The 223,334-nt window shown below is 52.2% G+C and overlaps 2 protein-coding genes, 1 long non-coding RNA gene and 2 pseudogenes across 7 annotated transcripts; 1 reads left to right on the top strand and 4 right to left on the bottom strand.

Annotated features, from left to right (window-relative positions):
- The first annotated feature begins 5,078 nt into the window (after positions 1–5,078).
- Positions 5,079–130,471, top strand: REC114 (REC114 meiotic recombination protein). The gene is made up of 6 exons (XM_051822308.3): positions 5,079–5,302; positions 31,489–31,578; positions 118,531–118,608; positions 123,683–123,865; positions 127,355–127,438; positions 129,950–130,471. The coding sequence occupies exons 1-6, from the start codon at positions 5,144–5,146 to the stop codon at positions 130,112–130,114; spliced, it is 759 nt and encodes a 252-aa protein (XP_051678268.2). The 5' UTR covers positions 5,079–5,143; the 3' UTR covers positions 130,115–130,471.
- Positions 18,923–20,729, bottom strand: LOC103345578 (GPI-anchor transamidase component PIGT pseudogene; annotated as a pseudogene).
- LOC149123232 (uncharacterized) lies at positions 110,570–115,822 on the bottom strand. Its single transcript, XR_016217665.1, has 2 exons — positions 115,667–115,822; positions 110,570–113,885 (listed from the first exon to the last, which is right to left on the bottom strand). It is a non-coding gene; the product is annotated as an uncharacterized LOC149123232 (long non-coding RNA).
- On the bottom strand, positions 130,175–199,310 carry NPTN (neuroplastin). Of its 4 annotated transcripts, XR_016218452.1 has the most exons (10): positions 199,079–199,310; positions 157,344–157,691; positions 152,911–153,082; positions 148,241–148,335; positions 138,839–138,972; positions 137,188–137,461; positions 136,484–136,590; positions 132,041–132,062; positions 131,348–131,423; positions 130,175–131,147 (listed from the first exon to the last, which is right to left on the bottom strand). XR_016218452.1 is itself a non-coding variant. In XM_051822307.3 (9 exons), exons 1-8 carry the CDS (start codon positions 199,167–199,169, stop codon positions 131,363–131,365), a joined length of 1,197 nt encoding a protein of 398 aa, XP_051678267.1. In that variant the 5' UTR covers positions 199,170–199,310; the 3' UTR covers positions 130,175–131,147; positions 131,348–131,362. The 4 variants fall into 4 exon arrangements, 2 of the variants coding, with proteins under 2 accessions (XP_051678267.1, XP_089167035.1); XR_016218453.1 differs by lacking the exon at positions 157,344–157,691; XM_051822307.3 differs by lacking the exon at positions 136,484–136,590.
- On the bottom strand, positions 165,839–183,474 carry LOC138844580 (acyl-protein thioesterase 1 pseudogene; annotated as a pseudogene). The gene is made up of 2 exons (XR_016218454.1): positions 172,242–183,474; positions 165,839–166,694 (listed from the first exon to the last, which is right to left on the bottom strand). The product of XR_016218454.1 is annotated as an acyl-protein thioesterase 1 pseudogene (transcript).
- Positions 199,311–223,334: the final 24,024 nt, after the last annotated feature.

The raw sequence follows: 223,334 nt of genomic DNA, 5'->3' as shown, positions 1-223,334 counted from the left end.
CTGCGGCCGGCGCACCGCGCTGATCCGATGGCAGGAGCCAGGATCCAGGTGCTTTTCCTGGTCTCCCATGGGGTGCAGGGCCCAAGCACCTGGGCCATCCTCCACTGCACTCCCTGGCCACAGCAGAGGGCTGGCCTGGAAGAGGGGCAACCGGGACAGAATCCGGCGCCCCGACCGGGACTAGAACCCGGTGTGCCGGCGCCGCTAGGCGGAGGATTAGCCTAGTGAGCCGCGGCGCCCGCCAACCTCCACTGTCAACAATTTGATTTCAGCTGCTCCAGCGGGTTTGTAGGGGTGGATTCACTGTATATATATATTTTTTAATTGTTTCAATTTTTAATTTGGGAGACAGAGCTCCCCTCTGCTGTTTCAGTCCCCAGACACCCGCAACAGCCCTCAGCCGGGACCAACACGGGGAGCCAGGAACTCAATCCAGGTCTCTCACATGGTCTCACAGGGACCTCACTACTTGAACCATCACCACTGCCTCCCAGGGTGCGCGTTAGCAGGGAGTTGGAGTCAGGAGCAACAGTGGAGAATCAACCCCAGGTGCTCTGATGTGGGTTATCATTTATTAAATGTTTATTTATTTATTCTCACCTGCTTAAAGGCAGAGTGACAGAGAGAGGGAGAGATCTTTCATCTTCTGGTTCACTCCCCAAATGGCCACAATGGCCAGGGCTGGGCCAGGCTGAAGCCAGGAGCCAGGAGCTTCATCTTGGCCTCCCATGTGGGTGCAGGGGTCCGAGCACTCAGGCTAACTTCTGCTGCTTTTCCCAGGTGCATTAGCAGGGAGCTGGCCTGGAAGTGGAGCAGCCGGGACTCGAACCTGCACCCATATGGGATGCCAGCATTGCAGGCAGCATCTTAACCTGCCACGATGCTGGCCCCTCCAGTTTTTTCTGACTATCCATTTTTCATGCACTTTCTGAAGATCCCTCATATGCATGGATTTAAACATTGTTTGGCATAAAAATAAACTTAGCTTTTAATTCCATTTTCAATGAACTCTTCAAAGTTCCCTCGTATCTCTTGAGATCTGAGCAATTCTGCTACTGAAGCAGTTCTACTCTTCAGTATTTGTGGGAGATAAATGATAACATTGACATGAAGACTTGTAGAATATTCAGAACAACTTTTTAAAAAAAGTGGCCAGCGTTATGGTGCAGTTCTTAAGTGGCCCTTTGTGGCACCAGCATCCCATCGTGGAGTGCTGGTTCAAGTCCTGCCTGGTCCACTTCCAATCCAGCTCCCTGCTAATGCACTTGGGAAGGCAGTGGATGATGGCCCAAGTGTTTGGGCCCCTGCTACACACATGGGAGGCCCAGATGAGTTTTTAGCCCCTGGTTTCAGTCTGGTTCAGTCCTGGCTGTTGCAGCCATTTGGGGAGTGAACCAGCAGGTGGAAGATCTCTTTCTCTCTCTCTCCCTCTCCCTCTCCCTGTATCTCTCCCTCTATCTCTGTCACTCTGCTTTTCAAATAAATAAGTAAATCATTAAAAAAAAAAAAAAAACCAGAAAACAAACCAAACGTCCACCAAGAGGTAAAGAGCAAGCAAAGAATGCCGTGGTCAGGCAAAAGAACACTATTCAGCGCTACGCTTGACATACACAGTGTGGGGAGCATGGAAAACCAGGATTAGCCTGGGCACAGGAAGCAAACGCAACAGAGTGCGTCGTGGGTGGTCTCACCTGTTTAAATCCCTGAACAGGAAAGCCAAGCTGTGGTGACAACAGTCAGCCCAGGGTTGCTCCTGTGGGGTGAGGAATAACTGGAAGGAGGTGCCATCGGAGCAGTAGGGGTTTGGGAATGTTCCACGTCACGTTTGAGCTGATGGCGACCTGAGGACTTGCCTCATGGGACAGTGAATGAGACCTGCATAAACACTACAGCTTTCACTTTCAGGAAGAAAACGCACTGGTCTTTAAAAATCTGGAGTAGAAGTGGGCGCTGGGTCCAGTGGTTAGGAAGCTGCTTGAGACACCCGCATCCCATGTCAGAGGGCCTGGGTTCAAGTCCCAGCTGCGCTCTCCATTCCAGCTTCCTGCTAATGTGCACCCTGGGAGGCTCCCAGCCACCCACACGGAAGACCCGAGTTCAATTCTAGGCTCCTGGTGAGGGTATCTGCTGCATGAACCAGCAGATGGGAGATCTCTGTATTTGCCTCTCTGCCTTTCAAAGAAATAAATCCTTTTCACAAGTGCTAAGTAGGTTTCCCCACGTATGCCCACCACAGAAGGGCAGACGCCGCACCCTAGCCCCTCCTGCCCTGCGGTGCCTGGCCCTTGGAGGCTCAAGACGCAGCCATTGACACTTTAGGTTTGAAAGAGGCCGCAGCTCCAGCACGGCTCCCGCGGCAGGCAGGGCTGGTTTTGGCAGACGCTGCTGGTCCCTGAAGCTCGGGCACAGGTGCATCGTCTGGGAAGGGAGCTTGCAGGTGGGAACCCAGCAGGGCTCCGGGTGTCCTTGGGCACCGACAACGGCCCAACTGTGCGCACCATCTGCTCCCAAGGAGGCGTCTGACAGCAGCTGCACCCTAGACCTGGGAGGTGACGCTTCTGGGCCCCAATGTCAGGCTCCCGCTCCCCCCTCCCTGCCTGCAGGGAGTCCACGCAAAGTCACGTTAACCCTGGGCACACACCCTGGCAACATGCGACCACTGGCCTGTGCGCAGCGTCTGCCCGCACGTGCCCTTGGTCCGTCTTCTCCACCACCCTGGGAGCTAAGCCGTTTAATAATCCTGTTTTACAAAGAGGTTCCGTGACTCCTCCAAGGTCACACGGCTGGCTGGCAAGTGGCAGACTTGCGACGCCAAGGTTTTTAACCGTTTACTGCTACGTTAAATGCAGCTGTGCTGTGTCATTCAAGGACCGTCAGCCTCAGCTCTCACCCCTTTGTCAGCTTTGCTGGACGACTGGAAAGACCGGTAACAAGTCAGCGTTGCTTGAATCCACCTTACCCCATATGCCCCGGACCCCACTCTGACCTCCCCCACCCCCCACCGCCTACCCAGTACAGTCCCTCTCCTAGCTGCTGCTCAGGGCTCTTTTGCTACAACTCATCTTTGCAGCCCCATCTGTGTGGTATTTCTTTAGTTTTAAAATGTAACTTTTTTTTTTTTTTTTGACAGGCAGAGTGGACAGTGAGAGAGAGAGAGACAGAGAGAAAGGTCTTCCTTTGCCGTTGGTTCACCCTCCAATGGCCGCCGCAGCCAGCGCGATGTGGCCGGCGCACCGCGCTGATCCGATGGCAGGAGCCAGGAGCCAGGTGCTTTTCCTGGTCTCCCATGGGGTGCAGGGCCCAAGCACCTGGGCCATCCTCCACTGCACTCCCGGGCCACAGCAGAGAGCTGGCCTGGAAGAGGGGCAACCGGGACAGAATCCGGCGCCCCGACCGGGACTAGAACCCGGTGTGCCGGCGCCGCTAGGCGGAGGATTAGCCTAGTGAGCCGCGGCGCCGGCTAAAATGTAACTATTTTAAACATTTTTTTGCCACGGTACCTTCATATGTAGACCTTATGTACATACAGATATTTTTCCTTGAAAACAGATATTAATATCACAGTGTGAAGGATTCATGATGACAGTCACCACGAGGGAATAGAAACGTGTATCGTCACACGCATGCTATGACTCAGTGAAGCGATATTACTATATGTCAAATGAGATGACATCCACAAAATTTTTATACTCTGTATGTACTCATCTTTAAACAACAGCCTGGAGGGGCGAGTGTTAAGATGCTGCTTGGGACACATGCACCCCACATCGGAGTGCCCGGGTTCAAGTCCCAGCTCCACTCCCAATTCCAGCTTCCTGCTATGTGCACCCTGGGAGGCGGTGGTCCCTACTACCCATGTGGGAGCCATGGATGGAGTTCAGGGCTCCTGGCTTCAGCCTGGCCCAGCCCCCGCTGTTGCTGGCATTTGAGGAGTGCATCCGTGGAGAGAAGAGCTTTGTGTCTTTCTGTCTTTCAAATTAAACAAACAACACTGGCCTGCCCCCAGGATCCTCCTGTCTGCAGCTCCTCCACACCTTTGGGGGGGGGAGGGGCGCGCTCTTCCTTCAAGTCCTCTTGGCACATGTGTGCGTCACGTGGCCTCTCAGAGCAGCGGTGTGTGCCTTTGCTGTGGCGGTCACTCACTTCGGTTTCGGAGGTGTAGCTGCCCTGTTCTGATTGGATCCGAGACCTCGGCAAGTGAGACGCCTGTCTTACTCATTTCTGTACCCCCATGGTGTCTGCACATTGCCGATTTTCACTTGAAGTTTTGTAGAGCGAATAAATGACCAGCTCTCCAACTCTTGTGGATGCATTTAATACCCATCCGTGTGCACAGTCTGAAACCTTGTTTGCATCTTTGTTTATGTTTGCTGACCAGGGCCTCCAGCCCTGTGCAGCCTGCTTCTGATTTTTTTTTTTTTTTTTTTTTTTTGCACGCGCGGCAGACACAAGGAGAGATGGTGGCGCCCACGATTCTCCTGGGGCTCTGCTGTTCTGTGGCTGTGTGGTTTCGGAGCAATCCCTGTGCTCGCTGGGCCTTGTCTCGGCTCCCTCTGGTCCAGGGGACAGTGACCGGGCCGTGCCTCCTCAGGACACCTCGAGGCCGTCGGGGAGAGTGGCAGGTAGACTGTCACCCTGTGGCGTCACCTGTTTGCATCTGCCGGTCCATCTTGCGCCGTTTGTGGCCGGCAGCCCCCTATCCCTTTGCTCCTCTCTTCAGGGAACAAATGGACCGGCTGGAAGAAGTCTGTCCAGGGGTTGTGGGACGACCCGGAAGTAGCCATGTTTCCTGCACAGCAGGTGGCACGGGGCTGCCCTGGGGGTGTGAGGTGCGGTAGGGACACCGTTGTTATCCCAAAGGCCACCCTGAGGAGAGCCGGCCTGTTCTAGTGCGCGCTAGTTAAAGGGACCGAGCTCCCTGGAGCCAAAGCCGGTGCGGGCCAGAATCCGAGACCCCACCTCAGCCGGCCGGGGACGCCTCTCCGCTCTGCGCTAAGGCCGGCGGTGACGTCATGAGCCCTCAGGCCCGCTCATTGGCCGGCGTGGCATGGGAGGGGGGGTGGGCCTTGCTCACCTCAGCCCCTGATTGGCCAGCGGCGCAGATGGGCGGGTCCCCGCGGGCCGCACGTGGAGGACGCCAGGCATGGCGGAGGCGGGAAACGCGTGTGCGGACCTTGGGCTGCCGGGAGGCGACACTAGGCAGTGGCCTCTGCAACGCTATGGCCGCTTCGTGCCGACGGGCGACGGGGAGCCGCCTGCGCCCGGCCAGGGGGCCAGGGCTGCTTCCTCCCACACGTGGAAGGTGAGGCCTGAGGGCCGGAGGGCGGGGAGGCGCGCGCCCCGCAGCGGGCGCGTGCCCGCGCATCCGGGGCCGGCGAGGGACCTCGCGGACCTCGCGGCCAGGCCCGGGCCGGCAGCTAGCGTGGGCGTGGGTGTAGACGTAGACAGCCGACAGCTCTGCGTTGGAGCCTGCCGAAGCTGCTAGTGTGTAAAAGTGAGCCTTCCCTCAGGGATGTCTGTCCACTGAGGCAGACACGGGATTACCCGGCAGTCTCTGCGGTTGTAGAACCTTCCAGAACCAACAGCTCGAGCGCTCGCACGTGACCACGTTGCAGCCTGGCTTTGCCTTGGCTGTCTGCCATCTTGGTTAAGTCTGAGCTAAATAAGGGCTTGCTGCTCTAATTCTTTTGTCCTGGTGGAATGTTCTAGCAGTTGCCTTTGGTCTGGCTTCACTGTTGGATGACGGCCCTGGTGTTTTGGATTGTGCACACGCGTGTGTTCCTGCGTGCACACGCGTCTGTATGTGTGTGTGGGGGGGGCAGCAGTTGGTAGGAGAGGAGTAAAAGAGAATAAAGACTGCAGGTAGAGGACCCAGAATGTGCCCAGGCCCCACGCCAACATCTGCCGACACCATGAGGGGGCCACGGGAGGGTTCTGAGCAGGGGCGTTTTCCTCCGAAAGGTCAGGGCAGGGGCGTGGACTCGGAGAGACCACCGGGAGTGCTGTCCCAGTGGCGCAGGCAGGAGGTGAGGAAGGTGAAGGTGGGGACTGGGTACATATGTGGAGCCCAAAAGGACGGGGCCCGGCTCCTGATTGGATGTGAGTAGTGAGCGTGTAGGACTCTGGGATTTCTGGCAGAAGCTGGGTCAGTGGCTGGGGAGTGGAGAACAGTGGGAGAGGCTGCGGCTCTGGAGACACTGAGTGCAATGTGTCTAGGGCGCATGCAGGTGGAGGTACTGAGTAGGTAGCTGCGTTTACCAGTCTGGACTCACAGGGAGCTCTGGGCTGGAGGTGTCCAGAGTCTTCAGCAGGAAGGCGATATGTGAGCCATGGGATCAGACGAGATTCCAGGGCCCAGCCCAAGGTCGTCCAGCTCTGGAGGTCAGGCAGAGGGGCAAGCGTGCAGGAGGCTCCAGAGAGTTCTTTCAAGAGGGAGAGAATGCCTGATGGATAAAGCTGCGAAGGAAAGAACAGTAGCCGCAAGGGGTGAGTAGAACTTAGTGGCGTGGCCCTGATGGTCTTTACCTGAAGTTCCAGTGATGGGGCTGGCCTGGAGGGAGACTGGCAGCGCACAGTTCATTCTTCGGAGAGCCTGGGCTCTGAGCCAGGAAAGACAGGGTGCAATGGATCCCTCGCCACGGCCTAGAATCTTCGAGTGAGGGGCATTCCTTGAAACCCGAAGTCAGTGTATCTAGGACTATGGAAAGGACATTAAATACCTAGTTGTACTCGTGTGTGATGCTAGATGTCCTGAGAGATGCTGTAGGCTGAAAATGCAAAATGGCTCAAGAAAGAGTTAAAATTCAAGGGTGATGATCTTTAATTGGATCTGATAAAGAGCTGGGGGTGGTTGAAGACATGTCTGATTTTGGACACTGCTCCAACAGGTGCACTCTTTAAACCTGCTCTCCTAAGGTGCTGGGGTTGGGTGCCGTGGCTCGGACGCAGCTGGGGAACGCTTAGGTTCTTATCCTCTAACTCAAGGCCAGGGGTGCTAGCCACCCTAAGGTGTTGACTGTTACTACAGTTTCCCCCTCTGTCTGCAAAGCTGCTCACAATTCCTATAAGGAACAGCACTTCCGAGCAGTTTTCAGACGTTTGGCATAACGCCACGGCTGCAGTGATAAGAGCTGAAGTTGGCTTTTGCAGCGCTTTTGAAAACGGAATATTTGTGTTCTCCTTTGAATCTCTGCGGAGCAATCCTACCTGCTGGGATCAGTTTGGGCCTCAGCTTTCTTTTTTGAAAATTGAAAGTGAAAAACAGGATTTGTTCTATTTTTTGGGGAACTGTGACTATTGTGCAATAATCATAATAATAGAAGATGAACCTTCTAAAGAACTGTACTCTCTGAGTCCCATGTGAATTTCTTATTTCAAAAACTGGTGCTTGCAGTAAAAAAAAAAAAAAAAAAAAAAAAAATTAGGCATGGCCTGGAAATATGTGGGGGATGGAGTCATTCTATTTGGTTTCTCTCTGGGGAACCGGAATTTCACATTCAACATTGGTTGAACCTATTTTGAGATTTTTCATATTTTCTTAAGTTGTAGGAAGAATCTTTTCCTGGTACTGTTGGACATAGTTATTTAATTGCAGAGAAGACTTGCATCACAGTGGCCACATGCCAGGAAAAAATGTCAATCCTAGGAGTCCTCCTGGTTGAGAGGCAGGGTCAAGTCTGAGACACAGAGATCATTGCTTGTAGAATATCTAACTGTGTGTGGACTGATTAGACTCCTCTGAATTGGATTCTTTTTATTTTTTAAAGGTTTATTTACTTAGTAGAAAGGCAGAGTTACAGAGCGAGAGGGAGAAAGGGAGAGGGCGGGATCTTCCATCTGCTGGTTCACATCCCAAATGGCTGCACCCGCCAGAGCTGAGCCAGGCCACAGCCAGGAGCCTGGAGCTCCATCTGGGTGTACCATGTGGGTGGCAGGGGCCCAGGCACTCAGGCCGTCTTCAGCTGCCCTCTCTTGCGTCAGCGGAGAGCTGGGTCAGAAGTGGACAGCAGCGTCCATCAGGCAGGCTGGCATTGCAGGAGGCAGCTCAACGTGCCACGCCACAACGCCAGCCCTGGATTCTTCTTATGAGAAGTTGCTGTGGAGGGCTGGCTTGTGGTGTATTGAGTAAAGCCGCGGCCTGCAAAGCCAGGATTCCACATGGGTGCCAGTTTGAGACCTGGCTGCTCCACTTCCGATCCAGCTCCCTGCTAATGGCCTAAGAAGAGCATCAGAAGCTGGCCAGCGTGCTTGGGCCCCTGCTACCCACGTGGGAGACCTAGAGGAAGCTCGTGGCTCCTGACTCCAGCCTGGCCCAGCCCTGGCTGTTGCGACCATCTGGGGAGTGAACCCGCAGAAGGAAGATCTCTTTCTTTCTGTCTATAACTCTGACTTTCAAATAAATAAATAAATCCTTAAAAAGAATTGAAAGTCACTAGGGAGAGAAAATAACCACATGTTGGAAGCAAATAAGCTTTTTTGTAGCACAGTAAAAAAATGTGTGTGTGTGTGTGTGTGTGTGTGTGTAGTGGGGAGAGAAGCCAGGGTTTAGAGTTGGCTGTGCAGATGGTAATGGGCATGGCAGTCATCTAGGGGTTTGTTACAGAAGCAGATACCGGCTCTGCCAGGACAGGGCTGGCAGAGGGATGAGATTCTCACAGGCTCCCAGGTGACCCTGGTACTCCAGGGTCAGGGAGCCCACTTGACAGGGAAGCCTCTAGGAGGCCTTGAAATAAATGGGCAGCCATGTAGTAAAATTTATAAAGTGAATTTTTGGATTTATGAGGAAAGGCAATCAGATTCATAATGAATATGCAAACATTTTATTAATAGGGTTAATATTTAAGCCATCTGTCATTTAAGTGGAACGAGCAAATGAAATACAAACTTGAACTTGATTTTAGCTCCTTGCATCTGTTGGCCCAGTCTTTCTGAAAAGATTATCATAATAACAGATTGGTCCATTTTATGTATTTTATGTCTGAATTAATTTTAGTCTACTAATTTGAGAATAATTTTGAAAGATGATGTTAATTGCAGGTTGCTTTTAAATTTAAATTTTTCCATGTTTTTCAAATTCAAAGCATTTCTCAGACATTGCCTAATTGGTTGAACCTCACATTGGTTCAGTTGGTTGGAAGGGGGAAAAAAATCATCCTTTAATTTTTATTGGAGGATCTGAAAATAATTGCCCTACTTAAAAATTAAGAAATAGAATGTGAAGTTTGTACTTGAAGTGAACTTTGACATGTGGACTGCCACAAGCTGATACTCTGGGTCCTCTTTGGTATTCCCGGTGCCCAGATGGGGCCTGCCATTGGACAGGTGCTTAGTAAATGTTGGAGCGTGTGGCGTGGTAGCTCTCTTACGGGAATGTGGCAGTCAGGAAAGGATGGCTGCTTGATCAAGCGTTTGCGTTGGTGTGTGTCTCACAGCAGCCCGAGGAAGCAAGCGTCCTTATACCCATTTTATAGATGAGAGGACCGAAACTCGGAGCTTTCCCAGAGCTCTCTCCTCGTGAGGAAGCATCAGAGCCTGGTCCTCCTGACTCTGGCGTCTGCTTGTCGGGCTGTGCTGTTGGCCGTGGGAGGGGTGCTCCTTCACACGGGGAGAGTGAGTTGATTATGTGGATGTGGGATTTTGAGATTAACACACACAGTGAAAATGATAAAAAGTCAAAGTTTTATTTTGAGCTTTAAGGAGAATTGATTTTAAAAATAGTCACGTAGTAGCTGTTTTTGCATGTCTGCTGATTTTTGTTTGAACGCCTGATGTTGCGACTCTTACCTTGTCAGGTGCGGGATATTTTGCTTTCCGGGATGAGTCTCAGCTTTTAACCCCGTCGGTGGGGCTGGAGCCCCACATTTGGTCTGGGGCTAATTGTTTCCCACCCCTGAGGCAAAAGCCCTCAGAGCTCTCTTCCCTGATGGCTTTTGCGGTGGTTGATGGGAACAGGCCTGCTCCCCGCCGCACGAGGGCTCCGAGGGCTCCGGGGTGGTTCCGCAAGTCCTCTCAGGTGGGTGTGTGCTGGTCAGGCATGGGCTGCTCAGCGCGCGGCGCAGGGCCGGGCTCTGGGAGCGTCTGGCGTTCTCGCTCGGTGCAGCTTTCCCTGCGCTGCCTTTCTGTCCTGTGAGTTCTGGCCCCCTGACCCGCGGCCTGGCGGCTCCATCGCAGGTGTTCAGGTTGACCTCAGCAGGCTCCTCCTGGCTTCCTGCAGCACCTCAGCCTGGAAGCGCTGCCGGAAGTAGCCTGGGGCGATGGTAAGGCTCACCCCTTCCTTTCCCTTCCTGGCCAGCGGTCCTGTCCTTTGTTACCCAAGCGACTCGACCACTGCCGGTACAGCTTCTCGCTTGCTTGGGGCAGGAGAGTGAATTTGGGCCCTGCTACTGCGTGTTGGCTGGACGTGGCCCTGTTGGTGGTGGTTCAGGTGTGTCTTGTCTTTGTCCACTTCAGGTCTTTGGTTGAACAAAATAAGAAATCATCTCCTGAGTACTTGCTGTCTGGCTGGGTACTGGAGATGCGCGATGCTGGGGCACCCGGCACAGGGTTCTAAGAACGAGAGGGCTGAGCGCCTCAAAGCGGGCAGGTGGCTGTCCTCGGAGTCTCTTGGAGTGTGTGTTGGAGACATAGTCTCCTGGTTCCTACACTAGGCCTACTACAACCAGACTCTCTGGGGGTGGTTTTTAAAAAAATTTTTTTAAATTTTTTTTTTTTTTTGACAGGCAGAGTGGACAGTGAGAGAGAGAGACAGAGAGAAAGGTCTTCCTTTGCCGTTGGTTCACCCTCCAATGGCCGCTGTGGCTGGTGCGCTGCGGCTGGTGCACCGCGCTGATCCGATGGCAGGAGCCAGGAGCCAGGTGCTTTTCCTGGTCTCCCATGGGGTGCAGGGCCCAAGCACCTGGGCCATCCTCCACTGCACTCCCTGGCCACAGCAGAGAGCTGGCCTGGAAGAGGGGCAACCGGGACAGAATCCGGCGCCCCAACCGGGACTAGAACCCGGTGTGCTGGCGCCGCTAGGTGGAGGATTAGCCTAGTGAGCCGCGGTGCCGGCAAATTTTTTTTAAATTTGAGAGTCAGCAGGTGAGTCCCCATCTGCTGGTCCACCCGCACCAAATGCCTGCCACGACCCGCTCACTTGAGTCATCCCACTGCCTTCCGGAGTGCGCATTAGCCGGGAAGCTGGGATACAGAGCGGGAGCGAGAAGGTGAAGCACTCTACAAGGAGTGCAGGCTTGGTAACTGCTAGGCCAGACGCCTGCCCCTCCTGCTGGTTGGTATGTGTGTGATCTGGGCTCACGCCCGGAGGTGGCAGGGAGGGCGGGGAAGCGGGAGCCACGGACAGTGATGTACCGCGAGACGCTGGACAGTTCATCACCTGCTTTCCTGAGCCCCGGCCGTTTAGTTCTCACAGCTCTTGGGGCCTTGCTCTCGTTCTGTAGACGAGAAGCTGAGGCGTGACTGGGTTGAGTGGCCTGCCAAAGGTTGTCAGAGGAAGAAGACCGGATTCTACAACTCAGTCCTCCTCGTGCTGTGCACTGGCCTCTTCTGGAAGGTGGAGCTGGCCTTCCATCATGTAGCATGTTTTCTTTGAAGACTTAACAGATGATATTTTGTATTAGGGCTAAGGATGGCTTGGAGTGACAGGAAGTACAGCCTAACAGTGGGTTCAGTGGAAGCTTTAATAGTGCAGGGCCGGGTCACACACCAGTCTCAGGAACCCAGCCTCCCTCACTTTGTCCCTCTGCCTTGCATGGCCATGGACTCACAGTCAGATGGAAGTGGTATTCTAGACAGCTTGAGGGGGGAGGGCAAAGGCACTGCTGCCTCTTAAGAGCGTTCTGCGGGAGCCTCGTCGTCACACCTCCTCCCACAACACCGTAACCAGCACTTAGACCTGTGGTCGTCCTCTCAGCAGTCCACCAGGCCCTGTGTCCAGCTGAAAGCTAAGGGTCTAGTACCGTATGGGAAGGGAAGATGGGATCAGGGGACAGCTGGCCGTTCTCCACATGCCTTTTTCTCCTGAATGTGGAGCCTGCTAGGAAATGAAGAATTATTCCCGAGTCCCTGGGGAACTCAAAGGCCTTTTCTAATAATAGCAACAAGAAAAGCCAGCAGTGTTTAGTGCATAATTACTGTATGTCGATACCTGTGACAGGGCTCGGCGGATGCCCCCAGAATACTTCCTGAGGGAGCGAGCCAAGGCCGGGCAGTCGGCTGATGTCTGATCTCACCTTTCGTTTGGTCTTAGTGATGATTCTGGAAGGTCGTTACGACGAGTTTTATTTTATGGATGTGGACGTTGTAGTTCCAGGTGGCACAGCTAGCGTTTTATCCCAGATGATGCCGTTGGTAAAGTGGAGATTGCTAGTGCTAAGACTGCATATCCCTGGCCTCTGGAGGTGAAGGGTGTCAGAGGACTGGGTTGGCCGGGGAGATGTGGGCAGGACTGACAGATGTCGTGAGCAGAAGCTTTGAGAGCCTGCATGGTGCTCATCCGACTCTTCCCTTGGCTCCTGGCTTCTCTCTGAGCCACATCCCCTGGTGACAGTGATGGGCTGTGTGTGTGTGTGTGTCTGAAGACAGGGCTGAGGACAGGAAGGTAGCGAGCGAGAACTAAGTCTTTGTTCTTGGGGGCTGTTAATTTCTACAACATGTGCTAGCCTACACCTGGCCGATGGATGCAGAAGTAGTTTTATATCTGAGGGTGTATTTAATTTTAAGATTGTATCTGAAAGACGGGGTGGAGGGGAGGAGAGGTTGATCTTCCATCTGCTGGTTTTCTTCCCCAAATTTCTGTCTACTCGTTCACTCCTCAAATAGCTACAATAGCCAGGGCTGAGCCAGGCTGAAGCCAGGAGGCTGGAAGTCCATCCAGATCTCCCATATGGGTGGCAGGGGCAGGCGTTGAGGCCATCTTTGCACTGCTTTCCCAGGCTCATCAACAGGAAGCTGGGTCAGATGTGGAGTAGCCAGGACTTGACCTGGTGCTCATGAAATGCCAGCATCGCAGGCAGCGGCTTAACCCATTGCACCACAGTGCCATCCCCGAGGCTGTATTCCGCGGAATTGTGAATCACATACACTGTAGAATGCATGGGCTTTGAGGAAGAACACTCTACCTGATGTGCTGGCTTATTTTTTTTTTCTATGACAAAATCATTACTTGCTCCAAAGAACCGGTTTATAAATACATATTTCCAACTTGGAATCAGCCTCTGTTCTCTTTCTTCAATAAACAGAGCTTAATTTTATTGTGTAACGGACATAGCTTTCATAGAGGCCGCGGCTTGTTTGTGTAACATGATTTAGGGTAGACTTTCTCTGCACAGCTGCAGTGAGGACTTTGCAGCAAGTGGTTGCAGGTTAGGAGACCGAGAGTATGAAAACACATTCCCTTTGAGGGTGCATTCCCTACCCTCTGTCTGCCATGCACTGTATGGACAGTGTCCAAGGGTGACTGAGCGTCACCACCGAGAGTGGGCCAGGCAGGCTCAGCGACTGGCACTTCTGGGTTACACGGTGCCTTTTCTCGTCACAAATGGCCACACTGTATCCAAGAAATAAATTGAGGTGTTCTTTAACTCAGATTTAGAAGTGCGGTTTAGGTACTGGCCTGAGTGGAGTTTGTGATGGAAGAGCATGGCATGAGGGTGGTGCGGGGACTGGGCGTCCCAGAGGCCCAGGACAGGTGCACCTGGGTTTGAGTTTAGAGTCGGAGACAAACGGGCAGGCAGGCAGGGTTCTCAGCTGCGGATTGGCTCCCCGAATGCCTGCAACAGCTGGGACCAGTCCAGGCTGACGCCAAGAGCCAGGCACTCAGTCTGGGTCTCCCACCAGGTGCTGGAGCCGTCACTGCCGCCTTCCTGGGTGGGCATTAGCAGGAAGCTGGAATTGGGAACGGGCCTGGGGCTTGAATTCAGGCACTCCAGTATGGGATGTGGGTGTCCCAGCCGGCATATTGACTGCTATGCCAAATGCCCACGTCGTTGGTGATTCTTACTATATATAAGGATCCTCAAAAAGGCCATGGAAATATTAAGAAAAAACTGTGCATGGATTATAAAGGTATTTTTACACCAAAATGTATCTTTTAATTCTGTCTTTCCATGAATTTCTGGAAGAACTGTATTATTATTTTGGGGATAGAGGGAAGGACTGACTGGGTGTTAGTGCTCTTGTTTTGGTTTTTATTATTACTGTTAACAACTTGCAATTCTGTGAAACATCAAAAAATGCTGATTTCTGCAGTTCGATGATTGGTATGTGACCGGACCACTTGCATTAGTATCGTACATATACTCTGCCACCAAGAGTCAGTGGGGAGACAGCTGACAGCACCCCTAACAATTTTACACACACTTCATAACTTGCAATGCATGGATCAGCACTTTGGGACAGTATTTGTAAAGCTGTAACACTTGTGGGTGGGGTTTTGAGAGCAGAAAACAAAGCCTTAAGTACATAATTTAACCCACCAAAATCTGAACGATAGTACTATTTTATTTATTTATTTATTTTTTATTTTTTATTTTTTGACAGGCAGAGTGGACAGTGAGAGAGAGAGAGAGAGAGAGAAAGGTCTTCCTTTTTCCCTTGGTTCACCCTCCAATGGCCGCTGCAGCCGGCACACTGCAGCCAGGACACCGCGCCAGGAGCCAGGTGCTTCTCCTGGTCTCCCATGCGGGTGCAGGGCCCAAGCACTTGGGCCATCTTCCACTGCCTTCCCGGGCCACAGCAGAGAGCTGGACTGGAAGAGGAGCAACCGGGACAGAATCCGGCGCCCCGACCGGGACTAGAACCGGGGGTGCAGGCACCGCAGGCAGAGGATTAGCCTAGTGAGCCGCGACGCCGGCCAATAGTACTATTTTAGCCTTCAAAGTGGACATACTTTACCTAAGGGTAAATATTTTTCATGTGTTTCTTCTCATTTTTTTCTACTCCACTTTAGATTTCTCTTGTATATGAACTTGCACAAATGCATGCATATAAATTTTGAGGAGAGTCGCTAGCCAACATACAAGCTTATGATAGGCCGGCTCCGGAAGCCTCTCAGGGTGCTCAGCTGTGTTGAAGGCAAACGCTGCAGCAGACAGGGGTTGGGTCTTCAGCTACGTTGAGGGGTGCACCCAGGGAGAAGGCAGCAGGGTGGGTGATGTATGTGGTCTGTGACGCTGTTAAGACTTGGACATTACAAAGAACAGTTTTCTTTGAGCTTGCCATGCTGTGTTAATGTGAACATTCCAGTAAGATGCTTTTGTTCTCAGAAATTTCAAGTGTAATCAAAGATAGAAGAGTATAATGAATCAGCGTGTGTGTGTCACCCAGATCTAAGACTTAGCAACTCACAGCCAATCTGGTTTTGTCTGTGTTCCATCTACTTCCTTCCTCTCACGTTACTGTGAAGCAAATCCCAGACATTGTATTATTTCATCAGTTACTATTTCAGTTCACAGCTCTGATGCAAAACTTCAAGAAATGTAATTACAGGAACTGGCGTTGTGGCATAGTGGGTAAAGCTGCTGCCTGCAGTGCTGGCATCCCATATGGGCACTGATCTGTGTCCTGGCTGCTCCACTTCTGATCCGGCTCCCTGCTAATGGCCTGGGAAAAGCAGCAGAAAATAACCCAAGTGTTTTAGTCCCTGCTGTCCACATAGGGGACCTAGAAGAAGTTCCTGGCTTCCTCCTGGCCCAGACCTGGCTGTTGTGACCATCTGGGGAGTGAACCAGCAGGTGGAATATCTCTGTCTCTCCCTCTCTCTGTCACTCTGACTTTCAAATAAATAATCAAATTGGTGTAGGTGGTGACTTAAGGCTGACCCCATAATTTCTTAATAGTATCAAACATCAGTGCTCAAACTTCAGAGTGTCCCCCGAGTGTCATAATCTTTTTTTTAAAAAAGATTTTATTTATTTGAAAGAGTTAGAGAGAGAGAGAGAGATCTTCCATCCACTGGTTCACTCCCCAAAATGACTGCAATGGCTGGAGCTGAGCTGATCTGAAACCAGAAGCCAGGAGCTTCTTCTGGGTCTCCCACGTGGGTGCAGAGACCTAAGGACTTGGGCCATCTTCTGCTTTTCCAGGCCATAGCAGAGAGCTGGATTGGAAGAGGAGTAGCTGGGTCTCAGACTGGTGCCCATATAGGATACGGGCACTGCAGGCTGCGGCTTTACCTGCTCTGCCACAGCACCAGCCCCCTAGCATCATAGTCTTCTGAACAGAGTCATGCGTTGTGATTGATGGGTGTATCCTTTAACCCTCAGGCTTTCCTGCCCCCTCTCCCTCTCTGGGGTTTGTTGAAGACACCAGGCTGCTGTCCATGGGATAGCCCACGGGGGCTTGGCTGCCTGTACTTCGTGGTGCAGTCTCCTGGGCCCTGGGCCTGAGAGTTGAATTTGGAGGCTGTGTCAACCTCAGGTGGTTGGTTTGGGCAAGACTATTTGGTAGGTAGTTTGGTCTTCTTAGGAGGTATGTAATGTCAATTTCTCTCTCCTTTTGTGATGCTGTAGCTATTGATGCTGAATTGCCTATAGCCAGCAGTTGAGGAGTTGTGAAATGTTGATAATTGTGACTGTCGTTTTCTCTTCATTTATCACCTGGGGTGTTTCGCCATGTCCACTTGTAGGTTGCCGTGGTTGATTTGTCTGGGAGAGGTGGGATTAAGGCTTGATTCTTTCCTTTACGTGCTGCTGGGAAAGTGACTCTGTTCCCTGGGATCCCAGCGGAAGGAGGGTCGAAGGTCTTCCTGTATCCTTGGAACTGAGGGATCTGACCAGGACCCGAGTTCCCCCAGCTCTGTTCAATGCCTGGGGCCTGAGCCCTGCCCACTTGCGCCTCTCTGCAGCTGTGGGAGAATGCACTCTTTCATGTCAGTTTGTTTTTCTCTCTTCCCCTGAGCCCCATCTTTAACACTTCCTCTGGATCTGAGCCATTGCTCCAAGAATCCTCTGTTGTTTCTGAGGATTCCTTCGTAGCTCTGTGCTGCGTGTCTCACATTTGGTGGTCTGGGTTGTTATTCGGTCCCGGTGCCGCCCACCCCGTTCTCCAGGTAGCTGCTGGGTCTTTAGATTTGTGAGGCACAGCTTCAGCTGCAAGGTTCTCCTGGAGACTCTAAAAATAATAACAATGACTGCTGCTGGCTGCCACTGCTTCTCGACCCGGCCGATGTCGATCCATTCCTCCAGGAGCCCTGGCTCTGTTTTTTCTGTTTGTTCTGCATTGCTTTAGCCACACTGGAAATGTGGCTGTCGATCTTTGCCTAACTCATGGTTCTTTCTACCCATGAACCTCAAATCCAGCCGTGGATACTGTGAGAATCCTATGGGCCTCTTACCTCTGTGGAGGGCAGGAAGGGCTTCAGGAAGTTGTGACTGGAGAGGTCGGGAGACCAGCGGGGACTTCAGAGCAACACAGCCTGGTGCTGCCTGTTGTGGAGGTCCGTCCACTCTCCTGGGCGGGGCTCATTCTCCCAGAACTGCAGCAGCGTCTTTGCCCAGGGCTCCTCGTGCAGGGTCTTAGTCCACCCGAACGAGGATGCACTGGGTCCAAGGAAAGGTAAGCGCACCGCTCGCCCGTTCCCCAGCCTCCTGATCCCAGAGACAGACGCAGCGGGGAGTCAAGTCAGGCAGGAACTCATTTATCGCGCATGTAGCAAAGCCTTTTAAAGCACAGAATGGCCGGATTATCGGGGTGGGGCATAATGACCAACCAATTACTTAAAAGGTCATTTTACAGGGCGATTTTTTACAGGACCAACCATATGTCTATACACTTGTCATCAGTCGTCGTCACCTCCCCTGACGCTGTGCAGCCAGTCAGCTTTAGTGGTAAACAACTTTGGGTTCCGCCCACCTTACTTCCTTTGGGTGCCGTCTTTGGATTGCCTTGTGTGCCTGATTTCCCCGCAGGTTCCCCCTTTTTTGTTTTAGCTGATTGCCCACCTCGTTTGAGGTTTGAGCATGCCTGCCTCGTTTTGAGGTTCAAGCATATGGACACCTCCATCAGGAAGTACGTCCCGGCTACACGGAGGGTTTTTTTTTTATTATTATTATTATTATTGTTAACTTTGTCATAATGTAATCAGAGGGTCATGAGTTGGATTTGTTCCGTTTTGGCTCAGATAAGTTGGGCCAGCTTATCCAGATTTGAATCTATTTGAGCCTGTACTTCCCGGAACCCCTCCTGTTTTGTTTTATTAGAAATGAAGCTCCTAAGCCAACCTCTGTGGCACCCAAACCTATGAGTGTGGTTATCGCCACGGCGGTCATAACCGCTCGTCGCTGACGCCGGGGTAGGCACACCGCCACTTCTTCGTTTAGGTGATACAGTACATGGGGGATGAGGGTCACTAGCACGCAGGAATCATGGTTGTGCATCAGTACCTCTATCGAAACACAAGGTGTGAATCCTGTAGGCTTGTATAGCCAAAACATCCCTCCCTTCTGGGTGCCACCCATTGGTCAAAGGTCTCATTAACAATTTGACATCCATTCCAGATTTTTCCTGAGACCCTTCTGACTAATCCAATGACCCATCCCCATAGTCTCACACACCCATTGAGATGGGGGCTGGTCCCCCCCCCCTTTTTTTTTACAGGCAGAGTGGACAGTGAGAGAGAGAGAGAGACAGAGAGAAAGGTCTTCCTTTGCCGTTGGTTCACCCTCCAATGGCCACCGCGGCCGGCACGCTGTGGCCGGCGCACCGCGCTGATCCGAAGGCAGGAGCCAGGTACTTATCCTGGTCTCCCATGGGGTGCAGGGCCCAAGCACTTGGGCCATCCTCCACTGCACTCCCGGGCCACAGCAGAGAGCTGGCCTGGAAGAGGGACAACCGGGACAGAATCCGGCGCCCCGGCCGGGACTAGAACCTGGTGTGCCAGCGCCACAAGGCGGAGGATTAGCCTAGTGAGCCGCGGCGCCGGCCCCCCTTTTTGTTTTAAACGTTGTTCCTTTAGAAAGCCAGCCTCTTGGCCAGGCCGCCAGTCCTAGGCTCCTCGATGAGGAGGGTTCTGGTGAGGAGGTTGTAGAAGGAGCTGTAGCAGATGGCCACCACTGTGCACGTGAGGCAGATCATGTTGTAGGGCATGCTGAAGTCCGGCGTGGGCAGGCTCACCAGCAGCGGTTCTGTGTACAGTTGCACGAAGTAGCTGGAGCCGTCGGAGACCAGGAACAGGGCACTGAAGAGGGGGCTCTCTTCCCGGGCCACTGGTTTGGCTGCCACCACACTGGGCACAAGGGCACTGAGGACAGACGGGCTGACACAGAAGCCGTGGTTGGGGTCTGGAGTATACTCTGTCCACTTGAGCAGGGCCTGCTCAAACTGGATGGAGACCTTGGTGACCGAGCTGGCAGGCAGCTGAATGAGCGTCTCCAGGAGGTGGGCCGCAGGCGGTCCTGGGCAGGCTGGTGGTGGATGTAACTTGGTTTGTTCTCCTTGCCCTTGGACGTGATGGTAGCGTGTGCACAGAGCCGCAGGTGCAGTGCGCGGTGTCCAGCAGCGCGGGTGGGTGTTGTACAGCAGGGTGCTCAGCTGCCCCTTCTGCAGCCTGTAGCCACTCACACAGCGCTGGCGTGCAGGAAGGGCACCGGCGGGGCCTCGCTCTCTGGGGGCTCTCCCACTTGAGGTCGCGGGAGCTGTTGATCAGGGCTGTGTCGAGCAGGCAGACTGCGTAGGTCTTTCGGCTGCCCAGGATGACGTCCTGGTACATGGTGGTGGGTAATGGTGTGCCACAGCGGTGCAGTCAGGGCCTCGGCCTGCAGGTGGAAGTGATCCGGCGTGGCCTGTGCCAGGGCGGCGGCGCACACACAGCTCTCGCGGTGCACAGCGGTGAAGGGGTCGCGCAGAGGTGGGAGCGGCAGAGTCTCCTCAGCTGGGCAGGCTGGGGGTCCCAGGCATGGACCCAGCGGCGAAGGGAGAACTGGCTCTGTGGAGGAGCGAACGAGGAGCTGGAGCTAGTCCCTCTAGGGCTGACGAATCGGGGCCCTGGGGAATCAGTTCCAAAGAGGAGGAGAGTGAGGATGCACGGGCAGAGGGGCCGTCCGCCTTTGTGGGCGAGACCCCCTCAGCCGGCCCCGTGCGTCCCAGGAAGAAGGTGCAGTGCTCAGGGCGAGGCCCCAAGATGACAGGGGCAGCCTGGTTTCCAGCAGCGGGGTCCTGGGCTCAGCTCCTACGGGGGAAGCCCTCCAAGGGGACACGGGGTCTGGGCTGACTTTTAAGAGGCAGCGGGCTAAGAAAAAGACCACCTGGGAGTTGCCATCGTCCTCCTCCGGGTTCGTGCTGCTACTCAACCCAGCAGGTGGCAGCCATCGGCCCCGTGCTGAGGCCACTGCTGGCCTGGGGCCACCCCTGCTGCCGCCACTCTGGCTCCGGTGGTCCCCGCTGGGCTCCATGCACTGCGTTGCGGGGTGCAGCGCAGAACGCACCGCGTCGTCCAGGTGTGGCATGGCTGCAGCACCGCCCAGCTCCATAGCCAGGCCGAGCAGCCGCACAAGTGCCAGGCACAGCTCCTTGCACAGCTCCAGTGGCGGCTGCACGGGGTGTGGGCTGGCCAGGTGCGCAGCTAGCGCCCTGCAACCATCAGCGGGCAGCTTAGCAGGCACGCCCAGGGGCCCTAGAAGGTGGCAGCCACGTCCCTGTAAGGCAGCGGGGTGATCCTCCCGCAGGGTGTGACGAGGGGGCTCTGCCTGGCCCCACGTGCCTGGCCCCAGGAGCAGCACCAGCAGAGTGAGCGGCATAGCCACCGCCGTGCCCGCGGCTGCTTCTGCTTAAGTCACCTCATTTCTCCTCCCTCCTCCTGGGCAATCGCAAGGGTCCAGATCACGTAGCTCCCTCCGCGGCTCTACATAGGGGGAGGCCGCCTCTGCCCCCGGGAGGTAAGGGCGGGGGGGTTTCCAGTCCTTCTGGAGAAGATGGGCTAGGCGGGGTTATTTTTACTTTCATTTTTACTTTCTGATTAAGCAGCCCATTCTCTTTCCCCACCATCTTCCTCTGTGTCTCTGGACTCTCCTAAGTCCTGTAAGGCCTTTAAGGCCGAGTCCTCTTTGGACGAAACTGCATTACCCATACTGAGGGTTTCACTTACCCTGAGAGACAGCTTAGCCTCGGCCAACACGCCCCTCGTCAAGCCCCACGTTGGGTGCCAGATGCAGGGTCTTAGTCCAGCCAAACGAGGATGGACTGGGTCTGAGGAAAGCTAAGTGCGCTGCTCGCCCGTTCTCCAGCCTCCCGATCCCGGAGACAGTCAGACGCAGTGGGGAGCCAAGTCAGGCAAGAACTCATTTATTGCGCGCGTAGCAAAGCCTTTTAAAGCACAAAACCACCGGATTATTGAGGTGGGGCATAAGGACCAACCAATTACTTAAAAGGTCATTTTATGGGGCGATAATAGAAGATGGCCCAAGTGCTTGGCCCCTGCACCCATGTGGGAGACCTGGAAGAAGCTCCTGGCTCCTGACATAGGATCGGCTCACTTGGGGAGTGAACCAGCAGATGAAAGACACCTCTCTCTCTCTCTCTCTCTCTCTCTCTCTCTCTGTGTCTCTACCTCTCTCTCTAACTCTGACTTTCAAATAAATCTTTAAAAAATTATTTATTTAAAAGTCAGAGTTACAGTTAGCAAGGGAGTGAGAGAAATTGGTTTTCCATCTGCAGGTTCTCTCCCCAGATGTTTGAAGCCAGCAGCCAGGAGCTTCTTCCAGGGGCCCAAGCATTTGGTTCATCCTGTGCTGCCTTTCCCAGGCCATTAGCAGGGCATTGGGAGTAGAGCAGCCTGGACTCGAACCAGCACCCGTATGGGACGCCAGCATTGCAGGCAGCAGCTTTACCTGCTGTGCCACAGCACCGGTGCTGAGACCAGCTCTTTCTGCCTGGACCTGGGATCTTGTCACAGCCTCTGCTCAAGGAAAGGGGTGGCTGCTGTGACTGGGGACGGGAAGACGGCAGAGCCGCAGATAAGCTACCATTTTTCCTGAACCCCTCGGGAGTTCTAAACATTTTCTACACGGAAGAGAGAACGGTCTACGTCACGGCAGCAATCTGAAAACCAGTACGTCTGGGATTGTCTTCCCTGGGCTGCTCTCTCTGCCTTCCAGTCTTTTTTGGAGCCCCACCTTCCCGGAGCTGCCTCCCCGACTCCCTGCTTGTGCTGCAGCTTCTGGGGCCTGTGTTTGCGCCTGCTCTGCGGACGGCTCTCGGCTGGATCTCATGTGCTGGGTGTGCTACCTGCTTTACTGTGCTCTCTCCTGAGATGCTACTGTGCCCACAGCATGCAGTGTCTGGGATGGAAAACTTGTAGCACCTTCCTTCCATAAGTGATAAAATTACTTTCAGAAACAATCATGAAATGAAATGAATGGCAGCAGATAGTGAACTTCTTCCTTTATTGAACTTTGTTATTACGATCTTGTGAATTAAATAAAAAAAAAAAAAAAAACAAAGATAGACCTTGCATTATGAGGCAGGATAGAGCCCCACAGCTGTTTAGCTAGTTGTCTTTACATTTAGTTACCTTTTTCATCGATTCTTGCTTACAGGTTTTGTATGTTATTTTATGTAATTAATCACCCGTTAACTGATAAGTCCATTTTTCCTAGGTAAACGGAACATATCCATTAGGCCACTACCAAGCAAATTGATATTGATCCGTGGTCATAGTCTCTTTTTTTTCTTTAGTTTTGAAACATTTAACAATTTAAAGAGAATAAATTTTGGTATTAAAGGTACTGGTTTAGGGGCTGGTGCTGTGATGTAGTGGGTTAAGCATCGCCTGTGGCATAGGCATCCCATATGGTGCTGGTTCAAGTCTCAGCTGCTCCACTTTGGATCCAGCTCCTTTCTGAAGGCCTGGGAAAGCAGCAGAAGATGGCACAAGTGGTTCAGCCCCTGTACCTGCAAGGAAGCCCTGGAGGAAGCGCCTGGCTTTGAATCAGCTCAGCTGTGGCCATTGTGGCCGTTTGGGGAGTGAACCAGTGGGTGGGAGACCTCTCTGTCACTCTGCCTCTCAAGTAAATAGATACATCTTTTTAAAAAAAAGTACTGGTTTAGATTTAATAAATTATTTTGAATGTGAACTGAAATTTACCATTACCAAATAGCAGTTATATCTTACTGTTTACACTCTATTTCACTGTTCTTTTATTATTATTTATTTAAGGGCAGAGTGACAGAGGAAGTGAAAGAGATTTTATGTCCACTAGTTCACTCCTAAAGTGGGCTGCAATCACTGAGGCTGAGCAAGGCTGGAGCCAGGAGCCAGGAACTCTATCCAGGTCTCCCTTGTGGGTAGCAGGGGCCCAAGTTCCTGGACCGTCCCCTGTTGCTTTCCCAGGAGCATTAGCAAGAAGCTGGGTTGGAAGTGGAGCAGCCGGGACTGGAAAAAGTGCTTCAGTAAGGGATGCCGGTGTCCAGGAGCTGAGCCCACTGCACCACAACAAGCATGCTCATTGTTTTGACTCTCAAACTTTACACAAAGGTAAATACCAAAAGGTCTCATAACATGGCAGAACTGGAGTGATTCAAGTTCTTGGTCTTCACAGTCGTGAGCTATCTTTGTTTGTTGGGACTCTTCCATTCAGATGCAGAATAGTGCCGTGCGGGGGGGTTGGAGAGGTGGACTTCGTGTTACTAGGCCTGAAGTAAAGTGGAGCATTCTGAGTCGCCCGGAGCAGCTGTCTGCCTGTCTGCACACTGGGAGGCCCAGCTCCAGCCGGGGATTTTCTCAGTGAACCTCTGTGCAGAAAATATTTGAAGAGTAGATAGTGGGGACAGGTGAAGCTGCCACTTGAGATGCCACATGCCAAATCAGCGTGCCTGGGATCAAGTCCTAGCTTTGCTTCCCATCCAGCGTCCTGCGGTGTGCCCCTGGGAGGCAGCAGTGATGGCCCACCCAGCTGGGTCCTGGCTTCAGCCTGGCCCAGCCCTGGCTGTTGTAAGCATTTGGGAATTGATGGAGGATCTGTCTCTCCCTGTTTCTCTGTTACACTGCCTTTCAAATAAATAAGTAAATAAATCTTTTTTAAAAGTAAAAAGTCTGATAATTTTCTGCTTACATTTGTGTTATTTAAACCCAACAGGTAACTGCAGCAATTATTTAGAACTTAGATCCTTAACAGATTTTTTTTTTTTTTCAGGGAAAAAGTATTTTATTATTGACATGGAGTAGAATTGCTAGCATATGGTGGTAATAAAAAGGATGCTCTTAGTCCATGCCTTAGTCTGTTACTGTAGCTGAGTACTAGGTAAGGGTTTTCTTTTTTTAAAGATTTATTTAAACAATGTTTACCTGAGGCCCGTCCAAAGCCAGGAGCTGGAACTCCATCTGGGTGTGCCACATAGGGTGACAGGAACCCAAGTATTTGTGCCAACAACCACTGTGTCCTAGGCTTATTAGGAGGAAGCTGGGTTGGAGGCGTAGAGTAGCCAGGGACTTAACCCAGGAGTACCAGTGTGGAAAATGGGCATCCCAAGCAGCAGTGTAACCTGCTGTGCCATGGTGCTCGCCCCAGATTAGGCAGTTGCTAACGGATGGGGTTTCCAAGTTCAAAGCTGCAGAAGCTGGGGAGTGTGGGAGTGTGCATGGCGCCTGTATCTGCTTGGTGTCACAGCAAGCTTGCCAGAGGGAGCTCCCTTTTATTATGAAGCCACTCCACTGACAACTCCTGTAACCCACTGATTCATGCAGAGATCACTTTTTTTTTAAAGATGTATTTATTTGAAAGGCAGAGTTACAGAGAGGCAGAAGCAGAGAGAGAGAGAGAGAGAGAGAGAGAGGGAATTCTTCTATCCACTGGTTCACTCCCTAGGTGGCTGCAATAGCCAGAGCTGTGCTGATCAGGAGCCAGGAGCTTCTTCTGGGTTTCCCACATGGGTGCAGGGGCCCAGAGATTTGGCCCATCCTCCACTGCTTTCCCAAGCGCATTAACAGGGAGCTGGAGAATAACTACAACATGATCTGGTGCCCATGTGGGTTGCAGGTATCACAAGAGGTGGCTTAACCACCAGCACCACAACATCAGCCCCTATATTTAAATTATTATTGAAAGGAAGAGAGAGAGAGAAAGAACTCCCATCTGCTGGTTTATTCTCCAGTTGGCCACAATGACCTGGGCTTGTCCTTGTCAGGGCCCAAACCAGAAGCCTGGAACTCAGTCCAGGTCATCCGTGTGAGAGGCTGGAACCCAGCCCATCACCTGCTGCCTCCCACAGTGCAGCAGGAAGCTGGGGTTGAGAATGGAGCTGAGACTTAGGCCCAGGCCTTCTAATAGGGGATGTGGGCATACCCACTACTGTCCTAACTGCAGGACCAGACACTTGCCCAGAGAATCTGATTCTTGCTTTGTCCAAAACATGGAGATGGCCTGCATTAACTTGCTCTGCTTTCTACTTTCAGTGTCATCTGTTGATGTTTCTGTCTCTCCCTGCCACTTTTCCCTTCAAAGGACCCTCGTGGGGATGGTGGGCCATCCTCGCCACATTATAATTGGCAGTATCAGCAAGTGTAACAATGATATAGTACTATTTTCTAATCTGTATATGTTCACATTTTGCCTATTTTTTTTTAAAAAAAAGCTGTATTTATATATTTGAGAGGCAGAGGTACAGAAAGAGAAGGGAGAGACAGAGAGAGAGGTCTTCTATCCACTAGTTCACTCCCCCAAATGGCCACAACAACTGCAACTGGGATGATCCAAAGCCAGGAGCCAGGAGCTTCTTCCAGGTCTCCCACGTGGGTGCAGGGGCCCAAGGACCTGGGCCACCTTCTACTGCTTTCCCAGGACATAGCAGAGAGCTGGATTGGAAGTGGAGCAGCCAGGACTTGAACCAGCACCCATTTGTATAAGCCTTAGGCTGAGGCTTAACCTTAATCCTTACATGCACAGAGTATCTCTCTCCATATGTGTATTTGTCCTTAAAGCCTCAATTTTCACCACTGGCCCTTTACTTCTTCTGTTCTACTTACCTCTTTCACATTTTTGATGCTATTTTATGTTTTGATGCATTTAAACTTCTAACTTCCAGCTCTTTACTAATCTATATGAACACAACTGGCTTTTCTTCATTGGTGTTTTAAAAAATATTTACTGTTTTGTTTGAAAGCTAGAGTTACAGAGGGGGAGGGACTGCAGGAGAGAAAGCGGTCTTCCATTCATTGGTTTACTCCCTAGACGGCCGCCCCCAATGGCCAGGGCTGGGCTAGGCTGCAGCCAGGAGCCAGGAGCTTTATCCAGGTCTCCCATGTGGGTGTCAGGGGCCCGGGTACTTGGGCCATCTTCTGCTGCTTTCCCAGGCCATTAGCAGAGAGCTGGATCAGAAGTGGAGCAGCTGAGACTTGAACTGGTGCCCACATGGGATGCTGCGTCACAGGCGGTGGCCTTACCCACTGCGCCACAACTCCAGCCCTCCTTTATTGATCTCATATCATGCAACCTTTCCAAAGTTTGCTTTGGAATTTCTTACATGTACCCCCATAGTTTCTGTCTTCTGTGTATTTCACTCCTTCATAGACAGCTCTGTTTCCATCTGATGTCATGTTCCTTCTGCCGGGAGGATTTCCTTTAACATTTTTTTCCCTGCAGATCTGCTGGTGATAATTCTTTCTGAAAACACCTGTGTTTCCTTTGAACATTTCACATTTTAGCCTGGTCCCTTTTGTTTGTGGTTTTGTATTCAGTTAACCACTCAGCAAGATGCTGGGTGCCTGTTGCGTGCCCAGCACTGTCCTAAGCATTTAGACAGACAGTAGTGATGGAAACACTTACGCTTCATGGAGCTTAAGTTCTGCTCGGGGCAGACAGATAACCTGAGTAGACACGAAGTCAGCAAACAGCGGTAAGAGCTGTGGAGGAGAACGAAGCTGGAGAAGGCATGCGGTGGTGTGGTTGGGGAGCCAGGGCCGTGCTCGGAAGGGCAGGTGGGAAAAAGATGCCACGTGAGCGAAGGCTTGGAGAGGGAGGGGAAACTCGGCTGTAAAAGCTGTGACGTTTGCAATCGCAGTGAGCCCACGGGCCTGCAGTGCAGCAGTGTGCGCGGGTGTGGGGCCGGGAGGAGACCTGAGCTGCTGCAGGCTCTGAGCCGGAAACCACGTGCATGGTGTGACCTAAGGTCTCACCAGCTCACTCTGGCTCCCGCACAGAGGAAACCGTGTGTTGGAGAGGGACCCGGTGAGGGGTAGCAACTGCTTAGCTGGGCCTGTCTGTGAGAAGTGGCAGGACCCCGAGTGTTCTGCGGGGAGCCGTGAGGGTTGGCTGTGGCTGTCAGGGGAGGGAGAAGGACTGAGAATGGCCCCAGGGTTTTGGCCTAAAGAAAGGGAGGGACTGGATTGTGTCTGAGGTGAGGACACTGTGGCCGGCAGCGGCCTGGCCCAGGGCAGGTGCTCTGTAAGGACCGAGGAATCGGGGAGGGGTCAGAGTTCAGGTCGGGGCCGAGAGGTTCCAGGCGCTGCTGCTCCTTTGCGAGGTGATGCCAAGTGGGCCGTTTGACCTGCCAGCTTGGTGGGCAGGGGAGCCGTCTGAACTGGGATCGGGACGGTTGTTAGGTACCACTTGGAACATTACAAGATATGCTGGGAAGGATTTAAGTCTTTGTAATAGTGTTCCTGTCCAATGAGAGACGTACCTAAAAATGTTCAGAACAGCATTGTCTTAGGAGACCTAGATGGGGAACAAAATATTTGCCAACAAAAAGAAACTGAAGAATAAGACGTGGCACAGTCACAGACTGGTGTCCTGTAGTGATGGCGAAGCAAGCAGAAGAGCATCCTTTGTGTAGCTCCACTCGTGTAGAGAAACCAGCTGTGGTGTTGGATGTTGGGACGGAGGTTGTCGGAGGCGGAGGCAGGGGTCAGGTCTGGCCCTGTGTCCGCATTGCTGGTCCTGAAGTGCTGGCTTTGCCAGCATCCCTTGAGCTGTGCGTTTTTGCTTTGAATACTTTTTGGTGAAAGTGTTAAATTTATTTTTAAAAAAGTTAATTGTCATGTTAATGTTACTCTCAGAGTTGACAGAGCAGAGTCTTGTTTTGTTTTGTTTTGTTTTTTAAGATTTCTTTCTTTCTTTCTTTCTTTTTTTTTTTTTTTTTTTTTTTTTTGACAGGCAGAGTTAGAGACAGAGAGAAAGGTCTTCCATCCGATGGTTCACTCCCTAATTTGCAGCAGTGGCCAGCGCTGCGTCGATCCAAAGCCAGGAGCCAGGAGCTTCTTCTGGGTCTCCCACACTGGTGCAGGGTCCTTGGGTCATCTTCTTCTGCTTTCCCAGGCCACAGCAGAGAGCTGGATTGGAAGTGGAGCAGCCGGGTCTCGAACCGGCGCCATATGGGATGCTGGCGCTTCAGGCCAGGATGTTAACCCGCTGCGCCACAGTGCCTCCCCCAGACTCCTGTTTGGAGAGCTGTACCTAACCCCAGTGTCCCTCTGGTTCCAAGTGGCCACGACACACTTGCGATGATTCCCTGAAACAGGGTGCCGTGAGGGGTCTTCCGCCCTTCACGGAGAAGCACATTAAGAAAACCACGGCACAGATTTCAGTTTGGTTTTTAGCACCAAAATCAACTTACCTTTTAATTCCATTCTCCTGAACTTTTTGAAGTACCCTACACAAGTAGCCAAGTTCCCAGAGTAACAACCACTGAAGGAGTTAGTGTGGCGCCCAGAGGAACCCTCTGACATCTATAGTGTTCTTTGCAGTTTAAGTTTGGAGTTTAAAATGAATTAGAGAAAACTCAGTAGGGACTCTTGAATTTAAATACAGCATTAAGGATCTAAACTCCACACATCAGACTATAAGATAGAGCATTCTTTAGTAGTAGAATGCAGTAACTTTATAAAAATGTACCAAAATTGGTGGAGCTGACATTGTACCACAATGAGTTAAGCCACTGCTTGCAATGCCAGCTACCCATGTCAGAACACTGGTCCTAGTCCTGATGCACTTCCAGTCCAGCTCCCTGCCAATGCGCCTGGGAAGGCAGCAGTGATGGCCCAAGTGCTGGGCCTCTGCACCACGTGGGAGACCAGCGTAGACTTCCCGGCTACTGGCTTCAGCCTGGCCCCTGCCTGCCTATCAAGGCTATGCAGGGAGTGAACCAGCAAATGGAAGATCTCCCTTTCCCTCTCCCCTCTCAGCTCCAGCTCCTGTTCTTGCTCTTGCTACGCCCCCTCTCTCTCTTCTTCTCCCTCCTTCTCCCTCCCTCTCCCTCCCTCTCCCTCCCCCTCCCTCCCCCTCCCTCTCCTTCCCTCTCCCTCCCTCTCCTTTTTTTTTTTAATTGTTCTATTTGACAGGTAGAATTATAGACAGTGAGAGAGACAGAGACAGAGACAAAGGTCTTCCTTCCGTTGGTTTACTCCCTAAATGGCCACTACGGCCAGTGCTGCGCCGATCTGAAGCCAGGAGCCAGGTGCTTCTTCCTGGTCTCCCATGCGGGTACAGGAGCCCAAACACCTGGGCCATCCTCCACTGCACTCCTGGGCCACAGCAGAGAGCTGGACTGGAAGAGAAGCAACCGGGACTAGAACCTGGCGCCCATATGAGAAGCTGGCGCCACAGGCAGAGGATTAACCAAGTGAGCCCTGGCGCCAGCCCCCTCCCTTCCTCTTTCCCTTTCCCATCCTCCTCCTCCCCCCACTTCCCTTTCCCCCATCTCCCCCTGAGCCCCCTAACTCTTCCTGTATCCTTTCTCTCTCTCTCTCACTCTACCTTTCAAATAAATAAATAAATCTTAAAGATAAACTGAACTAAAGTTGAGTATATGTAAATTTAGAATAGTGGTGGGGAACATTTTTTTCTGCTAAGAGTCATTTGGGTATTTATAACATCACTCACAGGCCATACAACATTGTCAACTTAATAATTAACCTGCTATAGATATATTAAATTTCAAGTCCCGCCTGCAGTTGCCTTGGCAAAGCCAGGCAGTGTGTGTCCGTGGGCTTTCATGTGTTCCCCACCCCTGAGAACTTTAAGCATTGAGGCAAGGCTCTCATGTATTTACCAGGATGTTACCCTCACAGTATTCGTGAATGAGGTAAGAGTCACCCCTGTAGTGAGGTCCCTGAAGACCCCATGCATGCCCTGTACCTGTCTGTCGGGGCTTCCCTGATGCCTTGATTGAATTGCCCCAATTCCTCACCGTAACTCAGTGGGCTGGAACGACAGAGCACATGCAGCAAGGCAGCAATGTATGAGGGTAAACCCAAGGTCTTGCATGCAGGTTCAAGAAAAAGAAGGGCAGTGTAGGATTTGCCAGCATAGATGATGGCCTTTCAGGAGGCTTTACTGATTCCAGAAGGAGCTCTTCAGGAAACTATACCCCTGCCCCAAGATGTCAAGAAGGCGTGGAAAGTAGTTACACCGTACCAAGAGGGTGGTGGGGGTGGTGGCACCACGGCTGTCTGTCTTTGCTTTGTTGAGATTTATTTTATTTATTTGACAGGCAGAGTGACAAAGATGGGGTGTGGGAGAGATCTTCCATCTGCTGGGTCACTTCCCAAATAGCTGCAAAGGTTGGTGCTAGGCCAGGCCAGAGCCAGGAGCCAGGACAGAAACTCCACCCAGGTCTCCCCCGTGGGTAACAGGGTCCAAGCACTTGAGTTATCATCTGCTGCTTTCCCAGGCACATTTGCAGGGAGCTGCATTGGAAGTGGAGCAGCCAGGACTTGAATCTGACTCCAGTAAGGGAGGCAGGTGTCCCAGGCGGTGGATTAACCCACTGCACTGTAATGCCAGCCCTGTGGCGCCGTGTTGTAGGAGTGACATTGACGAGGAGATGCACTGGGTTTGAGGGGTTATGAAAAGTGGATTGCGCAGCTGAAGGCATGGGACCCTGAAGTCTCCCAGGAGCCCTGCGAGGCATTGTCTTTGTTTTACAGAAAGGAAGTAAGACAAAGAGGGGATACGTGATTTAGCAAACTGTGACGAAGAGTGGTGGACTAAGGACTCACAGCTCCTGATTCTTAGGCTGGTGCTCATTTTTTTAGCGTAAGCAGAGGACTAAGCTGTGTTGGCAAAGCAAAAGCGCACACTCAGAGGGCGTGAGCCGCAGTCCACAGGCCCAGGGTTGCCCTCCTGTGATCTGGAAGCGCAGGGGGTGGTGCTTTGGGTGGAGTTTTCCGGGAAAGGGTGGGGGTTTCCAGGAATGTGGTGGTTGCCCAGTTTCTGACCTGTCAAGGACGTCTTGGAGGTGTCATGGCCTCAGGTGCATAATGGAAGTAGGACTGTCAGTTGTGGCCATTTTATTATGATGATATAATAGGCTATAGGTCATCACAGGATAATGTTACTTTTTTGTTTCAAAATACTGGTTTTTGTTTTTGTTTTTAAAAAGCCTGGCTGCTGTTTTATATATATATAAACTTCACACTCTGAGGGAATGGTTGCAGATTAAATGGAAGGAAAAGTAACTATCAGGGCAGGAAACTCACTATGATAAAGTAGTTTGGCTTTCAATATTATGCATTTTTGAGTATTACAGAAATATGTTGTATTTTATGTATTTTTCTCTTTGAAGGTTTTTGATTCCAATGAAGAATCCGGATATCTTGTTCTCACCATAGTTATATCGGGTCATTTCTTCATCTCACAAGGGCAGACGCTACTGGTAAGCTTGATGCAAGCAGTTTGTCATGAATGTGTGTTTCCGACCTCCTTAGCTTCACATCACTTTTGGTATCGAGTTTCTTCAGCCTCACTGAAAGCCGTCAAGTTCGACGGACTCAGCGTTCGTCAGATGTGCTGCGGCAGTGGGGCCGCAGGAACATACTGAACGTTGCCACCCTGCAGGAGCTGAGGGTTTTGCTGAGCGTCCAAGTGGATCCAAGGGTTGTGATGAACCGGTGTAATAAAGGATTCTTTTTATAAAAGATTATTTATTTATTTATTTTAAAGTATAGGGTTTGAGAGAGAAAGAAAGTGAGCTTCTATCTGCTGGCTCACTCCCCAAATGGCTGCAACAACCAGGGCTGGGCAAGTCAAAGCCAGGAGCCAGAAGCTCCATCCAGTCTCCCACACAGGTGGCAGGGGCCCAGGCCCTTGGACCGTCATGACTGCTGCCTTCCCAGGCGGATTAGCAGAGAGCTGGATAGAAAGCAGAGCAGCCAGGACTCGAGTCAGTGCTCTGATACGGGTGTGGACGTCACAGGCGACAGCTTAACCCCCTATGTCACAACACCAGCTCCTGATAAAGAATTCCTTGGGGAAAAAAAAAAAAGAGTTATTGATTTATTTGAAAGACAGACTCTTTCACTAATGATTCGTTACCCAATTGGCTGCAACAGCTAGGGCTGGACCAGGCTGGAGCCAGGAGCCAGGAACTCCATCCGGTTCCCATGTGGGTGTCCGGCACCCAAGTACTTGAGCTGTCTTCACTGCCTTCGCAGGTGCATTAGCAGGGAGCTGAATCAGAAGCAGAACGGCCAGGACTCAAACCAGTACTGTGATATGGGATGCAGGTGTTGGAAGCGGCAGTGTAGCGTGTTATGTCAGGATGCTGGCCCTTCTTCTGTTTCTTTTTTTAAAAGATGTATTAATTTGAAAGGCAGAGTGCCAGAAAGAGAAGAAGAGAGAGAGACTCGTCTTCTGACATGGGATCCAGCATTGCAGGTGGCAGCTTGACCCACCAGGCCACAACACCAGCCCAATAAAGAGTTCTTCACTGGGAGACTGCGGTGAAGACAGGCCCGTAGGGAAGAGTGAGAGTGGGCGGTTTCCCGGGAGGGAAAGCAGCCCAGGCGGAGGGGCCTGTCTGAGGAGGGGGCTACCAGAAGCCCAACACCTGAACTTCACTGAGGGAGCCCCCGCGAGACTCTCATTTTATAGAAATGCATTTGTTCTTGCGCTGAATACATCGACAGAATTTTAGGAGATGTTGGCATGAAGAAACACTTAAAGCAAAAAATAATAATCCCGATGCTTGAAGGCTAGGCCTTATTTGGTGAAGTAGAAATAAAATGAAGGATGCGACAAGCCAATTATTAACTTCCAATCAAAGAAATTATGCAAGAAAGGAAATGGAACGGAAGATTATTGCATCATTCAACTGGCGGTAATGTCTGTGTGGATGCGATAAGTTCACGGAACAAATATTTACTGAATACTCATTTAGCAGATATTTATTGAGCCATCATTACATGTGGGGCTGTTCGGGGACAGGGTGCTAGGGGTGCAGCAGTGAACCACAAAGGTAAGAATCCGTGTCGTCATCTGGCAGGGTCAGATCCGTCAGATCTGTTCAGAGGCGCCGTCGTTGGTGAATCTGCACGCATGTTCTGTAGTGATGCGTGTGTCATGCATGGTCTGTAGTGATGCGTGGGTCATACATGGTCTGTTAGTGATGCGTATGTCATGCACGGTCTGTTAGTGATGCGTATGTCATGTGTGTTCTGTAGCGATGCGTGTGTCATGCATGGTCTGTTAGTGATGCGTGTGTCATGTTTGTTAGTGATGTGTGTGTCATGCGTATACTGTCAGTGAAACAGCCCTGTGGTTGAGTGAGATGCAGACGTCGGGCTGTGGCATCTGGGTCCGTGGCGGGAGCATGCGTCTCTGCCCTCTATGCCACCATGTGGCCTGTGTTGCTTGGAAGACGTTCGGTTTCCTCAGCTGCTGCAGCAGGGGCCCCAGTGGCTGGCTGAGGGACGCCCACAGCTGAGCCCTGCGCCTCTGCTGACTGGCGAGGGGCACCCTGTGCTTGGTCTCTGCTTTTGCACCTGCGATCCACGTGGTGACAGTGCTAGGGAGAGCCGAGTTTACCCTCTCCGGAGGAATGTGGAGGGCGCCCCAGCTCCACGAAGGCACCAGGAAGCTCCTGGTGCAGAAAGTGTTTGAAATTCCTGCAGGGCTTTTCCCCACTCAGCGTTTTTGTGAGCTCTTCCATATGTGTAGTTTTCAAAAGATTATTGGATAAAAATAAGTTTACCTTTTTTCCAAGATTTATTTGAAAGGGACAGTTGTGGAAAGAGAGATCCTCCATCCACTGGTTCACTCCCCAAATGGCTGCAAGGCCAGGGCAGGGCCAGACTGAAGCCAGGAGCTTCATCTGACTCTCCCACACTGGCAGCAGGGGCCTAGACACTTGGGCCATCTTCTGTTGCTTCTCCCAGGCCATTAGCAGGGAGCTGGATTGGAAGTGGAGCAGGTTGGATTTGAACTGGCACCCATATGGGATGCCAGCGCTGCAGATGGTGGTTTAACCCACTGCACTGCAGTACCAGCTGCCCCCTTAAGTTTATCTTTTAATTCCATTTTCTATGAGCTTTTTGAAATGCCCTGTGTACAGGGATGGTGCTGTGGCATAGAGGGTAAAGCCACTGCCTGCAGTACCAGCATCGCATATGGGCGCTGGTTAGAGTCCCAGCTGCTCCACTTTGAATCCAGCTCTCTGTTGTGGCCTGGGAAAGCAGTAGAAGATGGTCCAAGTGCTTGGGCCCCTGCACCCATGTGGGAGACCCAGATGAAGCTCTTGGCTCCTGGCTTCAGACTGGCGCAACTGTGGCTGTTGTGGCCATTTGGGGAGTGAACCAGCGGAAGGAAGATCTCTCTCTCTCTCTCTGCCTCTGCCTCTCTGTTAACTGTGCCTTTCAAATAAATAAGTAAATCATTAAAAAACAAAACCAAACCCTGTGTGCATATATAATTTAGATATTGACTATTATTTTTTCAAAAATCTTTAAATCTCCTTTTGAATCTAATTTGAGAGGCAGAGAGACACAGTTCCCATCCACTGAGGCACTCCCCAAATGCAGGGCAGGGCTGCAGAAGGTCTTGGACGTGGGTGGCAGGGACTCAGTCACTTGAGCCATCACCACTGCCTCACGTGGTGTGGGTTAGCAGGGAGTTGGAGTCAGGAGCAGGAGCTGGGTATCGAACCCAGGCCCTCTGATGTGGGATGTGGGTGTCTTGCCTGCTACACCAGATGCCTGCCCCTAAAGATCTTTCTTGAAAGTCACTCTTCTTGAGGTGTGACTTACCTAAGATGAAATTCTCTGTGAGTGTTCAGTTTGATGGCTTCACAGGTGGGTCCAGTCCCGTGGCCACCACCCAGATCAGGAACAGACATTTCAGGTAGCCGAGAATTTCCCTGTGTGCCTTTGTAGTCAGCCCCCTGCCCACCCGCAGCGCCTGGCAACCATCCACCCACTTCCTGTCATATTAGCTCTGTCGTTTCTCTTGTAATGGTTAATTTCTCATGATTTGTTTAAATTGACGGATGAGATGGTGTGTTTTTGTGCTTTACAGCATTTTGTTTTGAAGTGTGCATACGTTGTGGAGGCACTAAGTCTAGCTACGCCACATGTGCGTTTCCTCAGTGTGGTTTTGCCTTTTCTAGAATTTCACGTAATGGAATCACGGGATACAGTCTTTCGTGTCTGAGCTTCCCGTAGCGTTGTGCCTTTGAGATTTGTTGGCGTTGTGCGTTACCAGTGGTTCCTTCCTTTTCACGAGGGAATGGTGTTGCTTTGTGTGGATAGACCTAATCTGTTATCTGTTCAACTTTGGAAGGACATGTGGGCACTGGCAGTTTTGGGTTTTTATGTGTAACGCTGTTAAACATTTGTACTCAAGTCTTTCATGCCTAGCACTTTAACGTTTATATGCAAGTCTTGGTGTGGGCCTGTTTGCATTTGTTTGGAAGAAGCCCAAGAAGGGAAGCACTGGACCCTCTGATGCACGTGTTGAACTGTATAAGAAAGTGCAAAGCTCTGTTCCGGATGTGGGCCCCTGTGTTCCATGGCCTCACCTGCCAGTCTTCTTAATTCTTGTTTCTTTTAAAAGATTTATTTATTTGAGAAGTAGAGTTAGAGACAGAGAGAGGGTTTTTCCATCTGCTGGTTCACTCCCCAAAGGGCCGCAACAGCTAGAGCTGGGCTGATCTGAAACCAGGAGCTTCATGTGGGTCTTCCATATGGGTGCAGCGGCCCAAGAACTTGGGCCATCTTCCACTGCCTTCCCAGGCCATTAAGAGAGCTGGATTAGAAGAGGAGCAGCCCTGGCATGAACCAACGACCATATAGGATGCAGACAGAGGCTTAGCCTGTTATGCCACAGCGCTAGCCCCAACCTGCCAGTCTTTAATTGTAACCATGTCAGCGTGGGTGTGTGGCCAGATCACGTGTTGGCTTTGATTGGCATTTCCTAATGACTAAGGATGTGGGCATTTTTTCCCGTGTTTGCCACTTGTTTGCCTCATCGGTTCAGTGTTCATGGTGTCTAACCATTTTGGATGGACTTGTTTGCCTTCCTATGCTTGGAATGTAGAAGCGCCTACTCTGGATAGAACTCTTTTTGTCACAGGAGTGTTCAAAGTATTTCTCGCCGGCGCCGCAGCTCACTAGGCTAATCCTCCGCCTTGCGGCGCCGGCACACCGGGTTCTAGTCCCGGTCGGGGTGCCGGATTCTGTCCTGGTTGCCCCTCTTCCAGGCCAGCTCTCTGCTGTGGCCTGGGAGTGCAGTGGAGGATGGCCCAAGTGCTTGGGCCCTGCACCCCATGGGAGACCAGGATAAGTACCTGGCTCCTGGCTTCGGATCAGCGCGGTGCGCCGGCCGCAGCGCGCCAGCCGTGGCGGCCATTGGAGGGTGAACCAACAGCAAAGGAAGACCTTTCTCTCTGTCTCTCTCTCTCACTATCCACTCTGCCTGTCAAAAAAAAAAAAAAAGTATTTCAGTTGGTGGGTGACCTTTTCATTTGTTGGTGTCTTGAAGAGCAGAAGTTTACAATCTTGAAGTCCATTTCTTGCTCTACGGTTCATGCTCTTTGTATACTGTTTATGAACTTTTACTTACTCCAGGATTATAAGATTTATTTTTTGTTTTCTTCTAGAGGTTTTATACAGTTTAAATGCTTATATTTGACTTGTAGCCTATTAAGAAATGCTTAGTTTTATTTAATAATACTGTTCATTACTATTATACTATTTAGGATAGACTCTTATCTTACTCCCAATCAAAGCAATATGGTATTGATAAAAATTACTATATTGCGGACAGTAATCTGGATCTTAGGGAATTTATTTCTGGAGATAATTACTTTTTAATCTATAAAGAAAGTTAAGGGTTTAGGTTTATTTATTTTTTGCATGTGTTTATCAATTATTACAGCCCCACTTATTGAACAGATAGCTTTTCTTCAGTGAGTTACGATGTCACCTTTGTTGAAAGCCAGTTTCTAAGTACATGCCAGTCTGTCTCTTCTGTCTTGTTGATCTGTGTGTCTGTCTCTGCTCCAGAAATGCACTGTTGACTAGCTTTGTTGTAATTTCTGAAATCAGTGCAGTCTCTCCACCGTGCCCCTCCTCAGAGTTGCTGTGGCTCTCCTGGGTTACTGGCATTTCCGTATGAATTTGGGGGCAGGCAGTCCCTCGCAGAAGCTTGCTGAGGTTTCGATGGGGGCTGCCTTGAGTGTGTGTTCCTGTTGAGTCTTCCCCGGTGAGCACCATTCACTCTCCGTTTATATCTCTCGAATTTCTCTCAGCAGTGTTTTGTATTTCTGCACAACACAGGACTTGCATATACTTTGCTAAATCTATCCGTAAGTTTCTATATTTTTATGAAAAGAATTTTTAAAATGTCGATGTCTAATAATCCATTGCTAGTGTATAGAAACAGTCAACTTTTAAATGTTGGTCTTCTGTCCAGGAATCTTGCTAAATGCTTTCGTTAGTTCCCTAGCTTTTTGTAGCTTTCTTGGGGTCTTTTACACGGATGGTGATTGTCTGCGAGTACAGACAGCCTCGCGTTCCCCTGTCTGACCTGTCCGTGGTGCCCACGCCGTCCACTCTGTATCTGCTCGGCTGCAGTGCTGCCTTGCTCCTGGCCGCAGGGAAAGCCCTGAGCGGCTGCGGGGTCTTCCTGTAGACACGCTTCATGAGACTGACGAAGTCTCCTCTCTTCCTAGTTTGCTGAGAGGTTTGCTTTTCCTTTGAGCTTCTGATTATTTATTCTTCAATAGAAATTACATATGTGTTTAAAGTGTACAAGTGGTGTTTCAATATACATTATGAAATGATTGTCGCCATCGAGCTGCGTAGCGTATCTTCACTGGAATAGGTACCACGGGCAGGGGCAGTAGGAGCACTTAAGGACTCTTGTCTTAGTAGGTGCAGATATGTGATGCCGTGTTATTAACTGTAGTTAGCACACCACACGGACGGTCACTCACATAGCTGAAACTCTGTCCCCTTTGATGAATAGCTCCCCGTTTCCTGCACACACACACACCCCGGTCACGCCCCAGTAACCACCAGTGTATTTTTCTGTTTGTTTGGAGACCACGTATAAGTGAGACCATGTAATATTTTTATTTCTGTGTGTTATTTCACTTAATGAACGTACTCCAGGTTCATCCACAGTGTCAAAAATAGCAAAATTCTTCTTCTTTTTAAATTAATCAAAAGGGGCCAAAGTACTTGGGCCGTCTTCTGTTGCTGTCCCAGGTGCATTAGCAGGGATCAGAAATGGAACAGCTGGGACTTGAATTGGTCTCCTATATGGAATGCTGGCATTGCAAGCAGTGGCTTAACCTGTCACCAAAGCCCTAGAATTCCTTCTTTGTACGAGTTGATTAACATTCCATGGTGTGTGCATCGCAATTTCATTATTGGTTGAGGGACACTTGGGTTGTTTCCATACCTTGGTCACTGTGAGTTATGCTGCAGTGAGCGCGGGAACACAGGCATTTCCTCCAAGTGCTGGTTTCACTCCCTGGGTATGTACACAGGAGAGGGATTGGTGGACCATGTGGTAGTTCTGCCAGGACAGTTCAGAAAGTTGGCGGAAAATGAATTGGAAGATGTTTCTTTTCATGCAAAGAAGGTTTTGAATTCCATATATATGAGGGGTCATCAGAAAGCTCATGAAAATTGCATATTATGAAAAAATGTGCATGGACTTCAAAATTTTCCTTACACCAAAATACCGTATATCTTCTGTTTTTCCATGAGCTTTTTGCACATCCTCATGTTTTTAATTTTTTGAGGAACCTCTGTGCTGCTCTCAAAATGACTGTACCAGTCTGCATCCCACCAGCAGGGTGCAGGGGTCCCTCTTCTCCACACCCTCCCCAACGCTTATTACCCTCTGTCTTTTTTATAATAGCCAGCCCAAGAAGGGATTTATTGTCGTGGTTTTGATTTGTGTTTGCCTGATGATTAGTGATGTTGAGATACCTCTGCTCATTCATGTGGACCAGTGTTATGTCTTCTCTGGATCTCCCATGTGGGTGCAGGGACCCAGACTCCCTGACCATCTTCTCCTACTTGTCCCAGGCCACTGTCAGAGAGCTGGATTAGAGGTGGGGCAGCTGGGACACGCACTGGTGCCTGTACTGGATGTTGGTGTCACAGGTAGTGGCTTCACTTGCTATGCCACCATGCTGGCCCCTCTTTTGCCCATTTTTAAATCTGGTTATTTGTCTCTCTTTTGTGATTGAGTGTTTGAATTTATTACATATTTTGGATGTTTCCCTCTCATCAGATTTATTGTTTGCAAATATTCTCCCCTGTTCTGTAGGTTGCCTTTTCATTTTGTTGATTATTTCTTTTGCTGTGGTTTGTTGAGTTTGAAATCATGAATAGTTGAATTTTGTTTAATGCCTTTGCTGCATCTGTTGAGGTGGTTTTTCATGTCTTAGCTCTGTTAATATATTTTTAAAATAGTTGTTACTGAATCAACTTTTATTGTACAAGTATTTGATTTTTAAAATTATATACATGTGTAACTGTGATAAAAATGAGAATACCTATTTAAAAGGCATTTTACCTTCTACATCAAATAACAATTTTCATCTGTTCATATAATTTGTTCACAGTATTTTCTGGATTCTACAAGAACCAACACATAGAAGAGCAAGCACGTTTGGATTCTAACACATTTCGATTGGAATTTTCTGTTGATATTGCATTTACACACCATCCTCATACTAATCTGGGTCATGATGTATTTTTAGAATTTTTCTCATAAAAGGTGGAGACAGGATGGCCATGGAAAGTTTTTGTATGAGAATCCAATTGCTGGCATGGATTAAAATGTGCTATAGTTATAACTCTCAAAATTTTGTAAAAGCAGCATAGCTTAAAAAGAAAAGGTTACTTCTTTCAGGTAAACGAATGGCCAGGCCCAGAGAAACTCTGTGTTTTTTTCTAGAAACCCTAACAGGTCAGCAAGGGTTTGGGCTTCCTGCATGGTGCTGCATCACAACTTCATTTCCCATAACCTTGGCAGGATTCTGATGTCACCCCAGGGGGTCCATGGGACATCCAGACCCCCTCCCCCATGATGTCTAATAATAGCGCAGGCTCCTGTTTCCTTGGTCATTTGGCATCCGCCTCCAGCTGTGGACGTCACTGCCAGCGGGGTCCACGGGGACCCGACACGAGGGTATTATATATCATCCTTTCCTGCAGGGCTGGCGTGGGCTGAGAGGCCGTGGCCACGTCCTCAGTCTGCCTTGGACTTGGGCTCCGTGGCATCCCCTTTCTAGTCCTGGCATTTTGGACAGATTCTGCCGTGGCTGTTTTTGGGCTTTCGTTTTTGTTTTTCTGCTTGTGATCAATACACAAATCATAAAACTATCTTACTGTTGTTGGGCATGCGTATCAACGCACTGAGAACCCTGGCACTGGGGTGCAGCCGTCACTGCCACCGTCGCCAGAGCTCTTCTCGTCTTACAGAACTAGAGCTGTTCGTCTTAAGTGTTGCTGCCCGTTCCCTCTCCCACAGCCCTCAGCACCCCATTCCTCTGTCTGTGACTGTGAATCCAGGCTGCTCATGAGCGCAGTGACCCGGCACTCACCTTCTTGTGACCTGCTGCTTTCACTGAGCTGCAGGTCCCAGTGCCTGTGTCCTGTCTGTGTCCCAGGCGTGTGTCAGTGCCGCAGGCCTCCTACAGGATTCCACCACGTGGACACGCTGCGTGCTGTTTACCGTGTTCAGTGGTTGATGATCATTTGTGTCGCTTCCATGTTTTGGTGGTTATGAATAATTCTGTGAACATTTCACGTACACTTGTTGTGTGGACACACGTTTTCATCTCGGGTAGAAGTGGGATGATGACTGTTTGATCTCTTGAGGACTGTTTTCCAGAGTGCCACAGCTGTTACGTCCCCACCAACAATGCCTGAGGGTTCTGATCTCTCCACGTCCTTGTTATTTTCTGTTTCTTTGATAGTAGCCATCCAAACAGGTGTACAGTGCTAGGGAATCTCTTCAAATCCAGGTGGAGGTTACCATGCCTCCCCAGCCCGGACACCTCACAGACACTCTGACGGGTGATGGCATGTGCTCTCTGCAGCTGTGGCCCGAGCTGCCTGTGAGCCCAGTGGAGCCAGAGCTGGGACAGCCAAAAAGCACGGCCCTGGGTGGCAGGGGGCAGAGGCTGGAGGCTCTGAGGGGGGCCAGAGGCGGGGATGGCAGCCTTGGGACCCCTGACATGCCCGTGGTGCTTCTGCAGCGGTCTTGGTGAGTGACTGTGGCTTCCTCCCTGGCCTCCCGCTGGGGACTTCTCCTGAACACGCTTTTGTATCCTTTCCAACGAGGCCAGATGGAGAATGTACTGAATCTTTGTGTTTTGCTTCCCTGTGGACTGTAAGTCCTGTCTTTAATTCAGTTCTCTCTTCTTGCCTTTTACTCTGAGCAGTGACGAGAAGCCGTACGTTTTGCTTCGAGATTTCTTCCATTCGTTATTCTAGCTCCTCACTCACAAGTTCTGCCTTCCACAAGGAGCAGGACATGGACACAGTCCTATCACGTCTCTGCCACTTTACAATACAGTGGCCCTTCCTCCAGATCCCCATACAAGAGTCCTCTTTCCATCGAAGACTGCATCCACATGGCCTTTGTACTGTCCGTATTTCTGCCCACGGTCTCTCCTCCCTCTCCTGGATTAGCTTGAAGACAGGCCCTCACCAGAATCGCCCATCCTGCTCTGTTCGTGGCAGCGCAGGCTGCTTCCTGCATTCACCCCAGAACCAGCCCCACCTCTGCCCTCACCTCACTCCAAGGCTGCTTCCTCATTTTCAGGCATTTGTTATAGCAACACCCCACTCTCAGCGCCAATTCTCATCTTGGTCTGTTTCTGTTGCTATAACAAAATACCACAGACTGGGTCATTTATAAACAAGAGGAATTTATTTCTCGTGGCTCCAGAGGCTGGGAAATCCAAGATCAGGGTGCTGGGGGGACTGGTGTCTGGTGAGGGCTGCTCCCTCTGCCTCCAAGATGGTACCGTGTTGCCATGTGCACTGGAGCGGAGGAATGCTGCGCCCCTATATGGCCGGGCCACAGGGGGCCGAGCCCTGTGTCCTGCAAGGTGGAGAGCAGATGTCAGTGACCCAGCTTCTGCCGGCCCGTTCCCAGGTGCTCTGCCCTCACTACCCAGGCCTGTCTCAGAGACTCACCTCTGAAGGCTCCCTCGTGATTCATTTCAACCGCTGGACTGAGGAGGCACAGTCAGCACAGCAAAGGGGAACGGCCTGTGAGCACGGCTCTTAGATGACCTCTCGACGTCCAGGCAGTGGCCCCCTGGTCTGCACCACGCTCCTTCAGGGCTCCAGCAGAGCTGAGGCCGTGGGAGCCTCCCAGGCGACGGTGCAGGAGATGCCTCCCAGGTGGAGGAGGAGGAGGTGCCCTCCCAGGTGGAGGAGGAGGAGGTGCCCTCCCAGGTGGAGGAGGAGGAGGAGGTGCCCTCCCAGGTGGAGGAGGAGGAGGAGGTGCCCTCCCAGGTGGAGGAGGACGAGGTGCCCTCCCAGGTGGAGGAGGAGGAGGAGGAGGTGCCCTCCCAGGTGGAGGAGGAGGAGGTGCCCTCCCAGGTGGAGGAGGAGGAGGTGCCTTCCCAGGTGGAGGAGGAGGAGGTGCCCTCCCAGGTGGAGGAGGAGGTGCCCTCCCAGGTGGAGGAGGAGGAGGAGGTGCCCTCCCAGGTGGAGGAGGAGGAGGTGCCCTCCCAGGTGGAGGAGGAGGAGGAGGTGCCCTCCCAGGTGGAGGAGGAGGAGGAGGTGCCCTCCCAGGTGGAGGAGGAGGAGGTGCCCTCCCAGGTGGAGGAGGAGGAGGAGGTGCCCTCCCAGGTGGAGGAGGAGGAGGAGGTGCCCTCCCAGGTGGAGGAGGACGAGGTGCCCTCCCAGGTGGAGGAGGAGGAGGAGGAGGAGGTGCCCTCCCAGGTGGAGGAGGAGGAGGAGGTGCCCTCCCAGGTGGAGGAGGAGGAGGAGGTGCCCTCCCAGGTGGAGGAGGAGGAGGAGGTGCCCTCCCAGGTGGAGGAGGAGGTGCCCTCCCAGGTGGAGGAGGAGGTGCCCTCCCAGGTGGAGGAGGAGGAGGAGGTGCCCTCCCAGGAGGAGGAGAAGGAGGTGCCCTCCCAGGTGGTGGAGGAGGAGGTGCCCTCCCAGGTGGAGGAGGAGGAGGAGGTGCCCTCCCAGGTGGAGGAGGAGGTGCCCTCCAGGTGATGAGTCCCCTGCTGATGCGGGTTTGAGTTTTATTCGGCTTTGGACAGTTATGAATAGAGCTGCCATGGTCATTTACCCACTTGTCTTCAAGCACTTCTCACGTGTGGTCCCTAATGGTGGACTGACTTGCTGGGTGGCATCACAAGGGACGCTACTTTCAGGCGTAGCTCCTGTCCTGAGATGATCAGACGATCTGCTTCCCCCAGCTCTGTGGGGGGTTCGGGCCTGTGTGCCCTCACAGCGGTGTTTCAGTGGCTGTGAGAGCTATTTCTCATTTCCTGGGTGACTGAGGAAGCCTGTTTTTCTTATGCTAGAACGTTTCCAGTCTGCCAGAACCTCTGTGAGTCGCCTTTCAGTGAGTGCCACACACCCTCCCCCGAGGCCGGACTCAGCCCGCACTCTGATAGCCACACTTGGTCTCTGGCTCTGGACTCCTGTGTGTCTGCTGCCTTCCCCTCCCTGTTAGGCCTAGGGGACGTGTCCAGGTTGTCGTCTGCAGTTACACGTTGTCTTCTCTCCTGTGTGGCTGTGTCACAGCTCACGTAGCATTGTATTATGGATGGCGTTTGAGTGGTTTCCGGTTTTTAGCTGTCAGAAGTAGTACCCTGTGAACCTACTTGTACTGTATTGTCTTCTGGTGAAGATTCGTGTTCATTTTGGGGGCATCCCATTCCATAGAAGTCAGGCCGCTTCTCAAACTTTGTGTTTTTTTTTTTTTTTTTAATTTGAAAATCAGAGTTAGGGAAAGACAGAGTATTCTTCTGTCCACTGGTTCACTCCCCAGATGGCTACAACAACAGGGGCTGAGCCGAGCAGAAGCCCAGAGAGCTTCCTTTGGGTCTCCCGCATGGGTGCAGGGGCCCAGTGCTTGGACCATCTTCCGCTGCTTTCCCAGATGCATTAGCAGAGAGCTGGATCAGAAAGTGGAGCAGCCGGGACTGGAGCTGGCGTGGGATCCTGGCGTCACAGGCCCGGCTCCACCTGTTCTGCCGCAGCCCCAGCCGCCTGCTTCTCGAGCATTGACGTGTACCTGTGGGACCTGACTTAAAATGCTGATGGCAAGTCAGCAGCTGCACTGGGGGAAGCAGAACCGTGTGTTGGTCTCGGAAGGAGCAGGAGCTTCTGTGGGGAGCAGCCCGGACTGGACTGAGTTACTGGAATTAAGACTTATTCTATGCATCTGTTCTCCCACAATATGGCGCTGGGAGAGAAGTAAACAGCTTCCGCACAGCTGCCTCCAGTTCAACCAATAAACTGTAGGACTTGCTCCTGATTGGAGAGCAGCGTACTCGGCGTGTGGGCAGCCGAGTTAGGATTGGCGGAGGAGGACTATAAAGGAGGAGAGAGACGGCATGCACCGGGAACATCTAAGGGGAACACCTAAGGGAACACCTGTGCAGCCCCCGAGAAAGCCGGCTGGCGGTGTGCCGCTCCCCTGCGGAAGTGGGGAATGTGGCCAGGGGGAACTGCCCTTCCACGGAGGTGGAAGGGACGGTAGCCAACCCGGGAAGAACCAGCAGCAAACCCGGGGAGGGCCGAGCAGACGAAAGAACAGCGCAGGGTCCTGTGTCGTTCCTCCACGAAGAGGGGGAGCGACATAATGGTGCCGTGACTCGGATATGAAGCCTAGGCAGGGTTCAGTGTCGTTCCCCCATGAAGAGGGGGAGCGACAGCTTCCACTAAAGTAAACGCTCACTTGTGATACAGGTGTGCCTGGGAGCACACGTGGGGAACGACAGTAGTGCCCAGAGACTCGTGGCTGCATGTCCAGCGCAGTGTGAGGTCTTGCATTTCCAGCAGTCCTCGGCAGTGCTGGTGCCACTGAGTGAGGAACGTGCCGGGAGGGCGGAGCCCCGCGCGTGCCTGTGTCTGGCTCTGGTAGGCATCTGGCTGTGGGGACAGCCCGAGCTGTCCCTTGATCTCTTGCACAGCTCCCAGTCCGGTGAGTGGTGTGTGTGCGTCCTCCACGTCCTCCTCGGCGTGGTTGGCAATCCGCTGTTGGTGTTCCCCGTCTCTCCTGGAGCCATCTGACAGATGAGTAGTCTCTGTTTTCCTAGTTACTGTTGAGGCTGAGCACTTGCGTTTGTCGGTCAGCTGGACGTCCCCTTTTGTGATAGGTCTGTTGAAGTATCACTTCTCTACCAAGCTATCTCTGGTGTCGTTTGTACTTCTGCCACTCCAGGTTTTAAATCTGTTTATTCTTAGCCAAATCTCAGTGGGTTACCCACTATCTGAATTTTTTGAATCTCTTTCAAAGAATCTGCATTTTTCTAAATGTGTTTAATTCCTTATAGTACAATTGTATTTAAAATTTACTTCTGTTTCCATTTCCATTTTTGAAAACCCTGCCCCCTTTTTGTATTGTGAATGTTATGTTTTTCATCCACTTTTTTGTAAAATGTTTTTGAAGAACCCCACGTGGTTTTTCCTCTTCCCCTCTTTCTCCTCCTGCCCTCCCACACTTCCCTTTCCCCTTCCCCTCCTGCGCCTCCCTTCTTGCTGTAATGTCACTTATCTTCCTGCCTGGAGAGTCTCATCTGCAGGGACCTCTCTGTCCTTGGACACTGAGAGATCTTCCCTTCAACTATTCCATGAGACCACTGGTTGATGTAGACAGTCTGAGAGGGGTGGACTGAGAGCCTGTGCTGGCCAGGGAGTCGTCTGCCCTCCCGTGAGCTGCAGTGCCTGCTCTCCTCATGTCTGCCCGCTGTCACCAAGGAAATCGTTTGGATTCCCAGCGTAGTACACATCCCAGGCTGCAGCGTGCACCTGTTCTTTTTTTTTTTTTTTTTTTTTTTGACAGGCAGAGTGGACAGTAAGAGAGAGAGACAGAGAGAAAGGTCTTCCTTTGCCGTTGGTTCACCTTCCAATGGCTGCCACGGCCGGCGTGCTGCACCGATGTGAATTCAGGAGCCATCACCTGCTCTTGATTGTACTGGGGCAGCTGATTCCAGACGGAGGCTGCTGCTGTGTTTCTGTGGCTTGCCTGTTCCCTTGCTCTCACCTCGCTGGGGATGGCGTTTGTCCCAGTGTCTCCTCCTCCACTGTCCAGGTCACAGTATGCCGTTCCCGGGAAGGCAAGTCGCTAGCTGGCTCTTGGCGTCTTCCTTCCATCCAAGTCTGTCTTACCAAGTCTCAGCACTTTGATCATGCGAATCACTTCCATTCCCAGTTTCTAGTATGCATATAGTTCACTTCTAGTTTATATTTGTTTTGACAGTTTTTAAAAAAGGATTTACTTCTTTGAAAGTCAGAGTTAGAGAGAGAGAGAAAAAAAAGTCTTCCATCCACTGGTTGAGTCCCTAGATGGATGCGATGGCCAGGGCTGGGCCAGGCTGAAGCCTGGAGCCAGAAGCTTCATCTGTCACCCCACCCAGGTGACAGGCCGTCTGCCGCTGCTTTTCTCAGGCGCATTAACGGGGAGCTAGATTGGAAATGGAGCAGCCAGGACACGAAATGGCACCAGTAGGGAATGCTGGTGTCACAGGTGGCTGCTTGAAATGGCTTGACATTTTAATTTTAATGGGATGAAGGTATGAGTTAGCAGCCTCTGTTTAAGGTGTTTTCTTATCTGGAAATCTAAAACCGTTCAGCTTATTCCACAAAATGTACATTTTCTAACTATAAGGTAACAAAGTTTTGCAACCTTATGTGAAGTTTGGCTGTCCTTGGTGTCTCGGGTGCAGCTGGGTGATCTGCTGTCAGTGGAGCTGGAATACCCAAATGTAATCAGGAACATTGATGTAGATGTAAATAATTCACCGACTGAAGTGGGTTGGACAAATGAAACATTCTAATTGGGTGGCCGAAATGGTGCTCTTTGACCTGAGCCTTGTTAGACTGAGTGTTCTCTGGGAAGTAAGTGTGTATATAGCTAGCTTCACTGATATGGTAATAGCTCTGATAGGGAATTTAAAAGGGCTTATCTAGGCTGCCTTGCTTCTAAAACTGTAATCATGCTTATGTTCTGTCGCACTCACAGTCGTGACCTTTATCAGTAGTTTCCTCCATCTTCCATTAGGAACTAATTCTTGACAATGATTTTTTAAAAGAGCTTCTATTTATATTTAGCATGAAATTCTAAGCATGTGAAGTCAGTAATATTGACCATTTAATTTCTTCTTTCTCGTTTTTTCTTCTTTCCAGAGTGACTCACAACTTACGAATAATGCTTTTGAAATGATGTGAACTACTCAGAAAGAGAGTTATTTTGTCACTTAAAACCCAAGTGCAGTCCCCCGCCAGATTCTGTAGACTGTGTCTCTCCTTGTCGAGCTCTCGTATATTTTACTGGATTTGTAACTTGGAAGAGGAAGCATGTCCTTGGGCCGCACTCTGGCTAATTTGTGTTGGGCATGCTGGAAATCGGCATCAGTAAGTCGCTCATAGCTAGCCATGACATACTGCACCACCAACATCACAGTCCAAGTGAAGCGTTAGAGATACCACAGTCTTAAAAACATTTTCCTGTGCCAATCTAAAAAACAAGTTTCCTTCTCATTTTTGACTGAACAAAATAATTATTGACCTTATTTCTGTTCATTTTTATCCACTCACCAAAGTACATGCATGAGAAATTTAGATTTTTCACTGTACTCTGTGAGGCATCTAGATTGCTTCCTTGGTTAAAAGGTTGTAGACTAAGGGCTGGTGTTGTGGCATAGCGGTGCTGGTGCAAGTCCTGCCTGCTCCACTTAGGATCCAGCTCCCTGCTAATGTGCCTGGGAAAATCTCTGGGCCCCTGCTACCCACATGGGAGACCTGGAAGAAGTTCCTGGCTTTGGATCGGCCCAGCTCCAGCCATTGCAGCCATGTGGGGAGTGGGCCAGTGGATGGAGGATCTCTGTCTCTGTCTCTCCCTCTCTCTCTGTAACTCTGCCTTTTCAAATAAATATTATTTTTAAAAATGAATCTTTTTTAAAAAAAGGTTGTAGACCTCAGTGTTTTTTAGAAAGCTTTTATTTAATAAATACAAATTTCATGGGTCCAGCTTTAGGAATATAGCAGTTCTTCCCCCAATACCCACCCTCCCACCCCCACACCTGTCCCATCTCCTACTCCCTCTCCCATCCCATTCTTCATTAAGAATCATTTTTCATTATCTTTATATACAGAAGACCAACTCTATACTAAGTAAAGATTTCAAGTTTGCACCCACACACACAAAATATAAAGTACTGTTTAAAGACAAGTTTTACTGTTAATTCTCATAGTACAACTCATTAAGGACAGAGGTCCAGCATGGAGAGTAAGTGCACAGTGACTCCTGTTGTTGATTTAATGATTGACACTCTTATTTATGACATCAGTGATCATCTGAGGCTTTTGTCATAAGCTGCTAAGGCTCTGGAAGGCTTTTGAGTGCACAAACTCCGCCATTATTTAGACAAGGCCATAAGCAAATTGGAAGTTCTCTCCTCCCTTCAGAGAAAAGTATCTCCTTCTTTGATGGCCCCTGTTTTCCACTGGGGTCTCGCTCCTGTAGATCCTTCATGGTAGATCATGTTTTGCTGCAGTGTCTTGGCTTTCCATGCCTGAAATGCTCTCGTGGGCTTTTTAGCCAGAGCTGAATGCCTGAAGGGCTGATTCTGAGGTCAGAGTGCTGTTTAGGGTGTTTGTCATTCTATGAGTGTGCTGTGTGGCCTGCTTCCAATGTTGGATCATTCTCTCTCTCTTAATTACATCTATTGTTATTACCAGACACTTGGTCTTATTTTTGTGATCCTTTGACACTTATACCTATCTATATCATCAGTTACACACTTAAAATGATCACTTTAACATATAAGATGACATTAGAACCCCCCAGATTAATGCGATTTGGAGACCCATGGTAAGTTTTTAGCTTTACCCTTAGGGATAAGTCCTTGGGAACATGTGCCGAACTGTACATCTCCTCCCTCCCTTATTCTCACTCTTACTTTTTACCGGGGTCTATTTTCTTTCTTTTTTTAAAATTTATTTGACAGATAGAGTTATAGACAATGAGAGAGAGAGACAGAGACAGAGAGAAAGGTCCTCCCTCCATTGGTTCACTTCCCAAATGGCTACCATGGCTGGCTCTGTGCCAATCCGAAGCCAGGAGCCAGGTGCTCCCCCCCCCCCCCCGGTCTCCCATGTGGGTGCAGGGGCCCAAGCACTTGGACCATCCTCCACTGCCCTTCTGGGCCACAGCAGAGAGCTGAATTGAAAGAGGAGCAACTGGGACCAGAACATGGCACCCATATGGGATGCCAGTGCCTCAGGCAGAGGATTAACCAAGTGACCCACGGTGCTGGCCTCCGGGGTCTGTTTTCAATTGGATTTAAACACCTATGAATAATTTTCTGGTAAGTAAAGAGTTCAACCAATGGTATTAAGTAGAAAAAGAAAATAGTAAAATAAAATGATGTACTGTTCCTCTACAGTCAGGACAAGGGCTGATCAGGTCATTGCTTCTCATAGTGTCAATTTCACTTACACAGGTTTCCTTTTAGGTGCTCTGTCAGTTCTCAGAGATCAGCAAGAACACATGGTATTTGTCCTTTTGGGACTGGCTTATTTCACTAAGTATGTTGTTTTCCAGATTCACCCATTTTGTTGCAAATGACTGGATTTCTTTTTTTTTTTTTTTAACCACTGTGTAGTATTCGATAGAGTACGCATCCCATAATTTCTTTATCCAGTCTTCCATTGACGAGCATTTTGGTTGAGTTCATGTCTTAGCTATTGTGAATTGAGCTGCAGTAAACATGGAGGTGCAGTTAGCTCTTTTATTTGCTGATTTCATTTCCCTTGGGTAGATTCCAAGGAGTAGGATGGCTAGGTCTTATGGAAGGACTATATTCAGGTTTCTGAGGTGTTTCCAAACGGAGTTCCATAGTGGCTTTCCCAGTTTACATTCCCACCAACAGTGGATTAGGGTACCTTTCTCCCCACATCCTCACCAGCATTTGTTGCTTGTTTTCATACAAAAGTATGAAAGCCATTCTAACCGGGGTGATGTAGAAACCTCATTGTGGTTTTGATTTACATTTCCATGATGGCTAGTGATCCTAAACATTTTTCATGTGTCTGATGGCCATTTGGATTTCCTCTTCTTCAAAATGTTTAAGTCCTTGGCCCATCTCTTTAATGGGGTTATTTGTTTTGTTGTGGAGATTCTTGATTTCTTTATATATTCTGGTTATTGATTCTTTATCAGTTGCACAGTTAGCAAGTAATTTCTCCCATTCTGTTGGTTGCCTCTTCACTTTTCTGAGTGTTTCTTTTGCAGTACAGAAACTTCTCAATTTGAAGTAATCCCATTTGTTAATTTTTGCTTTGAGTGCCTGTGCCTCTGGGGTCTTTTCCAAGAACTCTTTGCCTGTGCCAATGTCTTGCAGGGTTTCTCTGATGTCCTCTAAAAATTTGATGGTGTCAGGTCATAGATTTAGGTCTTTAATCCATTTTGAGTGGATTTCTGTGTAAGGTGTGAGGTAGGGGTCTACCTTCATACTTCTGCTTGTGGGGATCGAGTTTCCCAGCACTGTTTAGTGAAGAGGCTGTCCTTGCCCCAGGGATTGGTTTTAGCTCCTTGATCAAATGTAAGTTAGGTGTAGATGTTGATTTTGTATGTTTCTCTTCTGTTCCATTGGTCTCTCCATCTGTTTCTGTACCAGTCCCAGGCTGTTTTGATTATAACTGCCCTGTAGTATGTCTTGAAATCTGGTATTGTGATGCCTCGGCTTGTTTGTTGGATAAGATTGTTTTGGCTATTCGAGGTCTGCTGTTCCCCCATATGAATGTCAGCATCGTGTTTTCTAAATCTGAGAATGTCTTTGGTATTTTGATTGGTATCACATTGAATCTGTAAGTTGCTTTTAGGAAGAATGCACATTTTGATGTTAATGATTCTTCCGAATCCATGAACATGCAAGATTTTTCTAACTGCTAAGTTTAGAGGGACATATCAGAGAAAAACAGTTTAGCAACTTGGGGACATCCTGTGAGCAAACACAGAATGTGGTACTTTTTCTTTTGCCAACTGATCCAACTGATCTTTTGCTTTTTTTAGATTCAGTTTTGTTGATTTCTTCTCTAATTTTAATTATTCCTTTTCTCCTACTAGTTTTGGGTTTGGTTTGCTGTTTTTCTAGATCCTTGAGATGCACTGATAGCTCCTTTATTTGGTACCTTTCCAATTTCTTGACATAGACACCTATTGCTATAAACTTTCCTCTTAACTGCTTTTACTGTATCCCATAAGTTTTTTTTTTATTTTCTTTTTCTTTTATTTATTTTTTTGACAGGCAGAGTGGACAGTGAGAGAGAGAGAGACAGAGAGAAAGGTCTTCCCTTGCTGTTGGTTCACCCTCCAGTGGCCACTGCAGCCGGCGTGCTGTGGCTGGCGCACCGCACTGATCCGAAGGCAGGAGCCAGGTGCTTCTCCTGGTCTCCCATGGGGTGCAGGGCCCAAGCACTTGGGCCATCCTCCACTGCCTTCCCTGGCCACAGCAGAGAGCTGGCCTGGAAGAGGGGCAACTGGGACAGAATCCGGCACCCCAACCGGGACTAGAACCTGGAGTGCCGGCGCTGCAAGGCAGAGGATTAGCCTAGTGAGCTGCGGCGCCGGCCTCCCGTAAGTTTTGATATGTTGTTTTGTCACTTTCATTTGTTTCCAGAAATTTTTTGATTTCTGTTTTGATTTCTTAAATGACTCACTGTTCATCCAGGAGCATGTTTTTCAGTCTTCAGGTGTTCGCATATGCTCTAAGGATTCCTGAATTGCTGATTTCCATCTTCATTCCATTGTGGTCTGAGAAGATGCATGGTATGATTTCGATTTTTTTGAATTTGCTGAGACTTGCTTTATGACCTAGTATGTGGTCAATCCTGAAGAAGGTTTCATGCACTGCTGAGAAAAATGTGTATTCTGCAACCGTAGGATGCAAGTTCTGTAGATATCTATTAGGTCATTTGATCTATAGTGTTGATTAAATCTGCTGTTTCGTTTTTATTTTCTGTATGGTTGATTGGTCCATTGCTGAAAGTGGAGTATTGAAGTCCCCCAATACTATTGTATTGGAGTCTAAGTCTCCTTTTAAATCTCTTTACATTTCTCTAAATGGCCAGGTGCCCTGCAATGAGGTGCATATATGTTTATAATACTTCAACATCTTCCTGTTGATTGTCCTTCTTTGTCTCTTTTAACAGTTTTTGTGTTAGAATCTATTTTGTCTGATATTAAAATGGCTACACCAGCTCTTTTTTGGTTTCTGTTGGCATGGAATATCTTTTTCCAACCTTTCACTTTCAGTCTGCATGCATCTTTGTTGGTGAGATGTGTTTTGTGTAGGCAGCAAATAGTGGGGTTTTGTTTTTTAATCCATTCAGCCAATCTGTGTCTTTTAACTGGAGAGTTGAGACCATTTACATTCAAAGTGACGATTGATAAGTAACAACTTTGCCCTGCCATTTTTCCAAAAATATTCCTATTTGTTTTTTAATTTCCTTTGAACTTTTACTGAGAGATTTTTTTCCTTTACCTTCTTTCATAGTGATGGCCATGTTTCTGTGTTTCTGAGTGCAACACATCCTTAAACATCCTTTGTAGGGCTGGACAGGTGGTGACAAATTCTTTCAATTTCTGTTTGTTATGGAAGGTCTTTATTTCACCTTGATATGCATAAGAGCTTTACAGGGTGCACTATGCTAGGATGACAGTGTTTTCCGGAATGGTTTGAAAACACATCTTTGGTTTAAGGTTGTTTCCGTGCGGTATTCAACTACATGAGGTTCAACTGAATTAGCTTGGTTTGAATTCTTTACAAAAGATTAAATTTGGGGGCCAGCACTGTGGCATCGTGGGTAAAGCTGCTGCATACAGTGCTGGCATCCCATATGGGCACCGGTTCGAGTCTCAGCTGCCCCACTTCTGATCCAGCTCTCTGCTATGGCCTGGGAAAGCAGTAGGAGACAGCCCAAGTCCTTGGGCCCCGGCACCCGTGTGGGAGACCCAGAGGAGGCTCCTGGCTCCTGGCTCTGGACTGGCACAGCTCCAGCCGTTGCAGTCATCTGGGAGTGAACTAGCAGATGGAAGACCTCTCTCTCTGTGTCTCTGCCTCTCCTCTCTCTGTGTAACTCTGACTTTCAAATAAATAAATAAATCCTTTAAAATATGTTAAATTTTTTATTGCAGAAAAGTCAACATTTTTATATTAATAATCACTAATGAATGGTAAATGAGAAGATTTCACTGTGACTATTACTGCTTAAACTTTTTTTTAGAAAAACTTTAGTGTTTGGAAATGTTTAATCCACCAGCAAATTTTATTGAGGAGATGGCATTTATGTCCTTCAGACTAACAAAATGCAGTTCCAAATGATATGGTTTAGACTGTAAAAACCAGCACGATCATTGTTAATGTTTTGGGCAGGTGTTGTGGCACAGTGGGTTAAGCCACAGCTTGGAATGCCTGCTGCTCATATCAGGAGTTCTAGTTCATGTCCTGCCTGCTTCACTTCCATTTCAGCTCTCTGCTAGTGCACCCTGGGAGGCAGCAGGTGATGGCTCAAGTGCTTGGGCCCCTGCCCCATGTGGGAGACCCGGATGGAGCCCCGGGTTCCTGCCATAGCAGAGAGCTGGATCTGAAGTGGAACAGCCGGGACTAGAACTGGCTTCCATGTGGGATGCTGGTGCTTCAGGCCAGGGCGTTAACCCTCTATGCCACAATGCTGGCCCCTGATAGGTAAGGTCTTACTAATGCTATTTTTTTAAAAAGACTTTTTATTTATTTATTTGACAGGTAGAGTTACAGACAGTGAGAGACAGAGAGAAAGGTCTTCCTTCCATGGGTTCACTCCCCAAATGGCTGCAACAGCCGGAGCTGCACCAATCCAAAGCCAGGAGCCAGGAGCCTCCTCCTGGCCGCCCATGCAGGTGCAGGGGCCCAAGCACTTGGGCCATCCTCCACTGCCTTCCCAGGCCATAGCAGAGAGCTGGACTGGAAGAGGAGCCACCGAGACTAGAACCTGGCACCGATATGGGATGTGGGCGCCACAGGTGGAGGATTAACCTAGTGTGCCACAGTGCCGGCCCCACTAATGCTATTTTGATACTTTTTTGCTATTTTTAAAAAAGATTATTTGAAGGCAGATTGACAGGGAGAGACACAAGGAGAGAGAGTGTCAGTGTCCCAAATGACCATCTGCATCTCCTGAATGGGTGGCAGTGACTTGAGCCATCTTCTGCTGCCTCCCAGGCGTGCCAGCAGTGCACCTAGGACTCAGCCAGCACTCTGATACGGGATGCTGGTGTCACAAGCAGCAGCCTAACCTGGTGCACCACAGTGCTGGCCCTTGTTGGCTGACTGTATGACTGTATTGTACTTCCCTCGTCTTTCCCCTTCTCTGACTCTCTTCCTTTGCGGCTAAGTAGTTTTCTCTAGTAGTATGCTCTCATTGCTGGCTTATTATTTTTGGGAAGTCTGTTATAGATTTTTGCTTTTTAGTTACAATGAGGCTTACAAAAATATCCTTTGGTTAGCGAGTTATTTGGAAACAGTAGCAGCTTGACATTAATTATGAAGATAGAAAAGAAGCAAAAAGAGATAAGAAATAGGGCTGTGGGCGTTTAGCCTAGCAGTTAAGATGCCTGTTGGGGCTGGCGCCGCGGCTCAGTAGGCTAATCCTCTGCCTGCAGTGCCGGCACCCCGGGTTCTAGTCCCGGTTGGGGCAACGGATTCTGTCCTGTTTGCTCCTCTTCCAGTCCAGCTCTCTGCTGTGGCCTGGGAGTGCAGTGGAGGATGGCCCAGGTCCTTGGGCCCTGCACCCACGTGGGAGACCAGGAGGGGCACCTGGCTCCTGCCTTTGGATCAGCGCGGTGCGCCAGCCATTGAAGGGTGAACCAACGGTAAAGGAAGACCTTTCTCTCTGTCTCTGTCTCTCTCTCTCACTGTCACTCTGCCTGTCAAAAATAAAAAGAAGGAGAAAAAAAAGATGCCTGTCGGGATGCCCACCTCCTATCAGAGTGCCTGGGTTCAAGCCCTAGCTTTGCTCCCCATCTGGCTTCCTGCTAGCATGCACCTTGGGAGGACTGGGCTTCTGGCTTCTGGCTTCATTCTGGCTCAGCCCCAGCAATTGAGGGCATTCGGGGAATGAACCGGTGGATGGAAACTCCCTGTTTTTCTTTCTCTCCTTGCCTTTCAAATAACAGAAATAAAAAATTTAAAAATACTAATAAATAAAGAATTCCACATTTGCAATTCATTCTGTCCCACATTTTGAATTTTTAATGTACTATTTTATACATTTATACATTATTTGTCTCAAAATATTAATATACTTATTAAATTGTTTTGGTTTTTAGTCTATACCTAATATATGAGTGGATAACATGCTGTGTTCACAGTATTCTAGCCTTCTGAATGTGTGTACTCTTACTAGTGAGTTTTCTACCTTCTGATACTTGATTCTTGTTAGCTTCTCTTTCAGTTTGAAAAAGTTTTTTTTTTAAAGATTTTATTTATTTTGGAAAGCAGAATGAGAAAGAAAAGGAGAGACAGACAGACATATCTTCCATCTGCTGGTTCACTGCCCAAATAGCCATGCTGATCAGAGCTGGGCCATGCTGAAGCCAGAAGCCATGAACTCCATCCGAGTGTCCATGTGGCAGGGACACAGCTACAGCCATCTTCTGCTGCCTTCCCAGGCACATTGGCAGGGAGCTGCATCAGAAGTGTAGCAGCTGGGACTCAAACTGGTGCCGCAATATGGCACATAGCATTGAAAGCAGCAGCGTAACCCACTATGCCACAGTGCTGACTCATTGGAGAAATCTTCTTAGTAGTTCTTGCAATACTGGTCTGGTGGTAATACATTCTCTGAGCTTTTGTTTGTGCATTTCTTTATTTTTCCTTCATATCTAACAGATAGCTTTGCTGGGTGTAGTGTTTTTGGTTGGCAGTTCTGCTCTTCAGTGCTGTGAAAGCCTCATTCCACTCTCTCTAGGCCTGTAAGGTTTCTGCTGAGAAGTCTGTAGTCAGGTGAACTGGAACACCTTTCTGTGTTTCTTCTCTTGCAGCTTTGGGAATCCTTTCTTTATAGTCAGCCTTGGGGAGCTTGATTGGAATATTTCTTCTGGTAGACTTGGTTGAGCTGACTCTGGTAACTTCTTTGTTTTTAAGGCTTATTTATTTATTTGAAAGGCAGAGTTATGGGGTGGGGCACGGGTATCTTCCATCTGCTGGTTCACTCCCCAGATGGTCACAATGACTGGGGATGGACCAGGCCAGAAGCCAGGAGCCTGGAGCTTCTTCCAGGCTCCCCCCTGGGTGTGGGAGCCCAGGGACTTGGGCTATCTTCTACTGCTTTCTCAGGGACATTAGCAGAGAGCTGGATCAGAAGTTGAGGAACCAGGAGTCAAACTGGTGCCCATATGGGATGCTGGCACTGCAGGCCCTGGCTTTAACCCACTGCACCACAGTGCCGGCCCCCTGACTGGTAACTTCTGACCTTTCTGTAGGTGGATTGCTGTATAGTTCTCTAGGTTCGGAAAGATTGTTCCTCTCTTTCTCTCTCTCAAATTACTTATTTATGTATTTGAGAAGCAGAGAGCAAGAGCAGCAGAGACAAAGAATGAGAGAGTACTTCCATCCTCTGGTTAATTCCCAAAATGTCCACAATGGCTGGGCCTGGGCCAGGTTGAAGCCAGGAACCAGGAACTCAGTCCAGGTCTCCCATGTGGGTGGCAGGGACCCCACCTGAGCCATCACTTGGTGTCTCCCAGGGTGAGCACCAGCAGGAAGCTGGAGTTGGGAGTGGAGCTGGGGGCATCCCAACCAGCACCTTAAGCGCTAGGCCAAGTGGGGGCCTCTGCTATTACCTCTTTGAGGCCGTTTCTAGCCGTTTGGCATTCCCAAGTCTCTTTAGAACCCTGTAAACTTAGACGTGTGTTCTTGTACTGTTGGCCAAGGTTTCTGTAAACTTTCTTCATTGCTCTTGGTTTTTAAAAATGTTTCTTCCTCCGACTCTGTATTTTCAAACAGGCCTGTCTTTGAGCTCACTAATTCTTCTGTGTGATCTAGTCTGCCATAGATTTCCTCCTTTTATCAAGTTTTTAATTGTACTTAATGTACTTTTTAGTAGAAGGATTTCTGTTTGATTTTTTTAAAAAGTGCTTCCACCTCTCAAGTCTCAGAGTGTTAAATCATTTCTCCATTTTCTTTTCAGTTTTGTTAAGTTTCCTTTAAGTAGCTATTTTGAATTCTTCAGCTGGGCATTTGTAAATATCAGTTCCTAGCTGGTTGGTTTCTGGCACTTTATTTTGTCTGTTAGGTGAAACAGTGGTACCCTGAAAGTTCTTGGTGTTTGTTAATATGTGGCATCCTCTGTGCATTGAAAGGCCATTTCCCAGCTCTTGTAATCTTCCTTTGTGACCGGTGTCCCAGAAACCCTGGGCAGTGTTATCTTTTCTGAGCATGTGGCTACTTCTGCTGTTTCAGCACTAGGTGGCACCCTCGTGCAGATCTGCCCCAAGTCCACTGTCAGTGTGGTGGTGTTTCAGACCTGGAGGATGTCCCAAGCCAAGACTGTTCCCAAATCCATAGTTGGCGTCTTGCTCGGAATGAACGGAGGAAGTGTGCAGAAAGGGGTAGCTGTCCCTGCAAACCTTCTCCTGGGTGTAGGTCAGACCCAGGTGCCCACCAGTGCTACGATGCTGGCTCACACCTGGAGGCCACAGCCTGCAGAGCCAAGCATGTCCTGGGGGAGAGGTAGGATCACAGACACCCCTGTGGTCTGTCTGCTGCCAGGTGGCCTTGCAGCCCAACATGGCTTCAGCCAACCACAAGTGATGATGGTTGGGGCCTGATTCAACCTAAAGGGGCCGTCAGAGTCCATTGGGAGCTGATTCCGAGGCGCTGATGCAGCACTGGCTCAGGGACAAGGACCATTAGGGTGTGCCCAGTGCCGAGTTGCAAGATGGAGTTCTGTGGTTTCTTGCTGTCTGCCTAACTTCAGGGGAGGAATGGTCAAGGTCGCCCTCGGGTCATCCAGCCTGGCATTAAACTGGCTCACACCTGGGTTTCACGCTCACCAGGCCCCACACAGTCTTGGGGTGCATGCCAGGCCCACATGAGGCTGGCAGTGATGCAAACCAGACTGAGTCCCTCGACTGGGAATGCAGGTCTGTACCTGACGCAGGGGGAGTACAGAGGCTGTGCCTGAGCGCGGACCTGGGCTGAGCACTTTGGGATTTATCTGGTCCTGGATCTCACAGCTTCCAGCCCAGAGCTGAATCCCAAGGCAGGGTCCTAAGTTCCCTTCCTTGCCCTATACCCTGGTGGCTGGAGTCTTGTTCTTCTGTGTGCTGGAGGCTGGAGGAGCAGCGATAGAGGCAGCCCCTTGGCCACCTGGCTAGGGAGGGTCTAAAGACAGTCTACAGGCAGTGGACGTGGGCAGGGGCTATGAGGCCCCGTCCTCTGTGGTTTTTGTCACGGTGGGTCATGTACTGGCTTTCAGGTGTAAGGTCTAGACTGAATTCCTTCTCCCTCTCTCCAGACTGTGCTGCTTGGAGCAGGAGGAGGGTGATAGGACCAGCTCTTTCCTTCCTTGTTTCTTCAGTGAGTCTTTTTGTGTTGTGCCAAAACCACGCACTGTGATGTCTCACCTGGCTCCTGTGGTTCCTGGGAAGTTGACGTAGTGCAAAGGTGGTTGTTCAAATTGGTGTCTTTTGGGGGAAAAATTTATTTAAAAGGCACAGTGACAAAGATTGATCAGTCTGATTGATCTTCCATCTGCTGGTTCACTTCTCAAATCCTGGCAACAGCCATGATTGGGGCAGGCCAGAGCCACAAGCCAGGAACTCCGTCCAGGTCTCCCACATGGATGGCAGGGGCTCCAAGCACCTGAGCCGTCATGTGCCGCCCCCTAGGCACTTGAGAGAGAGCTGGAATGGAAGCAGAGTAGCGGGACTCCAGTTGGCACTCTGGCACAGTGGCCTAACCCGCCTTTCTGTGTCTCTGAGCTTCTGTGGTCCTGGACGGCTCCCAGCCTTGGCTTCTTGTGACCGTGACACTTTCAGAGCGCTGGCCAGGTCCCTTACAGAGGGTCTCTGCAGGGCGCAGCTGGCCAGGTCCCTTAAAGAGGGTCTCTGCTGGGCGCAGCTGGCCAGGTCCCTTACAGAGGGTCTCTGCTGGGCGCAGCTGGCCAGGTCCCTTACAGAGGGTCTCTGCTGGGCGCAACTGGCCAGGTCCCTTACAGAGGGTCTCTGCAGGGCGCAGCTGGCCAGGTCCCTTACAGAGGGTCTCTGCTGGGCGCAGCTGGCCAGGTCCCTTACAGAGGGTCTCTGCAGGGCGCAGCTGTCCAGGTCCCTTACAGAGGGTCTCTGCTGGGCGCAGCTGGCCAGGTCCCTTACAGAGGGTCTCTGCTGGGCGCAGCTGGCCAGGTCCCTTACAGAGGGTCTCTGCAGGGCGCAGCTGGCCAGGTCCTTTACAGAGGGTCTCTGCAGGGCGCAGCTGGCCAGGTCCCTTACAGAGGGTCTCTGCTGGGCGCAGCTGGCCAGGTCCCTTACAGAGGGTCTCTGCAGGGCACAGGAGATGCTCTTTGTCCCAGGAGGTAATTGACATTGGCGTGTCGTAGTGCTCGTCATGCTACCCTTGATCGCTGGGTTAGGTTATAGCTGTCATCTCCCTCCGTTGTGTCACTTCCTCCCTTCTGAGGGGAGATGCTCTGGGGTCACAGACGCCCTGTCTTTCATCTCTGCCCGCTAATTCAGTGCTCACTGACGCTTCTCGCCTGTGATGGCGATTGCCCTGGTGTTTGCCAAATGGCGATTTTCTGTTTCTGTGATTCTGCTTTTATTAATTGGAATTCTGCTGTCATAAAGGGCCATCCCTTTAGCCTTATTTATTTATATGTACTTGTATTTTGTTATGTCTGCGGAGTCACGGATATTCGCTTTTCCTGTAGGTTGTTGTCCCTGACTGTCACTTTGCCACCAGCACTGTGTTGCCAGTTAGACTGTCAGGGCTCTTACTGTAACATCACATGTACCCTGCAGTTCAGCCAGCTGCACTCACCCTGGGGGCCCTCAGCGGTAGGATACTACTGAGAAGGATACGAGAGTATCTCCGTGCTGCAGGTGGAACAGGTTTACTGCGAGAGAGAAGAATGCAGTTGGCAACATGGTCATTGTTCTGTCACTGAATGCCTGGTGTTCAGAGAGCTAACACTTGTACATGTCTGCTTGTTTCTGCAGGAGCCCCAGGAATGAAGGCGGAGGCCGTGGGTCATGTGGAGGTCAGGGCAGAGGCAGCCAGGAGTAAATGACAGCAGTGTGCAGTCTCACGTTTTACTTGCTGTGTGCAATAAGTGCTCTCTGAATTCCCCAGAATACCCTGCAATAGGAAACCCGTTTCTTTGACTGTTCATTTGCAAAACACCCTTGTTCCCTGAAACAAAATATATTGCCAAATTAAATGTGGCTTTAAAAAAAAAAAAAACATTAGGTTGACTTTTTCCGGGCACCTTACACAGCTTTTTGGTTTGGAAATGTTCTGTCTGCTGTACTTTATTAAGGCTGTGAAGCACACGAGACCAGGAGGTGCTGTGAGCGTTACTGCTCTTGGCCTCTGAGTCTCTGTCGGTGCCCACGGTGCTGCTGTGTGTGCAAGTCCTTGGTGTGACTTTCGCTCAGTACATCTGAGTCAGCACGGGCACCCACTGCCCGGGGCCGTGTGTTCTTCCTCCCGTCCCGTTTGCTGCCACTATTTGGAGGACCTACTGGACACTAAATTTATGATTTTTTTTTTTTTGTCTTTGGGAATAAAGGTTTTATTTCTTCCGCTCACAACAATTGGGCAAAAAATAGTAGACTAAGCTGCTAAGTAGGTCGAGCTGCCTGAGCACTGTGAGGTGGCAAATTCTAATCAGATTTCCTGACTCCAGCAGTTACCTGTGATGGGAGCAGGGAGAGGAAATAGCCGCGTCTGAGCCTCAGATATCCAGGGAAGATGTGAGTTTCCACTTGGTTCAGCGTTAGTAACTGGTAGGCAGATTTCACACCACAGCGTGCTGTTCCTTTTGAATGAAGATGCCAGATGAAGGCGTGGGACCAGAGTGAAGCAGAGAACAGGGCACAGTGCGAGCGTTAGTGGTTGAGGCTGTGTCTGTGGTGTCTTCCGTGTTCTCCAGTACCGCACAAGATGACGGAGACGTGTCTGTGTAGTGCTTGTAAGTGAGCATGACGTGTCAGTGATGTTAAGGCCTGTTCCGAGTGGGAGATGCGTGTTACCAAAGACTGCACATGGATTCAGAATGTTCTGCACCAAAACGAACTCCTTATTTCTCCTGTTGTCCTTAAACATCTTGAAATACCCTGACTCTGTGCACAGATTTGGAGAGTGTTTGTCCCCAAAAAGTGCATCTGTAAAATCCACCGAGACGTCAGGATCAACAAGAAATGCTAAGGGTGAACATCAAGTGTCTGGTTTTAGCTTCGCTCATGGCCCTAGCTTGGGGTCTCTGCTGTTTGCTTGGTCCTTGGCTGTGGATCCGTCAGCCAAGTGGTGCTTGGCTGGGCTGGGCTGTCGGCAGGTGTTCTGGAGAAGTGTTCGTGGTTGCCGCAGAGCCCCGTGGACAGTGTTCTCACTGGCAGACTTGAGGACTTACTCACCAACACCCGGTCTGACCATTAACTTCCGATGCAGCCCTTACTCTCCATCTTTTGGCTGTGCCCCAAGGGGCAACAGGGTGCCCTCTGATGAATCCCTTCCAAACCCAGCATGCACTTCGTCTTCACCGCCATGGCCTCAGCTGACTCTCGCCTGGTTTCTGCACTGACCAGCCTGAAGGACAGGGCCCGTCAGGTCGCCTTCTTGCTCATGGCTTCTTGAGTGGCTCCCAGTTGCATTAGGGCGAGGCCCAGCTTTCTCTGCCTGGACTGCGAGGACCTTGCGGCCCCAGCCCTCCCTTGGCCTTTTGATCCCGCCCCCAGCACTCCCCACGGAACTCGTGGTTCCCGAGGCTCTGCGGTCTCCCCTGTCCCGTTCGCCTCTGGTGTCGCCCTGCAGTGTGCTGTTATCTTCCCGACCAGCTGTGTTCCTGCGTCAGGACTCAGTGCAAATGTTTAAAAACCTGTCCCCGTGGGTGTTGTCTCCTAAGAAGCTGGGGGCATCTGCCACCCACCTGCGAATTGCCAGAGTTAGCGGTCTTTCCATTTCGTGTTTTACCCCCCAAAATCAGCCTCTTTTCTGAGTTCAGGATTATCTCCTTTTATGCATTTAGAAATTCTTAACTGGATTCTGTGGGGTACAGTGTGGTCCTTTAATACATGTCTACAACATGAAAAGATCAAATCAGGATAACACCTCATCTCCTAATTGTAATTTTATGCTCAGAGGCTCCGGGTCCTCTGCTAGTTACTGTGTGAAGCCCGCGGTGTGAGCTGTGGCCAGCCGCCATGCAGTCACCTGCCTGCTGATCGGGTCTCGGCACCTGTTGTCCAGCCTGCTTCCCCGCCTGCCCGTTCCTTCAGGGCAGCTTTGTGTTCAGCATCCACAGAGGAGAGAGAACACTTCGGTGGTGTCCTCCCGCTCCTTGTGTCCTGCAGTGCTGGGTCGTGGTGTCCTCCAGCTCCTGGTGTCCTGCAGTGCTGGGTCGTGGTGTCCTCCCGCTCCTGGTGTCCTGCAGTGCTGGGTCGTAGTGTCCTCCCGCTCCTGGTGTCCTGCAGTGCTGGGTCGTGGTGTCCTCCCACTCCTGGTGTCCTGCAGTGCTGGGTCGTGGTGTCCTCCCGCTCCTGGTGTCCTACAGTGCTGGGTCGTGGTGTCCTCCAGCTGCTTGTGTCCAGCAGTGCTGGGTCGTGGTGTCCTCCAGCTCCTGGTGTCCTGCAGTGCTGGGTCGTGGTGTCCTCCAGCTCCTGGTGTCCTGCAGTGCTGGGTCGTGGTGTCCTCCCGCTCCTGGTGTCCTGCAGTGCTGGGTCGTGGTGTCCTCCAGCTCCTGGTGTCCTGCAGTGCTGGGTCGTGGTGTCCTCCCGCTCCTGGTGTCCTGCAGTGCTGGGTCGTGGTGTCCTCCAGCTCCTGGTGTCCTGCAGTGCTGGGTCGTGGTGTCCTCCAGCTCCTGGTGTCCAGCAGTGCTGGGTCGTGGTGTCCTCCCGCTCCTGGTGTCCTACAGTGCTGGGTCGTGGTGTCCTCCCGCTCCTGGTGTCCTGCAGTGCTGGGTCGTGGTGTCCTCCCGCTCCTGGTGTCCTGCAGTGCTGGGTCGTGGTGTCCTCCAGCTCCTGGTGTCCTGCAGTGCTGGGTCGTGGTGTCCTCCCGCTCCTGGTGTCCTACAGTGCTGGGTCGTGGTGTCCTCCAGCTCCTGGTGTCCTGCAGTGCTGGGTCGTGGTGTCCTCCCGCTCCTGGTGTCCTGCAGTGCTGGGTCGTGGTGTCCTCCCGCTCCTGGTGTCCTGCAGTGCTGGGTCGTGGTGTCCTCCCGCTCCTGGTGTCCTGCAGTGCTGGGTCGTGGTGTCCTCCCGCTCCTGGTGTCCTGCAGTGCTGGGTCGTGGTGTCCTCCAGCTCCTGGTGTCCTGCAGTGCTGGGTCGTGGTGTCCTCCCGCTCCTGGTGTCCTGCAGTGCTGGGTCGTGGTGTCCTCCAGCTCCTGGTGTCCTGCAGTGCTGGGTCGTGGTGTCCTCCAGCTCCTGGTGTCCTGCAGTGCTGGGTTGTGGTGTCCTCCCGCTCCTGGTGTCCAGCAGTGCTGGGTCGTGGTGTCCTCCAGCTGCTTGTGTCCAGCAGTGTTGGGTCGTGGTGTCCTCCAGCTCCTGGTGTCCTGCAGTGCTGGGTCGTGGTGTCCTCCCGCTCCTGGTGTCCTGCAGTGCTGGGTCGTGGTGTCCTCCAGCTGCTTGTGTCCTGCAGTGCTGGGTCGTGGTGTCCTCCAGCTCCTGGTGTCCTGCAGTGCTGGGTCGTGGTGTCCTCCAGCTCCTGGTGTCCTGCAGTGCTGGGTCGTGGTGTCCTCCCGCTCCTGGTGTCCTGCAGTGCTGGGTCGTGGTGTCCTCCAGCTCCTGGTGTCCTGCAGTGCTGGGTCGTGGTGTCCTCCAGCTCCTGGTGTCCTGCAGTGCTGGGTCGTGGTGTCCTCCCGCTCCTGGTGTCCTGCAGTGCTGGGTCGTGGTGTCCTCCAGCTCCTGGTGTCCTGCAGTGCTGGGTCGTGGTGTCCTCCCGCTCCTGGTGTCCAGCAGTGCTGGGTCGTGGTGTCCTCCCGCTCCTGGTGTCCTGCAGTGCTGGGTCGTGGTGTCCTCCCGCTCCTGGTGTCCTGCAGTGCTGGGTCGTGGTGTCCTCCCGCTCCTGGTGTCCTGCAGTGCTGGGTCGTGGTGTCCTCCCGCTCCTGGTGTCCAGCAGTGCTGGGTCCTGGTGTCCTCCAGCTCCTGGTGTCCTGCAGTGCTGGGTCGTGGTGTCCTCCAGCTCCTGGTGTCCTGCAGTGCTGGGTCGTGGTGTCCTCCCGCTCCTGGTGTCCTGCAGTGCTGGGTCGTGGTGTCCTCCAGCTCCTGGTGTCCTGCAGTGCTGGGTCGTGGTGTCCTCCAGCTCCTGGTGTCCTGCAGTGCTGGGTCGTGGTGTCCTCCCGCTCCTGGTGTCCTGCAGTGCTGGGTCGTGGTGTCCTCCAGCTCCTGGTGTCCTGCAGTGCTGGGTCGTGGTGTCCTCCCGCTCCTGGTGTCCAGCAGTGCTGGGTCGTGGTGTCCTCCCGCTCCTGGTGTCCTGCAGTGCTGGGTCGTGGTGTCCTCCCGCTCCTGGTGTCCTGCAGTGCTGGGTCGTGGTGTCCTCCCGCTCCTGGTGTCCTGCAGTGCTGGGTCGTGGTGTCCTCCCGCTCCTGGTGTCCAGCAGTGCTGGGTCGTGGTGTCCTCCCGCTCCTGGTGTCCTGCAGTGCTGGGTCGTGGTGTCCTCCAGCTCCTGGTGTCCTGCAGTGCTGGGTCGTGGTGTCCTCCCGCTCCTGGTGTCCTGCAGTGCTGGGTCGTGGTGTCCTCCAGCTCCTGGTGTCCAGCAGTGCTGGGTCGTGGTGTCCTCCCGCTCCTGGTGTCCAGCAGTGCTGGGTCGTGGTGTCCTCCCGCTCCTGGTGTCCTGCAGTGCTGGGTCGTGGTGTCCTCCAGCTCCTGGTGTCCTGCAGTGCTGGGTCGTGGTGTCCTCCCGCTCCTGGTGTCCTACAGTGCTGGGTCGTGGTGTCCTCCCGCTCCTGGTGTCCTGCAGTGCTGGGTCGTGGTGTCCTCCCGCTCCTGGTGTCCTGCAGTGCTGGGTCGTGGTGCATTCTCCTGCAGTGATGGGGTGCCATGCTCTTACTGGCTGACTCATTCAGTGGCAGTTCTCGCCTGCCGGCTCAGTCATTTTCTGTATCTTCTGTGCCCTCCAGATGCAGCGTGGGCCACGCCCTTCTCATGTTCTCAGCACCGTGGCCCTCCTGTCCATGGAGTACCTGTCGAGGATATGGTCACTCACATACCCTTCTCTGCCTGACATTGTGGTCTCTTGGGGGTAGGTGCCAGGCTGTTTGCACCTGACACAGATACCAGTGCATAATAGGAGTTAAATATATGTGAATGAAAGCAGTGAATGAACCCTATATCTTCTTTATCCTCATGTGCTGTCCCCCTTTTTCCTCCCTGCTTCCCAGAGATAACACACATAAAAGTAAACTTGTGCCCCCAAAGAGGCCAGGTACAGAACAGGTGTGTCTGTGTTTGGGGGGGGGGGGTACATACAAATGTGAGTACTTAATAACTTTTTTCATAAGATTTATTTATTTGAAAGAGTGACAGAGTGAGATATCTTCCATCTGCTGGTGGCCACAGTAGCAAGCCAGGAGGTTCAACTGAATCTCCCACATGGTTGGCAGCGGCCCAAACACCTGGGACATCCTCCACTTTTTTCCTGGGTCGTTAGCGATGAACTGGATCTGATGTGGAGCAGCCAGGACACAAACTGGCTCTCATATGGGATGCTGGCCTAGCAGATGCTGGCTTAAACTGCTGCACTACAATGCCAGTCTTAATCTTTTATTTTTTCAAGAAAGGACAGAATTAATCTAGGTGTTAGAAGTCAGAATAGGAACACCTGTGACAGCAAGTGGGGAGCCGTTGGTAACTGGGAGAGGTCGCAGGAAGGAGCCCCCTGGGTTCTAGAACTTAGCTCTCTCCGGCTGGGTGGTGGGTAAATACATGCATTGTCTGCAAAGCACTCATGAGTATATGTATGGACTGTGAACAGACTGCCTGCATTTCAACATGGCTTGCACCAAAAGAAACTCCACTCTAACTTGTTAACAACTCAGTACAGCAGGATCTGACTTGAGGCACTAAGGAAGATCAGGCATCCGTTCGAAAAGAGGCCCTGTGAGAGCAACATGAAAGCTGCTAAAACTAAAGCGAGAACCAACATCCGGCGGATGAAGTGGCCAGGACAGTGTTCCACAGCATTTTGTAAGTGGGGAACTCATTCTGAGAACAGACGATTCAGTTTTGAAGATGAAGCCTGCGGTGGCAGACCATCCGTGTCAGTGGGAGGAAAGATTTCTTGTTTGTGTTGGTCATGGAGGACCAACAACTAACAGCAGAAACAGGCAGCAACCATAGCCGGCTCACTTGGGTCAGCTCACACGTTTCTGACTGAAAAATTAAAGTGGAGCAGGCGTTCTACTCAGTGGGTGACGGAATTGCTGTGCCGCGATCAGTGGCAGATAAGGAGCAGGGCTTTCAGTGGAGATTTTACACGAGTGGGATCAAGACCCTGAAGCGTTTTTGTTGAAGCATTGGAACAGGAGATGAAACCTGGTTTCCCCAGTACAGTCCTGAAGACAAAGCACAATCAGAGCCCTGGCTACCGAGAGGTGGAAGCAGGAGGGGGCCAGTCAGGAGAAAAGCATGCTGCAGGCACTTTGCTGTTGGTGTCCTGGAGGGCCGAGGAGTGGACCCGTCTGCTTGTTCTGAGAATGTTCTGAGAAGGTCAGCTGACGCCTGAGAGCAGAAGACACTGGGCAGGCTTCCCCAGAGTCCCTCTCCACCTCGGCAGGGCTCCTGCTCATTCCTCTCCACACAAGGGCAGTTCCGTTCCAGTGCCAGTGGAAAATCACTGGGCATCGTGGAAGTGCTGACTTGGCTCCTCCTGACTTTTGTTTCCTAATTGTAAAAATAAATTTTAAAGGGCACCAATGTTTCTTTAGTTACAAATGGAAGAGGGACTTCACTGATAGGGCTAATCTCCAGGGGCTCTTGGGCTGGGCTGAGTGACTGAGAAATGCATCTTCAACTTGGTGGGGCTTATGTTGAGAAACAAGGTCTCTATCTTTTACTTTCACCTTTTTTTGTTTTTAGGATTTATCTATCTATTTGAAAGGCAGAACTACAGAGAGGCAGAGGCAGAGAGAGAGAGAGTGTCTTCCATCACCTGGTCCACTCTCCATATGGCCATAACGGCTGGAACTGCACTGATCTGGAGGCAGGAGCCTCTTCCGTGTCTCCTACATGGGTGCAGGGGCCTAAGGACCTGGGCCATCTTCCACTGCCTTCCCAGGCCACAGCAGAGAGCTGGATTGGAAATGGAGCAGCGGGGATGCGAACCAGTGCCCATATGGGATGCTGGCACTTCAGGTGGTGGCTTTACCCACTACACCACTGCGCCGGCCCCTACTTTCATCTTTTGATTTCATTTTTCCATGACTGTTTTGAAGTCTCCTTATTTATGTTTGTAAAATTACTTCAGGTTGGGGCTGGCCTTGTGGTAGAATGGGTTAAGCCATAGCCGTTGATGACCCTATCCCATATGGGTCCCAATTTGAGTCCCGGCTGCTCCACTTTCTATCCAGCTCCCAGCTAACATGCCTGGGAAAGCAGGGAGATGGCCCAAGTTCTTGGCCCCTGCTCCCCATGTGGGAGATTGGGATGAAGCTCCTGGCTGTTGTGGGCACTTGAGGAGTAAGCCAACAGATAGGAGCTTTCTCCTTCTCCCTCTCCTTCTCTGTCCCTCAAATAAGAATAAAAATTAAGGCACAAAGCAACAGATTGATAAATTCATCTATATACAAGTTAAAAACTTACATATGGCGAAAGTTACCATAATCTAATTACAGAGACAGCCAGAGCCTGGAAAAGATTTACAGCCCACATAACTGGCAAAGGACTGATACTCACAACAAAAGTCTAAAAGTCACAAGGAAGTGGCAAACAAGTTAGTAGGGAAATGAGCAAAGGACCAAAAAAAACACTAATCCTTAGACTAGGAAAACAGATTTAGCAATATGTCAATATGAAATGTTAAATCTCAGTATAACAAACAAAATGTAAAAATGACATTGCATTTCACAGGCAGCCAGGAGCCACGTAACACAATCCAAGTCTTCCAGGTGGGTGGCAAGAACCCAGCTTCTTAAGATATCCACACTGGGGCCAGAGCTGTGGTGTAGAAGGTTAAGCCTCTGCCTGCAGTGCCTGCATCCCATATGGGCGCCGGTTCAAGTCCTAGCTGGTCCACTTCCAATCCAGCTCCCTGCTAATGTGCCTGGGAAAGTAGCGGAGGATGGCACCAGTGCTTGGGCCCCTGCAGCCATGTTGGAGACCCAAAAGAAGCTCCTGCCTCCTGGCTTCGGCTACACCCAGTCTCGGCTGTTGCAACCATTTGGGGAATGAGCCAGTGGATGGAAGCTCTCTGTCGTTCTCTCTGTGTTTTCCTTCTCCTCTCCTTCTCCCTCCCTTCCTCCTTCTCCCACCTTCTCTCTGTAAGTAATAAGTAAATATTAAAAAAAAAAAAATACATCCACACTAGCAGGAGACAAGCCAGAGCCACAGCTGAGAATTGAACCTAGTTACTCTGACATGGAATGTGGCCCCTTAACTGCTAGGCTAAATGCCCACCCCACTTGGTGCTTTTTCTTTTTTTCTTTTTTTAATTTAATTCAATTTTTTCCCCAAACAAACCTTTTATTTAAGGGATACAGACTTCATGCATTTCATAAGTACAACTTTAGGAATATGGTGATTCTTCCTGACATACCCACCCACACTCCCACCCCCCTTCCTCTCCCATTCCCATTCTCCACTAAGATTCACTTTCAATTAACTTTATACAAGGAGACCAACTCTATACTAAGATTTCAACAGTTTGCACACCCAAAAAACTGTTCCTCAGCAGTTGAGATAAGGGCTATTCATATCTTCTACTTAATACACTAAAACAAAATCTTTGAAAACAAGTTTTATAGTTAACTCTCTATTTCATATAAATATTTTAAAGATTTATTTATTTATTTAAAAGTCAGAGTTACACAGAGAAGGAGTGGCAGAGGGAGAGAGGTCTTCCATCCACTGGTTCACTCCCTAAATGGCCACAATGGGCAGAGCTGCGCCAGTTGGAAGCCAGGAGCCAGGAGCCACGAGCTTCTTCTTGGTCTCCCACGCAGGTGCAGAGGCCCAAGCACTTGGGCCAGCTTCCACTGCTTTCCCAAGCCATAGCAAAGAGCTAATCAGAAATGAAGCAGCCAGGATACAAACCGGTGCCCATATGAGATGCTGGCACTGCAGGAGGTGGCTTTACCTGCTACACCACAGCATCGACCCCTCCTGTTGTTAATTTTTTTTTTTTTACAGAGTTAGAAAGTCTTCCTTTCCATTGGTTCACCCCCCAAATGGCCTCCACAGCCGGCCCGCTGTGCCGATCCGAGCCAGGAGCCAGGTGTTTCCTCCTGGTCTCCCATGTGGGTGCAGAGCCCAAGTACTTGGGCCATCCTCCACTGCCTTCCCAGGCTACAGCAGAGAGCTGGACTGGAAGAGGAGCAACCGGGACAGAACCGGCGCCCCATCCGGGACTAGAACCCTGGGGTGACGGCGCCACAGGCAGAGGACTAGCCAAGTGAACCATGGAGCTGGCCTCCTGCTGTTAATTTAACAATTAACGTTCTTATGTATGACATCATTGATCGCCCAAGGATCTTGACATGAGCTGCCTAGGCTATGGAAGCCTTTTGAATCCACAAACTCCATCAGTATTTAGACAAGGCCATAAGCAAAGTGGAAGTTCTCTCCTCCATCCTTTTTGATGACCACTTCTTTCCACTGGGGTCTCACCCATCAGGTCCTTCACGTAGGACATTTTTGCTGCGTTGTCTTGGCTCTCCATGCCTGGAATTATCTTGTGGGCTTTTCAGCCAGACCAGAATGGCTTGAGGGCTGATTCTGAGGTCAGAATGCTAATTAAATCCATTGTAATTCTATGAGTCTGTTGTATTGACTGCTTCCCATATTGGAGCATTCACACCTTTTTAATTCTATCTTACTATTGCCAGACACTTAATCTTATTTATATTATCACTTTAACACTTAATCCTATCCATATAATCACTTTAACACTTAATATAGTGTTTTTATCACCCAGCTTAAGGGGATTTGGGGTCCCATGGCAAGTTTTTAAACTATACCCTTAGAAGTAAGCCCATAGGAATATATGCAGAACTATACACCTTTACAGTTACAAGCTTCATACACTCATCATTACAACTTCAGGAACATGGTGATTCTTCCCACCAGCCTAACCTTCCCACCAATACTCCGACTCTTCTTCCTCCCCTCACTTATTCCCACTGTTATTTTTTACCGAAATATATATTCTTTTTTTTCTTTTTTTAATTTTTTTTTCCCACAGGAAGAGTGGACAGTGAGAGAGAGACAAAGAGGAAGGTCTTCCTTTTTCCATTGGTTCACCCCACAATGGCCGCTGCAGCTGGTGCACTGCGGCAGGTGCACCGCGCTGATCCGAAGCCAGGAGCCAGGTATTTATCCTGGTCTCCCATGGGGTGCAGAGCCCAAGGACTTGGGCCATCCTCCACTGCACTCCCGGGCCAGAGAAGAGAGCTGGACAGGAAGAAGAACGACCAGGACAGAATCCGGCGCCCTGACCAGGACTAGAACTCGGTGTGTCAGCGCCGGCCCCGAAATATATTTTCAATTGACTTTATACACATATGATTAACTCTTTGTTAAATAAACAGTTCAACAAATACTGTGGGGAAAAAAAAAACTGTTTCTCAACAGTCCAGACAAGGGCTGTTCAAGTCATTGATTCTCAAAATGTCAATATCACTTCTGCAGATTTCCTTTTAGGTGCTCTGTTAGTTCTCACAGGTCAGGGAGAACATATGGTGTTTGTCCCTTTGGGACTGGCTTATTTCACTAAGTATGTTGTTTTCCAGATTCACCCATTTTGTTGCAAATGACTGGATTTCTTTTTTTTTTAACTGCTGTGTAGTATTCCATGGTTTACATATCCTATAATTTCCTTATCCAGTCTTCTGTTGACGGGCATTTAGGATGATTCCATGTGTTAGCTATTGTGAATTGAGCTACAATAAACATGGGGGTGAAGATAGCTCTTTTACTTGCTGATTTCATTTCCCTTGGGTAAATTCCCAGGGATGGGATGGCTGGGTCATTTGGTAGGTCTATATTCAGATTTCTGAGGTATTTCCATGCTGTCTTCCATAAGTGGCTTTACAGTTTACATTCCCACCAACAGTGGATTAGGGTAACTTTCTCCCCACATCCTCACCAGCATATGTTGCGTGTTTATTTCTGTATGAAAGCCATTCTAACTGGAGTGAAGAGCTCTTCATTGTGGTTTTGATTTGCATTTCCATGATGACTAGTGATTCTGAACATTTTTCATGTGTCTGTTGGCCATTTGGATTTCCTCTTCTTCTAAATGTCTAAGTCCTTGGCCCATCTCTTTAATGGGTTGTTTTGTTGTTGTGGAGATTCTTGATTTCTTTATATATTCTGGTTATTGATTCTTTATCAGTTGCACAGTTTGCAAATAATTTCTCCCATTCTGTTGGTTGCCTCTTCACTTTTCTGAGTGTTTCTTTTGCAGTATAGAAACTTCTCAATTTGAAGTAATCCCATTTGTTAATTTTTGCTTTGAGTGCCTGTGCCTCTGGGGTCTTTTCCAAGAACTCTTTGCCTGTGCCAATGTCTTGCAGGGTTTCTCTGATGTCCTCTAAAAATTTGATGGTGTCAGGTCATAGATTTAGGTCTTTAATCCATTTTGAGTGGATTTCTGTGTAAGGTGTGAGGTAGGGGTCTACCTTCATACTTCTGCTTGTGGGGATCGAGTTTTCCCAGCACCATTTGTTGAAGAGGCTGTCCTGTTCCAGGGATTGGTTTTAGCTCCTTGGTCAAATATAAGTTGTTTGTAGATGTTTGGATTGATTTCTGGTGTTTCTGTTTTGCTCCATTGGTCTCTCCATCTGTTTCTGTACCAGTCCCAGACTGTTTTGATTATAACTGCCCTGTGCATGTCTTCATGTCTTGAAATCTGGTATTGTAATGCCTCGGCTTTGTTTGTTGGATAAGATTGTTTGGGCTATTCGAGGTCTGCTGTTCCTCCATATGAATTTCAGCATCATTTTTTCAAGATCTGAAAGAATGTCTTTGGTACTTTGGTATTGCATTGACTCTGTAAATTGCTTTCGGAAGGATGGACATTTTGATGATACGGATTCTTTCAATCCATGAACATGGAAGATTTTTCTCTTTTTTATTTATTTGACAGGTAGAATTAAATAGTGAGAGAGAGAGAGAAAGGTCTTCCTTCCGTTGGTTCACTCCCCAAATGGCTGTGATGGACAGAGCTGTGCCGATCTGAAGCCAGGAGCCAGGTGCTTCTTCCTGGTCTCCCACGCGGGTGCAGGGGCACAAGCACCTGGGCCATCCTCCACTGCTTTCCCAGGCCACAGCAGAGAGCTGGACTGGAAGAGGAGCAACTGGGACTAGAACCGGCATCCATATGGGATGCTGGCGCTGCAGATGGAGGATTAACCTAGTGCGACATGGCACCTGCTCCCTCTTTAATGTTTTGTAGTTCTCCTCATAGAGATCTCTGACGTGCTTGGTTAAGTTTGTTCCAAGGTGTTTGAGTTTTCTGTAGTTCTTGTGAATGGGATTGATCTTAGAAGTTCGTTCTTAGGCCGGCACTGCGGCTCACTAGGCTAATCCTCCACCTTGCGGCGCCAGCACACCGGGTTCTAGTCCCAGTCGGGGCGCCGGATTCTGTCCCGGTTGCCCCTCTTCCAGGCCAGCTCTCTGCTGTGGCCAGGGAGTACAGTGGAGGATGGCCCAAGTGCTTGGGCCCTGCACCCCATGGGAGACCAGGAGAAGCACCTGGCTCCTGCCATCGGATCAGCGCGGTGCGCTGGCTGCAGCGCACCGGCCATGGCGGCCATTGGAGAGTGAACCAACGGCAAAGAAAGACCTTTCTCTCTGTCTCTCTGTCTCTCTCTCTCTCTCTCTCACTCACTGTCCACTCTGCCTGTCAAAAAATAAAAAATTTAAATTTAAAAAAAAGAAGTTCGTTCGTTCTTAGCCATGGTTTTGTCTGTGAGTACAAAGGCTGTTGATCTTTGTGTATTGATTTTATATCCTGCTACTTTAGCAAACTCTTCTATGAGTTCCAATAGTCTCTAAGTGGGGTCTTTCTCCTATATATAGAATCATGTCATCTGTAAATAGGGATTGTTTGACTTCCCCCTTCCCCATTTGTATCCCTTTGATTTCTTTTTCTTGCCTAATGGCTCTGGCTAAAACTTCCAGGACTGTATTGAATAGCAATGGTGAGAGCGGGCATCCCTGTCTGCTACTGGATCTTGGTGAAATTGCTTCCAACTTTTCCGCATTCACCATGATGCTTTCTGTGAGTTTGTCATAGATTGCCTTGATTGTGTTGAGGAATGTTCCTTCTAAGCCCAATTTGCTTAGAGTTTTCATCATGAAAGGATTTTGTATTTTATCAAATGCTTCTCTGCATCTATTCAGATAATCATATGGTTTTTATTCAGCAGTTTGTTAATGTGGTGTATCACATTGATTGATTTGGGAACGTTGAACCATCCCTGCATTCAGGGATAAATCCCACTTGGTGTAGGGGTGAGTGATCTTTCTGATGTGTTGTTGGATTTGTTTGGCTAAAATTTTGTTGAGAATTTTTACATCTATGTTCATTAAGGAAATTGATCTGTAGTTCTCTTTCTCTGTTAAATCTTTTTCAGGTTTAGTAATTAAAGTGATGCTGGCTTCATAGAAAGAATTTGGGAGGTTCCTCTCCCATTTTGAATAGCTTGAGAAGAATCATGTGAGTTCGTTAGATGTGTGGCAGAATTCAGGAGTGAAGCCGTCTGGTCCTGGACTTTTCTTTGTTGGGAGGACCTTTATTACTGATTCAATTTCCGTCTTGGTTATGGATCTGTTCAAGTTTTCTGTGTCTTCATGGCTCAATTTAGATAGGTTGTAAGTGTCTAAGAATCTATCCATTTCTTCTAGGTTTCCTGCTTTGTTGGCATACAGTTGTTTCTAGTAACTTCTGATGTTTCCTTTTACTTCTGTGGTGTCTATTGTTACATTTCCTTTTTCACCTCTAATTTTACTGATTTGGGTCTTCTCTCTCCTTTTTTAGGTTAGTTGGGTCAATATTCTATCAATTCTGTTTATTTTTTCCTAAAACAGCTCATCATTTTACTGATCTTTTGGTTTTTTAATTAAATTTTGTTGATTTCTTTTCTGCTAGTTTTGAGTTTGGTTTGTTGTTTTTCTAGATCCTTGAGATGCATTAATAGTTCATTTATTTGGTGCCTTTCCAATTTATTGATGTAGGTACCAATTGCTGTAAACTTTCCTCTTAACACTGTTTTTGCTTTTTCCCATAAGTTTTTTTGTTTTAAGATTTATTTATTTTACTTTAAAGTCAGTTACACAGAGAGGGAAGGAGAGGTAGAGAGAGAGAGAGAGAGAGAGAGAGAGAGAGAAGTCTTCCATCCGCTGGTTCACTCCCCAGTTGGCCACAATGGCTGGAGCTACACCAGTCCAAAGCCAGGAGCCAGGAGCTTCTTCCTGGTCTCCCACGTGGGTGCAGGGGCCCGAGCACTTGGGCCACCTTCTACTGCTTTCCCAGGACATAGCAGAGAGCTGGATAGGAAGTGGAGCAGCCGGGACTCAAACTGGCACCCATATGGGATGCTGGCACTGCAGGTGGCAGCTTTACCTGCTATGCCACAGTGCTGCTGCCCCATAAGTTTTGATATGTTATATTGTCATCTTCATTTGTTTCCAGAAATTTTTTGATTTCTGTTTTGATTTCTTGAATGACCCAGTGTTCACTCAGGAGCATGTTGTTCAGTCTCCATGTGTTTGTATATGTTCTAGAGATTCCTGAGTTGCTGATTTCCATCTTCATTCCTTTGTGGTCCAAGAAGATGCATGGTATGATTTCAGTTTTTTAAAGTTTGCTGAGCCTTTGTTTATGGCCTCGCATGTGGTCAATCCTAGAGAAGGTTCCATGCACTGGTGAGAAGAATATGTATTCTGTGGTTGAAGGATGGAAAGTTCTGTCTATATCTGTTAGTTCCATCTGGTCTGTAGTGTCAGTTAACTCTCTTGTTTCCTTGCTGATTTTTCTCTCTGGTTGATCTGTCAGATTGCTGAAAGTGGGTATTGAAGTCCCCCTTTACTATTGTATTAGAGTCTAAGTCTCCCTTTAGATCTCTTAAGGTTTCTTTTAAATAGCCAGGTTGCCTGTAATTAGGTGCATATGTTTATAATAGTCACATCTGACTGTTGAATTGACCCCTTAACCATTGTGTAGTGCCCTTCTTCGTCTCTCTTAACAGTTTTTCTGTTAAGGTCTACTTTGTTTGATATTAGTATGGCTACACCAGCTCTATTTTGGTTTCTGTTGGCATAGAGTATCTTTTTCCATCCTTTCACTTTCAGTCTTTGTTGATGAGATGTGTTTCTTGTAGGAAAAAATAGAAGGGTTATATTTTTTAATCCATTCAGCTGGTCTGTGTCTTTTTTTTTTTTTTTTTTGACAGGCAGAGTTAGAGAGAGAGAGAAAGGTCTTCCTTCCGTTGGTTCACCCCCCAAATGGCCACCATGGCCAGCGTGCTGTGGCCGGTGTGCCGCGCTGATCTGAAGCCAGGAGCCAGGTGCTTCCTCCTGGTCTCCCATGCGGGTACAGGGCCCAAGCACTTGGGCCATCCTCCACTGCCTTCCTGGGCCACAGCAGAGAGCTGGCCTGGAAGAGGAGCAACCGGGACAGAATCCAGAGCCCTAACCGGAACTAAAACCTGGGGTGCCAGCGCTGCAGGTGGAGGATTAGCCTAGTGAGCCGTGGTGCCGGCCTGGTCTATGTCTTTTAACTGAAGTGTTGAGGCCATTTACATTCAAGGTGGCTATTGATAAGTAATGACTTTTCCCTGCTGTTTCTCTGTAAATATTCCTATTGTTTACTTTGGATTTCCTTTGTAGTTTTGCTGGGAGATTTTCTACCTTTACCTTTTTTCATAGTGATGACCGCATTTCTGTGTTTCTGTGTGCAGCACATCCTTAAGCCTCTTTTGTAAGGATGGACGGGTGGAGACAAACTGTTTGAATTTCTGTTTGTAATGGAAGGTCTTTATTTCACCTTCATTCATAAATGAGAGCTTCGCAGGATACAGTATTCTGGGTTGACATTTTTTTTTTAAGACTTGGAATATATCTTGCTATTCTCCCCTAGCCTCTAATGTTTCTGATGAGAAGTCTGCTGTGAGTCTAATTGGAGATCCTCTGAAAGTAACCTAGCATTTCTCTTATGCACATTTTAGGATCTTCCTGTTATGTTTTACTCTGGAGAGTTTGACTACAGTGTGTCATGGTGAAGATCTTTTCTGGTGATGTCAATTAGGAGTTCTGTGTGCTTCCTGTACTTGGATGTCCATTTCTCCAAATAAGGGAACTTTTCTGTTATCATTTCACTAAAAAGGCCTTCTACTCCTTTCTCTTTCCATGCCTTCAGGAACTCCTAGAACCCATATGTTGGGACATTTTATAGTATCCTGTGGATTCCCAACTGTGTTTTTTAGTTTTCTAATTTCTTCTTGTTTTTGGTCTGACTGTATAATTTCCTGTGCTTTGTCTTTTCAGTCAGATATTCTTTATTCTGCTTCACTGATTCTATTGTTAAGGCTTTCCACTGCATTCTATTTTTTTTTTCGACATGCAGAGTTAGAGAGAGAGACAGACAGAGAGAAAGGTCTTCCTACCGTTGGTTTGCCTCCCAAATGGCTGCTACGGCCGGAGCACAGCACCAATCCGAAGCCAGAAGCCAGGTGCTTCTCCTGGTCTCCCATGCAGGTACAGGGTCCAAGCACTTGGGCCATCCTCCACTGCCTTCCCAGGCCACAGCAGAGAGCTGGACTCAAAGAGAGCAACTGGGACAGAATCTGGGGCCCCAACCGGGACTAGAACCTGGGGTGCCAGCACGCAGGCAGAGGATTAGCCTAGTGAGCCACAGCACCAGCCCCACTGCATTCTTTATTTGCTCTGTTGAGTTCATCATTTACAAGATTTCATGTTGATTTCTCTTTAAGGCCTCAGTTTTGTGGAAGAAATTTTCTTTCATGTCATGTACGGATTTCATTAGTTTGTGCATTTGCATCTGATTATTTCTATGTGATCCCTTTTTTTTAAGATTTATTGATTTATTCAAAAGTCAGAGTTACAGAGAAGGAGAGGGAGAGGGAGAGAAAGAGAAGAGAGAGAGGAAGGTCTTCCATCCACTGGTTCACTTCCCAATTGGCCGCAACAGCTGGAGCTGAGCCAGTTTATAGCCAGGAGCCAAGAGCTTCTTCCAGGTCTCCCACACCAGTGCAGGTGCCCAAGGACTTGGTCCATCTTCCACTGCTTTCCCAGGCCATAGCAGAGAGCTGGATCGGAAGTAGAGCAGCCAGGACTTGAACCTGCGCCCATATGCAATGCTGGCACTGCAGGTGGCAGCTTTACCTGCTATGCCACAGTGCTGCCCCTCTATGTAATCTTATGACCAATTTTTTGAATTCTATTTCTGGCATTTCTTCAGTCTCATCATCTTCACAGTCTAGTAATGAAGTGCTGTGTTGTTTTGGGAGCATCATGTTGTCCTCCTTGTTTCTTGAATTGGTGCATTTGTTATTCAGCATTTGTAGAGATACTCATTGTTTTTTTCTTTATTTTTTCACTGTGGTGGGTTTTATCTTTGTAGTATCCCTCTGTAGATAAGTGAGTGTCTGCTTTCAGTGAATACCTAGAGGTGTGGTGGGTGTCTGAGGTGACACCTAGGTTGGGCATGGTGGGTGTCAGGTGACACACCTAGGTGGGGTGTGGTAGGTGTCAGGTGACACACCTAGGTGGGGCGTGGTGGGTGTCAGGTGACACACCTAGGTGGGGTGTGGTGGGTGTCTGAGGTGACACCTAGGTGGGGTGTGGTGGGTGTCAGGTGACACGCCTAGGTGGGGTGTGGTGGGTGTCAGGTGACACACCTAGGTGGGGTGTGGTGGGTGTCAGGTGACACACCTAGGTGGGGTGTGGTGGGTGTCAGGTGACACGCCTAGGTTGGGCATGGTGGGTGTCAGGTGACACGCCTAGGTTGGGCATGGTGGGTGTCAGGTGATGCACCTAGGTGGGGTGTGGTGGGTGTCAGGTGACACACCTAGGTTGGGTGTGGTGGGTGTCAGGTGATGCACCTAGGTGGGGTGTGGTGGGTGTCAGGTGACACACCTAGGTGGGGTGTGGTGGGTGTCAGGTGACGCACCTAGGTGGGGTGTGGTGGGTGTCAGGTGATGCACCTAGGTGGGGTGTGGTGGGTGTCAGGTGACGCACCTAGGTGGGGTGTGGTGGGTGTCAGGTGACGCACCTAGGTGGGGTGTGGTGGGTGTCAGGTGACGCACCTAGGTGGGGTGTGGTGGGTGTCAGGTGACACGCCTAGGTTGGGCATGGTGGGTGTCAGGTGACGCACCTAGGTGGGGTGTGGTGAATCTCTCTTTTTTATCAGAGAAGCTCTTTGTTCTGCTCTGTTGGTGTAGACGCAGCTCGCTTCCTTTCCTCAAAGGAGACCAGTGCCTGGGCGCCAGCTCCCGTGGGTGTAATATTCGTCTGCCACAAGAACCACACAAAGGACGTGTGCAGTCCCTGGTGTGAGCGCAGACTCCCCGGCAACGCCCCTCACTGGTAACCAGGGCGCCCTGAGATGTGGAGCCTCCCACAGTCCAAGCCACCCTGAGCCTCCCAGAGTCCCAGCACCCAGCCCCTGTCAGTTCTCTCCGCTCTGCTGGTTGCTGGGCACAGACAGGAGCTGGCACAGCTGTTAAATGTGTCCCAATGGCGCCTGCTCTGTGGGCTTGTTACAGGCGCCGTTGCTGGGTGACTGAGGAGAGAGAAGTGTGCCCCCTTTCTGTCCCCTCCACTGTGGCCCGTGGTCTATTCCTGACGGGGCTCCAAGCCAGGTTCCCTCTAGGCTCTTCTGCAGCCTTTTTGCCAGGGGTTTGGGCTGCTGCAGTCTGGCCTCCCCTCTGTGCAAATCTGGTGTGGAGGCGCTCGGCTGCCGGGCCCTGAGTTGTGGGCGTCCACGGCTTCCGCATGGGTCCACTAGGTCCCTCGGATCTGCTTGGTGTTTCCTCTGTGTTCTCTTCCCATCTCTTCCCTGAGACTGCGCTGTCTGCACTTGTCCTAAGTGTCTCCTCCTGGACTGGAGCAGCAAGTCCCTCCCCACTCTGGATCCTAATCCCCGCTTTTTCTGTCTTGTTTTAGGACTCCCTCTGTAGACGCGTTTGTAGACGCTGGTTTTCAGCACGCAGCTCCGTCACGCCTGGAGCCTGTCTTCATGCATGAGGAGCTGTGGGGGCCGGTGTGGATTTCTCAGCAGGGTAGTCTGCTGACGGGAGTGGACCCCGCCTGTGCAGTCGTCCGCGCCGGGCTGCCTGCGGGCACAGACTGCCCTGCCTTCCTCCTGCCCACCGCACACACGTCCTGGCCCCTTGGGTTTCTTTAGCAATAGTTGCTGATTGGCGTTGTCTTGCTTTCCTCTCCACTTGGCCCTGGATCTAAAATCTTTCCTCTGGAGTTCACTTGGTGGAGCAGGCAGGGAGGAGCAGGCAGGCGCTGTCTTCCCGTGCTGGGCTGGCCTGGAACAAACTGGTTCAGTTCCTTCCTGTTTTTTATGAAAGCCCTGGTGATGCACACATTCTGTGTTGTGTAAGACTTTTTATGGGTCTGTTTTTTTAAAAAAGATTTACTTATTTATTTGGAAGAGTTATGGAGAGAGAGAGAGATCTCCCATCCATTGGTTCATTCCCTAGATGGCCACAACAGCCAGGGCTGGGCCAGGCCGAATCCAGAAGCTTCTTCCAGGTCTCACACACGGGTGGAAGATGTCCAGGTACATGGGCCATCTTCTGCTGCTTGTCCCAGGGGCGTTAGCAGAGCTGGCCTGGAAGTGGAACAGCCAGGACTCAGGCAGGTACCCATATGGGATGCCAACATCACAGGCAGCAGCTTCAAGTGCTACGCCACTAACCACTAACAAGCCCTGGAGGTTCATTTTAACCAATTTTGTTAGAGAATATAGACATTTCATGGAATCTGCTTCAGTTGGGGTTAAGAAAGCCTGAATTCTAGATAGCCTGCATTTCCACAGTATTGAACAGACGCCCTTGTCTCCAGCCAGCCTGCACTGCGTCCCGGCCCCGGCCCCTGCCCCTGCCCCGGCCCCTGTGTGCTCCGCTGTGCCCTGTGCCTTTGGACCTGCTATTTTCACACATGACATTTGTTTTCCTCCTCTGATTGACTTTTTCGCCAGCCTGTGAGCTCTCGCTGATTCCCTTTACCTTGCACAGCCCCTAAAATGTGGCCGATGCCGTGTGTCTACGAGTGACCCGATGTGGCCTGTGTCCGTGGCATTCTTCATGGGTGGGAGCAGCTCGGCGGTGTGTTAGTGTGCGTTTAGCAGTTCAGTACGTGGGTCTGGGTACTGGTCAGCGACTGCTGTTAGTCTCGCACTTGCTGGCTCCACCAGGTCTCTTGGGAACGCGGTTGCTGTGTCTGTAGACCCATCTCTGTGGTGAGTGTGTGAACACCGCTCTTCTCGTCCACCAGCGCCCTTTTCTTAAGCGGCGTTCAGGTGTGATGCTACCTGTTCCTCTGGTTGAGCTCCTGGGCTGTGGCCGTGGTCAGTAACATCAGGCTCTTGGTTTGAAGGGGCTGCTACTCAGTCCTCTTGGTGGAGCCGGGCAGAGGGAGGGCCTGCCCGAGAAATGTGGTTTGAGCATAACCCGTCCCATCTGAGCCAACAGCAAGCAAACGGACAGCCCGTGGGCTCTTCTGCCGCATTTTTGTGAACTGATGTGTGCCGTACCGATTTACCAATTTTATCCAGAAAACCCCGCGTAGGTAGAATTGTTAGCATTTGTGTATGGAGCCGGCTCTGCAGAGAGCTGATTGCTGGGCTTTGTTGTGTGTGCGTCACGTCTGTCTTCTAACAGTGCGGGACAGTGAGAATGGAGACGGCCTCCAGCCCATCCCCTTGGTAAACGTGCGGCCTGCGTCTTGCTTCGCCCAGTGTTGCCTCCTCTGAACTGTGACGGCAGGAGGTGTGTCTGTCACTCTCTTTCAAATAAATAAATCAATCTCTTTTTGCAAGAGAAAATGGAACATTCTGGTTTATCTAATAAGGGAATTTATCTTTAGAGTGCCGGGAAGAGCATGGTGAGCCAGACACTTACCGCAGCGGCACGCTCAGCTTCTCCAGAGAGTTCTTCCTTCGCTCGTCTTTACTGGGAGCCGCCACTCAGCTGCTGACCTCCGACCCGGTTCTGTTGCTCACGCTCTGTCCTAAGTTATGAAGAGTGTACACACACGGAGGTGTCTGTTACAGTACTGCTCACGTCAGGGTCGGACGGAAGCCTCCATGAGAGCCAGCCCTGAAGACCTGGGCGCATCAGTGGCTGAGCCACGTGGCGGGCACTGGAGTCCTGGGGTGGTGCGCGGCGCGGCCGTGGGGACGCCTGGGTCCAAGCTCTCCTCCCGATTCCAGCTTCCTGCTGATGTGCGTTGGGATGCAGTGCGGGTGGCTCCAGTCACTGGGTCCCTGCCACTCGTGTCCGGGACCTGGGTCGAGTTCTTGACTCTTGGCTTTGGCCTGGCCCAGCCACAGTCGGTAGAGGCATTTGGGAATGAACCAGCAATCCATCAATCTCTCTCTGCCTCTTAAATAAAATAATTTTTAAAAAGTATAAGCCTAACAAAAATGTAGCAGCATAAAAATATTTGTGCTACAATAATGTAAAGACAGCATAATTTGGAATACATGTTTACTTTCATAATAGTTTTATAAAGGTTAGAAAGAAATCACTTAGGGGCCAGTGCCGTGACGCAGTGGGTTAATCCTCTGCCTGCGGCACCGGGATCCCATATGAGCGCCAGTTCAAGTCCCGGCTGCCCCTCTTCCAATCCAGCTCTCTGCTGTGGCCTGGGAGTGCAGTGGAGGATGGCCTAAGTGCTTGGGCCCCTGCACCCACGTGGGAGACCAGGAAGAGACACCTGGCTCCTGGCTGCGGATCAGCACGACTCCAGCCGTTGCGGTCATCTGGGGAGTGAACCAGTGGAGGGAGGTCCTTTCTCTCTGTCTCCCTCTCACTGTCTGTAACTCTACCTCTCAAATAAATAAATACAATCTTTTTTTTTTTTTTTTAAGGACATAATTTAGAATGAGACACCGGGAGGGCATGCCTGTTTTTTTGTAACTAGAGTAATCTCAAATACAGTGGCTGAAACGTCCTTCTAGAAGGTTCTTGGATGGACATTGTCAACACTTACCTCTGATACTCTCTGCCAAGTTGTTCTCTATAGTTAGATTAATCCAGCCAACTTACTGGAGTATCTTTTTGAGTTAGGGGGCCAAGAGATTTTTTTTTCCTGTTAGCTCTATAATATGCTGATGTTATATATTTTCTAATTTAAAATGTTTGCGTAGCTCAGCAGTTACAAGCTCTGCATTCTCTCCTGGGTTGCTGTGGTTATTGTCTTGGTGAAACTGGTTCGAATTCCTGAAGCATTTTGGCAGCTGATCCTCACAGGCTGCTTGGGACCAAACTATCCCGAGATTCCTGCGTTGAGGCCCTTGCCCTCGGTTGATGGGGCCTGGAGGTGGAGTCTTCAGAAGGTGACCAGGCTTAGGCGAGGCCGTGCACTCTGCACCCTTGTGAGAGGAGGAGCCAGCCAGCACACAGCCAGGCCCAGCAGCGAGCCTCAGGAGCTGCAGGGCTGCTTGTTCCGTCCACCCTCCCGTGGGCATCCGTGCCCAAGACGGACCTGACGCAGCCCTGGACTGTGGTGAGGAGGGGACGCTGAGGTGAGTCTGCAGCAGCTGCTTTTACACTCGGCCCACCTGTGGTTCACACGCGGGACTTCAGTAGCGTTTGAACCACCAGCGAAGGTCAGGGTCCCGGGGCTTCAGAGGGACACCCACCGGCGGCCCGGGGACACTCTTCAGACGTCTGGGATGAGAGAATTGTGTTTCCCTCGGAGAGCTAAGCTGTGAAAATCAAAGCGGAGATGTGGGGAGTTTCCCGAGGAGACCGCATCGCTCCCCGTGTGAGTCCTGAGGAAAAGTAAGTTAGGACGGGCCAGCAGGCTCTCCGCGGCTGCAGTAGGGACGGAGGGTGGCGCTGCGCGGGTGAGACCGCGTTCTGGCCGTGCTGTGCTCCGAGGGAGGTGTGTCGGAGCTGGCAGCACCGGGTGAGGCCGCCCCTGCCAGTTCCCTCCCACACGTGTGTCGCCGACCATCAGAGGTGCGGTCAGGGGAGCGCTGTGTTCTTAGGCCTCCAGCTGGGGTCCTGGCTTGTCCTTGAGGTCTTTGGATCAGGTATGCAAGAATGCCTGCAGGCTGCACCACTTCCTCCCTTCAGATCGGATAAAAGATTGGGTTTTTATCCTGAGCAAAATAGGAAGCTAGTGAACGATTCCAAGCAGGGGAGTGACGAGGCCAGGGAGGCTGTCTTAGTTGATCAGCTAGGATGCAGTGGATTGATTAAAGCGGTTTTTAAAGAGTAAAAATCAGTAGGATTTGGTGATTTGGAAACGGAGGGGAGAAGCACACGCAGGTTCCTGGCCTGTGCACCTGGGCTGCAAGCCACCCCATCTGCAGAGGCGGGGGAGCTGCAGGCAAGCGTGTGACCTGCAGGTGTCTCTGAGTCTGTCCAGCAGCCGGGCCAGCTGCACTTGTCCTCATTTGGCAGTGGCCTCGCTCTCAGGAGGTCAGAGAGGGCTGTGCTAGAGAGATGATACGGGAGTGTCAGTGTTTCAGTAGTGATTGAGACTGGATGGGGAAGACAGCCTGGACAGAGAGTGAAAGAATGAACCATGCAGGGGGGAGGTTGCAGCAAGTGAGAGCGGAGGCGGCGGGTGGGGACCGTTAGGGATGAAGCAGGAGGAAGGCCCGGGCCGAGTGGGCAGTGATCAGAAAGGAAGCCCGGTCAGTTACCTTGAGCACTGCTAAGACTCGAGCCAGGTAAATGAGCCTCTTAGCTGCTGGGTTCTTAAATGAGGGCACGCGGAGTTTTGAAATGGTATAGCAGTTGGATGGGGAAATCCAGATAAATAATTGAGCAGTTGAAGAAGGGAACTAAGTTTGCTGCTGTATTTTGTTACCTGTGTATTAAATTCTTGGATTGCAAACAGCCAAGACCTACCTCAGATTCCTTTAAACTAAAATAATAGTTTATTGATTCATGGCCTTGAAATGTTTTGGGGTAGCAGTGGCCTGTTGGATGGTTGAATCCAGGGCTCAAACAGCACGATTGGTGCCTCTGCCTGTCGGCTCTGCTCCCCTCCGAGGAAGGCTCTCCCAGCACTGCCCTCTGTTACTCTGCAGTGGCCCTGATGGGAAGAGAGTGCCTCCTTCCCCCTTCCAGAAACGTCCCAGAATTTACTTGGACTTCACTAATGTAGATGACATGCTTGTCCATAAACCACTCACTTCAGCCAGAGCAGTTAAGTAGCACTGCAGGCGAGGCCTGGTCACTGCTCACCCCTGGAGTGGGGCCAGGTGAGGAAGGGGCCCTTGTCTGGATCCCATGGGCTGTGAGTGGGGGAACAGGTGTTTTCCCCAAAGGAAACTCAAGATGCTCCCAGAAGGAGGGTACCTGACCAGCAAGAGAAACAAGCTGTCTGCTTCTGCTAGAGGCCTCTGGCCTGCGGTGTTGGAACACCTGCTGCCGCCATGTGCTTTGTGGGCAGCCTCCAGCCTAGAGGACTTAGGGAGAGAGAGTTCTGACAGTGAAAATGACATGACAGCAAACAGTGTAGCAAACAACATAGCAATGCCTAGTCAGCCACCCCCCAAGTACTCGTGGGATAAACACAGATGACCTTGAGGCAGTAACCCATGCGAGGTCATCCCATCCACACCCAGTGAGGATCCCCACATTTGTGGCAGTCCTCAGGCACCCCAGGCTCTCAGGGCAGCCGCTAGACCCCATCCCATGCGCATGTTTGTCGTTAATCTCAAAGTGGACGCAGAATTCAGGCCCTGGATTCCAACACCCGTAAAAAGGCTTCGGCTAACCAAGGGTCGAGGATATACTTGTGTCTTTCCAGAGAATGTGGGACAGCCCATTTGGGTACCAGCCAGAAACATCAGGCCTGCAACTGACAGCCAGAACCAGCTGAACAAGACAGAGTCCGCCTTGTTAGCAGATGCACCTGCCCTGTCATCCTACCAGGAGAAACTGCCCATAGCCACATCGCTACTACTTCATACCCCACTAACTCTGGTCAGCCACTCAAACGGCCCACAGCCTGTGTGCGGTCACGCCATTCCTGATTACCATTGTTCCTCATTCCTACCCCTGTCTGAGCAAGCAATCCTGTGGACTCTCGTTTTGAGTGCTGGTTAGTCAACGACGGGTAAGATCCCCTGGGTGACAACCTAAGACAGGCACAGCCGCGAATGGAGACCACATGGAAACGGGGTCAACAATGGTATGGCCAAGAATCAGCTTCCTGTTGCTCAAAAGTAAACAAAAAGGGGGAAATGTGGTGGAATGAGAAGGCCATGCCAAGATGGCCGCTGGCAGTGGAGCCTGACTGACAACAGGCTGTGATTGGATGGCTTTGGAAACTGCCTGGCAACAGGCTGTGATTGGTTAGGGCATAAACCGCCCCTTGACCGGATTGGCCGCCTCGGCTATGTAAGCTGCTGTACCAACTGAAATAAATGAGTCTGCAAGCTGCTCGCCTTTGGCCCGCTTTCACCCGACCCCTGAGGTCTGTGTGGTGACTCCGCGTCTCTTGCCCCCACCACGCTCCTCCTCTCAGAACGAATCCACGGCAACATCTTACAGCCCTGTGTGTTGCTGCAGCAGACAGAGCTGCTGTGCCTGGCTCCTGTAACCACAGAAGGGTTGCAGTTCTTGCTGCGTGTGCCACTCCTGTTTGTGGGGCTGAACCGTAGTCAATGGTGAAGTCACAAGGAGGCCAGCGAGTCCACTAGGAGACGCTCAGCGTCACCAGTCGTTGGAGAAAGGCGAGACGAGACCACCGAGCAATGCCGTCTTGCACCCTTAGGGTGGCAGCAGGAAACGGCCTGTGCAGGGCACGTGATCGGAATGTTGGTGTCCCGACCCGCGGAACCCATACGTTGGAGCTGAAGCTGCAGTGGGACTGTAATGAAAGTAGTAGGTGATAGTACCTTCCACCACGTGTAGACGCAGAGAGCCACCATCCATGAACCCGAGAGCGAGCCCGCAGTGGACACCGAACCTGCTGGTGCCTTGGGCGTGGACTTCACAGCCCCCAGAGCCATGAGCAGTAAATCCCCACCACTTAGGAGCCGCTGGTGTGTGGCACTGTGTTACAGCGGCCAAAAGGGACTCAGCCTGTCGACAAGGACGCGGATGAGTGGGAAACCTATAAACGTGTGCACTGCTGGTGGGGTCGTCAAATGCCGAAGCTTCCATGAAACACTGTGCTAGTTCCCCGGAAAATTAAAAGCAGAACTACCCCAGTGGTCCCGCCATCCTGCTCCTGGGGGCGTGTCCAAGAGGATGAAGGCTTGCTCCTGTTCAGGGCAGAGTGTGCACGGTAGACAGAAGGTGGAAGCAACCCCAGGGTCCCCCAGCAGACAGTGGACAAGCAAAATGCGGCCCGTAAGTACAGGGACTGTTCTTCAGCCTGACAGAGGAGAGCCGTGTGGCACGTGTGCAACGCGGGGGAACCCACGAGTGAGCCAGCCAGCCACAGAGGTGGGACACTGAGTCCACAGGGCAGTCAGCCCCACAGGCCGGGCGGGCTGCTGGTCAGGGGCTGAGGGCGGGGCGGGGCGGAGCTGTTCTTCAGTGGGCGTAGAGTGTTTGTTCTAGAGATCTGGGTACTGAGCGCTCCAGCACCACTTACCTGTGCACTTGGCTGTGGGTACGAGGGTAGCTTTTGTATCTGTACTTCACCGCAATTAAAAACCAAAAAGACACACTGATCTGACAAGTTCCACACGTGGCTGCTCGTAAGGACATCTTTTGTTGTTGTTATTTCTTAACAACAGTTGGAATGAGAGCTGTCTGTGGTGGTTTTGTTCTGTGACACAGATCCCCCCATGCAGTGGCAGCTGCTCTGTGGACCTGCTGACACACTGAAAACAAGTTACTCAGAAGTAACCTTCTAATGATGACACAAACCAGGGGCAGGAGCCTGTTTCCTGCCAAGGGCCATCTGGGTATTTATAACATCATTCGTGGGCCACACACAATTATCAACTCAGAAATGGGCCTGCTATAGATTTATTGAATTTTGAGTCCTGTCTGTGGTTGCCTTGGCAGGGCTGAACCGGACGATTTTGCGGGCCTTATACGGCCTGCATGCTGGGCCTTCCCCACCCCTGGTATAAACCAAAGTCTTTCCTAGGACAGTGCTGGCCCTGTGAGCTATGGATGGAAGCTTATCCTCTGGTCATAATTCTTGACAAACAACCCACATAACTCCCTTCAACTTCCTATATTTTTTAGCCTTAAAATGACTCTTTTAACCCCCTCCTCAACAGACACATTCTGGTTTCTGCTGGAACTGTGCCCCCCAAATTCTAATTCTTCCATAAAATTCTGGTTTCTGCTGGAACTGTGCCCCCAGATTCTAATTCTTCTGTGAAACTTTTAATTGAGAGGCAGATGGAAGTCTTCCCTCTGCTGGCTCACTGCTCACATGCAGGTCTCCAGCAATGGTGGCACAGCTGCCTGGGAGTTGGGAATCAGCCCCAGTGCTCCAGTGTGGAATGTGGGTGTCTCAACCAGCAGGCAGAGGCTCCCCTCCCTGAGTGATAATTCCGTGACCCCAAGTGAACCCCGTTTCTACATCCCCAATGGTCTGAGCCCCGTTGTGTGACAGTGCACGTGACCAGAGGGGCTGAACACACCAGATATGCCAGCTGCACTGTCCCTGGCGTCGGGCCCACCTGCCGTGGCATTGCCTCTGAGAAGTGCGGTAGTGTTTATCTCTGGTGGCCTGGATAAGTCTGTATAATCTAGTATGCTTCTTTTTCCTGTTTCTCTCAAATAGTCTATTTGCGTTATCAGTGTCTACCTTTAAAAAGAGTATTTCAACACGAATTTCTAGGAGTCTGAAATCCATTGATAGGAAATCAGCCCACTCTCTATGCCATCGATGGGATTGCTGTGCGTGGCTTCTCATTTATCCCTCAGACACCCCCGCCTGCTGGATGTCGCTCTGGAGCTCACAGAGGGCTGTGGCGTCTGCTCTCGGGCTCTGCAGAGTGTGTGTGGGGGGGGGGGGGGCCACGGGACGCTGGAGCAGAAGGGTCTGCATCTCCTCCGGGAGGGGCCTGGGTCTGAAGAGAGTTCTCAGCAGAGACAGAAACTTCCCTGACCGTTTTTGTGGTTTTTTTTTTGTTTGTTTTTTGTTTTTTTTGTTTGTTTTTTGAAGATTTTTGAGAGGTAGAGTTAGAGACAGAGAGAGAAAGGTCTTTGATCTGCTGGTTCACTCCCCCAACCAGAGTTCGGCCTATCGGAAGCCAGGAGCCAGGAACTAGGAACTACTTCTGGGTCTCACATGCAGGGGCAGGGGCCCAAGCGCTTGGGCCATCCTCCACTGCTTTCCCAGGCCATTAATACAATGGAAGAGGAGCAACTGGGACACGAACTGGCTCCCTCATGGGATGCCAGTGCCGCGGGTGGAGGCTTAAGCTACTGTGCCACAGCGCTAGACCAACCTTGTTTTTGTTTTAATTTATTTACTTGAAAGTCAGAGTTACACAGAGAGAGAGAGAAAGGTCTTCCATCTGCTGGTTCATTCCCCAATCAGCCACAATGGCTGGAGCTGTGCCGATCTGAAGCCAGGAGCCAGGAGCTTCTTCCAGGTCTCCCACGTGGGTGCAGGGGCCCAAGGACTTGGGCCATCTTCCACTGCTTTCCCAGGCCACGGCAGAGAGCTGGACTGGAAGTGGAGCAGCCAGGTCTCAAAATGGTGCCCATTTGGAATGCCAGTGCTTCAGGCCAGGGTGTTAATCCGCTGCGCCATAGCGCTGACCCCCAACCCTTATTTTTCACATTTAAAAATACTCAGGCCGGTGTTGTGGCACAGCAGGTTAACGCCCTGGCCTGAAGCGCCAGCATCCCATATGGGCAACTGTTCGAGTCCTGGGTGCTCCTCTTCCCATCCAGCTCTCTGCTGTGGCCTGGGAAAGCAGCAGAAGATGGCCCGAGTCCTTGGGCCCCTGCACCTGCGTGGGAGACCTGGAGGAAGCTCCTGACTCCTGGCTTCGGCTCAGCTCTGGCCGTTGCGATCATTTGGGGAGAGAACCAGTGGAACGGAAAACCTGTCTTTCTCTGGCTCTACCTCTTTCTCTATCTCAGTCTTTCAAATAAATAAAATAATTCTTTAAAAAATACTCAAAAAGTAGGGCCGGCGCCGTGGCTCACTAGGCTAATCCTCCGCCTGGCGGCGCCGGCACACCGGGTTCTAGTCCCGGTCAGGGCGCTGGATTCTGTCCCGGTTGCCCCTCTTCCAGGCCAGCCCTCTGCTGTGGCCCGGGAGTGCAGTGGAGGATGGCCCAGGTGCTTGGGCCCTGCACCCCATGGGAGACCAGGAAAAGCACCTGGCTCCTGGCTCCTGCCATCGGATCAGCGCGGTGCGCCGGCCGCAGCGCGCCGGCCGCGGCGGCCATTGGAGAGTGAACCAACGGCAAAGGAAGATCTTTCTCTCTGTCTCTCTCTCTCTCACTGTCCACTCTGCCTGTCAAAAAAAAAAAAAAATAAATAAAATAAATAAAAAAAAAAAATAAAAAAAAAATACTCAAAAAGTAGACAAATCAACAATCCTAGAGACTTGAACACACCTCTCTCAATAGCAGATGAAGAGCAGTCAGAAAATCAGTAAGGATGCTGAAGATAAAACAGCTAACAATCTCGGTTAGCCCAGTTGGCACCCGGAACTCTGCACCCAAGAATGAAATAATTCATGCTCTTTTCAAACGCACAAAGTGTTTATGCCAAAATGGAAACTTTGCGGTTAAACTGTGCTTGGAGGAAATCCTGTAGTTGTACAAACGTGCTAGAGAAGATCAGAGGTTGAAGACTGGTGGCTTAGGGAGTGCCTCTGCCGCTCCTTCGGGCGCTGGAGATGTAATGCGCATACCGCATCGGAAAGACGGTTGCTTGAATGTGAGAGAGGCGGCTTCTGGAAAAGCAGACTTAGCTGAGCGGACTGGAGGCGGAATCTCCAGTGCGATGTCTGGGGGCAGGCTGATGCCCTGCAGCGCCTTCCCTGGGGGAAGCCTCCGGCCACGGAGCCTACTGGTGGGCTCCGGCAGGTCCTGCGGGACCAGTCTGCTGACGGTAAGAGAGCCGAAGTTCCTGGCTCTCGTTAGACATTGTGCGAATTATTCACAGCAGAGGGAGTTGCAGTCTGGTCCCTTGCTGTTCTTTCTTCAGGATGCAAAAGTCTTTGACAGAATATTAGCCAAAAATAAAAAAGGAGAGTTTGTTCCAACAAAGTGAGTTTATTTCAAGTGTGCAAGAGTAGCTTAATATTTAATAGCTAACGTATGTTACACCGACAAAGTAGAACAATTACGAAATCATTCTGGTAGATGCAACCTTGGGACTTGGGAACGGGCTCTGTGCAAAGAACTCATCCCCCAGTCCTCCTACCCCGTCACTTGTCCCCGCTCCTTCAGTCCCACATGGGAGGTCTGTGCCTTCCCAGTCATGCCTCCACCTTCACATGCTGTTCACCGGCTTCTAACTCAGTAACTTACTCCTGCCCGTCAGAAGTCATTGCAGGATTCTGGGAAGATGTTGGCAGCCGCCATCCCTCCCCTGTTTTTACTGAGGTAACTGACACAGGATGAAAGGCGTCTGGGCACCTCCACCGCAGTCTGTCGGCAGGACGTTTTTATCACCAGCAAAAGAGAGCCGCTTCCCTGTGAGTACCCCACGCCCAGCTCCGGGCTCTGCTGACCCGCTTTCTGCAAGCAGAGGCTCCGTTCGTGTTTCCAGACGCCGTAGGATCGGAGTCCTAGCACACGAGCTCCTCCCGCACTCAGCATGTTCTTACCGCCCGCGCGTGTCGGTGCCTGTCTCGTGGCGCCTTTCCTCTTTGCTGGGTTGCAGTCCGCTGTGTGGATTCCCCATGTCTGTCCTGTCACGTGTGCGTGGACATTCACACTGCCCAGCAAATTCGGCTGCTGCTTGTAATGCTGGCATCCCATAGTGGACTCTGGTTCAAGTCTCAGTGACTCCACTTCCAGTCCAGCTCCCTGTTGCTGTGCCTGGGAAGGCAGTAGAAGGTGGTCCCAAGTCCTTGGACCCCTGCCACCCATGTGGGAGACCAGGCTGGAGCTCCTGGCACCTCGCTTTGGCCTTGCTCAGCCCTGGCTGTTGTGTCAACTGGGGAGAGACCCAGCAGATGGAAAATCTCTGTCTCAGACGGCGCCGCAGCTCACTAGGCTAATCCTCCGCCTAGCGGCGCCGGCACACTGGGTTCTAGTCCCGGTCGGGGCGCCGGATTCTGTCCCGGTTGCCCCTCTTCCAGGCCAGCCTTCTGCTGTGGCCAGGGAGTGCAGTGGAGGATGGCCCAGGTGCTTGGGCCCTGCACCCCATGGGAGACCAGGAGAAGCACCTGGCTCCTGGCTTCGGATCAGTGCGGTGCACCGGCTGCAGCACGCCGGCTACAGCGGCCATTGGAGGGTGAACCAACGGCAAAGAAAGACCTTTCTCTCTGTCTCTCTCTCTCACTGTCCACTCTGCCTGTCAAAAAAAAAAAAAAATCTCTGTCTCTCTCTATTGTTCTGCCTTTAAAATAAATCAATATTGTATAAAAAGTAAAATTTCAAAACAACTAAGTTTTGATACAGACATGTATTTTCATCTTCCCTTCGGAAAAGTGTGAAATTGCTGGGTAGTAGTATAGATACTTTAAAAAAAATTATTTATTTGCTTGAAAGAGTTGCAGAGAGAGAGGTCTTTGATGTGTTGGTTCACACTCCGTATGGCCCACTGACCAGGGCTGAGCCAAGCCGAAGCCAAGGACCAGGAGCTTCATCTGGGTCTCCCACATGGGTTGCAGGGGCTCAGGCACTTGAGCCATGACTACTATTTTCCCTGACCATTAACAGGGAGCTGGATTGGAAGTGGAACAGCCAGGACATGAACTGGTCTTCATATGGGATGCTCATGTCACAAATAGTGGCTTCAACCGCTACACCACAATGTAACTCCCACCCTACCCCCCATTTTTTTTTTTTTTTTTTTTTTTGACAGGCAGAGTGGACAGTGAGAGAGAGAGACAGAGAGAAAGGTCTTCCTTTGCCGTTGGTTCACCCTCCAATGGCCGCCGCGGCTGGTGCGCTGTGGCCGGCGCACCGCGCTGATCCGAAGCCAGGAGCCAGGTGCTTCTCCTGGTCTCCCATGGGGTGCAGGGCCCAAGCACTTGGGCCATCCTCCACTGCACTCCCGGGCCACAGCAGAGAGCTGGCCTGGAAGAGGGGCAACCGGGACAGAATCCGGCGCCCCGACCGGGACTAGAACCTGGTGTGCTGGCGCCGCAGGCGGAGGATTAGCCTAGTGAGCCGCGGTGCCGGCCCCTACTCCCCATTTTTTTTAATAGGAGAAATGCTGTTCCTCTGTCTCTTTTTTATTGTTTTTGATTTTATTTATTTTATTTAAGAGGTAGAGTTACAGACAGTGAGAGAGCGAGAAAGAAAGGTCTTCCACCAGCGCCGCGGCTCACTAGGCTAATCTTCCGCCTGCGGCGCCGGCACACCAGGTTCTAGTCCCGGTCGGGGTGCCGGATTCTGTCCCGGTTGCCCCTCTTCCAGGCCAGCTCTCTGCTGTGGCCCGGGAGGGCAGTGGAGGATGGCCCAAGTGCTTGGGCCCTGCACCCCATGGGAGACCAGGAGAAGCACCTGGCTCCTGGCTTCGGATCAGCGCGGTGCGCCGGCCACAGTGTGTCGGCCGCAGTGGCCATTGGGGGGTGAACCAATGGCAAAAGGAAGACCTTTCTCTCTCTCTCTCTCTCACTCTCTCACTCTCTCACTGTCCACTCTGCCTGTCGAAAAAAAAAAAAAGAAAAGAAAAGAAAAAAGAAAGAAAGGTCTTCCTTCCATTGATTCACTCCCCATATGGCTGCAATGGCTGGAGCTGTGCTGATCCGAATCCAGGAACTTCTTCCCGGTCTCCCACGTGAGTGCAGGGGCCAAGGACTTGGGCCAACTTCTACTGCTTTCCCAGGCCATAGCAGAGAGCTGGACAGGAAGTGGAGCAGCTGGGACTAGAACCAGCGCCTATATAGGATACCATTACCACAGGCACAGGGTTAACCTACTGCACCACGGCGCCGGCCCCATCTCTCTCTTTTTTTAAGATTTATTTATTTGAAAATCAGAGTTACACACAGAAAGAAGGAGAGGCAGAGAAAGAGAGGTCTTCCATCCTCTGGTTCACTCCCCAATTGGTTGCAAAGGCCAGAGCTGTGCCAATCCAAAGCCAGGAGCCAGGAGCTTCTTCTGGGTCTCCCACATGGATGCAGAGGCCCAAGGACTTGGGCCATCTTCTGCTTTCCCAGGCCAAAGCAGAGAGCTGGATTAGAAGTGGAGCACCCAGGTCTTGAATCAGCACCCATATGGGGTGTCGGAGCTTCAAGCCAAGGCATTAACCCGCTGCACCACAGTGCCAATCATGGCCACTTCTTTCCACTGGGGTCTCACTCAAAGAGATCTCTCACATAGAATTTATTTTTTTTTTTAATTTATTTATTTTTTTTTTTTTTTGCCACAGTGTCTTGGCTTTCCATACCTGAAATGCATACACGGGCTTTTCAGCCAGACCAGAAAGATTTAAGGGCTGATTCTGAGGTCACAGTGTTACTTAAAGCAATTGTAGTTCTATGAATCTGCCATGTGGACTGCTTTCCAAATTGGACATTCTCTCCTTTTTCATTCTATCTATTATTATTGCCAGGCACTTGATCCTATTTACATGATCTCTTTAACATTTAATTTTATCTATATGTTCACTTTAACACTTAATATAATCACTTTAGCGCTTAAGACGGAATTTTTACCACCAAGTTTAATGGGATTGGGAGTTCCATGACAAGTTTTTAAACTGTACCCTTAGAAGTAAGTCAGTAGGAATGTATGCACAACTGTACAGTTTTACAGTTACAAACTTCCTCCCTTTCTTATTCCCACTCTTACTTTTCACTGAGATCTATTTTCAGTTGCCTTTATACACATATGATTAACTCTGTTAAATAAAGAGTTCAACAAATAGTATGACGAAAAAAACGAGACTGTTCCTTGACAATCAAGACAGAGGCAGCTCAAGTCATTCCTTCTTGAAGTGTCGACTTTACTTCTACAGATTTTGTTTTAGGTGCTCTGTTAGTTCTGACAGATCAGGGAGAACATATATTTGTCCCTTTGGGACTGGCTTATTTCACTAAGTATGATGTTTTCCAGATCCATTCATTTTGTTGCAAATGACTGGATTTCATTTTTTTCTTTACCACTGTGTAGTATTCGATAGAGTATGCATCCCATAATTTCTTTATCCAGTCTTCCATTGACGGGCATTTCGGTTGAGTCCATGTCTTAGCTATTGTGAATTGAGCTGCAGTAAACGTGGAGGTGCAGTTAGCTCTTTTATTTGCTGATTTCATTTCCCTTGGGTAGATTCCAAGGAGTAGGATGGCTAGGTCTTATGGTAGGACTATATTCAGGTTTCTGAGGTGTTTCCAAACGGAGTTCCATAGTGGCTTTCCCAGTTACCATTCCCACCAACAGTGGATTAGGGTACCTTTCTCCCCACATCCTCACCAGCATTTGTTGCTTGTTTTCATACAAAAGTATGAAAGCCATTCTAACCAGGGAGAGGTGAAACCTCACTGTGGTTTTGATTTACATTTCCACGATGGCTAGTGATCCTGAACATTTTTCATGTGTCTGTTGGCCATTTGGATTTCCTCTTCTGCAAAATGTCTATTTAAGTCCTTGGCCCATCTCTTAACAGGGTTGTTTTGTTGTGGAGATTCTTGATTTCTTTATATATTCTGGTTATTGATTCTTTATCAGTTGCGTAGTTTGCAAATAATTTCTCCCATTCTATTGGTTGCCTCTTCACTTTCCTGAGTGTTTGTGTTGCAATAGTCCCATTTGCTAATTTTTGTTTTGAGTGCCTGTGCCTCTGGGGTCTTTTCCAAGAACTCTGCCTGTGCCAATGTCTTGCATGGTTTCTCTGATGTCCTCTAAAAATCTGATGGTTTTAGTTCATAGATTTAGGTCTTTAGTCCATATTGAGTGGATTTCTGTGTGAGGTGTGAGGTAGGGGTCTACCTTCATACTTCTGCTTATGGGGATTGAGTTTCCCCAGCACCATTTGTTGAAGACTGTCCCTGCCCCAGGGGTTGGTTTTAGCTCCTTGATCAAATGTAAGTTGTTTGTAGATGTTTGGATTGATTTCTGGTGTTTCTATTTTGTTCCATTGGTCTATCCATCTGTTTCTTTTTATTTATCTATTTATTTATTTATTTTTGACAGGCATAGTGGACAGTGAGAGAGAAAGGTCTTCCTTTTCCGTTGGTTCACCCCCCCAATGGCCACCACAGCCGGCGCACCGCGCTGATCCAAAGCCAGGAGCCCCTCCTGGTCTCCCATGGGGTGCAGGGCCCAAGGACCTGGGCCATCCTCCACTGCACTTCTGGGCCACAGCAGAGGGCTGGACTGGAAGAGGAGCAACCAGGACAGAATCCGGCGCCCCGACTGGGACTAGAACCCGGTGCGCTGGCACCGCAGGCAGAGGATTAGCCTATTGAGCCGTGGTGCCAGCCCCATCTGTTTCTGTACCAGTACCAGGCTGTTTTGATTACAACTGCCCTGTAGTATGTCTTGAAATCTGGTATCGTGATGCTGTCAGCTTTAGCTCTTTGAGATCTCCTGTTCCTCCATATGAATTTCAGCATCATTTTTTCTAGATCTGAAAGAATGTCTTTGGTATTTTGATTGGTATTGCATTGAATCTGTAAATTGCTTTCAGAAGTATGGACATTTTGATGATATTAATCCTTCCAATGCATGAACATGGAAGATTTTTCCTTTTTTTTTTGTATCTTCTTATATTTCTTTCTTAATGTTTTGTAATTCTCATCATAGGGATCTTTGACATCCTTGGTTAAATTTAATCTAAGGTATTTGATTTTTTTATAGCTATTGTGATTGGGATTGATCATAGAAGTTCTTTCTCAGCCATAGCACTGTCTGTGTGCAAAGGCTGTTGATTTTTGTGTATTGACTTTATATCCTGCTACTTTACCAAACTCTTCTATGAGTTCCAATAGTCTCTAAGTGGGGTCTTTTGGATCCCCTATATATAGAATCATGTCATCTGCAAATAGGGGTAGTTTGACTTCCTCCTTCCCCATTTGTATCCCTTTGATTTCTTTTTCTTGCCTGAGGGCTCTGGCTAAAACTTCAGGACTGTATTGAATAGCAGTGGTGAGAGTGGGCATCCCTGTCTGGTACCAGATCTCAGTGGGAATGCTTCCAACTTTTCCCCAGTCAGTGTGGTGCTGCGTGGGTTTGTCATGGACTAGAGCAGTAAACTCCCTCCCTCCTCCGCCGTCTTGGGACTGCCTGTAGGTGTCTCGCAGGTGTTCTTTGTCAGCCTGAGAAAATCGCCTTCCTTCCGTTCCTCGGTGGTTGAGAACTTCTGTCATGAATAGGTGTTGAATTTTGTCAAATGCTTTTCTTCATCTATTGAGATGATCATATTTTTTTTTACTCTTTCATCCCATTAATATGATGAATTAAGTTAATCGAGTTTATAGTATGAGGCCACCCTTGAACTCTTGGCAGAGCCTGTATGGTCATTGTATGGTCACCTGTATAGTGCACTGCGCGGCCCACCTGTCACTGATGCCACGTGAGAACGTTTGTTGAGGACTTGGGCATCTGTACTTGCAAGGAGCAGTGACCTGTAGTTTTCTTCTTGAGATGCTTTGTACAATTTTGGTATAGGATTTCATGATTTTCTTCCAAAATGTTTGATAAGGTTCATGAGAGCAAAACAAATTGAATCTGCAGTTTTCTTTGTTGGTTTTAATTACAAATTAAATTTTGATGATTTAAAATTTTAACAATCTTTTTTTTTTTTTTTTTTTTTTGACAGGCAGAGTGGACAGTGAGAGAGAGACAGAGAGAAAGGTCTTCCTTTGCCATTGGTTCACCCTCCAATGGCCGCCGCGGCTGGCGCACAGCGGCCAGCGCACCACGCTGATCCGATGGCAGGAGCCAGGTGCTTCTCCTGGTCTCCCATGGGGTGCAGGGCCCAAGCACCTGGGCCAGCCTCCACTGCACTCCCTGGCCACAGCAGAGAGCTGGCCTGGAAGAGAGGCAACCAGGACAGAATCCGGCACCCCGACCGGGACTAGAACCCGGTGTGCCGGCGCCGCTAGGCGGAGGATTAGCCTAGTGAGCCGCGGCGCTGGCCCAAATTTTAACGATCTCAAATTTAAATTTTAATGATTGGCTGTGGAGCCAATGAGATCATCGCTTTTTGACTCACTTTTTGTGTCACTCAAGGTAGCTCCTTGATCTGCACTGTCAGATCTGTTTCGTAGATGTCTGCACTGTGCTTATCATTTTAATGTTCATTGCATCTGTTTGATGTCTTTTAAACACACATATTGTGGTAACACTGTTTTTCTTAAAGATTTATTTTATTTATTTGAAAGGCAGAATGACATGGGAAGACAGAGACAGAGGGAGAGAGATTGAGCGATCTTCATTCTGCTTGTTCATTCCCAAAAAGGTCACCACGGCTGAGGCTGGCCCAGGCTGGAGCCAGGAGCCTGGAACTCCACCCAGGTCTCCCATGTGGGTGCAGGGGCCCAAGTGCTTGGACCACCTCCACTGCCTTGCCAGGGGCATTAACTGGCGCTCCAAGATGGGATGCTGCCGTCTCAGGCAGAGCTCAGCCTGCTGCACCACGGTGCCGGCCCCTCCTCTTTTTTTTTTTTTTTTTTATAATTTATGTCTTCTCACTTTTTGCTCAGAGGGTGATTAATGGTATTGATGTTTTTGGAATTGTGTTATTTGGTTGCTAAATATTTGGGTATTTCCCATTTGTGTTTTTTTTTTTTTTTTTTTTTTTTTTTTTTTTTTTTTTTTGACAGAGTGGACAGTGAGAGAGAGAGACAGAGAGAAAGGTCTTCCTTTGCCGTTGGTTCACTCTCCAATGGCCGCCGCGGCCAGCGCGCTGCGGCCGGCGCACCGCGCTGATCCGATGGCAGGAGCCAGGAGCCAGGTGCTTTTCCTGGTCTCCCATGGGGTGCAGGGCCCAAGCACTTGGGCCATCCTCCACTGCACTCCCTGGCCACAGCAGAGAGCTGGCCTGGAAGAGGGGCAACCGGGACAGAATCCGGCGCCCCGACCGGGACTAGAACCCGGTGTGCCGGCGCCGCTAGGCGGAGGATTAGCCTAGTGAGCCGCGGCGCCGGCCTCCCATTTGTTTTTTATGTGACTTTGTCTAATTTGCTGAGGTCAGAGAGCCTCCCTGTATCATTTCAGTCTTCCTAGACAGGCTTTGGGTCATGGACCTGCATGTGGCCTGGCAGGGGAGTGTTGTGTGTGCGTCCGAGGACGCGCGTGCTGCTGCTGCTGCCTGTCTGTCCGAGCAGGGTGGTTGGTAGGGTTCAGCGCTCAGCCTGCCCAAGGAGGCTCAGTCTAAATGTTCTGCCGATTACTGGAGGAGTTCTGTTGGATGGCATTTCCACTCGGGGTTCCACAGTTTTCAAATCATACTGCATTTTTAATTAAGTGAAAGTGTTGAGAAAGTCCCTTTTCTTCTTTTATATTTTAAAAACAAATCATGTCCGAGTTTCAGATGCACTAATAGTCCTGGAACCACCGTGACCGAACCGAGAACAGCTGTGCCAGGTTAAGGATTGAGAGGAAAAACTGTAACTACCAGCGAGTGTTTGAAATGACAGGCACACCTGGGAAGTTACCAGCTATGAATTTTAGAACCAGAGGACTCGAAGTCAGGAGGGAGCGTGCGTGGCCCATAGCCAGGGCTGGGGCCAGCAACGAGGGGGGCCGGTCGGCCCGAAGGAGCAGTTGTGTTTGCAGTCACACTTGTGGGTTTGTGTATTTTGAGGACCTGTTACTGGTGTGCGCTCACGTGGGACTGCTGTGTCTTCCTGATGCCGGTGCCGGTGCCGTAGTGAGGCGCTGCTCTGTGGTGACGCTCTTGGGATCCACACCCTTGCCTGTGTTGATGGAGCCACTCCATTTTCCTTAGGATGAGGCCCCAGTGGTGTCTGCTCCCCGCCCAGGAGGAGCCGGTGCTCTGTCCTCACACTCACATCTCACAGGGTTCCCCTGAGTTCACTTCTGCCTCTTGCTGTTTGTTTTCTGTTGATGACATCTCTCTCTCTCTCTCTCTCTCTTTTTGTTTTAAGGTTTTTGTTTGTTTACCTGAAAGGCAGTGAGGCAGGACAGAGAGATCTTTGCTCTGCTGGTTCACTCCCCAGGTGGCTGCAGCAGCCAGGGCTGGGCCAGCCCCAAAGTGGGAGCCTGGAGCTCAGTCCTGGTTGCTGTGGGCTGCCGTACGCAGCTTCCCCACGCCACAGTCCAGCCCCACCCCCGTCAGGAAAGAGCTTGCAACATGTGCTTCCATTTGCCCCCTTGCTCTGTGCTGACCTCATGAATTTTATCTGCAATAAACCCCGGTTCTGCCTTTAAAAGCTATTGTTTTCCTTTTTTCTAATTTATTAATTTGAAAGGCTGGTGGCACAGCGAGAGGGAGAGACAGAGAGATAGAGATCTTCCATCTGCTGGTCACTCCCCAGAAGTCCACCCCATTTGTGGGTGGTGGAGGGCCAAGCACTTTGACCATCCTCTCGATCAGAAGTGGAGCGGCCGTAACGCACCTGGGAAAGCAGTAGAAGATCCAAGTCCTTGGCCCCTGCCGCCCACCTGGGGAGACCTAGCTGGAGGTCCAGGCTCCTGGCTTTGGGCTGACCCACCCCAGCTATTGTGGCCATTTAGTGAGTGACCCAGCAAATGGAAGGTTGGTGTGTGTGGGGGGTGTGTGTGTGTGTGTCTTTCCCTCTCAGTCTCTGTAACTCTGACTTTAAAATAACTAAATAAATGTACAGAGAAGTGGAGCAGTGAGGACTGAGACTGGCACGGATACAGGACATGCGCGCCTGAGCGCGGGCCACGCGGCCGCCCCTGCTGCTTCCTCACTGCGCGTTCTGTTCGCACTTCCTCTGACCACGGGAAGCATTTGGCTGTTCCTGAAGCTGTTTTAGTGAACTCACCTGCGTTTTATTTTGTGGCAGACGTGTGCTTTTCCATTGTGAAACAGCAGGCGTGGTCTGCAGTGGCCCTGCAGCCTTTCTGCGTGTGCAGGTCAGCGGTGTCGAGGACACTCGGGTCGTTGGGAGAAGGCCGTGAGCGTTTCCCGAAAAGGGCACGGAAGCAAGAGCGCGCTTTTCCACATCCTGTGTTGTGCTTTCTGGTGCTCTGCCTTTGCATAGATGATATTTGTTAATTTCAGGTATTTTCTTCTTCAATTTTAGAATTTTATTCTTTTCATGGTTTCCATTTCTGTTTTAACATTATTTATTTGTTTATTTGAAAGTCAGAGAGACAGAGACAGGGAGATCTTCCATCTGCTGATTCACTCCCCCATATGGCTGCAACAGGAGCTTCTTCCAGGTCTCCCGTGTGGGTGGCGGGGGCCCTGCTGCCTCCCAGTTGCACTAGCAGGACGCTAGCAGGGAGTGGGGCCAGGGCTTGACCCCGGCTCTCTGGTACGGGGTGCAGGACGCTAGCAGGGAGTGGGGCCAGGGCTTGACCCCGGCTCTCTGGTACGGGGTGCAGGACGCTAGCAGGGAGTGGGGCTCTCTGGTACGGGGTGCAGGACGCTAGCAGGGAGTGGGGCTCCCTGGTACAGGGTGCAGGACGCTAGCAGGGAGTGGGGCTCTCTGGTACGGGGTGCAGGACGCTAGCAGGGAGTGGGGCTCCCTGGTACAGGGTGCAGGACGCTAGCAGGGAGTGGGGCTCTCTGGTACAGGGTGCAGGACGCTAGCAGGGAGTGGGGCTCTCTGGTACGGGGTGCAGATGTCGAGCAGCGGGCATCTTAACCGCTGTACCAGTCACCTGCCTGCATTACTTTCCCTACTATGTTGGTGGCTTTTTTTTCTTCAGTGCCTTGAGTGTATGGGACATGTTTATAAAACAGCTTTTTAAATGTTCTTTTTTTGCTAATTCTATCACACCAAACTTCTGAGCTTATTTATGTTTATTTTTAAAGAATGATTTATTTGAAAGAGTTAGAGAAAGAGGAGAGAGCGGGAGGGAGGGAAGGAGGGAGGGAGGGAGGGAGGGAGATCTTCCATTTGCTGATTCATTCCCTGGAGAGCTGCACCAGCTAAGGGCTGGGCCAGGCCAGAGCCAAGACCTTCCTCTGGGTCTCCCACGTGGGTGCAGGGGCCCAAGCACTTGGGCCGTTTTCTGCTGCTGTTCCCAGCCCATCAGTCGGGAGCTGGATCAGAAGTGGGGCAGCTAGGACCCCAACCCACTTTGCTTCAGTGCTGGCCCCCGTGGACTCAATTTTCTTGAGGCTGTGAGTCATTGTTGCTGGTTTTTCATATATGACTTTAAAAAAAAAAAAGGCAGATTTATTTATTTTATTTGAAAGTCAGAGTTATACAGAGAGAGGAGAGACAGAGAGAGGTCTTCTATCTGCTGGTTCACTCCCCAGTTGGCCACCGTGGCTGGAGCTGGGCCGACCCGGAGCCAGGAGCTTCTTCCAGGTCTCTCACGTGGGTGCAGGGGCCCAAGGACTTGGGCCATCCTCCACTGCTTTCCCAGGCCATAGCAGAGAGCTGCATCGGAAGTGGAGCAGCCAGGACTTGAACTGGTGCCTGTATAGGATGCCCGTAAGCGTATGCTTAACCTTTTATGCCACAGCAGCAGCTCCCAAATAGGTATTTTTAAAGTGTTGAAGGGCTGGCACTGTGGCATAGCAGGTGAAGCTGCCACCTGCAGTGCCGGCATCCCATGTGGGCACCAGTTCGAGTCCCAGCTACTTTACTTCCAGTCCAGCTCTCTGCTACGGCCTGAGAAAGCAGTAGAGGATGGCCCAGAAGCTTGGGCCCCTGCATCCGTGTGGGAGACCAGGAAGAGGCTCCTGGCTTCAGATCAGCGCAGCTCCAGCTATTGTGGCCATTTGGGGAGTGAACCAGTGGATGGAAGAATTCATTCTCTCTCATTCATTCATATTCTCTCTCTCTCTCTGCCTCTGCCTCTCTGTAACTCTGCGTTTCAAATAAATAAGTCTTAAAAAAAACTATTAAAAAATAAAGTGTTGAATTTTTTTACACAGTAGCTAAGTTACTTGTAGTCAGTTTAACCTTTTTTTTTTTTTTTTTTTTTTTTTTTGACAGGCAGAGTGGACAGTGAGAGAGAGAGACAGAGAGAAAGGTCTTCCTTTTGCCGTTGGTTCACCCTCCAATGGCCGCCGCGGCCGGCGCGCTGCGGCCGGCGCACCGCGCTGATCCGATGGCAGGAGCCAGGAGCCAGGTGCTTCTCCTGGTCTCCCATGGGGTGCAGGGCCCAAGCACCTGGGCCATCCTCCACTGCACTCCCTGGCCACAGCAGACGGCTGGCCTGGAAGAGGGGCAACCGGGACAGAATCCGGCGCCCCGACCGGGACTAGAACCTGGTGTGCTGGCGCCGCTAGGCGGAGGATTAGCCTAGTGAGCCGCGGCGCTGGCCAGTTTAACCTTTTGAACCTTGTGTTTCAAAGTTAGCTTGAGAGAGAGCATCCTGGTCCTCTGGAGCAGACGCCCCAGTGCTCAGGACTAGCGGAGCTGGGCTAACGGAGCCAGGAACTCAGGCCTGGTCCCCCGCATGGAAGGCAGGGGCCTGACTGCCTGAGCCATCACTCTGCCTCCCAGAGCCTGCAGTAGCAGGAAGCTAGAGTCAGGAGCTGGAGTGGGCCGTTCACCCCAGGCACTGGTATGGGACACAGGCGTCTTAGCCGCACCCTCGCTGGGAGATGCCCACCCCTGAGGCTTATTTTTCATTTCCTTGATTTCCTGGCGTTTCTGAGGTGTGCTTCCTACCGAATGTCCTCTGTATTCAGGGAGGTTCTCTCTGCCCTGGGCTCGTCCCTGGGCCCCAGGAGTTCCAGACCGTCAGGCCCGTGCTCCTGCCCAGAATTCGTTCCTGGGGCTCCTGAGATGCGGTCTGTACACGCACGGGTGCTATTCCTCCAGGGATCTGAGGGCCGTGCAGGCTCGGAGGCGCTCTCTGTGTGTAGCCCTCTCTAGCCTACTCTGCCTCTCTGACAGCTCTGTTTGTCCTCCGTTCCTGGGGGCTGTGGGGTCTGCTTGGGTTCCCCTTTGCTGTAAATCCCGGGCTGAGCCTCAGTCAGTGGTGGCCGGGCTCCCTGTGTCAGGTAGCACCATGACCTGTGTCACCTGTTTCCCACTGGCTGAAGTGACAGGGCGCTTCCAAAAGTTCATGGAAAAGAGAATTAAAAATATGACTTCTTTTGATGAAATTTTTTGTACTGTGTGGACGCTGCATATTATGACAAAACTATGCATGGACTTTAAAATTGTTTTGTTTTGGTTCCACAGTAAGCTCATACTTTGAATTCACTTGTCTCTGAACCTTTTGACATATCTGCATAGTTGCTCCTGAGGTACCCAGTCTTCTGGGTCGCTGTAGCTGGAAGATAAGGTTGGACCCTCCTGTTCCCTCTTGGTCAGAAAGAGCATCACAGGTGTGGAATTAATCAGATCTCCCTGTGAGGACGGCAGCATCTGCAGCACAAGTGATGACCAGGCTCTCCTGAGGCCCTCCCCAAGGTAGGGTGGAGCTAGGGAAGCCCTGGTCGCCTGGAGGGCCGCCTCCTATGGGCACCTGTGCAAGGGCCAGGGGCCGCGGCCAGGCCTCCCACACGGTGCTCGCCTCACAAGGACCTGCGCGGCAGCCTGAAGAGGAACTCCGCTGGCCACAGAAAGACAGCGTAGAGATCAGTGTCTGCCTGATTTCAAACAGCAAATATATTCCAGTTCGTGAGTTGTAGATACTGTCTCTTTAAAACCCTGCTTGTCACTTGCCAAGGACACGAGGGAAGACCTGGCTACTCGGAAAGCCGGCAAACACGGGATGGCGGTGAGTGTGGAGCCCGCCTTCCCCACGTGTGCCAGAATAGCAGAGTGGTGATTGGGCAGAGCTCATAGAGGCGTGAATGGAAAGCCCTGAGGATGGCCCGAGTCTGGGCAGAGCTCGCTGCCACACAGGAAGGAGTCCCACAGAACCCGAGGGAAACCTGAAACCTGGCCCCAGCCACCAGTCCAGAGACACAGAGGGCCTACACCGAGGGCCGCCTTGGCAGTGACAATCCCGAGACAGCTCCGGGACAGGGTGTGGCCCGAGGGGTTGTCCCTGCCATTGCCGTTTCTGTTCACCTTTGGAGCTGAGAGTGGAAATAAGCACTCAAAAGAAGAATATTGTGTGAGGTGTGAGAACCACCCTAAATTCCACCTTCAGCGTCCACAGAGGAGGTCACGCTGGAGCAGAGCCCGGCAGGCACTGTCTCCCATGGCTCCGAGTGGCAGGGGCGGGGCTATGCCACCGTGTCATGCTTGGTCTGCAGTGCCTGGGGGATGTTCTGGCCCCTTACAGAAAAAGTGTTGATCCCTGAGCTGAAGAAGCAAAGACCTGGTTGTTTCAAAAAAAAAAAAAAAATTGCAAGGGAAAACCACTGCACACCAAGGTCCCCCGTGTGTGGGTCTCCTGGGACCCTGCTGGAAGGTAAACCAGGGCGAGCGGGGCCTGCGGGTGTTTGACGTGCGAGGGCTGCTGCCTTTGGAAGGGGGGTGTGCCCTGTGGTCAGGTTCCAAGAAGAGCCCCTGGCTCTTGGAGGTAGCTGTCTGCAAACGTCTGGGTTCGCATCAGGATAATGCAGGGCGTGGAAGCCACCAGGTGTGGGTGTGGCAAGATCAGCTGGGCTGGAGGAAGGGCACGCCCTGGCTCCTCACACTGTTTCACCACTCAGTCTACTTTTGTCTGTGCTTGAAAATTCCCACTGGGGCAGGCCCTGTGGCACGGGGGGTAAAGCCACCACCTGTGGTGCCAGCAGCCCATATGGGCACTGGTTCAAGTCCCGGCTGCTCCACTTCCCATCCAGCTCCCTGCTACTGCACCTGGGAGGCAGCAGAGGATGGTCTGGGTGCTTGGGTCCCTGCACCCACGTGGGAGACCCGGAAGAAGCTCCTGGCTCCTGGCTTCAGCCTGGCCATTTGTGGCCATTTGGGCAGTGAACCACAGTGTATGGGAGATTTGTCTGTCTGTCTCTCTCTCTAGTTCTACCTTTCAAATTAAAAAAAAAAAAAAAATAGTGGTTGATCTGGGAGGAGCAGTCTCTCCCAGCCCGAAAGGATTTTAAATAAATGAGAGAAAATCCCCACAGCAGTTCAGAATATTTCAGTTATTTCAGATAAAAGTTTTAAAACAGTCTGTTCAGAGGCCGTCTCCTAGGGGCTGACTGTGGCAGAGGCTCTTGGTTGGATTTCCTCTGGGCTCCCAGGTCCTGGAGGGCAGGCACAGCCTGGAACCCGGTGCTGTCTGGTGCATGACGGACTCTAGGAGAAGTTTCTGGGACAAGGGTGACTGTCGGCAGCGTATTGTGATGTCTAGGTGTTACCCGGTTGTGAGGCACAGTAGTCCTGATTGTCTTCACATCACTCCCTAGTTTTTATTTACCTCATTCCTTCAGACAGGCTGCACTCAGCATGAAACCAGACGTCCGGTGGGTCAGGAAAAGCTGCCTGCAGAATACAGTCGGTCCCGGCGTGTGCGTCTGGGCTGGTGCTGCCCGGACCGAGCCCTCACGTCTGCCTCGCTCCGGGGAAGTCTGCCGCACAACTGTGTCCACGCAGCATGGTGTGTGTTCCGAATGGAGCAGAGACGCTCACATTCAAATCCAAGACCCAGGTCTGGCTCTGACGCCAGCCACGTCATCTTTGCTCTCTATCTTACTGCTTTTTTATTAGCTTATTAAATAACAATTGGTTATGATTATTACATTTTAAAGATTTATTTCTTATCTGAAAGATGGAGTTACAGAGAGGCAGAGGCAGAGAGAGAGGTCTTCAATCCACTGGTTCACTCCTCAAGTGGCCACAATGGCCAGAGCTAGGCCCATCCGAAGCCAGGAGCTTCTTCTGGGTCTCCCATGTGGGTGTAGGGGCCCAAGGACTTGGGCCATCTTCTACTGCTTTCCCAGGCCACAGCAGAGAGTGGGATCGGAAGTGGAGCAGCTGGGACTCTAACTGGTGCCCAAATGGGATGCTGGCACTGCAGGTGGCAGCTTTACCCGCTACACCACAGCACTGACCCTTATACTTCTAATTTTTAAAAATCCCAGTTATTTGCTTGTTCCCTTGACATTGCTGTCTCCTGATCAGTTGTAGTGTTAATGTACTTGAGAGGCACAGCAACCGAATACTGAACAAGAGAGACAGCTCGAGTGGCTCCATCAGCTCATTCATTCCCTGATGCCCTCACCAGTTAAGGTTTGGCCAGGCCAGACCAGGAGCTTAGAACGCCATCGGGATGGGGGGCAGGGCCCGAGTACTGGCGCCGTCACCTGCTGCCTCCCAGGTTGCATTGGCAGGAGCTGGACTGGAACCCGAGCCAGTGCCCTGATGGGATGCAGGCGTCCCAAGTGGCGGCCTAATTGCCATGCAACACTGCTGCCCACCATGGCTCTCTCATCATGCGTGATTTCTTCCTGTTTTCTGTGTAATCGGAACCTCACAAGGCCTGGGCTCCAGGACATGAGTTAGAGACATAACTCTGAGTTTCAGCTGGGTTCTCATTTTTTAATAAATCCCCGGGAGCAGAGGGTCCTCCTCACACGCATGAGTAGCCCTCCAGCTCTCTGGGCACAGGGTCCGGGGCCGCCTGAGCCTAGTCACCCAGTGATGCTGGGACCCTGCTCCCCTCTGCCGATCTCTGAAGGAGGGCATTTGCAGTGGGTGCAAAACACTGCGTTGTTGAAGTCCTGCTGGCGTGGTTTGAGGCTGACTTACAGGGCTCAATGCCTGTGCCCCACCCCCACGATCTGGGGTCTGGGGTGCCCCAGCCTATGGTGCGCAGCGGGAGGCAGGCTGGGGCTCTAGGGCACGTGGGCTTCTGCCACCCGGCTGCACACATCTCCCCGCCGCCTCCTCTCCATGCCTCAGTGGCTCCCTGTTGGCTTATCTTCCCCACAGCTCTTCGTTAGGTGTCACGGGTACAGGGAGAACGTGGGTGGCTGGAATCTAGACATGAATTTCATGATTTAAGCTCTGGCGTCTCTCTGCTTCAAAGTGTGGTGCAGCGGCCCCATGGCCTCTCTGGGAAACTGGGCCAGAGCGGGGCACAGCAGAGGGGGTGCCCCACGTGTGATCAGTGGCAGTGGGGGAGGAACCACGTGCCTGGGATGGGCGCAGGAAAATGAGCCACAGTTCTTGCTGTTGAGTTTCAGGGCGGTGGGAGCCAGGAGAGTGGGGTAGAGGGCAGCGCCTGCCCGTGCTGCGGAACTCAGTGCTGGCTTCCCACGTCCCCGTGCGTCCCCGGCACTGCTGTCCAGCCTCTGCTCGACACCCCCACCCTCGGCTGCCACGCTGTGGCTTGGGCATTGTCTGCTGGTGAATGTGTTGTTTCCCAGGGACCTTCTCTCTGAGTGCGCCGGCTCTGTTCTGTCTCTGCACTTCCAGGTCGTGGCAGCTCACGTGGCGGCTTCTGGTGGTGATCTTGGCCCGGCTGCCACCACCTCCTTGGGCAGATTCTCTGACTTTTTGAACTGTGGGAGGAGCCCAGAGGCATTAAGTGAGCTTCTCGGCCATGACAGGTGCCGCGCAGGGGGCTGAGAGGGGCAGGGAGGCTGCTGAGAGGCAGCTGAGCCCAGCAGGTGGCTCTGCGGAGATGGAGGCCAGCGCTGACATCCGGGAATGTGCGAGTAACAGCCCAAGTCCCAGGACATTAGGGGGAGGAGCTGTTTCTGGACTCTGAACAAGATAGGGGCACGTCGGGTCAGAGTTAAGACGTCCCACCTCACTGGACACGCAGTGCGCTTGCGCGCCTCACAGGGTTAACGAAACGACAGCAGTGTGCCGTGTTCTGTTCACTGTAACAAGGGGTTTCCTTCTTCCGTTCACTCAGTAACGCTTACTGAAGAACCTTCCAGGGTCAAGCACTGTAGTTGGTGCTGTGTGTTCAGTAATGAGCAAAACCGACTTCGCCCCTGCCTGCACGGGGCTTCCAGTCCAGTGGGGAAGAAACGCCCATCAGCAGGGGCGGGAGCTGTGGTGCAGCGGGCGCAGCTGCTGCTTGGGAAATGTGTCTCAAGCCAGTTTGGGTCCCAGCTACTCTGCTTCTGATCCAGCTTCCTGCTGATGCACCTGGGAAGCAGTGTGCCACGGCTCAAGTGCTTGGGCCCCTGCACCCACATGGGAGACCCGGATGGAGCTTCTGGCTCCTGGCTCCCACCTGGCCCAGCCCTAGCTGTGGTGGCCATTTGGGGAGTGAACCAACTGATGCAAGATCTCTGTCTCTCCCTATCTCTTTTTAACTCTGCTTTTCAAATAAATAAGGCAAATAATCGCACACAGACGTACAGATAACCACTGTGAGAGGGAACGGCCAAGTGTTAGTGAAAGTCCGGGGTGGGTGGTTGAGGTTGGGGCAGGTGAAGTGACTAGAGGGGAGCTAGGTGAAAAGGCTGGGGAAGAGCAGAGGGAGGAAATACGTGGCGTGCTGGGCCGCCTCGTGAGGAGCCACCCACAGCTCAGCGCAAGAGGCACTGCCAGAGCCCAGAGCTGCGGGCCGGCGGACGCAGTGGCGGTGCCAGGATGTGAGGGTTAACCGTGTGTTCTAGAACCTGGCCCTGGCCATTCTAGGGCTGTCCCTCATCTACCCAGGAAGGAAGAAATGTAAGCAGTTATGGTGGCGCCTCCAGAGAGCAGGGTCCCGCCAAGGCGTCATCCCAGAGCTCTCCCGCCCTTGCCCCGTCCTGCCTGAGACAAAGCTGGGCTTTAACAAACCCTGGGCGGGGGCACCGCAGGAGCAGGCGCAATGGCGCTGCAGGCCACTGGCCCGGCTGGACTGCAGCTTCCCTGCCAGGGCAGCGGGTGGAAGCCAGGGTTCCCAGCTCCCCTGTGCTGAGGGGTCAGGGCTTCGGCTGCAGAGGTTTCTGGGGGGGCAGCTCCAATGTCGTCTTGGGAGACCACTCGGTCACTTGGGGTGGGTGAGGAGTGGGGAGCAGGGGCCGGGGACCAGGTAGGAGGAGGCTGCCAGGGTTCTGGGGCTGGCTGCTGCAGGCGGGGGGACCGTCAGGTGGGAGAGCCGCTGAGGCAGGAGTGAGACCAGGAGTCCAGCGTGAGTCCAGCCAGTGGCAGGCCTGAGTGGCTGGCGTGGCACCCAGTAGGAGCAGCTGCACGTGTGGAGAGAAACTACCAGGTTGCGATTTCTGTGGGGCAGTGGGGAGGAGGGGGCCTGTGGGACCCCCACCGGCCTGAGCTCTAGGAAGAGACCAGGTCAGGCCAAGGCCTAGAGCTGCCATCTCCTCTTATTTAACACAAGCTTTTCACTTGCAGACAGTGGTAGAATTTACAGGAAAGTAGAGCAGAGCAGAACGGAACTCCCGTAGGCCAGTCGCTGCTTCAGGAACCGCCCCCAGCACACACAGCCCCATTCCGCGTCACACCCGTGTCCTCACTGCACACAGGCGGCTTATGTGGCCACAGAACTGTCGCGTCCCTCGACCAGCAAGGAAGACACGACCCGAACTCTTCTTCAAGCAGTTTATTCAGGAACCTTGAACAAGCTTCTTCTTCCGCCTCCTTCCCTCTCCCATCCCTCTTATAGCCATCAGCACACCAATCAAAAGCAGCCAAGTGGCAAGGATTGATAGGTACAGCAATGCGGAAGCCGGAAGGGAGCTCAGCCATCTCCTTATTAGGAGTTGTTTGTTTCTCGCCAGTCCTTCCGGGAGAAAGGAGCCGGCGCCATCTTTAGGGCGCCGTGCAATGGCTCCCCACAGTTCCCCCTTTTTGTTTTAGAACCAGGCATCTAAGGATTACAGGAGAAGGTAGGGGTCTGTCCCCCACTGCCAGGCATCCACCTGGAACAGCATCCTTTTCGCGGGGGTGGGATCTGGGATGCCAACCCACATGCAGACAGACTTGCCTTCCAGAGAACGTAATGGCTCGTTCTCTCTGCAGTGCTTTGCCTCGCACCCTGCACCCATGCCTAGCATTCAAGGAAGGCCAGCCATGCTTGCGGCGATTGTCCAGCCTCAAGGGCATAAAAGGCTTGAGCTATCATGGCCAATTCCCGCCGATGAGCTGTCCTCATCCTGCACAAACACCACAGGCAAAATAACACAACAAGTAACAGCAACCCCGTCAAAGCTCCAAGTCCTGCCCACTCCTTCAGGTTGGAGACGGCTGTGCGGATCCAGGATGACAATCCAGATGTGAAGGAGACATCCACACGTGTGGAGTTGATGGTGACCACGGCAAGGCACAGTTGCTTCAAGGTGTAGTCAAATTCTGCGGACCAATTCTGCAAGAGCATCTGAGACAACTGTTTAGAGTAATTTGCTGCCTGAGTCATGTTATCGTACTGAACAGAGGTCACACACAACCCTGAAAATTTCCACTCACATCCTAGCTGAGCAAGCTGCCAGAGAGTATCCACCTGCTCCTGTACCAAATCCACACGCTGATTAACAATCATCAAGCCTCCCTTTATATGTACATTTAAGGATGTCTGAGTATCCAAAGCAGCAGCCACGGAGGCCGTCAAATTATTCAGGGTATTAGCAGTTTGAACTGTCCCTGTGAGCGCTATAGCAGCTGTTGTAGCGCCCACAGCTGCAATGGAAATGGCGGTTATAACGGCTGCAGTAACGATCCCAATCAGCAATGTTATAATGAAGATAGAGAGGCTGCTTTGTGACATTGTCTGTTTGCCGCACCAGTCGCTCAGGTAACCATCGAGAATATAGAAACATGTCCACGTCCCCATATTAAAACAGGGTCAGGTCCATACCATTGAGCAGTTAGAGGGTCTTTCCACTTCACATAGACTTGTTGTCTTTTGGTTTCAGGATGCCAGTGACGATGAGCTGCAGATTTCCCTTGATTATCCAGTATTAGAAAATTTAAAATGAAAAGAGCATGTGATAGCCATTTTTGTGGGGAATATGCCATGGTCCCGTATTCCCCCTTTTTTATTTTTTGTAAATAATTTTTTAATGTGGCATGTGCTCGTTCCACAATACCTTGTCCCTGGGGATTATAAGGAATCCCGGTGATGAGAGATGTGGAAGTTAGTACAGAAGTGCTTAAAAGAGTTGGAAGTATACGCTGGGCCATTATTAGTTTTTATCTGTATAGGGGTTCCTAGAACAGCAAAGGCCTGAAGGCAATGATAGATGTTTGGCAGCCTCACCGCATTGCGGGGTGGCAAAAACAAAACCTGAACATGTATCTAAAGAAACATGTATGTATTTTAGTTTACCAAATTCAGAAAAATGGGTAACATCCATCTGCCAAAGCTTAAGGTTTGGACATTGAGGTGATGCAAATCATGACCAAGGGATGCTTCTTAGACTTTGTCAGTCCCTCTTTAAAGGATCTGGCTTCTGAGCCAGAGACTGGAGCAGCTAGAAAGAAACACGTTTATAACTGAAGTTTAGCATCATTTCACATCTTGGCACCACTTTTAATCTAAACAGCCCGATTGGTTATTATCTCTGCAAGATGAGAGATATCTCTTTTGACATCTCCAGGGGCCCTCTGGAGATACCAAAAGTTCAGAGAATTTAGAACTTTGATTTTCAGAAAGTCTGTTAAAGGTGCCAAGAGAACTTAGAGTATCTGGTCAAAATAGAATTCCTTAACATTTAGTCAGGGCGATTTTAACACTTTTAGACCAGATCTGATCATAATATTTAACATAACTTTTTAAGACTTAATACTTTTTATCAATCATAACTTAACAGACAGTAGTGTTAAAAAGAGACGTTACAGTTTTGCAACAACAGATTTTAAGATTTACAATTGAGACCATTTCCAGATAATTACTAACATTAGTACACATTTTAAAAAATCCCATTGTTATAACAGAAGATCAGACTTCAACTTTAGGTTAGTGTAATTTTGGCATTAACATTTAACTTATAGAAAACTCTGTAAACAATGTTTTAAAATCGTAAACTTTTTACAACTTTTCATGACTTGCTCACACCTTCTGAAACTTTATACCTGTAGTTACTTTTACAGTCTTGAATTATCATGTATGGACAACCTATGAGAATACATGCTGGCAAACTTAAAAGTCTCTTATCAAATTTAAGATGTTGAAAGTACACATAATACATTTTCCATATTTTACTTAGCACCGATGCCTGGATAACTTAAAACACTGAGCTATTAATGAATACCACACCATTATCTGAATTAAAAGTCAAAATTACATTTCCATGCTTTTAAGTAACATAAGGATAACACCACTTGGGCAGCAAGAGTCACTAGTGCATATTTACAACTTTGAAAAGATCTTCATCCTTAAGAGAAACAAGTTTAAAGCATATCAAAGACATGTAAATGTAAAATCGAGCAAGTAAACCAAAGGGCGTTTGCATTAACCCAATTTTCTGAACCAATCTGTATTGGCTTACTTGAGTTAACAACATAAAGGCTTGTATACACAGAATTTACTCTCATTTTTATAAGACTACTTTAGCTGAAAAGCAAAAACATGAATACAACATAGATTTGACATCATTTACTACATTTTAATACACTTTGTATAATTTGAATTGACTCAAACAGCTGTTACTTTAACAAATTTAGAGTCCCATCCTTTGAGAGTTCCAGGGATCCGACTGGAAGCCCCAAAGTTGAAAGACTCGGTTTAGAATTTAAACTATCAGAGTCAAAACATTTTAGTCAAAAATTAGTACGTTTAACCAAGGCTGTGGACTAGATCTGATCAAAGTTAGGTACTCACTCAAACATTAAAGATATAATGTAAACAGCTTCATGGTGCAGTTTTTCCAATCAAGACTCATACTGGCAATAGAAAAATGCGAAACCTTCAAGACACATGAAAACTCTCATTAGATAAGTTAGCTACAGCAGCACAGAAAAGAATTATCAGCGTATGAGCCCATTGCTTAAGTTTTTATTAACTGTAAAGAGAAAAACCCATCAAGTTGGAAAGGGTTATCGAATTAAGACTTTTCTCTAGGTCAAGATACCTGTGGAATTTTTCCTCTCTCTTTCTCCTGGCCTGTCGCGTCCCCCTTTTTGTTTTAAAAGATATTCTTTCAGTGTGCGGTGTGCTCGCTCAATTATGCCCTGGCCCTGAGGATTGTATGGCAATCCATGGACAAGTTGAACCTCCATTTTTTGGCAAAAGGTGGTAAAGGTTTGAGATGTATATCAGTTTTTAGCACCTGGGGTCTCCCCCAGGCGGCCCATGCATCCAGACAATGAGCAATCACCTGACATTAGGGATACAATTGGACTAGAAGGTTTAATCGGTCCTGCGGTTTCCAATATCTTTAATGCGTTCACCACATATAAGGAATCTGACAACAAGTTAAAGGCAAAAGAGCACTGCTTAAGGATTTCAATAACTATTTTTAATTCCACAACTTGAGGTGAGCCTGGCTGAAACTGATGAAATACCGGGTCATTAGCCTCTACCATATAAACCCCACAGCCTGTTTTTTTTTTTTTTTTTTTTTTTATTTTTTGACAGGCAGAGTGGACAGTGAGAGAGAGAGAGACAGAGAGAAAGGTCTTCCTTTGCCGTTGGTTCACCCTCCAATGGCCGCCGCGGCCGGCGCGCTGTGGCCGGCGCACCGCGCTGATCCGATGGCAGGAGCCAGGAGCCAGGTGCTTTTCCTGGTCTCCCATGGGGTGCAGGGCCCAAGCACCTGGGCCATCCTCCACTGCACTCCCTGGCCACAGCAGAGAGCTGGCCTGGAAGAGGGGCAACCGGGACAGAATCCGGCACCCCGACCGGGACTAGAACCCGGTGTGCCGGCGCCGCTAGGCGGAGGATTAGCCTAGTGAGCCGCGGCGCCGGCCACAGCCTGTTTTTGACCCATCCGTAAATATATTTGGAGCACCTGGTAATGGCTCAGCGGCTGTAATTTTTGGAAATCCTCATTTGCCAATTCAATTCCCGTACTTGCTTTATACCAGACTCTTTGTTATCACCACACTCTTCAGACTCACTGCTGCTTTCTGAGCTACTTTCTGCACTAGTACTACTTACTGAGGAGGGGCTGCGCAACTCGGAAAGATCGGGGTACAGTTTTTTCCTAGTTCTTTTCTGACTCTCCTTCAAAGTTTTCCCTTTTTCACTGGCAGCTCTCTCGGAGTGCTCTTCCTGAAGCTCCTCCAAGGCAGCTTGACCGCTCAGAATAGTTTCACTACACCGCTCATCCTCAAGGCATGCTCGCACTAACTTCCATATTGGTCTCACTCCCCTTTCGAGATTACCCTGTTCAAATGCAAAATCCAAATCCCTGCCTAGTTTGTCCCATGAAGGGATAGTAAGGCTTCCCGAAACCACATACCAGGGTGCAATGGTATCGCAGTTACGTAAAAACCTATGCAATGTACTAGGCTTAAGTTTCAAACCGTTTTCCCAAAGCAGCGCATTCAGCGCCAGAAAAATTGGATGGGACTGTGAATTACCCACCGTCAAATATTGTACTCTTTCCCTGGCCACGGGTCAGAGCTCCTTCTGCTTTTGTCACAGAACTTCCTCTGCTTTAATCGCAGAGCTATCCTCCCGCTATTGTCGCAGGACTTCCCGCTCTTATCGTGGATCCCCACCTTATTTTCCTGGGGGACTTACCAGCGCTGCCCTGACTGCAGGAAGTTCTGAGTTCGCGTTTGAGATGGTTCCCCGTACGGGCCACCAGTTGTCGCGTCCCTCGACCAGCAAGGAAGACACGACCCGAACTCTTCTTCAAGCAGTTTATTCAGGAACCTTGAACAAGCTTCTTCTTCCGCCTCCTTCCCTCTCCCATCCCTCTTATAGCCATCAGCACACCAATCAAAAGCAGCCAAGTGGCAAGGATTGATAGGTACAGCAATGCGGAAGCCGGAAGGGAGCTCAGCCATCTCCTTATTAGGAGTTGTTTGTTTCTCGCCAGTCCTTCCGGGAGAAAGGAGCCGGCGCCATCTTTAGGGCGCCGTGCAATGGCTCCCCACACAGAACCAGCGCAGTGCAGAAGGCCGCAAGGCCCTGGGCTCTGCCCCGAGCCAACAGAGCATTCATTGTGGCCCGCCCCTTCCTGTTCTGCACCTGCTCAGCCTCACAGGACGCCTGCGCTGAGGGTGGCCCCCAAGCACTTAAACACAGCCAGGGAACTGAAAAACAGAGTTACAATTTTTTTTAAAAAAATTATTTTATTGATTTCAAAGACAGCTACAGAGAGAGGTAGATTCAGAGAGAAAGAGAGAGAGAGAGGTCTTCCATCCGCTGGTCACTCCCCAAATGACTGCAGCAGCCAGAGCTGAGCTGATCTGAAGCCAGGAGCCAGGAACCTCCTCCCGGTCTCCTACTCGAGTGCAGGGGCCCAAGGACTTGGGCCATCCTCCACTGCTTTCCCAGGCCACAGCAGAGAGCTGGATGGGAAGAGGAGCAGCTGGAGCCTGAACTGGCACCCATATGGGATGGCGGCGCTGCATGCTGGGGCTTTAACCCCAGAGTTACAATGTTATTTCATTTACATTTAGGTTTTAAAATGGAAGCAACATAAAATATTATTAAATTGAACTTCATTATTTTGGCAGGACTGCCTCTCACTTTAACCATTGAAAAAACTGTTCAAAATGAAATGTGGCATAAGTATAAAGTGCACACTGATTCTCAAAGGCTTAGTGCAAAAAATAATAAGGGGCCCAGCGCTGTGGCGCAGCCGTTAAAGCCGTGGCCTGCAGCACTGGCATCCATATGGGTGCTGGTTTGAGTCCCAGTTGCTCCACTTCCCATCTAGCTTCCTGCTAACGTGCCTGGGAAAGCAGTGGAGAATCTTCAAGTGTTTGGGCCCTGCAGCCACGTGGGAGTTCCAGGTGAAGCTCCTAGCTTCGGCCTGGCACAGCCCCGGCCATTGTGGCCATTTGGGGAGCGAACAAGTGGATGGAAGACCTATCTCTGTCTCTGCTCCCTCTGTAACTCTGCATTTCAAATAAATAAATCTTAAAAAAGAAATAGTGTGGGGCCGGCGCTATGGCGCAGTGGGTTAACGCCCTGTCTTGAAGCACCAGCATCCCATTTGGGTGCTGGGTTCTAGTCCCAGCTGCTCCACTTCTGATCCAGCTCTCTGCTGTGGCCTGGGAAAGCAGCAGAAGATGACCCAAGTCCTTGGGCCCCTGCACCCACGTGGGAGACCTGGAAGAAGCTCCTGGCTCCTGGTTTTGGATCGGTACAGCTCCGGCCATTGCATCCATCTGGGGAGTGTACCAGTGGATGGAAGACCGCTGTCTCTGTCTCTACCTCTCTCTGTAACTGTTTCAAATAAATAAAATAAATCTTTTTTAAAAAGAAAAACTTGGTGTGAACACAGCAATTTGTAGTTCATGTGTTCTGATATATTAGGTTAATACTAACGTCCCAGCAGGCGTGGTCACCTCCGTGGCGGCAGCCCTCTTCCCCGGCACCCTGCATGGTTTTCCGTGGCGCCCGCTGGGCTGCCTGCCCTCTGCACAGCTGTCTGCATTCTTTCAGTGGGTTAAAGAGCAGAACTGCGAGACCCAGCCGTGCGCCGGGCAGTCTGTCCTAGCGGCCCCTGCCTCGGGGCTGCTGGTTCCGGGTAGATTCCAGATGTGTCTGTTGCCACGCTGCGCTCCCGCCAGCAGGGGCGTGCGGCCAGGTGCCCTGTGCACTGCATTCTAGAATGGCAGGGGTCTGTATTGATGAGGCATGAGCACACCAGTCACTGATCCTTACAGCATGCCTCTTTTTGCTAATCCTGAGTTTTTAAGAGATACAAATATTTTCTTTTTCCATTAAAAGTAAAATTTATTAATGATAAAAATCTTAGAATCAGCATTGACTCTTTTCTTTAAGTGAGAGCGTGGGAGAATGAACCCACAACACTCTCCTGGGGTGTCGGTCCCTGTGAAGGGACAGCAGCACTTCCCGTTGTCACAGTCCAGGAGCGACGAGTCCCTGGAGCCTCCCTGGCTGTGGCTGCGTTTCAGGCCCGAGAGCCTGGGCCCGGCTCCTGAGGGCCCGAGCACCCGAGTCTCCTCCGCTCCTTCGTCAGCCTTGACACTCGTGGGCCCCCTGCTGCCCCTTTCGCCTGTTGTTGCGTCCAGATGGAAGGGAGAGCGAGACAGCACCCAGACCGCTTCACGTTTCCGAATCTCAGCCAGGGAACCTCGCGTGCGCTGTGGATGTGCCGGTTCCTAAGTTAGCACAGCGGAACCCGTGTTTTGCAGGAATGTGGTTATCATTTGGCAAACATCAGACGCAGAACTGCATTTGCAGCAAGTGTGGCCGTGGGCATTGCCTGTTGTGTTCATCTTCGGTAGGAAGAGGTGCAGGAAAGCCGACTGCTGACACTGCCCCGGCGGGAGCCGCAGCAGGACGGGCGCAGCCTGCCGTCACCTCCCGGGGCTGAGCACCGGGGTGGATGGCTCGGGCCTGCTAACAGGACACAGCTGTCCGGCCACTCCTCACAGCCCTCTCCCCACTTCTGCCTGTTTCAGGAAGGGTTCTCGCTCGTCGGCAGCAGGAGCTGGTTGAAGATCGTGCGACGCGTGGACTGTCTGCTCTTTGGAACCACGGTAAAGGCAAGGTCACCTGAGCCTGCTCTTCCTTTTCTGTGTGTGGCGGGCGTGGCCCCCCCCCCCCCCCCCCGGTGCACGGGGGCGGGAGGAACGCACGTGCTCAGCGGAGCAGACGGGCCGTGGGGAGGCAGGGCCGCGTCGGCGGGGGCAGCCCGACTGATGGGCAGGGGAGGGGTGCACGCTGTGCGTCTTGCTGCTGACGTGTGTGGAGGAGGCAGGGCTTCACCGAGTTTGTCTTCGTTTTTTCCCCTTTAATATTAGAAAATCAGATTCATTTGCTTCGCAGCTGTGTTAACAGACACAGGCCACTGCTCACCTGGCCTGTTCTGTGGCTGTGAGGGCCGGCTGAGGCGATGACAGGAAATGGGCTCCGAGAGCCAGAGGCGTCCTCACCTCGGGGCCGCTCCGCCCACCGTGAGTGCGGGCAGCAGGCGCGGGGGCATCGGCCTTCCCGTCCGGGGGCATCAGCGCGGCTGCCGGGCTCGGCACCCTTGACGTGGGGCAGCTGTTGGCCCTGCCGCGCTGTAGCAACTGCGCATGCTCGGCGCTCCAGCCCGTGTTCGGGATCGCCGTAAGCCAGCGCAGCACCATTGGTTTCTTTGCAACTGTGAGTGTTTTGTGCAGTTAAGAACACCGTGCTGCCCACCTGCGCCCCCTTCCCCTCAGAGGAGGCTGGGCCAGGAGCTCAGGGAGCTGCCTCCCACCGGCCGTCAGCTCACGGAGCGAATGGGTCTCCTCGGCTCCCAGCACGCTGCGGGCTGTTGCAGCGTTGACGTCTCCTCTCAGGTCTTGTTAGATCCTAACCGTGAAGCGCAAAGTGGAAACCGCCCAGAACCTGATTGCCAGCCGCTGCTGCGGTTTGCAGTGTGGCCAGGTGCCCACGCGGCACAGTCGGGAGGGCCCCAGGCACAGGGGACACAGCCCCACCAGAGCAGCCTTGTTGCTGTTTTGTGCTGAACGAGAAACCCACAAATAGGCCATTGCTAGTACTGGCCAGCGCCTTGGGCTGCTGGGACCCAGGTCAGCATCCTGGTCTCTCGGCCCGACGCAGTTGACTGTTTCCATTCACTCTGGGAAGGTGAGCGTGCCCCGCCCCCTAGACAAGGAAGGTTTTCCTGTAAGGTGCTGCAGCCCGCACAGCCAGGATGTCGGCTCTGGTCTCCTGGGCCAGGGCAGCAGAGGTGAGGCAGACACGTGCTCGGCTTGCCCAGCCCTGCTGAGGACGGCCTTGTGCCACCCAGAGGGGGGCTTGGGTCCCACACTTCAGTCATGTGATAGGGACCCGCAGCACTGCAGTCACTGAAAACACTCCATTATTGTTCATTTGAAAACCAGAGAGCAGGCACCGGTGCTGTGGCATAGCAGGTAAAGCCACTGCCTGCAGTGCTGGCATCCCACGTGGGCGCCAGTTAGAGCCCCAGCTACTCCGCTTCTGATCCAGCTCCCTGCTAATGCCTGTGGGAAAGCAGTGGAGGACGGCCCAAGTCCTTGGGCCCCTGCACCCATGTGGGAGACCCGGATGAAGCTCCTGGCTTTGGCCTGGTCCAGTCCTAGCCGTTGTGGCCATCTGGGGCGTGAACCAGTGGATGGACGATCAATTGTCTCTCTCTCCCCTCCTCTGTAACTCTGCCTTTCAAATAAATAAATCAGTCTTTAAAAAAGAAAAAGCAGAGAGAGAGAGGTGCCCCCCCATCCAGTGGTTCCCACTCCAGGTAGCCAGGGCGGGGGTGTAGGTGGGAGCTGGGAGCTGGGAACTGAGCCCAGGTCGCCCCCCGGGTAGCAGAGACTGGAGTACTGGAGCCATCCTGCTGCCTGCCAGGATGTGCGCTGGCATGAAGCCGGCATCGGGACAGGCACTGTGACTTGGGTGGCATCGGTAGACCAAGGGGTTGGACAGTGCGGCTGTCAGCAGCCAGGGGCTGCTTCCCGGGCCCCCAAGCGTCTCCAGCCAGGGCTGCTCCAGGCCCTCATGGGAAACGCGCAGTCTACCCCCACCCCAGAGGACACGTACACCTCCTGCCAAAGCTGCTGTGTTCACGCCGGAGCAGTGACAGGAGCGAGCCTGGATTCCAGGATGCGGAGCCTGCACATACAGAGCACCAACTGTATACCTACCGTCTGTGACACGGCTTTTTATGTGTTTGTGTACATAACTTGCAACATTCAAGGGTGGGAATCTTTCCTCTGTTCTTGCTGTGAATGGCATCCCTTACTCAAAGTATTTGCAGCTACTTAGTATCAGGTTTTTTCTGAATTAATTCAAATTCAGCCCCCTTACTAGTCATATTAACTCGGCTAATTGATGTTAATTTTTAGGAAATTAATTTTGCAATCTGTAAACAGTAACACTTGTATTTCTGTCAGTGATTTTTATCGTTGGTTACTTTCGCCGCCTTGCCAGATAGCACTGACCTCCCGGGGCCGTGCGGGCCTGCTCGTGTGGCTCAGAGCTGCCCGCCTGGCCTCTGTGGGGCTGCTCCTCCCCGTGTGACCTCGCACCAGGGTCCTGGACGGTCCTCTGTGCCCTCCGACCCCCACCAAGGTGCCGCCATCCACTGTGGGGCTGTGCCCCGCGTGGCGGATTCACAGGCAGCCCACACAGATGGGCGTCCTCGGGCTGCTGGTCTGGGGGGACCTCGGCCACTGACACGTGGGGGAAGCGAGGTCCTGCAGCGTGATGGCCCCACGCTCCAGGGCAGCAGTGTTTCCTCTCCTGTGGCCTGGACGGCAGAGGGAGCCAGGCCTGCCCGTGTGTGAGGCCTGGGCGGGAAGTCCTCTCCTGTGAGCGCTGCCAGCCGGTTCCAGAGTAGCGGCAAGGACATGCCGCCTCCAGCCCTTTCCCTGTGCTCTCCTCCGCCCTGGGAGCACGGCCCCGGGGGCCCCGTGGCCACGGGAAGTCGCTCACGGATCTGGGCGAGGAGCACCCCTGGCCATGCGGGGCCTCCGGGGCTGCCCCTGCCACTGGCTGCTGACCAGGCTGTGGCGGTGCCGAAAGCTCAGCGGGGCTCAGCGGGGCTCAGCGAAAAGCTCAGCGAAAGCTCAGTGAGGCTGGGCGTCGGCACTGGGTGGTGCTGATCCTCCCTTGGCCTCCTGGGGACAGGCACTGTCCCCGACTGCTGTTTCCGGGGCTCTTCTCCTGGGCGACCGAGTGCTCCCGCCGGCACAGGAACCGCTCGCTTCCCGGCGAGGAGCCCGCGCTCCTTCCCACGGGGCGTGCAGATACCTCTGCAGAGACACAGCCTGACCTGGCCGCCGCTGGTGGCGGGTCCGTGGCGGGAAGTCTGAGGGTGCGGGGAGTCTCACACGAGCCACTCGGGAGCGAAGGTGGGCCAGGTCGGGCTCTCAGAAACCACGTGCCGCGTGTGTGCTCGCCCGTGGGCGCCCCACGCCCCTCCCTGCTCTCGGGGACCTGCCCTGCTGGCGCACTTGAGCGGTGTGTGCTGTGTGCGGTCTTAACGTGACCTGCTCAGAAGGGCAGTGAGGGAACGGGCATCCCGACGGCGGTGGCGGGGCTGTGTCCTGTGCCGGGCCAGCCCAGCCCCCGTCCTCCTCAGCGCACACCGGGCTTCAGGCCCTCCTGGTCCCTTGGGGGTCACCCACCCAGGAGGACGCCTGCTGGCCCACGGCCGAGCAGTGCCCCAGCGAGACCTGTGCAGTGTGCAGCCGCACTCGCAACCAAGGGATGGGAAGCACGAGAGCTAGCCCGGTGGGCTGACAGGCCCAAGCGTGCCGAGTGGCTCCCACGCGGAGCAGCCGGGCCGCAGACGAGGCGCCCGTGAGAGTTTGGCGGCTTTAGCGAGAAGCAAGGCTGGAGGTAACCCACGTGTCTGTGCGCGGGGCCGACCAAAGCGCGGGGCACCGAGGCACACCTCCATTTCCATGTAAAATATAGAAGGCCGGGCTGCGGAGCCCCTGTGTGTCACGCGCGCATGCGTGCTGCTGGTGCCTCTGCCAGCCCGTCACATGCGTGTGTGTGCGTGTGCAGAGCACTCCACGTCTGCCCCGGGTCGGAGGGGCAATGCTAAGTGCTTTTGTTCTCTTAGAAAAGATCACTGAACTAAACACAGGCAGCGGAAGCAGCAGGGGCTGCTCTTGGAATGACGGCGCCGGCCCGTTTCTTTGTTCACAGCCCAAACACCTGGCTTTGCATGATGGGTCTATTTAAGTGGCGTAAAACGCGACCCTCCGTGGTTCGGTTAGACCTGTTTTAGCTCAGCGCCGTGGCCTTTGGGTCTGGACGCTCTGTGTCTCCACACACCATCGCCTCCGAGTTCTCTGGGCAGGGCCGACTGCATTAGACCAAACACAAGAAGGAGTTCCGTCGGTCAGAACCGGGGCAGGCACCTGCTATTGTTACTGCCACCATCTCGGTCTGGTGGTGGTGGTGGTTGTTTTAAAGATTTATTGTAGTTATTTAAAAAACAGTTACAGAGAGAGGTAGAGCCAGAGAGAGAGGTCTTCCATTCCACTGGTTCAGTCCCCAAATGACTGCAACAGCTGGAGCTGAGCTGATCTGGAGCCAGGAGCTTCCTCCAGGTCTCCCACGCGGGCACAGGGGCCCGAGGACGTGGGCCATCCTCCACTGCTTTCCCAGGCCACTGCAGAGAGCTGCATCGGAAGTGGAGCAGCTGGGGCTGGACCTAGCACCCAAATGGGATGCCGGTGCAGCAGGCCAGGGCTCTAACCTGCTGTAGCCCGGCGCCGGCCCCATCCGTCCGTTTTTTAGACTTGCCATCAAGTCAGCCGATGTGGCTGCCAGAGTTAAAATCATCAGCTGCATCCCGCCAGGCTGGCGGATTTGCCGGGGAATGGAGCCCACACTGGTGCGTGAGCCACGGGGGCCCCGCCCGTGCCCTGGCCGTTGTGAGCGTGGCTTCCACCTGGCTAGCTCTTCACTCATTCTGCGTGGACGAGTGTGGTTGGGCCGTGTTCCCCATCACTGCTGTCCAGTGAAAAGCAAGCCATGGCGTCCTGCCGCACAGCGGGGTGGGGGCGCGGCCGCTCCCTTCCTGCCCATGTCTGCGGCAGCCGGTGGGAGGCGGCCTCTCAGGGCGCTCTGTTCTGCCCACAGAGCAAGAGCCGCATGTTCCGGGTGCAGTTCGCCGGCGAGTCCAGGGAGCAGGCGCTGGGACGCTGCTGCAGCTGCGCGCAGAGCCTGGCCCAGTACACGGCCGTGGAGGGGCCAGGCCCTGACCTGCCAGCGGGGGACGGCCTGGAGGAGGACGGGGCCGGCCACGTGCCGCCACAGCACGCGGTGAGTAGCTGCCACTGGGCTCCGCGGTGCTGCGCAGAGCGTGCAGGGGACAGGCGGCCGGCTCCTCCTGAGCAGCTGTTTTTTTTTTTTTTTTTCCTTTTAAATATGAGTATTTGAGAGAGTTAGACACAGAGCAAGGACTTCCCCCCAGCTGGCTCACTCCCGATGGCGGCCACAGTCTGAGCTGAGCCAATCTGAAACCAGGAGCCTCCCCTGGGTCTCCCACGTGGGGCAGGGGCCCAGGCACCTGGGCCATCTTCTGCTGTCCCAGGCCACAGCAGAGAGCTGGGTCGGAAGAGGGGCTGCCAGGATGCACACTGTATGGGGATGCCAGCGCCACAGGCGGAGGCTTAACCTACTAAGCGCCAGCGCCGGGCCCCTCAGCAGCTTTCTAAAACTGAAGGCTGTCTCTTGTCCTGGCTACTTTGGCCCCCAGAAACCAGGCAGCAGGGGTGCCCTGGCTGTGTTCTGGGTGTCAGGTGCGGCCTGGGGGCCCCTCCCTGCCCTGGCTGTGTTCTGGGTGTCAGGTGCGGCCTGGGGGCCCCTCCCTGCCCTGGCTGTGTTCTGGGTGTCAGGTGCGGCCTGGGGGCCCCTCCCTGCCCTGGCTGTGTTCTGGGTGTCGAGGTGTGGCCTGGGGGCCCCTCCCTGGGGCACTTTCCAGGACCACAAGGCGTCCCCTGCCTCTCGCCGTCCCGACACCTGTATGAGGGACACACCCTGGCGGCTGGAGCCTGGCCCATCAGCTCAGCCCGGCCCCGCTCCCGAGCTGTCCCCTGCGGTGAGAACACCGAGCACGCGCGGGCCCTGCTGCCTCCCTGGGTGAGGGCTGCTGGGAGCCCCCAGCCCCCGGGTCCTCGGGCTCCAGCGTGCAGTGGGCGTCTGCTCAGAAGTGAACGCTGGGGGCCGGCCGCTTCAGGAGCGTGGCAGCGTTCCTCGGCGGGGATGAAGCTAAGCTCGCGCTGCAAACTGAGGTCTCAGAAGACTGTGCACAAGCATGGCATCTTCCCACCTCGGGGAAGGAGCGCCAGGACACCGCGGCGTGCCACCCCGGGAGGAGGCGCTGCTCGGGTCGGGCCCAACGTGCGCCTCAGGCTGTGGCACTGGCACCTGCCTCGTTGGGATTTGCTATCAGCGAGCCCCCATGGTTTCCTGAAGTGAAAGCCCCTAGCTTCTGCCCCCTGCCCTCGCCCAGGCAGGGCAGCTGGGCTGACTCCCCCAGGAGCGCTGCGCTCCATCGGAGTTCGAGGCTGGCTGGAGCCAGGCTCCCAGGAAGACCCTGGCACTGGCCGGGCGCCGCGGCTGGTCTGCTGTGGGGACGAGACTCGCTCCACGCCCGGCCTCGGCACGTCCCCATCCTCCGTCCTGTTAGGTCCCTGAATCATGACGATTTGCTGTTGGGGTCTTGCTTGGTTTCCCGCCGTCCGTGTTGCGTGCGAGTCTCTGTGCTTCTACCCAGCAGACTTTGGTGTGTTAGAGGGGGCTTCTCTTCCCTCAGCCTGAGGCCCTGGCTGCTTGCCTCTCCGGGGCCTGTCCCGGGAGGTCCTCAGAGGTGTTGCCTCAGATGAGGAAGGGCGTCCCCCACGCACACAGCACAGCCAGGACCCGGGGCCAGGGCCAGGCAGCAGGCGTGGGCGCCGCGTAGGGCCAGAGGGGCATCAGCTGGAAGCTGCTGGGGCCGGGGGCTGTGCAGGCTGCCCCGAGCTGACAGTGCATGCAGGCCGGCAGAGGGGGCTGCCGCAGCCGGAGAGGGCTCCGGGCCTAGATAGTGGCTAGAACACTTCCCTCCCGGTTCCTGGTGTTTTGTTTGTTGTTGTTGTTGTTGTTGTTTTTAAGATAGATTCTGTATTTGAAAGGTAGAGACAGAGAGGTCTTCTATCCCCTGGTTCACTCCCCAAAATGGCTGCAACTGCCAGCACTGGGCCAGGCCGGAGCCAGGAGTTTCTCCAGGGTCTCCCACGTGGGTGCAGGGCCCCAGCACTTGGGCCATCTTCTGCTGCTTTCCCAGGCACATCAGGGAGCTGGATCAGAAGTGGAGCAGCCAGGACTGGAACTGGCACCCACATGGGATGCCGGCACTGCAGGCAGCGGCTTTACCCACTGTTGCCACAGCACTGGCCCCACCCCACCCGCCCTGTTCTGGAGTCTTTATCAGGATCTCCACTGACCTGGCACGTGCCAAGACCATGGTGTCTGGGATCAAGACAGTTCTAGTTTGGAATCCAGGCTGCGAACCCCTGTGGAGCGCGTGCCTGGCCAGGTGCTGACAGTGTGGAGCGTGACTGCTCGTGCTGCTGCCTTTGCCAGCCTCTTGCTCAGAGGAACAGGCCGCTGGCGAGGGGCAGAACCCGCAGAGCCGAGAAGGGGCTTCAGGAGACCGAGGGTCTGGGGCACACGGAGTAGCCTCCCTGGTCCTGCCTCTGTCAGGGTGCCCCGGGGAGCTGCTGGCCAAGGCCGAGCCCGGACCCTCTGCTGCACTCCCGTCCTCAGGCGGGTGGCTTTGCACCCGTGTGTGTATTTAGTCTGCAGCGGCCCTTCCCTTCCTGCAGGCAGGGTAACTCGGCGTCTATCTCGGGTTCTTGAGTCACCTCCTGGCTCCGGGTTTAGTTTCCACTTTTCCTCAGCCTTGTCACTTCCTTCACGGTGGCCAGACCAGGGGCTTCTCAGGTGACCTAACCCCTGCCCCGGCCCAGCCCACCGCGCCAAGGGCCCCGCCGCTGGGCGCCCACGCCTGGTGTCTGTTACTTACGGTGGTGGTGGGGCAGCTCCGGCGGACGTGGCTCAGCGGTTAAGCTGAACCCACATGGGCCCGTGGCATCGTGCACCGAGCTGGGGGAGCCCTGGGCGCCCTGGCCTCCGACTCGTGTTCTGACCTGCCGTCCTCCTCTCTGGCCTCACTTCTCCTCCCTTGCTGGCCCCCAGCTTCCATGTGCAGCAGCAGTCTGGTGCCCTCCGCCTCCACCATCAGATTTGGTGCAGGGCAGCAGAGGCGCTGCCCGGAGGGCCAGCAGCCCTCACCGAGCCCATGGTGGGAACAAGGCGTGTTGGGACCAGGGCAGGGCGGGCAGCTGGGGGTGGGGGCCCTGCTGCTTCCCCACGGCCACCCCTGCCTCTCCCGAGGCCCCGGACTTCCTTGGGGCAGGGCCCACTGTCACCCAGGAATCAACGGATTCCTTCTGAGTGGCTGAAATGAAGTGAACACCAGCAGTCGGCACATCAGGGCTCCTCCCCTCTTTGCCTCTGACAGACGTTGGTCCTTGAGGAACATTTCTAGATGGTGACAGGTGCTGAGCACCGGACACTGTGCCCCCACCCCGGCCCCTCCCCAGTGCTGCTCCCACACGGAGGCACTGAGGCGTGGGCCAGCGGCACAGATGGGTGCGGTCGCCCACGCGGCAGCCGCCACCCTTACAGCAGGAACGCCCCAGGGGCCTCCTGGCAGCCACGGTGGTGCCGGGCCAGCCGGTCCGTCCTGACTCTGCTGTCTTCCAGGCCCGGGACCCGGAGCAGCAGGCGTGTCGGGCAGCGGGCCGGGCCGGGCCAGGGCCCAGAACCTCGGTGACGGAGCTCGCTCAGGTAGAACCTGTCCCTGCGTTCCCTCCCCGCGTGACAGCAGCGGTCCCCGAGCGCCTGTGTCACTGTTCCTGCCCTGGTCCTGGAGGGGAACCTCAAGGGACCCTGCAGGAGACGGCGTGGCTGCCGGGCGTGCTCGCCCACCACCTTCCTGTGGCAGTCAGGAGGGCGAGGGGCTGGCGTGGGGGAGGGCTTCCCGGGAACAAAGGGCACACGCCCACTTCACTTCAGAAGCGGGGCTGTCCGTGCCCTGGTCTGACAGAGGTGACTCGGGCAACCTCGCCGTCCCCTCGCCCCGGCTGTTGGTCGCCACCACGGAATCCGGCAGCACAGCTTCTCTCAGAATCAAAGGTTCCGGAAGGACGCCGCGGCACAGCCGGGAGACAGCACTTGGGACGCCAGCCTGGGAGTTGCCTGGTTCAAGTCCTGGCTGCTCCACTTCCCATCCAGCGCCCTGCCGATGCACAGCCGAGAGGCAGCAGCAGATGGCGCAGGTGCTCAGGCCCCTGCGTCACCTGTAGGAGACGCGGCAGAAGTTCCCAGCTTCAGGCTCCTTAGCCCCAGCTGCTGTGGCCACCTGGGGAGGGACTCAGTGAATGAAGATCTCGGTGTCAGTCCGCCTTTCAAATGAACAGTAAATCCTCAAAAAAAATCATGGTCATCCTCTGTGCAGTCTTGCCCTCCGTGCCTGGGCCTCAGCTCCACGGGCTCAGCACCCGGGGCCGCCTCCCTCCTGTGCCAGTCCCGGAAAACAAAGCCTTGCCACACCTCACCGACATGGACGGACACAGAACACAGAGCTCACGAGTGGGGGCGGGTTCCCCCGGGCCTCTTCCGTGGAAGGGCCTGCAGCCCCAGGGCGGACTTCGACGCCCACAGCCGCGCGAGGCCGGGCCGCTGGGGAGACAAGCGAGGCCGGGCGTGCCGGCCGCCAACGCCGAGGGCCCTCGTTGCTTGGAAACACTGTTTGCTCCGACTCCTGGACGAGCCCTTCTCCGAATCGCGCTTTGTGGGCGGCAGCAGCGTCCGGCACACTTGGGAGTGCACTTGGGTACCACGCCAGTGTGCGTATAAGGATGGGCCTCACGCCACCGAGCTCAGTAAGCTGAGCACATCAGTGTCCCTTTGCAGGATGCCGAGCGGGTCGGGTGTGGCATGACCACGCCGCACCCCATCGGTGACACGGAAAGATCCTCACACTGCATCAGCGTTTGAAGAGGGAGCCCACGACGGCACGCGTGGCCGTCTGTCACAGAGCCACGCTGTGGGTGACAGGTGACAGCACCGGCCGGCCCCTGCAGGGGCACTTCCATTTTCTTTATGCCTCTGACAGAGGCTGAAGGGCTGATCTGCATTTAGGAAAGTGAATTTGTTCCAGAAAGGAACCAGAACCACTGCCCCCCAGCCAGAGTGATGGTGGGGGTCGCGAGATGCCGGAGTTCAAGTGCAGAAGCACCAGGGCAGCCCTGGTGGAGGTGGAGCCCGGGGCCACCATGGGTGTAGCGCGCCAGGCTTTGCACAGTGCCGGCCACAGCCGCTTATCTGAGCTCTGCTGACCCCGGATGCCTGCAGATGGTGGAGAGGCGCGTGGGAAGACGCTCCATGTTACTGGTCATGAGGGGAATGCAAATTAAACCAGTGCGATCTCTCCACTTGCTTATTAGAACAGCTAAAATTAGACGGCAAAAACTGCCGACACTGAGTGCTGGGCGGAGGAGGAGCAGCTGGGACTCCCTCAGCACCGGTGGCACAGCCACACTAGGTGTGTACTCAGGACACACGCGAACCTCTGTTCAAACAGAAAACCTCTATGTGAATGTTTGCACAGTTTTATTCCTAACTGCAAAGAGCACAGCCAGCCGCATGTCCCGGCTCGGGGGAGGGGCACCTGTGCAGCCAGAGCGGTGGGCTCCTGGCACTCCCCGTGGCTGGTGGCTGGGTGAAAGGATTCAACACAGCGTGGCACGCACGTGCCCCTCACCCTGCAGCGGGCGAGGTCCCAGGAACCCCCTCCGCCAGAGATCGTCCTGTGCTGGAAGCCTCTCCCCAGGCCCCCCGGAGCCTCAGCCGCGCCCTGGGAGAAGCCGCCTGCCCGGGAAAGTCGGGCTGTGTGCCTGGACGGTGCGGAACTGGCAGGCGGGAGTCCGGGGCTGCCCCGCAGCGAAGAGGGACAAATGTTCCCTGTTTCGGTTGTGGAAGAGGTTACACAAGCACCACACGGCGCCCATGCGAGCTGTGTCCTCTGTCCCCTGTCCCGGTGGCCCTGCAGCTGGGAGACACCGGTGCCTGCCGTGTCCTGTGAGTCCACAGGAGGGCAGCAGCAGAGTGGAGTACTGGCACCGAGGCAGGTGTCATCAACACGCGTCTGAAGCGTCTCCGTCAGGCTCCACAGACCTCCCTCTCTCTGTGCGTCTGGGTATGCAAAGGCAGACGCCCGTGTGCAGGCGACGCTTAGGGCTCCGGCCTGGTCCTGCGGGGCAGGGTCGCTCCAGCCGCTGCTCTCTCCCCCCACAGGCCATCCTGGCGACAGAGGAGCTGCCCCCCGCCTACCGCCAGTGTCCACGGGGTGCGGGAGAGCTGGGCCCCTTCCTGCGCCTGTGCCTCCTGGACCAGCACTTCCCGGCGTTTGTGGAGGAGGTGGAAAAGGAACTGGAGAAGCTGACGGGACTGGGGAAGTAACCCCGCGACGTGGGTCCTGCGGAGCAGCAGGGTGCTGGAGTGAGGAGTGTCCCAGACACCTGTGATCAATGTTTTATTCTTAAAAACAGGTGAATCCACTTTTTTATACATCATTGCACTTCAACAGTTACACAGAACACAAACACATGCACCTACAGTTGCGTACCGCAGGAGAGCCTAGTCAGTCTCAGAAAATCTACCACCGATCATCGCGTCAATGTGGAAATACAGTGTCAAACCCAAAGTACAGCTAGAGTTGCATAGAATATCACCATGCTAATACATTTCAAGGTCATTGGAAACAAAAGGTAAATTATAAAAGTTTGCTTTGATTGAATGTACAAGAATAAGATTCAACACATCAGTGCAAAAGGGTTTAAGAATTTACATGTTTCAACAGCGACAAAGAATCACTCGAAAAGCAATCGGCCGGTTCCCCTGCACTTCCGCGTCTCCCTTCAGTGGGCTGTTCCGGCTCCTTAGCAGAGGCGCAGGGTGAGCCCTTAAAACTAGACTCGGTCTCTCCACTCCTCACTCTGTACCACCACTGCACAAGTCCTCGTGGTAACGTACAATAAGGAATGAGTATCAGCAGCTTAAAAATGAAACAAGCATTTATTTTGGATTTCTCCCACCCCCAAAAATATAAATATATAGATCTATATATTTATATACTGTATATATCTGTAGGTTTTGCTGTCCTTTACAAAATTACCACTAGATGGCAGCAGTACGTTTTAGAGCTCTGCCAATTCAACAGCTGCAGTAAGTGAAAGATGGCGCATGCACGGTCTGACCCGGGGGTCTCCCACTTCTGTCTCAGTGTTTGTAACAAAGGAAAAAAGCAACATTCACAGCACATCAAGCCCAAAATAGTGTACACCTTCTACACTGAAGCACTGTTAAAATGAACCTGGCTAGGTCACCCTTACAGAGAGGCTAAATAAGGCATGCTTCGACAGTCGTCACGGGCTGCTCACTGGAGGGGGAGTTAGCAGGTCACGCGGCGCCCCCAGCTTCAGGAACCTAAGACCTGCAGAGAAAGGGGGTTGGAAGGTGGCGTGCGCTGCCCGGGCACGAGTGCACGGCCTGAAGCTGCCCGTGCTCAGGGCTCGCGCCACGCCCCACCCAGGGGGACTGTCGCCTCAGGCACACACAGCCCCCACACTAACAGGCAGCAGCGGGGCCTGCCTTCAAGGAGAACCTCAAGACTTCTGAAGCAGCCGTACTCACGTTACAAGCAGGTACTTAATTTGTGTTTCTCTGGCGCAAGTTTTTATCTTTGTGGTTGTTGGTCGAGTTGGTTTTCCTGTGGAGAAGCGCATGAGCTGAGTGAGGCTGAAGCGCGGAACTCGGGAGACACCGCCGCTCACTTCCTGCTGTCCCGGCCTCCACGGGCAGGAGGCATCGCGCGGGTCAAGGATCGCTGCCTGTCCGCTAAGCAGGGCCTCGACTCCCAGGGCGGACAGGACACAGCTACTTCCCCTTGGACCTCAGCTGTAATCCAGGTACCATACAGGTCCAGCGCTAGTTCTCTAACGAACCCGGTATCCCTCAGGTGACAAAGGCTGGCAGACTAGACACTGCCTGCCTGTTCCTCCCAGGTCCCAGAACAGGAGCCAGTCTCTGCTCGCTGTGGGCCGGCCCGAAATGAACAAAACCTCGAGCCGAGTTAGCTGGCCCCTTGCCCACGTCACCTGCGTGAGCACACGGGACGTGCAGTTCCACCCTCTGCGACTGCTGGGATTCTGCATGCACTCCCCGCCTGTAGCCCGTCCCAGGGGAATCAGATGTCTCTAGTCAGGCCCATGCCAGGCTGAGACATTCCTGGTCACCCCCGTGTCCCCTGTGGGCTCAGCGACTTGGTCTCACTCAACTACAAACATGACACAACCCCACTGAACCGCCACTCGACCAAGTACTTACATGGGCCCAGCTGGTTCGTCATCTGCGTGGGGTCCGTGTGCGCCGTGCATGAGAGGGGAGAGAAGAAAGCAACACAGGTGTTAGGACTGCACGGAGCGGGTGCACGGCAGACACGGCTACTCAGAGCATCAGGAAGGCCATTCGTCTGAGGTGCACACACTCATGGAGCTGTTATCTTGACTAAGTCTCAATGGCAGGTATGTTGTTTCAATGGTTTTAGTTAACACTTGCAATGCTCATCATGAAAAACTGCAACTGTAGTGGACAGAGGCTGCGATACCGTCACTCTTCCTGTCCCCAGTTCCAGTGTTCACTCTGGGATGGGAGGACACCGCCATCTCAGTTGTAAAATCCTGCTGTGTGTTTTCTCGGGGAGAGCGCCCCCTGCACAGTCCACAGCGGCCCCAGGACGCCGTTCTGGCCGTCCTCCGTCATCTCCGGAAGGACGGGGAAGCCACGGGAGTCCACCTACTTGATACTGGGTCAGCCCTGCTGGGCTGTGCCACACCAGGAGCTGGGCAGTGATGTCCCTCCAAGGAAGACTGGGGACAGGACAGGCTCATGCTGGTGCCCTGGCCAAAACCGGAACCCTAACCCAGATGAGCCATGAGACCTCCTTTTTTGTCTAAATCAAAGAGCGTAAGTGATGTGAGCGTAAAAAGCCTCTTAAATCGGTACCTTAGGATTCTGAGTTCCATGTTTCGTTTCGTTTTTCCTATCTCAACTGAGGGCAGCGTGGCCCCGTAGGCAGAGATGTACAGAGAGGGGGGGGGGGTTTAAAAGACCCGCAAAGGAGCAGAAACCAGAACTGCTTGCAGTTTGTTTTGATCATACAAAAATCGGGCCCACACAATTCAGAAGGGTCTGATTTCACGGAGGCTTCTAGAAAAACTCAGCAGGATTCCACAAGGGGGCTGGGTGCACATGAAGCAGTCATGGAGCTCACAGTCGCGGTGCAGGCGCCTGCGGAGCACGCGTCAGGAGTAATGTCTGGCCCAGGGAGACATTGCTCCACCTGTCCCTTCCAGGCAACGGAGAGGCAAAGCCACCGCCAGCACACACAGTGACCGCAGCAAAAGGGCTTTCGAAAAGAAAAAAGGAAGGAAGAAAGAAAAAACTAACCACAAACCAATGACTTATCAGCCAAAACAACAGGCTAGCCACACACCAGTGTCCGCAGGAGTCTAACAGCAGCGCGCTATCAAGACAGGCACAGAGAACACGCTGGGACTCAGACACCAGACACCCGTGTGCTGCGTGTGCGCTGGCGAAACATGGAGACGCCCCCGGCGCTAAGACGCGAGCCCAGCCTCGCCCGCCCTCAGGACAGGCTGGTGCTCAAGCCAGCTCAGCCGCGTGGTAAGAGCTAAGCACTTTGGGAGTTGAAGGAAAAGACAGGAGCAGACTTAGAGCGTTCTTAATGCTCTGGCTGTGCACCTGGAAACACCACGTTCTGACACAACACGGATCAAAAAGGTCACCATCTACTCCCCCCTTGGAAACAAAGGCAGGGGGCAGTGCGAGCCACCGTGGCCAGGCACATCATCTCGGGGTGGCAGTGGGTGCCAGCACAAGCACCCAACGTCCCAGGGCCCACCCCCTCATTGGGGCTGCCCTGTGTCTGATGGGAAGCCCGCGTCCCCGCCCACAGCGGCCCCCCCAGGTATTCTAACGCCCCCTCTGGCGTGGCGCGGGTCTGCCTCCCTGGGGGGGTCTAACTCCCGGCGCCTGTCCCGGCTGACCAGGAATGCGGGAGGGCCTCCGCGCCCAGCCCCTGTCCGCAGCACCGTCTCCCACACAGGTCAGACAACAAACGGCCCTCACAGGGAAGTCAGGAGAGGAGGAGAAACACAGCTACAGCGTAAGGTACGGAAATCAAAGGCGATGAGGATTAAACAGCAAACTGAAATCCAAATTAGTCGTGAAGTGGATGAAGTCAACTCGGGGTGTTAACGCCATGACTGTGCATCGTGTAGACGGAAGCGGAGAGGAAACAGACTCCAAAAGCATGCAGAGCGCTCACTTACCACCGCGCGGTAAGGGTTTGATGCAATTGAAGGGGGAAAAAAAAGAAGTCACAGTAACCGACACGTGTCAACACAGCCCAGACCCTCAGGCCAACGGTCCCTGGCCGTGACCGTCCTGCAGAAGACACCAGGCTGGGGGTGGGGGTGGGGGTGAGTGGAGCAAGAGTTGGGAGAAGCTGCCCGGGGAGCTGCCACACGCCCCGACCCAGGTACATGCTGTCTTCCCCTGCCAGTGTGGGGTCGTGAACGCCCTGACCTGGCGGCACCCACAGAACCACGGCTTCACGTCCACATAGCCACGGGCAGACTGGGTCCCGGGTCCCAGCAGGTAGCTGCCGGGTTTGAGTCTGCGGGGGTCCCGGCAGACCTCAGCAGGGCCACGCCAGCCTCGGGGGTCGACAGTGCTGGCCCCAGGGCACCTGTTCCTGAGATGTGTTCAGAGTGACGTTGCTCACCCACGGTTCCAGCTTGCTGTAAGCTTCACACACTACCAGGTGCTGTGCCCAGCACACGCTGTTGGAACCTGCGACGGCTCTTCTATTCAGTGTGTCCAAGCCGCTAAAAATGCCACCCCAAGTCGGATATTTCCTTCACCAGTAACTTAACCCCGCTTATAAAAATGATGCCCAAGTGAAAGCTGCAAGCTCCCCAAGGCCACTGCACGGCCAGCAGCACTGAAGCGCCGGCAGTGCCGCAGGTGCCTCCCCGGGGGCTCTCGCACGGGCTGCTCGGAAGACCTGGAAGGGCAGGGGGCGGCTGGCCCACCCTGGAGAAACTGCTAAACACGTCCAGGGAGCAGGCAGACGGCAAGGAGAGTGAAAACCCACAGCTCCGGTTGGGCCCCACAACTCCTGGTACCAAGAGCCGATCCACCTACAAGACCGTCCTCTGGGGCCCGGATCCCAGCAGCCCAGCCCGAGGCACCCGAGGCGGCGGAGGCGCGGTGCAGGCGGGGCAGGGGGCAGCAAGACGAGGCAGCAGCTGAGCCCCCACCCAGGCGCTGTGTGCGCACTCTCCTTGCTGGGGACAGACACCACCGAGTTCAGATGTGTCTGTCTCCACACCTCCGTCCTGTCCACCTGGTGCTCTTCTCGTGAGGGGAAGGTACCAAGAATCCAAGGTGCACCAGACACTGAGCTCCTGCGACTCCAGCGGGTCTGGACTGAACTACAGGTGCCCTCAGGGTAAAGGACCCATTCGGCAGAGCAAGATCACCCGAGGCCTGTGAACACACCTCCATGTCGTGACGGCATGCGCGAGCCAGCACGGAGCCTGGACGCGCATTCTCCGAGGGGAGCACTGGCCCTCTGCTGAGCCCTCCTGGGGCGCAAAGTCTGCGGGCAGCTAGGACCGCGCAGGGGCTGGGCAGGCCAGGCCAGGGCCAGACAAAGGGGGAGTCGGCCCCTGGCTTTTCTAAGGGCGACTTCCAGGAGAGAGGGCACGGGGGACTGGAACCAGGAGGGGCCTGAGAGGAAAGGGTTCAAAGGAGGGCACAGGGCCCTGAGGCGCTGCAGCCCAGGCTGTACTGCCTGCGGCAGTCAGAGACCTCGGCGCAGGGCAGCCCCGGCAGGGCTCCTCACTGGCTGCGACCCTTAGCTCACAGGGAGCCCTTCAGGGCTGCTGGCCGCTCTGGTCTCTAGCAACAAACTGCCCCCATTTGGGACCAACGGCCAAGAAGTTTTCAAACACACACCAGCTGCCCCCTGGGCTGGCGCCGCCCTGAGACCCCTCCCCCGTCTCTGCTGGGCCTGCCCCAGCGCCAGGAGCACCCTCCGTGCAGCGGCCCTGCTCCACAGTTCAGAAACCAGACTGAAGTGCAGCCTTTGCCGGGTGGCCTGAGAAGGGGCACGTAGGAACCAGAGTGTGCCGCGGGGGCCGACAGGCCCCTGGCAGCAGTCGGGCCTGGGACACGGCCGCTTTCCCCTGCACCCTCGGGTCTGAGCACAGCGGAGCTCTGCCGCGGCCATCCTACCCATCTGGACAAAGAAGCGGCAGGGACACACGAGAAGCCCAGGAGAGCAGCGTCTCTGGGCAGGGAGCTCTGCTGCAGGAACAGGCCCCACCCAGAGTGAGCCCCTCCCTCCAGCCCTCAAGGGGAGCCCAACAGCTCTTCCCACAGGCATGGCTGCCATCTGTGCCAACCTCTGCCTGACCTCACGCCGACATCCAGGGCTGCGCAGAGAAAGGAAAGAGGGGCTGCAGCCGTCACACAGGTCCTCCACTTGCTCCAAGGGAGCACGGGGCTCACTCAGTACCACCCCCAGACAGCTGCGGGGTTAGCCAGAGTCAACCAGGCGGGACACAGCCGGTGCTGCGTGCCCGCCTGGAACAGCCAGGCCGGCTCCTGCCAGGTTGCTGGTGGCTCTGTTTTGCGCTGTGCGGGGTGGGATCTGTCAGGAGTCTGGAGATGACTCACCTGTTTCCACTAGCAGCATCCCTGGCTGGAGCCACAGTGTCGAAATGGAAACCCACGAAGCAGAGTGAGCGCAATGTCCCCGGGCTGTGCTGGCGCGTCCACTGAGACTGAGACCAAGGGCAGCGCTTGCTCTCAGCAGTGCCTCAGGGCTCCCTGTTCTTCTCAGACCCTCGGCCAGCTCAGGAAACTGCCTTGGGCATGGATTCCGGGAATCACCCGGTCCCAGACTGGGTAGACGGACACATCGGACGCTCTGCACCACTTTGTCAGTGAGGCCCAGGCAAAACGTCACGTGGGAGAGAGAGAGCCTCGAAGACCAGCCAAGAGGACCAGCATGGGCACTGTAGGCTGCCTTGCTCCAGGGGCTCTTCTGAGACAGCCTGCCCAGGTCGGGGCAGGGCCGACAGGGCCCTAGCAGGCAGCCCTGCCTGGGCAGCCAGCGGGCCTGTGGTCTGGGGCTGGACTCTTCCAGCTCAGTCTACCCGGCACTCTGAACTGGAGGACACAGCTGGACAGAGACTGGCAGCGGCCCTGTCACGCGCAGCCCTGAAGGCAGATGCAAGCGGACACAGAAGACACCCACCCAGAGGGAGAGCGCGGGTCACGGCTCCAGGTGCAAGGTCTAGAGCAGGGAGCGCTTCCCTTCTCAGCTTTTGGGACTGAAAACCAACCCCGACAGGGCTCTGGTGTAGGGGTGTTCTTACCATCAGGAACCTCATCTGGCCTCTTCCTCTTCTCATACACAACAATGATCACCACAAGGATGATGATTTCAGCCAGAATTCCCAAGAAAGGCCAGAGTGGGGCCAAGTGGCTCCGTACCCTGAGGATGGTGACGACGGCGGCGGAGCCGATGGCGTTGGTGGCGTTACATTCGTACTCGCCAGGGTCTTCCGAGATCTGCAGGTTCGTGATACTCAACTCCGTGTAGTTTTCCTTGTTGATGATGAAGAAGCGGCCAGAGGTGTTGACAAGATCCTGCACAGGGGAAGGAAACAGAGGCCAGGGCTGTGAGCTCTGCCCGGGCGCGGGGCCTAGGACCGCCTCTGCCCAGAGAATCCCGCGTGCTTCGCTGCTGACTTCCTTTAGGGTCCACGGCCGGAGAAGCAGGAACGCACCTGAACGTCTCCAGACTCCACCACGTGCCTCGAGGCTCCGCCGCCTACAGGCCAGGCCCAGACTGACCGTGTCATAAATGCACCTTCAAACGCCGGCAGCCAGAGGATGGGGCAGGCCCGCGGCCAGGCGCCCTGGGGGCCTCAAGCCTCTGACTCCACACTCAGCGCGGACACTGTGGTCTTGGTGAGTCCAGGTCCCCAAGCTTCCACAAACAACGGGAAGGACACACTCCTCGTCTCAAGGGAGAACGCATGGTACCCTTTCAGGGTACGGGGAAGATGATCCAGTCACTCAGACTTAATAATGCACAGCACAAGCCTCCCATTACGGGCAAGGTGAGGCGGACTTCAGGAATACAAGAGGAGCCCGGCAGGCTGGGCGTGGAGCGCTGGGGAGGGGGCACGGGGAGGCGCCACGCCAGGAGGCAGAGAGGAGCTGGCACGGGCAGCCGAACCGGCGGTGGGGGGGGGGGGTCCTGGCAGACACCTGCACCGGTGGGAGCTGCTGGCTGCGCTCATCACAGGACACAGGCAGGAGCGGAGCGCGGGGGTCTTCAGCCATCAGCACCTGCTGCATCGCTAGTACCCACAGACGGGAAGGGCTCCCCGCCAAGGTCCTAGCCAGGCCGCGCGCGGGGTGCAGCCGCTACGAGCGCTGTTCTGTGAGTTTCAAGCTTCATCCTTGGTCTTCCTTCCGCTGGTTCACCCCCCAAATGGCCGCTACGGCCAACGCAGTGCCGATCCAAAGCCAGGAGCCAGTTGCTTCTCCTGGTCTCCCATGGGGTGCAGGGCCCAAGCACTTGGGCCATCCTCCACTGCACTCCCGGGCCACAGCAGAGAGCTGGACTGGAAGAGGAGCGACCGGGACCAGAGTGCCGGAGATAGGAGGCGTGTTGGGGCACAAACCATCCACTCGGGAAGATCAGTTACTGATGCAAATATCATCCACAGCACCCCACCCTGCAGGGTCACCCTCCAGTCCCACTGGAGAAATACTGCCTCGTCCTCAGCCGACTGCTGCGTGCCCGTTTATCCTGATGAGCGCACTCAGCCCCTTGCCTCTCCCAAGAACCAGTACGCCACGGCCACAAGAACAGATCTTCCTTGGGTACGTGCACTAGAGCCAAAGTTTAACGAAGCACACGCACGGACCCCATGCTGCAGTCAGTGACCTCAGATCACCACGCAGCCATTCGTGACCCCAGGGAAGGTGACCGGGCCGCACCCACCCACTCACCATGAGCACGCCGTTCTCCTTCTTCCGCCACAGCCACTCGGGGTGCGGGTAGCCGACAGACTTGCAGTACATCACGGCGTCCTGTCCTTCATTCTTGTTCTCACTCCGCTTGTGGCCAGTGATGTCAGGAGCAGCTGTGTGTGGAACAGCATCAAGCAGTGACCACGGGAGCCCACTCTCACCTGTGTTCAGCAGTGCACTCGGGGACAGAGGCCTCACCCACTGGCTCAGAGCCCTGCTTCCAATCGTGCAGTCCGCCGTCAGGCCCGCCCCCAGAGAAGGGCATTCCAGGTCAGAACAGAGGCAGGGGTCAACCCGGTCCCGACCCCCACCCACCAGGGCAGCCGAGCAGTAGGCTCGCCCCCGCGTGAGGCTCCAACACAGGATGTTCCAACACATCAGGAAAGAACGCAGGCCAGTCGCCCTAAGTCCCTCTACAAAAAGTAGCTGCCATCACCTCCTCAAGCAGTACAAGGTTCTTCAAAGGGCTACACTGACAGCTGTGGACAGTGTCAGATGTCGCACAGTGCCCGAGGGAACCAGACTCCCTGGAGTGTAAGCCCCGAGATCAAGTCTTGTGACAAAGAACAGAAACCCAGCACACGGCTGGAGAGGCTGCTCGCCAACGGAACGAACAAGGCTTCCTCCAGGACAGAGACTCCGGCAACCTGGTCTCCCGGCGGCGGAGAGAGGAGCGTGGGAAATCCAGCCGGGGGCCCAACAGCTCCTCCCAGCAACTGAGAATCTGACACTCGCACCGACGGCCCCACGGGGAATCACCCGACACGCTACAGGTAATTCTGGGCTGCTCTACTCTTAGGGCTCAGGTAGGACGACATAACAGGTAAAATTTTTAAAGGCCTGAAAGTCTGAAATGGGGCTATTTAGGGACCGGCACGGTGGCACACTTGGTTAATCCTCTGCCTGCGGCGCCGGCATCCCATGTGGGCACTGGATTCTGTCCCGGTTGCCCCTCTTCCAGGCCAGCTCTCTGCTGTGGCCCGGGAAGGCAGTGGAGGATGGCCCAAGTGCTTGGGCCCTGCACCCCATGGGAGACCAGGAGAAGCACCTGGCTCCTGATCGGCGCAGCTCCGGCCATAGCGGCCATTTCGGGGGTGAACCAACGGAAGGAAGACCTTTCTCTCTCTCTGTAACTCTACCTGTCAAATAAATAAATATAAAATCTTTAAAGAAAAAATGGGGCTATTTAAATTTAGTCTTATTTTCCACTTTCCCAACTGCAATCATCTAAAAGCAGTAAAACTCAGAGTATACTGGATGTCATTTTGCTAAGACAGGAAAGAGCATAAGCCTTGGTCCAGATGCCAGTGTTGCTGGTTCTTTACTATCCTGTGCCTTGGTCCTGCAGCCATTATCAACGGAGGTGACGCTTGCCCTTGCCTCTCAGTGTCCTCTTAGGGTTCTGGGGGCTGTAAAACCTGGCATAACTGCACCGCACCGTGAGCTGACCCTGCCTGACAGCTCTGCCTGGCTTTTCATGGCTGACAAACCACCCAAGGCCCACTCCCCACATATGGAGCACAAAGGGGCTTGGGCAGGAAGAGAGGGGCGAGGCCCAGGCCCATTCAGCAGCACCCAGTGGCCACTGGAGAAGGTCGGTCTGTTCTCCCAGAAAGCACTGTCAGGCCAGTTCTGTGTCGTCCCTGCCAACCCAGACTTCCCAGAACCACTTAGTCCGGCCTCTCTCAGGGCCTCCTTCCATCAGAAAGCAGTCAGCGCTCCAAGGAAGAGTCAGCCCCACACCACGCAGCAGCAAAGGGCACCGGGAGAGAGGCAAGAGCCAGCGTGTGTGGCCGCCATTTGTGGTGCGTTCCCTGCACGCCAGATCCGACACGTGCTGGGGAGGCCTTTCTGATGAGCTGAGTGTAGGCACGGCTGTAAAGGGAGGGAGGAGGCCACACGTCACTTCTGGCAGGAATGCTCCAGAAAGGAGGACGGGTGAAGCTCTGGAGGCAGCAGTGTGCTTCCTATGGACAGGGAACGCCAACGACGAGCTTGTCTGGAGCACGGTAAGACAGCAACAGGAGCTGACGCCAGAGCCTGGGGACCCGAACTGGACAGCACCCCCTGGGCCAGCCTGGGCACCCGAACTGGACAGCACCCCCTGGGCCATGCGGCAGAGTCAGCATTTCTGCTGGGTCAGTGGGTCTCAGCAGGTGTGAAATGCTCTGTGTGTTTTATCAGGTGCACTGTGGCTACAACGTGGACAAACGTAGAAATGGTGGAATAAAAGGACAACCTGGACGCTAGCGAGAAGGGGGTTTGGATGAGGGGACAAGGGGCGGTTCTGGGTCTGTCCCCAAGTCACCGTGTTTGCTAATGGACGGGGTGTGGGCTGTGTGAAGAGCACCAGCCAGGTGTGGCTGCAGTTTTGACCTGAGTAGCCGTGGGGACGCAGCTGCTGGCCGGAGTCAGGGTGACGTGTGCCCTTGTCTTCATCGTACTTTGCCGTAACGGAACAGAGCAGAGGTGGTGAGAAGCAGGCCAAGTTTAGGACACTATGAAGCCGCCAAGCAGGCGGCGGAACTTCAGGCGCAGCGCTCAGGGACGTGGGCCTGGGTTTCGGAGACCGGTGCACTTGCCCGTTCGCGTTCTCCTTGGCCCCACGATGACCACTGAGGGCGAGGTGTCTGCCAACTCCAGTAGTGCTACCAGTGCAGCCCGCAGCTCTTGCTCTGTGGACTCAGCCCACGACTACACGTCAGAACCACCTGGCGGCCAAAGCGGAGCGAGCGCAGCTCCACGGCCTCTGACACGACCCAGATCTCAGCAAGAGGACACCAACTGCTCCCTCTCCGCTCATCCTCTGCAGTGTTCGGGAATGCGGCCTTACAGACCCAGCGCTGGCCACACTTAGCTGCATCTACAAGGTAAGCGTTCAATGGTCAGCTCTCCTGCTTTCCCCTTCCCTCACCCGGGAACACTGGATGAAACGCAGGCCTACCCCTCTCCCTGATGTCTGCCCAAGAACACTGCCTTGACGACTCACGCTGGCGACCAGGCGGGACAGAATCCAAGCACGTCACCAAACCCCACGGGGAGGGAGGCTCTAGCTCTGGAGCGAAGACGAGGTCCGTTCTTCACTCTGCCCCTCGTTAGCCACTCGCCGACGGCTGAGCAGGACAGCATCCTCTTGCAAGGACCGTGCCTGTCTCAGAGCTGCTGGGAGCAGTGGTCAGGGAGGGCTCCGAGGCCAGGCCCCTGGGGTGGCGCTAAGTGACCCAAGTCACCTGATGCGCCTCCCGTTACAGGCACAGCCTGCTCCCTCCTTTACGCTCGGCCACCCCCCACAAAGTACAGCAGCACTGTAACAGGGACGCAGCCCGCAGGCCAGGCCACAGACAGCACAGCGGCTCTCTGCTTGCTCCCACCCACTGCGCTCCTGGGGAGGGCAGGGCCACAGAGCAACACTCCAGCCACCTCGCAGTGAGGAACGAAGGCCTCCCACCAACAGCCCTCTGGGAGTGAGTCCTCCAGCCCCAGCCAGCAACCCGACTAAAATCTCAGGGAAGACCCCCAGGCAGGGTGCCCCCGAGCTGCTCCCTGCTGCTGCCCCACAGAAATGGGGTGACAAGGATTTGTCATGCTAAGCCAAGTGCTGGGGGTACTTTACTATACAGCAATAGGTAACACACGCACCAACAGATGAAGCAGACGTTACCCATCTTTTTAAGTTAGAAAACCCAAGTCGAAAAGCTGCCTGATGTCTGAACCACTCTGCTCAGACACAGTGAAGTCAGAGTCCAAGTCCAGGGGCCACGAAGGGAAAATGTATTGCACAAGCACACAGGACACACAGACACACACACTGCATGTAGTATGGAGGCCCAACAGCCTCTTGTTGCTAGGTACTGGAACACACCACCCGGGGCAGGGGCCGGGCAGCTCTCGCTGTCAGGGATGGCTACTGTAGTCCAGTGACACACACAAAGAGCAGAGATGTGGCCTTGAAGTCAAAGATGCAGGGGCACTGTCGGGCTCTGGCACTCACACAGTAGGCGGGGCCTCAGCCTCTGGGCTGAATACCCACGTGTTTCCAGTGGCCCTCGGGGCTGAATCACAGCCTACACTCACGGAGCAGCATCAAACATAAACACTGTGATGGACCCCTCGGCCGTGGCCTCTGGGTCCTGAGTGCCAAGGGATCAGACACGCTGGTCTGGAACACCGTCCACCTGCCGACACAACGGGACCTGCCTCGGGTCAGACCTGGCAGTGTATACTGATGGCCCGTGTCAGTGTCTCACCTGATGTGATCTTGCCATTTAACAAGGGACCGCCTGTCCAGCCCCGCCGGTCTGACAGCAGGTCTGAGAAGTCACCCTGGCTGGGGTGGACAGCAAAATGCCCCTCCCTCCCCTCCACCCTCTCAGGGCAGACACAGATGTGGAGGGGGAGGGGTGACAGACCCTGAGGAGAGATCACTGAGCAGTGTGCAGATTCACTCGTCTCTGGTTTTGCTGTCCCATGCGCTCATCAGATTAGGCAAAGCGTGTCCTTCATAGCTCTCAGATGGCAATCGGGGGGTCCAGACCGGTCTTGGGGAACCAGTTTCACCCTCCCGATGTCAGCCTGGGCCTATGGGCTGCAGACAGAGGCGTGACCTTCAGTGCCCTCTGCTGCCCGGGCTGCCTGTACAGAGCTCCGAGTGGCCAGGTTCGCGGCCAGGCTGGAACCGGGTCAAGGTGTCAGCACAGAAACGGAGGTGCAGTGAGACAAAGCTGCTGCCCCACACAGTGGCGAGGAGAGACTTGCGAAGGGGCGGCCGTCTGACGTCTCCTCATCTAGGGCGCACTCTCCACCATCGGGCAACTCACTGTCAAGAAAACCCCGACCTCAGAGGTGCTGCCATGGGCAGCTTCCTGAATGCAAGGGTGGGGAACATCTGGCCTGCGGACCACGAAAGGCTGGTGGAGTCACTGGGTCTGGCCCCGCCAAGGCAACCACAGTGGGACTCGAAATCCAGTCTATCTCCAGTGGGCTAATGTTTGCTGATACTTCTGTATGGCCTACAAATGCAATGAAGGACCTGGGCAGGAAAGGGCCCCCATCCTGCTTTATACAAACCTTCGCATCTGCAGACAAAACAAAGGCTTGGTGAAGGCAGAGGGCGAGCTGAGACTTGCTGTGAGCCTAGGGTAAGGCCAGGAGGGGGGACGCGGCTCACCAAGACAAAGCAAGAAGGGATGGGGTCTTGGCCCAAGAGGCCTTCTCTGCCCAGCACCCGCCCTTGGCTGGGAAGAACAGGTGAAGTGACTGGGTGGGAGAGCCGCTCTCCAACAGCGACCCTCAGCCAGGTGCTGTGTGTGTGCTGGCAGGCCGCACACCATAATCGCCTGCAGTGCTTTAAAAACAAAGTCTGTGCCTGGGCCACATCTCCTACCAACTAGATCAGTAATGCTCCAACACCTCTCAACCATGAAACAGGGAGATGAATGGGTGGACATGTGGGGCACAGAGGAGGGACATTCTCCAAGCTCAGGAGCTGCCAATCATCACCACTAAAAACAACTTGGAAATCCCCTCCTCCAATGGCCAACCTCTGTTCTGTGTCCTCCTAAGGGAACCACAGGTGGTCAGAGCCACACAGAATACAGGGGCCTTAAACGTCGGCTGTCCCACCCTCTTCCACCATGCACTTGGGGAAACTGAGGACAGGGACAGGAAGCAGGTGGTCAGAGTCAAGGCCAAGAGCAGAAGCCATCTCTGTCAGCCACAGGATCAGTGATGTAACTGTCGCGTGCTGCACACGGCACCATGGTCGGTGCTCCGAGCACAGGCAGGGGGCCAGAAGGCTGGGCGAGAGTCCTGGCTCCACTGGCCAAGTCACTTGTTTCCGAAGCCTCAACCTCCACACCTGGAAAGTGAGCTCCCAACAGCATTCACACTGCAGGAGGCCAGGGCAGCACCCTGAGGTAGCAGGAGGGGAGGAGGTACTGTTGTCTGGGCGGAAGCAGATGTCCAGACGTCCCAGGGCTGCAAGACACTGACGTGAGGCTGCAACAGCTTCTAAGAGGAGGCGGCCGAGGGAGGCGCAGCTCTCTCCTAAAGGGCGTCACGGACTCTAAGCACCCTCCTAAAGGGCGTCGTGGACTCCAAGCACCCTCCTAAAGGGCGTCGCGGACTCTAAGCACCCGCGTGTCAAACGGAAGACGCTGTGGAGAGGTGCAGTGAGTGCCCTGCTCTGACAAGGACAGTCATGGTTCCCCAGGGCCCACCTGGGCCAGCCTGGACGGATACGTCACTCACGGGCACTGCGACAGTGAGAAGCACAGGAGCAGGCCGAGGCCACTCCCAGGAATCCTGACATTCCGATGCAGAGACGGCTAAGGAGTAGAGAGCAGACGTCTGGGCTTCCCCAGCCACCGACAGGCTCGAGAGTGGCTCTCCAACCTGGGGCTGGGCGCTCCCCGGCAGAGGCCACGTCCACCTCTTGTGGAAGACGTGATGACCCTCCTTCTTTCCTGAAAGAGCGGCAACGAAACTCAAAATGCCCTGAAGAGAAATTCTCTTTGTACATTATTCAGAAAAACTTTGATTTCCTTTTCTGTGAGCACGTGTTCTGAGTTTTAGATGAGGGAGCACAGGAAGAGGGCAGCAGTGCGGGTCAGGAAGGGGTGCAGACTCATCTGCGCCTGCTGATCGAGCGACACTGATGACACCCAGGAGGCAGAACCCGCCACAGGAACGCATCTTCCTGCTCATCCTGGGCCTCACTCTTGTCTTTTAAAAAAGTGGGAGGAGGGGCTGGCACTGTGGCGCAGCGGGTTAAAGACCTGGCCTGAGGCACTGGCATCCCATGTGGGCACCGGTTCTAGTCCCGGCTGCTCCTTTTCCGATCCAGTTCTCTGCTTCTCTGCTGTGGCCTGGGAAGGCAATGGAGGATGGCCCAAGTGCTTGGGCCCTGCACCCATGTGGAGACCCAAAAGAAGCTCCTGGCTCCTGGCTGCAGATCGGCACAGCTCCCAGCTCCGACCGTTGTGGCCATCTGGGGAGTGGGCCAGCAGATGGAAGACCTTTCTCTGTGTTTCAAATCAATAAAATAAATCTTTAAAAAAAACAAGTGAGAGGAAGCACTCCGCTTCAGCCAATGCCTCCCACTGGCTGCGCACCGTGGGTCCTCAGAGCGTCTCCCCCACAGTGATGCGCAGGCCAGGGAGGGCGGGGAGCGCGGTGGGCTCCAGCCCCTTCCTCACTGGGTCTCCCCTTCTCCACCCGCCAGCTCCTTCCGCCTCCGCACAGGGAGGTCAGGTTTGGTGCTCCGACAACCACCCGGCCCTGGGCTCCGTAATTCACTCCCGGCCACCAGGAGCCCAGACGCCTCCTCAGAGGTTCTCAACGGCAGCGAGCGCCACGAGCGCTTCAGAACAGGTGACCCCGTCTCGGCGCGCTGACCCCGTCTCGGCGCGCACGGCACTGCCGCGTGCTGCCTCAGGAACAGCCACGAAGGTGAGTCCGAGAGGCCTCTCCTGCCCCCTGGGTCCCTGGACTCCTCACGCACCTCTCAGACCCCTGTCCTCAGCAGTGACCGATCCCGACACTGCGGGAAAGGAAGCCCATCAGAGAACGGCCTCCAGCCCCGCTCGCAGGCAAGCGGAGTCAGGTGTGTGTGCACGTGCAGGCAGCCACAGCTGGCCACTGCCTGAGTCCCACCCGGCCCAGCCAGGCCCTGCTAGACTCAGGCAGCGTCCCAGCCTCGCCAGGCTCCGCTGCCACACGCCAGCGAGCAGCCCGCACACGTGCAGCTGCGAGAGAAGAGCAAGACCAAGCCTCCTAGGAATTCCCTGGACTCTCACACGACGGTTCTCCAAGCTAATGGCAGTGTACGTTAGGGTTTCATAAAGCACAGCGCTCCCCAGGCCCCCCCTTTCACCTCCGTCTCAGGCTAAAAGCAGCGCACCCTGTAAGCCCCTGAACGCAGCACCGCGAAACAGCACGCACGCCACCACTGCACCTGAAGCTGCCGCCCGCAGCCTCACCCCTGCCCCGCAGCAGGCAGTGAAAACGCCTCCGTCTCAGACAACTGCGGAAACAACTTCTGAGAAACCACCAACCTGCAGTCCCCGAGGACGCCCGTTCCCAGGGCAGGGCGGGGCGGGGCGACACTGTACAGAGGGGACGCTCCTCCCACTGCCCCTCTGCACGGGCTCAGCACCGAGCTGCCAGCCTCCAGTCTCACCCCTGCAGGGAGGGCCTGCCTGGATTAGAGCAAGTTTGTTCCACACCCTTCACCCTCCTGGTGAACAAACACGGCATTCCTCACAACGAGAGGAACTCGGTCTCACCAAGGAAAGTCGCGAGGAAACCAGAAGCCCGCTTCACTGGCCTGTTGTGACCTGCGGCACAACTCTTTCGGGCGCGGAGAATTAAACACGGCAGCCAAAGGAGGCGCTGGCTGCCTCCGCGTCGATTTCCAAGGCAAGCCTGTCACCCAGGGGCTGTCTCCACCCCGTAACGCCACGTACCGGAAATGCCGGCGTGTCTAAGCCTTTCTCGAATCTGCATTTTTTAATCTTCTAAATACCTACAGCGGACCGAGCACCTGTAAATACAAGCTCCTGTTTTCCGAAGCAAGCAGCGGCCCTGCCTCCCCAGGGTCAGGTCACGACGGCAGCACGAACACTGGGCGGGGGGTCGGGAACGGACTCCCGGCTGGCTCTGCCGGAGCCCCCAGGTGACACAGCGCCGCTGCCTTTAGCTGCTTCTCTGGAGTGACACAGCAGCCTGGGACTAATGATGCCAGGTAGCTCCCACGTCTGGGTTCGGTCTGTCCCCCTTGAAACCCGCTACAGCCTCATCTATGAGGTGCCATGCACCACAGGGCTTCTGTGACATTTTAATGAGCCCCTAAGCCCAATGGAGGGCTATGTGACACTTGTAAGGCAAAGTTTCAGAAGGCTGAGCCAACGCTAAGCATTTCTGAGAAATAAAAACAACAATTTCATATAGTTTAACTTTGAGAGAGAGAGAAACCCCCATCTGTGGTTCACTCCCCGAATGCCCACAACTGCCAGGGAAAGCTGAGGCCAGGAGCCAGGCACTCGACTCAGGTCTCTCGCATGGCGGGCTGGGTCAGGAGCCGGAGGCAGGTATCGCACCAGGTACTCTGACGTGGGACGTGGGTGTCTTAGCTGGGAGACAGAAGGCCTGCCCCTCAACCTGCTGTATGAACTCGCGTAGTCCTCCTCACACACACAGCGGTGAGCACTGATGACAGCCTGTTTCCAGTGGGGAAACAGGCAAGGGAACGCGGTGCGGACTCAGGCACTGCACTCGCCTGTGGTCCCAGCCAAACACGACAGCGTCTCTTGAAGCAGAGACGAGAGGGGGCTTCGAGGCGGGTGCCCAGGTCAAGGTGAGTGTGAGAAGGAGAGGCTGTACCTTTCACTTCAATGGTGGCATTGGCTTTAGGAGCGCTGACAAAGTGAAACACACAGTAGTATTCGCCTGAATCCTCAGCTCTTGGCTTATTGATCCTGCGGAGATAAGACAAAAACCAAAACCAAAAAACAAGTGAGGACACCGAAGAGGATCGCAGTTAACACCAAAAGGAGACACAAAGGGGCCACCAGAGACCATGCTCTCCAAACTCTGCCTCGCCATGCACCTCACCCTTGACTAAAAGCAAACAGCCCCAGGCAGGCTACCCTAGACAGCCACTCTTCCTCCTTCCTGGCGCCAGGAAACAAGGTGGGACAGCCACACTCCCCAGCCACGGGATGCCCGAGGTGACAGGGAGAGACAGAACAGAGTGCTGCCAAAGTCCCCGAGCTCGTTCAGAGACAGAGAGGAAGTGGCGTGCCAGACCCACTTCTTGCTCACCTGGGGGTCCCAATAGTCAACTGAGAGGAGAAAAGGCAGATCAGAAAGCAAAACCAGCTTTTCCTGAGCTTCCCCGAGGACCTGGCCTGGAGGGCTGTGCTCTTCCCACCCGGACGACCGGTAGGTTTTGGGAAGGACCACCAAGCCTGCTGTCGGCACACACTGCATGGACCGCAACTGCTCACCTTCAACCCCAGGGCACCCACCCCTGCCCCTGCCCCTGCCCCGCGGGTCTCTCCTCAGCTCGTCAACGGCTGTTCCCATCTCAACTCCTCACACAAGACTCTTCGGACAGCGTGCTCACATCTCTCCTGGCCACTGGTCACTTCCTCTCTTGCTCAGGTGCACCGCACACCCCCACAGGGCATTCCCCAACATGGGCTGATCCCCAAAGCCCTTACTACAGCCTGGAACTTGATGTGTGACATCGCAACCGCGTGCTAAGGGGGAAGGCACAGTTTGCTTGGTGCCTAAAATATGGGGAGTAAGTAAACAATGAGTGGATGCGTGCAAACCCAGAGCTCCCAGAGTGACAGGGAGGGCACGCAGCACGTGAGGTCAGCAGCACTGCCCGTGGGGCAGCCCCTGGCGATCTTTCCTGCTGTCAGGGCCAACTTCACAGCAGCTCAGCACACTCAAGCCTACGAACGTGTGAGCACACTCAAGAAAACAGCTCCTAAATCGGAGAGTAAGTATTTGTATGTAGGCCTGGGCTCCTGCTTGTTCGCTCAGTGGTTAAAATATGATACCTGGGAGACCAGCACTGTGGCACAGCGGGTAAAGCCGCCGTCAGCAGCACTGGCATCCCATATGGGTGCCAGTTTGAGCCCCAGCTGCTCCATTTCCGATCCAGCTCTCTGCCATGGCCTGGGGAAGAAGCAGAGGATGGCCCAAGTGCTTGGGCCCCTGCGCCCATGTGGGAAGACCCGGAGGAAGCTCCTGGCTTCAGAATGGCACAGCTCTGGCCATTGAAGCCATCTGGGGCGTAAACTAGTGGATGGAGGACCTCTTTGTCTCTCTCTGCCTCTCTGTAACTGTGTCTTTCAAGTAAACAGCAGCAGAGGTCGAGAGACTAAGCAGGAGCAATGCAGATGGCCTTTCTCTGAAGTAGACACCCAGTAGGAACAGACACAAAGCAGCTGCACTTCACAAGTCCCCCGGAGTGTGAGGCAGGGCAACAGCTGCCTCTTCGGGCCAGGCTGAGTGAGTTCTGTGAGGAGCACTTGGGGAGAGGTCCAAGCCTGAGGTCACGCCAGGTGCTCTCGACCTCCCTCACCATTCAGGTGGGCTCCCATTAGCAAGGCATGGAAGCAAATGGAAAAGGTCCCTGCAGACAAGACAGAGCATGGTTCTGAAAGTGGCCCCATGGCTGTCTCATCAGGTGGCACAGAGGCCAGGCATGGAATCCCTCAACAGCTCTAGTGGACCCCCAAAAGGCTTCAAATAAGCTTGAAGAAAGGGGGGACAGGCAACTTGAAAGTGCTGCAGGTAACTGTTCAAGAACCAAGAGAAACGTGACTGCACGCCTGCTGCGTTCACAGAGGTACTCCTGGGGCTGTCTCCATGGCGCACTAGGTTAATCCTCCCTCTGCAGCACCGGCATCCCATATGGGCACCAGTTCTAGTCCTGGCTGCCCCTCTTCTGATCCAGCTCTCTGCTGTGTCCTGGGAAAGCAGTGGAGGATGACCCAAGTGCTTGGGCCCCTGCACCCACATGGGGGACCTGGAAGAAGCTCCTGGCTCCTGGCTTCGGATTGGCTCAGCCCCGGCCGTTGCAACCATCTGGGGAGTGAACCAGCAGATGGAAGACCTTCCTCTCTGTCTCTCCCTCTCACTGTCTATAACTCTATCCCTCAAATAAAAAAAAAAGAAAGAAAGAAAAGAGGGACTCAAAACTGTCTACATGTAATACGTGGAATCTGCTCCCTTTGTATAACAGCAAGTCTGTAAAACTCAACCCCTCTACTTCATTAACCTTCCCTGCCCATGAAGACGTAGCTGAGATTGCATTTTCAATCTTACATCACAAAAACTGCAGAGGAAACACGTAACTAACCTGGTACTAAACGGTACAGAAGAGAGAAAACTCCAGAAAACAGACTCGCAACTTAACCTTGTTCTGAAACTTCTGGATGCAGTGTTTGGCCTTGAGAGCAGCCAAGAGTCTCCTGTTGTCTTAGCTTCCTCACCGGGAAAGGAGGAGGATTTACAAATCCACGTGAGGAGCTCCGCGCTTCAAACTCCTGAAGCGGCTCACTGCTCCCGCTCCCCAGGTCTGCCTGTCTCACACCAGGGCTCTCCGGGTTTGCAGTGCATTATCCCCCAGCAAACAGGATCAGCCAATCCTTTCCTAGATCAGTGTTGTTCGTTTTGTTTTTAAAGATTTTAGGGACCTGCGCTGTGGCGCAGCGGGTTAATGCCCTGGCCTGAAGCGCTGGCATCCCATATGGGCACCGGTTCGAGACCCGGCTGCTCTACTTCCAATCCAGCTCTCTGCTATGGCCTGGGTAAGCAGTAGAAGATGGCCCAAGTCCTTGGGCCCCTGCACTTGCGTGGGAGACCTGAAAGAAGCTCCTGGCTTTAGATCGGCACAGCTCCTGCAGTTGCAGCTAACTGACCCATTGGATGGAAGACACCCCCCCACCATGTAACTGTGACTTGCAAATAAATAAATAAATCTTAAAAAATATTTATTTATTTGAAAGAGTTACAGAGAGAGGAAGAGACAAAGAGAGAAGCCTTCCGTCCGCTGGTTCACTACCCAGATGGCCGCAACGGCCCGGAGATGCGCCAATCCCAAGCCCGGAGCCAGGAGCTTCTCCCGGGTCTCCCACATGAGTGCAGGGGCCCAAGGATTTGGGCATCTTCCACTGCTTTCCCAGGCCATAGCAGAGAACTGGATCAGAAAAGGAGCAGCCGGGACTAGAACCGGTGCCCATATGGGATGCTGGCACTTCAGGCCAGGGAGTTAACCCGCTGTGCCACAGCACCGGCCCCTCGATCAGTTCCCAAACAGGAAAAAACTAGGCACCAAGTGCTCCAGATGTTCCAAAAAGTCTGAGTCTGTGGGACTGGGGAACTGCAGCCAGCAAACGTCCCTCACTCCAGATCACTGACGAGTTCTGCAGCTGCGGACCTGGATCAGGTCTCAGTGATATTAAACAGCTTAAAAAGCAATTACCAAGAAATCTATCCAGTGAAAGACTCCTGAGAATTTTTTACTCTGAGTTTTTTTTTTGTTTGTTTGTTTTTTTTTGGACAGGCAGAGTGGACAGTGAGAAAGAGAGACAGAGAGAAAGGTCTTCCTTTTCTGTTGGTTCACCCCACAATGGCCGCCGTGGCCAGGGCACTGCGCTGATCTGAAGCCAGGAGCCAGGTGCTTCTCCTGGTCTCCCATGGGGTGCAGGGCCCAAGCACTTGGGCCATCCTCCACTGCACTCCCTGGCCACAGCAGAGAGCTGGACTGGAAGAGGGGCAACCGGGACAGAATCCAGCGCCCGACCGGGACTAGAACCTGGTGTGCCGGCGCCATAGGCGGAGGATTAGCCTAGTGAGCCATGGCGCTGGCTTCTATGAGTTTCAAAGGAGACTTCATCTGATACCTGCACTGTAATTTTTAGAAATTATTTTCTTTATTTGAGAGTCAGAGAAAAATCTGTGAGAGACTGAGACTGACTGATTCTCCCACCTACTGGTTCATCCCCAATACGCACAATAGCCACGCTGGGCCAAAATAAACCCAGGAGCCAGGAACTCTGTGCACTGGCAGGTACCAGGTACCTGAATCATCACCGGCCATCCCCTGGGGTGTGCATCAGCAGGAAGCTAGAAGTGGAGGCAGAGCTGAGACTAGAACGCGGTGCGCTGGTACGGACCGCAAGTGTCCCAAACAGCAACTGCTGCCCGAACGCCCACCACGACCTCATTCCAGCTGTGACCCTCCTGCCGATTAGCACTGACACGCACACGTGAGCACACCACTCCCCCTTGTTCTCTGTTTACCATGCAGAGAGGGGATCTCAAACCCGGCTCTGCTCGTGAGAACCACGGGGAAATCTGAATTCCCAGCCCCCATCTCAGGTATAATGGATTAGACTCTCCAAGGGAGGATCAGAAGTCAAAAGTTCTGTCTCCCCCAGACCCCAATCACACAATGACAGATGGCACATGTTGTCAAGAAAGCTCAGCACACGTGTCCCACCCGTCCAGGAGCCACCAGTCCCCCTTACCTGTATTCCATGTTGCTAGCATTCTTGCGAGTGGCAGTCAGTTCCACCCCATTCTTTGTCCAGTAGCTGTGTGTAAGGGTGTGAGAGCTGGAGGTGAGGTTACACTGCAGGGTGATGGGGAGGGCGGGGCTGTCTCGAATGATAACTTCTTCACTGGTGACAATCCTTGGCTCTGTAATAAGAGTGCACAATTATAGAGCGAAGGAGCCGTCCATCCTCCGCACCTGGCCTGAAAGCTGGATGGGACAGGAGGGAAGACTAGCGGAGGGAGGGCGGACAGGACCACATGAGGAATCTCACTTGCCACTTTGGAGGAAGTCAAGAAAGGAAACAATGATTATAAGCAATGAGCACGAGCGCAGACAACAGCCTGAAGCCCAGCCGGCCTGGACGTGGGGAACGGAGTACCACGACTGCTGCTAAGCCAGCGGCCCACTGCCGCTTTCCAACTCCGAGTGAGTGGGCTTCAGCTAGAAAAGCAGGCTCCACCTTGCAGTTCTGAAGACAAAGGCGTTATCGTTTATGCAGCTAACAAATCCCCTGTGGAGTCACTGGGCCTTGGAACACTAACAGTAGAATCAGGTAACGCATGCAAGCCTTCCCCACGCTGAGATCTGCTGAGTCGAGGGCAAACCAACATGGCCGCTGTCTATGCAGAAAGACACTGCAGATTCCAGAAGCAAGCTCCCACTCGGCCGTCTCTCGCGTTCTGCAGTTCCGCCGGGAGTGACCTCCTGGGAACCAGCAGCTCCTCTCTCCAGCCCCTTTATCCCCAGAACAAAATTCTTCCAGCACTTACTTTAAAGCACATTCCATCCCAAACATGACACTAGAGTGCGGCACGTGTGGTGGCAGGGGCTCCTGGGATTTTAAGAGCTGAAAGGCCCACAGAGTGACTGCATTCCTTTTCTGTTTAAGAATGGGAAAAGTGAAGTGACTTATGCAAAGCCATAGTTGTTATATGGGAAAGTTGGGCCCAGAATCCACATCTAAATGAATTCTCCATCCCAGCCCCCAGTCCCAAGGACACTCTCTCCCACCTGTTGTTACCCTAGGGCAGGAGGTATGCTCCACACTTTCTGGATCTACTCTGAATTAGCAAATACAAAACCTGGGATCACTAGTTTATCTACAAAAACAAAACAAAAACACTGTTTGGTGGGGCCACGTCGTGTAATCCGTCAGGTAGGAAATGTTAGGTCACACTCTAGCATTCCTGGAAGATTCATGCTCACAGCTCTCTGCCATCTTCATTGCTATGGTAAAGTCAGGCTGTTCTATGCTGCTTTCCTGTCTTTGTTGTCATTGCTAGTTATGTTTAATCTTTCCCTAGGCTTAGTTCTTCTGCCTTTGGTTAAGTACTTTCGGGTGAAGCCTAAACGAGGCATCTTTTCCAATCCACAGCTGAGGCGTCTGCTTTCCCCCACGTCTTCCTCAGAAATGCTGACTTCCCGCCTCCACCGCCCTCGGCCGCAGCCCCGTCGCACGCAGCACTGCGCCAGCGCCTCACTCACAGGGACAGAGCTCTCTCACCCTGCCCGGGAACTGCGACTCCTCTGTTGTCTGGGGTGGTGGACCGGAAGAAGTCATGCAGTACTTGGAAGAGAAACGTGCCCTAAAGACCTCCAGACCAATGTGACACTGACTGGAGAGTTAACCCCTTCAAAGAAACAAGAGAAAAAAATCTGTTCCTAGCCACTTTCCAACTCCGGCAAGAGGACAGTGGCCATCTTCCATTCAGCACTGTCCTCACCAGTAACATCAAACAGGCTCTCTATGTACAGATAACGGAGGCACAGCAGCCACTGAGACAGAAGCAGGTGCGTGTGGACATGTCAGCGCAGGTGTCCCATGGGGCCCTAGACACACTGGACAGAAGCCAAATCCCTGGGCCTCAGAGGGCCAGAACAGCTGCACACCTGCAAGGAAGGCGCACACACACACCATCAGCAGAAAGCACAATTTCAAGGGGAATTAAAACTAAGCAAAACGGAAAGACAGAACCAGAACTCCACGGAAGAGAAACTTAAAATGTAAAGGCAACTCGAAACCCAAACATACTTCTTGGTTTTGCTTCACTGTATCATCCAGTTCACTTTCTGTCCCACTGAGACCCTCGCTCTGGCTGCAGTGAGAAGGGTGAGCTCTGCGAACAAGGCCAGCAGCTCCCGACGTTAAACAGGAGGCCAGGGTCAAGGCTGCGCTCCCCTGCGGGTGGGAATGGCACGGCAGCCCGGGAGGCTGAAGCGGATGAAGGCGACCTGGGAGGCTTCCTGCCAAGAGCTCTCGGGAAGTAAGGGAAGGCCCTTCTGCCCCTCAGTGCCAGCGATCCAGGAGGGGGCAGCTGGGGGCAACAGGCATGTTCAGGGGGCTTAAACAGGATTCTGTGCCACAGGAAGGCCGCGGGGCTGACAGCCTGCGTGCTATGCCTGCGGCACAAGGCTCCTGGCTGGGGCCTTTGGTCTCTGTGGTCAAGAACTGCCCAAAATCCAAGGACAGGAACACTCAGGGAGAAGCTCACACACTTCCCTGTCACTATCGCCACCCTGGAGAGCCTGAGGCCAGCCATCACGCAGAGGCTGAGAAGACGCGGTGGAGAGGCCCTGCACGCTGGCCCAGCCGTCCTCCTGCCTTACCTACACAAGGAGCTTTGGGGAAAGTGCTGCCGCAGGCCCTTCTTAGACAGAAGACTGCAACCTTCCCCTGCAGGCAGTCTCTGGGGAGTCGATCATCAAGCCGATCAGAGCAGAAATCAGGGAGCTTAAGAAAAGCAGCAGCACAGCAACCTGCCTCTAGCAAACAGCTACGTGGGCAGCCGGCCGACGGGGGTCGGGGAGCTGACCTCCAGGACCGGGGCAACCACAGTTAGAGGCCCAAGTCACCACGCCTCTGCCAACGAGCAGCCAGCATGCCATGTGCTCCCAGAACTGGTGGGCAGGCACCCACAGCCTCGTCTGCGTCCGGCCCTCAGGCGAGGCCTTCCTTGCTAGGCTGCTGCAAGTCCTCCTACCAAATCCTGCCTGGTCCACACCTATAAAATTCCTACAAATCTTCGTGGCCACTTGGGTGACTCTGGCTTTGTGAGGAGAGGAGCAGGGCGAGAGAGGGAGGCGTGCACAGGGAAAACCTGTATTTAAAAAAGGAAAGGAAAATCACTGGGTTACTGTTCCCCACTTGCACGCAGACAGGCTTTCTTTTCGGCCTTCCAGAAGCGGGTTCTCTGGCTCAACAGTGCCACCTGCAGCAGCCTCTCTTCCCCTCGGGCCTCTGTTTCTCACGTGTTAGTACCAACTTCTCATAAAAACAGTGTCCTACTGCTTTTACATATTCTTTCTTTAAGCTAGGACTGGCTACAGGCCTCCTAAGGGATCGTGGTCCTGTCGTAACCAGGTCTGGGGTGGACGGGACCTCTTGCGGGCCAGCAGCACTGTCCTCCTCCCAGCACAGACACACAAGACTCCTGTCCAGCAGCCCCGGCTGGGCTGCATGCGGGGAGGATTCTGAGCCCTGCGGGGCTCACCCACCACTCGGAGGGACAGGGCTGGAACTCAGCTTCCTCTTTCCTTGAGACACACAGGGGCCGGCATGAGTGGTGGGCGGCCCTCCTCTAGGACGAGGGACACAGGGCCAGTCTGCAAGCAGGAACCGACTCCAGCGCTGACTACTGCCTTACAACACGCACTGTGCACCTCAGCGTCACCTGGTTCCCAACAGCTGTTTCTGCAAGAACGGAAGACAGATGGGCAGGCCTGGCGCAGAGTGCCGCTGCCATCAGAGAAGCACATGCCGCTGCTGTAGAAAAGGGCTGGACCGTGAAAACACCCAAGCATACATGCCACCCGACTGTCAAAACACACCACCACTCCACACTCACGGCAGAATGGAAGACACCAAGTCACAGCGAGGGAAGAGGCCGGGCAGACACAGAGGCGAAGGCAGCTACTCAGAGAGCTCCAGACAAACAGCAAAATAAAAAGGAGTTAGACCGGGAGAGAAACAAACCAGAAAGGCACCAGAGAAGGAATCAGCAAAAGACGGCAGGAAACCCACTACAAAGTGAAGGAGGAGGGAGACGACCATTCAACACTACCCTTGTTCGCCTGGTTTTGTTTAAAAAAGAAAAGTTTCAGTCTCCCTGGTTCTCCCTCCCCGCCTCTCCCAGTGCACATGGCTCTGGACAGTCACGGAGTTCCTCAAGTTCTTTGTTCCTGAGGAGAGAGACACAGAGAGGGGTTGGAGAAGGGAGCAGAGAGGATGGCAAAGAAGAAAACTAGTGGCCACAGATGTACACTACAACCAGAGGGTGGCGGGTTGAAGAAACAGACAAGGGAGCGGTGAGTGAGCATACTGGGGAGGAGGAGGGAGGCGGAGGGAAGGGTCACTGGGCCACCTCTAGTGACTACAGTACTACTACTGTAGGGTGCTGGACTCACTCTGAAGGACGCTTATGGTGGCCTGGGCTCGAATCCATGTTATGGAGGGGTTCTGCCTCAAGTCATTCCTCTTGGGGTCGTTGCTGGCCCTGCACTCGTAAGTCCCAGAGTCCTCCAAGGTGAGCCGGGTTATTCTCAGCACACTCACGCCGTTTGACCCGTAGGCGGTGTTTACGGTGACACGGCGCTTCCGAGCACCGTCCCACAGCTGTCTGAAAGACTCTGCCCGGTTGACTTCTGCGTACCACCACTGGATCTCTGGCGTGGGACTCCCGACCACGTCACAGTACAGCTCAAAGGCGTCCCCCGTGAGCTTAGTCTCTGACATGGGCGACTTGACAAACCCAGCTAGAGGGAGGGGGAGCAGGAATGCAGTGACAGGCCAACCAGAAAAAAAAAAAATCAACAGGTGTTAATAGTAATTTAAAGAAAAGAAAAGAAAAAAAGCAAATGAGTTGCAAAGAACAACAACAACAAAAAAAAAGGATTCATTTTTAAACTAGAGAGACAATAACAGCAATTCATACAAGCTTTTTGAAGAACCACCCCGGGAAGCTCATGAAGCAGAGGCAGGCTAGTCACAAGCTGGGGCAGCCCCGGTGTGGCCAGGCAGAAGCAAGCCCGCTTTAGGAATGACAGTCCTGGGTCTCGGGAGAGCTGTCCCCAGAGCAGGTGAGACAGGTGACTGGCGGCAGGGGTGAGAGCCAGCAGACCTCTCCTGGACGAGCAGACACTTCTTAGAGCCGTGTCTCCTGGGAAGCCCCGCAGCAGCAGGAGGTGACCCACTGGACTTCTGAGTCATAGCCCACACCTCCTCTCTCGCAGGACTCGCCCCGAGCTCAGGTCAGTCTCACAAGCCCTGTTCTCCCTGGACTCGGGCAAACCTGCTGGCTTCTGGCTGAACGTGGCCCTGGGGGACAGAACCAGGCCACATGGACTTCCTGCCAGTGCAACAACTACTGTGAGGGTCAGCTCTGGAGATGACCCCGTAGTGACAGCAACCCAGCTCACCGCAGTGAGTGACAGACCACCTCCCTACGTCCACACAACTAAAGAGTCCCCCAAGTCTTAGAAACCACCACGGCGCTTCACAGGCCGTCTCTGCAGAGCCAGCTGGCTTCACCTCAAAAAGGAGAAGCACACACTGGTTAATTAACTGAACTCTACGGTGAAGGCCAAGCCTCGCCAACACTGCTGGTACTGCCCAGGAACTGAAGTCCATACTTATTTCCACGTGCTCATAATTTGCTTGAGGTTAGTTACACTCCTGTAAGAAAGTGTCAATGGCAGAAAGAGCAAAGCTTAGTTGACACATCGGGCCCATAGGAAACCACCACCAAAGGTTCGGTTTGTTCAGCATGTCCACTGACTCCGGCGGTTAGTTAGGTACAGGGCAAGCAGCTCAGTGGCCACTCCCTGCCTTGGGAGGCCCAGCTCAGGAGCCAAGCAGCCCTCTCTGCTTGAGGGGGTCGGAACCTGCCAGTGCCACACTAAGAAGATGACAGAGGAAGCGAAGAACTAAGCAGAGCAGTTTCCTGCAGCGCCTAAGCCAAGGAGTCACAGGCGAGCTGACAATGGAGGCTATCCACAGCAGCACCTGCCTCTGGAGACAAACCCCACCCCAGGAACCCGAGCACGCGAGCGGAGGTGCGGAGGACAAGCCCTCCAACTGCGACGGGTCTTTCAGTTCTGAGTCTGCAGGCTCTGGGGAACACAGGAGCACAGTGACTACCAGGCTGAGAGTACACGTTCCGTCTTGAGTGTGCAGTTCTAAACTACCTCTTCAAACCTAGCGTGTATTCCTTGTCAGGAGCTATCTATCAGAGGCCCCAACAAGCCAACAGCTGTCATTCTCAGGGGGGGAGTTTCAGCACTGCAGAGAGGGGCCCCCAGCTCCACTGCGTCAGAGCTGAGTGCCCAGCCGGGCAGACACTGCTACCCCAGGAGGCTTGCCACCTGCTAGAGCCCACACAAGATGAGGGTGAGGGAAGCGGAGTCACGCAGTTCACCATGGGTTCTCTCACCAGAGAAAACGGGCTTTCGGTCAACTCCTGGAACACAGTGAAGAGCATGACTGTTCTAGTCACATTTTCAACCATTAAGTAGACATCAGCATGCCTCCTTCTCACCTTCTTTGTGAACTGGGGGAGTTCATACCCTCTAACACTGTAATCACACACTTTGAAACAGCCTACAGGTCTGTTAGTGAGTGGATCTGTTTTGATTTTTCTTCCTCTTCTGAATTGCACTTCAAAGCAGGCTTCAGAATGTTTACCATCTGTGATCATGCTAATGTAAAAAGGGTGCTCAGAGCCACCAAGAAGCCATCAGCTCCAGTGAAACTCCGAATCCAACACCACAGAATTCAGAGGCAGAAGCAGTGTGAACACGAATCCTGCTACGCAAAACTCAGCCTGACCCTGCCACCCAGATGCAGTTCAACTTCCTACCTATACCAAAGAAAAAGGGGCCAAGTCAAAAATGTTCTTTGACTAATACATTATACGCACATTTAAATGAGCTTATTTTTAAAGGAAGATGGAAAAGCCCTTAAAACACCAAAGGATATCTTTCTTAAAGTCATCATGGCACCTTTTTAGTTATTATTAGACACAGATTAACAGCTTTACATTTTTCTAGGTATGGTTATATGTTAAGCAATGTGCCAAGCACTTCACACTCATCATCTTATGTAATCCCAAAAACTGCCTCACTATAACCCCCTTAAAAATGTAGAAGCCAACACCTTAAAAGTTAGGTATTTCTGGGGCACAGCGCTGTGGCATGGTGGGTAAAGCCACTGCCTGTGGTGCCGGCATCCCATATGGGCACCGGTTCAAGTCCCAGCTGTTCCACTTCCAGTCCAGCTCTCTGCTATGGCCTGGGAAAGCAGTGGAAGATGGCCCAAGTGTTTGGGCCCCTGCACCCGTGTGGGAGACCTGGAAGAAGCTCCTGGTTCCTGATCAGCTCAGCTCAGTCACTGTCGCCATCTGGGGAGTGAAGCAGCTGATGGAAGACCTCTCTCTCTCTCTCATTCTCTGTTAACTCTAACTTTCAAATAAATAAATACATCTTTTAAAAAAAAATTAGTATTTCTGCCCAGTCACAAGCTGACACTGAAAGTCTAGCTGGAATACAAACGTGCATGGTCCCTCACCACTGCCCATACCTGCTTCAGGGCATCACACAGACTGGAAGGGTTCTTGACATCACTTAAGGGACACTGCAGTTAGCAAATTAGTAACTCCTGGCCATTGGTATGTGCAGGCTGCTAACGCCTGAGAATTAGGATCTTAGAGGGGCACAGATCAGAGTTCCTGAAGTGTCACCTGCACAAAGGGCAGGAGGCACACAGGTGAACCATGAGAAAACCCAGAGGAGACGGTCCTGAGGCAAGACGGCCCTACTCGTGAAGACCCCAGCGTCCTGCTCCAAGGAGCAGCTCACGACACTGGACGCACTTCTCCAGTGATGCAGCTGGAGGACACACTGGTAACGGGCAGCACCTTACAGCTGGGGCCGGCGCTGTGGCGTGGTGGGTAAAGCTGCAGCCTGCGGCAACCAGCATCCCACGTGGGCACCTGTTCAAGTCCCAGATGTTCCACTTCCATAGCAGCTCCCTGCTAATGCACCTGGCAGAGCGGTGGAAGCAGCCCAAGTGTGTGGGCCCCAGCACTCAGGTGAGACCCAGATGAAGCTCCTGGCTTCGGCCTGGCCCACCCCCGGCCACGGCAGCCATCTGGGGAGTGAACCAGTGGACAGAAGATCTATTGATCCATCTAACTCTTTCAAATAAGTAAATAAATAAATCTTTAAAAAAAAAAAAAACCTTCATTTTCAAAGTGTTCCCACACCACACGCCCTTCCATTTCACTGACTCAGTTCTGGAGGGCTCGTGGGCCACAGATGCAGACGCGTCCAACATCCCATAGACAGCTAATCCTGAGAGCCGGGACTGGAACACAGGTCTTCAGCTCTCAGCCCAGTGTTCTTCCCTACATACTGTAACGTCTCTAAACATATCAACCAGGGGATTTCTTATTAGCTGAACACTCATCAAGATCATGAAAAAAGATCTATTTTCCCTCCAAACAGCAGGGGGAAAAGAAAAAAAAAACACCCCACAACCCTGTCTATACACAGTACTGTGGAACCGCAATTAGTAAGGGAAAGTTATTAGCAACCATCCACCTCATCATCCACCCCAAATTAGCTCCAACTCAGGAGAAGGCGCTAGAAGCAGCAGGAGGCAGGCGGCAGAGCCTGACTCACCACCTGCCTTTCATTACAAAAAGGTCTTCCTTTTTCTGCTGGTCCCCGCCCCTCCCAGGCTTTTACAGGAGACCCTGCCCTCAGCAGGAGCGCACGCTGGACTCCAGGCGGGGGGCCAGCAGACGCACGTTTCATTTCCAGGTCAGGGCTCAGCCAGTGTTTCAGGAAAAGCCTAAATTTTAGAAAGACCACCTCTGCCCCCCACCCCTCCCCACCATCATCTCCACTGTCACAAGCCGCTGGGGTTCCAAGCTCAGCTTTAAAAAGTACTGGTGTCAGTGCACTGTTCCATAGGGACAAAAAGGGGGACTGAACAGTGGCTACTGGCCGTCGGGGAGGGACTAGAAGCTGGTGTTGGGGGGGAGGCAGCAGACCCAGAAAAGCTCAGTGTAACATTGCGTAACACGGGGGGTGGGGGTGACAGCTGGGGCTGGCAGCAGGGGAAAAGGCGGCGCTCGGGCGGAGAGGCGAGAAGGAACAGGCAAGGCAGGAGCCAGTGCGGCCCAGGCTTCCAGACGCCCTAGGGATTCTGACAGCCACCTCCAGGGCAACTGCACAGCAGGCTCCAAGCCTACCTGCTTCCTTCCCTCCCTCAGCCACTGCTGCCAAGGCCAGGCCTTTAAATCCCGCCTGCTCCTGCCACTTCTGTTTTTAGACAACTTTCCTTCGAGCCCCCCCCCCCCAATCCCCTGTGGGTGGCTCGCTGTTCTCTCCTTCATGCCTCACAACAGAGGAAACGATGGCCAAGGACAGAAGAGCACTTCTGTTCTGTCTCACACTTAGCACAAGTTCAGATGTAGCCATCCTGCTCAGAAGCAAAACTCTGATCAAGACGAGCGACACCCACATGCGCTCACAGGGGCCCTTCCCTGCCGCAGGCTTGTGCCTGCCCAGGCTACCAAACAGCCTGCCTGTCCTTACTAGTCACTAGGAAACGTCACGTATCACTAGTCCTCGACACCAAGGCAGGTCACAGGTCCACATGCACTCACTCCAGCTGCACCAATCGACCCAGGAGAGTCGCCGGCAGGAAGGTGGGTGGGTCTGACCTTGCGGGAGAGATGGCAGCCATTACAGAGCATTTTCCAAGTGCTGCCTCAACAGGAGACAGGACACAAGTCTGGAAGTTGAGATCATCCCATCCCCATCGCAAGCTTCCAAACCAGGACCCATCCTCTCTCTGACACTTTAATAACCACAATAGCTGAGACGCACCCAGCCTGTATCGTCCAGCCCTCTGCTCGAGACTAGGGAGACTGAGCTGTGGAGACGGACTACATAACTGTCGTGATCACAGAAGGAAACCCTAAGATCGGTCTGCCTGGGTGCACGTGAGGCCCCATCACCAACTACACGACCTCAGGCAAGTGACCTGACCTCCTTGAGCTTCATCTATCTAATCTGTAAACGGGACTAATAATAGCAGCTACCTACAGGGTTACTCTGAGGATTACAGGAGCCGTCCAACGCTCGGCGGCCACGGCAGCAGCCCTCAACCCTGCTCCATGACAGGCAGGCATGCAGAACAAACATCCAAAGTGAATTTAACTTAAAATCCAACTTCAAGAACAACAACAAATAATCTTAACCATTTTTTAAAAAGATTTACTTATTTATTTGAGAGGCAGAGTTACAGAGAGGCAAAGGGGGGAGGGGTTCTTCCATCCGTTGGTTCACTCCCCAGATGGCCACAACGGCTGGAGCTGCGCCAATCTGAAGCCAGGAGCCAGGTGCCTCCTCCTGGTCTCCCATGCAGGTGCAGGGCCCAAGCACCTGGGCCATCTTCCACTGCTTTCCCAGGCCACAGCAGAGAGCTGGACTGGAAGAGGAGCAGCTGAGACTAGAACCGGCACCCATATGGGATTACCCATATGGCTTTACCCGTTAGGCCACAGTGCCAGCCCCAACCTTAACCCTAAAGCACACACTTAAGTTGCCTGCATCTCACAAAGGGGTATCCGTGCCTGTATGAGCCCCAGCTCCTCTTCTGAACCAACTTCCAGCCAATGCACACCTTAAGAGGCAGTAAAGGCGGCTCCAGTACTCGGGTGTCTACCACCCACAGGGGAAACCGGATGCAGGCCTGGGCTCCTGGTTTCAGCCTGTCCAGCGGAGCCCCAGCCATTGTCACCATTTGGTAAGTGAACCAACAAACTGAAGCACTCTCTCTCCTCGCCCCTCTTTTTCTGCCTTAAAAAAAAAGAAGAAGAAGAAGAAAGAGAATGAGCTTATCAATTACAAATCAAAGCCGCTTAAGAATGATATACGAGGAAGTATGACAGGCCAAATAGTAAATTCACAAAATTTAACATAAGAGAGCAGTCATGAGATCTTGTGATCATCTAAAACTTTAAATTCAGCTTTGGCAAGTGTCACCTTGAGTCAGTACCTCCACACCTTAAACTCTCTTCACTTTAACAACTTCCTCAAACGGGAATACTGCACACTTCACAGAGGAGCTGTGACCCACGCAGCACACACAAAGTCCTGCAACCTGGGACAGATGGGAGAAGAGCATCTGGTGTAAGCGGTCTCCCTCAGTCCAGCTGCCAATTCCTAATGACAAGCTCAGCCAGCAAGGTCTACCCAGACCTGTGGTGTAAAAGGCGGGTACCCAGACCTGTGGTGTAAAAGGCGGGTACCCAGACCTGTGGTGTAAAAGGCGGCAGGCGTCGTGGCACAGTGAACGCAGCTGCCGCTCGGGAGGCCCACATCCTATCAGGGTGCCACACTGAGTCCTGGCTGCTCCACTTCCCATCCAGTTTTCTGCTAAAACATCCCTGCCACCCACATGGAAGACCCAGCTGCAGTTCTGGGCTCCTTGTTTCAGCCGGGCCCAGCACAAGTCAGCAGATGAAAGTTCTGTCTGCAGACAGATGAAAATAAATAAACATTTTTTAAAATTCAGTGACAAAAAGAGAAAAAAAGCTTGAAGTAGGATTAAAAAAAAAAGCCATGGGTTTATCTCATCCCAGCAAAAAGACAAACAGCATTTCAGGGTATTCCAGACTCCAGCCTGGACAACAGGCTAAACACCACTACTGTTAGAAATGAGCCATGGTTCTCACTAGGCTAATCCTCCGCCTTGCAGCACCAGCACACCGGGTTCTAGTCCCGGTCGGGGCGCCGGATTCTGTCCCGGTTGCCCCTCTTCCAGGCCAGCTCTCTGCTGTGGCCCGGGAGTGCAGTGGAGGATGGCCCAAGTGCTTGGGCCCTGCACCCCATGGGAGACCAGGAGAAGCACCTGGCTCCTGCCATCGGATCAGCGCGGTGCGCCGGCCGCAGCGCGCCGGCCGCGGCAGCCATTGGAGGGTGAACCAACGGCAAAGGAAGACCTTTCTCTCTCTCTCTCTCTCTCACTGTCCACTCTGCCTGTCAAAAAAAAAAAAAAAAAAAAAAAGAAAGAAATGAGCCATGGTTAAGAACGTGAGTTGGATTTTTCAGGTCCTTCCACCTCAGTTCACTCATCTGGAAAACAGTCAATAATGCACATCTTCTTCAGAGGGTCAGGGCAAAAGTGCAAATGAACAACATGTATAAAATTGCTTTGTAACCTGCAATCTACAAACATCAATTATGGAAGACAGCAGTTTTAGGCAGCATTCTCATCTGTAATTTAAAGAAGGATCTACCCCAGGCCTGGGTGTTCCGAGAGGTGCCACAGAAGCGAGACTCATCCATGGGGGGGAAGGCTGTCTACTGGACTTTGTTCTGAAATTTTCAGTTTTCCAAAAGAAATGACACTGAAAACCACTGACCCAAAGAATTACAACGTGTTTCATATGGAAATGGCATTAACTAGGGTGAGGTTGTCAGCAATTATTAAAAATGACTCAAAATATTATTTTAAAAATCTTACAGAATTTGACACTAGATCTAAGAAACAGAAGGAACTGGGAGCTGTGCACAGCACAGAAGCAGCTCAGAACTGAGCCCCTCACGCACTTCTTCCCGCGCGTGTGGTTGCTGGGAGGGCCACCTCAGACCCTGGAATCAGTTCTGACACTGAGTACTCTCCTTATGACGTCAGCAAACCCCAGCAGTTTTTACAGCCCTTCTTTCTCACCAGGGAGGAGAGAAGCATTTTAATCCAGTCCATAAGCAAAGAAAGTGAGGAACAAAGAAAGGCTAAAGGTGATAGATCAGGTCCTACTTTTGTTACCGGAGAAATTGCAGGGTTCTTGTCTTCGCGCAAGGAAGAATTCAGGCGTGAGACAGAGTAGTGGGAGGTAAAATAGCAAGGTTTATTAGGGAAGGGACATCCGTAAGGACGGATGGGCACCTCTCCAGACAGAATCTGAGAGTCGGGGGGTGGGGTGGGGTAGGGGAGTGAGGTTACATGGTTGAGTAGAGAGATTACACCTGACCAGGCCAGGTGGGCGGCTCAGCAGAGGGGCAGAGGGCTGAGCGCACAGTCCAGTTGAGGCTGGGGGTTTTTAAGGAGATGGGTCTTGCTTCCCCACCTCTGCTCCTCTTTTTGGATGTGAATAGAAAAACTTCTCTCTTGAAGGTCTAAACAAAGGACTTTATGGATGCAAATGTTATCAGACAGGAGGAAGGGTGGGCAGGACCCCCTAGAGAATGGGGATCCAGAGCAGGGTGTTTGAAATGCAGATACTGGGCTGCACCTGGGAGACTGTGGAAGATTTGTCAGGCAGAAGGGGTGGGTTATCAGGTAGAAGGGGTCAGGGCAGGGCAGGATGTGAATACTGGGCTGCCCCTGAAACACCATCAGGATGACTTTGAGATGCAGCATATGCTGGACATAGTCTTCCCTTTAGCCTGTTACACACACATAAGCTCATACCTAACTTCCTACCTAACATTCCCCCCTCAAGAGGTAATACCCAAAATTCTTCTTTGGGATTATGGATGGAGTTCCGTTTTCTATAACTCCTTCAAAGCTGGCATGTGGGCGTCGAGGGGGATTTGGGTATTTCCTCTTGCTATCTGTCTTATGGTGTGCAACAGTGGCCTTGGGAAGACTGTGCTGCTTGGTCCAGAGGGCTGCTCAGCTCGTCCAATGGAATGGGCTGGAAGCCTTGTCTGACGACCATTTGGAGTTCGACAGCTTTTAGTCTGCTAGAGACAAAACGAACAAGGGCATTAAAAACACTCGATGCAAAGAGAAGCAGCAAGCTTACAGAAGTTATTGGGCCAAGGAGAGGAAATAGCCAGGATTTCCATGACCAGATGTCAGGCCAGAAATCCCAGCCCTGCTTGGCCTGGCCCTGGAGCTGTTTGGCTTTGTCCAGGAAAAGTAAGAGTTTGGATTTGTACCTGTCTAGTCTGATTGACCCAGAGACAACATTCTTCCTGGAACATGGCACAGACACCCCCCGGAGCAGCAGTTAGCATGTCCAATATTTCTTTTTTTCATCACCTTTTGTGACCTCCACACACCCTCTTCAACTTACTTGAAACATTCCATCATTTCCATGCCAGTCTAGAGTAAACTAGCCATCAGGATTCTTACAAACCATGTCCTTTCCTTATTTAAAAAGCTCTTTCCTTTTTAACCCTTCTTACCAACAGCACTCTTTCCTTCTAAACCTGTCTTACCAAGCACACATTTCTATACTTGTGATGTTTTCCATAGAGCCCGGTTGGCTCTTTCTACCTTACCAGAAGACTGAGGTCTTCATGCAGAGTGAAGGTGCCTTACAAATCCCTTGTGTGATCTAGAGCTCTGGTTAAGGCAATCAGTTCTGCTAACTGAGCAAAAGTTCCTGGGGGCAGAGCACGCTTCAGTAACGTGCCATGCCCTAACTGTTGCGTACCATGAGAAGCAGGTCCTGTCTGACAAGCCTGCTTCATCTGCGTTAGTCAAGGGGCTGTCTCTTAGGTCCCTTCTGCTGGCATAGATCAAGTCTATAGTCTCAGCACAGGAGTGGAGGGGACCACTTTCCCCTGGGACTGGCATTAAAGTAGCTGGGTTTAGGGTAGAGCAATGCCTTATTTTTACCTGAGGGTTTCCTAGAAGGAGGACCTGATATTTTAGTATCCTACTATCTGTGAGCCAGTGAGAGCCCTTTTGCTCTAATAGAGAATTTATTTCATGTGAGGTGTAAAGGGCGCTATTTTGCCCCAATGTAATTTTAGAAGCCTCCTTTGCCAGCAAGGCTGCTGCTGCTATCATCCTTAGGCAGTGAGGCCATCCTTGTGCAACCATGTCCAAGGTTTTAGAAAAGTAGCCCACAGGTTGCTTAACAGGTCCCAGATCCTGAGTTAGCACTCCTAAGGCGACTCCCTGCCTCTCAGTGAAATCCAGCCTTAGGGTGTCTCTGGGTTTGGCAGTCCCAGGCAGGGGCTTTAGTCACAGCATCCTTTAGCTGAGCAAAGGCTGTGGTTTGCTCTTTCTCGGGGGGGGGGGGGGGGGGGGGGGCGGCTGGGGCTTGTTCTGGGCTGTCTTTTGGAGCCTGGTAGAGAGGCCTTGCTACTGCTCCGTATTTTGGAATCCATAACCTGCAATACCCAGTCAGTCCGAGGAATGCTCTCGGAGTTGCCTTAAAGTGGTAGGGGCGGGGATTTGCTGGATGGCCTGTATCCTCTCTGGGGCTAGTCTCCTCTCCCCAGGAGTGAGGATGAGCCCTAAATAGTTAACCTCCTGGCAGTCTAGCTGTGCCTTTTTCTTGGATACTCCGGTAACCATGTTCTGCCATAAGCAAGTCATCTACGTATTGGAGTATCCTCCCACCCCCCTCAAGAGATAGGTCCTTGAGGTCCTCTGAAAGGGCCTGCCCAAATAGGTGTGGCGCATCCCGGAACCCCTGTGGTATTACGGTCCAGGTTAGCTGTTGCTTTGAGTTCTGTCTATTGACCCATTCAAAGGCAAGCAAAAACTGACAAGAGGGATACAAAAAAAAGCATTCTTAAGGTCTAAGATTGAAACCCACTTAGTCCCTGGAGGTATTTCTCCCAGTATTGTATAGGGATTAGGCACAATAGGGTGAATGGGTATGACTGCCTCATTAATGACCCGCAAGTCTTGAACTAATCTGTACTCCCCATCTCTTTCTAACTGGCAGGATGGGCGTATTGCGAGGGGAATTGCAGGGTGTCAACAACCCGTGCTTTAGGGACTTGTCAATCAGTGGCTGAAGGCCTTCTCTAGCTTCTGGCTTTATAGGATATTGCTTCCGATTTGGAAAATTATTAGGGTCTTTAAGTCTAATAATGATTGGGCGGGCCTTCAAGGCCTGGCCAGGAATGTCTGAGGCCCATACCTGTGGGTTAACTTGTAGCTCTTTCTCTTCACATGGTATGTCAGAAGACAGGGGACAGCACATGGCAATAATAGGAATCTGGCCATCCTCATGTGCAGAAGTCACTTGAGTTCCCAACTTACTTAGGAGGTCCCTTCCCAATAGGGGAGTGGGACACTCAGCCATTACTAAGAACTGGTGGGAAAATATGGTCTTCCCCCAAAGGCAACATAAAGGGGGTGTGAATCTTCTTAGGGAAGGCACCCCGTTGATTCCCATTACTTGGCTGGACTGTGAGGAGAGTTGCCCGGAATATGAGACAAGTACAGAGTAGGCGGCCCCCGTGTCTAAGAGAAAATTACCCGCCACATCAACTGTGACCCTAGGCTCTGCCCCTCGATGGCGATGGTTGCTTCGGGAGCCGGACAGAGCGAAGGGCTCCTTCAGTTTAGGGCCAACAGGTTTTGCGATTCTGACCTGGGGGTCCTCTGACTCTCGGGGCAGTCTCGCTTCCAGTGGCCAGGCTTTTTGCAAAGCGGACAGGGCTTCTTTGGAAGCCGGCCGCTGCTGCGGCAGCCTCTAGCCCAGTGCCCTGGCAGAGGCAGCCTTGATAATGTCGGCCAAGGGGGTGCTTGGTCCCATCCCTGATTTCTGAAGCTTTCTTCTAGTATCAGGGGCGGCTTGAGTTAGGAACCCATCCCTTAATACGGCATTTTCTACAGCAGAGTCAGGATCTAGATCAGCATACTTATCAAAACCCTCTTTGACCTTTCTAGAAAGACAGCTGGATTTCCCTGTGGTCCCTGTTCTATCATTGATAGCTTGTTAAAGTTCTTCGGTCTTGCCTTACTGGCCGCCCTAGACCTGCTAAAAGACAGGCCAGCATGTGGTCCCTACTTTTTCTTCCCTCAGGGGTATCATAGTTCCATGAAGGTTCCTTAATTGGGATTGCTGCCTCGCGATTGGGTGTCCCTCATCCTGCCTATGCAAGGCGTTTGCATAGTCGATTGGGTGTCCCTCATCCTGCCTATGCAAGGCGTTTGCATAGTCGTTGGCATGCTGCGACACCATGTGCTTTTCCCCATGAGTTAGGGTAGTGTTTAGAAGGAATACTTCGTCCTGCCACGGATAATCTTACACCGTCCCTCTAGCCACCTGTTGGGGTCCTCGGTGAGGCTTCCCATTTCTGCTTTCATCTCATTTAAATCCTGCATTTTAGAGGGGACCCGTATTTTGGTGGGGCCATTGGGTCCCATCACTTCCTGTAAGGCAAACATTCCTGCACCCTCCGCCCTAGCGCCCCAGCTCCCGCCTGTGCTCAGCCTCTGGCTGGGGCTCTGGCTCGGCCTGGTGCTCTGCCGAACCTCTGGGCGGGCAAGGTGGGGCGGTTGGCTCCACAGGAGGCTGAGGGCGTGGTGGCTCCGGGGCATCTAGGGGAGCGCTAGAAGGCGGCTCCTTTGGCTCAGCTTTACAGTGGACTCCTGACAGTAACTCAAATGAAGTTAGCATTGCTGAGTCCAGTCTGCAGCTTTGACAGAGCTCATGATCTTTCCTGAGTGCCATAAAGACCTGCACATAAGGGATTTCTGTCCATTTACCATGCTCACGGCAGTACAGATATAGACAAGAAATGGTATTAGAATCTAAAGTCCCGTTTCCTGGCCACACTCTCTGATCATTTAGTTTGTATTGTGGCCACACGTTGTTACAGAGAGAAACTAGCAATTTCTTCTTTAAGACCCTTGGGTCGAACCGAGACCAATTTCTGAGAATGCATCCTAGCGGTGAGTCACGTGGTGGTGGAGAGCTGGTTTCCCATCTGAAAGAGAACAGAGGAGAAATCCTGGCAGAGGTATCTGCCGCGCTAGGGAGGGAGCAGGCGTCCCCACAAACCTCCAAATCACTCCTGGCTCGCTATGTAGCCAGTGGGTTATGGGCCTGGGTTGCCGGGCTTAACTAGTATTACCATGTAACCTGCAAACACTCTTGGGGTTCCTGGAACCCAGTAATCTGGTATCTGCTGCATAACTGCCTCAAAACGTCTCTAAATCTCTCCCTTTCGGGATCCTGTTCTCAGTACTATCCCTTAGTCAGACGTGGCCTGATGGCCTCTGGCTATTTTAATGTTAATTTGGCTAAGCCAGTGAGCCCCTCTTTTGAATCAACAGTATCTGGGCCTGCAAAACTGCTTGGACTATACTAAAGTGCTCTTTTCACTTGGAAGGGTGCGGCCTTATAGCAAAGTCTATCAGATGGCTCCCTGTCCAGACCTATGCCTAGGGGGAACAGGGGAGGGCCGCGAGTAAAGGCAGAAGTGCAGCAGGGAGAGGTAGCCAGCTCCCTGTCCAGGTGCCAACCGGGCCCTGGTCAGACACCAGGAGGGAGGGCACACGCTTCCCACTGCCCTTGCTGTCGCACCATTCAACACGCAGAGCAAGCCAGACCTGACACAAAAACCCGCAGGGGAATGAGGTCAACTCTGAAGCTGCATCCCATTAACAACACGTAAGGAACCAGACCCTTGGTAGGCACAATATAAGCTAGCAAAACCTTTATAACACAACAAAGAAGTTCAAACTATCCAGAATAATCAAAACAGCCATCAAGGTGAGATCTTAATCCACACTGCTTGAATGCTTCAACCAAAACCAGATCCAATCAGGACTACTGCAATCACTCAGTCAATTAAAACAGATGGTTCCCCTTTCCAGATTCAACCCTCAGACAAAGCTTAGCAACAGTAACAGCGCACAAAAACTTCAAGACGCACCAGAGCTACCATGAGTTGCAAAAACGGAAAATTGGTAACAGCTTTTCCCTAGGTGGAGAGACCTGCGGAACTTCCCTCGCCCTTTCTCCTGGCCACCGGTATAGGAATGGAGATGAGCAGAGCAAAAGAGTGGGGGAGGGAGCCCCGGGAGGAGGAGGAGGAAGGCGGGAAGCGACAGAGGACAAGATGTGAGCCACTGCCCTCACCTTCCCCTACGAATCTCAGCTGGAGGAGAGCACAGGGAAAGGCCCTGATGTCTGGGGCTGAGTGGGGTTCAAAATCTCCTATCGCTCAAGACTGCCCACTACCTAGTTGTCCGAGTTTACCTGGAGGGCCAATATTAGCATCGACCGAAGCTAAGCCCTGCTCGCGTAGCAGTAGGCAGCGTGACCAGGCGTCCCTCCAAGAGAGAGACCTGGTCCTCGGGTCGCAGTCCGGCCGCCGGGAAGCCACAGTGAGCTCAGGGGGTCTCCAGGCTCTCAGCCAACTGCCCTTCCTAATTTCCCTCCCGTTCCTTACAATCCCTCTGGAGGTTCGGCCGTAGCTAAGCTGTGGCCGGGGGAACTCCGTGTTCTCGGAGAGCTGTGGGGTGCCGGACACTCATCTGTCACTCCCACAGATCCGGTCCCGCTTGAGGGAAGGAATACTGACCTCCAATGTCTTCTCAAAGTCCCTTCGTGGTCACCAAAAAAATGTTACCCGAGAAATTGCAGGGTTCTTGTCTTCGCGCAAGGAAGAATTCAGGTGTGAGACAGAGTAGTGGGAGGTAAAATAGCAAGGTTTATTAAGGAAGGGACATCCGTAAGGACGGATGGGCACCTCTCCAGACAGAGTCGGGGGCGGGGGGGGGGGGTGAGGTTACATGGTTGAGTAGAGAGATTACACCTGACCAGGCCAGGTGGGCGGCTCAGCAGAGGGGCAGAGGGCTGAGCGCACAGTCCAGTTGAGGCTGGGGGTTTTTAAGGAGATGGGTCTTGTTTCCCCACCTCTGCTCCTCTTTTTGGATGTGAATAGAAAAACTTCTCTCTTGAAGGTCTAAACAAAGGACTTTATGGATGCAAATGTTATCAGACAGGAGGAAGGGTGGGCAGGACCCCCTAGAGAATTGGGATCCAGAGCAGGGTGTTTGAAATGCAGATACTGGGCTGCACCTGGGAGACTGTGGAAGATTTGTCAGGCAGAAGGGGTGGGTTATCAGGTAGAAGGGGTCAGGGCAGGGCAGGATGTGAATACTGGGCTGCCCCTGAAACACCATCAGGATGACTTTGAGATGCAGCATATGCTGGACATAGTCTTCCCTTTAGCCTGTTACACACACATAAGCTCATAACTAACTTCCTACCTAACACTTTGACTGAGGCATTAAAATGGCTGTGAATTTTTTTTTAAGTTTAGGACATATCCAAGGGGGAAATGCAGTAGTCACAAGCTGCCGTCCAGTCGGCCGTTTCAGGAAGCTTCCCAACCCCACGAGGAGCACCCGGCTGCAACTCCCTCAGAGCTCTCAGTGAAAGGCCTAGGTCCAACACTGAGACCCTGACACAATCAAACGTTCACCAAAAATGCCTGTCAAAGCAACTATGGGCCAATCCAGAACCACACAAAATGGAGCTGTGAGGCCAGAAACAAACAAACAAACAAACCAACAACAACAACAACAAAAAATACAGAAGCCCCAGCAAAAGCCATGTTAAGAGCATGCTGCAGCTGCAGGGGTCGGTGCTATGGCATGGGGCGGGGGCGGGGGCGGGGCACCTGTAGTGCTGGCATCCCATTTGGGCGCCAGCTCAAGTCCCAGCTGCCCACTTTTTTTTTTTTTTTTTTTTTTTTTTTTGTACCGGCAGAGTGGGCAGAGAGAGAGAGAGAGAAAGGTCTTCCTTTGCCGTTGGTCCACCCTCCAATGGCCGCCGCGCTGCGGCCGGCGCACCGCACTGATCCGATGGCAGGAGCCAGGTACTTATCCTGGTCTCCCATGGGGTGCAGGGCCCAAGCACCTGGACCATCCTCCACTGCACTCCCTGGCCACAGCAGAGAGCTGGCCTGGAAGAGAGGCAACCGGGACAGAATCCGGCGCCCTGACCGGGACTAGAACCTGGTGTGCTGGCGCCGCTAGGTGGAGGATTAGCCTAGTGAGCCGCGGCGCCGGCTAGCTGCGCACTTCTGATCCAGCTCTCTGCTATGGCCTAGGAAAGCAGTGGAAGACAGCCTAAGTTTTTGGGCCCCTACAACTATGTGGAAGACCCAGAAGAAGCTCCTGGCTCCTGCTTTCAGGCTGACCCAGCTCCAGCCACTGCAGACATTTGGGGAGTGAACCAGCTGATGGAAAATTTCTCTCCCTGTGTGTGTTTCTCCCTAACTCTGCCTTTCAAATAAATAAATCTTTTTTTTTTAAAGCAGCTAATCTTACTATTAATTACTTCTGTGAAATGCACTTCAGTGTAACTTCCCATAACAAGTTCACTGTTTCTGACAACCTGCCAACAACCAGGATTTAAATGTGAAAGACGCAATTCTTCTTATTCTTCCATCATCATCTATCCTATGAATATGATTATGAACCCAAGTAGTGCAAGCTGACAACTTCTATTTAATCTGCAGGAGGTAGGAACACCCCTGCCCCTTTTTAAGCAACTATTCCCAGAAACTAGAGTGAAATGCTTTGCCCAAGAGAAAAGCCAGTCTGAATCATATCCCAGGAAGTAAAGTTTCATCCAAGGTGATGAGCTACTTCCAAAGCATAAACAGTTCCCAGTGGGAGCCATCTATTTCCTCAGATGGCCAAGTCCTAGGGGAGCCAGGTCTTAGCCTTTATCCTAGGTCAGAATCACTTGCAGGCCTGGGACCCACCCCCAGAACTGGATTCAGGAAATGGAAGTGAGGCTGAGAGTCAACATCTCTGACAAGCTGTCAGGGACCATACTTTTGACAACTAAGAGACTCTAAAACTGCTAATACTGTCAGTGTGTCCCAGAGAGAGCAGTGTGAGAACCATGCACACACTTTTCAAACTATACAAGACTCTCACATAGTGAGCCGTAGCCAAAGGAAGGAAAGCAGGAGTTCCTAAACCTGGTGCCACTCACGGAGCCTCCAATACAGTGACTCCTATGTGCATGTGTTCAGCTTCCCAGCATACGAGCTCAGAGCACGCCTTCAGTTCACTCACCACGTAGGGAGGGCCTATTTACCAAGGACTGTGCATATGGACAACTAAACTTCGTTCCTAAATAGATCTCGACTTTGCAAGACTTGGAAAATATGAATCATCAAAACAGCAACACAGCTGAGAAGGCCACTTCTGTAACAGTCGTGTACATGCAGGGAGGGCTGGTGTACACCTGCCAAACTGATACACAACTACAAGTCTGCCTAGCGAGGGATGGGGGTAGAGGGTCTTGTTCTAGGTCACAGCAAACAGTGGGAGAAGCGGTAGGAATGAGCAGAAGAAAAAAAAAAAATAATTCAACACTTCTGAGTGCTACAACAAGCCAAGCACCCGCTACACACTCATGCTACTCAGAAAAACGTATCCTCAGGACCTTAGAATTCAGGGAGACACACAGGCATCCTGCAGGCTGTGCAAAGCAGGCACTGAGCTAAGCAGCTTGGGCATCCTTGCACAGAACAAGGAGCGCGTCAGAGCTCACCGTACCATGCAGTGGCAGCACAGGGAGTCCAGGAGTGAGGAACCCTGTCAGTAACCCCAAAGCCTAGATCAAGGGTGGCTGTGGAGGGACCAGCGCTGTGGCACAGTGGGTTAACGCCCTGGCCTGAAGCGCCAGCATCCCTTATGGGTGCCGTTTGAGACCCGGCTGCTCCTCTTCCAATCCAGCTCTCTGCTATGGCCCAAGTCCTTGGGCCCCTGCACCTATGTGGGAGATCCGGAAGAATCTCCTGGCTCCTGGTTTCGGATCAGCGCAGCTCCGACCATCTGGGTAGTGAACCATCAGACGGAGGACCTCTCTCTCCCTCTCTGCCCCTCCTCTCTCTGTGTAACTCTATTAAATAAATAAATCAATCTTTGAAAAAGAGTGGCTGTGGAAATGCTGAGACGATGTTGGATGTGAGAAATGTTCACAGGACAGAACCAGGTGAAGTCAGAAACCAGGTGGAGGTGGTGCTGTGAATGGAATCACGCCAGCAGGCTGAGGACAGGGCACCCCGCTGAGCCACGCAAAGAAGGAGCCGGTACTCAGGATCAGGCTGAGATGGGGTGGCTGGCTGAGCCGCGGGGGCAGTGAGGTCACTCGGGGAGGACAGAACTTCACACTTCATCATGCTTCCTCCCAAAGGACTCACCACTGAACACAATGGAATTTTACTACAATACACAAATTTAGCAATCCCAACCTCACCTCTGATGTGGACAACACTTAACAGCACCAGGTAAATACTGCCCTATTCTGCTTCAGGAGTCTAAGACAGAATGGCTTTCCTGTGTCCTTGATTTCAGTGACTCAGGAAAGACAGGGTGCACACAGAGGCCGCACCAGATCTCTCAGGTGGAGGCAAGGGCGCCAGGCCTTACAAGCAACCCTTCCAGAAAAACACCCATTTTCCAGAGATAATCTTTGGAAATGCTTCTGTTACATATATGTTTATTTACTCGAAAAGGAGAGCAAGAGAGATCCTTCATCTGCTGGCTCACTCCCCAAATCACCGCAACAGCACACGCTGAGCCAGGCCAAAGCCAGGAGCTGGGAGCGCCATCCGGGTCTCCCACGTGGGTGCAGGGGCCCCAGCACTTGGGCATCCTCTGCTGCCTCCCAGACACATCAGCAGGAAGCCGGATCAGAAGCAGCAGCTTAACCCACCACACTACACCAGCGACCCTGGAAGTGCTTCTTGTTGGGAAAAGCTAACATCTGGCTCCAAGCAAACATTCACAAAGCTTATAAAGGGAAAGGAGTGGATCTCAGCCCAAACCTCAAGGCTTCCCACCCAGCACTCTGCAGAGTGGGGGGAGGGGCACTACGCCCCAGACCGCGTGAATCTGGACGAAGCTGCAGTGGAAATGCGTCGGTGCTACTTTTTGCTAAGAGATAGGGAGAGAGAGAGAGATGGACAGACAGGCGTCCCACATTCTGGTTCACTCCTCAAACATCTGCAATGGCCAGCGCTGTGCTGGGCCTCAGGCAAGCCTCCCGTGTGGGTGGCATTGCTACTGGCTCTAACCGGCCTGCGCAGGAAGGTGGGGTCAGGAGCCAGAAGGCAGGAATAAGACGCAGGCACTCAGCCACTAGGCCGACCGCCTGCTCCCGGTGACTCCTAATTCAGACTGTGACCAAAAGTTCATGAAGCACCGCCACGTCAATGCCCCTTTTCCCACCTCTGGTCCTCTTCGACATCTCTGATTAGCCAGAGAAGATTCTGGAGAACAAAGACATGACAGCGACACACATGCAAGTGATTAGGAGACGTCAACAACGCAATGAGAAACTGCCTTCCCCCTTCTAGGCCCTGATGGCTTAAAAAACCAGAAGGAGGGGGCCAGTGTTGTGGCACGGTGGGTAGAACCACTGCCTGCGATATGGGACTCCCATATGGGTGCCAGTTCAAGTCCCAGCTGCTCTACTTCCCAAACCAGCTCCCTGCTAATGGCCTGGGAAAGCAGTAGAAGACGGCCCAAGTGTTTGGGCGCCCGCACCCATGTTGGAGACCTGGAAGCAGCTCCCGGATCCTGGCTTCATCCTGGCCCTGTGCTAGCCCTTGTGGCCATCTGGGCGAATGAACCAGCAAGATGGACGACCTCTGTCTTGGTCTCTCCTCTCGTGCTCTCTTGCCATAACTCTGACCTTCAAATAAATAAAATCTTTCCAAAAAAGACATTCAAAAACTTTACTGAATCTTATTTTGGATTTTAAAAAATGTATTCTGAAATAAGACATTTGACTATTTCTGTAGGTACAATTCTAACAATGTTAAAATTGCTTTCTTAAGTTTTAACAGTGACAAAAATTCGAGTCCTAGGAATAGCTGATGTTACATACTTTATGAAGGTCTGTATTTCTCTCCAAGGTTTCAAGAGCTTATGTAATGACAGTTCATGCAGGAACACAGGGCAATTCCACCATCCTCAGTGGGCATCTATCAAATGTTCAACCTGCTGTTAAAGAACTACAGATCCTATCTGTGGGATCTGGTGTGCCTAACTAGACAGATGATCACCAACACTTCCTTAGCATTAAATATGTCCCAGACAATGAGACGTTATTTAGCACTGAGAAGACAAGACACGAAGGAGCCCCTGCAGTACACGTTACTAAGTGGAGGACGCCAATCTGAAGCAGCTCTTATTCAGTTAGGATTCCAACATGGAACATTCTGCAAACAAGGGGACAAGAGAAAGAGCAGTGGTCACCAGCACCTAAGGTTAAGGGAGGGAGGAACAGGTGAAGCTGGGGACTTCCAGGCCAGCAGAACCACGGCAGAAGATACCGTCACGGTGGATGCGTGTCGTGATCTGTCCAGGCCCGGAAGGCACGGCAGCCGGAGTGAAGCTGAGGCTGGACGACGACAGTGTCTGTGAGGGCTCATCAGCTGCCGCGAGCGGAGTTCCCGGCGGAGGAAGTGGACCGCAGGGCTCGCTCCACGTGTGTGGGGGGAGGAGGCGTATGGGAACACTCTTGTACTCTCTGCTCAACTATGCTGCAAACCTAAAACATCTGTTTAAATAAGGACTATTTTCTTTTTATGAAAATTGAAAGCGTTAACTGAAAAGTACTTGTGATTGTGTGCTGGGGTCTGTTTGCCCTTGGAGCTGAGTAAATCTGGCTGCAGACCGATTTTTAAGAGCAGAGGCGATACATACATGAGAACCTGTCATCAGAATGAGGCTCCGCTGCTGCCCAAGGAAGTTACTACTGTCCACTCACCCTCAAAGCACAGGGAACGCAGGCTTTTCTAGCCTTTAACTCCTCTTCAACCTCGCCAACACCCAGACTTCCACCAGGCTGTCTTAATCAATGCTTCCCTGACACCATGAAGTGGAAATCCCCGCCTGAGGGAACAGAGTGTGACCCAACTTAGGAAAAGCTTTCATCAGCTTCCACCACAGTGAAGCACCAGGGCGGCTATCATGGGTCAAGCCACCACAGCAGGGCATTTCTGAGAGTGAAACGGGTGCTATTAGTAATTCTGGTTGGGCAAAAGGCAGAAACAGCACTATGGCTATTCCGCTTACAGGGAGCCTGAAGGGTGTGTACCATCGGAGTAGAAGGAAACCTCAACACAAAACTCCAGGTCAGTTAACTTCCAGCTGCAAATACAGTGATGTACAAACTTTTCCCAGAACTTTGAGAAACAATTTTTTAAAAATTCATTTATTTATGATAGGCAGACTGCATGAGAGTGAAAGTAGAGAGGGAGGATCTTCCATCCGCTAATTCACTCCCTAAAACGGTGGCAGTGGCCAGAGCTGGCCCAGGGCACGGCCAGGAGCTCCATCCGGGTCTCGCAGGTGGCAGGGGTCCACACACTCGAGTCACCTGCTGCTGCTTTCCCCGGCACACTGGCAGGAAGCTGGATCAGCACTCATACAGGAAGTCAGTGTCACAGACGGTGTCTCAACCTGCTGTACCAGAAGCCAGCCCCTGAACAGTAATTTTCCAAGAATCCCTTAACTGTTGGATACCTGTGTGTCAGATTCACATGTATCAAGTCCTCAAAAGCACTTACAAACTCCTGGTTTTATTATTTTCTCGCTACCAAAACTAATCAATCAGGATGGGTGTGTGGCTTAGCAGCTGCACCGCCACTGAGGACATCCGCAGTGCACATCAGAGCGCCGGAGCTGCAGTCCCAGCTGCCCTGGCTCCAGTTTCCTAAAGCGCACCTGGGGCAGCCGACCACGGCTCAAGCAGTGGGGTCCCTGCCACTCACGCAGAGACCTGGACTGAGTTATTGGCTTCCAGATTTGGCCTGGCCCAGTCTTGGCTGCTGGAGCACTTGGAGACTAAACGAACAGTTGGGAGCGTGCTCTTTGCCTACAATAAAAAATGAAAAAATGAAACAAGAAAGGATAAATCTTCCACCTCTCGGCTGGTTCAGATAAGTGCCCCATTAACCAGAATGTCTTGCATACTGTCAGGTATATTATTCAAGGCCCTGTTGCCCAGACAGACGAAAAAGCCACTCGATTTTAGACAGCAGCACGCAAGTGTCAATGAACCCTAGCTTTTACAAAAGGTAGCTCTCTACTTCACATCCTCAGAGTATTATCACCACACAGATATTCCAAAACCCTGAAAACCCTCAGGTCTGAAACACATCCAATCCTACGCATTTCAGATAAGGGACACTCAGCATGTACCAGGAAAATCATCAACTGTGGTGGAAGACAGGCCTTGACTGTGGGCTAGTGCCAATCATCTAGAAGGCACAATCACGTGCCCACCCTCCAACAGTGTTTCAGAAATGAATACCAGAGTGCATGGTAATAAAACACTGCACATGTCAATGTACACTGTATAAAAATACAGGAATTGATTCACTTAATAAATACATATTAAAATCAGAAACCCCAGTCCTCTTGTTTGTATAATCAGAAGATTGGCACAGACTAGTTTGAAGGTCTTTTCAGCTTTAACATTCTACAAATCTGCATATTTCAAATCAATTAATTGAAGTTAGTGTCCTACGAATCTGTGAAGATGCACAAAGCAAAAAAGATATAGACTGTTGCAGGGAAGAAGTTCAGCTTCTCCATAACCACCTGGAATCAAAACCACAGGGCTCTTCTTACGAAAAAGTAACTTTAAAGAAAACTCACACTGAGCAGGGAACAGGACATTCTTTACCCTTAACAAGAGACTATTTTAAAAGATTACTAAGCACTAACATATCTAAAAGCAAATTCACTTATCTTTTTTTTAAAGATTTATTTATTTATTTGAAAGTCAGAGTTCCACAGAGAGGCAGGCAGACAGACAGATGGGGCTTCCATCTGCTGAAACACTCCCTAATTGGGACCAACCGCTGGTGCTGCGCCGATCCGCAGCCAGAAGCCAGGAGCTTCCTCCAGGTCTCCCACATGGGCACAGGGGCCCAAGGACTTGGGCCATCTTCTGCTGCTTTCCCAGGCCACAGCAGAGAGCTGGATCGGAAGTGGAGCAGCCAGGACTTGAACCAGCGCCCATATGGGATGCCAGCACCACACGCAGGCAGTGGCTTTTACCCACTACGCCACAGTGCCGGCCCCACAAATTCACTTTAATAGCAACTAATCCTTATTCATTATATGTCAGACATAATGCAAAGTATAGAACATAATCTATTTCACCATATAAAACAATCTACCTCTTGTTTTTTAAAGTCAGAATTAAATTTTATTTCACACACATTGACAGAAACTGTGGAAAACATTTACATTTTCCCACATACAGCTCAACATTTCAAAGGAATTTTCTTGCCATAAATAAGATCTTGCTAACTTATATAACTGAAGTAAGTTTGTGTTATTCAAGGTAAAGCAAAATGATTCAGTAAATGTTTACAACTTCTAAATCCACACATAAGCATACAGTTTCATTATTAATATCCTATAAAGTCCATTACTGAATTATTTTCATTACAATGAACCCCCATTTAAAAAGATGTATTCTTAATTTTGGTCAGTTGGAATACAGCAGAAAAATAACACAGTTCAAAATATCAAGCGTTCATTTTCGCTATATTTTTTAAAAAAGATTTTATTTATTGGAAAGAGTTACAGAGCGAGAGAGACACAGAGACAGAGAGACAGAGACAGAGTTCTTCCATCCGCTGTTTCACTCCCCAAATGACCACAACGGCCAGAGCTAAGCCGATCGGAAGCCAGGAGCTTCTTCCGGGTCTCCTACGAGGGTGCAGGGGTCCAAGTACTTCGGCCATCTTATACTGTTTTCCCAGGCCATCAGCAGAGAGCTAGATCGGAAGTGAAGCAGCCAGGACTCGAACCAGCGCCCATATGGGATGCTGGCGGTGCAGGCCACAGCTTGAACCTGCTGCGCCACAGCCCCCATTTTTGCTACGTATTAAATTGTCTGGTAAATATACCACAGGACATGGTTCTGATTAACATTTATTACACATAAACTTGTTTTCAATAATTTTTGTCAGTAATCTGGAAACTTTGACTATTTAAAATCAAATGATTGCTATTTTTATGTCAGCACAGAAAACTAATCATTAAATATCATTTGACTAAATGAAAACTTAAAATAAGTTCACTGGCAGATAAAAACATTTTTCTAATGGACTTCTCAGGTCCTACAGTAGCTGGATTGAATCAAATGTACAGAATACAAACTATGCTACTAGGAAATGAAATCATTTCAGAAATTAGTTTTTAAGATTAGTCTTAACTATTTCAGAATATACTGTAATATGATCTAATTATTCTTTCAGTTACATACAGAAAAATAAAAACACAGAATGATTTGTGACCTGGATTGAAAATTCTATTCTAATCACTGAACAGGTCTAAGGTTAGACTAATGTAGAGTTATTTGAAATGTTATACAGAAAGTTTTAAGTAATGGTTGTTTTCTTTAAAGGTGTGAATAGATTTTCAATACCAGAGGTCTGTGATTCAGAATGCCAGATTACAGCATTATTGACAGCAGATTCTATGGCAGGAAAGCAGTATTTGGTCTGCTATGAAGGACAATCAAGAAAGAACATTTTTCTCTTGAAGGGAGAAAAAAAGTATTAAACAGAAATGACATCAGGGAAAAGTCTGGTCCCCAAAATAAAAGGGCCGTTATTTGAAGACAGTAATATTACTCTTTACTGACACTTAAAAGCATTATCCCTATTATTAGGGATAATGTAATACCTTCTCCTTATTATGTATTACAATCATTACATAGGAGTGCACATATAAAAATACCAGACAGTGCACAGTGACTAAGCAACTTCAGAGTAAATCCATAAACTGAGTCACAGCGTGCAAAAATCTGATATCTTAACTGCTCATTCATATCTGCATAAATTTTCCTCAAGCATACTGTTAATTTTCAAATCATGTAATAAAAAATCTGACTGAAGTATTTTATTATTCTGCTAAGTTACAGTTAAGAAAAAGCAGCTAGCTGCTTCATCTGTATTAATACCAGTATAATGTGGATCACATTTTACAAACACCTGTATAAAACCTGAAATATCACGTACTTCTTATGAGGAGGCATTATTTAGTGTCATTGGCATGTAATCACAAAACATTTTAATACTGCAAACATTAGAAGTCTCAAGACTGGGCACGGGAGAAGGTTTACACTCTACAACAATGATGCTGGTATACTTCTGCACAAGGCCTCTTAACGATGTCAATCAATCGGAGGTAGGAGTTTATCAATGAATTGTTTGACATTCATCATTTCCTGCTGACATGAACTGTGCATACACCTTCATAGGTCTTAAAGGGTACACTGGCCTGATTTGCCAATGTTTGTAGTTTTCCCACAGTGAGAACCAAGGGCACTGGGGAATATGAGTATCTCCAACAGCACCACAGATAGGACCCTGTGGAAACGAAGCCCAAAGCGGAAGCCAGCGACTGAGTGCAGTGACACCTGTGGTAAGAGCAGTATATAGATACAGCTCCTCCCTGAGAAAATCCTCCCAAAATAATTCTGCCAGAAGGAATGCCACTCTTCACCTCTTGATCTATCAAAGCCTTTATTTTCTGCTGCCTGTTTAATAATTCCAGGTTCATCCTCCTGCGAACCTAGTAAAAGTCCAATAATATCAAACCAGGAAGGCATAGCCAAGTCTGTATTTAATTCAACAGGCTAACGGGTGCATGCAGGCACATATATTTGATACGTGACCTTATGATGCCTGCAAAGGCTTCTGCCCATCCATGAAGGAAAATTATCACGCAGGCGGCCTTCCAGGCAGCAGAGCAGACATGTTATCACACTCACACCGACTGGGCCCACAGCAGAGCGCCCAGCCTAGGCCCACGGGTGTGCGAGCCCGAGACCCAGCCCCGCAGATGCCCGCTCACCTCTCAAGGTCGCACTCACCTCTCAAGGTCATCAATGCCTTCCACAGCAAGTGCACAGGCAGGATGAGCAGCCTGGAGAGGAACCCTCAACCTGGAACACCTCTGACCACAGTGATGTTCACTATGGATGATGAGAACTACACAACACCTATGCACATGTTGTAATCCAACTATACCCTGGCTTAGAATGATGGGAACGCCTCCTTCTGCTTCATCAAGGTTACCAGTCCAGGCTTTTTCATTACATATTCCCAAATATCTGAGTTGCCTACACAGAAACTCCTTGTCAGTCTGAATTTTAAAAGTATCACATTATTAACTGACACCAATTTTTATTAAAAAGCCAGAGAGAAAGACACAGAGATATTCCATCTACCGGTTCACTACCCAAATGCCCACCACAGCTGGGGCTGGGCCAGGCTGAAGCCGGGAGCCCAGAATTCCGTTGTGGGCAGCAGGGACGTGACCACGACTGGAGCCATCATGACCGCTGCCACCTTCCAGGGAGCGCCCCAGCAGCAAGACTGAAGCGAGAGCAGAGCACAGCTCAAACCCAGGCATGCCAACATGGGCTGTGGGGCCACGGCGGCATTTATACACTGTGCTGCACACCTGCTTTTTTTTAAAACATAGTCTTTTCTTTTTAAAATGTATGACCTTTTTTTCATCTGGTATTCCTGCCTAGTGCACTGTAATGTGGGAGCAGACCTCCAATGCAGCAGACCATCCACCACTATTTCCCCTTCAGGATTACTTACTATTTGCATTCTCATCAACTTGGTCCGCTATACGTTAGGAAGTAACGTGTACAGTAAGGCAGAGGATCAAGGTACATCACTTAGTGTCTCAAACATCAGCAAGGGGCCGGTACTGTGTTGTAGAAGGTTAAACCCATGGCCTGTGGAACTGGCATCCCACATGGACATTGCTTCAAGTCGCGGCTGCTCCACTTCCAATCCAGCGCCTTGCTAATGCACCTGAGAAAGCAGCAGAGGGTGGCCCAAGTGGGAGACTCAGGTGAAGCTCCTGGGCCAGCCCTGGTCATTTCAGCCACTTGGGGTGTGAAGCAGCAGATGGAAGATTTCTGTCTCTCCCTCTCTCTGTAACTATCTTTCAAATAAATAAATCTTTTAAAAAGCAAAGTTATTTCCAGAATGCTTTCACTAAAAATTAGCGGTTGTCCCAGGAACTACCCACGAGTAAGACATTAAATGTGTGAGTATTCAAATTTCTGCCCAAAAGCACGCCTGAGGAAAAAATTAGTGATATGTTTTTCTTTTCCATTCAGTGAACTTCTTCCCAACGTGGACTGGAAAGGCCCTCTCGGCAGATATTTTCAATACCAAGGATGGGCCTTCACCAACGTGACTCCCATTAGTGACGGCCACACAGGTGTGTTCCCGGCTCCACCCACGTACAGAAATGAAGGTATATGCCACTTCAGCGATGTTTTCAAAAAGAAGCTATAAACATCAAGATGGATTACAACATACTGAACACATCACAGTATGTAAACAACATGTCTACACAGAACAAGCTTCGAACGCACAAAAAGCAACACTAATGGTGCACATTCCTGGGGAGGGAGGCAACAGGTCAGAGGAAGAACTGAAGTATTTTACTTTAAACACCTGGGTCTCATGGAAGTTACCACGTAAGCAATTTCTTTCATAACTTTTAGAAGCGCAGTAACTCTTGAGAAATGCAACAATGCCATTCACGGATGCCAGCTACGCTGCGATGCAGAAGGACTTGCTTGCTCTTCCTGCCAACCGATGACGACCGAGGCAGCGCGGCTCCAAGGTCACGGATCTGGTCACCGCGGGCTCACCTGGTACCCCAGGCCTGCCGCGCGTTCCCAGTGCTGCATTCTGAGACGTGAAGACCAGACACAACGCTTGAGCGCTTTCTTTCAGTGACAGACAGTGTTGCAGAACGGGGACGGACACCGACTAGACACCACCCAAAACACGTGACATTCAAACCAAACTCTTCTCATCCAGGCTTTAAAACGCTGCTGAAATGTGCACGCCTCTTGCTGAAATACAAACGCCAGGAAGCTCACAGCTGTGATTTCTGAGCAGTTTCCACTACAGCCGCATGCCGCCCCTCCGGTGAGAGCTGTTCCCCTTAAAGTATACGGAGTTCCCCCTCTCACCTCCAGCTGTAAGGGGCTGCCCCTGGCACCATATCACCCACAACTGAATGGTACCATCCACCTGACACTGGGGAGCAAACTGGATGTGCTACGGGCAGACGCTGACACGGGCCAGTCCACAGCAGTACCTCGCAGTTCACAAGCAGCAGTCATTACCGCCGCCTGCCTGGAGTGCTTTCTGCCCTGATGGCCTTAGCTCCATCAGGAATTAACTTCCTTTGTGACACCCCTCAAAGACGTAGCTGATGTTTCTGAAAAATCAGATAGCATGACCCTGTGGGGATTAAAAGCTTTGAAAAAGCATTCAAACAAATCTCAAGGACTGGGGGCAGGGGCGGCATTTGGTGCAGCGGTTAAGCTGCCACCTGGGGTGCCTACATCCCATTCCAAAGTGTCTGGGTTAGAGCTGTGGCTGGGAGGCAGCATGATGACCCCAGTGGGCGGATCCTTGTCACTCTGTAAGACCTCGACTGGGCTCCAAGCTTCTGCTTGGCCCAGTCCTTGCTGTTGCAGGCATTTGGGGAATGAACCAGTGGATGGGAGCACACTTTGTCTATCAAATCAACAAAAAAAATTTTTAAGTGTAACAAAAATTTCCACCATACAAAGAAAATCATTATACACCTAGTAGGAAACTATTCCGAAGCCATAACATGCAAACACTCCTGCTCAAAATCATCAGTCACCTAAACCACACTTGCATAATATGCTATCCCTCTAACAAGGATTCAAATAAAACAGCCAAGAATTTGAATTTAAGAGTGCCAGAAGTTGGCCGGCGCCACGGCTCACTAGGCTAATCCTCCGCCTTGAGGCGCCGGCACACCAGGTTCTAGTCCCGGTCGGGGCGCCGGATTCTGTCCCGGTTGCCCCTCTTCCAGGCCAGCTCTCTGCTGTGGCCAGGGAGTGCCAGTGAGACCCCATGGGAGACCAGGAGAAGCACCTGGCTCCTGCCATCAGATCAACGCGGTACGCCGGCCACAGCGTGCCAGCCGCAGCGGCCATTGGAGGGTGAACCAACGGCAAAGGAAGACCTTTCTCTCTGTTTCTCTCTCACTGTCCACTCTGCCTGTCAAAAAAAAAAAAAAAAAGAGTGCCAGAAGTTTATCTAGAAACAACTGAAGACAACAGAAGGAACAGGGCTGAGCAGATATGGGTAAGAAAAGACTAAGTTGATAAACAGGAGGGCAAATGAAAACCATGCATTCACCTAGCTGAGAGAGCTCTCCAGGACACCAACAAGCCTGCTGTGGGGAACCAGGACAAGCAGAATCTGAGGCTGGGGATAAAGCCCACGTTTCCTATGTTGTTTAACCATTTAGATCATTCTCTTAATTATTAAACAAAAGTTAAAGAAAAAGCTGCTAGGTTCAAGACAAAATGGCAAAATGTCTATGAGTACAACATTTTCTAAGAACCAAAAACATGTGGTTTCAAAACAAGTCACTGAGTAATTGTTAGAAAATTTTAGCTTCCTAGTAAAAATCACATTGCTAAATCTCTAACTCAAGCAGTAACTATCAGAACACGCAACTTCGATGGCACAATTTTGCAGGTGCAATCAATTATTCCAGCGTTGGCCAAGCTACCAGGTCCAAGATCGTGTTTACAAATGAAGATCACTGCGAGCTGGCCACACTCCTGCTGAAACCTAACCTGAAGACAGACAGTGATCGAAATGTGCGTGTTCAAGGTTGCCAGCATCAGCCTCCACACACCACAAATAACAAGTAGGCTGTGTGTTAACTCAAGAAATTTTTTTAAAACATTTTATTTAATTGAAAGGCAGAATGACACAGGGAGACAAATCTTCCTTTCACAGGTTCACTCCCTAAATGGCTGCAATGTCGTGGGGCTGGGCCAGACCAAAGCCAGGAGCCTGGAACTCCACCCACCCCGGTATCCATGGGGCGGGCGGGGCAGGACCCCAAGTATCCGAGTCATCTGCTGCGGCTGCTTTCCCACGCGCATCAGCAAGGAGCTGGATGGGAAGCGGGACAGCTAAGACCCTAACTGGAGCTCCGATATGGATGCCAGTGTTGCTAGCAGCTCAACCCACTGTGCAGTGCCAGCCTCCCAAAAACTTCATTTTAATTGCTCCCTTATTAAAAAATAAGAGGGTTTGAATATCCTCTATATTAAACATTTCAAGGGACCAGTAGTGTGGTAAAGCCACTCCCTGCAGCGCTGGCATCCCTTATGGGCCCCTGTTGGAGTCCTGGCTGTTCCACTTCCGATCCAACTTCCTGCTTAATGTGCCTAGGAAAGCAGTGGAAGATGGTCTAAGTGCTTGGGACCCTGCACCCAACATGGAGACCTGGAAGAAGCTCCTGGCTTCAGATTGGTCCAGCTCCGGCCATTACAGAACTTGGGGAGTGAACCAGCAGCCAGAAGATGTCTCTCTCTCTCTAACTCCGCCTTTCAAATAAATAAATAAATAAATAAATCTTTAAAAAGATAGCAAGTTCATCTTAAAAAAAAAACTCCTAATTTTATGTAACTACTTCAACCATAGAACATACAACTAACTTTCAAATTGATTTAGAAAACATCAATGTAACTCAGTGCAGGGTATTAGCGCCAGTTTGACCAAGAGCTTATATTGTGTGAGAAACAATGCTAGTTTGGCACTTTCTGTACGTGATCATCATTCTCTTTCTTCTAAGTTTAAATTTTTAAGATTTTTTATTCTTATATTTTTTTATTTTATTCGAAAGGGAGAGGGAGAGAGATACTTGGTGCCAGAGCTGTGTGGGGCCTCGGCCTGTAGTGCTGGCATCCCACATGGGCACCGATTCAGGTCCGGCTGCTCTACTTCAATCCAGCTCTCTGCTGCGGCCTGGGAAAGCAGTGGAGGATGGCCAAGTCCTTGAGCCCCTGCACTCGCGTTGAGGACCTGGAACAAGCTCCTGGCTTCAGATCAGCGCAGCTGCAGCCACCTGGGGAGTGAACCAGCAGATGGAAGGTCGGTCGGTCAGTCTCTCTCTCTCTCCCCTCTGCCTCTCTGTAACTCTTTCAAATAAATAATAATCTTTTCAGCCTCCTGCTAATGCACCTGGGAAAGCAGATGGCCCAAGTGCACCCACGTGGGAGACTCGGAAGACGTTCTTGGCTTCTGCCTTCGGATGGGCCCAGCTCCAGCCGTGTAACCATTTGGGGAAAACACCACTGGATATAAGATTCTCTCTCTCTCTTCCCCTCTCAACTTTGTGCCTTTCAAATAACAAATAAATAGATCTTAAAAAAAATTTTTTTTAACTAGAAAGAAACTGCATCCCTCAACTGAGCTAGTAACATTCACTTATTTGGTGTCCCTCGATCAGAGTTATAGTGCAGCAACAGAGAATTTCTGAAAAATGGCAGTCCTTAGGCCGAAGTCCCAGAAACATCCTTATCAAATAGCATCGGGCAACAGTGTCCTGAATTGTAAGTACGGGAAAGAGACAAACTGCTGAAAAACGGCCCGAGTCTCCCTGTGCATCTCCTTTCTGAAAACAGCCTGAACATTCAGAGTTAAGGGTCAAGTTACTGTCAAATATAAAATAGCTGAATTGAAGAAAACACATAGGAATGGTATCAAAATAAACACTAGTTATATTTTCTCAAATAAAATTTACAATGTTAACATGAGTTTCCCCACATTAATCTACTTCAGAAAGATTTCTTTTACTGCACAAAACTCACAAAGTTACAAGTCTCTAAGTTTTCAATGCAAGGCCAAAGTGGCAAAGCCAACACTCTTCCAGGGCTGCACGATTCAGTGAATAAACACTCTGCCTGTTTACCTCAAATCCACAAACAACGGGGCATCCTGCTTGGCGCCTGGCAGTCCTGCTCTCTAAACTCAGCGAGCGCCAGCAGCACTGAGACCCCAGCATAGCTGTTCTGTCACTGAGGAAGTCTTGGGAGTGAGGACCTGAGTGCTCTCTCCAGGCGACAGGGCTTTGTTTTTTAAAAGATTTATTTATCTGAAAGGCAGAGTTACAAAGAGAGGTAGAGACAGAAAGAGAGGGAGAGAGAAAGAAAGGTGTTCTATCCTCTGGTTCACACCCAAATGGCCCCAACAGCTGGAGCTGAGCCAACCCAAAGCCAGGAGCCAGGAGCTTCGTCCAGGTCTCCCACATGGATGCAGGGGCCCAAACACTTTGGACCACCCTCTGCTGATTTCCCAGGCACATTAGCAGTGAGCTGGACCAGAAGTGGAGCAGCCGGGACTGGAACGGACATCCACATGGGATGCCGGTGCTGTAAGCCAGGGCCATAACCCACTGTACCACAGCACTGGCCCTGACAGAGCCTTCTTAGGAGCTCACATTTACCATGGGAAACGAGCAGCCTAACTTTAAGGACAAAGGTTAAACTTTTACTAAGTTCCATCTGAAGTCTAGCGAACTCTTTATCAATTATGCTTCTTTATGTTAAACATCGATTGGAATAATCTCACAGGCTAGGTTTCTGATACTGAAACAAACAGCAGTTGCTTATGGAGGTTATAATGAATGGAATTCTGTTTTAAGGCAGGTATTAAAAGCTACTTTAATGGATTCCAAAATTAATCTATCATTTTCCTTGAATTCACAGTGACAGGACTTCAACGATGAAATAAGCTAATTCCTGACTCTTCCAAACACGTGGGAATCCCATTTCATTTCTTCCTCATTCCCAGCTTTTTCCTCCTAGTGAGTTCCTAAGCAAGCACTAGGTACACCAGGAGGAGAATGAGGTCCCTCTCCACAGGCTCTCTGCCCTACTTAGAATGTCTGACAATGACAAGTGAAAATAACTCTTCTTCCGACAGCCTCATTAAAATCATCCTAACACAAAACCTGAGTATTTCTTCCCCAGCCCTAGGCCACCACTCTTTGATAGAGCAGCCCATCTTTGGAGACTGCCTAATTCCCTCACTTCATTTACACTGCTACCTCGAAGGTATTAATAGACAAGCACACCCCAGCCCCCAGCGCTCCCTTTTCCTAAGTTTAGCTCCTTCAGGCTCTGCTCCTGAAGCTCTAAGCTACCATCCACACAGAATTATCTGTCTTCCTGACTGTGCTCAGAGCGTATTCCCAGTTACCTGTACGACCCTAGTACGACAACCTGTCAGGACTGTAATTCCCCCCATGCCTGATCCCTACAGTCCTGGTAAGGGTAACTCCATGAGAATCCCCTGCAAGCCCCACACTCGCTCTTCGCCAGGGAGCAACCTCCTGGTCCGCATTAAGGCCATTTCCCCATCTCCCCTGGCGAACGCTCGGGACTCAGCGGTGATGAATACAATTTCAACGCTGGAGCTGCCCGCTATTTTTTCCCCAGGCGCTCCATAATGGTTCCCCAGTCTGCTAAACTTGTATAATCAAAAAACCCCAACTGCATTTAACACACTCTTCAGTCTATGAATTTTAAAGTATTTCACAGACAGCTGCCAGCAAATGATAAGGACATTTTTCTTGCCTCTTTCTCCTCCAAGAAGCAATGTCTAAAAACAGGAAAAAACTCTGCTGCTCTAGGATCCTGAGCGATGATCCTGCTTCCCCTCCCTGTCCCTCCCCTTGGCAAGCACTCAGGTTACCTACACTCACCAGAAAGGTGCCTCGTACAGCACACGAGTGAGCATCAGCTGGGAATAAGCAGCAGTGGTCCTGGCCCTGCACTCACCCATAACCCAAAGGCAGGGGCTAGGGAATAAGGAACACAGCCCTAAAAGAGAGAACAACTAAACACACTGGAAAAGTTATGTCTCCACTATGATATTAAAATTACTGTGGCTTCCCTTTTTTCTAAAGCTTAAACAGGAAAAAAGATCAGTATTATATAAATAATGGCTAATGTAAAATTCAAAAATGCTATATACTCTTTACTAACAACTAATAGTATAAGTTGATTTTACTGATGAATGACTTGTGAAAATCCTTACTGTGTTTACAAAAATCGTAATTATTCCAGATTAAAATGGTATACTCTCATGAAAAATAGAATGATTACCCCAAAGCTGAAAATGCTGTTTTCCAAACAGCTCAGTTTCAATGGCCCATCGATGAATCATGAAATCAAGTCGGAAGGTCACTACAGTTTTCTAAACACATCAGAGTAAGGGTAGGTACTGTTTCACAACATATATTGCACATGATGCTGCATATTTGTTAGTCACAAACTCTGGGTCACAAAATGTTTGAAAGCCTTTTTTAAAAAGAGCTCTTTTTTTTGGTGAGCTTTTCTATTTTTAAAGGTATTTAGTATGATTACATGTAAACCAAATACTCTAACATAAATTAACCCATTCTAACTGCATTTCAGGTCCCAGAAAAAGTCTAGTTCATAATGTTAACATTTTAGGTTATTTTTAAATAAGCAAAGACATGGCTGATAATGGCTCAAAACAGATGGACTTATCACAATGCTGAAAACACAGGTTTTTAGCACATCACTTGTTTTACTGTTGTATGTTTGAAATTCTAACAAAAATTGTAAAAGCAAAGCAAGGAAATGGACCTACCTACCAAACAACAAGAGTCAAATAAGCAAGTGTGTAAGTTGGGACCCCTAACATTTCTAGGAAAATCAACCCAGGACCTTCCTCAGGATTAACTCAGGTAACACCTGGAGCACCTTCTTTAATTGTAAAGGTTTTAGTGGTCTTAAAAATACACAAGGGATCAGAGGAACAAAGTCACAGATGGAAAACAAACTTCCTCAAAGAGCAAAATAAGATACAAACAGTTAAGTGTGTTTCATTGTCTCTTGAGTAGTTAACCACTTTTCAAGCAACAGAAAGAACACAAAATATCTACCTACCTGGCAGGAATTTCATTTCTTAATTGTCTTAATTCACAATGGCAATTTCCCCAGCAAGTCTACTATGAGATCTCTGTAACAGACACCATTCTGCCTTCCTTGAAACAAGAATCGCAAGAGTTATCTGAAGTACACTGAGAAGCAGTTGAATTTCAGAACACCGCATGCCTCAAAGTCCATTTTCATGATTTCCAAAATTAAATTTCTAAAAACTTTTAAACCAGAAAGCATTATTGTCACTACCCACTGGAGACAGTACCTAAGCTGCAAAGAACCAAGTAATTTTCTAGTACTGGAAGAAAATTCAGACATCCTAGTCTGGTGGTTTTCAAATACTACCATGAAGAAGAATCAGTGTCATAATTCATAGATGTAACACACTTTTGCCTGTTTCTATGTCTCTTACTGATTATGGAACACCATGCCTTGTTAGCATGCAATCAAAAAAACAGGAAAAATCAAAAAGGGCTTCATCGTGTATTTTATTTTTGACCACTTGCAGAATCTCAGAATCCATCTGTGATGTGATTAAAACTATCGTGGAACAAATTGGGACTTGAAGTTTTATTACAGTAGAACCTGACATGGTATATAGAACCCTGACACTTTCAGGATGGTATTACATACTCTGGTTTATATTCCATTATCTACTCGATTTGAAGCAATATTTGGGTATAACAATGTCAAAACACAAAGACATGCAGCATATCCAAACTGAAATACTTCTGGAAAATATCAAACAATGATTATCTGGTAAGAAGGTAAGTCTCAAAAACTCCATACAGGTTTTCAGAAATGTAAAAGCACATTATTTAGCACTGCGTAGCAAAGGAACTTAATACACATTCCCATCAGACTGACCACACTCTGAACAGTCAACTGAGGGGGTCTGAAATACAACAAAGACAGGAAACCAGCAGGTGCCTGAGGAACGGCGAGTACCGCCCCCTAACCTACTATGTGCCAAGAGATGTCCATGATAGTCAGTAAACTTCATTTCCACACAGAGACACCAACTGAAAGTTCTGAAGAATCAGGTCAAAATAACCTCAAATGAATTAGGTTTGACTAATAAATGTTTATCTTTGTTACATACAGAAAAGCAAAAAAAAAAAAAAAAAGGCATACTTTCAGGTAATAAACTAAACTGAAATTAAGATCAAATTTTGGCTATGTCTCCTAAATTGAATGAACTCTTGAAAAACAGATACATTTTATTGTGTCTTCACTGATTTATTTTTATAAATATAAAATATTTCAGGGGCCAGCACTGTGGCCTAGCTGGTAAAGCCTCCACCTGCAGTGCCGCCATCCCATATAGGTGCCGGTTTGAGACCCAGCTGCTCCACTTCCGATCCAGCTCTCTGTTATGGCCTGAGAAAACAGAAGACGGCCAGTGTTTGGGTCCCTGTACCTATGTGGGAGACCCAGAAGAAGCTCCTGGCTTCAGATCAGCTCAGCTCCAGCCGTTATGGCCATCCAGGCGAGTGAATGAACAGATGGAAGACCAAACTTTCTCCTGCCTCTTTACTCTACCTTTTAACTAAATAAATAAATCTTTAAAAAAAAATAAAGAAAGAAAGGAAGACAGAAAGAAAATATCTATTTCAAAGTCCAAGAGAGTGAGAGACCTTCCATGCCCTGGTTCGCTCCCCAAATATCTTCAACAGCCCAAGCTGGAGCAGGCTGAGCCAGGAGCCCAGATTTCAATCTAAGTCTCCTACATGGGTGGTAGAGGAGGAAGTTGGAATCCGAAGTGGAGCAGAGACTGAACCCCAGGCACTCAGATATGGGATGTAGGCATCTCAATTGGTGTCTTAACTGCTGCGCCAAACACCCACCCCATAGTCACTGCTTTAAATTTAGACATCAATTTCACTGAAATAAGATCACTTTTAAATTCAGTAAGAAATTTATTTAGGTTTACAAGCCTGTAAAATATAAAAGTTCACAATCAGTTAATTTTACAAGAGAGGTTTCTTATTTTAGGAATTCGAGGTGGGGGGGGGGGTGGGCAAGTCCAAAGAAAACTAACAAATTTAAAACTGCATCATATCTAAGGTCCCTAAAATTAAACTCCGTATCAATGGCATTTAAAAGTTTAGGTAAAATAATGTTTTATTTAAAGAGGCATACTAAAAGCCAAGCCAATGGTTGTACAACACAACCTGCACCACTGGTCTGCTTATTCTTTCTGACAGACGCTGTTTTTCCCAGACACTCCTCAAATGAAGATTCCTTCCACATCCCCGCCCCTGCTTCTCCCGGAAAGCTGCGGCCTCTCTTTCCCCTTCTCTACAATCCACACTCTACTCTCCGCGTCCAGGCCGCGCTCTCCTTGTAAATAATGCACTCTACAATACACATCAAAAATACTGTAATGAAACTCACTCTTTCCAAAACTTCCTGGCATAATTTTACTCAAACTTTCACTAAACACTTCCTGTAAGGGGACTCAACATGGCCAATTCTTTTCTATATACTTCATTTCAATCGATACCATCACCTTCATTCCTTTCCCAACTAGCTGCTTTTAAAAACAAACATCTTCATACACAAAGAAAGTTTCCAATTTTATATTTGAAACATCTTTATCTTAAAAAGCACCTCTAATTAAAAAAAAAACAAATAAACAAAAAAAAACAATGTCCAAAGTTACAGGGCACTTTTCTAGTCAGACCTGGCAATTTCTGAAGGCCTGGTTAAATCATTACTTGTTTAAAAAAACAGAATTAAGAGCCTACAATAACACATTGCCTTTTAATAACAGCTAACAATATATTCCACAAGAGAAAATGGTTCACATCAAAACTGTTAGTGAAAAAAAAAAAAAAGTCCTTCATAAAGAATCTTCACAAGGATCTGTGTGCCTCATACAAAGTCAGATCTATAATAAATTTCAATCTCAATTACAGCAAATAAACAGTGAAACGCATTTATATTTAAGGGGTTTACTTCCTTTGTTACATTCACAGGTCAAGCTCTGTGTCTGCCAACTCAAAAACCCATCTACACCTCCTTCTAATGTGGATTGGGTACAAACCCAGGAGCAAGACCCTCCCAGACCGCCGACCGGCTTCTCCCAGCGCTGCTCCACTCTCCCAGGAGTGAACGCTAGTCACCAGGGAGACGGGAGGCTGGTGATCTCCTCAGGACAGGCTTCACTTCCAAGTAAACTATTTCTCCTCATCACATCTTACTCACATGAATTATGTTAAAATCTGTTGCTGGACATGCGGCATGTCATTTGTACCACAGCTGCCACAGGTAGGATTTGTTTTCTTTTACTTATTTTGATTCACCCAAAGAAGAGACGCATAATCAATAGCAAACACGCCTCTTAACAGTGTACTCAAATCTGCCAACCAGTAAAGCAAACAGCACTTGATAGAAGAGGATCCATGAATCACTTACTGCAAATACTGGCACTCTTGCAAAGCATAATGTTCAGAACTACCTGGTGTCACCCAAGCAAACCGATTTCTTAAAATTCAGCTCATTAATAAAATTCATTAGATTCCTTACTTTCCTCCACTGAAGAACAATGTTAATTATCCAATTTTTCCAGTATGAACTCGGCTCCACATTCACTCAGTAAGCTGACAGCTCTAAGGCTCCTACTGTGCACCAGGACACTGCATCCGACCTCTCACTCACAGCAACATTACTCCGTGGAAAGCTGACACCTGCCCACAGGACAGAACACCGGGCCCTGAAAGACAGCAAGCCCATGAGTGCTGCAGACAACCGAGTGGACACAGGACTTCTCATCCCACTCAGCAGCTGCAGGCACTGTGAGCTGGTCCAGCTGGTCTTTTTTTTTTCTTTTTTTAAGATTTATTTATGTATTTGAACGGCAGAGTTACAGACAGGAAAAAGGGAGAGAGAAAGAGGTCTTCCATCCGCTTGTTCAGTCCCCAAATGGCCACAATGCCCGGGGCTGGGTCAGGACAAGGCCAGGAACTCCATCCGGATCTCCCCCAAGGGCGGCAGGGGCCCGAGTGCCTGGGCCATCTTCCACTGCCTTCCTAGGTGCATCAGCAGGGAGCTGGATCCTAAGTGGAGCAGCTGAGACTCAATCGACCACCCATATCCGATGCCGGCATCGCAGGTGGCAGCTCAACCCAACGTACCACAACACTGGCCCCAGCTGGTTACTTTTCTAAGAGAGTTATGTAAGCCGAAGCACAAATCTCTGTGTGGGGCCTTTAAGCGGCCTATTTACCTTTATTCAAGATCACAGCAGCATTAACATTCAAGTGCTCAAAAATTACATGAAAATTAGCAATGCTACTTTTTAGAAAGATGGTTAACAGTCTACATTCACTGGGACTCACGATACGCCAGGCTGAACTCCGAAGCAGCCATTATTTCACTTACTCCTCACAGCCTCCCTGGAGAGTCCACAGCACTGCCACCCCACTTCAGAGGATGGACTGAGGCTTGTCTTATCCCAGGTCACTCAGCCAGACGGCCGGACTCAAACCCAGGGCCATCAGCGTCTACAGCCGGGGCTCCTGCCCACGTACACTGCATGGTTTGTTCTTACTCAACTGTAGTCTGAGGCTTCTGCAGTCTTACAAGGTTACTTTTCAGGACAAATTTCTCCCCTAACATGAACTACATTTTTGACGATACATACAAAATTCAACAAAGACTACTTGCAACTGTTCTCTTCCAAGTCTGAACATTTGGATGGGAAAAAACAAAAACAAAAACCCACATCTGGATGCAAGCCTGAGTCCCTGTGGCAATGGGTCACAGACTCAGTTTGGAGAAGAGACCCTCGGCGTCAGCAAGGCCATAATCTTCATTTTAGGAATAACAAGGCAGAGCCATTTTGAAAAACATCTATATTCAACCTCAATTACCACATTTCCAATCCAGAAACACTTGAGGTTTTTTTTCCTCTCCCAAAGCATCAATGTAATCGATAATCTAACGTTTCAACATCATACAGGGCATGGTATGCCTCTCAAAAGGACTGCAAGGAAACACGACTTCAGACTCAAGGCCCGTCTACCACAGGCCAATTCCCAGTTGCAAGCCTGAGCATGATCCCAACACAAGACTACAGAAAGCTATCGATGACATCCTTAACTATTTACCACCTCAAACTCAGGCAGCCGCTTCTTCCTAGAATTACCTTTGCATTCATCTGGGTCAGCTAACCAAGGGCTGGGCTGCACTTCACGGGTCAGCTCACGTGCCTGGAAAGGCGCACTAGCTGCATCTAGCGCACGTCTCACTGCAAGCAGCCAGGAGCACTGCGGGCCTATCGAAACCCGCACTGTAGTTGCTAAGAAACTACGATTCCTGCGTATTATAAATCAGCGGCAAGCGGCCTTGCCAGCGGAGATCACACCCGGGAAGAGCAAGAATCTCCCACCGACTATGCAGAAGGAAGCCCTGCTATTCCCACGGATCAACCAGCACCGGGCAGTCTGGGAGACACGTCGCCAGCACGGGTGAAAAACCGAAAAGACGCCAGACTAACTCGCCCTGCCTTCCACAGCGGCCTCGTGCTCTGGGGAAAACAGAAAAAAAAACACCCGCTGTACTTGGCATACTCAAGGAAGAGACCCCCGTTTGTTCCCATCCCGGCCCGGCAGCGAGAATCCACGGCCAGCAAGGACAGCATTAGCTTGATCGGGACAACCAAGACACAGGCAACTCCTGGTTCTAAGCCCAGCTTCTCCCTAGAACACTCAACTCCACTGGCGCTACTATTGATTAAAAAAAAAAAAATCAGCCATTCAGAACCACTTAAAGATGAACACTAATGCATTCCAGTGCGTTCTCCAATAGGTTTCTCATCAATACCCCCCACACAAGGCGGGTGAAGATCAAGCCTGCGCCGGGCCGTCCGCGGGAGAGCAGGTTCACCTGTCGCAGCCCGCCGGCCCGCACGCCCGGCCTCGCCCCCGGCAGGCGCTCCCCTCCTCCGTGTGCGCGCACGCGGGGGCCGCCGCTCCCCGCCGGCCGGCCGCCTCGGGGTCTCGGAAGCCCACCGCCCGCACCTGCGCCCTCCCCAGCCCCCCGGCGGCAGCTGCCACCGCCCGAGCCGCCCCTTCCCCGCGCGCCCTCCCCCGCCGCCCCGCGACACCGGCTCCTCTTCCTCTCCTTATTTAGAAACTCCGCCCGCCGCCGGGCCGCCCACCTCCCGCCCGCCCGCCCGCCCCCAGACCCCGGCCCCGGGTCTCCTCCGCGCTGCGGGGCGCTCCAGCCGCGCGCTCGCCAGGACGCCCGTGCGCCCCACTTCCCCGCCGCGGACCCCGCATCCTGCAGGGTGTCACCCGCCTCACGGCCCCGGCCGGCCCCGACCAGCCCCGACGACCCCGCGCCGCCCCCGGCCGGCCCCGACGACCCCCGCCGCCCCCGGCCGGCCCCGCCGCCCCCCCGCCGCCCCCGGCCGGCGGCTCCCCGGGCTCGCTCCGGGCGCCGCGGCCCCCCGCACGCGCGCCTCGGGCGCCCCCCGCCCCGCGCGGCCCCGCAGCATCCCCCCAGCCCGCGGCGCGCGCCCCCGGCCGCCCCCGGCGCTGCGCTTACCGTTCTGAGCCGCGCCTGGCCCCGGGAGCAGCGAGCCGGAGACCAGCAGCAGCGAGAGGGCCAGGGCGCTGGGGAGCCGCGAGCCCGACATCCTCCCTGGCAGGAGACCGAACGGCGAATGGGCCGGGGCCGGGGGAGGGAGGGGAGGGAGGGAGGGGGCGAGCGGGCGAGCGCGCGAGGGAGCGAGCGAGGGAGGCAGCCGCCGCTCGGCTCCGTCCTTCCCCGTCCTCCTACCGCCGCAGCGCCCAAGCCTCGCGAGACCTGCGCTCCCGGCCGTGGGCGGCGGAGGCGCGACGACGCCAAGGCTCGCGAGAAGACGCGGCCTCGCCGGGCGCTCCCGCCCCCCCACCTCGGGCTCGGCGGCCCCGCCCCTGCGGAGGCTGATTGGTCCGGCGCGAAGGCGGTCACGTGCCCGCGGCGTTTCTGGCCACGTGATGAGCGAGGCGGGACTCTGCCCGCGCTGCCGCCGCCGCCGGCGGTGGGGGAAGCGGGACTCCGGCGTCGTGTGTGTCCTTGTGTGGAAGCCTCGGGAACGCCCCGGCCCGCCCTCATGCGCTGGCGCTCGTGGCTGCAGCCCGCGACCCACGCCCTCGCCCTGTGCCCATCCGTGACTTGCGTGATCCTGGACGCTTTCTGGGCGCCTCAGGCCGCCTTGGCCTCGCCGACGCCCGGGCCCGCGCCCAGCTGGCCTGCGTGGGCTGTGAGAGAAGCTCGGCCGCGCCTGAGCAGCGGGGCCCGCGTGGAAGACGGTCACTCCGCAGACCGCAGCCGCCTGTGCTGGGACCCGCATTTTGAACGCTTTGGTCCGAGGCAGCCATCTTGAGTAGCCTCCGCCAACATCGCTGTGGAGGCGACCGCGAAAGGGTTGCGCTCGTCTTGTGGAGAGAAGGCACGGCCTACGCAGGAATGCGCACGTCAGTCATCAGACAGTCCGCTTCCCCCGCTCCTTGGGCTTCTGGGAGGAATGCATTACCACACACACTCCACACACTCGGGAGCCGGGATGGCCTGTGGCTGACTCAGCCGTTTCCCCCCAATTTTCATCCTTCCGCCTTGGTGGTGACCACAACGGTGAAAGCACGTGTCAAAATGAACCGTGTCTCAGCCTGGGCCCGGAGTTAGCACCCCAAGCTAAGCCCTCCTGCCGACCCACACGGAACACTTAGAGTCTGGGGCCAGCCTTGTGGCATAGCGGGTTGCGCCACCACTTGCCACACCGGCATCGCATACCACAGGGCTGGTTTAAGTCTCAGCTGATCCGCTGCTGATCCAGCTTCCTGCTAAGGCACCTGGGAAGGCAGCAGAGCCCCGGCCACCCATAGGGGAGACCTGGGTGGAGTTCTGACTCCTGACTTCGTTGTGGCCCAGCCCTGGATGTTGTGGCTATTTGGGGAGTGAACCAGTGGACAGAAAATCTCTTCTGTCTGTCTCTGCCTTTAAAATAAATAAATCTTTTAAAAGGTTTATGTACTCTTAAAAATTCGTGCAAGTAAACACCTGTGCTAGAAGGGGGCCGAGCTCCCTGCAATGCCTCACAGGAGCCCTGGGGGTCCTCAGAGCTCCTGCTGAGACACTTCCTGGCCTTCAAGGACAGCTTGGAGGTCAGCTTTCCAGTGTTGATGGCGTCCCCTGGTGGGAAGATCTGTAATAAAGCATTCCCAAATGAAAGGCTTCACGTGGGAGTGTTTGACGTGGTCCACTGGCCTTGGATGTCAGTCAAAAGGATGCAACAGTAGTGTCCATAGAGTTGACCCTGACCTTTCTCCTGGCTTTCTCCCTCCATCCTGCAAACATCTCTGCTCCTTCACAACTGATGTTCGGAATATCAGCCCCCATTTCAATGGCTGCCATCTCCCAACGCCTAGAACCATCCTTGAATTCCACTGATGACTTCAGCATCCCTCGACACCGCAATTAAGATGTGGAACGCCTGCAGACTGCGTAGGAGTGCCTGACTTCATGTCCTGCCTCCACTTCCCGTTCCAGCATTCCAGTGAAGGACACAGCAGATAATGGCTTGAGTATTTGGGTCCCTGCCACCTACGTGAGAGACCAGAATTGAATTTTGGGCTCCTGGCTTTGTTATTGCTGGCATCTGGGGCGTGAACCAGAGGATGGTTCACTGTGTGTGCGTGCCTATCAAATAAAATGAAAAATAAGTAGATAAAAAGATCTATTCAGGGCCCTGGTCTCTCAATCCTTTTACCCTCGCATGTTCAGCAACCCCTCCTCAATGAACCACCTTCCAAGGCTACACCCTCGACACCTTAACACCCAAAAGGGCCTCCGCTTTGACACATGGAAACACAGCCCCCATGCTCCACTCACTGCCTCTGAGGCTTCCGGTTCCTGTGCTCGTCCCCATCTGCTGTCACTCCGCATCGTCGTTGAGACCAATGACCTGCAAGTCCACCCGTTTCTGTCCATTCTCTCTTCCCTCTGGATTCATCGTCAGAACCATTCCCCTGGCCCCCCCGCCGTCGTCCTGCTCTCCTGGGAACGGCCCAGGCTGAGGGCCACAGCCTGAGGAGAGGTGCCAGGCCTGCATCTGAGTGGCTGACTGTTGCCGGAAGCAGCAAGCCCACCAGCGGGCCAAGGGACTTCCTTTCAAACGAATGATCGCAGCCGTGGAAGGCTACTCCACACCATCCTGAAACCCTATGAGGGGTCTTCAAAAGTTCATAGAAAATGGACTGAAAAGGAAGTTTATTTTGGTAATTAAAATCATGAAATCTTTGTCTATGAGGCATCTCCAAAATCTCCACGGATAGTGCATATCATGAAGACACAATACATGATTTCAAACTTTTTTTTAAAGATATATTTATTTGAAAGGCAGAATGACAGAAAGTGAGGGAGAGAGAGAGATGTCCATCTGTTAGTTCACTCCCCAGATAGCCCCAATGGCCTGGAGCCAGTAACTCCATCCAGGTCTCCCATGTGCAGCAGGGGTTCAAGGACTTGAGTCATCTTCCGCTGCTTTCCCAGGCACATGAGCAGGGAGCCAGATTGGAAGCAGAGCAACCAGGACATGAACCGGTGAGCTAATATGGGATGACAGCCTTGCAGAACTGCTACCCCACAATGCCAGCCCCACTTTCAAAGTTTCTGTACCAAAATAACCATTTCATTCTGTAGTTCCCTCGTATGTGGTAAAATGAATTTGCAACTGCAATGGTCACATGCAGGAAGTGCCTCCTCTCTTATTTCTCTGAATCAAATTTAATCTCTTTTGCTCATCTTTCTGCTGAGATGAGAAGAAATTCGGCATTGGTCATGACCAACCTCCACCCTTCCTCTGCCCCAGGGAAATATGAAATCCTGGGGTTTTATCATCTCAGCATATTTCCTTTCTTGAAGTTCAGTCTGGTCACTGCCGGTGTGTGCACTGCTCAGACCCCATGATCCCTTGAAGTTGAGAGTGTCACTCCCCAGCAGCCCCACAATTCTTTGCGATTGCTCTGTTCCTTCTCACCTTCAGACCTTTGTGTAGTTTGTCGTCCGTACCCAGAATGTTCGACACCCCCCCTTCACCTAGTCTACTTTTCATCTTTCTATGTCAGTTTCAAATCACCCCCCCACCCCCGACATGAAAATTAGAAGGACAACACTTCAAACAACCACTTCAGACACATGTATTTCACTGGCTTCTATTTTGCAACCTGACAATACCAAGTGTTGGTGGGGTGTGGAGCATCTGGAACTCTCAAACACCACTCCTACATGTATCAGAATGGCACAACAGCCGTTTTGGAGGACTGTTTGATGGTGTTTCAGAGAATTAAACATCTATCCAATCAGTGACCAGCAATTCAACTCCTGTGTCACCAGTGCCAAAGAGAAATGAAGACCTAGGTCCACGAGATATTTGTGCAAGACTGCTCCTAGCAGTTTTATTCATAATAGCCAAAAAAGGAGAAACCCAAATATTCATCAACAACTGAGTAGATCAACACACTGTGGAATACTCACACAAAGGAATACTAATCAGAAAAAAAAAAAAAAAGTAAAGGGAACAGCCTACTGACTCCTGCAATGTCAGTGGCTCTCCAAAGAGTAATGCAGGACAGAAGACATGGGGGAAAAAAAAAAAAAGAATGTATCCTGTGTGGTTCCATTTATACAGAGTTCTAGAACAAGCGATCCCGTATGGTTCTATTTATACACAGTTCTAGAACAGACAATGCTGTGTGCTTCCAGTTATACAAAGTTCTAGAACAGACAAAATTCATCCGTAGTGGCAACAATCAGTGGTTTCCTGCGTGGGGAGGAGACCGACTGGAAGGGGTGTGAGGGAACATTCTGGGTGCTGGAAATGATCTAGATCTGGGTGATGGTCAACGTCTGTCAAAACTCAGTGAAAGTAGACCTCAACTGAAAAATGAAAACAGGCTGGCCCGCTGCACAGCGGGTTAAGCCACCACCCACGACGCCAGCATCCCGCATGAGCATCGACTTGAGTCCAGGCTGCTCACTCTCACACACACTCTCTCCTCTCTCTCTCCTCTTTCAGTCTGCTGTTCAAGTAAGTACAATAGATCTTCGTAAAAACTGTAGCTGTGGTCTGGGCCGACCGTAGACATATTGGATGCTGAGAGGGTACGTTACAGAGAAGCCTAACTGAGTTTGGGATGGGCCGAGAGTGCCCTGGATGAAGGACAGTGCAGCCGGGCTCTGAAGGGTGCTTAGGCATGAACGAGGGGGTGGGGAGGTCTGTTCCAGTGGGTAGGAGGGTCTGGAGGAGGAGGAGGAGTGCTGCATGCCTGCAGCTCAGAGAGCCGGGGAGAAGGGCCCAGCAGGAGGCTGAGACTGAAGGAGGGGTGTTGGGAGCAGACCGAGCGGTTCCCAAAGGACCACCAAAGGGGTAGGCTTGAGATTTCCGTCACCATGAGGACTCCTGCAGCTTCCCTGAACAGCATCTGATCCAGCCCCTCCTTAGCTGGCATCAAAGGCGGCCCCTCCACAAGCACCATGCGGAAGCCAAGTTTATTAGTCAGCTTTTCGTCACTGTAACTAAAAGGCTCAAGAGAAGCTCCTCCTTATGGAGGCAGAAGGTTTATTTCGGGTCACGGCTTTGGAGGTTCCCAGTCTGAGACCGAGTGGTCCCACGCGTGCAGTCTGATGTGGGTGCAGGGTGGCAGGGTGCAGAGGGAGGATCACCCAGTGCAGCCAGAAGCAGAGGACACAGCCAGGCAGGCCCCAGGCTTACACAGTCAAGCCTCTCGCAAGAACTGCCTGCCCAGGACAGGCCCCCAGTGACCCAAGGACCTCCTCTCAGGATCGCCCTCTGAAACACAGTAACTGCATCAAGTCCCCACCTTTCCAGTACCATGAACGTAGGACTTAGGACAGCCCTGAGGCCATGAGGCTACCATCTCCTGGTGGCAAGTGGGGGGAGCACTTAGCACAGAGGCCAGTGTGGTACGCAGTGGGGGAGGACCAGTTCTCCCTCTGGGCAACAAGACGCTAGCGACAGCCAAGGCTGGAAGAGGAGCCCTCCACGCTTCCTCCATGGCTCGTGTACCCCTGAGAACTGTGACCGAGCCTCCCCCACATCCCCACGTCCAGTCACCCTGCACGACCTCCATGTGTGATGGCTTCTCACAGCTTCCGAAGAATTTCCAATCTGCCCACTCCCATGCTTTTCACTTGCTGAGCACAACAACCGCATTTCAAAAGCAAGATGACTAAGACTCCAAAGGGGGAGAATGACTTGTTCAGGGCGCCCAGCAGGCACAGAACAGAGCCAGAATTGTCACTGGGCTCCTTCGGACCCCAGAGAGAACACCCGGGGGCAGCACTGTGGTGACGACCCTCTCCAGACAGCGGGAGGCTCACTGAGGACACAGCTAACTGGACCCCAGAGAGAACACCCGGGGGCAGCACTGTGGTGATGACCCTCTCCAGACAGCGGGAGGCTCACTGAGGACACAGCTAACTCGTGGAGCGAGCGGTCCACTCCAGGGCTGCCGAAGTTGGTGTGGCTTGGGCCTGCCTCCCAGCCTTTCCTTGAGGAAGTGCCCTGGGTAGCATCTCTACTCTGATGGCCAGGGCAACTCAGCAGCCAACCTGGACTCCCGCCATTGTTGGGTCTGGGGTTTTAGGAACTGACACGTAGCACCCTTTTGGTCTCTGCTCCAATCTGGAAAGGATATTCTGAGTGGGACCTGGAAGGAAGGCATTTAGAGATCAACATCTCCCCGTTCCAGGGGTGAGGAGAGAGGGTGTGTGAGGAGCCTGCTCACACACTGGCCCCGAATCAGGCAGACTTGTCCAGGAGAACCTCTGGACTCCCCCCCACCGCTGGAAAACTCCAGACACCGTGGAGGAGCCGAGCCAAGCACCTGCTCTCCGCAGCTTCCAGGCTTGCTCCGTTCCGCCCCAGACACTTGCCCACTAGAAAACTCATTTCTGAGCCCACAGGGAGAAGCAAATAAAAGGAGGCCAGGAGTGTTATGATAATTAAATGATTCTCCGTCCTGGCTTCACATTAGAATCAACTCAGAGGCTTTAAAAGAAAATGCTAAAGTGGATAAGTATGCTCATGTCCCGGTCCCAGACCTGAGACCTCAGAGTAATAGATGTGGGTGCGGCCGGCTTGTACTGTCATGCACTGCTCCTCAAACCACAGCACATCTTAGATCATCTAGGGAATCCCCAGACCACACCAATTAAATCAGGATCTCGGGGCAGGGGCGGGGGAGGCAAGGGTTGGGGGTGCAGGTATCAGCGTGTTTTTATGATTCATACGTGCAGTCAAAACTGACCACGGGCTCAGACGGAGTTGAGTTGTTGTATGGTATTTGAGTGTGTGGCACACTCACAAAACAGAGTGCTGGGGCCACTGCCTGTAACATCCCATGTGGGCGCCGGTTCGAGTCCCAGCTGCTCCACTTCCAATCCAGCTCCCTGCCAATGCGCCTGGGAAAGCAGGAAAGGATGGTCCAAGTGCTTGGGACTCTGCAGCCACGTGGAGAGACCCAGAAGAAGCTCCTGGCTCCTGGTTTGCACTCGGCCCAGCCTCAGCCATTGCAGCCATTTGGGGAGTGAAATAGCAGATGGAAAATCTCTCTCTCTCTCTCTCTCTCTCTCTCTCTCTCTGCCTTTCAAATAAATAAATAAATCCTTACATAAAAAATAAGACAGATTGCTGCCCCCACCGCTAGAGTTTCTGATCCAGTAGATGTGGGTGGGACCTGAGAATCTGGGGCTCTCACAAGCTCCCAGGTGAGGCTGATGATGCTGGCTCGGAGCGCCGCCCCTGCACAGGGTGTGGAGAGAAGACAGGCACACGTGACGCAGCTGCACGAGGCCTGATGTATCACCGTTGTCACTGAAGGCCCGAGGAAACACAACTGTGCCTGAATCAGAGTGGCCCCCACCGTGCTTCAGAGAGGGCGAGTCCATTCTGGGTTTGGAAGATGGCTTGCAACCCTGAGGGTGGGAAGTGTCAGAAGGCAACCTCTTTCCCCAGCCTGGAGATTCCCTGGTGGGTGGCTGGTGCTGCCTGTAACACGGGTGTCTTCTGAGTACTGACGCGGTTATGGATTGAACAGGACACGGCTCTCCTAGCTCAGGCAGGTTTACTCCCCGGAGTCCTATATTAGCGGTGACGGTTGCTGCACTGCTAGTGGAGACACAGGCACTGGGGGTAGGCACAGTGGGAGGTCCCTGGGAGCATATCCTTGGGAGGCAGTCTCACTAGAAGGTGGGTTGTACCCTGCCTGCCCCCTGGGTCATATGGTCATGTGGTCATATGGTCATATGGTCACCATATAATTGTCCTGTTGTGAGGATGCAGACAGCTAGGGGAGAAGCTGAGGTCTGGGAGCCCCCTGCACAGGTGACTGACAGTTCATCCTCAAACTGCATGGATAAGTGATTGACAGCTCCAGGCGATCTGCAGTTTGATAGACAAGGCTGACCCTCCACGGGACAGCTGCAGCCTGCCTTGATAACAGCCTGGCCCGGCCCGTACGACAAGTGCACCAACAAGGGCCCCTTCCCCACACCTGCAAGGCCCTCCCCCTTTCCTCATGGCACAAACTACAAGTACCGCAACGTTGCACAGTTAGAACCAGCAGTGGCTGGAAATACCCAACATGGGTGCAGGATGTGTCCGTCATTCCCACCATGACCTTTAGGGGGCGCACTCCCAACGTGCAACGTGCAACATGGCCCTTGCATTATTTGCCAAAAGCGGCAGGGAGATGGGTGGTACTCGAGCCCTGCCCCATACTCCACCCCCTTTTTGAATATTCAGCTGGGCTCCACCCAGGACATCATCCCTGAGCCTGTCACCCTCTGGCCTCCAAGCACCCTTGCTGTCTTTGAGCAGGGCCTTTTGGTATATGGCCACCCTCCTGCTGGGCCCAACACCTACACAACCCAGACACACACACCCCTCCATTTACTCGGATGTTCTCTGTCTTCTATGCCGTTTAACTAAGTGTTCTCCTCCCGGGTGCTGGAGCAGGGAGCGAGAGGTCTGGGGGATCCCAGCCCACGGCCGAAGGGCACTCTAAGGAACACTCCATTCGAAGGTTCCCCTCTGTTCTCCAAGGAAGGGGGCCTCTACTCTCCCTCCAGTCAGTAACTTTTATCTTAATGGCCGCATGGAACTGCAATGGATCTAAAGTACCACGCAGGCTACAGCCTTGCTGACAAACTGCACCTAAGATCTAAAACTCCTGATGTCCAAGCCTCCCAAGACCCAGGGTCCAACAACGCCTGGGAACCCTCTCTAAGACCCCATGAAGGCCTCCCCGCCCTGGGATCCAAGCAGGGCCCCGAGTAAGGCAGCAGGGGCTCCCTCCCTGGCTCCAGGTCCAAGCTGGCCCCAGGCATGATGAAGCAGCTCTGGGTTCCAACGCTAGACACGGTTTAGCCCTGGGTTCCAGGCCCCACGTTCTGAGCCTCGGGTTCTGAGGCAGCGATAACCCCGGGTTCCGAGCCCTGTGGCAGTTTAGTTCTGGGTTCTGAGCCCAGGTATGGGCGGTTACACCTCAGGTTCTGAGCCCCGGATGTAGTCCAGCTTTAGCCCTGGGTTCCATGCCTTGTAGCACTGTAGCTGGGGTCCAGAATCAGACCCCAGGCACGGCAGAGGCCCCCCCACCCCGGGGTTTGAGCTGAGTGCCTCGGGGAATTACTGACAACCTAGGAAGACACGGGAGCCGCCTGCTCCGTACTGGATTCCTGTGCAGCACTCCTATCCCCCAGGAGCTGCGTCCCCACAGGAGCTAACGTCAAACCTCGCTCCTCGAAGTTCACTTTGCCTCTGCTTTGCCAGTGGAGGACAGCCTCACCCCCTCAGTTTTCGCTGATGCCAGGAGATCTTAATACATCCCATGACGCCACATTAAGGAAACTGCTGTCTTGGGTGGCTTAGCCCAGACCATGGGCCACGTCAGCAGCAACTGCATAATTCTGTAGATTCTCTGGCCGAGGTGGGCATGGACAACAGATGGCCTTGGAACACCTGCTGGCAATGGCCACAATGGCCAGGGCTGGGCCAGACCAAAGCCAGGAGCCAGGAGCTTCTTCCAGGTCTCCCACGTGGGTGCAGGGACCATGCACTTGGGCCATCCTCCACTGCTTTCCCAGACACGTTAACACAGAGCTGGATGGGAAGTGGAACAACTGGGAGTAGAACCGGCACCCATATGGGATGCCAGGACCCCAGGCAATGGCTTTACCCACTGTGCCCCAATGCTGGCCCCTGGCCGCTATTTCTTTGCACAGTTTTACTCTTGCCTAACTCTCAAATGTGTGTCTTCCAGAATCCAACAGTTTCATCACGCAGAGATTCCAGACATTGCCAATGCCTGGCTCCTCTAACAACGTGCTTAAATCCATCAGCAGGAGATTTTTCCCTCCATGGCTAGGCAGGTAGGATGCCCTGGCACAGCCTGAAGATGCTACGGAAGACAGACCTTCCTCCCTCAACCTTCTGTTACAATTAAGGGACTGGGAGCTGGAGCTAGTGCTAGTTCAAGACCCGTTACAGCCATATGGGGAGTAAATCGGCGGATGGAAGACCATGTGACTGTGTGGCCTGTATAATACCGTCTCTGAGAACATTTCTGAGTGGGGCCGCAGGGACATCTTCTTCATGGGAATAGACTTTGTTTTTATACCTCCTCTTTCCCTCTGGCTGGGAATGGAGATGTGATGTTTGGTGCTACCACAGCCATCTTAGGACAAAGAAAATGAAGTCAAAATTCTAGAGATGGCAGAACTGGAACAAGAATGTATCTAGAACCTGTACCACACCCCGAGCTGTCCCGCCAGCCATGGAGTGCCCATAACCAGACTATCTGAGAGATATGAAAAATAAAAAATGCATTTCTCCACGCTGGCATCTGTTGCATTATCAGGGGACTCGTCAAGAATCTAGCATGGGGGCCCGTGCTGTGGCATAGCGGGTAAAGCCACCGCCTGTAGTGCCGGAATCCCATGTGGGTGCCGGTTTGAGTGCCGGCTGCTCCACTTCCAATCCTGCTCCCGGCTAGTGGCCTGGGAAAGCAGTGGAAGATGGCCCGAGTCCTTGGGCCCCTGCACCCACTTGGCTCCTGGCTTCCGATCAGCACAGCTCCAGCAGTTGCGGCCATCTGGGGAGTGAACCAGTGGATGGAAGGTTTCTCTCTCTCTGCCTCTGCCTCTCTAATAAATAAATAAATAAATAAATAAATAAATTTTTTTTAAAAAGAATTCAACATGTTTCTTGGCTTGGTCCCTCATTTTGCTTCATTATAAAGAATCTTCTTCCTCTAAAGTATGAGACAGAGAAATTTTCTTGGTCTTGCAGTCTGGAAAGTTCTGATTTTGTTCTCAGGCTTGATTGACAGTTTGGATGGACATTCATTGCTGACTTGAAGTACTTGTCCCTCAGAGCTGTTAAAGGGCTGCCTCATTTCCACAGAACTTTGTGTCACTGATAAAAAGTCTACTGTTAGTTTGATTTTCCACCAAGGCATGCAGCTTCTTCAAAAAAAATCATTGGGGATCCAGCATTGTGGCACAGTGGGTTAAGCACCACCTGCAGTGCTGGCAGCCCGTGTGGGTGCCAGATCAGGTCCCGGCTGCTCCACTCCCCACCCAGCTCCCTGCTAACACACCTGGGAAAGCAGCAGAGGATGGCCCAAGTACTTGGGGCCCTGCGTCCATGTGGGAGACCCAGATGGAGTTCCTGGCTCCGGCTTTGGCCTGGCCCAGCCCCAGCCATTGCAGCCATCTGGGGAGGGAGTGAACCAATGAATGGAAGACCTCTCTCTCTCTCTCTCTCTCTCTCTCTTTCTCTCTGTCATTCTGCCTCTCCAATAAATAAATACATAAACAAATCATTTTTTTTTCAAAAATAGACGGTTTGGAAGCTTTTAAAAACTGCACTCTATTTTTGGTGTTTTGAAATTTCAAACCAATAAGTCAAGGTGTGGCGGGTCTTTTTACTTGTTATGCACAATGCTTGCTGGGACGCTGCACCTGGAAGCTTCTGTCCTTCGTGGTCTTTCTTCTCTTTCGGAGCGTTTGACTTTCTGGATTGATTCTCTGTCTCTTATCCTTCTTTCCTAACTGCCATGCCTTTGCATTTGGCTCCACAGTCTGCGCCTTCCTTGATCTGCCAATTCTTCTCTCAAGGCTTCTGACTCCAGCGACGGTGTTTAACATGCAAGCAGCGATGTCTTATTCCTTTATCGTAGCAATCTGTACTTGTTTTATGCATATGCAGTCTTTTCTGAATCTCCATGGAAATCTCCGCGGGGAAGACTCGCCGGTCTCTGGGCCAATGAAAAAACATACTTTTTTTTGTTTTGTTTTAATCAGCAGTTCTTCCTTCAATTTCCAGAACCCAGAGCCACATAAACTTGTATTGTTTAGGAATTCTTTAGGCTATATAACTTCTTACAGCAACGGAAAACAGACTAAAACATCACCTCCCCACCCCCGGGGCAGCCTCTACTCTCTGGGTTACCCCCAGCCGGCAGAGCTGCAAGGTCAGTGGTCTCCAGGAGGCACACTGCTATGCCTCAGTCTCCCCTCGCCCTGTAGCGCTGCTCACCTGCCCACTCCCGGCCTGTGCCGGCGGTCCCAGCGCCCCCCTTGCCTTCTTCCACTGGTGCTGCAGTGGGAGGCCCACTTCACGGGCTCACCCACCAGCAGCTTCTCTCCACTCACTGCTGCCAGAAATCCTGCCGAGCCTCTTACCCTCATTCCCCCTGCCACGAAGATGCAGGTTCCGCCCAATAAGCCCATTGTACGTGCAAAATACACGCCCAAAATGCAAGGGGGCGGGCGTGCGGGTGGCCTGGCACCTAAAACGCCGTGTCCCACATCAGAGTGTTCCTATTCCAGCCGCTGACCTCAGCTCCCTGCGGCTGCCCACCCTGGGAGGCAGCAGGTGCTGGCTCAAGTGTTTGGGTCCCTGGCCCAGACTGAATCCCTGCCTCTGGCCTTGGCCTAGCCCTGGCTGCAGAAGGCATCTGAGGAGTGAACCAGCAGGTGGGCGTACCTTCTCCCTCTGTCTGCATCTATGTCTGTCTCTCTCTACCTCTCAAATAAACAAACACCCTTTTAAAACGCACTACAAGCCGGCGCCGTGGCTCACTAGGCTAATCCTCCGCCTTGAGGCGCTGGCACACCAGGTTCTAGTCCCGGTCGGGGTGCCGGATTCTGTCCCAGTTGCCCCTCTTCCAGGCCAGCTCTCTGCTGTGGCCAGGGAGTGCAGTGGAGGATGGTCCAAGTGCTTGGGCCCTGCACCCCATGGGAGACCAGGAGAAGCACCTGGCTCCTGGCTTCAGATTGGCACGGCGCACCAGCCGCAACGCACCAGCTGTAGCAGCTACTTGGGGGGTGAACCAATGGAAAAAGGAAGACCTTTCTCTCTGTCTCTCTCTCTCACTGCCTAACTCTGCCTGTTAAAAAAATATGATCTTTTTGGGGGTGGACCACATAAAATCGCCACTTGTAGTGCCAGCATCCATACTGGTGCCAGTTTGTGTTCTGGCTGTTCTACTTTGGATCTTGTTATGGCCTGGGAAAGCAGTAGAAGATGGTCCAAGTCCTTGGGCCCCTGCACCCACGTGGGAGACCTGGAAGAAGCTCCTGGCTCCTGGCTCTAGATTGGCCCAACTCCAGCTGTTGCAGCCATCTGGGGAGTGAACCAGTGGATGGAAGAGCTCTCTCTCTGTCTCTCCCTCTCTGTCTGTAACTCTGCCTCACAAATAAATAAATAAATCCTTTATTTAAAAAAATATGGTGTTTTTTTGCTTTTGAGTTCAGGGTTACAGTAACTTTACAGAACAGCTCACTCAGTCACGGTGCTGTGGAGTAGCAGGTAAAGCCACCGCCTGTAGTGCCAGCATCCCATATGCTTTCTGGTTCGAGTCCCGGCTGCTCCACTTCCAATCTAGCCCTCTGCTGTGGCCTGGGAAAGCAGCAGAAGATGGCTCAAGTCCTTGGGCCCCTGCACCCACATGGGAGACCCTGAGGAAGCTCCTGGCTTTGGATCGGCACAGCTCCAGCTGTTGTGGCCATCTGGGGAGTGAACCTGCAAATAGAAGATCTCTCTCCCTCCCTCCCAACCTCCGTCCCTCCCTCTCTCTGCCTCTTTCTGCCTCTCTGTAACTCTGCCTTTCACATAAATAAATAAAATCTTAAAAAAAAAAAACCCAATTGACTTACATTCCATGTTTTTCTGTACTCATAAATCCATCCAAAAATTGATCAAAAACTCATTTCATTGCAGTCACCTGGGAGTATTTTCTAAAGCACAGATTCCACTTGTCTTGGATAATCACAGAAAATACAGACGAATATCCATAAGTTAATACACTGACACATAAATTGATTAAATCTTTCTCAGAGACGGTGGGATTAGAAAGAAAAACGGAGGCAATTTTTATTTTATACATCTATACTGTTAGATTGTTTTTCTTTTTTTTTTTTTTTTTACAACCACTAAATATAATTTCTGGAATGAGAAAAAAAATCCTTATGGAAAAAGTAGATTTCCAGGCCAAATTTTGGAGAGTCTACTTCATTGGATCTGAGAAGCCAGGAAATCTATATATATGTCGTTTTTTAAGATTTCTCCCACATAATTGTGATGCACAGTCAAGTTTGGAAATCACTGGTGCAGCTATGATAGCGATTTTCTTTCCCCAAAGATGTGAAAGAGCCCAGCTATGCACCTGAGTCTGTGGAGGGGCGCGCAGCAGGTGTAGGGAACGTAGTTCCCTGACTTCTTCTTAAATATCATGCTTTCCTTGTAGGAGATCAAATATGCCGCGTTGGCGTGCAATTGTCTTTAGCTGGAGGCATCTGAGAGCCACCAGAAGCAGAAAGAAGTCTTCCGGAAGCTTCTCTGAAACGCGAGCTGCTGCAAATGCCCTCTCCAGGGCAGCCCTGTGGCCATGCAGACGACCGGAAGTCAACACCAGGACGGCCCCACACCCACGGAGCCACCAGACTCCCTCAGCTCTTCCGCTCCTTGCCCTGGAAGCCCACAGCCCTCTCCTTTGTCTTCTCTCCTCTACAGATCTACTGCTCTTTGTTAAGGTGGTATACACACCCACCAAGTTCTAATCAGAGTCCCTCCCACATACATGTGCACTGCCCAAGCCAATAAACTCTGCTTGGTGTTTGCTTGCTAATCTCAGTTATCCAGAGAAGCCCAAAATCCTCCATTAAATCTAGTTTTTCTGCCTGCTGTTGAGTAGTTTTGGAGCTTAACGCATTTCCGATGAAAGCATCCATTCTACTAAAACAGTTATTCATGAAAAATCAGGTTTAATCATTTATTACCCTTAGAATCACCCCATTTAATATTTACCTGCACTCTTAGCATGGGGATTTTTTTTTTTGACAGGCAGAGTGGACAGTGAGAGAGAGAGACAGAGAGAAAGGTCTTCCTTTGCCGTTGGTTCACCCTCCAATGGCCGCCGTGGCTGGCTCGCTGTGGCCGGCGCACCGCACTGATCCGAAGGCAGGAGCCAGGTGCTTTTCCTGGTCTCCCATGGGGTGCAGGGCCCAAGCACCTGGGCCATCCTCCACTGCACTCCCTGGCCACAGCAGAGAGCTGGCCTGGAAGAGGGCAACCGGGACAGAATCCGGCGCCCCGACCGGGACTAGAACCCGGGGCACCGGCGCCGCAAGGCGGAGGATTAGCCTATTGAGCCGCGGCGCCGGCTTATTATTATTTTTTTAATGCTTTATCATGACAAAATGTATGCAACATAGAATTCACCATTTTAATTATTTTTAAGTGCTGGTTCTGAGGCATCATGTACATTCACAATGTCATGCAAACATCATCACTCTCCACTTCTAGGACTTTTTCATCATGCTGGACAGAAACTAAATCTTCCATCTACTGGCTCACGCCCTCACATGGCTGCAATGGTCAGGTGGCCGGGCTGGGCCAGGCTGAAGCTACGAGCCCAGAACTCCATCTGGGTCTCCTGGGAGGGTGCAGGAGCCCAAGCACTTGGGTCACTTTCTACTGCCTTCCCAGGTACATTACAGGAGCTGGACTGGAAGTGGAACAGCTGGGACTTAAACCAGCGGCCATATGGTATGTAAGCTGTGGCTTAATCCGTTATGCCACAAGGCCTACCCTGTTTTCATATTTTTTTATTTTATTTATTTATTTATTTATTTATTTTTTGACAGGCAGAGTGGACAGTGAGAGAGAGAGACAGAGTGAAAGGTCTTCCTTTGCCATTGGTTCACCCTCCAATGGCTGTCGAGGCGGGCGCGCTGCGGCCAGCGCACTGTACCTATCCGAAGGCAGGAGCCAGGTGCTTTTCCTGGTCTCCCATGGGGTGCAGGGCCCAAGCACTTGGGCCATCCTCCACTGCACTCCCTGGCCACGGCAGAGAGCTGGCCTGGAAGAGGGGCAACTGGGACAGAATCCGGCGCCCCGACCGGGACTAGAACCCGGTGTGCTGGCGCCACAAGGCGAAGGATTAGCCTAGTGAGCCACGGCGCCGGCCCCTGTCTTCATATTTTTAATTCCAATGCAAACTACATGTGGTGCAATTACAGCTCCTCGGAGACTCTTCAGCCAGCTATGCAGGACACAGAAGCCCCCTCTCTCCAGCGCAGCCACTGCTCTAATTTCTGTCACTACACAAAGGCACTTCACAGAGTTCATGCAACATGGAATTGGAAGATAAATTTATCCATACACAGAGGGGCCTTCAAAAAGCTTAAAGGAAATGCATGCTATACAAACTGCAAGGATTTCGTTTCTTTTGCACCAAATAAGCTTACCTTTTTTGTTTTAAGAGTTGAGGGTTTTTTTCCTATGAAAATTGTATTTATTTATCTGAGAGGCCGAAAGATAAATGGCTCTCTCTGACTGGTTCACTCCCCAGATGTCTGCAATGGTCAGGGCTGGGTCGAGGCTGAAGCTGGGAGTGAGGAGCTCCCGCCAGGTCCCCCACGTGGGTGGCCGGACACAGTCCCTTGAGCCATCACGCACTGCCTCCCAGGGTGTGCATGGGCAGGAAGCTGGCGTCAGGAGAAAGAGCTGGTTATGAAACCCGGGGACTCAGACGCCAGCAACTGACTGCTAGGCCAGGTACCCACCTCAACTATATCTCTTCATTCCATTCTTCCACGCCCTCTTTGGAGCACCCTCACATGCTAGCTTTGCCTGTGCTAGGACTTCATGTAAATGGACTCATTTGTAACAGAACGGGCCTCTATGTGTGTGGTGTCTTCCAATCAGGGCCATAGTTTGAGACGTCTGTGTTGACTTAGAGGTATTTCATTGTATGCACGTCCTTCTCTCAACGGGCATCTGTTGTTCCCCTTTAGGGACTAAGTGAATTAAGTTCCCATGCATGTTCTTACGCAAGGCTTTTGGTTGATGCATGTGTGTGCATGTGTTTATAAAGATTTGTTATTTATTTGAAAGGCAATGTGATAGAGAGAACAAGGGTGGGGGAGAGGGAGACAGAGAGAGAGAGAGAGAGAGAGATATCTTCTATTTGCAGGTTCACTCCCCAGATGGCCACAACAGCTGGAGCTGCGCCGATCGAAAGCCAGGAGCCAGGAGCTTCCTCAGGGTCTCCCATGTGGGTGCAGGGGCCCAAGTTCTTTGCCATCTCAGCTGCCTTCCAGGTGAGTTAGCCTGGAGCTGGATTGGAACCAGCGCAGCCAGGACTCGAACTGATTTTCTGATACAGGACGCCAGTATCGCAGGCCCCTTGCAGACATGTGTTTTTATTTCTCTAGGCGTGGAGCTGCAGGGCCACAGTGTGCATGCGCGTGTAACTTTCTAAGAGGCTGCTGATTGTCCAAGTCACTGTGTCACTTTACACTCACGCAGGCGGTGGAGAGTCCTTCTCCAACACTTGGTGTTGGCTTTTTCATTTCAGCCGTTCTGTCTGCCTGCTGTGTACTTATCCTCACAGTTGGTTTAATCTGCATTTCCTGAAGCATAATGGCTTTATTTATTTATTTATTTATTTTTGACAGGCAGAGTGGACAGTAAGATAGACAGAAAGAAAGGTCCTCCCTTTCCGTTAGTTCACCCTGCAATGGCCACTGCGGCCGGTGCACTGAGGCCAGCGCACCTCGCTGATCCGAAGCCAGGAGCCAGGTGCCTCTCCCTGCCTCCCACGCAGGTGCAGGGCCCAAGGACCTGGGCCATCCTCCACTGCACTCCCGGGCTACAGCAGAGAGCTGGACCGGAAGAGGGGCAACCAGGACAGAACCTGGAGCCCCGACCGGGACCAGAACCCGGTGTGCTGGCGCCGCAGGCGGAGGACCAGCCTAGTGAGCCGCGGCGCTGGCCATCGTAACGGCTTTAAGCACTTTTTCCATCTACTTACTGCCCATGTGTATATCTTCTTTTGTAAAACAGCTGGGGTTTTTGTTCATTTAACAATCGCATTGTTGGGGCTGGCGCTGTAGGCTAAGCCTCTGCCTGCTGCACCAGCATCCCATGTGGGCACCTGTTTGAGTCCTGGCTGCTCCTCTTCCAGTCCAGCTTCCTGCTGTGGCCTGGGAAAGCAGTAGAAGACGGTCCAAGTGCTTGGGCTCCTGCACCCACATGGGAGACCCGGAAGTTCCTGGCTCCTGGCTTCAGATCAGCCCAGCTCTAGCTGTTGTGGCTATCAGGAATGGACCAGTAGGTGGAAGACCTCTCTCTGTGTCTCTCCCTCTCTCTATCTGTAATTCTGCCTATGAAATAAGTACATAAATCTTTTTTTTAAACTGCAGTTTGGGGCCAGCTTTGTAGCACAGCAGATAAAGCCACCACCTGTGATACCAACATCCCACATGGGCACAAACTCCAACCCCAGAGTCTGCGGCTACCTGGGGGGTGAAGCAGCAGATGGACGCTCATTTGCGCTCTCTCGCTCTCTCTCTCTCTGTAACTCTGCCTTTTAGACAAGTAAATACATTCACCTTCCACCGCTGCCCGCAGGTAAGCCAGAGAACCCGGCCTGGCCCAGCGCAGCTCTGAGCTGCTCTCTGTGTGGTCGCACCCCAGCCAGGCTGAAGACAAGGCAGTGGACTCCTGGAGCCTCTGCCCACCTTTGCACACTGTGGCTGATTCCCTCTGGCTCCAGAACGGCCTCAAGGCGCCTTTGCGGTTCCCAGCTGCTGGGTCAAAGGGCAGGTTCCAGCCACCTGGAGAAGGGCCCAGAGCTAGGAAGGCCCCCCCGCCCCCAGATGTCCATCCTCCCGTGGTCTCCGACTCTGTCCTCGCTAGGCTGCGGGGCTCACACCGGCTTTTGTCGCTGCGGGGGTTAGATTTCAGGATGCCTCACCCCCCACCCCGCCCCTTACACAGGCAAGTCTTGGGGAGGAGGATTTCTACGGTCCCCTCACTCTGGCACACAGGAGTCTGCACTCCATGCATCTTCCAGAAACTTCCCAGCCCTTCCGGCCTGTGTGTGGTCCCTCGGTCCCTTCCCAGTGCTGCCCGGTGCCGTGCTGACCGCCTTAAAGATGACTGTGTTTTGTCCGTCATTCAGAGGCAAGGCCATCTTCCGAGAGCACCCTTCTCTTCCGTGGCAGGAACCCTCACTTTGTACACGCCGGGGGGCTGTGTGGCTTTGTAACTCGCATCTGTCTCTCCCTCACCTTATTTTAACTTTCTGTAACATGGGAGTGGGTGGACTCAATTGCGTCTGGGGGTCTTGCCACCTCCCAAGCACCCGGCTCAGCCCTCTTGGGTTTGGCTTCCTCTTCACGCCTGCCCTGCTCCAGAAACACAGGTGGCAGCGCCGGATCCTGCCTGGCCGTGAGTCGTCAGCTGAGAGACCAAGGCCGTGTCTTCTCAGGACGACAAAGCACAGACCATCTGCAGGCCCACCCCAGCACGAGTAATGCGAACCTGGGGGCGGAGGAGGGGTGCACAGAGTGTGAGGGAGTACAAGGGTTTGCTTGCTCCCTCCCAGAGCAAAGTAGACTTCTAAGTGAGTTTTACCTTGCACCCTGGCCTCTTCAAAAGTCCCTGAAGTTGGGGCCAGCATTGTGGTGTAGTAGGCTAAGCCTCCACCTGCGGTGCCAGCATCCCATATGGGCACCAGTTCGAGTCCCAGCTGTTCCTCTTCTGATCCAGCTCTCTGCTGTGGCCTGGGAAAGCGGGTGGTAGCTCAAGCACTGAGGTCCCTGCCACCTGCATGGGAGACCCGGGTGGGGCTCCGGGCTCCAGGCTTCAGCCTGGCCCAGCCCAGCCATTGTGGGCCATTTGGGGAGTGAACCAGTGAACGGACAATCCTCTCTCTCCCCCTCCACCTTCCTCCCTCTCTTTCTGCCACAGTGTCTTTCAAATAAATAAAAATAAAAATCCTGAAACAAAACCAAAACAGGGGCCTGCCCTGTGGCATAGTAGGCTAAGCCTCCACCTGCAGCGCCAGCATCCCATACGGGTGCTGGTCTGAGTCCCGGCTGCTCCTCCTCTGATGGAATTCTCAGCTGACAGCCCCGGGGGAGACGGCCCAAAGTGCCTGAGCCCCTGCACTCGCGTGGGAGACCCAGAAGCAGCTCCTGGCTTCGGATCAGCTCAGCTCCAGCCGTTGAAGCCATTAGGGGCATGAACCAGCAGATGAAAGACCTTTCTCTCTGTCTCTCCATCTGTCTGTAACTCTACCTCCCAAATAAATAAATTAATTTTTTAAAAGTCCCTGAAGCTGCCAACAGCTTCTACTAAGAGAAGCAGTGCTCCGCCCGCAGCGCCTCCAGGCACCTGGTCCCTGGATACCCACGATGCCTCCTTGTCAACCAGACACCATTAGTGACTGAACGGTCCACTCGGGGAGGGCTGGAGCGGCCGAGAGCGCCCTAGGACACTTGTTCCGGCTTCACTCCAACGTGAGCCGTGGCGGTGACCCCTGGCCGGACAGGGGAGAGGGCTGGGGGGAGGGGTACAGGTTCTGGCCCCAAGAATGAGGGGCTCCTTGCCACCCGCGGCTTCATGCATCTCACGGGCCCTCAGATGGGTAAACTGAGGCCGAGAGCGACGAGAGACTCCCCGGATGTCACGTTGGCGAGTCTGAGGCCAAATTACAGGCGGAACCCCAGATGCCCATGCCCAGGTGCCCCCAGAGCCCCGTGAGCCCGAGGGAGGCCCCGGTGAGGCTGACCGCAGGACTAGCACCGGCTAGGGCTGTGGGAAGCGACCCGAAGCCCCTTTCCCGGGAGACCCCCACCCCCCCACGCGATGCTGATTGCGCTTGGGTGCGCGAGGCCAGCTCTGTCCCCCGACAGATTCTGGAGGCGTCCCAGCCTCAGGGCGCAGGGCGCAGTTGGCCAAAGCCTTCGGAGAGAGCGTCCCCCGGGCCCAGCGGCTCCCTCCCTCCACCGGTCCAGGCCTTTGTCTTCCTCCGCATCGAGCCCACGGGCGCCCCCTAGCGAACCTCCGAACTACGGCTCTCAGGAGGGGGCTGGGGTCCGGCGGCTTTGCAGGGCACAGCCTAGGTGCCAGGGCGGGCACGTGGCCTAGCAGTGAGCCCACCGCCCAGGACACCTGCATCCTCTACCAGAGCGCCTGGATGCAAGCGCCGGCTCTGTTCCTGACTCCAGATTCCTGCTGATGCGCACCCTGGGAGCCAGCAGGAGCGGCTCAAGTCCCTGGGTCCCCGCCACTCACGTGGGAGACCTGGATGGAGTTCCCAGCTCCTGGCTTCAGTGGGTGCACCCCTGGCCTGTTGCCTTTAGGGAGTGAGCCGAGGATGAGAGCGCTCTCGTCTCTGCCTCTCACATACATAAGCACAAACTTCAAAGAAAAACCAACACCCGCGCGCCTGGTCCTGGGAAAGCAGTGGCCGGGTCCTCAGAGCCGGGCTCCACACACTCACACATCTCCCCACCTGGCAGGCGATGCGGCTTCCGCTTCATAGGAAAAACCCGAGGCCAGCAGCGGGGTGACATCAGCTTCCTGTCACCTGGCCCGGGTCCTGCCCCTTTCTCCTCAGCCGTCTCACCTGCTCCCTCAGGAGGTGAGCCCTCCTGCCGGGTCTCCTGCCTTCCCATGGGTGCGTAACAGGCTCAGGTCTCACATAGTACATAAAAAAGCACCCATCAGAGATGAGGAGGAGATATTTACAAAAGGCATATCCGATAAAGGACTATTATCCAAAGCATACAACGAGTTCTTAAACTCAACAGTAACAGGGTGGGTGCTGTGGCATAGGTGGTAAAACCACTGCCCGTGACCCCACCGGCATCCCATATGGCTGCTCCACTTCCAATCCCTGTAAACAAGCCTGGGAAAGCAGTGGATGGGCCCGTGCACCCACATGGGAGACTGGAAGAAGCTCCTGGCTCCCGGCTTCAGATCAGCCTGGCTCCAACTGTTGTGGCCATTTGGGGAGTGAACCAGTAGATGGAAGGCCTCTCTCTAAATCTGACTTTCAAATAAATAAAACAATCTTTTTTAAAAAAATATTTATTTATTTATTTGAGAGGTAGAGTTACAGACAATGAGAGAGAGACAGAGAGAAAGGTCTTCCATCCACTGGTCACTCCTCAAATGGCCACAATGGCCGGAGCTGTGCCAATCCAAAGCCAGGAGCCAGGAGCTTCTTCCTGGTCTCCTACGTAGGTGCAGGGGCCCAAGGACTTGGGCCATCTTCCACTGCCTTCCCAGGCCATAGCAGAGAGCTGGATGGGAAGAGGAGCAGCCGGGACTAGAACCAGCACCCACACAGGATGCCAGTGCCGTAGGTGGAGAATTAACCTACTGTGCCACAGCGCCGGCCCCAATAAACCAATCTTTAAAATAAAAAAGTGGGACAAGAGACAGAATCATGCAGGCAAATGGTGGGGCTGGTGTGGGCCAGGGTGGCAGCGCAGTGGCCAGGAGAAGCTGTCCTGTTCTGGATAGACTTGGGAGGCTGGGCCAACAGGATGACTGACGGGCCCTGGACGAGAGCAATCAAGGAGGACTGGGAGGTGTGGGGCCTGAGCTCCTGGAAGAATGCGGTCGCCCTTACCTGAGATGAGGCAGCCACAGGACAAGAGACTGCTTTGCTTTGCTGGCTGCTGCAGGGGGCGGGGGCAAGATGGCGATCCCGAGTGTGGCCAGAGGCACGTGGCCACGTTCCACGGAACCCGGGGACGCAGCCCAAGCTGGCAATGTGGACTGGAGAGGTCTCGGCTCACAGGACGTCTCTCACATGGCAGCTGGGAGAGATGAGCGAGGGCAGAGCGGGCAGAGACCTGAGGAGGAGACTCCCGGGTCCTGGCAGCGTTGAGGGTTTCAGGGGAGAAGGACCCAGCAGTGGAGAGCAGAACAGGAGGAGCCGGCCGTGTCCTGGATGCCGGAAGTGTGGAAGAGAGTGATTCCGGGCACAGTGAGAACGCCGGTGATGCAGCAGACAGGGGGCTGTCAGTGGCCGGGGGTGTGTGCACAGGAGGGGCCGGGAGGGGAGGCAGGGAGTGTACGCCTGTGTCTCCTCTCTCCTCTCCCCCGCCCCACCCACCATGCCTCCATCCCCCAGACCACTGCACAGGACTCAGCTCTGGAAGCCACACCCAAGAGGAAGAATCAGACCCAGGCCCTCTGCGCTTGAACCTCGTCTTAGACGATCAGTCCTGGGCAGGTCTCTGAGGCCTTTCGCTTGCCGGGTTTCACCAGCCCTTCAAGGCCAGCTATCGGCCTCCCTCCTCTGGGGACCCCTCCCCCTGAGCACCTTGCAGGGTCCTGGGTTGGAGGGTGGAAGCCCTTTCCACTGCATTTCCTCTTATTACCAGGAGGGGGCGCTACAAGCAAGTACCTACACCAGCCCGGATGGGGAACACGAGGGTGTTTCAAAAAAGACTTTATGGGAAATGCAATTAAAAGGTAAATTTATTTAGCTGCATTAAAAAAAAAATCATACATCTATGAGACATCATATTGTGCAAAAGCTATATACAGATTTCAAGACTTTTGTGCCCAAATAAACTTTTGATCCCATTCTGGATGAACTTTTGCAAGCGCCCCTGTGGTCAGAGGCTCGGCAGGCCGTGGACGGGAGCCTGGAACCCACTTTTCCCCCCGGCCACGTGGCAAAGCCTGGCAGGGCTAGGAGCTGAGCCCGGCAGCCCTGGTTCCCAGCTGCTGTACTGCCTGCTTCCCCAGCCAGCCAGAGTGCAAGGTCTTCTCAGGAACGGGGAGTGGAAGGGCACGGGCGAGGACCCTGGAGCGGAAGACGCCAGCTTGCTCTCCACAAGGAGCGCTCAGGATTGAGGTCCACGTTGGCAGAGGCCAGGGTGAAGCTGGTGCCCGTGCCCTGGAGGAGACTTGGGGAAGTGAGGGACTCTGGTTGGAGACCACCTCTGGGGAGCTCCCTGTGCCCTGTATGTACGTATTCATCGGAGAGGTAGAAGGACGAGGGGCTGGCCGGGGGGCGCCCCGGGGTGGCCACCAGCTCCCTGCACCCTGTATGTACGTATTCATCTGAGAGGTAGAAGGACGAGGGGCTGGCCGGGGGGCGCCCCGGGGTGGCCACCAGCTCCCTGCGCCCGTGCCCGCCTCACGTTTCCTCTGGGCGCCTGGCTGCATGGATCTTTAGAAGCCACGTCTGTGATGACCTCACACAGGAAATGAGGAAAGAAGAGGCGACAGATACGTCACTGCAGACAGAGGAAGCAAATGCAGGGTTGTGCCCACGAGCAGTCATTGTCCACAGAGACCAGGCAGCTGGTCACACCGGCAGGAAGTGACTCCCGGGGCCGGCACCCGGCGCAGCTGGGCACATCCTATACGGGCACTGGTTTGATTTCCAGCTGCTCCACTTCCAATCCAGTT

Source organism: Oryctolagus cuniculus, chromosome 12 (assembly GCF_051225735.1).
Source record: "Oryctolagus cuniculus isolate XC-2025 breed Fujian yellow rabbit chromosome 12, ASM5122573v1, whole genome shotgun sequence".
Classification (NCBI taxonomy): domain Eukaryota; kingdom Metazoa; phylum Chordata; class Mammalia; order Lagomorpha; family Leporidae; genus Oryctolagus; species Oryctolagus cuniculus.
The sequence above is the reverse complement of the archived record's forward strand: the minus strand, read 5'-3'. Positions and strand labels throughout refer to the sequence as shown.

Bases quoted from the DNA above. Each gene is read 5' to 3' on its own strand.
- REC114 (XM_051822308.3), top strand. From the start codon at position 5,144: ATGGCGGAGGCGGGAAACGCGTGTGCGGACCTTGGGCTGCCGGGAGGC. The intron at 118,609-123,682 runs GTAAAGGCAAGG...TTCTGCCCACAG, and splicing joins GTCTGCTCTTTGGAACCACG to AGCAAGAGCCGCATGTTCCG. The intron at 123,866-127,354 runs GTGAGTAGCTGC...GCTGTCTTCCAG, and splicing joins ACGTGCCGCCACAGCACGCG to GCCCGGGACCCGGAGCAGCA.
- NPTN (XM_051822307.3), bottom strand. From the start codon at position 199,169: ATGTCGGGCTCGCGGCTCCCCAGCGCCCTGGCCCTCTCGCTGCTGCTG. The intron at 157,692-199,078 runs GTAAGCGCAGCG...CCCTCCCTCTAG, and splicing joins GCCAGGCGCGGCTCAGAACG to CTGGGTTTGTCAAGTCGCCC. The intron at 153,083-157,343 runs GTGAGTCCAGCA...CTCTTATTACAG, and splicing joins CACCATAAGCGTCCTTCAGA to AGCCAAGGATTGTCACCAGT.